The sequence below is a fragment of the Pelodiscus sinensis genome, chromosome 10 (genome assembly GCF_049634645.1).
Source record: "Pelodiscus sinensis isolate JC-2024 chromosome 10, ASM4963464v1, whole genome shotgun sequence".
NCBI classification, from domain to species: domain Eukaryota; kingdom Metazoa; phylum Chordata; order Testudines; family Trionychidae; genus Pelodiscus; species Pelodiscus sinensis.
The window spans coordinates 50716555-50956886 of NC_134720.1; the positions used below are offsets into that span (position 1 = coordinate 50716555).

At 45.6% G+C, this 240332-nt stretch overlaps 6 protein-coding genes across 20 annotated transcripts; 1 reads left to right on the forward strand and 5 right to left on the reverse strand.

The window, feature by feature from the left end:
- Positions 1–685: 685 nt before the first annotated feature.
- LOC102462307 (uncharacterized protein C2orf72) lies at positions 686–18015 on the reverse strand. Of its 4 annotated transcripts, XM_075938173.1 has the most exons (5): positions 17384–18015; positions 12549–12683; positions 10422–10535; positions 10215–10312; positions 686–6564 (listed from the first exon to the last, which is right to left on the reverse strand). In XM_075938173.1, exons 1-4 carry the CDS (start codon positions 17967–17969, stop codon positions 10245–10247), a joined length of 903 nt encoding a protein of 300 aa, XP_075794288.1. In that variant the 5' UTR covers positions 17970–18015; the 3' UTR covers positions 686–6564; positions 10215–10244. The 4 variants fall into 4 exon arrangements, with proteins under 4 accessions (XP_075794288.1, XP_075794290.1, XP_075794287.1 ...); XM_075938175.1 differs by lacking the exon at positions 12549–12683; XM_075938172.1 differs by lacking the exon at positions 10215–10312.
- A 10126-nt stretch (positions 18016–28141) lies between these two features.
- On the reverse strand, positions 28142–44855 carry LOC112547425 (uncharacterized protein C2orf72 homolog). 3 transcript variants are annotated; one of them, XM_075938189.1, is made up of 4 exons: positions 43603–44855; positions 40075–40682; positions 38445–38560; positions 35300–35447 (listed from the first exon to the last, which is right to left on the reverse strand). In XM_075938189.1, the coding sequence occupies exons 2-3, from the start codon at positions 40655–40657 to the stop codon at positions 38469–38471; spliced, it is 675 nt and encodes a 224-aa protein (XP_075794304.1). In that variant the 5' UTR covers positions 40658–40682; positions 43603–44855; the 3' UTR covers positions 35300–35447; positions 38445–38468. The 3 variants fall into 3 exon arrangements, with proteins under 3 accessions (XP_075794305.1, XP_075794304.1, XP_075794303.1); XM_075938188.1 differs by having other exon boundaries at positions 40075–40738; XM_075938190.1 differs by lacking the exons at positions 35300–35447; positions 43603–44855 and adding an exon at positions 28142–28280 and having other exon boundaries at positions 40075–42720.
- Positions 44856–45001: 146 nt separating this feature from the next.
- On the reverse strand, positions 45002–49532 carry RPL35A (ribosomal protein L35a). The gene is made up of 3 exons (XM_006112356.4): positions 49354–49532; positions 46109–46253; positions 45002–45056 (listed from the first exon to the last, which is right to left on the reverse strand). Exons 1-3 carry the CDS (start codon positions 49515–49517, stop codon positions 45033–45035), a joined length of 333 nt encoding a protein of 110 aa, XP_006112418.2. The 5' UTR covers positions 49518–49532; the 3' UTR covers positions 45002–45032.
- A 3226-nt stretch (positions 49533–52758) lies between these two features.
- Positions 52759–92128, forward strand: DRC9 (dynein regulatory complex subunit 9). Of its 6 annotated transcripts, XM_075938184.1 has the most exons (12): positions 53043–53100; positions 54011–54185; positions 58355–58459; positions 63910–64057; positions 69330–69577; positions 71553–71681; positions 72312–72393; positions 80826–80987; positions 83815–83889; positions 89063–89194; positions 90223–90324; positions 91869–92128. In XM_075938184.1, the coding sequence occupies exons 4-12, from the start codon at positions 63917–63919 to the stop codon at positions 92004–92006; spliced, it is 1209 nt and encodes a 402-aa protein (XP_075794299.1). In that variant the 5' UTR covers positions 53043–53100; positions 54011–54185; positions 58355–58459; positions 63910–63916; the 3' UTR covers positions 92007–92128. The 6 variants fall into 6 exon arrangements, with proteins under 6 accessions (XP_075794297.1, XP_075794300.1, XP_075794299.1 ...); XM_075938182.1 differs by lacking the exon at positions 58355–58459 and having other exon boundaries at positions 52759–53096; XM_075938181.1 differs by lacking the exon at positions 58355–58459.
- Positions 92129–96727: 4599 nt separating this feature from the next.
- On the reverse strand, positions 96728–213113 carry LRCH3 (leucine rich repeats and calponin homology domain containing 3). Of its 5 annotated transcripts, none has more exons than XM_075938178.1 (23): positions 210342–213113; positions 163445–163589; positions 155724–155850; positions 152301–152406; positions 152023–152159; positions 151202–151311; positions 142293–142386; positions 141300–141420; positions 138677–138741; positions 133836–133912; positions 130327–130422; positions 129831–129876; positions 129480–129629; positions 123840–123887; positions 122694–122747; positions 119511–119591; positions 115414–115485; positions 114531–114579; positions 113764–113877; positions 112996–113114; positions 110325–110462; positions 107824–107901; positions 96728–101025 (listed from the first exon to the last, which is right to left on the reverse strand). In XM_075938178.1, the coding sequence occupies exons 1-23, from the start codon at positions 210577–210579 to the stop codon at positions 100900–100902; spliced, it is 2391 nt and encodes a 796-aa protein (XP_075794293.1). In that variant the 5' UTR covers positions 210580–213113; the 3' UTR covers positions 96728–100899. The 5 variants fall into 5 exon arrangements, with proteins under 5 accessions (XP_075794293.1, XP_075794291.1, XP_075794292.1 ...); XM_075938176.1 differs by having other exon boundaries at positions 138593–138741; XM_075938177.1 differs by lacking the exon at positions 119511–119591 and having other exon boundaries at positions 138593–138741.
- Positions 213114–213262: 149 nt separating this feature from the next.
- Positions 213263–238396, reverse strand: FYTTD1 (forty-two-three domain containing 1). The gene is made up of 9 exons (XM_075938187.1): positions 238193–238396; positions 232631–232762; positions 227240–227385; positions 225775–225878; positions 221399–221495; positions 220217–220281; positions 217481–217555; positions 216740–216866; positions 213263–215343 (listed from the first exon to the last, which is right to left on the reverse strand). The coding sequence occupies exons 1-9, from the start codon at positions 238326–238328 to the stop codon at positions 215248–215250; spliced, it is 978 nt and encodes a 325-aa protein (XP_075794302.1). The 5' UTR covers positions 238329–238396; the 3' UTR covers positions 213263–215247.
- Between the last annotated feature and the right edge of the window lie 1936 nt (positions 238397–240332).

Consider the following 240332-nt stretch of genomic DNA (forward strand, 5'->3'; position numbering starts at 1 on the left):
CCAAATCCCTCTCCCCATTGACCTGCCACTGTGTTTGCTGACACAACAGTGCAAGGTCCAAATGCCCCTTCTGCTTTTCATGTAGTGCCTTCCTTATCAGCACAGCATTTAGGCTTGTAGACTCGTGTTCTGGGGCCAGTTTGGATAGATCTGACACTCAGGTCAGGAAACTCAGAGGCTACACAGAAAACTGAAGTTTTACAAAGTTTGATCTGGAACAAAAGTTCTGACCCTGGTCTAGCAGAGTCAATTTCTGCAGATTCTGACCCAGAAGGAAAAGTATTTTTAAAAAATAATTTTAAGACACAACCCCCTAAGTCAATGTAGTTGATGGTGGCAGCATACACAAACAAGCCTTTGTGCTGCAATTATAACCACATTGGAAAAGGCAGCAGAGTGGCCCTGCTCCTAAATGAACAGTGCCAGGTATCCCAGTTCAACTGTTCAGTCACTAATTAAAGTCCATCTGTACTGCACAAGATGACCAATTTGGCTGGCACTATGGATTGCCACAAAGACAGGTTTCACTATTCTCTGCAGCGCAGAAAGGATTTACAAGGACTTCCATCTCCCCCAGCTTAGCTTACATCAAATCAATTGAAAGTCAAAGTCGGGTCCATATCAATGATATTGGAGGGAACATTCTGATGGACAGCAATAAAACTGCAGAAAACAATCTAGAATATAGAATTCACTGTAAATCTGTTTATTTATTCCTTACATCAAGGTAACAATGTCCCACAATTAGTCTCCCAATTAAATACATAAAACACCTGCTTCATCTATAAAAGGTCAGTTAACGCTCTTAAAAAATTCAAGACACTTTCCTTCTGTAGACGAATGTCCAGTGGAAGATACATGGGGGCCAGCTATTCTCCCGTTTACTTCCACATGCATCTAGAATGATTCCATTCACTTCAGTCAAGTCATTACAAGTGTAAATCTAGAGCAACAGTGCAGAATTTGGCCCCCAAGTCTGTATACATTTTGTGGGTCTCCACAGGGATATTTTAAATGGTTAATTCATGAGGCCTCAACAGATTACAAAGATTGACATAAAATGTCACTGCTGTTATGGGACTAAATTAGTATGAAAAGTTTAACTGTTATGGATACATCTACATTGTGGGCAAAAGTCAGATGAAGATGCGCAACTTCAGCTACGTTAATTGCATAGATAAAGTCGAAATAGCTTAATTCAGCTTTAGGCTCTGTCTACACAGCAGGGAATCGAAGGAAGAACACTCCTCCTTTGACTTCCCTTATTCCTCCTTAAATTAGGGTTACAGAAATTGGAGTAAGAAGCCCGTTATTTCGAAATGATTTTGGAATAACAGGCTTGCTGTGTAGACACGCACTTTGTTATTTCAAAAGAACGCTGCAATAGACACAGCCTTTGTGACCTGCTTTTAATTTAGAGATTAGAGGGGGTCATAAATATGTAACAGATTCAGATCCAATCTACACTACAGTTATGGTCAACGTAAGGCATCTTACGTTAGCTCAGCATGTACACCAGGATGCTCTTCTGCCAAAGTAAGTGGCAATCTACAGCAACATAACTCCACCTTCTTGAAAGATGTAGCGCATATGTCACTATAGATGCAGTGTCCATGTAGACATTGTGTTACTTATGTTGCCGGTAGGGCGTGAGCCCATGCCCGGCTGACAACTCTGGCTGCTAGTTGGGGAGAAGGTGGGAAGCAGGTATGGATCCCAGGCCTACTGGGCTCCAGCTGTCCGTGTCCCCCAGTGCCCCACTTCAGACAGTGGAAGTGGTCTCGGTGAGTACATGCACCACTGACAGAAGGAGCAAGTGTAGACATGAACCGCCACTTTAATTACTGAAGTGGCTGTGTGTCAACTTTACATTCATTTTCTAGCGTAAACGTGCCCTCTAGCTACTTGCAAAGCTCCCAAGATGAGCTGTGCAAGACACCAAGCATTAGCCTGCATTCGTTTCCACCAACTGAGCTAACAACTGCTTCTCAGCCACCCACAATCAATGACTTGACCAAATCACATTATTACATTTGCATTTTCAACTTGCTTGTAACCTCAAAGCATGTTTTACCTACAGAGTACCCTGTGGTCTGGAAGCAAGACGGTGCTGGTCCCCTCTATCTACTTTCTTACATGCCATGCCACTGAAGTAGAACCTCAGAGTTATGAGCACCTCAGGAACGGAGGTTCGTAACTCTGAAATATTCGTTAACGGTAAGAACAAAACTTTATGGTTCTTCTTTCAAAAGTTCACAGCTGGCTATTGATTTAATACAGGTTTGAAACTTTCCTGTGCAGAAGAAAAATGCTGCTTTTAGGCATTTAAATGAAACACACAGAAAGTTCTCTCACCTGGTCAAATCAATGTGTTGTATCAGGGATTTCCTGGCTTGTTTTGTCTCTGCTACTGCCTGATTGTATATTTCCAGTTCCAGATTAGGGTGATCAGTCAGTTCATAACTCTGAGATTCTACCTTATTGTATTATCTACCTCCTAGGGTCACTCTAAGGCCTTGTCTACACATGAAAGTTTTACACAAGTATAACTCCCAGTGTGGACACACATACTAAAATAAGCAACTGGGTAAGAAACTTTGTAGACGGGGGGGGGGGGGGGGGAGCAGTAGATAGCTTGACTGTAGCAAGGCATTTGATACAGTATGAATTACTCTCTCAGAACAAACTAGGGAAATGCAACCTAGATGGTGCTACTATAAGAATGGTGCAAAACTGGTTGGAAAACCCTTCTCAGAGAGTAATTATCAATACTTCACAGTCATCCTGGAAGGGCATAACAAGCAGGGTCCTGCTGGGATCAGTTCTGGGTCCGGTTCTGTTCAATATCTGCATCAATAATTTAGATAACGGCCTAGAGAGCACACATTTATATATGAAGATATACCTATCTCACAGAACTGGAAGGGACCTTGAGAGGTCATCGAGTCCAGTCACCTGCCCTCACGGCAGGACCAAGTACCATTTATAAAGTCTGATGACAATACCAAGCTGGGAGGAGTTGCAAGTGCTTCAGAGGATAGAGTTAAAATTCAAAATTATCTGGACAAACTAATGAAGGGGTTTGAGGTAAATAAAATGAAATTCAGTAAGGACAAATGCAAAGTGCTCCACTTAGGAAGAAACAACCAATTGCACACTACACAAAATGGGAAATGATTGCCTAGGGAAAAAAGTACTTCAGAAAGGGATCTAGGGGGTCACAGTGGATCACAAGCTAAATATGAGTCCGTGTGACACTTGCAAAAAAAAAAGTGAACATAATTCTGAGTAATAGTAACAGGAGTGTTGTAAATAAAACAAGAAGGAATCCTCTCTATTCCACGCTGATTAGGCCTCAACTGGAGTACTATATCCAGTTCTGGGCACCGCATACCATGAAAGATTTGGACGAACAGGAAAAGTCCAAAGAATAGCAACAAAAATGATGAAAGGTCTAGAAAACATGAGCTATGAGAGAAGACTGAAACAACTGGGCCTGTTTTGTTTAGAAAGGAGGAGACTGAGGGTACATGTCTAGACTACAGAGTTTTTCCAGGATACCAGAGGTCTCCCAGAAAACCTCTGCTGCGTCCAAAGAACAGGTCTACTTTTCCAAAACAAACAAACAAAAAATCGGAAAAGCTGACACTTTTTTTGGCATCCCTGTAAACCTCTTTGTACAAGGAAGAAGGGATGTTCCGAAAGAGGGTTTTTTTTTTTTTTCCAACATTTGGTCCCGTGTAGACGGGCCAAATGTTGGAAAAGACTCTTTCGGAAGAAAAACGGAAAAAGATACACAAATTTCAGTTCACAATTTGCATATCTTTTTCCGACTTTTCTTTGCAGTGTAGAGACAGCCTGAAAGTGGACAGGATAACTGGTTAAGTAAAAGATTGTTACAAGAGGGAGAAAAAGTGTTCTCCTTGACCTCTGAGGATAAGCCAAGAAGCAATGGGCTTAAATTGCAGCAAGGAGATTTAGGATGGACATTAAGAAAAAAAAGCTTCCCAGCTGTCAGGGTGGTTAGACAGTGGAATAAGATTGCCTAGGGAGGTCAAAGAATCTCTGTCTCTGGAGATTTTTCATAGCAGGCTAGACAAAAAGCTGTCAGGGATGGTCTAGGATAATGCCTAGTCCTGCCACGAGAGCAGGGGATGGGACTAGATGACCCCTTGAGGTTCCTTCAGCTATGTCCATACTGCCAGGTTATTTTGAAAAAAGTTGTTTTGAAATAACTCCCAAAATAACTATTTCAAAATAAACATATTCCTCGTCACAAGCAGGAGTTATTTCAAAATAACCAGCCCCCTATTTCAAAACAACAGGCTTGGTCGTGTGGACGTTCGCCTTGTTATTTCAAAATAAGGGGAGTTATTTTGAAATAACTCCCTAGTGTAGACATGTCCTTCCAGTCCTATGATTCTGTAAGTGGCTTTTTTCAGTTCAGCTTAAACAAACTTATCACTCGGAAAAGGGTTTGTTTAAAAGAAGGCACAGTCATACCAGAATTAGAATGTCCACAGAGAGAGTTATACTGGGATAACCAAAAGCGTAAATTCACACCTTCAGTTATACCAAACCAACACGCACGCAAGGACAAGGCCTTAGTCACGAGCCACAAAGACACTCAGCAGCAAAATTTTCAAGGGACTGGAATTACAACCCAACATTCCAAACAATTTCTTCCAACACCAGGCTGTCACGGACCGGAGGAAACATTTCTCCACTTACCCAGCTACTCTGACACTCTCCCTGACACTTAATGCTCTTTCCCACTGCTTAGCCACCTCGGAATCGCCTCAGATGTGGCTCTCAAAGCAGAAACATCACTGGGAGACTGCAGAAAGGGAACAGGGTATTGTATGGATTGCAGTATGCTCCTGTCTTCCTGCGGCCCTTTGCCTTTCTCTGACACCTCCACAGAGCTCACAGCACTTCTCAGATATTAAAGAGGCCTTATCGCTCCTATGTGAGGTTGGTAAATATCAACCCCCTTTCCCCCCCCATTTTACAGTTGAGGAAATTGAAGCACAGAGAAATTAGGTATTTGTCCATGGTCACAGCTGGGTAAAGAACCTGGTTGTGCTGACTGCTTGCCCCCTACTATACACAGCAGATAAGGACTGTCCAAGGCACATTGCTCTCAGAAGGAACACAATCAATCTTCAATTGATCAAGCATTTGGATTGGCTAGGATCACACTGTGCTTAGCTCTTCGCAGCTCCTCTGCCAACCAAAGAACAAACAGCAGCTGGGAAAAAGAAAAGAAAAAAAAAAGGGAAGACAAAAATGACTGTAGCGTAAGAGCCTCACAGCAAGGCTGGAGGACAGCGAGAGGAGACACAACTGAGGAGCGACAGTCCTGCCAACAGCCTGATCCAGATGAAAACTGGCAACAGAGAGAAAGGAACACCAAGCCACACTTAAACTTGGAAACACATGCTGGGAAAAAAAGGAGTCATCATAATGTATGTTGTATCTGGACATCCCCAGCATCCCATTAATTCTCCGTGTAAATAAATCCCTAACAAACAATTGGCTGTCAGGCAGGTTAAAATATATCTTCGAAAACTGTTAAATATAGAGAGATTTTATTGCCTAAAACCAATATATTAAGTCACTTCTTTAAGAGAGTTAAATGGATGGGGTTGTCTTGGGGCTTGAGAGATGCATGGTTGTTGGAATCCCACCATTGAGAAGTTGGAGAGGGAGAGATATCCGTCACCCCCCGTCACAACACGGAACTGCTACAATGCCCCCAATGCGACCTGTAAACCCCAGCGCTACCCAGAAGGAATGCATTGCTTGCTGACCCCTCTCCTACAGACATAATTGTCAGTCACGTCTGCATCGTGCACGCGAGTTGTACGGCGCAACAGTCGCCCGTACGGCCTTTCTTCACGTAACTCCATTCGGTCCGTTTCAACTCACCAGGCCACGCAGATGAGCAGCCCCACAGGGCTCCCACCGCTGTTCTAGCACTTTCTTCCCCCTCCCCACCTTCGTCTGTTCTTGCTAAAGGGGAAACCATAACAAAAAAATGGGAGGTCTGCCGAGTTCTGGAACAGCAACAAAGTCTGAGGACAAGGCAGCAAAGAAACGCAGAAGGCCTCTCGGAAGGGAATTTTGTTTTTCAAATGAAACACCCTATTCCGGCAGCTGAGCTTTCTTGCACTGCCTCTCCCCCTCCCCCGGTGAAATGCCTCCAATGGGATTTCTTAAAGGTCCACAGTCCATTTGTGCATCTACCAACTGACTCTACCACGTGGTAGAACAGGGCTTTCCTATGGGTTTGGCTGCAGCCATAGTGGGGAGTGGGAAGTTAGGGATCCGCCACTGTGCAGCAGCTTTCCCCAACAGCTGTGTGATGGCTTCCATGTGCCTTTCCAGGAAACGGCCTGGGTGAACTCATCCTGTCGTCCTCGTGCTACAAGAGATCCGCGGCGTGGTTCCATGGCGCCATCCAGCTGCTCTAAGGATCCGTGTCGCCGCCAGCTTCTTCACAGTTTCCGTTAGGTGACATGCTCGTCAGGGCCACACCCTCATCGGGGTCCTGCAGGCCACCTGCGAGGAGAGGGACAGGCAGACAGAGCAAGGTCAGCAAGAAAGAGGCATACAGGAGACCCAGTTTCCAGCACTCATTTTATGCAAATGTTGATTAAAATTCTTATAATTAAAGATCAAGCAATAAATCCACCATAATTTAAGACTGTTTTAATAATCAGCTCCAACGTGATATCATAAACTGGACATTCAGGCAACGTACAGAATTTTAAACTAACACCAGAAGGTGGCTCACCTCACCAGCATGCGGGTAAGTGCTCTCGGTCCCAATCCTGGAATTGGATCCACACAAACAACCCCCATACCCATGCGATGCCTCATTGACTTTCACTAGAGTCCACACAGGCAGGAGGGTCCATCTGATTGAAACTAACGACCGGATTGGGACCGTGAATATTTATTGGACCAGATGTTTTACAGGTTGAACCTCTCTAGTCCAGCACCCTGGGGACCTGACCGACACCGAACCAGAGAATTTGCTGAACTATGGGAGGTCAATATTGTCTAGCAGCATTACCAACCCTTCCACTGCTTACCGGGCTCTTAGGAGCTACAGAAGGGTAGCCAAGTTAGTCTGTAACTGGAAAAACAATAAATAGTCTAGCAGCACCATAAAGACCAACAAAACATGTAGTGGTATCATGAGCTTTTGTGAGTACAACCCACTTCTTCAGATGAAACTCTTAGGGCCCTTAGGAGACATTCAGGGTAATTTAGAGCTAAATAACAACACAGAACACTGGGGGTACGTCTAAACTACATGGCTCCTTCAACGGAGCCATGTAGATTTGTTTGTTTGGCAAAGGGAAATGAAGCCGCGATTTAAATAATCGCGGCTTCATTTAAATTTACATGGCTGCCGCGCTGAGCCAACAAACAGCTGATCAGCTGTTTGTCGGCTCAGCGCGCTAGTCTAGACGCTCACCTGTCGACATGAAAGCCTTTTATCGACCTCCCCGGTAAGCCTCATCCTACAAGGCATAACGGGGAGGTCGATAAAGGGCTTTCAGGTCGGCGCGGGAGCGTCCAGACTAGCGCGCTGAGCCAACAAACAGATGATCAGCGGTTTGTCGGCTCAGCGCGGCAGCCATGTAAATTTAAATGAAGCCGCGATTATTTAAATTGCGGCTTCATTTCCCTTTGCTGATCAGCCTAATCTACATGGCTCCATCGATGGAGCCATGTAGTTTAGACACACCCTGAGAGCCAGACCTGATGGCGGTAAACAAACTTTATGGGACCACAGGAAACTTGGCCACACCCGTGATAAGTGGACATCGGCTAACTAAAATCATGTCGGACCATTGATGTTACCGGACCAGAGAGGTTCAAGCCTGTACCACAACAGTTTTCAAAAAAGAAAATACCCTTTTTGTACCAAAGTTTAACATGTCAGTGATTTGCCTACATAGGCTCCTGTTTCATCTGAAGTCCTCACTTGTACCACTGACACATAACGAATTATTATAACGAGAGGGGCGTCCCTATGGAGTGTCCTCCACCATTGGGCGTGGATCAGTTTGGAAATGAGCAAGGGAAAAGACTGGCATCTTGTGAAAAAGGGGTACCATTCAGGACTCCTCCCGAACCAGTCTGTGGCTTCTGGCCAATGGTGCCCCTGCTGAAAGGGGATCGCTGCTGGGAAATGCAAGAATTGTGGAACAATACTTGACACTGCATTTCCAGAAACCCTCAAGAGGAATCTAGAGTCGGGCTCTAAGTCATTACTTAGAAACAGGGCTAAGTTGTGTCCAGCCTTGGCTAGACAGTAGCTTAGTTATACCAGCCAACTTTCCTAGTGGAGATGCAGCTTATACTGACAAGAGACTTCTTTATCCAACGCAGTTTACACCACTTCTGTGAACAAACTAATCTACACCAGCGAAAGGATCCCTTTGGCACTGTGCCTACCAACAGAGCGCCCTCCGCTACTGCAGTAAGGACCAGGGATGGGAGAGTAAGGAGTCAGGCGCACCAGCTGAACTAGTGTACACGAGCGGGAGAAAACTGGAACATTCCCGGTGGTGAGACAGCGAGAGGCAGAAGCAAGTGGATGCGAGCTCAGAAGAGTGCGTGGGCCAGGTGCAGGTAAAGCAGGTGTGGCAAAGCTCCGGCCATGCCCCACGAGCCCTGTGCTGCCAGGTGGTTGTTGTTTGCCCCCACACTGCTCTCCTCTTTTCTAGAGGCCAGGGTCACAGCTTCATGAGCCATCCTCATCAGTGGCAAAGTCCAAGGGTTGGCGGGGGGACCCCTCCGTATTCCTGGCCTCCCTTTCCAGGAACAGAGTTTTAGCGGCGTGGGGAGGGCTGGGGGAAACCTGGGTCCGCCCACTACTCCGGGATCCAGCCCAGAGAGCCACGGTAGCAGCAACTGTCAGTATTTTTTCCCTAGACCACTTCACCAGACACTTTCCTCGTACCGTCTCCCTGGTACCTGCATGACTCTTTCCTGCTTCAGCACAAAACACTCTTTCCTTCTTGCAGTCCCCAGCTCTCCAGCCACACACGTCCTCCTCTCAGTCCTTCCCTTTTCTCCTTCCCCCACCCTTACGTGAGAGGAAACCTTTTAAAGTAGCACCACAGGCCTTACTTGGCTGCAAGTGCCTGATTAGCCTGCTGCTTGAGGCAAGCTCTTCATTAGCCTCAGGTGCCTGCCTGATTACGTGGCCACAGTCTCTGGCAGTTTATTCAGGCAATAGAACACCATTCACCCCACTCCCAGTATGTCTGCCCACCACTTAACTCCTGTAGCCAGCTCCCCTGGGTCTGTCACACAGCTGGTGCATGCAGGGGCGGCCCGTGAACCTAGGCAGACTAGGCAGTTGCCTAGGGCGCGGCTGGCCCAGGCGCCTGATGATGATGTCACGGGGCACCCCGTGATTACGCCACGGCCATTGATGGCCAAGCAGGCGGGGGCGCCAATCATGCCTTCTGCCTAGGGTGCCAGCTGCCGCAGCCGGCCTCAGGCCACTCCTGGGTGCATGCCTGGGTTCTGAGCTGGATTAGGTCATGGCCAGACAGCACTTTGCAGATGCCAATGGCTGTGCAACTGCTGTAGCGCAGAGAGCAATTTCTAATGGAAATATGTTCTGGCAAATGCATTGCTACTCCATTGCCACTTACAACCAATGCTGCCTGCAGGCTACTGCAGCAAGCACAGCTAGAGAAAGGGACTCAGGGGCGTGCTCCTAAAACACTGGGGAAAGACAACGCTAAAAGAAACATCCCAGTCAACATGCTATGGAGAGTGTCTCCCAGTCTTTGGATGTCGTGGGGCCAGCTGTGCCTATGGTGTTATATGTGCTGCCACCGGAGCCAGAGATACATTCCAGGGGCAATAAGTACTGGTGCATCAGCCCATATAGACTGAAAAGATGATCTCTCTAAGGTCAGATCTTCACTACCGGGAAAAGTGTTGCTGTCGCAATTGATATTCTGTAGTTTGATTTAGCAGGTCTAGCAAAGACCTACTAAATCAAACTCAGAGGGCACCCCCATTGGTGCTGGCACTTCTGCTCCTGGAGAAGCTGGAGTTGCATATTAAGCTGACCTTCCAAGTCTGGTGCAGACCTGGCCTAAGGAAGCCAGCCACATTAAGCTTGGGAAGCAGAGCCTGCAAGGTTTTCACTCGAAAAAGACCATAGGCCAGACCTTGTGGCTTAGTGAGAGCTCTCTACGTCATCATAGGGGAGACTCGGATTCCAAGTCTTCTCCTGATCGATCACTCAGACTGGAAAGGCCTGGGAACACTGGGGGAAAAAAACATGGTTGCCGCATGTCATAAGATACACTGTCCTGGCTAGGAGCCAACTGCGGGACACATGGAGAACACCAGCACCTCGAGGGAGCTGAGCTTACCCTCATGAATGTTGTTGGCAGCTTTCGCCGAACTGCCTCTTCTCCGGCTCCTCCTGCCCCAGGGGATGCACTGCAGGATGGAGGGGAGTCTCCGCTTCTCTCGCTCCTCCCCACCTTGAAATACAAGGGCACAGGGAGATCATGGTGCTATCAGCAAGAAATGGGACTCTCTCATTCCTTGCTGGCATTATTCGGGGTCACTTTGGCTGTTCCCTGCTGGCAGACAGTGGTGCCTCTTGCTTCTCAGCCTTGGGGTGTAAGAAGTTTGGGCCTCTATGCAGAATTCCCCATAAGAAATCAATAAATGGCACCCGGAAATCCATTTCTCACCCAATGAGAATTCTTACCTCGTCTGGAAACATCCAAAGTAAGGTTTGCCCGCGTGCCTGCACTTTCTTGCTGCCAAGAGTATCCTTAATAGTTTTCACTGACAGTTGGGTTTGGATGGGTTTTGGGTTTGCTTCAGTGAGAGGATCATTGGCAGCCTCGGGAGACACAGCAAGGAAGCGGACATGGATTTGCTTGTGTACACACACACACACAAAAAAATTACTAGGGGCAGTTTTTACTACATTTAAAAGGCAAAGTCGCAGCGGGGTTAGCTCCCAGCCTCTGCAATTTCCCTCCTTATCAACTAATCAAGTAGTCAATGAAAATTCCATTGACTAAACGCAATGTAACATCCCTAACACACACACAGCAGCTGTGAGAACTAAAATGTAAAGGAAGAGAGAAGGCAGGCAGAAACCTCACATCCTGCAGCTGGGCCTCTGGCCGGTACACTTTTATTATTGCTTCCTATTAAACAAGTCGCTCTCCCCACTCCCAAGGAGATCTGTTGGGAGCAGAGAATTTTGCACTGTACTTAACAACGTCATAGAATCTGCATAACAAAAAGAATAGTGCAGCCTAAAGCGAGTGACTTGTAGATCTTGATCTATTACTGTAAGAGAATATCTACACAGCAGCATTATTCCATAGTGCACATCTACACTACAAGCCTTTATTTCGAAATAACATTGAGCTGTTGGATTTCTTACTCCGACTCCTATAACACCATTTCATGAGGAGTAAGGGAAGTCGGAGGAAGAGTGTTCTTCCTTCGACATCCTGCTTCATAGACAGCGCCAAAAGCCAAATTAAGCTATTTTGACTTCAGCTATGCAATTGATGACATTAGCCCTGCTGTGTAGCCGTACCCTAAAATACTAGGGTATTAGACAAGGGTAGTCTTAATCTCACACAGATTCATGTGACAAGCAGACTATTGCAACAATCAGGTAGCCTCAAATCCTAGGACATGCAATATCTTACCCGCCAATCAAACCTTATCTCCTGGCAACATATGTTATCAGCCACTTCAGTGGACACTCTCCTGACTAAGTCAATCTTATGCAACTTTAAACTACACAATGTGATCAATATTCCTTTTGACTAACAAAACCAATCCCCCAATAAAATAATTTTTCAAAACGATTGTTCCCCCTTTTAAGCGCCAGTGAACGTAGAGCAATATCATGCTCAGGAAAAACAGGTTAACATACTAGTATTTCTTCTTTGAACTCCTGGGTGCATGCCCTAGGTAAGCTCTGAATTATTGAAATACACGTTGAACCTCTCTAGTCCAGCATTCTGTGGTCTGGCAACCTCCATGGTCCAGCATGATTTTAGTTAGCTGGATGTCCACTTATCACAGGTGTCGCCAAGCTTCCCGCGGTCCCATATAATTCGTTTACAGCCAGAAGTCCTGGCTCTCAGTGTTCTGTGCTGTTATTTAGCTCTAATTCACCCTTCCATGTCTTCTAACATCCCATTAAACGGTGGCAGTGTTGGCAATGCTGCTAGACAATATTGATCTCCCGGGTTCGGCACCAGGCCCGAGGGTGCCGGACTAAAGAGGTTCAACCCCTATATTTCGCCTGTTGTCCTGTCTTGCGCTGGGACCCCATTCGGCCACACAGCACTGGCTCCAGAAACCTTCTGGGTAAAGCAGAGGCGCAGGACTCTGTGGTCTTCTGAGCCAGCCCCAAGCGAATGCCCCAGAGAGCCGCTCTCCCCTTGCCACTCTCTGGGCTGTTGCTTCCTTACACCATCCACGTAGGCACTGGGGGAGCCAGCAAGACCCACCGCTTTCCAGTAGGAGGCGGCTCCAGCCTGCGGCTTGCAGGGACTCAGGGCTGAGCGCTGGCGGGGACACAGGCAGGCTCGGAGCGTGGCTGCCAGCCGGGGCGCACACAGATGAGACGGGGGAATGGGGCTCCGCTGGGGGGGGGGAGGGGGAGACAAGTGACAGCCGGAGATACCCCCCAGACCTGAGCTCTCCCCCTAGCCCCGCGCACCGCCCCCCCCAGACCTGAGCTCCCCCCTAGCCCCGCGCACCGCCCCCCCCAGACCTGAGCTCCCCCCTAGCCCCGCGCACCGCCCCCCCCAGACCTGAGCTCTCCCCCTAGCCCCGCGCACCGCCCCCCCCAGACCTGAGCTCTCCCCCTAGCCCCGCGCACCGCCCCCCCCAGACCTGAGCTCTCCCCCTAGCCCCGCGCACCGCCCCCCCAGACCTGAGCTCCCCCCTAGCCCCGCGCACCGCCCCCCCCAGACCTGAGCTCCCCCCTAGCCCCGCGCACCGCCCCCCCCAGACCTGAGCTCCCCCCTAGCCCCGCGCACCGCCCCCCCAGACCTGAGCTCTCCCCCTAGCCCCACGCACCGCCCCCCCCAGACATGAGCTCTCCCCCTAACCCCGCGCACCGCCCCCCCAGACCTGAGCTCTCCCCCTAGCCCCGCGCACCGCCCCCCCAGACCTGAGCTCTCCCCCTAGCCCCGCGCACCGCCCCCCCAGACCTGAGCTCTCCCCCTAGCCCCGCGCACCGCCCCCCCAGACCTGAGCTCCCCCCTAGCCCCGCGCACCGCCCCCCCAGACCTGAGCTCCCCCCTAGCCCCGCGCACCGCCCCCCCCAGACCTGAGCTCTCCCCCTAGCCCCGCGCACCGCCCCCCCCAGACCTGAGCTCCCCCCCCAGACCTGAGCTCTCCCCCTAGCCCCGCGCACCGCCCCCCCAACCTGAGCTCCCCCCTAGCCCCGCGCACCGCCCCCCCCGACCTGAGCTCCCCCCTAGCCCCGCGCACCGCCCCCCCCGACCTGAGCTCCCCCCTAGCCCCACGCACCGCCCCCCCCGACCTGAGCTCCCCCCTAGCCCCACGCACCGCCCCCCCCGACCTGAGCTCCCCCCTAGCCCCACGCACCACCCCCCCAGACCTGAGCTCCCCCCCAGAGCTGAGCTCTCCCCTAGCCCCGCGCACCGCCCCCCCAGACCTGAGCAATCCCCTAGCCCCGCGCACCGCCCCCCCCAGACCTGAGCTCCCCCCTAGCCCCGCGCACCGCCCCCCCAGACCTGAGCTCTCCCCCTAGCCCCACGCACCACCCCCCCAGACCTGAGCTCCCCCCCAGAGCTGAGCTCTCCCCTAGCCCCGCGCACCGCCCCCCCAGACCTGAGCAATCCCCTAGCCCCGCGCACCGCCCCCCCCAGACCTGAGCTCCCCCCTAGCCCCACGCACCGCCCCCCCAGACCTGAGCTCCCCCCCAGAGCTGAGCTCTCCCCTAGCCCCACGCACCGCCCCCCCAGACCTGAGCAATCCCCTAGCCCCGCGCACCGCCCCCCCCAGACCTGAGCTCTCCCCCTAGCCCCACGCACCGCCCCCCCAGACCTGAGCTCCCCCCCAGACCTGAGCAATCCCCTAGCCCCGCGCACCGCCCCCCCCAGACCTGAGCTCCCCCCTAGCCCCGCGCACCGCCCCCCCAGACCTGAGCTCTCCCCTAGCCCCGCGCACCGCCCCCCCCGACCTGAGCTCCCCCCTAGCCCCGCGCACCGCCCCCCCCAGACCTGAGCTCCCCCCTAGCCCCGCGCACCGCCCCCCCAGACCTGAGCTCCCCCCCTAGCCCCGCGCACCGCCCCCCCAGACCTGAGCTCCCCCCTAGCCCCGCGCACCGCCCCCCCAGACCTGAGCTCCCCCCCTAGCCCCGCGCACCGCCCCCCCAGACCTGAGCTCCCCCCTAGCCCCGCGCACCGCCCCCCCAGACCTGAGCTCTCCCCCTAGCCCCACGCACCGCCCCCCCCAGACCTGAGCTCCCCCCTAGCCCCGCGCACCGCCCCCCCCAGACCTGAGCTCCCCCCTAGCCCCGCGCACCGCCCCCCCCAGACCTGAGCTCCCCCCTAGCCCCGCGCACCGCCCCCCCAGACCTGAGCTCCCCCCTAGCCCCGCGCACCGCCCCCCCAGACCTGAGCTCTCCCCCTAGCCCCGCGCACCGCCCCCCCAGACCTGAGCTCCCCCCCTAGCCCCGCGCACCGCCCCCCCCAGACCTGAGCTCCCCCCTAGCCCCGCGCACCGCCCCCCCCAGACCTGAGCTCCCCCCTAGCCCCGCGCACCGCCCCCCCAGACCTGAGCTCTCCCCCTACCCCCGCGCACCGCCCCCCCCAGACCTGAGCTCCCCCCTACCCCCGCGCACCGCCCCCCCAGACCTGAGCTCTCCCCCTAGCCCCGCGCACCGCCCCCCCCGACCTGAGCTCTCCCCCTAGCCCCGCGCACCGCCCCCCCAGACCTGAGCTCCCCCCTAGCCCCGCGCACCGCCCCCCCAGACCTGAGCTCCCCCCCTAGCCCCGCGCACCGCCCCCCCAGACCTGAGCTCTCCCCCTAGCCCCGCGCACCGCCCCCCCAGACCTGAGCTCCCCCCTAGCCCCGCGCACCGCCCCCCCCAGACCTGAGCTCCCCCCTAGCCCCGCGCACCGCCCCCCCCAGACCTGAGCTCCCCCCTAGCCCCGCGCACCGCCCCCCCAGACCTGAGCTCTCCCCCTACCCCCGCGCACCGCCCCCCCCAGACCTGAGCTCCCCCCTACCCCCGCGCACCGCCCCCCCAGACCTGAGCTCTCCCCCTAGCCCCGCGCACCGCCCCCCCCGACCTGAGCTCTCCCCCTAGCCCCGCGCACCGCCCCCCCAGACCTGAGCTCCCCCCTAGCCCCGCGCACCGCCCCCCCAGACCTGAGCTCCCCCCCTAGCCCCGCGCACCGCCCCCCCAGACCTGAGCTCCCCCCTAGCCCCGCGCACCGCCCCCCCAGACCTGAGCTCCCCCCTAGCCCCGCGCACCGCCCCCCCCAGACCTGAGCTCCCCCCCTAGCCCCGCGCACCGCCCCCCCAGACCTGAGCTCCCCCCTAGCCCCGCGCACCGCCCCCCCAGACCTGAGCTCTCCCCCTAGCCCCACGCACCGCCCCCCCCAGACCTGAGCTCCCCCCTAGCCCCGCGCACCGCCCCCCCCAGACCTGAGCTCCCCCCTAGCCCCGCGCACCGCCCCCCCAGACCTGAGCTCCCCCCTAGCCCCGCGCACCGCCCCCCCAGACCTGAGCTCTCCCCCTAGCCCCGCGCACCGCCCCCCCAGACCTGAGCTCCCCCCTAGCCCCGCGCACCGCCCCCCCAGACCTGAGCTCCCCCCTAGCCCCGCGCACCGCCCCCCCAGACCTGAGCTCCCCCCTAGCCCCGCGCACCGCCCCCCCAGACCTGAGCTCCCCCCTAGCCCCGCGCACCGCCCCCCCAGACCTGAGCTCCCCCCTAGCCCCGCGCACCGCCCCCCCAGACCTGAGCTCCCCCCTAGCCCCGCGCACCGCCCCCCCAGACCTGAGCTCCCCCCTAGCCCCGCGCACCGCCCCCCCAGACCTGAGCTCCCCCCTAGCCCCGCGCACCGCCCCCCCAGACCTGAGCTCCCCCCTAGCCCCGCGCACCGCCCCCCCCAGACCTGAGCTCCCCCCCTAGCCCCGCGCACCGCCCCCCCAGACCTGAGCTCCCCCCTAGCCCCGCGCACCGCCCCCCCAGACCTGAGCTCCCCCCTAGCCCCGCGCACCGCCCCCCCAGACCTGAGCTCCCCCCTACCCCCGCGCACCGCCCCCCCAGACCTGAGCTCTCCCCCTAGCCCCGCGCACCGCCCCCCCCGACCTGAGCTCTCCCCCTAGCCCCGCGCACCGCCCCCCCAGACCTGAGCTCCCCCCTAGCCCCGCGCACCGCCCCCCCAGACCTGAGCTCCCCCCCTAGCCCCGCGCACCGCCCCCCCAGACCTGAGCTCCCCCCTAGCCCCGCGCACCGCCCCCCCAGACCTGAGCTCCCCCCTAGCCCCGCGCACCGCCCCCCCAGACCTGAGCTCCCCCCCTAGCCCCGCGCACCGCCCCCCCAGACCTGAGCTCCCCCCTAGCCCCGCGCACCGCCCCCCCAGACCTGAGCTCTCCCCCTAGCCCCACGCACCGCCCCCCCCAGACCTGAGCTCCCCCCTAGCCCCGCGCACCGCCCCCCCCAGACCTGAGCTCCCCCCTAGCCCCGCGCACCGCCCCCCCAGACCTGAGCTCCCCCCTAGCCCCGCGCACCGCCCCCCCAGACCTGAGCTCTCCCCCTAGCCCCGCGCACCGCCCCCCCAGACCTGAGCTCCCCCCTAGCCCCGCGCACCGCCCCCCCAGACCTGAGCTCCCCCCTAGCCCCGCGCACCGCCCCCCCAGACCTGAGCTCCCCCCTAGCCCCGCGCACCGCCCCCCCAGACCTGAGCTCCCCCCTAGCCCCGCGCACCGCCCCCCCAGACCTGAGCTCCCCCCTAGCCCCGCGCACCGCCCCCCCAGACCTGAGCTCCCCCCTAGCCCCGCGCACCGCCCCCCCAGACCTGAGCTCCCCCCTAGCCCCGCGCACCGCCCCCCCCAGACCTGAGCTCTCCCCTAGCCCCGCGCACCGCCCCCCCAGACCTGAGCTCCCCCCTAGCCCCGCGCACCGCCCCCCCAGACCTGAGCTCTCCCCCTAGCCCCGCGCACCGCCCCCCCAGACCTGAGCTCCCCCCTAGCCCCGCGCACCGCCCCCCCAGACCTGAGCTCCCCCCTAGCCCCGCGCACCGCCCCCCCCAGACCTGAGCTCCCCCCCTAGCCCCGCGCACCGCCCCCCTGGCCGTACCTGCTCGGTGCTCCAGGGCCGCTCGCAGCGCCCGGCAGGCGGCTCCGCGCGCCTCCAGCGCCCCGTCCGGGCGGCCCGGGCCGTAGGCGGCCGCCTGCACCGTGTCCTGCAGCCCCGGGAAGACCTCGCGGAGCAGCGTCTCCAGCAGCCGCCGCGCCTCCGCCTCCTCCTGGCCGGGCCCCGGCTGCACGAGCACCCCCACCAGGGCGGCCGGCGGGGCCCGGGGCAGGCGGCTCCGCAGGTCCCGCGCGATCTCCCGCAGCCGGGCCCGGGCGCGCCGCGGCCGCAGGGAGCCGGCCCGGCACAGCAGGAAGACGAGCGGGGCGCGGATCTCCCGGCCGGCGCCACCCGGGCCCAGGCTCACCCGGACCTGGGGCGCCGCCCGCGGCTTCGCCCCGACGCCGGCCGGCGCCCCCGGCGGCTCCCCGAAGAGCTCCCGGGCGAACGCCCCCAGCAGCGCCCGGGTCTCGCCCCCCTCCAGCGCCTCCCCGGCCAGCAGCACCTGCGGCTTCCCCCCGACCAGCTCCACCAGCGCCTGGAGCTCCTGCAGCGCCTGCTCCCCGGGCCCCGGGGCCGGCTCCTCCATCCTCCTGCGGCCGCTCGCGTCTCCCTCGGCGGCCCGCCCTGCGCTCTCCTACCTGCCCTCTCCACGTGGGGCGCGGGGGAGGCGACAGCGCAGCCCGCATGACCCACCGGGGCGGTCCGCTGGCGCCCCTATGCCCGCTGGCGGGGGAGGGGGCAGGTTTTGAGAGCTGTGATTTTGCGCCCGTGACACGTTTTTAAAGCAGATTTTAAACTCAGCTCCTGTGCGGTCACGCAGTTAAATTCAGAAACTGACCGTCTGTCCCTGGGGCTGGCCTGGCTCTTTCGCAGGGTCAGCCCGCTGCTAACAGATCTGGCAGGTTTTTTCACGTTGAAGTGAACTAGATCCTCGCAGGAGGAAGCAAAGCCACAGAATAGGGAAAGGAGGAGGCCCCTGGGTGGACATTAAGACCCAGCAGTGTCCCAAATTGTTGGGTGCCCCACACAACTGCATATGGGTAAGGACAGCTCTGGACCTACCTGCTTATGAGCAAAAGATCTTCCACTAGCCTAAGGCATCTAGAATAGGCTAGGAACTATGCGGTGGGGCTGGAGGTTGCAGGCCTACCCTGACTGCAGTCTTCACACTGTAGCAAGAGCCACACTGGGAGAAAAGGAAAATCCAGAGACTAAGAACTAAGAGCTGCCCATGGGGGTCGAAGCAATGGTCGATCTAGCCCCTGGTGCTGTCTCTAGTAGTGGCCAGTACCACAGCTTCAGAGGGAGGATGCAGAGCAGATGATCACAACATCCCCTGGCGAGGAGTTCCACAGGTTAATTTTGCACTGTGTGAAAGAGACCAGAGGGAAAATTCTGCTTTGGGAAGCAGAAGCTGGCTGACAACAGAGAGAATTCTCCTCGCCCCCAAATTAAGAACGTAAGAATGGCCGTACTGGGTTAGACCAAAGGTCCATCTAGCCCAGTAGCCTGTCTGCCAACAGTGGCCAGCACCAGGTGCCCCAGAGAGGGTGGACTGAAGACAATGATCAAGCGATTTGTCTCCTGCCATCCTTCTCCAGCCTCTGACAAACAGAGGCCAGGGACACCAATTCTGTCCCCTAATAGCCTTTTATGGACCTAATCTCCATTAAATTATCTAGCTTCTCTTTAAACTCTGTTATAGTCCTAGCCTTCACAGCCTCCTCTGGCAAGGAGTTCCACAGGCTGACTACACGCTGTGTGAAGAAAAACTTTCTTTTATTAGTTTTAAACCTGCTACCCATTAATTTCATTTGGTGTCCTCTAGTTCTTCTATTATGGGAACTAATAAAAAACTTTTCTTTATCTGCCCTCTCCACACCACTCATGATTTTATAGACCTCTATCATATCCCCCCTCAGTCTCCTCTTTTCTAAACTGAAAAGTCCCAGTCACTTTAACCTCTCCTCATATGGGACCCGTTCCAAACCCCTAATCATTTTAGTTGCCCTTTTCTGAACCCTTTCCAAAGCCAAAATATCTTTTTTGAGGTGAAGAGACCACATCTGTACACAGTATTCCAGATGTGGGCGTACCATAGTTTTATACAGGGGCAGCAAGATATTCGGTGTCTTGTTTTCTATCCCTTTCTTAATAATTCCTAGCATCCTATTTGCCTTTTTGACCGCTGCTGCACACTGTGTGGACTAAATTCTTAGTCGCTCAGACCCTGAGAGGAGGAAGAGCGAACCAGAAATGGACAATACGACCACCTGCACACAGGACATCAGGAGCTTGTAATCTCAGTATAATGAAGGGATGCAGGCGGGGTGGGGGGAACAGAAGGAAACAGTAAGGCAGTCTCTGACAAGCAGTGGTCACAACACAGCAGCAGCAGCAAGTTTCGGTAGGCCTCACAGCAAAGGAGTATTCTGAGGAGGGATTTGGAGGTGGAGCGTGGCTGATACAATATGACAAGCCATAGGAGAAAGGCTGGGGAGGCTGTGATTGGACTGGAAAGCACAGAGGCACATGCCTGACAGGAGACAGATGAAGTGAATTCATTCATTTGGTTGGTAGCATCTATATCAGGGGTCTCCAACCTTTTCAGACACGAGATCACTTTCTGAGTTGAAATGCAATCCAAGATCTACCTCAAACCCAAATACCAATGCCCCGCCTCCTTTGTGCTCCTATGAGGCCCCCTCTCCTGCTTATTCCATCCTCCCTCCCTCCCTCACCCTCCCTCACGTTCACCAGTCTGGGGCACAGGGTTGGGGTGCAGGCTCTGGTCTTGGATTAAGGAATATGGAGCGTGAGGGGCTCTGAGCTGAGCCTGGGGCAGGCAGTTGGAGTGTCCGAGGGGGTTCTAGGTGCAGGCTGTGGTAGGGTGTTCGGATGCAGGGGTGCTCGGAGCTGGGTAGGGACTTGGGGTGCAGGATGGAGTTCATGACTGGAGTAGGGTTTTGGGATGTGGGCACCAGCTGGGCACTGCTTACCACAGGTGGCTCTTGGGTGGTGGCACAGTGGGGCAGGCTTATCCCTGTCCTGGCCCTGCATTACTCCCAAAAGCAGCCAGAAAACTCCCTCCCAAGTCCTGTTGTGCCCCCTCTCTGCTCTGTGGAGATAGGATACAGGGTGGGAGTGGGGTACCTTGACATCAGTGCCCCCGCTTCTTCCTCCCCTGCCCTGCTCAGAAAGCAGAGTCTCCAGAGGGGACAGCTCAAAGGCAAAGGGCAGGAGATGTGCAACAATTGGGGGAGGGGAAGGTCAGCTGAAGTGCTGGGATTGATAACCTCTTGGCCAAACCTGTCAAGGTCACCTGTCAGGGGCTCCAAAATCTACCAGTAGATCCTGATCTACTGGTTGGTGACCACTGATCTATATTCTACTCCCAGGGAATTCTGCACCACTGCATGGCTACGTCTACACTGGCATGATTTTTTCGGAAATGCTTTTAACGGAAAAGTTTTCCGTTAAAAGCATTTTCGGAAAAGTGCATCTAGATTTGCAGAAAAGCATCCTGCCAAAGCACTTTTTGCGGAAAAGCATCCATGGCCAATCTAGACGCGCTTTTCCGCAAAAAAGCCCCGATTGCCATTTTCGCGATCGGGGCTTTTTTGCGCAAAACAAATCTGAGCTGTCTACACTGGCCCTTTTGCACAAAAGTTTTTTGGAAAAAGACTTGCCCGAATGGGAGCAGCACAGTATTTCCCCAAAAGCACTGACAATCTTACATGAGATCGTCAGTGCTTTTGCGGAAATTCAAGCGGCCAGTGTAGACAACTGGCAAGTTTTTCCGCAAAAGCAGATGATTTTGCAGAAAAACTTGCCAGTCTAGACACAGCCCGTGTGTGCAGAATTCATGTCCTCCACAGATTCCTTTGCTTCCCTGTAGAAAAATGACTTTCTGAAGGGGGAAGCAAAGGAAAGCCAGAGTGTTCACATGCCCCTCCCCAGCAACACGGGCATGTTGGTTTGGGTGCCTGGAGCAGCTAGCAGAGAGGTTAATCCATGCAGGGGGAAGGGCAGGCTGGGGATGCCTTGTCTAGCAGCACCTACTCTACTCAGGGCTCGGCTGCTAGTCCGGGCTTAGGTGGAAAGTATGTGCCCTTCCTCTACAAAGAGCACCTGGGGCCACGGCAGACCCACCCACAGAAACCGTACCCAGCTTTAGGAAGGTCCATACACACCTGCTGTGCCCACTGTTTTTCAGCCATGGGAGGTGGGGTCACTGCATGGGGAGCTTCCCCCCCATCCATCTAGTCCCTGTGTGCCTGGACCGCTGCATGCTCAGACCCCAAACACACTTAGAACCCTCCACACTGAACCCCCGTCACTTCCTGCCTGGCTCCCTCCGCACTGAACATCACCCCTCTTCATCCAGACCCCCCCCCCCACCTCAATGAGCCCCCGGAACCCAGACCCCCAACCGGGGGCACCCAGACCCCCAACCGGGGGCACCCAGACCTCATCCCACCAAGCCCCGCTCTCGCTGTACCCAGAATTCCCTGCCATGCCCTCCCACATCCAGACCTTTCTTCTGAGCCCCAACCCCCTTCCCCTGGACCCTCCCCCAGAATCCCATTGCCCCTGGAACTTCCCCACACATGAGCCCTGTGCATCCAGCTCCCCCTACCCCACACCCAGACCCCCGCTCAAGCCACCCAAACCCAGTTCCCTCACACAACCCTCTCACCCCAGGCTGGATCCTCCCCGCCCCCTTGGATCCTGCCAGGCTGAGTCTGCCTGCCCACACCTGATGTGCCTGGCGCAGAAAGGCAGGGCCCCTGCAGCATTTCTGGGGCAGGCCCAGTCCTCGTGCTGTGTCAGGATCGGGTGCAGCCCCACCAATGAGCCCAGAATAGTAATAGAGATGTAGCCGTATTAGCCTGGTCTTACTGAAATAAAAGACAGGACCATCTAGCACTTTAAAGACTAACAGGATGGTTTATTAGGTGATGCTTGGGGGTCGCGGAACTAGTTAGCATGCCAGAGTCTCGTTCGTTATCAGAATTAACTAGACAAATCGTGGGGGGGGGGGGCAGCAGGATGTGTGGCTTGTGCTCCCCCTGCTGTGCTGGAGCCTCCAATTTATTGATTGACACTGGCCGAATCTTAAAACATTTTGCACATTTTTGGAATGCAAAATTCCCTCAGGAGTAATAGTCCTCAACAAACCCTTAGGCTGTGTCTACATTGGCACGATCTTGCGCCAAAGCAGCTGCTTTTGTGCAAAAACTTGCTGCCTGTCTACACTGGCGGGGAGTTCTTGCGCAAGTACACTGACGTTCTAATGAGCGAAATCAGGGCTTCTTGCGCAAGAACTTTGATGCTCCCGCTCAGGAATAAGCCCTCGTGCGCAACTATTCTTGCGCAAGAGACCAGCGTAGACAGGCAACGTGAATTTCTTGTGCAAGAAAGCCTGATGGCTAAAATGGCCCTCAGCGCTTTCTTGCGCAAGAGGGCGTCTACACTGGCACGGATGCCCTTGCGCAAAGGCACATGCCAGTGTAGACGCTCTCTTGCGTCAATACTTTAACGCAAGAACTCTTGCGTTAAAGAATATTTGCGCAAGATCATGCCAATGTAGATGTAGCCTTAGTCTGAAAGGAATGAGGGGTGGGTGAGCGTGATCTCCTCCTCAGCCAAACCGTAAAAGCAATGAAATGCCAAGTTATGAGATCTCTTTCACCCGTATCCTAATCCCCCCTCCCGTGGCTTAGCCTCTGCAGCCCCTTCACAAGCCATTTCCAACAGTCATAAACACACAACCCCAGCAGAATGCAAACCCTGAATTGCAAACGACTGCAGCAAAAGTCCAGCCTATCCCGGGGGCGCACGTGAAGCGTGCAGGGCTCCTGGAGGCTGCACAAAGTCTCGATTACGGTTTTGTCTGACCCCGCACAAAGCCTCCATTGTGAGCGGTGAAACGGCTGTAGCTGAACGAGTCCACGAGGATCGCAGGTCGTCCAGCCATGAAGTGTACAAAGAAGCCCAGTTCATGTCGATGGACGGTATGCAACATGCAGCCCGCTGGGGAGAGCATACCCTGCAATTTACAAAAGCATCAACCAGGCCAGGAAGCCTGGATCAGCATTGCAGTGATGGGATGCCTGTGATGCCTCTCCTTTATAACCAGAACCAGTCCTGCCCTCTGGGCAGGTAATGTTAATCATTTACTGGGCTTCCAGCTGATGGGAGTTCATGCGACATCCAGCACCATAGGCTCAAAGAGCCACTTCTCAGCATTGCAGACATGCACATAGCCCCAGGGCTCAGTAGAGGTGGAATTCTCTTTAACAAGAGGGAGAGGAAATAATGGAAGCGAGGAGCATTTACTTGCACTCAGGGCTTCCCAGAGGGAAGAAGGGGGGTTGGGAAGGGGTATCCCAATCAGGAAGGGAGGTCATGCGGTGAAAGAGGTTGACACCCAGAGGCTGTGTCTAGACTGGCCAGTTTTTCCGGAAAAATCAGCTGCTTATCCGGAAAAACTTGCCAGCTGTCTACACTGGCCGCCTGAATTTCCACAAAAGCACTGACTTCCCACTGTAAGAAATCAGTGCTTCTTGCAGAAATACTATACTGCTCCCGTTCGGGCACAACTTTTGCACAAAAGAGCCAGTGTAAACAGCTGAGATTTGTTTTCCGCAAAAAAGCCCCAATCGTGAAAATGGCGATCGGGGCTTTTTTGTGGAAAAGTGCATCTAGCTTGGCCACAGACCCTTTTCCGCAAAAAGTGTCCGTGCCAATCTAGACACGCTTTTCCGAAAATGCTTTTAACGGAAAACTTTTCTGTTAAAAGCATTTCCAGAAAATCATGCCAGTCTAGACGTAGCCGTTCAGTTAGGGGTCTGTGTTACATTCTTGTCCACTCTCCTTATGTACAACAGCTGCTCGGGAGGCCCTGGAGTGTGGTTTGAGGGTGTGGCTGACTGGACAGGACGGGGTGTGGGACCCTCCTCTAGGCTGTGTGAAGACAGCAAAACATGGGGAAAGATCACTGGCTCATGACACCCCTGGGTTGCGTGCTCTGGGCTGTGGCTTGATGGTGCGTTGCACGCTGAGAAGAACAAATACACAACAATACACCCATACATTCCCACCACCCTGCTGGCAAAGCCCTTTTGAGGGCTCGGCTCCCGGGGTGAAAGAATCAGCAGTTTAAACACCAGGCACGAAAGCTCCAGGAATCACAGCAAGTTTGGGGAATGGCAATGATATCACCAGTGGAGTCCCATGACATGTCCAGCAAAGGAAGGACTGTTAACTGTCTGGCTGCTTGCCGGCTGGGCCGGCATCATTCCAGGTTGCCACAGAGCCCGGGCTGAAGCAAGGGTGCAGGTGAGCCACAGCCCCGTGACTGGTGAAAGTAGGTTAATAATTGACAATCACGGATAAATCCGGGAGACTCTTCACTCGGGTCACCTTCTGAGGTCCTAAGGCTGTATGTTCACCTATTTCACTGACCGCAAGATAACACACTTCTGGAGAGACCTGGCCCTGGACTAAAGCCATACAGCTAGATACCATCTAACAGGAAGCGTGACCTTTAGTTAGCGTTTGCAAGAACTTGTTTTCATTTATTTCAAGTCTTGCCAATCACCCTTTATCTAATCTGGTTTAGAGGCATTCTCTCTGTAATCCTATGACTCTGAAAACAACAAGGAAGGATCATAGGCAACAGCCCAGTAGCTGGGGTTCTCTGCATTTTACTTCTCATAATTAGATTCAAGGAACTAATACCTAATTTATTATACTTTTCTTTTGGATGAAGCATATAATGGGGGGTTGATATAGACTCTATTTAAGGCTGGAGCTGGGGGGAGGGGAGATTTATTCTTTCCCTCCCCAGCACCTACAAAGGGACTGTAAGAAGTTGAGAACTTAATCCAGCAGGGAGTCAGGAAGGAAAGATCTTTGGAAAGAGCCTTGTTGTTGAAAGAAGAATGATAGATAGGGTTGCCTTCTTCACTCCCCAGACCTGATAGGCATGAGCCACGCCTTACAACTTTGCTTTGGACTTTGACTGATAAATAGAGAAGGGCTTCTATGTTTGGGTTTTATACTTATTGATTTTACTTTTACTTACACACACACACACACACACACACACACACACACACACACACACACACACACACACACACACACACACACACACACACACACACACACACACACACACACACACACAGTGCAAGGTGATTAAATTATACCTGAGCATGCAAAATACTTTCCTGTGCCATTAAAGCCCTATCACATGAAGCCAAAAGAATAATCCTTCTTTGGCATGAGCCCAATATTACAATAACCCCTCCAGCTGTAAGGTCTATGGTTAATAAAACAAAACAATCCCTACTTAAACTGGATGAGCATTACTGATTATTTTTGCTTAATGACACATACCTAGCTTATGTGAATGAAAACCCACCACTTTTCAAAATGGAAGTGTCTGGGGGGTGTTTTTTAAGGCTCAGCTGGAATTCTATGGCTCATTTTGTTTACATAGTCCAGTCTCAATATGTCAGTAGGAAATGTGGGCATAACCCACTTTATCCAAGCCAGTGTGTGTTGACATTTCTCTATTCATTAACAAAGGTAAGAGCTAATTGCCGATGCAGCTCTCTCTTCCTACTCCTGGTTTTTAAAGAGAACTAGCACCCAACAAACAAGAGTTTAAAACAGCTACCAAGTTAGTGATACAGGCTGAACCTCCCTGGTCCAGAACTCCGGTTGCTGGACCAGAGAGCACCAGGGGCAGAGGCTGCTGGCAGCTGAGAGCAAAGCCAGGCAACAGAGCTTATGGGAGTGGAGCCCACGGTGGGGCCATGAGCAGCAGGCCCCAGGGGCTAGGGAAGGGAGCTGGCACTCCCCGAGAGCCCAGAGGCATGAACTTCCCTGGGCCAGCAAACTCCCTTGTCTGGGACCAGTCAGGTCCTAAGGGTGCCAGACCAGAGAGGTCCAGCCTATTCTTTACAAGTGACTTTCATATAGCCCGGAGTAAATCTGTTCAGTAGGAGGCTCCAGGCTCCCCCTGCCCCCACACTGGGCCCTGCCTATGCTCCACCCATTCCCCTGCTTGCTGCTGTGATTCCACAGGCTGGACCACTGTCCCGACACTAGGGCCACTCCAGCCATCTAGTGCTGCGGCTGGTGGCTCGGCTGCAGGGAGGGCCTTGCTGGTCAGGGGTGTGGGCGGCGCAGCTCCGATCCTGAGCCATCCATGTTGGCCAACCCTCTGAAGCTAGGGGAGGCTGGGGCCGTGCTACCCGCCAGCTCTCTGGAGCCGGGGGCCAGTGCAGGGCATTACCCTGGGGCTAGGGCTGCCAGATAGTTTCAACAAAAATACCAGACACACTTGACATGACACCACAACCCGCATTCCATCTTAGTTAGAAAATACCGGACAGTTCTATTTCTTAATTTGTTTCCCAAACAGAAAGCTTAAATACTGGACCACCCGCTTCAAAACCAGACACCTGGCAACCCTACCTGAGGCAGGGAGGGGGCAAGGGCCAGCAGGCCACAGCGGGGGGAGGGGGAGGCTGGGGGTCTTGCCTCCCAAACCCATGGGGTCACCCATTGCCCATGGTTCCAGGCCCATCTTGTTAGCAACTGGAAACAAGGTGCTGATTAAACCGGAGCACTGAACAGAACTGATCTGATCTGCAGGGTTTCCAATAATTCCCATGCTGGGTCTCTCCTGAGCAGGCAAAGTGGACCGGACCCTGAATTCCCCGATTCCAGTTCAGGTTTAGGGACCAAGTGAAAGTAAGTTTGTTAGCTCCCTTCCCAGGCCCTGCTGTATTCAGTTAGATCAGGGGTCTCCAAACTTTTCAGCCCGAGGGCCGCATTAACTATCAAACAGCAGTTCGGGGGCCGACTACACACTTGAGATCCAAATAAACAATCAAAACATGGATGTTGTTTTTAATTATGTATTTAATATTATTTTATTCAGTTATTATTTAATAACACATTGATACACTACACATGAACACCTGTATTAGTGTGAATGGTGAAATTGTTTCCTGGATGCCAAAATAGCAGACATTTCTGGCTTTAGATTTGTTGTCCCTAACATCAACAGTGACCTGCGAATCCGTTTCTCCCGGAAGGGGGGGGGGGGCTTTTCCCCCTGCTCTCCCCTTCCTCTGCACGCTGTCCTCCCCTCCTGCTTGCCACCGCTCACTCCTTTCCCCCCCCCCCCGGGCGGAAGGGGTCACCTTTTTAAAGTTCCCGCCGGGGTTCACGTTCCCCCGCACGTCGCCGGGCGGGCGTTACCACCACCGCCCATCCTGCCCCCTGATTGGCCAGCTGCCCTGTCAGTCTGGGCGGGGGAACGCCGCCCGTGCTAACCCCCGCCCCCTGCGCCGTTTGCCGCCGCGCGGCCGCTTGTCAGCAGAGCGGCCCGCTTCTCCTGCCCCGGCGCGGCGTGAGTACACGCCGCACACCCCTGACAGGGCCCCCCCCCCGCGGCAAGAAGGGCCCAGACAAAAATGTCTCCACGGGCCGGATGAGAGGGCCTCGCGGGCCGCATCCGGCCCGCGGGCCGTAGTTTGGAGACCCCTGAGTTAGATGGAACAGGCGGGCTAATGGTGTTAACACCCAATCGCTGTCCAGTGTTAAACAAGTCCACTGTTTGGTATGCAGAGAACTCAGTACCATGGCGCAAACATCGTACAATTCATACCAAAGGTCAGAAGTTTATTAACTGAAATACCCAAGGAAAATAATCCACAGGAGGCAAAGAACACAGCCACTGAGACCGACTGTCTGGGCAATGCAAAACCTCGCCAGGTCCCTTTTAGGAGACACACATTGGTTAAAGTCTCTCATTCCATCAGACAGTGCTTCTTGGTGATGAAGAAAAGGCCACGGCTCTTGTTTAGCTCTAAACAGGGAATAAATAATCGTCACTTTTCTGCTCTGGACAAATCAGACGCACTCAGGGAAGGAAGAGACAGGACAGAGAAGGTGGGGAATGTAGCTTTTGCCAGGGAGGCCGACAGCTTATGCTGGCTCCCGAGCTAGGTGTGTGGGCAGCTTCACACCCTGGAAGGGGTGAGATCTTCAGCAGGCGGTGCCTCTTCCTGTCCCTGTTCTTTGGCTCCAGCTAACGGAAAGGTGAAAACACCTGCCAGGCCTGTGAGCAGTACACAGACCCTGTGAAAGAGCCAGGCCAGTGGTGATGAAGCCATCTCACAGGCATTTGCCTACCCCAGGGACAGACGGTCAGTTTCTGAATTTACTGTGTTAATCTACAAGAGCTTAGCTTAAAAGGTGCTTTAAGAGGGACTACAAAATCACATCTCTCAAAAACCATTGTTGGCCCCAGCTGCCATCAGCCATAGGGGCACCAGATAAATAATACTGCACAGGGCCCCATAAATCCTAAGGACAGTCTTTCCATTAATGTCGTTGGACACACAATCTGGTCCTAACGCCTCTGCTACTATTCCTGCTCCTCCAAAACACACACGAGTTCCAAGAAAGTCACAGCAGCCGTTTGACTCTCCATTTGTACAGCAGGATTCCAAGAGGTGAAAAGAGCCACTTGAAAGCCCACCATTTCCAGGTGCCTGTGTGTTGCTATTGAAGAGCATTAAAATGTTTATCAAGGTCCACCAGCTGGGAGAAAGAAGGGAACACAGAGTCACAAAAATGGAACAAACTTTTGAACTAAAAAGGATCCTGGGATTAATCAGATCCTAGTGTTGTGTGTTGTCTGATTCCACAGCTGTTTGTGTCCAAGTCACTTTGTATATCACTATGCTCAGCACAACAGCCCCCAAATCCTGCGGTCTCATAGGCTGAAAAGCCTCATTTAGTTGTGGAGAGAGAGTTCCCTGGGAGAACGCAGGCGATGCATGTGGCTGTGGTGGGCACTCGGAGTGGCTGTGTCTACACTGGCCAGTTTTTCCCAGAAAATCAGCCACTTTTCCAGAAAAACTTGCCAGCTGTCTACACTGGCTGCTTGAATTTCCACAAAAGCACTGACTTCCTACTGTAAGAAATCAGTGATTTTTGCGGAAATACTATGCTGCTCCCGTTGGGCAAAAGTCCCTTTTGCACAAAACTTTTGCACGAAAGGGCCAGTGTAGACAGCTCAGATTTGTTTTGCGCAAAAGCGCGTCTAGATTGGCACGGACGCTCTTCCACAAAAAGTACTTTTGCGGAAAAGCGTCCGTGCCAATCTAGATGCTCTTTTCCGAAAATGCTTTTAACGGAAAACCTTTCCGTTAAAAGCATTTCTGGAAAATCATGCCAGTCTAGACGTAGCCAGTATGAATGAGAAAAATCTAACCTCAAAGCATGAAACAGAAAGAGAAACCCATGTGAGCTCGAGGTTGGCACAGGCAAATCAGACCCAGACGCAACGGACATAGAAGAATTGATACACTAACTTCACAGACAAGAGAGATATATGCACACGAATAGAATATACACAGTCAGCGGATTATAATGACAGGTTACATGCCCCATTTTGCATAAAGCCTATTTGAGTGATGCATATTCATATTCAAAAACCTATTTCCATAAAGAATACGGAGGTGCAACATGTCAGGGTGGTGGTTATTGTTGTACAGGACTGGATGTACTTCAGTGGATGGGAACGCTGGGTCAGAGAGGGACAGGAGGAGAAGACAAAGGACTGAAATGGGGAACCCCTGTATTTCCCACCAGTCAAGCCCTCGTGTACAGATTATAATAGTTCTGCCGTGCCAGGCTGTTTGCACAGTGTAGCAATTAAAACAAGCGAGTTGCTTTCCCACACAAACAAAATCGAAACATTAAAATCTGTCACATAGAAACGTAACTTCCTCTCTCACAAGTCAACAGGCAGACTGGAAGCTTGGCCGGTCACACCCCTAGCTTAGAACTCGAGTTCACCAACTCAAGGAGGACTCAACACACTCTTTCAGGGGCCGACAACTGGGTGATCGACACCTGGATCACTGGAGACATGAGGAACCCTGGGGCCCAGCGCTGGCTTAGGGAGAAGAGGGTGGCTTATTGGTTAGAAACTGCCTGTCCTACCTGAAAGGCAGTGCACTGGAGCAGCTAAGATGTGGATCTCCCACGTTACCCTGAGTCTACATGGGTTTATGCCTGAGCGTGCTTGCTGTGACCGCATGTCATCTCGCTGTTCATTGGGACATGGAGCAGGAGCTCAGACTTAGGCGCCTGGCCTCCATCTGTAAGGGGGAAACCAGACAGCAGAGGTGAGAGCTGAACTCATGGCGATCACTAGCCCAGCGCAGGGAACGTCCCTCTCGCTTCTCTAGGGACGTGATGGAGGAGACTTGCGTCTCTCCCCCTCCACGGCTTGATACCAGTGGCCGTGCTGCAGCATGCAGTGCCAAATGCAACTCCTCCCATCACCCCCAGCACCAGCACCCATCCTCCTGCTTTCTTCCTGGAGAATCCCATTGGCCTCCATCTCTGCCTCAACTTCTCCCCGAGTTCCTGGTGAAAGCTGAGGGGTAAATGGAGATGGAGTTCAGCCCGCTGGGCTGTGACCTCACAGTGCCCCTGCCCCATTGATTCTTGCATTGCCTGTGGCCGGAGGAGAAAGCCAGAACAGGGAGGGACACAGGTGGTGAGTAGTAGAGTCAGGGGAATGCAATGTCTTCCTAAACTGCCAGGCCACCCCTGCCCACACATTGCCTCCAGCCTTCCAGAGCCTCCTACGGGGGAGGGGGAGGGGGGAAAGGGGGGAGACTTGGTTTCCACAGGGGCAATGGGCGGGGTCTCAGACAAAAGGGGCAGGGCTTGTCTTCCTTAGCCCTAGGTTCGCCCATGGCCCATTGGGGAGGGACCTGTTCACCTCACAGAACGCTGCCTCGCAGGATCTGGCAGACACCCATCCCTGGCCAAAAAAGCAGCTTTGGAACACACCGGCCTGGTGATAAGGGGCCGTAAGCGGGACCCTGGCTGAGAGAGTGCCTGGAATTGAGGGCACTACATGCTAAGGAGGGGGGGGGGGGCGCTGCCCCTTGCCCTGAGGGCTCAGTACCCAGCGCAGGAGAGATGGGGGGAGGGATGTAGCAAGGGTTTGTTTGGAGGCAGATTAAGCTGGGGCTGCCTAGGCTTCTGGACACATTCCTCCTTTGGATCCCAGCGGGGAGGCGAACAGGGAAAAGAAACCTAGCAGGAATGCTCTAGCCCAGTGGTTCCCAATCTCTTCCAGCATGCGGTCCCCTTTACAATCTATTACAACTTCACGGATCCCTCTGCCTGAGGGAGGGGGGGAAAAGGGAAAAGAAACATAAGGATTGGGCCCGGTTCTTCCTTTTAAACGTTCTACGGCCCCCCTGCAGTACCATCGCAGACCACCAGGGGTCCACGGACCACAGGTTGGGAACCCCTGCTCTCATTGCAGCTCTCAGCCTGGGATTGTGCCTTCGCCCGGGCTGGAAAACCGCGCGGAGCAGTCGGAGCACTGACCCGCTCCCAGCGTCCTGGAAATGGTTGGTCTGCAGGAATCCTCCCCGTTAAGAGAGGGACGATTCCTATTGGCTCGCCCCCACCCATCACCCACTGCCCCCCCCTTTCTCTCTGGCTTCCCAGACACCCACCTGCCCCCACAGAATGCGTCTGCTAATCAGCTGTCTGAACCAGTCCCCTGACTCCCCTCCCCCATCATTTCTCATCATTCAAGCTTCTCCTTGCCACCTGCATAGCTCTGCCTTACCCCGCTTACCTGGCCCATCACCACGTCCGAGGTGGCAGCCTTGCCAACATCATCCACCAGCTTCTCTCAGCCATCTCTGTGCATTCTTCCACATTGCCCCCTGGCCTGTGACCTCTTCCCCTCTGGTGCTTCCACTGCTCTACGGTCCAGAGCTGAACTTATACCGCAAAGCCTAGGCCACAGCGATGCTTCGCTGTGGTCACCTGACTCTGCCACCGGCCTGCAGGGTGACTTTAGGCAGCAGGTACCTGGGTGTTTAAAACTACCACTTTTTAAGCCCATCTCATGATTGTTGGCGCTTGACTTGTGAGGGAGGAATGCCAGGGGGTAGGTGAGGAATGCCAGGGGGTAGGTGTTATGAGCTGGCAGTCCACACCCTCCCGTACCTAAAAAACGTTGAATAATTCCTTTAAAATACAAACCAACCTTGGAAGCAAGTCACAATCTGTGCTACTGCAGGCCAGAGAGTTTTCTTTAAAGTTACCAAGGTTTCTTTTGCGCAGTTTCCAGAACTGTTCTAGATGCATTACAAAACATGCAGGGTACAAAACATGCAGGGTACAAAACCAAAATAAAATAAAATAAAAAAAAATCTAACACACAAACCACCCCCCCCCCCGCCAAAAAAACACAAATAACCCCTCCCCCGCAAAAAACTTAAGCCAGACCAAGACCACCAAAAAACCATGGTAGCAAATCTCAGAGCCCAGATCAACAGATTCTGGGGCTTTACACTGGGGCTAAAAATAGCCATGTGGAGGTTTTGCATGAGCTGGGCTTTGCAGCTGGGCAAGTTGCAAGAGAGATTTCAACACAGCCCAGCTGATTAGCAGAAAGCCCTTAGCTAGGTGTTTGTTTCTACTAGTGGTGCACGTTCTCAGTCCATCAGGTGTGCCTGATGGGTTCCTGACAAGTCTTCTGCTCCATCAACGACAATAAACTTTGAGCTGTGTGTGTGCGCGCTCCTCTGTCTACTGTGTTAACCATGCACAATTAGTCAACAATGCAGACACCGAGAGAGCCCCTAGAGAACACAAATCAGGTACGGATCAAAAGCACCAGGCCAGGTTTATTGCCAAGCGACATACAGTAATAGCTGTCAGCGAGCAAACTTGCCGCTGCGCCAGGATGCATATGTACGTCATGACAATGGACTAATTCAGTCAATACTATGGCTCCAGCATTGCGCCCCCCCCCCCCATCAGCCAAAGACCACTCTTCAGGGCACCCTTCTACACAGGCACAAACAAGTTTCACCTCCCTCTCACATATCAGGTTGCCACTCTGTTGCCTAGTTACCACCCTTTACCTTACACGGGGAGGGGAGGTTCAATTTAGGGATGTAAGCGACTGTTCGACTACCTGATACGCCTAGTTGACTTGACTACTTGCATTCCCTCCCCCTTTGCTGCCTATGGATCAGAGGCAGGAAGGATGAGGTGAGAAGCAGGAGCCAGTGCTGGGTGGTGCGGGCTTAAAAACCGCCTCCCTCCCCCGCCCAGCATCACCTTTGCCGTGCCACCAGCCTCCCCCTTGTTGCTGCCTCTATCAGAGGCAGGCAGCACGGGGTGGAGGCTGGTGAGGCTGCCGCAAAGCAGCCTCTCCCCATAGCAGGCCCATGGTCGCCATGGGCAGAGGCTGCTCCGGCAACAGCCCCTGTCTGCAGGGGGTGGGGTGGGGGGGGTGTCCCAACTCCATTCCCTACATGCCTCCATTCCATCTCCAGCTGGGCGCTGAACACCCCCCCCCAAAGCAAACAGTGAATACAGTCCCCACTACGTCACACCCAGCACTTTCCTTTATTGACCAATCATGTCATCGATATAAATTGTATTACCCATCTCAGCATCCTAGTTCAATAACTATCCATCATGCTGTCAATTCGGACCCTGTTTGAACCTGAGTTGGTTTGCTCTTGTTATCTGTGGGGTTGTGTTGGTACCGAGATGTTTCTTCGCTTTTTTCCCCCCTGGAAGAACAGCTCTTGTGCAAGAGGGGGGTTTTGCACAAGGAGCCGTATAGACGGCTCCTTTTTGCGCAAAAGCCTCTTGCGCAAAAAGCAGCCGCTTATTAATTATGCAAATGAGGTTCGGCAATATTCCATACTTGCCTCATTTGCATATTTCTTGCGCAAAACTCCAGCGCAGTGTAGACATGGCCAAGGTGTCCTGTTACAACCCCTCTGGAATGTGCTTACAGCCTGTGCCTAGCACCGCTGAGGTCTGAGTATTTCTGTAACATCAGCCCTATTCTTGCCAACTTCTGTGAGCAGGGCCTGCCACTCGCTCACAGCAGAACTCTATATTAGCCAAGTCTTAGACCTTGCTATCTAGACCTCAGGCCCCTCATCCAGCTTATGCTACCTGGGCTTTTGTTTCAGGCCCTCATCTTACCATGCACGCGCACACACACACACACCTCGGTGCACAAACATTTATTCCACACATGGATAGAAAATAGAGGGAACATCGGTCCATACCGCAATTTTAGCTCCAGAGCTCAAGCCCAAAGCAGCTGACCCAGGCTCTCAGACTCGCCCCCATGGTTTGTTTTTGCTGTGTAGACGTCGATTCCAGACTAAAGCATTCATGAGCTTAAAACAGACAGAATAATGTACCTAAAAATAATCTTTTCTTTGACTGTGAAATATTTTTTTTAAATGACATTTTTGATGGCAAGGGTTTAAAATAAATATTGAAACGGCTGTAAATATAAAGTCCAATGTCATTACACAATTCCTCACATGGAAACTGTGCCCACAGGTTTTGTCTGTCCTGCTATTGTGGCAGGGTCAGTCTCCCTCCTGAGACCCTGACCACTGTTCGGTCCACTGTCCCACCCTTTGAGGGCTGCAGCAGGGCCCTCACCTGCAGAGTTTTTGTTCCTGGGCCTTCCTGGCCCTTAGCATAAAGGATGTTGTACTGGGCTGAAGCCCTGGGCCAGTCACGGCTGACCAGATAGCCCTCTTCTTGCCCCGAAGGGCGGGGTGGGGGGGGGGGAAGGGAGCCCTTCAACACTGCCTGCTCAACTCCTCACCTTCCCCTGTATCCTTTAGCAGGGCTGGTGATTCCACCTGCTCCTCCATGCTGAGTCTCCTTAACACTCCTTGTTTTTCTCCTCTCTGCTCCTTCTCTCTCTCCCCTCTCCATCAGGGAGGGTTTTTAAAGAGGCCCGGGGCAACCCCAAGTCCTTTAACCTGCTCCTCACACTATAAATAAGCAATAAATGGTTTGAAGTTTATTCATACCCACAGGCATGCAGAGAATAAACCCCAACTTTTAATGTGTGGGGGTTGTGGTTGAATAGGAGGTTTTTTTTTTTTTTGTTCTATTTTTTAGGTGGCAGTTCAGATGGATACAGGAGCTGTTAAAAAAAAAAAAAGCCAAGACATTAAGTCTGTAATGCAAACCTGCATAATTTGTTTTTAAAAATGATATAACTACAATACCCAGGGATGAGCTAGAACCACATTGCACCAGGTACTGCACAAACATGGAACACGTTCTCCTTGCCCTGAAGAATGTATAATCCAAATATGAGAAAAGACAACAGATGGATACAGACAGAAAAGGGAGACAAGGACTAATGAGACACTATTATGCAGCACGATAGATGGCAGCATCACCCCACCAGCAGTCCAGCTGTTGTCAAGTTAATCAGCACTTAATCATAAATCGAGCCAGTGGGGAATTTTTCAGTTAAATGGTTTTTTGGAAGTTTTCACAAAAAACCCGCCCAGAGATCCCAGAATAGCCAACTGGCAGAGGCTTGGGGCACTCCCCACGTTCCAGTCTTTGATCTGTATTTGGGTTCCCACATCCCAGATGACTGGCTATTCCAGGACAGGAATGGGTGTTTGTGTAGGTTTTTCTCTCTCTCTCTCTTTTTTTTGAGGGGGGGGGAGAAAACTTATTCAGACTAAGGGCTCAGTTTTGTTCCAGTGCAGAATGGGACAGTATCTGGAGTTACTGCATTTTCAGGGGAAGGGGAAAGTTTCCCAGCCAGCGCTAATCAGATAATATACCAGTGAGGAGGCAGCTATTCAGTGGGGGGGGCTTGATACTAGATTCCAACTACCAGCCTCCCACAAATCAGCCTTGACTATAAAAATCTCCCAGGGACATTCTCCATCAGATTATACCAAACCCTGGCATGTCATGTCCCTCCAAGAATCTATCTGACATGATTATTGTGCATGTGGTAAAATCTGTTTTTTTCTATGATGCTAAACTCCACAGCAAGGGAGTCAGGGGAGAGGACAAGTTCACTGGGTCCCTGGGTGCGCACCCTTGAAGGGGTAGGACCTAGAGCAAAAGGGGAGGGGCTGGGACAGACAGCCCTCAGCATCACCTAGATGACCCAGTGCCCCCCTTTCTGCCACCGGCCCTCAGAGCCGGCCGAGTGCACGGCGCACAGCTCTGGCGCGTGCTTCAGCAGTGATTTTAAAGTGCTCAGGGCAGCGACCGCAGAAGCAGCAGCTGAGAGCCCCAGGCTCTTTAGAATCATTGGGTGCCCCCAGTCGGCAGGGCTGGAGGTAGCGTACACTTCAATGCGCTCAACACAGCGGCTGTGTCTAGACTGCATCCCTTTTTCGTAAAAGGGATGCAAATGAGACCTATCGCAATTGCAAATGAAGCGGGGATTTAAATCCCCCCCCGCTTCATTAGCATAAAAATGGCTGCCGCTTTTTTCCGGCTTGGAGCTTTGCCGGAAAAAAGCGCCGGTCTAGATGCTGATCTTTCGGAAAATAAAGCCTTTTCCAAAAGATCCCTTATCCCTCTTAAAATAAATCCCCGCTTCATTTGCAATTTCAATCGGTCTAATTTGCATCCCTTTTACGAAAAACCAGCTTGTTTTACTTGGAACAGGGAGTTCCAACGCCTGAACTGTGGGTGCGCTACGTTCCATAAGAACCCTGCACAACTGATTTAGTGTCACGTATCATGGCGCAAGATCTCCACCAACTAGGACACCCGTATCTCACCAGATCGGCTGCTAGGCGGCCACAGCTTTTCAGACCTTTATCTCCCACCTGCCCCCCTGCACCGCAGCTGCACCCTACTCATCACAATTCTGCGGTTGCACAAGGATGGAGTGGACCACAGATCTGATGCAAAATCCTCTGAGGTCCTTGGAGGAGCTGGCATTGACTTGGGAGGGGGCTGGATTAGGCCCCTCGCCTGCAGCGTCACAAACAAGGCTAAGGTTGCTGTTGGCTGCAAGCAGCAGAGCTCTGCAAATCTGCAGGTACCCGCAGAGAGTCACAGATCATCTTTGCAGATGCAAATATTGTGCCCGCACAGGGCTCTAACAAGTGGCCCTGAGCACTAGCTAGCGCGCCAAGGGACAATGGCAACACAAATGCGGTGAACTAACGGGAAGAAAAGGACAAGGGCTGGGTTGCTGGAGCAGCAGCTCTCGCTGCTGAGAATATGGGGTTCGTGCATGCTCAGAAGCTAGCGGCTAGCTGGTTCCCCGGCAGGCTCTGCTATCCCATCCCCGTGGGCAGAGGTGAAAGGAAGACACTGCACCCGGGTGCGCTGCTTAGGCAGCAAGGAGCTGGCCAGGACACGCTCCCAGCTGGGCTGCAGGGACTTCCTTCAGGCTGCCATGAACCTCCCCCCGGGGTACAACCCAACAGTACCTGTAAGAAAGGTAAGTTACTTGCACCTCTGCCCGTAGTGTGGATAGGAGGCACTGCAGGGATTTGCGCAGGATGGGGGAGGGGGAAGGGGAGTGTCCTAGAAAGCAGAGGGTTTTCAAACTTTTTTTCTTGTGACCCAGTTGGGGAAAAGCCCAATAAACGGTATCGATTTAGAGCGTCCCCCACGTGGCTGCCGGGAAAGCCTCTTCCTTGCAGGGCTCCCCTTCCTTGCTTCCAGGCAACTCCCCTCCCCCACTGCGGAGCTCCCCGGACGCTGCTGGGGAACACCCCTCCCCTTTGCAGAATCCCCCTGCTCCCTTGAGCTCTGGCTGCCGACCCAGGGATCCACATTCGGCACCCCAGGACTGGGTCGCGACCCGACCTTTGGGAATCACGGCTCTCAACATCTCTCTGTCTGAGGGTTTTGTATAGCGCCAGCTCCTCACATCACTGCCCCCCATCCACCTTCCTCCAGCCCCGCACAGCTGGCTTGGAGTCCCAGGCAGGGAGGAGGGGGAATTCCCAGACGTCATGCCAGGAGAGCTTTGGGAGTGGGGAGGGAGACTCAGGCGGATGCACATGCAGGAGTTGGCCTGCTTGGAGCACTCCCCCCCCTCCGCCCCCCAAGCAGTCCGTGAAACAGGTGTACCCGTGCAGTAGCAGCAGGGGGAGGCTGCTATGAAGGGAGGCTGCTGGAAGGGATGAGAGTCACCCACCTGCTAGGCACATTGCTGTGTGGCCTAGGGGAGCCTGTCCTCGTACCGTCTTTCATAGCCTGCGTTGCACACCCCCAAGCTGAGTCGGATGGTAACGGGATCTTGGGGAGTCATTCCTGGGGGGGAGGGGAGACACAACGTCAATGCGGTTGGTTTGCTGGGAGCGTCAAGGAGCCTGTGTCATTCCTCCGCAGGGGAGGACACCACGGTACAGCCCGTCCTGCCGGCTCTCCCCAGAGCGCGCTGCCACTAGCCAACTCAGAGGGGCCACGGAGGGGATCCAGCCAGGCGAAGGGAACACAAGGGACTCTCACCACTCAAACCAACTGGGCACCTGTGTGAGAAGACAAGTCTCCAACCCAGGCCATCTTTTGCCTGCCACCACCACTCGGCAGCTTGCTGGGATCCTCGCTCACCACAGGCCCCTGCCGTGAAGCTCCCCGCTGTAGGAGACGCCCAGCCTCTCAGAGGGGCTAACTCACTGTTTACACCAGGAGGAGACAAGACACAGGGGCTGTCCGAGCTACTAGGTGAGTCCTGAGCATGCAAAGGGGAACCTGCCTTCTCAGCTGACTTCGGTGCCCTACGTTCCTCCTGCCCTCCGGGCCAGATCCTTGCTGGGACACCCCCCACTCTGCCTCTCTCTTTCTAGCTTGTGACTCCGGCTCCCATTCCCAGGTCTGTCTGCCTCCATCCTGGTTTATGACAGTACCCAGCTTCTCCCACCGAATGGGCAATGACTGACCATCCACCCCGACTTGCTCAAATGCCACCCAACCTCCAGGCTTCCATGGCATGGACCTAAGATGCCTCCTGGGGCAGGTTGCCCTGCTAGTAAAAGGCTGAAACATTTACTGACACCACCAGAGATCCCCCAAGACACAGGGACATACTGGATGGCCCCGGGCGAAGGTGTTCTCCTCAGAGCTCCCATGCAGATGCCTCCTCCCGCTTGAGCACATGGGCTCAGCTTCCCATAGCTACGGGCAACAGGGAGCAGCCAATCTACAGGGCTCTGAGCCAGAGCGCTCGAGGTAAAGAGCAGCTCCTAATGCACTACCCTGAAGGCCCGCCATCTCCATGGCTTGTAAAAAGGGACGCCGCTGTACCCCTTCCCCATTCTAATTTCCTGATCATGTGCCCCCATCCCATCCCAGCCTCCCAAATAGCTCCGGGGCTCAGCTCCACCCTCTATATGCCAGTGTTTCTTAAACTGTTCTGCAGCACACCGGTGTGCCACGAGGCAGTCGGAGGTGTGCCACGGAGAACAGAATTCAAAATGGCTCCCCTTAAAGGGGCAGGCGACCTTTTTTTTCGAATAACTTTCCCCCAATCCCCTCCCCCATTTTTTTTTTTTTTTTGGCTCAACAAAAAATTCTTGGTGTTCCCCATAAAAAAAATTGTTCGGTGTTCCTCGGTCTTCAAAAGTTTAAGAAACACTGCTCTATGGCACGTCTCTGGTTTATATATCCTTCTGGTTCACCCCCCACTCCTGGCTCTGCTTTGATCTCTACACCCAGCTCATGCTTCCGCATCTCCTTCCACACACCTGCCTCTTCTCATCTGCACCACCCAGCAAGACCCCCTCCCACAATGACTAGCCCTGTGTGACCTCAGACCCCTACAGTACCTTCTTGGCCCTTCAGAACTTCTCTCAGAGCTCTGCAGGCAGCTCTCTTGACCTCCAGTGTCCCCTCTGGCTGGCCTGGGCTGTAAACTGCCGCTTCCACCACCAGTTCCTGGAAGCCACCATCCAGCAAGCACTGCATTCTCCTGAGTGCCCCCGCAGCCTGTTCTGGTTCCATCGGCTGGTGCTGCAGGTCCGGCTGGATCATCACCAGGACCAGAGCAGCTGGCATGCAGGGAAAGAGATTCCTTAAATTCCAGAGTGTTTCATCCAGGTGTTCCCACTGCATGAGCTGCCTCAGGGTGGCGGCTTGCCACAGCATGAAGACCAGCTGTGGTTCCATCTCCGGCTCTTCCTCCTTGATTTGCTCCTTCTGGTGGAGTTTGGCCTTTAGGTCAATCCCTCTGAAGAGTTCCTGGGCAAAGTCCAGCTGCACAAGGGGGACTGACTCATGGACATCGTCCATCTCCATGACTAGCACCTGTCCATTCCGCCTGCCCACAGCGTCCAGGAGAGTCAGGAACTGCCAGTGTACTGGCTCGGACGGGGAGCACACAGGGGTCTCCTCTAGCAGCTCCAACTCCATCTCTTCCTGCCAGACTTCAGTGTGGCTAGAATGACAAGTGGTTTGTTACATGGCGCGTGAGGGACGCCCAGGACAAGGTTTCTGGGTACAGAGAAAACGAAGATTCTGTGGGTCCCAAGCCAGTTCAAGCACCGCTAGCACCCAAAAATCGCAACGTCAACATTACCGGATGGGTTGGTTGCCAGAATCCAAGCCTGCCCAGCAAGCCCAAGCCGCCGCCTGCACCACACCTGCAGGGACTTAGCATCGTGTAGACATAACCCACTCCTTGGTAAGCAGTTCAGATAGAAGTTTATTGAATAAAGGATCAGAAGTCTTGCAAAGAGCAAAATAAGATCATGTGAAACCTTCCACAAGAGGATCAAAAAATTGGTCATTGCCATGTGTTTTTTTCCTGTGAGTTAGCCATGGCACTGGAGGTGCAACACATGGATTATCTGTACCAGGGGTGGCCAACATGTGGCTCTAGAGTCATCGGTGGCTCTTTTGAAATTAATGTGGCTCCTTGCTCAGACACCAACCCCAGGGCTGCAGCTACAGGTGCTAACTTTCCAGTGCTCAACTCCTGGCTCTACCTCCTCCTCCAAGACCGCCCTCGTTCCTTCCCTCCCCCACAGAGCCTCCTGAGTGCCATGAAACAGCTGACATCAGTGGGCAAGGGGCCGGGGAAGGAAAAGGAGGTGCTGATTGGCAAAAAATGCTGCAGACAGGAGAGGAGGCACCTGATGGGGACTGCTGACAAATTACTGTAGCCCTCTGGCAATGTACATTGGTAAACGGTGGTTCCTTCGCAGGCTTGAGTTGGCCACACCTAATCTATAGTTTGTGCGTTGGCCACACCTAATCTATAGTTTGTGCACCCTTCTCAAGAGGCAAAACAAAGAGCAATTGCCAGTCCAGTCCAGACAGGAGCTCATCCCACATGGGATCTCATCACTGTCCAGGAACAGGCTCGAATCCAGGTGATATGAAAACTTGGAACCACCACCGGGAAGTTTTACTAACTTCTTCAGGTGACGGTTGGCTCATAGCTGGAGGCACACCACCTCTCTGCCACCCCCCTTCCCTTTAAAAAAAATCCTTGCTCCTGTCACGCATGTGTCACATCCCTATAAGCTCTTGGGCTATCTTGTGGGAGAGTAGCACAGATTGTTTTGCTTAAAGCTATCCATTTTCAAATTGCTGCCTTTCAGCTTCCTGGCATCCCCCTATTTTCAGGAGGAGAGAAGTCAGCCAGGGAGAGCAGATTTTACCTTCTCAGTCTGTACCATTTTTCTGCATCTCTATAACCAGGGCTCGACAATTAGTGTAATCTACTTGCTCGTGGTGAGTAGATTACAAGCTGGCACAGCCGCACAGTGCGCCGAACTGCACAGCTGGCGAGCCCTGTCTATAAACCTCTCACTTGCCCCTCAGGCCACTTGTCTGAAAATCTGCTTTGTCACCTCTGACCAGCTTTAATTTTGGCAGCATCTCTTTAAAGAAATCATTTAAATAGTGCGTGAGACAATTAAGAGCCCAAAGTTCTGCCTTCAGGGCCTCCGACAAGGTGAAAACACTAGGCTACCCTGCCTGCACAGGCAAAGGAGGGGAGAGAATGGCAGGACAAGGAACAATGGTCTCAAGTTGTGGTGGGAGAGGTCGAGGTTGGATATTAGGAAAAACTATTTCACTAGGAGAGTGGTGAAGCACTGGAATGGGTTCCCTAGGGAAGTAGTGGAGTCTCCATCCCTAGAGGTGTTTAAGTCTCGGCTTGACAGTCCTGGGTGGGTTGATTTAGTTGGGATTGGTCCTGCCTAGAGCAGGGAGCTGGACTTGATGACCTTCTGAGGTCTCTTCCAGCTCTATGGTTCTATGATTCTAAAATACTCTCTCCTAACAAGGGTGGTTGGGACAGATTCATACTTCTCGGACCACATATAGACCTGAAAAGGAATACAGTAAAACTCTGATGGTCCGGCACTCCTGATAGTCCTGCACCAACAGGAACCTGGAAGTGCTCCAGGCAGCCGGACCATTGGAGCTGCTCTGCCCCCACTTCCCCGATTCAGCCGCTGCTAAAACTGACCAGCAGCTGAATCGGGGAAGCCTGGGACAGAGCAGCTGGAGTGCTGCCGGGTTGGTCCCGTAGCGCTGCCCCTCGGGGCTGCGGGACCCAAACCAGCAGCACCCCAGCTGTCCCCGATTCAGCCGCTGCTGAAACTGACCAGCGGCTGACTCCAGGAAGCCGGAGGCAGAGATGCTCTGCCCCGGCTTCCTGGAATCAGCCTCTGATCAGTTTCAGCAGCAGCTGACTTGGGTACACCTGGGACAGAGCAGCTGGGGTGCTGCCAGGTTGGTCTCGCAGAGCCAAGGGTTAGCGCTACCAAACCTGGCAGCACTGCAGCTGCTCCGTCCCAGGCATCTGGATTCAGCAGCTACTGAAACTGACCAGCGGCTGACTCCAGGAAGCCTGGGGCAGAGCAGCTGGGGGGTTGCCGGGTTGGTCCAGTGGCGCCAAGGGGCGGCGCTACCGGACCAACCCAGCAGCGCTCCAGCTGCTCTGCCTTAGGCGGCCCTCATTCAGCCGCTGCTGAAACTGACCAGCAGCGGCTGAATCACAGATGCCTGGGGCAGAGCCGGACTATTGGAAGGGGGGGGGGGTTATGAGGGGTCTGGGGTGGCATCCCCCCTCACCCCACCCCACCCCCTTCATAGCCCCCCCTTCTGATAGTCCAGCAAATCTGATAATCCGGCACCCCCTGGGTCCTAAAGGTGCCGGATTATTGGAAGTTTACTGTACCTCACATTGCACTACGCACCAGAAAAAGGATAATTAGTATTTCATAGATTAGCAGCAGTCTCACTGCCAGGTAAAGTCCCTGCTTTCCTAAGCATGAACAGAGGGCAACATTCCATAAACACGTGACTATCAATTTTCAGCATCTTAAACAGGGTTACTATACCTGATGGCTGGCTTACTTGTGTTACCATGTGGAGAGGAAAGCTTTTTCTAATGATCTCACAACCAGTTTGCAGTAGGCAAATTTGCTGGTCAACTGTATGTTCATTGGCCAAACTATATCTGATGTCACAATCCCACTCTTTCCCAAAATGACCTGTTAGTCTTGAAATCAAATAGGAGGGCAGGAGGCGGAGGGCAGAGGCAGTCCTGGATTGGGGGAGGGAGACATGCTCCTAGCTAGCCTGTCACCGGTCTGGTGACTTATGCAAAGCGATTCCATTCCACGCACATCCCATTTTCTTGGTACAACCAAACCCTGACTTTGCTTTAAGTGATAGTAAGAGGAAGCTGCCTACCAAACCCGGTGGTCCTTCTAGCGCTTACCGTTTAGGAGGAGTTCTTGAACAGACAGACGAACTCTCTCAAATATATAGATTTGTTTTATGGGTAAAGCCAAGTAGCCCTGACTCAGGGCCCTAATATGCTAGGCACATTGACAACTTTTGCCCCAAAGAGCTTACAGCGTTTTTCCCCCTGGATGCTTAACAAGCCCAGCTGGAAACGTACATGAAGAGGTAAATTCATTGCAGTATCAGATTTTTAAATAAGCACTTTTGTCAAAAGTCTAGTGATAATCACTAAGTAACAATCCAGGAAAACACCGAGTGAAGATTTGCAAGAGAGGAACTGTACAGAGAAAGTACTCAGCTGTGATGGTGGAGAATGAAGGGATGTCAAACAGGATGGAGGTGTGTATAACTAAATTACATAAAGTGAGTTGAGAGACAGGTCACAGCAAAAGAGAATTGATCAGAATTGTTCGGTTTTTAGTGATTATCCTTTAAATGTGAGCTGAACACGTTGGAATCTTAGCAAATAAATTGAGTTTTGTATTACAGCCAAAATTACAAACTGTAACTGCAGAACTGTACTATATACATTGATTGTTAGAAGAGTTTTCAACTAGTGCAAGAGAAACAAAACTTTGAGTTTTCATTTCAGTAAGCCTACATTTTTTCAAATATTGTACATAAGTTGCATTTGTTTCACTTTATATGCTCAATGTTGAACTTTTATTAAAGAGTGCTCTTCGATACCACGATGGGAGTTATAGAAAAAACACCATGGGAAGATATTTTTGTTAGTCTCTAAGGTGCCACAGGACAAAATTTTTAAATTACATTCACTGTGACTGATTTTTCTTTCAAGAAGTGATCATCTTTGAATACTTTGGTTAGTAAATAATCCAATTCCCCCCCTCACTTATCACTTGCTATTAGATCACTGTCCTGCTGTTTTGTAGATTATGTAGCACTTGTACAAACAACTCAAAGTGAACTAATCCCCCACAATAACTGAAGGTCATAAGAAATAAATATAAAAACAAAGTATACAAAAAGGGAGTTTCTGAATTTTATTTTCCGTAAAAATTTAGACCCTAGATGGATACAGCATCTGTAAAGAAAAAAAAAACAGGTTAGAGATCTCGTTATTCAAACTAAAATGTTAACATAGTCCTAATTAATCCTTATCTGAATTACCACTACCCATTTGCAGAGCATTCTTTGAGAGGGTTACTGGCCAACAGGATGGAGAGAAGCAGCAGGCATGGTGCATCTTCATTTTAGTAAGGCCTTTGACACAGTCCCATATGACATTATCATTGGGATTAGCCTATATGAAATCACTTGAAGGTAGGTGCACACAACTGGTTGAAAGACTGTACTCAAACAGTCGTGATCAATGGCTCACTATTAAACTGGGAGGGTGTATCCGGCTGCATGTCACACAGGGGTCTGGGTCCGGTACTAGGTGGCCAGGTTGGTTGGATTCAGGCTTTGGTCCCTCATCCTGGGGCCATGTAATAATGTTTGATGTCAGAAGGAGCTCCTGGTGCAATGAGTGTAGGGAACCGCTGTTCTACAGGGCAATCAAAGCTGAGCAGCGTCACATCTTACTCTGATGTTGTTCTTGACAGTATCACTATGAGGACAGTGTGTAGAAGAGCCACAGTTTGTGTGGTTCTCCTGGAGGCGCATGGGTAACAGCACAAGTTTGGGGTCCACCACTGGACTGGAGAGCGATTCATTTAGCCCTCAGCCAGAAGGAGGGGTGATATGGTAAGGGCATTTGGGTAACGTAAGAGAAAGAAAAATAAAGACTCCAGAACATCCTCAACCAAAAAAGGGGAGAGTGGATTAGAACACAGAACATAAAAGACTGGAGAAGAAGAAATAATTAGATGTACAAAGTTTAAGGGAGAGGGAAAAGAAAGCCAGAATCAATAATCTTTCTACATGCACCTATCACAGACCCTGTATAAGCGGCACACTGGAAACAGGAGACAGGTAACTTCTGTGTCTTTCCTCACCAACAATGTAACTTTTTTTTAGTGTTCTTTAAAAATCTCCTATTCGAAAGGGTATAGTTTAGTTAAAGTAAAACCTTCACTATGGGTTTCAAGCTATTAGGAAAAACCAACTCACTACCAGAGTAACTGTACTCACCACTCTGATTCTGTGCCCAATAGCCTTGGCAGGAAGATTGGATCGGAACTTGGCACGAACCATGCCACTGTTTCCATGGGCACGTGTTACCTTCCCCCAGATCACTCGTGTTCTGTTGGGCTTCCCACCAGGAGTCACGGTGTTGCTAACAAACAGAAGACAGTTACCTCAGCATTCCACTCCTAACCTAGTGTCAGCCTACTCAGTGGCATATTAAAAACACCATCTTTTAAAAGAAGTTTCCTTCCCTCTATGTCATGGGCCCCTTGGAATAGGACTATTTATAAGGTCACCCACAATGCAGATTTTCTTTCATCCAATCTAAGAGAAGAGCACATTCTAAAGAGACTTTTTGGTGATCTCAGTGTATGAATAGGATGTTTGGACTGGAAATACAGCAGGGGAATGGGTTAAAACCCAAACAGATGCACAGAAACGTGTCTGGACATTTATCCCATCAAACTGTGAATAGACCTGATCATCCCTTTACGAAATACCCTTCAAGCACCAGTCTTCAACCTGGTTTATATTAATCCATTAACGTAGAGAGTTAAATCAAACTAAATAGATAAAAGCCATGTGGCAGACTTGTTGAATTGTGTCAAAACAGAAATTTACACCAAATTAACTAAATCTATTCAAAAAGCAACAACCAATATTGCATACTAGGGATGTTAAAGCGTAGTCAACTATACAATTAACTGATAAACCTGGGTTTATTGGTTAATCCTGTCGACTACAAGCATTCCCCACTCCCTCTCTTGCTGCCTCAGACACAGAGGCAGCAAGGGAGAAAGGCAGAAGCGAGCTTTCAAGCCAGCTACCCACAAGCACTGGATCCCACAAAGCTGCTTCCTCGTCCCCACTGGTGTTTCTGGTAGAGAGTAGGGATGTTACATAACATGTAATTGAATAGTTGTGTAACTGCATTCAATTTTAGTAGTTACACAACTATTCGACAGTCCCTGTGGGCGGGGCTGGCAGCCAGTATACTCTAGGCCCCACTCCTGGGGAGCCCCTGCCACACTATGGCAGCAGGGCAGAGGCAGCAGCCCCTGTTCGGGGAGGGGTCTGAGATCCCCACAGATAGGGGCTGCTCTGTGGGATGCCTGAGCAGCATCCCCTGTCCCCAACCAGTAAGGGGGCGGGAGCGAGGTGGCTTCACGGAGCACCAGGGAGCTGGCTTGTATGAGGCAGTATGGGAAAGGGGAGAGAAATGTCTGTAGTGGACAGGATAAAACCAGGCTCATCAGTTAATCATGTAGTTGTCTAATGATGACATCCCTAGTAGAGAGGCAGCATTGCAGAGGGGGCAGGCATGAGCCGGTACACGGGGGAAGCTGGTTCTCCACGTGTGCCAGCTCTGCGGAGGCACCTGCCTCCCTCCGCTGCCTCCCTGAGAAGCAGCTGGAGGGGAGGGGGAAGCTGCTGTCTCTATCAGAAGCAGCAGTGTATGTGTGTGGCCACAAACAGAGGATGTGCTGTGGGATGCCGAAGCAGCTTGTCTGTGGGGAACTTAGGCCCCCCATGGATGGGGCTGCTGCTGCCCTGCACTGACAGCAGTGCAGGGTGGCAAGGGGCTCCCTGGCACTGGGGGCGGGAGCACACTGGCAGCTGCCCCCACCCTGGGGACTACTGAATTTAATAAACACAACTAATGTGATGTGGTTACACAATTATTCAATTGCACGATAGCTAACATCCCTATTATACATTAGAATTCTTTTTCTACATGCATGTGGGTAAAACTGCTACATATAAGCCTAATAGAGTGACTGCATAATTTTGTTTCTATAATTTCAAAACCGTATTCTCAGAACTCAGCAGTTTACAAATTAAAATAGCGGCTTGTAACTCAAAACACGTAGCTTTTGAGGTATCAACTGTACAATAAATTAATATGCCAATTTTATATTTGACAGCACTGTAAAACACAGTGTATTTCCCCTTTGATGTGTAATAATGTGCATATTTGCTATCTTTAGGTGCCATATATTAACATTCTATGCCACTAGGAGCACATTTCAATTTAAAGACACATGCAACAGTAATGAGACTTCACATCATGTAATAAGTCATGAATTCAGATTACCCGCATTAAAACACACACACACACACACACACACACTGCACAACCTACTTCTATTAAAACACAAGAAGCCACTATGCTCTATGTGCATGGCAAACTATCAAAGGGGAGAAGAGGGCTTCTCAGTGCGCATGCGCTGATGCCCCCAATTCTTCTAGATGTACTAATCTAAAAGTTTTCAGTCTGAGACACCCCACTGACTTTAACCATGGAGGAAAAAAAAGGTCTCTAGAGATGTTCTGGCCCTTGAATTGAATCAAGAAATACAATGGAAGCTGGAGAGTCTCTGGAGCACAGGGGGGGAAAAGCGACCTCTGTATGAAAAACTTCAAATGGAAAATTACATTGTGCACTAGTGTGTGCTGTAAAGCTGTGGTTTTCAACCTTTCCCCATTTGCAGTCCCCTTAAACATTTTGATTACAGGTGCAGACCCCTTAGGAAATTTAGACACAGTCTGCAAACTCCCAGGGAGCCACTGGACCACAAGTTGAAAACCACTGCCTTAAAGTAATCCAGTCAGGAGGTAACAAAGGCTCAGCCATAGGAAACTAGATCCACATCAATAGAAAAAGTCAACCTCCTAACTAAGCAAAGGGAAACTTATCAAACCCATAGTACGTGTAGGGTGTCCATCACCACTGCAGCAGCAATTACGCTCAACAGAGATACGCATGCCCAGAAGCAGATGAGCATTTATTAAATCCCTTCAGACTACAAATCAAACCCTCACTGAAGTGGACTGATACCTCTGCCACTTACAGCACCATAAAGTACCAGCGAAGGACACTTCAGTCCCATCCATTACTGACTGGATTTCAGTTCACACCAGTGTCCTGGAGGGGTGAAGATTCATGACCAACCCATCCCTTTTACCAGTCATTTCCCTCCTAAAGCAGCATTTCTCCAAGAGCAATCAAACTGAGGTTCGACACATGATCATTTAATAACTGAATTAATGTGGTGCCTAAAATTGTGAAACTGAATACTCAATCCCCAAACTCAATCCAGTCTTGCACAAATCTACTTGGCCATTTTATTTTGTTTCACCATTTTCATGGCAATAGGTATACAAATGCATTTATGGTTGCTTGACAAATATTCATGACAATTTTAAAAGGCCTATTTAATATAACAATAAGGAGCTCAGATACTTACTTTTTAGCTTTATATACATAGGCACACCTCTTGCCCAAGTAGAATTCAGTCTCGTCACGGGCATAAACGCCTTCAATTTTCAGAAGGGCAGTGTGCTCTCTCTGGTTTCGGAGGCCACGCTTATAGCCCGCAAAAATGGCTTTGGACCACAGTCTAGGAAACATTGAATATATTAATGAATTGCCAAACACTAAAGCATATTGCATGCAAATAAGATTTCTGACAAAACTTTCTGAAATAGATACAAGGATAGAAAGCATATAGGGAAAAAGGACAGTACACTTCCCCTCACATGAGCAAATTTATCCCCAATTTCACGAAGTGCCCAATTTCCTTACCACAAGACATCAATTATAAAAATATTGCACTAGCCTTCTTCCCTCCTGTACTCAAGAGACACTAAAAAAGATGGATGGTTCATGTTTTTAAAAACATGACCACTTGTCTCAGTATCCCAAAGGAACACAGAATCTTCTGTACACAGTGAAATTAAGTCATCATGTCAAACAACCTAATTAAAATGTGTTTTTTCCTCCCTCTCCCTCTCTACAATGAGATCAGAATCGCATCCCAGAGTCAATGAGCAAGAGAGAACACAACCATGTCCACTATGAACACTGCAAGTCCTTAGTACAATTCAGGACACTTAAAATATGTTTTAAGATCCTCAATATTGATAAATGCAAAGTAATGCACAGTGGGAAACAATCATTACTATATACATAACAAAAAGATATATTGAATTGGGAAAGGAACATAACTGGCCATTTAAAATTATTAGGAGTATGGAACAGTTTCCATATGAGAAATTAAAGAGAAAGCGCCTTAAAGAGACTAAGATAAGGGCTTATGGGGCAGATATAATAGTGGTCTATAAAATCATTGTGAGGAAAGAGTGAAAGACTGTTATTTATTCCTTCTCACAACAAGAACTAGGGGTCACCAAATGAAATTAATAGGCAGCAGGTATTAAAACAAAAGGAAGTATTTCTTCACATAATGCAGTCCAACTATGCAACTCCTTGCCAGAAGGAGCAGCGCCCCACCAGCAGCAGTGCAGAAGGGTGACAGCATTATACCATACCACCTTTACTTCTGCATTGCTGCCCTCAAAGCTGGGCAGCTGGAAAGTGGTATTTACTGACTGAGGGACCAGCTCTGCAGGCAGCAGTGCAGAAGTAAGGACAGCAATACCAACCATGCCGTCCTTACTTCTGAGTTGTGGCTGGTGATAGCTCTCCCTTCAGAGCTGGGCTTCTGGCTCGCAGCCACTCTCTAGCTGGCCAGCTTTGAAGGCAGAGTCTTCACCAGCAGTAGCACAATAGGGTAAGCACCACCGCAATGCCCGCTACAATAACCCTGTGCCTTTACCCACACCCCCATTCATGTTCCCTCTAGTTTTTTTCATCCCTGAGGAAAAATGAATTTTCTTACGTGCACCAATATGGAGCTGATGTGTGAAAAAAATTCATGTGGCAGGGATGGACAGAAGTAGTTCTGAGTGTGGGAAGGGGCTCAGGCCTAGGGTGCAGGACTGTCAGGGCTTTAGGGTGGGTCAGAGCTTAGGACTGGGACAGTGGTCTGGGGAGCAAGGGATCTGGCTGGGATGCAGGCTCCAAGGTGGGCCAAGGCTGAGACAGAATTGGGCTGCAAGAGTATTAGGGCTCCAGCAGGGAGTGTGGGCTCTGGGGGGAGGCAAGTTTCTGGAATAAAGGACGGTGCTACCAGGCTACTGAGAGACAAGGGGACACCCCCCCCCCCCCATCTCTCTCTCCTAGCAGCAGCACCTGTGCTGGGGGGGGGGAAGGGAAGAGTGTGTGTCACTTCTTTTGGCTGTGGCAGCTGCAGGGCTACAAGATAGGCACCACTCTTGTGGCAGGTTACAGCAGAGACTGAGCTGGGCCTAGGGGAAGGGCTGCTCCAGCCATAGCAGATCTTGGTGCAGTGGCTGAGTCTGGGCCTAGCCTTTCCAGTTCGAAGGAAAGGAAGGGGTGATCTGGGGCAGGGACACTGGCTGCATTTGGGCTGCGTCTCCCGAGGCTGGAAGGGAAAGTTCTCCTCTGGCTAGCAGGTCCCCACCTTGGCTAGATTACTTGAGCTCCTGCAGAGCCTAGCTGGGCAAGCTGCACAGCCACACAGCTTACACAGATCTTAGTCCACAATAGGGATTACTCAAATGAATGTGTAACTGCTGAAATTTCCAGTGGTTACATAGCAGGGGATGGGGCAGGTGGCTTTTCTGCAGCTGGTGTACATGGGGAGTTGGCGAGCTTCACCTGTTCCCTCTCCACTCTGCTGCTGCCTCTGATACAGAAGCAGCAGCGAAGGTGAGGAGAGAGGGTTGCATGTAACCGTGCACAGTAACCAATGAGCATGGGCTCATTGGTTAACAATGTACACAGTTACACTTTCACACCCCTAGTGCACAACCCCTTTTTGGGTCATGAAGGAACTCAACTATTCCAGCACTGTAAAATTTAAGTACATTACATCATGAAGTTCATGCTTTTTAAAATCCCATGACAATAAAATTGACCATGAATCTGAAACTGTCCTATCCATAACCAAACTGTAATGCAATTGATTGCATATGCAGTCTGCATCCACGAACAAGTAACTTGCAATTGTAGCTATCATTAGATGGCAGCCAACTTCTACCAACTCTTGACAGAAAGGGCTGGTTAACCATGTGTGGCAGCATGGGATAGTAGGAATTTAGACTGTCCCACAACATACTGATCCGAACACAACTGTGCAGCATAACAAGATTTTATAGGGGACAGATCTTTGGGATGGGAATAGCAATCAGTGCCAAGTACATCACAACAGAGGGTGAACACCCGGCTCTACTTAAGGCAGCCCACTCTGCAGGAGCCGAGGAGAGGATTTGCGATCCCCGGCCAACATGACAGCAAAGGACCAAGGAAGTGTTCAGAGCCCGTCGCTCACCTCCCAGACATGGCGTCGTCCTGAAGTCCTGCTCCCAGCAGGCCTGAGAGAGAAGCACGAAGATTTCAGCCGCCGCACTAGGGAGCCGGGCACCCCACGGCCGCAGCAGGCCCTGCCCCCCCTCCGCAGCGCCCGGCACGTCGCCGGGGGACCCGCAGCCTCCACAGGGCCGCAGCCTCCGGTGCTCCCCGCTAACCCCGGCCGGCAACGGGGGAGCCCAGCTCGGCACGGGCCGGGCTACGTTCGCCAGGCCGGGCCCCCCCACCCCGGGGGCTGAAGAGCCAGGGACCCCGTGGGGCTGTGGGAGCCGGCTCAGGCCGGGGCCTAGCACCATCCGCCGCGCATCGGCGCCATCCCGCCGCCTGCCCCCGCCACACGCGCCCCCTGCGCAGCCCGGGCCCCGCCGCACCTGCCCCGCCCCACGGCGACGGGAGAACCCCCCTGAACCCACCTCGGGACCTCCGCTCCCCGGACTCACCCCCGCGGCTCCGACCCAAGATGGCGGCGAAAGGGAGAGCGGCCACCAAGCATGCCGGGATATGGCATCGCAAGGGCCCTTGGGTCGCCCGCAATGACTGCCTGAGTAGAAAACGCGCCCGCGGACGGGTGAATAAAACCCAGCCGCGGCCCCACCCTCCCTCTCTGTCCCCCGCGCCCTTTGTGTGGGCACCTCCCCTGCGAGGTCGTGGTTCAGGGGTTGTGCCCGACAGGCACCCACGTAGGCAGTGTGACTGGAAGGTCCCCCTTGAGCTTGGTAGTTGCCATGGAGACCAGCTCTGTCCGGCCTGCGGCCTGTGCGTGAGTCCCCTCAGTGTCACTGATAATAGACCCGGGGGGGGGGGGGGGAGGGAGCGACCTGCCCAGTGCGCCCCCCCCGGTGGATAGCGGGGGGCCCTGGGTCCGAGCGCAGCTAGGGAGCAGGGCAAAGCCCCTTGGGGAGAGGTGTCCCATTGCCCCCCCCCCCCGTGAAGGGAGCATCAGGGGCCCAGCCCTGCCCCCCCTCCTGTGGCGCGCCCCTGGGGGCCGCCTGTCTCCCGCACAGGGGCTGGGGGAGGGACACACCCGGGCGGGGGCCACAGGACTGCCCCCCCCCCGGGGAGGGTTAAAGCCCAACCCGCCATGAGAAAGGGGCCGTGGCCCGGGGCCGTGGCGAGGGGGGCCACGGCCCCAAGTAGGGACGTGAAGGATCCGTTCATCGAAGGGTCACGTGGCCTCCTGACTTCTAGCCGGTTACTCCTCTTGATAGTCCCCGGGGGCGGGGCCGGCCGCCAGTGCGCCCTGGCCCCACTCCCAAGGAGCTCCCCCCCCCCCCCCCACACCATGCTGCTGCCTCGGATACAGATGCAGCAGCACAGGGCGCCAGGTAGGAGCTGTTCCCTGAGAGGAGCCAGTTTAAAAGTCATCTCCCCTGGCTGCCTGTCACTGCTGCTGCCCCTGCTTGACACACGCAGCAGTGCGGGGTGGCAGCAACCCCCGTCTAGGGTGAGGCCGTCTGAGCTCCTGGAACTGAGCCAGGCTGCTTGCCTGCCTGGTGCCTAACACACTTTAAATGCAGAGTCGCAGCAGGGGAAGGTCCTGGAGCAGGACGGAGCTGGGTTGCTGGCCAGCCTGCTAAACAATTTACTGGCAGGGTGGGGGGAATTGCGTATAGTCTTTAGCATTAACCTATAAGCTTCTGGTTATATCAATTACACTGTTACATCCCTAGTACAAACCAGTGTGATCACACAAGCTCTGTGTGCGCCAAGAGGACTCTGCTTGGGTGTTGTGCCCACAACCTTTCTGCTGTATTTTGGCCATTTTTTGGGCGGTGAGTGCTTAGGAGAAGACTATCTTTCTATGCACCTGGCAGCCCCTGTGGCTTCTTCCATGCCACTGTAACAGTAAGTAACTTTAAAATTTACCTTTAATCCCTCATTTAGGCCTGGGTTGAGGATTTGGGCTTCATTGGAACAAACACATGTTTAAGTGATTTTCTGAAGAGGAGTGCACTAAGCATGCACTTAACTGCTTGGCAGAATCAGGGCCTTGTTGCTGATGCCTGTCCATGCAGCTAAGGCCACTGGAGAATTAGGGTAAATTTTTAAAAAGTGCCTTAGGGTATGTCTACACAGCAGCATTACAAAGAGGGCATCTACACTGCAAGTCATTACTTTGGAATAATGTCAGGCTGGAGGATTTCTTACTCCAATTCCTGTAACCTTCATATCACGCTTAAAATTAAGAGAAGTCAAAGGAAGAGTGAAGATTTCCTGCTGCGTAGACAGTGCCAAAAGCTGAATTATGTATGCAATTGCTGTAGCTCAAGTTGCGTAGCTTAATTCAACTTTTGCCCTCAGTGACTTAGCAGCTTAAACTCTATTTTCAAAAGTGACATTAGCTGAAACTTGGGCTTCTAAGTAACTAATTCACTCTTTAAAATAGGTTTTAGACTCCCAAGTAGCTCACATGCTTTTAAAAAATTTAACTGCCTCTGTGATAATCCCCTTACTTCTGAAGGCTGCAGATTTAATCTGGAAAGTCTCAGGGCCCGATGCAGTAAAGTATTTGAACACCTTTAGCACCTAACAAGATCTAGACATTTTTTTAAAAGCACCGGAGGAACTGTTTCAGGCAAGGTGAAAATGTGATGTAGACTTTTTGGTCAGGTTTGGCGGTCATGTTCACTGGGCTGTTCCCACAGAGAGACTATGAAAAGCAGTGCTGCTCTCTTTGCCAAATCCTTATTTTGTCAGCATCAGTGGATTTGGCTCTAGCACCATTGGATCTTGGAGAGGATCCAGTGTGGTGAGATCCAACTTTGCTGAAAATGCATGCCTTTGCACTAGCGTGCCCTCATAATATGACCCCTGCAAGAGCTTTACAGTCATTGAACTCCAGGCCAGCTGCTGCTTCTGGATTATTCTCACAGGGTTCTATAGTGAGGAAGCAGCAGGAAAGTTAGTACTGAAAAAAAATCTTGGTATTATTCTTTTTATAATAGCACCAGAAAGCATCCAAAGTGCCTCTTTGTATAGCCAAAGGATGTGATACCTGTCTTACCTGAAAAATCCCACAAGTTTCTAATGGGGTTGGTGTCTCAGACAGTAATGCCCCAAGCCCCTGTCTTCACCTATACTATGCAGGCTAAATTCCACGTAGGAGTTCTTCCATGCTCCCTCCCCACCCCCATTCAGTTCCATTTGGTTCTCATTCCCTTCAGCCTTTAGAAATTAGAGGCTAAACAAATGTTCTTCTTCAGAACAGAATCTACAGTGAGTCGCGTAAAAAGTCAAGAAGCCAAATTATTCTAATTTATCAGTATTTGTTGTTTTTTTTTAAATCAGCAACTTGCTTTCTAACATTTGTAGGGCTATTAATGATTTTGTACAATGTTACCTCTAATTTTATTTCATCCATGTGCAGATTTTTTCCATCCATGTGTGAAATAAATTTTCTGTGCTCCAAAGCATGTGTGAATGTGCACTACCAGTAGAAAGAAAAAACCTAGATGTGAGCACTCTGCTAGCTAATCAGCTAGGCAGCATCTGAATCCCTCCTGAGCTGCACAAGTGCACCGCTTACAGGGAACACTGGGTCTGTACAGCCATTGGCCAATAATGGCTTGCTGTTTTTTTTCCTGTAACAGTAATTCAGCTACCCCCTGAAGCTCCAAAAGCAAGGATGTTTCTGATTTAAGGCTCAACAGCTGCTCTGTGAACTCACCAGTCTGACTCTGCCAATATTCTGGCAAAACAATGAGTTAAGGAACAAGTGGCCACCTCTATGTTGAACTTCTTCACTGGTTTCCATCACTATCATCAATTCTTAATTGGCCAAAGGAGGCATTGCAGAGTTATGCAAGGTGTTTCCTGTGTTTCCCACCTCTGCAGCTATTTCAGTCTGCCAGGTGGTAGGACAGGAAAAGAAATAACAAGGCTTTCACGTGGCACTGTGTCTGCTGTAGTACCCAAAGGCTACCGGGCCACACCATTTATATGGTTGCTTTTAAAATTATTTCCAAACTTCCCCTCCCCATAGGACAGAAGGTAAAGCATATGATAACTTGTTCATCAAACCAGAATCTTGGGGGGATGCTGTAAGCAACATGCTTTGTCCTTTCTTGTTATTAAGACTGATCAAGGAGTTTGGATGAGTAGTACAATAATTAGTGTTGATGCCAGTGACTGAATCAGGATGGTAATTTCTGTGTGTATTGCATTAAAAACAGAATTCAACTAGAAGAGCTTCTAATTTGTAATATTTCTCAGTGCACCAGACAGTGGTTTCCTACACATCTATAATAGAATATAAAGGCTAGCAGAACTTACTGGTTTGGCACCAACTTCTGCTGAGTACATGGATATAAGAGGAAGCATATAGGAGAAGCAAAGACAACATTAGGCTTTAGAGAAACATTATGTTCCAGCGACGAGGAGTCCTGTGGCACCTTATAGACTAACTGAAGTGTAGGAGCATAAGCTTTCGTGGGCAAAGACCCACTTTGTCAGATGCATGTCATCTGACGAAGTGGGTCTTTGCCCATGAAAGCTTATGCTCCTACACTTCAGTTAGTCTATAAGGTGCCACAGGACTCCTCGTCGCTTTTGCAGATTCAGACTAACACGGCTACCCCTCTGATACTTGACATTATGTTCCAGCTTTAAGTTTCCTAAAAGTCATTAGTATCTTGAATTTATTCTCCCCTCCATAGAAGTTGCTGAGGGGAGGAGGTGAAGCTATTAAATCCTGACCACATATAGAACAAAATCACTTTTTCTTACAAGAACCTTCAACAATTTTATTATTCTTTCAAAAGTGCTGGCATATTAACATCATGGCTTTTTCACGGAGAATCTTTTGAATCATATTGTCATCTTTGCGGCTGCACACTTTATATAAACCAGATGCAAAGAGACTAGTCTTGTGTAGTTTAGACTCAACATTTAAGTTATGTTTAAAAATGTCAACATGAATAAAACATTTTTAATTTAAAACATATCTCCACACAACATTGTACTAGTGCACATTAACCCAAAGGGAAACTATCTAAGGCATTTATGACCAGCCAAATTCAGTCAGAGGGACTTACATTTTCCATTTCTTCCTTGGATTACTAGTTTCTGAACATAAGAAATAAATAATTTTTTTATTATCCTGATTTACTAGTCTAATTTCATTGTCAAAGTGAATAGAATAAACATACATGTGGATGCATTGGAGAGGGTCCAGTGGAGGGCAACCAAATTATTAGGGGGCTGGAGCACATGACCTAAGAGGAGAGGCTGAAGGATTTGGGCTTATTTAGTCTGCAGAAGAGAAGAGTGAGGGGGGATTTGATAGCAGCCTTCAACTTCCTGAAGGGAGATTCCAAAGAGGATGGAGAGAGGCTGTTCTCAGTAGTGACAGCTGGCAGATGAGGAACAATGGTGTCAAGTTGCAGTGGGGGAGGTCTAGGTTGGATATTAGAAAAACTATTTCCCTAGGAGAGTAGTGAAGCACTGGAATGGGTTACCACCTAGGGAGGTGGTAGAATCTCCATCCCTCGAGGTTTTTAAGTCCCTCCTTGACAAAGTCCTGGTTGGGATGATTTTGTTAGGGTTGGTCCTGCTTTAGGCAGGGGGCTGGACTCGATGACATCCTGAGGTCTCTTCGAGCCTTATGATTCTATGACAAGAGGAGGTATATTGCCATTGTTTTAACATTTTAGGCTGTAATTATGTAAAAGACACTTTTGCAATGTGATTTCTTTTGACAGTGTTCATTTAAGACTCATAGATTAATCTTATAACCATTAGTGATTATCTTTGAGATCTCATGGAGGATGGATGCAGTCCAGAAGATGGGAGAATCGCAAACATATTGCCTATCTTTAAAAAGAAGCACAAAGAGAACCTGGGAAATTATATATAAGTCTGCTTAACTTCAATACCTGGAAAAATACTGGAGCAATGTATTAAACAATCAGGTTGTAATTACCTAGAAAATAACAGAATAATAAATAGTAGCCTACATGGATTTGTCAAGAACAAATCATACCAAACCAAACCAACCTAATTTCTTTCTTTAATAGGCTTATTGGCCCAGTGGATGAGGTAAACTGTAGACATGACATATCTGGATTTTAGGAAAGCTGTTGACATGTTCCACATAACATAATGGGAAGATAATGGAGCAGGTAATTAAGGAAATCATATGCAAACACTTGGAAGGTAATAAAGTGATAGGGAATAGCCAGCATGGGTTTGTGAAGAACAAGTCATGCCAAACTAATCTGATAGCTTTCTTTGATAGGATAACGAGCCTTGTGGATAAGGGAGAAGCGGTGGATGTCATATACCTAGACTTTAGTAAGGCATTTGATACGGTCTCGCATGATATTCTTATTGATAAACTAGGCAAATATAACTTAGATAGGGCCACGATAAGGTGGGTGCATAATTGGCTGGATAACCGTAGTCAGAGAGTTGTTGTTAACGGTGCTAAATCCTGCTGGAAAGGGATAACAAGTGGAGTTCCACAAAGGTCTGTTTTGGGACCCGTACTGTTCAATATCTTCATCAATGATGCAGATATTGGGATAGAGAGTACGCTTATTAAGTTTGCAGATGATACCAAACTGGGTGGGCTTGCGACTTCTTTGGAGGATAGGGACATAATTCAAAATGACCTTAGCAAGTTAGAAAAATGGTCAGAGGTAAACAGGATGAGGTTTAATAAAGAGAAATGCAAAATGCTCCACTTAGGAAGGAACAATCAGTTCCATACATACAAGATGGGAAGCGACTGTCTAGGAAGGAGCATGGTTGAAAGGGATCTAGGGGTCATAGTGGACCACAAGTTGAATATGAGTCAACAGTGTGATGCTGTTGCAAAAAAAGCAAGTATGATTCTAGGTTGTATCAACAGGTGTGTTGTAAGCAAAACTCGTGAAGTCATTCTGCCGCTCTACTCTGCACTAGTTAGGCCTCAGCTGGAGTACTGTGTCCAGTTCTGGGCGCCACATTTCAAGAAAGATGTGGAGAAATTGGAAAGGGTACAGAGAAGAGCGACAAGAATGATTAAAGGTTTAGAGAACATGACCTATGAAGCCAGGCTTCGTGAACTGGGCTTGTTTAGTTTGGAAAAAAGAAGATTAAGGGGGGACATGATAGCGGTTTTCAAATATCTAAAAGGGTGTCACAAGGAGGAAGGAGAAAATTTGTTCCTCTTGGTTACTGAGGACAGGACGAGGAGTAATGGGCTTAAAGTGCAGCAGGGCAGGTTTAGATTGGACATTAGGAAAAAATTCCTAACTGTCAGGGTGGTCAAATATTGGAATAAATTGCCAAGGGAGGTGGTGGAATCTCCCTCTCTGGAGATATTTAAGAACAGGTTAGATAGACATCTGTCAGGGATGGTGTAGACGGAGCTTGGTCCTGCCTTGAGGGCGGGGGGCTGGACTCGATGACCTCTTGAGGTCCCTTCCAGTCCTATGATTCTATGATTCTCATAAGCATACTGTGGAAATGTGGTCTAGAAGAAATTTCTTTAAGGTGGATGCACAGCTGATTGAGTGGCTGTCAGCAAAGAGTAGTTATCAGTTATGGATGTTGATGTGTAGTGGACTATAGGATTAACTGATAAGCCTAGGTTTATCAGTTAATCTTGTTGAGCACATACATTCCCTCCCCCCCTTGCTGCCTCTGGATCAGAGGCAGCAGAGGGGAAGGGGAAGCAGGAGCTGGTGCTGCAGGAAGCCAGCTTAAAAGCCGGTTCCCCCAGCACCAATTCCTCAGTGCCACTTGCCTTCACCAGCAGCAGCAAGGGGGGGCAGGGGAGGCTGCTATGAAGCAGCCTCTGTCCGTGGAGAGTCACATGGACAGAGGCTACAACTAAAATTGGAATAAAAGGGAAATGATTCCCTTACAATAAATGACCTCCCAGAAAGTGTACAGACATCTGTGCTACATAGACTAAGCATACTAAGCTTAAAGTAGAAGGGAAAGGACAAATGAGGCACTCCAGAGAATTTCTAAGTGAGAAAATGATAGGGGATTTAAATTCTTATTTTCAAAAACTAAGGCAAAGCCATTAATCAGCAAAAATAATTAGGGAAGTTTGGAACTTATTTCTTTATGGTGAAAAAATTCAGATAGCTCAAAAGTTTATAGTCATAGGAGTAGTGTTTGATAATACATTTACTTGTACAGGTCACAGATAAAATATCATACAAAAAATGTAAAAGTAGGATGAGCGTACTCAGACATTTTTAGAGGGGTAGCCCAGTTATTCTATAACTGAAAAAAACATAAAAAACAATGAATAGTCTAGCAGCGCCTTAAAAACTAACAAAACATGTTTGTAGATGGTATCATGAGCTTTCATTGGCACAACCCACTTCTTCAGATGAATGAAACTGGACTTATTAAAGGTCCAGTTTCTAAATAATTAGGAGATGGGGGGAGGGTGGGTGGAAGAGAGAAGGAAAAAGAACGGAGGAATAAAAAGGGGAAAGAAATAGTCAATTAGAGTGACCATGCTACATGAAACTGATAGAGAAAGTGTAAATTGTTCTTAAATACCCATTGTTTGGTTTTTTATATTATTAGGATGTGGAATGTAGTGGGCCACCCAGCCAATGTCTCTAGTCATACCTTTCTGATAGGAGTCAAACCTGTAAATGAAGTTAAGTTCTAAGGCTTCCCTGTGTTGTTGGCTTGTGGAATTGACCTGAAACAATACATTGACTTTGAGATCCAGCATGCCTGGGCACTCATTAATGGATCTCAAAGTCACTGTATTGTTTCAGGTTACATTGCTGAGGGATGTGAAAAATCTATAAAGTAGTTAACCCTTAAACCTAACCCGTGATGTTACAGTGCTACAGCCTCTCTGGGAGGTGGATTAACGGAGGAGAATACTTTTGTCTTTTTAGTAAGTGGCTACTTTTAAGTCCTACTGGAGCAAAGCTGAACAGCTAGTCCCACGTTTGTGCATTTGGAACTGCATGAAAAAAATGAGAGAAGGAAAAAAACACTCTTTATGACCAATGACATTTCTGAGTTTATTTATGAAAAATGGGGCCAGCTTTGCAAAGTCTATACAGACCGATAAAAAGGTGACAGCACAAGCAGAATGGGGACAGCCTTCTGTGTTCCTAGTTTTGGATCCAGAAGTCTTAAAAGGCAGTTGAATTACTTGACCATTCTGACACGTGAACTAATGGGGATTATGCTGGCACTAACCTGGGTAAAAAATGTGCAACTGACATTCACTTGCATCTTTAAGGCATTATGACAATCAGAATTTGGAAAGAAGAAATGACAAGTGAAATAGTATTCCTAGTTAGGCTTTGTCTACACTACAAGTTTTTGCGGCAGAGAGTATGCTAATAAGGACGCATTAGCAACTCTGACATTAGCATATTTTCTGCCGATGCTTTTTGCGCAAAAAGCAGCATAGCTGCTTCCGTTTTGTGCAAAAAAAAAACCCCCTTTTGTGCAAGATCCTTATGCCTGAGCAGCTGATGTTGGCTGTCCAGCTACAGGTGGGACTTGAGCCACCACCCTGTGCAGCCTAGGTAAATGCCATATCCCCAAGCCCACTCAAGAACCCACATCACCTACCTACCTTATGCCGTGTTGACCGTCTGGTCACTCCAAGGATGGGTGGAGGCAGGGGTGGGACTTGACCCCACCACCGTGTGCTCTCCAGGTGAATGCCACAGCCTCTCCTCCCTACCTTCAGAGGGGCCCTTATCCTGCCTTCCTAATGTGGGAGCAAGCTCCATCCCTGGGGGAGCCTGTGTTGGCTGTCAGGATGCTCTCAGGGTGGGCGGGACCTTGCGCAAAAGGGCTTTTTTTTTTTTGGTGGAAAGCTGGTAGACCTGAGCTAACAAGTTATATTCATCTTCTGCCTATTTGAAACTAAATTCACATTCTAACATTAAATTAGTTTTTGAAAGTCCAGAAGTTGCTGAAGAAAACAACTCACTCTGATTCCAGTGTGGATACAGTACATTGCTGAATCTAAACCTCTGTGGTGTTCATGGAGCATAACCATGCCTCAATCCTGCTAATCACATTGAGGGGCATGGTTTGATCCATTTCCAGAGCGTGCTTGCAGACTTGGACTGTAATGTTTTGCAGGCCTCAAATGTTTGTTCAAGAAATTCTGAACATGGCCTAAGTCCAACACTAGACAGATAAGGACAAGTGGAGACTTCTGTTATTAGACTTTACATTAATACCCAGAAACCATAATCTGAATCAGAGTCCTATTGGGCTAGATTGCTATACAAACACAGTCTCTTTGGTGTGTGCACCGTGTACATGTGCAGTGGTGGCAGTTTCGTTTGTGGGAGGTAGGTTGTTAACATGGACCAGAAGCAGCTATTCAAATACCAAAAAATAATTCTGGAAACTTACTAAGCAAAAATAAAAAGTGTTCTTAAGATCTGGACTGGCATTTGCTTCTTTTTATTGAAAAATAAGCCACATAAATTTATAGTTTAAATTGTATGAGTCTCATCACAATTATTTTGCCTTTTAAAAAACCCACTACAGGTTGAACCTCTCAGCTAAGTCTACACTGGCCAGTCTTGTGCAAGAACATATGCAAATGAGGTGCTGGGATGAATATCACCGCATGTCATTTGCATACTTAATGAGCCACCATTTTGCACAAAGGGTTTTTGCGCAAGAACCGTTCTGCCGCTTATTTTCAGGCAGAACGGCTCTTGTGCAGTGTAGACTGCTCCTTCTTGTGCAAAATGGTGGCTCGTTTAGTATACAAATGAGGTGCGGCGATATTCATCGCCGTGCCTCATTTGCTTATGTTCTTGCGCAAGACTGGCCAGTGTAGACATAGCCCTCGAGTCTGGCAACATCCAAGGTCCAACGTGATTTCAATTAGTCAGATGTCCACTTATCATGGGTGTTGCTAAGTTTCCCACTGTCCCATAAAGTTTGTTTATAGCCACCAGTCCTGGCTCTCTGTGTTCTGTGCAGTTATTTAGCTTTAATTCACCTCTGAATGTCTTCTAAGAGCCCAATAAGCAGTGGAATAAATTTGTTCCAGATTTTAAAAAATGGGAGGCGAAATTTAATTTCTTCAGTCCATACATGGGCTCTTGCCTGATTTTCAAAAAGTGCTAAACTCCGAACAACTCATATTGACATCAATGGGATAATCCACAAATATTAGATGCAACGATGAGGAACAGTTTAAAGCCTAATTTGATAAAAGTGCAGCTTATGGAGTTCAACATAGCTAGCAAACCCCTTCGTTTTGAAAATGGTTGGGAGCCTACAGATCTCAGCATTAGATGCTCCAATATGAGCTGGAAGGCCAGGCCACTTTTCCCAATTTGGAGCACTGCACCAATTTGGCTGCCCATATATATCTGTGAATCTTTTGTTAATGTGAGTTAAGTACAGTCCTCAGGCTCCCACTGTGTTCAAATGTACTATGTTCCTTTAGGGGGAAGCCTGAATTCTGGGGTAATGAGGGCAGGACAGGGTATGCTTACAGTTAGAAAAGAGAGGAAAGACTGCAGATTTAAGGCTATTTCAGTATCTAGTATTACTTAAACGATTATTACTACACGCTATCTCTCATGTCATGTGCTGTGCTTGTTCCTCTTAGCAAGATCATGGCAAATAAAAAGATGGAAATAGTCTCCCCTCTGGAAGCTGTGCAAATCTGTGCTGTGCTGGAGGACTGTCTTGATCAGCTTGCTATTCTTGGATATATTATGCCAGTCTCCTATGAGGGCAGGACAGACATCAGCAATGTAGGTGCCTCTATTTTTCAAATTCTCTTATTTGCTTTCCTGTCTTTATGCTATTCCTTCTTACCTTCTTTTGACTCTTCTCAGAATGAAACGTTGATATATTTTCATTGTTACGCACCCTACGGCCCAGGAGAGAAGGAACATTATAAATACATCACCTTGTCGTTCAGTTGGAGAGTGATGTTAATACTTACATTGCAGTAGCATCCAGAGGCCCTAATAAGGACTGGGCTCCCATTCAGCTAGGCACTGCACAAACATAAACAAAGACATGGTTCCTGTGCCAAAAAACTTTCCATCTAAAACAACAGTGAAGATGAAAAGGAGTAAGGAAAGGGAAACGATCAAACACAGCGAGGTTGTTTATACTTCGCATTCTCTTTTGAAAAAACAAGAATAGGATTTTCAGAAGCACTCAGCACTGAGGTAATTCTGCTCCCATAGAAGTCACTCATGAAACTCCAGTTGACTTCAGGGGGAAAAGAGTTGAGTCAATGCTGAACTATTTTGAAAATTTCACTTTCAAACTATAACAAACCAACTGCCCCTTAGCCTAGTCATTCAATCAGCTGGCTGATTTCATATTAGGCATCATAGCATAAGTGGATTTTGAGCAGTGTTCCCTCTAAGCTGTGTGGCAACACAGCTTCACAGGTGATTTGTTTAATCAGCCCCCCTCCCAGTCAATCAGCTGCTGCACTGAGCCCCTGACTGAGGGGGGCTGATTAAACAAATGTGAAGCTGTGTTGCCACAAAACTTGGAGGGAACACTGGTCTTGAGGGGCAATTTGAAGGAGATGGCAGCTCATTCTAATGGAACTATGGAGCTGTTTTTGGAGAAGGAGGCAGTTGAAGGTGATGTTGGAGTGGCAAAGGAGGTGATAGGTCCACTCTTGTAGTCTAACAGTCTTGAGAGGCACATAATTTTGATCCCTGCCCTCACCTCAAGAATCGTAACTTATATCTAAAGCACCAGCCAATTTCCAGGTTAAGCGGTTATTAAACTTTTCCTTCAGAGTAAGGAACTGGAAACTGAAGCATCATGACTGAGGTGGCATGAACTACTGGGATCTAGCTTATCTGGTCAAATGTGGCTTTATTTTATTTTGCTCTCCATGCCAAAGTATCAGCAGAGAGAGAAAGAGTCAAGTAAAATTTAATTTTGTCTGTTTTCAAGAACAAGTCATCTCTTAAACAGTGACAGAGAATATCCAGAATGTGAAGTGTGCGCTGTATTCACAGCCTAATGCTTAAGCCATACAGTAGAGGGCACTCCTTCCCTGAAATGAGATCTAAGGACTAGATGCACCTGCTCCCACATACAGATTGAATAGCCTGTGGAAAGCTTGTGATGTATTAGCAGTGAATACCCACAGAGAAAACACAGAGGATTCTAGGGGGTGTTCTCCTCCTGTCATGTTCAATTTGTAATATTGTCAATGAAAATTGAGTCAAATAGAGAGAGCAGCTAGCATATTGCAGCAAGCTATGTGCTAACTCCTTTGCTCTGTCATTTGCTATTGTTCCCCATGCCCCCAGTTTTCATTTGTAAATTGTCAGTTTCATTGTAAGGACTCATATCTTCTGCCTAGCACTTAAAATGCTGTTAGAGCTATAGAAGTCACTCGTAGCTATAACATTTTAATATTGCAATAATCACATCAGCTTATAATTCATTAACTTTCTCACTCAGTGACTAGGGTGCATTGCTTCATTTCATGCGCCTGCACAGAGAAATGGAGCGTTTCCATTGGCCAAATGTAGTGCAATTGCCTTCTAGTCTATGCTGTAAAAAACAAACTGTTCTCTTACTAAACAAAGGGCACCTCGTGCAATTTACACACTTTCCATCCTTTGGTATTGGAAGTATCCTAGGATTTTAAGGAACTATCCTAGGATTTTAAGGTACCTATCTAAGTGCCTATAGATACTACATTACATTAAAGCAGCTTCTTTGTCAAGCTCCTATTTTTCTTAAGTACAGTCATTTAAGAAATTGAGATTCAAACTATTTTAATATTGTTCATTTGAACTAGTTTTATATTTGCATCTGTCAGTATACGGTTTGTGTTTACAATTTATATATCTACTCACATACACATCTGGGGTAGATCCTCAGCTGATAACTGTCCTGATTCAATAGTGCTATGATCATTTACATCAGTGGAAGATCCCTATCTTTTTTTCCCCAACTGCCACTTTAGATTGCCATAAAATAACCAAAATGTTTCCATATAGCTTATTATGACAGGAGCTATCAATACGCTGCACTTCTCCTCCTGATTCTTGTTTCCTCCATGACACAAAACAGCAGAATAGACATGTTCACTAAGCACTTATACTTCCTTGGGAAGGCAGCACAATACACAGTAATTGCTATAGAAATAAGGCAGGTGGGGAAAAGCTCTAGGTCAGTGGTTTTCAAAGTGTGGATTGTGATCCTATTTTAATGGGATTGCCAAGGCTGGTGTTGACCTTGGACCCTAGCAAATCTACAACGCAAGCCTAAGCCCCACGATCTACAGCTACAGTTACATGCCCCTTGCCCCATTCCTCCCCCACCAGAGCGGTAAGGCTCGGCCAGGCTCAGTCTTCAGTCCCCCTCTTGCGGTTGCATAAATAGTACTTGTCAAAAGGAGCTTATGGTGCAATGGAATTTGAGAACTGCTGCTCTAGGTGATGCTGGTAGCAGTTACATGAGAAAAGGCCAATGGGGTGACCCTTCCTCTTTCCTCACTTTTCACTTTGGTTCTTGTCCTGCACAGGCCTTCGCAGACGCTGTTTTACACACTTTGAATAGTCCTATTGACTGCATAGGCCTGTGCTCCTGTTTTTAAATTTAAGGAGGGATTAGGTCTTGGCAAAATCAAACATTCATTATAAATAAATAAAGGCTGTTGTGACATGGCCTTCCTTATGCTTTGTGAAAATATGCTTTGATATGAATGTCAATCAAGGCTTGACAAACCGTGGTGAAATCTACTCGCCAGCCCCGCGCTGTGCATGCACCAGCCCCGCATTGCGCATGTGCACGCCACTGGTGAATGGGGCAACCAGTGAAATCTACTTTCTACGGGAGAGTAGATACACTGTTGAGCACTGGTCATAATAGAGATATGCATAATAGAAATGGCTCAGGTAAGATATCATTGGAAAGGTTCGATTTACTGAGTATGATTATTCCACTTTGCATGCATGCATGTATTTCATATTTGCTGCTTTCAGTCACTCCCACTACTTACTGTTCAGAGATTACAATGCAAAAGCGCATCTGTTAGTACAATGGACTGAATTATCCTGGCCTTCCATACTGCTACTGGCTCATGGATGACAAAGTCAGGTGACCCGCTCACCTGATACTAACCAATTCCTTGTTCTGATGAACCAAACAAAGATTTCCTGCCTTATGGAAATCTTACTATATATTTTAGAAATGTGCATCTGTCTGTCTGTCCATTTGTGACTCTGTTCAAGAACCCCTCCTAAATGGTAAGAGCTAGGACCACCAAATTTGGTATGCAGCTTTCTTTTACCATAACTTAAAACAAGGTCAAGGTTTGGTTGTGCCAGGATAATGGGATGTGCATGGAATTTGATTGTTTCTCATAACATATAAAGGGAGGAGCCTGGTAGGAGGCACAGTTATACTGTAAAATGACCACAGGGGGCAGCAAGGGGCCAGATATTGGGACCAGGACAGCTATAATCATATTGGATCAGCAGGGGCAGGGGTGGAGAAAGGGACATCCAGATACTATATATTTCAGAGAGTTTGTCTGGCCATGTGTCTGTCTGTCTGTCCCCCAGCCAAGGGACATGCACCCCTCCCCCAGCTGTGCCTGCTGCCGCTGCCACAGACAAGCACTTCTCACCTGGCCCCAAGCTGCTATGATGAGAGAAGGCTGAGGTTGTTCTAACTCCTTGGGGCAGCCTGCATCCTGAATCCCTCCATCCCCAGCCTCACCCGGAACAATGATTTGAATGAAAAAAACCAAAGCTTCTTTGAGTTAAGGATCCGAGTAATGCTGGGTAAATCTTCTAGTTCTGTATGTTGAAGCAAAGACTTCCATGTGTTTAGGCAGCTAACAAACAGCTTTCTTGATCAATAAAGCAAAGTGAACCAAGCGTGACCCCAGCAGAGCTGGGCCCAGTAAGGCTTTTCAACACAATCAGTCCTAGTATTTTATACCCTTAACCAAACAAGTCTGACATCAGGGCAAGAAATCAAAGCGAAGTTCAAAGAGGAATTATCAGCAAAGAAAGAAACAGGTTTTAGGGAGTAAGGGCTTCAGCTTAAAACAGTTCATTAACACCCCACCTCGATGAAGGCCAGTTCACTCCCTCTAGTATATGTGCAGACACAAGAAACTGAAATGGCTTTTGTTATACAGAATGGCTTCTAGCTAAATATGAAATGGTTTCCACATGTATAAAGCAGGGAAGGAAAACAATGATAATCTGCAGCTGGCTTTACCTTTGCCTTCCTACTCTAAAAGGATACTTGAAAACACCTGGAAACAAAAGGACTGTAACTCAAAGCTTGCTGGATCCAGGTCAAGGGACACCTGGCCAATGAAGGACTCTACTTAAACAGTATCAAGAGTGAGAAATTATTTGTAATCAGTTTTTACTGAATCTAGCTTAGATTGTGCGCTTTGTATTATTTTCTTAGTAATCTGCTTTGTTCTGTTTGCTATCTCTTTGACCACTTAAAATATACCCCTCTCATAGTTAATACACTTATTTCTAGTTTATAATATATTCCAGTTTGTGTAATTTGTAACTGGAGTGGAGATGGGCAGTGCGTACCTTCCTTCACATTAAGGAAGAAGACAAATTTCATATAACTTTCGGTTTGTACCTTAAGGGGAGGGTGTGTGAACATCTGGGTGATGTAATAAATCCCTTTAGCTGAGTCCTCCCAGAAGTGATCTCAGCATCTCTAGCAGCAGTTGGCTGTGGCACTGCTTGTGGGCTTTGCTGGAGGAAGCTTGAGAGCCTGGCTCAGCAAGACCTGGTAAAAGGCAGCTCAGGCTGACTAAGGCAGCAGGCTCAGTAGTATCTTAGGCACCTCAGCTGGCATCCCAGGGTCCTGACCCTTCACAGCTGCATTACTTTGGATTTCAGACTCCCCTCTCTGTATCAGTGACTGTGGACATCATTCTCGTCCAGTTTATTGGTTAATAAACTTTCCTCTTCTGTTACATAACACTGCAGTTTTTCATTTATCTTCTATCCTTCATGCATATATGTCTCTGTTGTTCCCCTGTAGATTGATGCCCAAGAAATTAATGAAATCATCAAGAGCCAGAAGGAGCTGGGGGCTAAATATGAACAACTTATGTCAGCGAGGTCAGAGAACAGGCCAACAGTTCCCTCCGAATCACTGAAGTTCACAGAACTGGGGCAGCAGTTGCAGGAGACAAGTGGAGATCTAAAAAGGGCCAATCATCTTTTCAGTAGGGCTGAAAAGCAGAGTGCTGTGTCCTCGGATAACCTCAGAAAAGTTCAGTCTGATAGGTGAGTGATCAGAGAGGACTGTGACCTTTAGTGAGGGGTGCCAGATAACAGACCTAAAGACTATGAAGTCCTTCATGTTTTCCAGAACAGATAGTAGCAGTAGAGGCTTCCATCTTCCTCCGTGCTAATGTGCTTTAATTGAGACCTGGAGGGAATAGGGAGTTTAGTCTTCAAGGCCCATTCAGTCCTGGCTTCTGCTTAGAGTGACAGCAAGGAGGCCATTTACTGTGGTAGGGGAACTAGGATACCTGTCCATTAGGACTCTACCAACTCATTTCTCAAAGGCTTGTGAAGTATGGTCCAGTATTAATGAGTTTTGGTCTTCTTAACAGACTCCAAACTGATCCCTGCCACCAATCAGTAGTGCGGGTTTAATGTTCAGGATGAAGGTTTCTCTGGCACAGCGGATTTCAAACTACAGGCCACAACCCAGTACTGGGTCGTGGAACACCAGGCACTGGGTCTCGTTGCTGCAGGGGGATCAGGTGACCAGTGGAAGTAGCTACCTGCCTGTCCTGGCAGACTGTGTAGCAGGCCTGGCTCCAGGGGAGGGGAGGGCAGGAGAGAAAGTGCACAGGGCTCCATGCACTGCCCCTGCCCCATGGGCAGTTGGTAAAGGTAGGACTGGAGGAGGCAAGCTGGGGGAGGGAGGAGGGCATACCCTGCAGCCCTAGCCCCAGAGCACTGGGAGGGCAGGCACTGTGGTCAGCAACACTCCGTTCCCAGAATTCCTACAGCAGATGTTCTGGGGGTGGAGTGTAGATGGAGCCATGCCTCACAATTTGGGAAGGTAAAGCCTTCCCCCACCTTGCATACCAACCATCCATGCCCGGCCCCGCGCACTAGCTCTGCATTCACATTGGCTGGGAACCTGCTGCTGGTTGCGTCTGGGGCTCAGCATGGTCAGCGGTGCCAGGAGAGGCAAGAAGCTGCCTTAGCACCGCCTGCTGCACCGCTGACCAGGATCTGCTCAAGGAAATCCGCTCATATACCCCACCCTGGAGCCCACCTTCTACTCATATGATGTTAAGTCACAGGCACCAACTGGGTCATGAGAAAAAAGAGTTTGAAAACCGCTGCTCTAGCAAATATATCAACAGATTAGTTTAGAAGGATGATGTGGTCTTTGCGCTCATTCACTTAGTATCCCTTGTGATGCCATTGCAACACTGTTACTGCTGTGCATCCATCCTGCTTTACAGAACAGCAAACACATCAGGGTCAAGACTTTTTTTTAAAAAAAGGGAACAAAATATATACCGTGTTAGTCCATATTTAGGCTCCTAATTAGATAGCTTGATTTGAGAGCACTGAGCACATAGATTCCTCATCAATGAGAGTGCTAAAATTAGGCCCATATATTAGAAAAACATGGCTATATAATTAAGCAGCAAAGTCAAATGAAGGAGTTCAAGGAAATTCAGTGAAAAACCCCAAATAAATGCAAAATAGCCACTAGAATCTAATCACATACGCACCAAGAAATTCTACAGGCTGATAAATGGCAAGCTTTTCAGGGCAGGGACCAGGTTTGTGTAAATGTCTGTACAGCACCCAGCACAATGGGTTTCTGTCCTGAGTAGGTCTTAGTGCTACTGTAACTTCAGTGTTAAATGAGAACTCAACCACACTGCACATTCCTAAAGCAGATACTTAACACCTCCACCATATTACAAGATACTCCAGATGTACAAGTGGGAGTTACAATGGGAAACAACTGTGTCTACACCAGAGCCATAATTATGGTGGATAAGTGATTTTTTTCACACACTTAGCCCTTATTGCTAAGTCAGCAAAACGTTGTAGCGTAGGCTAGCCTTGATGTAAGAACCTGACAGAAGAGAAGGACAGTACTGTAACTTTTTTTAAAGCAGTGAACAATAACAGCTTGTATGTTTGAGCCAGGCATTGAATAGCCAGAAAATACCCTCTTTGTCTATGATGCTATTGTGTTCCTCCTTGTTCTTGTCGGCAGGCAGTATGCGTGTGAAGTGATTGCAGAAACTTTGCAGGAGATGCAGATTTCAGGAACGTTTCAAAGCCTGCTGCAAGCTGTGCAGAGAGAGGAGGAGAGGAAGTCTAACTTCCACACTGTCATCATCAGGTTAGGTTTGTGTTAAGTACCTTACCAGCTTCAGTCACCACTGCTCCTGAGTACATGTTCTCATTTCCAGTGTACAAGAGAGCACAGCTTCTTCCGCACTCCATAAATGTTCACTTCTGGAGCTACTGCCCTATCTACAGTGAAAACATCTCCTCCTGCCCACATCCGGCCACCAGAATGCCACAGACATGCCCTTTGCCTTTCCTTATGCAGAGGAGAGCTGCTAGCACAGGGGTGGCAGATCTACCTTTCTTAGCAGAGAGTTACCTTTTATTGTAAGCCACTAGTGAGTGTGTTAAAGTTTTCCCTCTGTGGTGATCTGCAGCCAACAGGAGTTTGTTACAGTCCCACAGAGAGAACGTTAGCTCAAGCCGAAGCTTGAAGTGGACAGAAATTGCCAGTTTGCCAGCCAGCCAAAGAAAGGTGGCTAATGCTGTGGTACTACAGAATCCTGGGGAGCTTTCCTGTCCACAAGTTCTCAGAGCAAGCAGGAGGAGCAGGGCTGTATTTTGTAGGATGAAACACTGCGCATCAGCAGGAAAGAAGCTTTCTCCCTGGGGAAATCCAACCCTTCTTGGTTGCTGAATTCAAGGGAATGTAGGTTTTTTTCCCTTTTGCTTTTTCCTCTAGGGAGCAGGAAGGAAGAAAGGCAATAAAATCCCTCCAAAAACAACTGCAAGATGTCAAGAAAGAAAAAGACCTCGAACTTCAGGTGAGAATGGTGGAGATGGGCAGTGTGCTAGAGAGGAAAGGTGTTACTGAGCATGCCCAGACCGGGACCTGTCATTCCTAGGAAGGTTTCACAGCCTCTGATGAAAGGGTACGAGCACTAGGGATGTAAAATCATTTTTAACATGTTAACCAGTTAAACCATATGTTTAACCAGTTAAGCGGCCTGTGGCGCAGTGGGACCACCCATAGGCCACTCCATTCAGGCTGGGAGCCAGTTAACTGGTTACCCCTGTAAGCATGCCGGTAAGGCTGCTGGCAAGACAGTGCTTACTGGGTAACCGATTACCCCTTTACATCTCCAATGAGAGCACTCGTAACATTCTCTCATGCTGGGGGAAGCAGGGAAAAATATAAATAAGACAAGAGCAAGTGGAGCTACATCACCATTGTTCTGGGTGTTGAATGATTAATTACCATCCGAGCACTGCTCAGTGCGGTTCTGCAATACAGGTTTCTTCCTCAGGGAATTCGCCATCTCAGAGAGATGCAAATCAGCTCTGAGTGCAGTGGGAGCACCACAGGAGGGTGTTCATTGGGATGGCATAATACTGACTGGCAGTGCTTTTTTTGTTTAAAAAAAAAAAAAGAAAGAAAAGTGCCGATACTCCAGGGAAATGTTGTTGACCTCTGACTGGAGGTGCTGGTACTGAGTACCGGGCAGTACCGTCACCAAAAAAGCACTGTGAAGGGATGAGCATTTGAAGGCCTAGTGGAATAAGGTTTTCAGGAATGGAGTTAATGAGGTGGGTACAGAATGTTTTGTGATAAAGGGTTGATCCAGGCATAAGGGCTGGCATGGGAGAAAGCATGAAGGGGAGAGAGTGAGAATGAAATTAAGGGTTGATACTGCTGCACACTGATGGAATAAGGGATGTGTGAAAAGAAACCAGCAGAAAGAGAGGCAAAGCCTTGCAGGGCCTTGAAGGCAAGAATTAGAATCTGACACTAGATTCAGTAGGTGAGAAGGAGGCAGCAGAGGATCTGTATAAAGGAATAATCTGGTTGAGAGGCAAATGAAGTTCATATTATCTACAGTATTTTTGATGGACTACACTGGCAGCGGTGAAAATAACATTTTTTTTTTATAGGCACAGTCTGGGTCCCTGCCAGCTCTTTAAATAGCTTGCTGCTGGCTCTTGCCAGAGCTGTGCCCGAGGGTGCATCTGCTTACTGTCACCTTAGCCTAGAGAGGAGCAACATGGAAAGCAGAGTGCACAGGGGAAGACTCAGTGGCAGTTGGCCCAGGAGACTACTTGGGTGTGGAAAACCATTTCAGGGTGAAGGCACATTGAGGAAGGGTTAGTTTTTATAAAAGTGAGGAGGGAGCAGCAGCAGGACTTTGTAAGATCTAGACCAGGGTTGGGCAAGAGCCTCTCAGCAGGCCAGATCCAGCGCGCCTAGTTCTTTTATCTGGCCTGCGCGGCAGTTCCTGGCCCTGGCCCCGGCCCCAGGCAATGGCCACCACAGGGAAGGCGCTAGCCCTTTAAATAGAAACAGTTGAAAGGGCTACTAGCACGTTGCCTGGGACATAGGAGCCCTTTTCATTGCTTCTATTTAAAGGGCTTGCACCTGCTGGTTGGTTGCGTTGCTTGGCGGCCACCTGGCAGGCACAAACCCTTATAGAAGCAACCGAAAGGGCTTGCAGCCCCCGGCACAACCAATCCAATGGGCTTGTGCCTGCCGGGCGGCTGCCAGGCAGTGGGTTAGCAGCGGGGCCAGGAGCTGAGAGCCCTGTTACGTGAATTCTAAGCCTCCACCCCAGACAACTCTGGAAGGAGGCTAGCAGCCTCCTGTCTGCTGCAGGTCCCTTCCATTGGCCAGAACTCAGGGGCAGGGACCCTAGGCTAAGCAAAGCTCCAGACAGGGTAACTCAACCCTGCCCTTCTGCCCCAGTCCTGCCCCTTCTAGGTATCCCACGACCGCTTCTGAAATTTGTGAAGCAGGCCCCCCCTTAAAAAAAACCTATTGCCCACCCCTGGCCTAGACACACATGGATGCGAGCGTCACTAAACATGACCCCATGGTTGCAAATCTGACACGGATGATAATGGCAGTGGAGAAGAAAGAGAGAAGGGTTGGGAGGAAAGATGGGGAGCTGAACCATAACTATGTATAGTTTGATGAAACAGCAGAACCTCCAAAAATGATACCAATGAGACAGGAAGATATGTTGCAATGGAAAACAGATTTGAGAATCATCAGCCTAGAGGTGCTACAAGTAGGGATGTAAGTGACTAGTCGACTAGTCAGTTATCTGAAAAATGCTATCAGATAATCAACTAGTGAATCGACTAGTTGCTTCCCCCCCTTGCTGCCTCTATCAGAGAGAGGCAGCAAGGGTGGTAGCAGGATCCAGTGCTGGGGAGAGGCGGCTTAAAACCGGTTCCCCCTAGCACCATCTCTTTCAGGAGAAGGGGCTGGGGCACAGCAGGGAACTGGCAGCGCTTCCACCTTTGAAATGTAGGAAGAGCTGGGCTCTTGCTACATTTCAAAAGCAGAAATGCTGCCGGGAACCTGGGGTGAGCTGGGGACTCAAACAGCCCCCCGCTGGCCAGGCTCCCCGCTGCGCTTCTGCCTTTGAAATGTACCAAGAGCTGGCAGGGGTCGTGCTACATTTCAAAAGCAGAGGTGCCCTTATTGACTAATTGAATAATCTATGCAAATTACAATGACTATTCGATTAGTTCATTAATCTAAATTTAACATCTTTAGTTAGAAGAGACAAATGGGGACAGATGAAAAACTGAGGTGACTATAGGAGGAAGAAAGAAAGAACTGTTGTGCACTTTTCAGAAAGAAGGAACCACTGAAGGAACAAATGGTTAACACGGTAGGTGGTGATCCAGGTGGGCCAGTCACAGGTGCTCAGAGGTTTTCCAGGAGAAATAGAGAATAAGAATTGCTTTCTGAAAAGATTTCAGTGTCTGCAGTTTGGCGGTGTATCTAGAGGAATTGGAGGCCGGAGACAGGTCTGAAAAAGGGAGATGCGTGGCTTAATAGTTATTCCTTTTGTACTGATGAAACGGGCTCAAAATTATATCCAGGCCCTAAGGGGGAAAACAGAAAAGTTTAAGTCTGGTGTCCTCTCTTTGGCAGTGAGAAGAAATAAGTTAATTGTTTTGTTTGGCCGCAGACTGTATGGCAGTGATTTGAGGATTATATTTTGTCCATTTCTTAATGCATGTTGGCTCTTCCAGTTCAGATTCAGGTCACCAATACAGCAATGCTAGGACGCACTCCACACCCTGTACCAACACAAGGAGCAGAGCTGGTGCCAAAGCTAGTACTATAGAAGCCCAACAGCATTTGCATGCCCAGCTTACCCACTCAGTTCTGTTTTACATCAGCTTTTTCCATAGCTCTTTCCAGTACTAGGCAGAGTGCCTCATCGTCGGGTGCTTTTTTTGTCATCAACTTTGTTAAAGCTTTTTGCATTTGTGTCCGCCTTTATCTTCTGTCTTGGCCATCCGTCTCCCAAAGACTGGCCTGCAATTGTTTTCTTTCCAGCTTCAAGGCCTTTTCGTGGGTTTCCTATAGTTTGATCCTTGATAACAAATCAAGATTAAGTTACTTTCAAATCCCGCTTTCCTTCAGTTGCTAAAAATAACCAGCTCCAATTAGATCTCCCTGGGAAAATGATTTCTATTCATTTCATTCAGGAATTTTCGATAGGCAGTGTTACCAAGACTTTCATGATTTGGCAGTTTGCCAACTAATTTGAAAAAGAAAAAAAGCATGTTGATTATACAGCATTTTGAGCAGGCACAATAGATGGAGGCGGAAGGGACTAACGCCCCAGTCTTTGGACTGAATGTAAAAGAAAACGCAGAATCAAGCAGATATATACGCATGGATTTAGAAAATAGCATTCATTGTTCTGGGCGTGTTCTTGTATGTTCTTGTTTTGGGCGCTGTTGGCTCTTAAGACACTAATTAATAACTTACAGGGCTGTTCAGTTGTTTTTACTCTCCTCGTTCTCTGTAATGAGTATAAAAAATTCTTCCCTACTGATTTTGTTCGTTTGACAAACATTGATTCTCCACTCATATGTATTTCTAACGGAGCTGAAATTAACAAGACCCTTTTTGTTTGCTCCCATCTCTTTGTGCACCAGCATCATTAAAAACTTTAGTTCAGCTCTAGGAATAAGATTTATTTTAGCTACAGCTGCAGCAATGATCACATATTTCGTAACATTTTCTTTTTAATTTTTCATTGCTGAAGTGGTGATACAAATTATGATGATTAATTATTGAATGCCAAAACTGATGCTAATATAACCTAAAATCAGGCAGTGCAAACTTTTAGGTTCCAGCAGCACTTTTTACAGCAGCACTTGGTTTACATATTATGTAGGTTTTATGGAATATATTTTGCGGAAATCAGTAATATAATAGGCTACATATAGAAAAACAAGTATATATTAATGATCTGTGTAGGGGAGTAGGTTACATGCACACCAAGTTAACATTTATATACTTAACTTATATTCATTTTTTTGTAGAAGTTTTATACTATGACTATCACCTTAATGCACTACAGAAGGTGCTCAGATTTTAAGTGACATGAAAGCTTATGCCCTAATATCCTAATAAATTGGTTAGTCTTTAAAGTGCCACTGGACTCCTTGTTGTTTTTGCTGGAACAGACTAACACAGCTACTCCTCTGATATATGGCTGACATCTGTCATTTTTGTTTTCATCCTCTTGCAAGGAAGAGAAATATGTGCAGTGTAGTGTTTTGTTTTAGACATTTTTACTATGCTTGTCACTGTGCGTGTACAGTAGAGCAGCCAGGTTGAAGAAACTTGCCTTGAACTTGGAGTGGAAGGTGGGGAGGTCTGTGATGGTCCTTAGTTTTTATGGGAGTTCATGCCCTGGTCTTGGTCTGGCCCCTGAGAAAGCTCTGTCCCCTGTTCTGAAACTCCTGACACATTGTGGTTACACCCTTAGTGTTACTCTAACCGTTTCTTGGATTTAATGAAATAAAAAGGGAAAAGAAACAACCCAGATCAACATGACCTACTGAGGTCACAAGCTCTGCTGGCCTTCCTTTAGGAGTTAGCAGTTTTCTTATAAGTATGCACTTATATATTGGCACCTGCAAGCCAAGTTTTTCTGTAAGTAGACACCTGTATAGTGTTAAGGACTTTTCCTACGGTGCATGCTCAGTATAGGCCCGACCCAGCACACAAGTAAGGCAATGGACCAGCCGTTACTGGCTTTGCTGGGCTTGGGATGAAGCCCCAGGCCATTTTCACAAGACTCTCTCTTTGGTAAATAAAAACAGTTTTCTTTCAAACCGTAGAATGGCCCCAATCTTCATGGAAAGCTACATTCATGGCATGTTTCAAAGGGCAGCCCTTGCTGGTGTAGACCTGCTCAATAAAAGGGCAGTTAGCCTGTGTATAAAGTTACAATGTTGAAAATAAAGGTTTCAATTCAAGGAGTTGGTTTTAATCACTAAGGCCTTACAATGGTTTGAGACCTGCTTACCTTAGTAATCCCTTCTCTCCATGTGTGATCCTGCTGCAGTTGCCATCAGAGGAAATGCTTGGCTGGACCGTCGCACCATTTGAAATGTTTAGGGTTCCACAAATGAAAACAAGGTTGAAAGCTATTCATAATGTCTCTGCTTGTTGTAACATCCTTTATCTCAAGTCATATGACAATTGGGCTGTAAAAATGATCTTCAGGCTGAGAAACCTTTAACAAATTGTCGCTGAGCGCACGCGCACATACACACGCATGCGCGAAAGACTTGCCCTTTGAGTGTTCCAAACTCTCCCGAAAAGGAACTCTTTTCAAATGACTCATGCGGCACCGGCCTTTAAACGCAGTGCTGTGGAGCAGGCTTTTCCTATGTTTATGCAATTAAAGAATGTGATGGTGCTTCAGACAAGCTGTGAGCCTCTGCGGCCTTCAAATCACTTAAACAACATCCGCACTTTGGGGTTTCAGCTTCAGCCAGAAGCTTCATCTGATGAATGTGGAAACCATTGTAACATGACAGCAGCAAGCAAACAGGAAGAATCTGAGGGAGTAATCGAAGGCACGTGGTACAAGAAGTAAAACCAAATGCATTCGGCTCAGTGTTAACTGCAAACTAGATTGTTTATGACCTTTTGATTCTTAGCTCAGTGCCTTGTGTCTTCCACATGAAAGAGAATTCTCCTGTAGCTACAATCCTGCATTGTAATCTTCATCTGTTATCCCAAGAAACCAAGTAAAAATTTTCCAGTGAATTTAAACAAGTTGAAAACACACACAGCCACAAATATCAGTTCAATACCTTTCAACTCAAGGGTTCCTTTTCTCAGAGGGGCATTTTCAGACCTGACTTGCATCTGGAAGTCTCAGATCTCCATTGTAGAATAGTGAGTGGGGAAGGGGTGATAACCTCAGCATTCCTTTGCAACATATTTTACTCAGTTCACCCTGATACATTTTCAAAGAAGTAGTGACACATATGAACAGAGCAAGACTCAATTTTCACCTGTTCTTAAATGTGCTTTGCAACTGTAAGCAGTTTGTCTGATTATACCAGAACTTCCATCCAAAGAGCCCAACATACTTTGCAAACTAAAGAATTAAGCCTTAGCACCTTCACAACTGACATGCCCTTTGTATACATGTGGAAACTGAGGCACAGAGGTTGTGACCTGTCCAAGCTCACACAGTTGGCCTGTCACAGAGCCAGATCTAGACCCAGGTCAGGAAACCACTTTAAGCAAATGCTTAACTTCAAGCCATTGAAATCAACAGAAGTCCTGGAAGTTATGCATGTGTAACCCTTCTGCCAGGCCGAGTAAATAGCAGCAGCAAGGGCCGGGTTCAGTATCTAGGGGTCTCCTCCCAACGAGGTAATACAACACCGGCTCGAGCCCCCACCCAGTGACCTGGGAAATCTTACATACACCTCTGGGTGCCTCAAAAGAGGCAATTCTTCCCCTCTCGCAAGCACAGAGCCTCAGTAGAGTAGCAAACCTTTAATAACATGAGGTAACCCAATGAGCAACGGCCCTCCCCCCAGCCACAAATCTCCCCAACGTCCCAAAAGTCCAACACCCCAAGAGTCTCAGCCCTGGGTCAGTGCCATCCCAGGGTTCAAAAGTCCACCCGGCAGGGTTTCACCATTCCAACCTGGAGGGGTGGGGATCGATGCACCTTACGTGGCCCGGCGGTGGCTCCGCCTCTCCGTGCCGCCACCGTCAACGCGAGTCACTCCGCCACACTCCACTTGTCGTCAGGTAAGCCGCCTCCACTGTCCGGCTCCGCAAATCCAGCAACCGCCTCAGTCCACACTCCGGGCTGCCAGCAGGTTGCTCCTGCCGCTGCTCCACCAGCTGCCGCTCCTACCAGCCGCAGGCCACCGCCAGCTGCATCTACTGTCCGCCTGTGCTTGCTGGTTGCCCCTTGCAAACTGCTTTGCTAGCAGCACAGCACCAGGCTCCCCTCAGCAACAGTGATTTCAGCTCTTGCCAGGCTCCCCTCAGCAACAGTGATTTCAGCTTTTGTCCACAGCTCAGCAACAGTGATTTCAGCTCTCGTCCACAGCACACAGTGATTTCAGCTCATAACAGAGGAGCCTTAGCGCTGGCCCACAGCAAAGTTAGCTCCACAGCTCAAAACTAGACTCCTAATGGAATCTAAATTAACTCTGATATTCCACAGTGGAGAGAGGAGGGAGTGCAATCAGTATTGTTTAGGCCCTCAGACAGGGCCCCACCACCAAGACCTGTCCCCAACCTCTCTCAATTTGACTGGGTTTGGAACCCATGCCCCTTGTCTAGAGAGTGCTACTTAGTTTATGGCGAATCCCTCTGTCATAAACAGTTCCACCATTCCATTGTCCTTGATTCGCATAATCAGGGTAACAACACTTTTATCCCCTCTGCCTCAATAACAGAGAGACTGGGGCTCCCACAGTGGCCAAAGTGACGATTTGGGCTGCTGTGGCACATACTAGACAGGGTGGGTGTGTCTATGCAAATTGGGCTCAGCCCCTGAAGTCTCTTTGCACCACTTGCCACAGTTCGCCACTAGATGTCAGAATAGAGTTTACCCTGACCCTGCTTACACATGTACCTTCCTGAATCAGAGCCTTAAAGACCAGCTCTCCTGGTACCGTGTCTGTCATTACAACCTCTAGCTAGATAATGAAGCAAAGAAATAGGGAAGAAGTGGTTCTGTGCTGTTGGTTAAAAATTAGGTTTCTCTCTGAAGCTCAGGTTGAACTGGACAAAACTCCAATGGAGAGCGAGGCCTTCAGCCCTATGATTTTTAAACATGAGGTGGGACACAGGTGAGGTTGGTCCAAGTGGCAGGCACAAGAAATGGGGAAGTGACTTGCATTCTGAAGTTTGCTTTTATGTCCCCCCCTCCCCAATATGCCCCTGCCTATTCCTCAGAACCGGAATGAGATGATTGCGTACCTCAAAGACCAGCTTCAAGAGATGAAGGCCAAGACAGACATGGAGAGCCGCTATGTGAAGAAAGACACAGAGCTCCAGGTCTACCAGACCCAGAAAAAGTGCAGCAGTGCAGAAAGTGAGCTGTTTGTAGAAATTGAGGTAAGCACTGTCCTGCGGCCTCACCGAACAGCCAAGGCGTAACTCCGGCTGTAACAGAGGGTTTTGTTTTACAGATCAGTGGCACAGACTCCTTGAGCTCACCCGCCACCTTGACTCGGTGGGCAGCGCAGAGGGGCTGCACCCAGGCTCACACTCTGATGGCTTTGGCAATGCTCTGGGTTTAGTACTGCACTGTTAGATCATGTTTTCCTCCTGTTCCACAAACCTACGCAGTAGCGGTCCCTGTGATTCCGGACCAGGACAGTGCTGGTCAGCTGCAAGTGTCCTCTGTCGGTGACCTCAAACAACCAGCCATTTCTATTCAGCGAAGTAGGGAGGGGCCAGGCCAGAGACTGCTCATCATTTTACCACGCTCCCAATAAATAACGAGGCTGATGGGATGGCTTTAACCATTAGCAGTGGGAGGTGGCTGCCACAGGAGGAAGTGTCTGGTTGCAAGGATCCCCCACTCTAGGAGCCCATCGCAAGCTTGCAGGCTGCTTGCAGGGATCACCAGCAGTAGAATTACTGCCAGGATTGAATGAGTTCTGGCTGAGCCGCGAGGCAGGGTTTATATACACATCTACCCAGTGTCAGGCACACCCATACATATTCCTCCAGTAGAGGTGGCTTGCATTTGGGAAAAATGAGCTCCTGCTTCAGCTTCCCCCTGCTGGATAAAGGCAGTCTGGATGGTTTTTAAAGGTGAACACATTTTCTTTTCCATTCATTTTTTTACCTGAGATGTTCTGGTCTTGGCTAGGCTAGGCTGGAAGCTGTTAAGGTGCCTTAAGAACTTGTGACATGGTAGCACAACAACTTTAATAGGCAGCAGGTTTAAAACAAACAAAAGCAAGTTTTTCCTCACTCAACACACAGTCAACCTGTGGAACTCCTTGCCAGAGGATGTGGTGAAGGCTAGAACAGGGTTCAAAGAAGAGCTAGATACATTCATGGAGGTTAGGACCATCAATGGCTATCAGCCAGGATGGGTAGGAATGGTATCCCTAGTTTCTGTTTCACATGGGGATTACCTGTTGTGATCCCTCTGGAGCATCTGGTATTGGCCACTCAGACAGGATACTGAGCTAGATGGACCTTTGGTCTGATCCAGTATGGCTGTTCTGATGTTCTTAAGCAAGAATGAAAGCTGAGCATTTGAGAGGGGAAGTTTTTAGATCAATGGGTTTTCGTTAACACCTGTTTATCTTCAGTGCCCAAGGTACACTCAGGAGGAAGGATGAATCTTTAACCTCTGTCCCTTCGGTTCAGGTGGGAGAGCTAATGGTATAACCCAGTGGTCCCCAACGCGGTGCCCATGGGCACCATGGCGCCCGCTGAGCCATTTCTGAGTGCCCGCCGAGTGATCGGGGCCACCCTGCCCCTGGGCGCACTGTGCATGGGCGGCCCTGCCACCGGGTGCACAGCACATGGGCACTGCCAGCTCCTGGGCACATGGCACAGGCGCCGGCTTCGGGCACGCAGTGCATGGGCGGCGGCGGCCCTGCCTCCGGGCGCACAGGACATGGGCTGTTCTGGCCCTGAGCGCGCAGCGTATGGGCAGCCCCACCCCTGGGCGTGCAGCAGAGTTGCGGTGCCAGCCCCGGGAATGCGGCGTATGTGTGGCCCCACCCTCAGGCACATGTGTGGCCCCGCCCGTGGGTGCCCGGCGTGTGAGCAGCCCTGCCCCTGGCAGCCCCAAAAGGTTGGGGACCACTGGTGTAACCCATCGTAAGTCAAGTGCAATATCCATATATGCTTTTACCCCTCAGTCACCCTGCCCTCAGTCCTTACTAGACCCGCTAAACTGAACTCCAGAAGATCAACCAGCAGAGCTTTGCCCTCCGGGTAAGCGTAGATCTGCCCTTAGCATACATGGGGAAGAGACTCTGGGTATGTCTATACTACACGGCTATTTTGGGATATCAGAGATAACTGCATCTACACAAGCCACTTGTTATTTCAAAATACTTTTTGGAAATAACAGGCACACTATTTCACCATCCTGGTAAACCTTGTTGCATGAGGGATGGCTTGAAATAGTGCGTTATTTCGAAATTTGGCAGTGTGTAGACATGCCAAATTTCAAAATAAGCTATTTCGAAATAAATTTGAAATGAGATACACAATTTGTGCTATGCAAATTGCATATCTTATTTCAAGTTTAGGGTCCTGTGTAGATGCACCCTCTGACTCAGGCTATGTGTACACTACAGACCTTACAGCAGCACAGTTGTACAACTGTGGCAGAGAGAGAGACCTCTCCCCTGGTATAATTAAACCACCCTAATAAGCAGAGAGTCAGCAGGAGCGCATCGCCTATTGACATAGCGCTGTTCACACCAGGGCTCCTGTCAGTGAAACTTACCGGTCAGGGACGTGTTTTTTTATAATCCTGGCCAACAAAAGTTCACCCACAAAAGGGCTAGTGTAGATGCGGCCTTAGTTCTGGGTTCCCGGGGTAGTCTCTAAGGGTATGTCTACACTACCACCCTAGTTCGAACTAGGGTGGTAATGTAGGCAACCGGAGTTGCAAATAAAGCCCAGGACTTGAATTTCCCGGGCTTCATTTGCATAAAGCTGGGTGCCGCCATTTTTAAATGTCCGCTAGTGCCTAGGTAGTTCGGACTAGGCTTCCTAGTGAAACGAGGAGTAACGGTAGTTCGGACTGAACGGTTGGCTTCTTACTGAGACTGCAGGCCACGAGCCCGTCACGTTCACACTCACCATGCTGAGCAGTCCCTCAGCAAAAGCACGCCTTGTCGCAACATGTGTGAACGCGCTTGTCGAGACAGCCTCTGACACAGTCTGTCTTTATTGATCACAGAAGCTGAGGGTCAAAACCGACGAGGAGACTCGAGTCCACGTGGAGATTGAAAATTTCCTCAGGCAACAACAGATGGTGGGTGACTCAAATATTCTTAATTAGCTCTTAAGACAGCAACTTACAAACATCTCAACAACTTATTCCCATCGTAGCAATCAGGGTCCTAAGGAAAAACATAGTTATGTACAGCTACCCCTTCACCAGCTTCAAGACTATTGTTGGAATTACCATTTGTCTCCAAAACCATAAGATTGGTTACCTGATTTTTGAATTATTTTTAGGTATATTTTCCCCCAAATCAAGATTCAGATAGAAGAGATTTGGTCAGCCACATGTTGGGGATTCTCCCCCCCCGCCCCTGCTCCCCTTCCCACCACAAGATGTTCAGGTGATTGGGCTTTAATTTAAAGTAGTATAATTGCAAATAGGTCAGACTTCCAGCACTGTCTTGAGCTGGCATTAACACATGCCCGGTAACTAAAGCTTCACAAGCCCTGGGGTTGCACACAACAACTAGGACATGGGGGTGGGGGGGGGGGGGGAGCAGAGAGGGATAGGGACAAAGGAAGACACAACAGAAACCATTAGTCTGTTTTTGCTTTATCCTACCCTGTTTGCTCAGGAGGCAATCCAGCTGAGTAAGATAAATGTCAATTCACAACCCTTTTGACAGATTCAGGTTCCACAGAATCCATAATGTCTGTTACATGAATCAAGTTGCCCACGATCCATAAATGTCTATTGTATTAAAGAGTCAAAGATTTTAACATGACCCTGAAGCTGTTCAACATTAAACAGCATTTGACAAGGTTCAGGGTTTGCTATACAGACTTCAGCCTGCATAGTACCATGGCAAACACACCATTAAAAATCATTTATAACCTTTGATTAGAGATACAAAAAAGGGAGAGAGCAATTGAAAAGGTTTAATTCTAACAATATCCTTTGTTCCCTTTCCCTAAACTGTAGAGAGTCTTCAGAAGAAAAAACCCCAGTCTGTCTCTTAGATGGGGGTGGAGATGACAATAAATTGTCCTTTTAGGGGAAGAGAGAAGATGTTAGTTAAGATGGACTAGCGCTATTCTTGCTGTTGTTAAAGTCTAATCCCACTTCCGGAGAGCAAAACAAGAAATACGGGCAAAAGGGAGAAGAGACGAAGCAGTGTGTCTGTGAGGCTAACTTTCACTTGCCACCTCACTGCTGGAAAAACAAGGCCCAGTATGTGGCTGTATCAGCCATTCTGAAAGCTGGCAAACTTGTACCAGCATCAGGCTGTTGAAAGCATTGCTTTTAGCTGCCTTTCTGGTCACAGGCATACAGCAGCGTTGCAAAATATGCAGTCATGGTCAGCTAAGTGACTCTTATTAGGCAAAAGGAAAAGTAGAGGAAAGAAATAGGCTGAGAAAGGAAACAACAACAACAACCCACACATGGTGTGTGCATGTGGATGTGAGCAGGAGAGAGTCTCACATCCTTGGTGGTGGTCTGGGATCTACCCAGAGCCAGCGGATGTGACTGTGTTATCGGGATTCCTGTCTCGGGCCTGGTCTGGTCAAGCCATTTCTCAGGATTAGGACAAAGGAAGTCCAGAGTTGAAGCTCACTCCTTCCCCTTCTCTTGTCTTTGTCAGCCAGGGTATGTCTAAACTGCAGTTTTTCAGACTGCTGCTAGGCTATTGGTTGTTTTTTAAGTTTTTCCATACTCAGAGTAGTTATCGGTTTGTCATCAAATTGAGAGGGTGTATCTAGTGGAGTCCTGCAGGAGTCAGTCTTTTCATTAATGACTTGGATAATGGGATGGAAAGTATGCTTCTAAAGTTCGTAATGACACCAATTTGGGACGGGCTGCACGCACTTTGGAGGGCAGGTTTACAATTCAAAATGACCTTCTAAAACTGAAGAATTAGTCTGAGTGCAACAAGCTGAAGTTTACTAGAGTTAAGTGCAGTGTACTTCCCTTCAGAAGGAAAATAAAATAAAATGCACAACTACAAAATGAGGAATAATTGGCAAGGTGATAGTACAGTTGAAAAGGGTTATAGTGGACCAAAAACTGGATGAGTCATCAGTGTGATGCAACTTCAGAAAGGCCAGTATGGTTCTGGGGGGATTAACAAGAGTGATATTTGTAAGACAGGGGAGGTAGTTGTCCCACTGTACTCAGCACTGGTGAGGTCCCTGCTAGAGGACAGTGGCCAATTCTGGGCACCACACTTTAGAAAAGATGTGGAAAAATTGGAAAGAGTCCAGAGGAGAGCCACAAAATGCTAAAAGGTTTAGCAAGCTTGACTTATGACGAAAGGTTAAGAAAACTGGGCATATGTTTAGACTTGAGGAAAGAAGACTGGGGGGGGGACCTTGTAAGTCTTCCAAAGTATTAAGGGCCATTATAAAGAGGAGAGATATCAATTGTTCTCGGTGTCCAGTGAAAGTAGGACAGAAGTAATGGGCTTAATCTGCAGCAGGGAGATTTAGGTTAGATGCTAGAAAAAGATTTCTAACGCTAAGGTTTGTTAAGCTCTGGAATAGGCTTCCAAGGGAGGTCATAGAGTCCCCATCACTAGAAGCTTTTAAAAACAAGCTGGACAGACACCTGCCAGGGATGTGTAGGTTTTCTTGGTCCTGCCACAGTGCAGGGGGCTGGACTTGAAGACTTCTCAAGGTCCCTTCCAGCCTACCATTTCTAGAATACCCCTTTCAGTCTGCCAGGATTACACTAGCTGGCTTTCCTCCCAACGTCTCTTCACAAGGACCCCAAAAGGTGGCGCTGAGCGGAACAGACCATGTCTTCATCGCTTTGTTCAACATTCAGCCTAATTTCTGACACCAGCTTTGACCAGTTGATTCCTAGTCACACAATCTTCTTGTTTACCATGCAAGATCTTAATACAGTTCTTGAATTGTAGCAGGAGGCCCTTTTGGTTAAACTAATTCAGTCTGTCTCACTTTATACATTTCTGTCCACTTTCCCACAGTTAGGATACATTGTAGGCCTAAATATCACAGCATGTCCCTGTGTCATGCCTGATGCAACTATCCAAACAAAGCTTTCGCACACTGAACCATGGCCTTTCAGAAAGGTGACTTTTCTTATGGTCAGTAGATACTCCTTACCCTTTAAAGCTTACTTAATATTGTTCTGCTTCTCTCAAATGTCTAATCCAGGGCTACTCAACTTTGGAAGCCCCAGGAGCCACAATGATACTCACAGCACATGCCAAGGGCCGCAACTTAAGTGTGGTTTCATATACATGCAAATATATCTACAAATAGCTTCTTTCACACTGACGGGCATGAATACAAAGATTAAGGCAAGACTACACAACACGCAGGCCCCATTTAAGTCAGTTCTGCTGATATTAATAAAATACAATATTCACCCGATTTCCACCCCTATGACAGCACTTTTAATGAGCAATGACAGTCCAGGAATGTATCTACTAAAACGCATGCCACAGAACATCATATTGACTACTTTTTTGTTTTGGCTCCCACCGTGGGCCGCAAACAAATGGGCCATAGGCCACATGTGGCCCGCGAGCCATGAGTTGAGTAGCCCTGGTCCAATCCAAAAAAAGGTAAAATCCACCAGTTAACACAGAACATCTCACATCGCTGTCAGGAGGAAACAGGGCGCATGCATCCCCGCAGACAGTAAACAAGGGGAACCTAGGCCTATCACCCCTCTCTGTGGCCAGACTGTGGGCACCATGTTTAGTTCACTTCCTCTAATGGCAACATTTTAAAGTGTTGAAACAGAGACTGTTAAGGGAACTATAACTCACGATTGGCAAGCCCAATACATGATCATTCAGGTTTTGTTTGACACCACCTGAGAATAAGCTGAAAATGTTCCATATTATGCTATAATGTCTCTGGCAGTGGTTCCCAACTGCCAGTCCACGAACCGCTAGCTGCTGGGCCGCGGCGACTGCCGGAGCTGAAGCCAGCTGTTAGCAGTAGGTTTTAGGGGCTGGGGTACACCCTGGTCCTCAGCCGCACACAGCAGCTGGCTTCAGCTCTGGCAGCTGCTATGTAGTGGGCAGTTGCCGGAGCTGAAGCCAGCTGTTTGAAATGGCCCCTTGGTGGACTGGCAACATTTATTTGCATATTTATACATCCATTATATGCATAATAAATATGCAACTAGGCAAATAAAATGTTACCAGTCCGCCAAAAGTTTGTGAATGGGTTTGCTGGTCCGTGGTATAAAAAAGGTTGGGAAGCACTGGTCTCTGGTACAGAGAACTGACATCTTCATCACAAGTGGGTATGGGGAGCCAAGTGGCTCTGGTCAGAAAAGGCATTTTTGGGACTATTTTGCAGTAGTTTTTCCCAACATCCCACAGCCATTGGACTCCACCAAGATTCAGGAGTGAGGGGAATTCCAGTACAGGCGACGATCTGTTTGGCTCCAACAGAAGGCAGAAGCATGAGTTCCCTCTACCAAGAGTTTCATACTATAGTCTGTGGCCCACAGGGAACTGGCTGGCCAGACGGCGCTGATTACTCATTTCCAGGCAGCTAAATTACAGCAAGTTTAAAAACCATTCAGCACTTTCCTCGGCTATTTTGCCATGTGAGTGATTGCTGTTGTTCCACAAGGATGTTATGTGACTGTCAATGGGAGGAAGCTGGCTGTACTATTGTGAATGAGAGGCCAGTCGCGAATAAAGCAATCTACACACTAAAATGGGGTCCATATCCTGAAAAAGTGTGGACACCTATGGGATCCTATTCTGGCCACGTCTGGGGATAAATCCAGGAAGTGGCTTGCAGGCTGTATGTGGAGGTTTATCTTTGTAATTCTAAGAATCTGTTGGGCCTAATCATCAATGATGAAGCTATGAGCCATATGTATCTTTTTCTAAGGGAGATGTCTGTCATGGATTGTACTGGGGCTTACCATGTATTAAGCCAACATCTAGTGGTTTTCCAACTTTTCCTTTCTTCAGACCACTCTGAGGGAGATGGTCCCACGTCCCCTTCGTCCTGCATGGCTTGGCTCTCCAAAACTTTCCTTCTGCTGGCCACCAGGAAGGGTTCTGCAGACTACTAGTGGCTTGACACTAGCTCCAGGATTTTGGCTCTTTGAAGGGTTGGTGTGTGATAAGGGATTACTGTGCTGTGTAACCTCACTGTTACTCCTATAGAATGATGGCAGACTGATCAGAGGATAGAAAGTTTTCAGGCACATTACTGGTCCTTCCCAATGCATTGCCTAAGTGTCGCCGTTATGTTTCCCACAGAAGTTGGAAGAGAAGTTAGAATACTGGATGGAGAAGTACGAGAAGGACACGGAAGCTAAACAGCAGGAACTGAACGCTCTGAAAGCATCAAAGGCAAATGATTTAGCAGCACTGCAGGAACTAGCCAAGAAGGTATGAGATCAGATGTGGGTGACAGGAGTCAGTGAACTGGCATTGCACTGCTCCGGGAGCATTCCAAGAACTGGGCCGTGAGCATTGCCCACTTGGTTGCTGAGTTCTAAGCTCCTGTGTGAGGAGTGAGCCATGACTCCTTGCCCCGTTGAGCGACTCATCTTCCATTCTGCATGTAACACTTCGGTCAATTGTCCTCTCTGGGTTCCAGTCACTCTACAAATTCCCCATTTGCTTGGGGTGACTTCCTACCAACATCTGTTCCACTAGATGCCACACAAGACTCTCTCTGCAGCATAGGATCAGAGGGCTCAATGAAAGATTCAGCTCATTGCTTTATGATGGGGAACACCATAAACAGGGCTGCTCAACACGTGGCCCATGGGCCACGCTGTTTGGTTGCGGCTCATGACACGGTTTGGGTTTACGCAGGGCTCAACACGCGGCCTGCGGGTGGGATCCTTTGAACATGGCCTCCACTAGGAACATGCTCCACAACGGCAAGTCAATGTAATGGTCTTCTGTTGAGATGCGTTTCAGTAGTTCAATTCCTGGATTGTTATTGCTCATTAAAAGTGCTGTCAGATGGGTGGAAATTGGGTGAATATTGCATTTTATTAATATCAGCAGAACTGACTGAAACTGTGTGTTGTGTAGTCTTGCCTTAATCTTTGTATTCATGCCCATCAGTGTGCAAGAAGCTATCTGCATATATTTGCATATATATTTGCATGTTATGCAACCACACTTAAGTTGCAGCCCTCGGCATGTGCTGAGAGTATCATTGTGGCCCCTGGGGCTTCCACAGTTGAATAGCCCTGCCTTAAAGCAATTATGAGCAGTGTTTGTACTGTGGAGCTGGGAGAGACCACATGGAAATGACCAGAGGGAGAAAGGCCCATGGCTTGCTCATCAGCCCCCAGGGAGCAGCTGTGAGGGATAAGCTTTGTGCAGGGAGCTCCAGAATTCAAAGACGTCGTGATGCCCTTACGTGATGCATGTTCTAGCCTCTTTGTGCATTCCTGCAGTGCCGGTTATTTGAACAAGTCATCATTGAGGATCGGGTGGAAAAGGAGGCAGCAAGAAGAAAGATAGAGCAGGATGCGTCGGAATTAAAGAGCGTCAAGAAGGTAAAAGGGAAAGTGCTACCAGTGCCATGCCTTCAATATCTGTGTGCGAGGGAGCTCTGTTCGGTCAGCAACCTGCACCAAAAAGGTTGGCCGGCATGACCTGGGATTAGCAAAGCTTCCAGTAGGATGGGGTGCAGAGGGAGGTGTCTGCTGCATGCTTTCCCCACCCTTCTCGTTCCTCGCTGGGTAGAACAGCCACAGTTAATAGCCACCTACTGAATCAGGAGAGCAAGGAAGGAAGTAATGGGGAACGGTCATAGCTCCTGGAGTGAAGATTTGGGGGACTTTGTCCATCACACCATCTGTGCAGCAAGGGTGGTGCTACCGGGGCGGGGGTTGCAATGTAAGCGTTGCCATCAGTGCAAGAACTCCCCCACCCCCACCCCACACACTCTCTCTCTCCATGTGCTCTGCACAGCGACTCCCACAACTTTGTGACTACAGGAGGTGCGGGGAGGAGCCCGTCCTGCTACAGCTTAGGACACTGGTCCCTTTACAGGCTTCACTGTATCTAGGAGCCTTCTTGCTTTCCAGCTGCCTCCCGCTGGCTTTTCACAGGGTTTGTGGCAGAGCCATAGTTCTGGGTTTCTGCTGAATGTGCTAAGAAAAGGAGCAAATACAGGCATGTCAGAAACAGCGGGTGATGGAAAAATGTGTCACATTTTGGGCTTCTCGAACCTGACACCATTTCTAAATGGAAAGTGCTTATGGGCAGTTTTGGAATACTAAGGATTTGATTAAAAACAAAGACGTGCAGTAACAGTGTCAGACACACACATGCAAATGTGCCTCCTTCACATGTGCCATTACTGCTGCTCTGCACCCAAGAGGGGTGCGCCAATGACCGAGACAGACGTGGCCCTGGACAGGATATCATTTCCGTGGGCAGTTGCACAAGCCCAACTGCCTGTGCACATCTGGAGCTGCACTCTCAAAGTCAGAAGTTAATAGGAGCAGAGTGTTTCAAGAGGACCTGCAGAAGGAAGGCAAAGGGAACTGGGCCCTTTGTTTGCTGCTTTATGACAGTTTGGGTTTTAAGTCAATTCTAGTATAAAGCAGAAAAAAAAATCAGGACCACGGAGTCTGGCCTTTTCTGCTTTTGTTGGAAGGACTCACTGGACTCTCCTTCACTCAAGCCTTTGACTTGAATAAAACCCTGGGCTAGCAATTCACCAGGGTTTAACCGGTAAACTAGCAAACAAAGCAGCTAGTCCATAATCTAGGCAGCATGGAAATCTGTCAAGGGGTTTCCTGTAGCATCCACCTCCTTTGTATTTAACCATTTAGGGTACGTCTACACTAGCCCCCTAGAGGCTAAAGAGGGCGACCGGAATTGCAAATCAAGCCCAGGATTTAAATATCCCGCGCTTGATTTGTATGTTCCCAGCCGGTCGCCATTTTAGACATTGACTAGCCCCAAGTAACTGCCCGCGTCTACACGCCGCAGTGAAACGAGATTCCATTTAAAGCCCCTAATTCAAATTAGCTGGTAAACCTCATTGCAGGAGGAATAGTCAATCTAACTCTCCCTTTCCTGCTTCCAGCTCCAGGCCTGGTGGAGAGGCACAATGGTTAGGCGAAACATCGGCCCCTATAAGATCATTAAGAAGCCTAAAGAGGAGGAGCCAAAGGGCAAAGACAAAGGGAAAAAGGAAAAAGCTGGAGCGAAGAAGAAGAAGTGATGGCCAGAGAATGCTGCTCTCACGACCGACCCACATGGAAGCTTTGGGCTCTCATTGGGGAGGAACATTGGCTTGTGTGCACAGAGTAAGAAATAAAGCGCCCGGCTTTCATCTTCTTTTGACAGGAAGGTGTTTCAAGTGTCTTGCAAGGTCTGACCTCTCCAGCTGCAGGTAACTCTAGAGCAGGGGCGAGTTCATTTTTGACGGGGGGGGGGGGGGGGGACACTCCAACAATGCGGTAAATGTTTGAGGGCTGCAATCTTCCATTATATTAATGGAGGAGGTGCGGGGTCTGGGATGGAGGTTGGGTAAGGGATTGGGGTGTGGGATCTGGGCGGGAGCTTGGGTGAAGGAGGGGATTGTGACCTGGGGCAGTGAACTGGAGTAGCAGAGGGGGTGCAGGGTCTAGGAGGGGAGTGTGTCCTGGGTAGGAGTGCAGGGGTTTGGGCTGTGACCTGAGACAGGATTGGGGTGCAGGTTCTGGGAGAGGGTCATAACCTGGGGCAGGAGTGCGGGGGGGAGGGTGCAGGGTCTGGGAGGGGGTTGTAACATGGGGCGGGGTGCAGGGATTTGGGTTGTGACCTAAGGAAGGATGCAGTGTCTGGGAAGATGTATGGGGGTTGGAGCAGGGGTGTAGGTTTTGGTTACATGGGGTAGAGGTGCAGGAGAGGGCCAAGGGTTGTTGGAGGGAGGGGCTGGGGTGCCCAGAGGCAGGCTCTGGCTGGGAGACCTTACCTAGGCGGCTCCCAGCCAGCAGCCCAGCAGGTTCCTTAACCAGGCTCCCTGCCTTCCATGCCCCTGTACTGCTCACTGCAGCTACAGGGGCCATGTTTGCTGCTGGGAATGTTGTGAGCCCAAGGGTGAGGGTAAGGTTGTCAGGTGTCTGGTATTCACCCGGACAGTCCGGTATTTTCGCCTCCTGTCCAGTAAAAAAATTCAGAGAATACCGGACACCTGGGATGTCCGGTATTTTCTGAATTTTTTCCCAGCCAGGAGGTGAAAATGCCGGGCACCTGGCAACCCTACGAACACTCAGCTCCCGGCCTTCCCCACCTCCCTGGCCCCCAACACCCTCAGCTCCCATGTTTACCAGGTTCCCCAAGGCACAAAATGGCTGCCAACCAAAAGACCTAGGGGAAGCAATGCTTTCCCCTGGGTGTTAGTGCTCAACCACTCCCCTGTTCCTGTCCCTGCACTCACTGTTAAAGGGGACATGCTGTTTGAATGTTTTAAACTTTTTTTTTTGGCTTAACAAGTCCTTGGAGTCTTTTTTTTTTCCCCCTCAACAAGTTTGGTCCCCCCCACTTTTTCCCCCTTCAACAGAATTTTTTTCCTGTTTTTTGGGGAGGGGGGAGAAGTGTTCGGTATTTTTGTTTAAACCATCTGGCAACCCTAGGTGAGGGGCACTTCACATGCTGCCTGTCCTGCAAAGCGGCAGCTGCAGGAAGCCTCAGCTCCCTCCCCCGGGCTCTCAGCATTCACACAAGCACATGGCCCCACAGCAGCCGGCTTTCCTGAGGGCCAAGCAGGCGTGAGGCAGGCAGGGAGCTGGCTGAGGCTCTCATGGGCTGGGCTGGTGGCTTGGTGGGCCGGATGCAACCCGCAGATCATGTTTTGTCCACCCTGATTTAGAGCTTAGCAATCAGCTACTGACATTTGTAACCTGCCTAGTGCTGTGCACACACATTAGTCCCCCGGGAGCACGAGAAGCTGGAATGAAATGCCCCTCAAGATTTTTCTGCAGCCTTAAACTAGTCCATCATCTGGGAATAATTCACACCCTGTTCCCAGGCTTGAAAATGCACCTGAATGAAAGGCCCTCTGGGCACATTCACCACCTCTCCTTGTCACTACGCTAGTAGGGTTGCCAGGTGTCCAATATTCACCCAGACAGTCCTGTACTTTCGCCTCCTGTCCAGTAAAAAAAAATTCAGAGAATACTGGACACCTGAGATGTCCGGTATTTTCTGAATTTTTCCCCGGCCAGGAGGCGAAAATTCTGGGCACCTGGCAACCCTACAAACACTCAGCGCCTGGCCTCTCCCACTCCCACCCCAGCCCCCATGCTTACCTGGTTCCTCAAGGCTGCCAGCACAAAATAGCTGCCGGCCAAAAGACTTAGGGGAAGCCGCTCAACCGCTCTCACTCTTAAAAGGGGACATCCTGTTTTATTTTAATTTTTTTTTTGGCTTAAGTCCTTGGATTCCCACCCTCTTTTTTTTTTTTTTGCTCAACAACTTCGGTCGTCCGTCCCCCTTTTTTCCCCCTTCAACAGATTTTTTTCCTGTTTTTTTTTTGGGGGGGGGGGGGTGTTCGGTATTTTTGGTTCAACCATCTGGCAACCCTATGCGCTAGCCATGGTCACAATGCTAATAGCTCAGGATGGCATTAGTTATGCGACAGGCAGGGTCATTTCTAGGCTACTTGTCTAAATTCAGCCTTCTTCAGTAAGCAGCTGACAGTCTGCATACAATGACTTTCCAATAAGCTATATAAAAGAATATGGAAGGTCTCCTTGAAGTTCTCACTATGCAAGTATCTTCAGCACAAAACCCCCCACCACACGGCTGCCATGCAAGATTGCGATTTCAGCAGAGACTTCTAGGACTAAAGAGAGTCAACTATTTCTGTCCCTCATCTATATATTTTAGAAATGTCTATCAGTCTGTGAGTCTGTCTGTTCAAGAATTCCTCCTAAACAGTTAGACCTAGGGCCATCAAATTTGGTAGACAGCTTCCTCTTACTCTGACTTAAAGCATGGTCAGGGTTTGGTTGTCCCTGGAAAACAGGAAGTGCCAAGAATGGGACTGTTTTCCATAACATGGAAGGGGAGGGGCCGGGAGAGGAGAGGGACGTGAAAGGGAGGAGCACAGAGAGGAGGGGCACAATGCTGGGAGTGGCCACTGGGGTTAGTGAGCGCAGGGGAGAGCTATATGCAAAGTGGCCATTGGGGAGCAGCTTCACCACCAAGAGAGTGGCCAACAGGGCTTGGGCTCCACCATCTTTCCTACCACCAAACCAGGTAAGTAGCCCCCCTGCTCAAACCTCTTTCTCCTCCTTGGCTGTAGCACTGGTAGTGGAGAGACAGCAGGTCCCTGGGGGCTGGGGGAGGGGGAGAGAGAAAGCCCTGCCAGATGGGACCCCCACCCTGAGGCCCTCCTCACTGCTCAACCCTCACTCTCACACCCCCCATTCCCTCAACGTCCTGCCCTGCCCCCATTACATCTCTAAGGCCCTACCCTGACTCCTGCACCCCCCCCATCCCCCTGCCTTGAAGGACCCAGGAACCCCAGGTAAGTCTTCTAGTCTGTAAATAAAAATGGAGGACTTCACTCTTCAGGGCTGCCAATTGTGTCACTTTACTCAGCATTGAAATGCTTCAAAAATGTAAAAAGATTTCAAAATATACCAAGTTCTTGGTGTAAGGAGAGGAAAATGTATTATTGCTGGGCAAGGGCTGTAATTGCTTCACCTATAACAAGTTAGAACTCATGCACCTGAGAGTCTTTAATTTATAGCCAGCTCTGCCTGTGAACTCTAAGGGGCCTCGTCTCCACCCGTCTACATCCACAACGTTCAAACAGATGCTTGATGGCCAGAAGAGAAGACATCTGCCTTGAAAGTCTTACAATCTTACATGAAAAAAGGCCAGGAAAGAGCTGCCATGAGTGAAAGATAGAGTCTAGTATGGTATGCAGTAGAGCCACCATGTTTTGGATTTTGCAGCGGAAGATCGGGCAGGCATCCAAACCTAAAACATCTCCATGTGAGAGACGAGGTGAAGGACATCTTCTGGAGGACGTGTGTTTTAAGGAGGCATACAGAGGAACAGGTGGAGGCCAGATATAGATGGCCAAAGGAAACACTGAGATTGGTCTGGTAGAAGAGGTCAAACTAGGTGATCTGGGTGTTGATTCCTTCTGGACATAAGCTCAATGATTGGCAGAGTGGGTCATACAAGAGTGATTAGATCATGAGGCTTGGGCAGAGCAAAGGGAGGCCTTTGTACAGGGACCTGAAGGTGAAAATAAGGAGCCCGAAAACTGATGCAAAAGTCAAGTCAGTCAAAGGATCTGAAGCAGGGACACGGAGAAGGGGACAGATAACGTGGTAGTACTGTAGACCAGCTGGAGGTGGGGTGGGAGGGAGAGCAGCACGTATGAAACAATGTCGGTAGTTCTGTGGCTGCTGGCAACCTTTGGACTTCACACTTGTTTGCTATAAACTCTAGTTACGGGGGAGAGAGGAAAGGATGAACAAACATTTTGGGCCAGTTCCTATTATTGAGGCTCATGGAATCCTGGTACAAACTTCACAGAATTTCAAACCAGACAGGGTAAATAACTTGAGAATGTAATAGAGCAAGCAGCTGTGCACCGGTTGTGGCTAACTGCCCACGTGACCTACCAGGCCACACTAACGTCTAAGAATGGACGGGGCTGATTCTGAGGAACACTATAGTTTCTCTCAGGGGGAGTGGCTAGAAAGGCTGCAGAGAAACAGGTTCTCATTACATCTGCTGAAAGAGACATAGTGAGTGCAAACATGCACAGTCTCCTACACTGGCTGTTGGGTCGTTATGCATAAAGAACAATTTCTCCTATACAAACCTCCTAAGATGACCAGAAAAAAATCCTCTCTTAATAAACCTGACAATTCAGAAAGTAAATACACACTTGATACACAGGAAGCAACAAGTAAATGTAAGGAGGAAGAAATATTTCACATAGATTTTAAAACTTTATTTCAAATTACCAAGGCATTTGTTTTATATCATCAGTGTGCTAGAAGTTCACACAACTACCAGCATACAGACAATTTAATATAAAGTACACAATATTCTGACATTTATACTTAACAGTCTTTATGGAATGTATTTACAGACATACAAACATAGGCAGGAACTTTAAAACTCCTTTAATCTATTAATTACACGTTTACAAGGTTTTCAGAAACAGAATTGGGATTGTTTTGTAAAACACCACAATATCCTATAAAAAATATTTTTAAATGTTCAAATCCACCATAAAATTCCTCTGCTTCTAAAACAAAAATTTCAAAGAACCATTTAGTCATAAAAGGATAAAACATAACCAGTTATCACGTCACTGTGAAGAGCAATTGAAAAGTTCTTAGTGCTGTAGAACATTGTCTAGAATGTAATAATCCATCAAGGAAGGGCCTTTCCTAACAAGCTTTCCCCGTCCTTGGCTCCCAATGAGGAGAAATCAAAACCCCCTATTTTCCCCATTAGATCATTTTAATACCATCAAGGACCATTAAGTGCCAGTGCCATTTGAATTTCTGTTTTGTATCATTATCGATCCTCAAGGTTCTTCAGTGCCTGACCAGGTTTGTGTAAGGATCACAGCGTAGTTCATACAAACATACTAGCAAGCTCTAAACTTTGACATGGATTTTTCCCCAACACCAACACCCCCAAAAAGGAAAGAAATTATTCTTGCTTTAGCACACAAAATGAAATCCAATGTGTTTTCTTTAAAATATTTTTTCACTGGGTATAACAAAATTGCACAAAAATATACCAAAAAATCTCAACTCACTTGATCACAACAGAAAGCTGAAGTGTTTTTTGGTATAATAAATAAAAAATAAACTGTATCATGACATTTCAGACTTCGCTTTTTGTCCTCAATGTCTGGTCAAAGTTTAGCGTTTGCCAGCATGAAAGGCACAAGATCAGAGTCAAACCGCCATGACGTCACAAACATGAATCTGATAGAGTGAAATGTTTGTTTAGAACTGTAAAGGAAATAGGAGCATATGCCTGACCAGGCATGCAAGCACAGTTGCTGATGTAAAATTCAGCTACACACATTTGTGGGTGATAGTGGCTGATTTTACACAGCAAGAAGTGGCCATATACTGAAAATCAGACAAACTCCAAATTATTAATTTTCTAAAAACTAACATTTATGAAATGTTAAGCTTGTACCAACCTGAATGCTGTTACGGTTCACTTTCCGTAGGTCCAGGAAGCTAGACTGGAGCAAATAACAGATTCTCATACTTCCACATTAAGTTTAACAGATTTCTTTAAAGCTGATCAATCTAATATCGCTAAAGGAGGATGCAATATTGAAACAAAATTAGCCAGGTACATGGACTACAAAATGTCTAGTACTGAGAATTCAGATGAATTTGTCACTGTCCTTTAACAGTGATTTGTAGATAGCCCACAAGGAAACATTTATGGTCTATGGCAGAACTGTATACATCAGTGTGTCCCAAAGTAGGGGCTGCAAAATGTTGAGCCATCAGAAAGAAATCATAAGAAGCAACTTGAGGAAGGCAAGGACTCTGGAGGTCATGCACCTGGCACCCAGTCCTGTTCTGCCTGCTGGGTCCTTCAGCCAGAACCCACAGCAGCTGCACTTGGTATTGCTAGAAGCCTGGCATTGGTAAGGAGGGGATGTGGGGAGGCTGCTGATGGTCCCATCCTGGGGTGCATGGAACTGGCTGTGGCATGACTAGTCTCTGCTGCTTGCAGAAGACTCCATAGTCTGGTGGAAATAAGCCCTCCATCCTAGGTGCTCTTTCCTGCTCCAGGCTGTGGTGAAACTCCTTCCCATGTATCCGGGGAGTGGCTGTGGGTAGGGCTGGCTGTGGGGTGGGATGGAACGGTTTAGGAGAGGAGCTAAGCTGAGTGCGGGACAAGGGGCATCAGCAACCCTCCTCCCAAGATATATCTGAATTAGCACCATTGCCTCAGGAGATGTGGGGGTCATGATGAAGTTTGAGCACTCTGGTCGATAGTGTCAGCAGCACGATAGCAGAAAGCTACCCCTCAATTCAACGAGTGGGAGAGTCTACAATAAAACATGTCTCCTTTCACTTCCACATAGTCCTGAAAGCACCAGCTCTGTCCTTTGCAAGCCTTCCCTTGGACAAGGTGCTGTGAAACCCCACCTCGCCATTGACTGGTGGGTGGTGTACCTCTTCCTTTTTCTGACGCCAGTTACTGGCATACACCGAACTCCCAGAAACATATTATGAAAATATTTTCTCTTAGCAACGGTGCGGCTCTAGTTTTCAGTATCCGTCACGTGTTTTTCTGGATGTGTGATAAGTGATGTCATCACCAATATGAAGCAAAACACATCCACGTGTGAAATCAGCAAGACAACAGTTACCATACGCAACCACGAAATAATTATTAGGCAAACAAATCAGGATGAGAATGGAATGACAAATCTAAAGAAAAAATACAGCTAAGCCCAGACTTCTGTGCTCAGATGTTCCCATGATCAGGCTTATTACAGCACAGAAAATGTTTAACTAACCTTTTTTTCCATTTCTTCCTCTCACTTCATCTCTTCAGAAAACCTCTTGGTATTACTGGTTCACTAACAACATCCCAGAATGGAACACCACAAATTCTACGTGTCTTCTTCATGTCACATGCAATCTATGATAATGGCAGAAGTGCCTTCTGGGTGACCCCAGAAACAACACGAGGATTTCACAGCGGGAGAAAAGGGTGTTTAAAACACCAGTATTAAAAAAAACACCGTAATTGAAGCACCGGTTGTGACCAGCCTAGTTGAAGAGGAGAGGGGGGGAGACAACACAGCACAGAAGTCTGAGCTCTGCACGTAACAGACCTTTATTTTCAGTTTCTCCTTCACATATTTTGAATTTCCACTTTTGGGGGGAAAGGAAAGGGAAGTAAAGGCATTTTGTACCACTGCATGAACAAGAAAACACACTTATGAAGGCATTCTGTCAACCCCACTGACAAATTTCATTTTGCAAAAGTCTGGCACTTTGAAAGTTGAGTGTTATCCCAACACACAGAACCAATCTTGGAATTCAATAATCACTTTCCTATAATACTTTGTTCCTATACAATTGGGATCATCACTGGCATAAATGGCTGTGTGTTGTTTTCAACTGAAAACATAATTGGATAACAGACCTCTAATGGTCTCTACCTTTAATAACTTATGATTATTTGCACTGGAATGCAAATCAGTACCTGATTCCACACTGGAAAATTTTCAGGCATTATTTGCAGCAGATACAAGCCATAGAGCAATTTAACATTACCATTTAGTAACTGAGTAACTCTCATGATTGGTAGGGGAGGGTCTGAAGAATGGTACAAGGTTTCCCACTGAAATGCGAAGATTCCACACAAAAATAGATTTATAACCAATGGAAGTTCAAAGCCAGCACGTATTTTGATCTGTTTAATACAAATATTTGAATAATTAAAATTTAGTATCTGTCACTGAAATGTGTGTTCCTAATGAATGTAAAAAGTGGTATGTTTTCCCTGGAAACCCGCCCCCACCCCAGCACTTTTTAAATACTGAGATATGCCAACCCAGATTAAAGCTTCAGTTTCAGTCTTGCTTTGAAAAACTGAGAACCATCAGCTTCAAAAGGCAGTCTTAACCTGTGAACTTTACATGTAATAGAGAGGGCTGACAGATGCATAAAAACTCTGTCTAGGACTCATGAGGACAAGAAGTCTCCATCACTCTGTTGCAATAGAAACATCCCTTTTGTAAATAAATCCTACTAGGACTCTTACAGTTTTTCAAACTGTATATATATATTTATATATATAAATCCCACAATTCTACATAGTCAGTTTTAACAGATGCTTCTAAGCAACCAAAGGAAGTTTCCCCAAGAATAAACATCACTTTATAAAAGGGGAAATATTGGTAAAAATTTAAATGAAAACAGATGTGATCTCCAAAAAAAGTGGAGCAAAAATGAAGCAAAACATTCCTGTCAGGAATTACAGAAGCTAATTTCTTTCTCAGAACAGAGCTTTGTGTGTTTGGATACACTGCAGCAGCAGCAAAGTCTTCATGTTCTTCTGCTTAGCCAAGGGAAACCAAAAGGTCCTGGTGATCTTTACATAGCAGACAAGTGGTGATGCTGCTGCTTTGGGGGTGCGAGCTCCAGAAGTGCGTGGACTGTCACTGCTACCTGTGCCAAACCCTTCTCTTCTAAAATATGCAGAGGCAAACATAATCGGTCCTACACGGGGAAACACAACAGACGGACAAAAACAAAGAAAAAGGATGAAAAACACGCAACTGAAAAGAAAAGAAAAATGCAAATTAAACAAGCAGAAGGAGACTAAAATGTGGAATGTTATGGACACCTGAACAAAAATATCTAAGGAAGTAACTCGTTACCTACAGATAAGCCAGCTGTATATGTCACACCAGGGTAACAAACCAGCAAACTCTCAGACAATCATTTTGTTTGTTTATTCATCAGCACTCATGAAAAAAAATGTACAAATAAGAAGAGTTTTCAGAAGAGAAGGCGAGAAGAGGGAAGTCACACATTTGCTTCTACCCCCACTGAATAACATCACCAATAAAATCAGAACTGGACTGACTGCGGGGAGGGGAGCCTTTACTTCAATCTGGTAAACATGATCACAGATCAAATACAACAGGACTGGTGTTTTCATTTCCGTGACACAAGAAAGATGTGGAGGAGTTCTCACAATATTGTGGTTCAGCTACCAGATATGAACGCACCATCACACATTTTAAAGCTTTTATCATATGCTGAGAGATTAGCATGTGCTTTGGAAATATTGTGCAATAAATCTGAAAAGTATCTGTTTGCTTAACAGCAGTTCTTGTCAACAGGAAGAGATATACGACCTTCACAAAAACCCTCTTAAAATAATATAGAACACTTTTGGTCTGATCTTTCCTACTGAGAGTGAAAGCAGAAAGCCATGTGAAAGACGAACCCAGACGAGCATGTAAGTTGCTTTATGGCAAAAGAGGGACTTGTTCAGATGCATGCCTGAACGGCCTCTGAAAAGGTAAATGTAAAACAGGCTGTTCTTACTGTTAAAAAGAATATAACGAGGAATTACCAGGAACGTTGTAAAGGAAAATATCCTCCAAATATGAATAAAAACAGGTCATTTTTAGCAACCAATTATTCATCTTTCACAGGCACTTTTTTAACACAAATCACCTCAGAAAAGCACTCTAATTAAGCAATAGTATTTAAAGTATCTAGTTGGAACGAGCTTTCGAGGCATTTACTAAGTTGTGCTATCATGTGTATACTATGAGTTTAACGAACCAGCTCCATAGAGGCTGTCACCCTGACCTCAATGAGGCTTTGTGCAGGGCTGCAACCAGGTAGAATCAAATGTGGAATCAGATCTTTCATTTCCACCTTAAAAACACCTGATACCCTAAATTTGGCCACTCTATAAAACCATGGAGAATTCTAATGCTTTTATTTACATATGCACACAGCAAATGATTTTCTACACTGCCTGCATCTTCCATGAAAACTTTAAAAAACATCTTCAATTTCTTGGCAGCATATGAGCTATCAAAGCCAGGACATGGAGACCTTGCCAGGAGACATAATGAATCAGCCAGACAGATCTCAGACTGGTACTTTCAGGTCCAATAAAAAAGGAGGTGTCCCTCTCAGACCAGTGAAAAGCACAATTACACACAATACCTGGATTTCAGCCTTTTAAAAGTTTATAAACAAATAGGGGAAAAGATTTGAAATGAATCCATACCACAGAGGTAGTCATGATAGACAAAAAGGCTTACACTGAAAGGCACCATTACTGTAATCCCTTGCAGTTTTTAATCACAGTGTTCATTAAGAAAAGTTAACACAGGCAATTGAGTTAATTTTAGTCCATACCAGGAAACAGTGCAAAAATAGCTTCAACAGTCAATTTTTAAGTAACTGTAATCCTGCCTTTTGTGGGAAAAAAACCCCAAGCACTTTCTCCTTGGGCAGAGTTCCCAGACAGGAATGTTCTGTGTCAAATCACACTGTGATCCGGACACGAGGCAAGCAGCTCGCAGGCTAGTTAGTCCTGCTTTCCTCCCCAGGCTCAGCAGACCAGGCGTATTAAGAAACATATTCAACGGCAATGATTGCATTTTGCAACTCATCTCTGTGCTTCAGACGTGCTACTCTGTCAATGCTGCTGAAACAAGGGACTGCAGCAGCTAAGCTGGATTTCAGAGCTATTTACTGTGCTTCTTAGGAGTAAGAGGAATTCATGACACATTGAGAAAAGACATGTGGCTGAATACTCACTTGTAATGGTCTCTGAATACAGTCTACTGAATCAATCTACGCTGGGGAGATGTGGCCTCTTGCACACAGCCTCAGGAATGCCCTGCAGCTCTCAGACATCTTTGGAACTCCAACTTGATTCAAGTGGAGGGGCAGAATGGGAACTCAGTGTAAACATTAAATAACCGAGTCCGAGAGATGAGGCAAATTGGGATTAAAAACTAGGGTAATGAGTCCCCAGCCTAAGTGGGTTACAACTGAAGAACTGGGCCTGGAGTAAAGCTGAACTGATCATTGTCACCAGTTCCCATCCAACCGCGACTGGTCTATCCTGGAATAGAGCTTGCAGGGCTCCAAACACAACTCTACCAAACGGCGCTGGTTTGGGAAGGAGCCTTCCCCACCCTGCAAATGGAGACGCATGGCCGTGGTGCACTGGCACGTGACACAGCAACTCTTCTACTAGGTAAGGCCGAGGTGTGTTGGGCACAAGCTAGAAAAGATGAAGTACCAGTGACTGAAAAGCACCAAGTGAAGTAATACTGCCCAGAAAAAAAGGTAAACAGGGAGCTCCGTGTAGCAGCTCTGCAAATGTTGGAACAGAATCGATCAGCATCCATCTACTTTTGCTGACATACCCTGAAGGAGATGGGGCTCTAATACAGAGTTCCGGTGACAGTCCCAGTAAAACAAAAGCAAACAACAGAAAAAGGCAGGTAATAGATTTAGTATCATAAGAACAAGCTGGACGGGCTTTGCTCCTTTTGACAACCAATTTCATGGCTCACGGTTTCCCTGAGCAATGCATGCAAGCAACAGAGTATAGCATGCAGCTGAAAAATTCTGCAACTTCATGGAAGATTACCTGAGTTTTGTGAAACAGTGAAAAGTAAGGTATTAGAGCTTGTAGCTCATAATTCTATGATGTAAGATTCTATGATGCAAAGAATAACCAGGAGGTCACACTAATCAAGTTTGATATGAGGAACACAGAAATACTGCATGACACTTTTGAAGTTTCTGATGGGATTTAAAGACAGCCCATCTCGTTCCCAGTGTTGAAGAAGTTCTGCTCCTCTACACACTCTCCACGCTGTGTGTATTAGTCACGTGAAGCAGCTTGGTATTCACTTTCAGCCTAATTTTAGTCAAATGAGAGGCTATTCTGAACCTCACAATACAGGAAATCCAAGACTTCAAGAGAAGGGTTAAGGAAACTGGCATGAAAAAGCTCTAAGAGCAACTCCTGATACAAAGAACCAGGCCAGATCTACTAAGACAGTCAGATGTAACCAGGCACATGGACATTTAAGGAAAAAACAATACTTTGCACGTGTATTTAGCACTTTTTGTCACAGGAACTCAAAGCACTTTAGAAGTGTGGGTGGTACTCCCATTTGACAAATAGGGAAACTGAGGTACAGTGGAGCTGTGATCTTCCCATATTACAGAGCTATTCAATAGAACTGTGACTAGAACCCAGTGCACTAAACCTGAGCCCCTTGCTCTAGCCACTGGACAGCAATACCTCTCCTGTAAGAATAATGCTTGCTACACATCACAAATACAAACTTGTAACAATGTCCCAGATTATCATGGGAGTGTACCAAAGAGTGTTTTACATTGTACATGTCAACGCCGACTAACGATCAGAAAATGCACTTACACAAATGGTTCTTGACAAAAACAAAAGGCTTTACCAATTGCTGGAGAGATGTAACGAGTCGGCAGCACCACTGTCCTTCAGCTAGAGGAAAAAGACCCAGCGATAGAACATACAGAGCGTTAGCATTAGAGTGCAGTAAAATGCCACAAAGCCCCAAAGCTGGATGGAAAGAAAGACAAGAGCGGATTCTTCTGAATCTGTCCCCAGGGAAAGAAGAGTTTCAACTGTCCTTTTAACGCTGAGGTTTAGCTGAAGAATGTCAGAAGGGGAACAAAGATTGTCCTGTCCAAAGTGTGTGAGCAGGAAGGGAAAACAGACAGAAAAACAGAGTCAGTTGATCAACCATGCAAGCATCCATGAAGCATCAGTCATCAGACATCTCAAATACATCCAACAGTTTCAAGGTGTATATTAGAACCGGTTAATTCTCACAAAGGAATCTGAAAGACCTTCCATATATGCATTGTGTGTCCAGCAGTTTGTCAGTCTAGTTTACATGTAGAATAAAATCTCTTCAATAAAACAGCTGACAGTTGGCATAAGTCTTAGTTCAAACCAGTTCTATTTGGGAACTCAGGAATAAATTGGATAAGTATTCGTAAACTACCACTAGCGCTGTATAAGTCTTCATGCTCCATATGCTTAATCCATATCGTAACTGGTAAAATTATGCAAAATAGCACAAACAGAGCTGATTATTTACCTGTAATTGATCTCTGACTGTAGTATCCTGCATAGACACCAAGTATTTGATAAAATGGCTTAAGTGTTCTAAAATCATCAGCATTTCTGGACCTTTCACCTCCCTCTAACAGAGGCACCAACTATATGCAATGATGGATAGATGCAAATATAGCATATCATATAGTCCAACTGTAAGTTTCTTTTGCTCCAAGACCTCTAAGTCACAGGCTGTGTCTACATTGGCACCCTTTTCCGGAAAAGGGATGCTAATGAGACCAGTCGGAATTGCAAATGCCGCAGGGGATTTAAATATCCCCCGCGGTATTTGCATGAACATGGCTGCCGCTTTTATCCAGCTCGGGGCTTTGCCGGAGAAAAGCGCCAGTCTAGATGGGATCTTTCGGAAAATAAAGCCTTTTCCAGAAGATCCCTTATTCCTGAATTTAAGAAGAATAAGGGATCTTCTGGAAAAGGCTTTATTTTCCAAAAGATCCCGTCTAGACTGGCGCTTTTCTCCGGCAAAGCCCCGAGCCGGAAAAAAGCGGCAGCCATGTTCATGCAAATACCACGGGGGATATTTAAATCCCCCGCGGCATTTGCAATTCCGACTGGTCTCATTAGCATCCCTTTTCTGGAAAAGGGTGCCAATGTAGACACAGCCACACAGTCTTACATGACTATTCCACTGAAATACTGAAAGAAGAGGGTGGTTCTATGGAAGATACTACCTTTAGAGAACAGTAATTACAGGTAACTAGTTTGCCCTCTTAAAAGGTAGTATTTGCACATAGATGTCTCAGAGCATGGACCTATTTCTGCAACCTGAGAATGTAAGTGAAAGGGGACACTCCCGGGCATTGGTTCAATAAAAACACACGACACAGACATTGTCACACAGACATCCCACCTTCTCAGGGGCACAGAAGACGTGAGGGTAAGGTTAGTGTTCAGGTGGAGGTCACTCAACTAAATACCCATAAAGATCTTGTCCTTCAGGAACTCTAATTTGAAGCTCAGTGCAGGAGGAATGAGAGCATAATCAGATTCTAGGTAGGTCAGCCTTGTCTGCCTCTGTGTACCTACATACATCACGGCAGAACTAACATAATGGAGTCTTACTCTACACCATGGACTTGTATTCAGTGCACAGGCGTGAGCAGCTTAGATACGACTTACTATGTCACTTGTCGCCTCCCTTGAACTCTGTGGATTATGAAGCCACTTGGAGACCGACAAAGTGAGGGGGACTGATTTACTTCAGCATACGTAGGTAGTGCAGCACTCCAAAGTAAAAGTGAATTATTCACTAAAATGTTCCAACCTCATGCACCACTGGGTTTTAAGAGATTAATAAGCAGCTAAATAAGGTTTTTAGCTTGAGTTTTTGCTGACTCGGGGAATCGGCTGTATTATATCTTGCAAATGAAGTTATCAATTACATAATCCAGGCAAACACTGCTTTAGCAGTGACTGTCCAGGAATCACTGTCAGAATAATTTTGAGGCACTGGATCCAATTTTCCCTTTCGGCAATGTCTTTCAAATATCAAATAGGAAAAAAATACCACGAAGCAAAACAGCAACATAAATTCTAACGCTTATTTTGTGAGGTAAGGAAACATAGCAATTAATGTATCAGAAAGAAAAGCAGCAGCAAAACAGAACAAGTTGCTATTAAAACATCAAACGTTTGCACTGAAACATAGCTAGTGTCGGAAGTGAAGTGGGGAAGGAGGGAAAGAAAAAGAAAAGACAGTTGGACTATGCTGTGCTATACTGTGTATGCCCCAAGAGTGAATGTGCACTGTTTTGGAAGAAGAGGAATTCCAGAAGGTACTAGAGCTTGCAAGCAAGAATATATAACAAAAGGAGTGGCGATCTATGCACTGATGACTACCCATCAGAGACCAGTATCATGGTTTCTTCTTAGACAATCAAAGTGTTCATATAAAATAACTGCACAGTAGTTTTTGCTGTGAGCAGAACAGAGCCCTTGCTACCAGGGAGGGGCACCCAAAACTATATATGTTTTTTTATTTTTAAAGCTTCTTGGATTAACACCAAACATATGGTTTCAAGAAAACCTGAATTATGTTTTTTCAAAAATTCTTACTGAACTTCCTCATTCTACTTGACAGAATCAAACTGAATCCTATCACAGTGTATTTTATCTAGATCACTAAGTGAAGCATGCTCTTTGCAAACTATTATAGCAATTCTTTTGCTTCTTGAAACAATGCAAAACCAAATCAGCTCTGTGTTGTTATATACACCTTACAGGTGAGCCTACTGAATTTTACACACTTGCATTGTCCCCAAGCATTTCAGAAAGGCCTTTGTTTGTAAAGTACCATACAGGACAGCACACTCACAATACAGGAATAGAAGAGAGTTTACCTGAGACACACCAATCTTTCTGCAAGCTTCCAGGAAATTTTCCACATTTCGTCTGCATTTTGCCATTGTTAGCTTAGGCTGCAAAGAAGCAGGGGAAGAAGGCATACAAACTTCTTAATTGGCAGGTTTTTAAAAATAAAGCTTTTGGGTTAAACAAACTCCTAATACATCTGCAGGCCAAAAATGACATATGCTTGTCCAATTCAAAACAGAGCTCTGTTACAGGATGATGGGACATTCCCTTAAAAAGGCAAGCACTAAGTGAAAAGCTAACTCATGAAGTGCTGAGACTGACATTTTAATGGAAAGAGTATTTTGATCTGAACAAAATATACACACACTGTTATACGACAGGCTGCACATTTGGAGTCTATTTTGAGTGGCTGCAATAACCTGATCTTAAAAGTACATTTAGAATAAAACATTTCATACGTTGCTCCAGTACAGTGATCTTTGAATGTCAGAGCAATTTTATGATGTGAAGCAACCTGGAGCCTATTCCGAATGATTAAAATTATACGCATGTTTAAAAAATATCTGTTAACAACAAGGTACAAAAAGAGCCAAATGAAACCAGAGAAAATGGAAAGTGCTGCCTAAGTTTCTCACAATTGTGTTTCCTGTGGTTAACAGCAGAGTTCTAAATTGTATTGATCAGATTTTTCTTGAATGGGCATTTTTGGGTTAACTTCACCCGTTTTACACAGATTTCTATTACTGGAGAAAAAGCAGACTAGACAGCAGAAGCAAAACGTAAGATGCCCCTTTCTCCCTTGTCTGGCTACACACTGTTGGTAACAGTAGAGAGGGAGCTTCGGAGAGGCTAATAGTCCTCCATCTAAGCAGGCAGATGGGAAGATGGTGGAACTTTGGCTCCACATCCTCAAGGTGCCAGACAGCACAGCTGAGCTGGTACAGAGAGGTAAATGCCAGGTTATGTGTTGATGCAGATTTTCCCCTTCTGGTGCAAGGAGGGAAAACAGAGAGCATCTTATGGCTAAGTCACAATAAAGCCCCATTCCCCTGTCAAGGCACTGCAACTATCTGCTGCCCCTTACTCAGGCTTCGTGGCAACGCTGTGATTTAGCTCATAAGGGGGAGTTGGAACCATCCAATTCCACAGATGACAGGGCACAGACAGTATCTTCATTATGAAGTGAGTTTACCGAGTAATAGTTACATGTATACTTTTTTGACGATTCTATAATCTGCCTAAGATGCCATCATATCCCTTTAGTCTGTTATCGAAACTACAGGGACATCTGCATGATGAAACACCACCTCGGAACACAAACCATAATGATGTGATACACCGTGCTGTCAGTGCCAGAGTTCTAATGCAAGTACTGGCTCCAAAATAAATTCCAGCAACACTTAACATGACTCCCTTTGGTTATTATTTATAGTCATTCACCTTGTTTTAAAATTGCAGCAAACAATCAGCCTTTGAGAGCAACATCCACATGATATATTCAAAATATAAGTGTATTTTTCAAGTAGAAAAAGGAGGTGTCTTGTCTAGCTCTGTTGGAGTCTAACCTATGAAGCACTCATGTGGGTTTGCTACAGTCAGTAAGGGAAGATAGACAATTTCCCATGAAGCAGTGATCTTCAAGTCATTTTTTAGGTTGTCTAACCCTCCAAAGAAACCAACAAAATTGCGACAACAGGATCAATAGTGTAAATGGTTCATCTTCATTTCCTGACTCTCATAGCATCTCTAGTTACATGTGGTATTTGGTAGTACACGTCTGGCTCTCACTGATGAAGTTACACAGAGAGGTACTTTTCCTGCGTTACTTTCCATAATTTCTAAAGCACCGCCCAAAATGTTCAGTCGGGTAACACAAAAGAAACTTCTTGAGCTGTGTATCCTTCCTGCTACAAACACTCCCAGAATACATGAAGATTAACTTCCTGTCCTTCATTTCCCACAAGTGCAGGTCTGCCCTTATCTGTGTTGTTCCAAGTCTCTGAAGCACAATCTGATAAATATGCCCTATCGAAATTCCTAAGAAAAAGAGTTGATGGTAATTTAAGTGGGTCCAGCAATAGGAATCTATTCACGTCCAACTGAGATGGAATTCTGATTCCTTATTTTCTTAATGTTTTCTGTATTGTGTTGCCACACGTCCATTTAAATCCTACATGTCCCAGCTCTCTATCCTTCTCTGTTTCTAAGACCTTTTGACCCTCTGGAAATACCCTGTTTTGGTTCTTATATTGACTCCTATCTTTTGTTGTACTAAAATATAAAGTTCTCAAGTCCTATATAGTTCAATTAACAGAATCTGTGTTAGAAGTAACTAATAAAAATGGACAATCACAAATCTCACTAGCTTTTTTATGGCTTTGCTGCACATTCTGCTTAGGCAAAAGAGACTGGTATATTGTCAGGTCTGCCCAACTTCAGAAGAAGCTGCTACATGTGATACTCACATGGACATTAGGATGAGATCCAAAGACAACTACAGCTCATGATTACACCTTGGTATACTTACTACAGCAGGCGAGGGGACATGGATGCTGGGAACAGATCGAGGCCGCACGTGATTAGCTAAGTGGCAGAGAACAACCCCGTCAGTAAGAGCTGCTCCAAGATCACTGGGCAAAGACACTTTTAACCGTGACTCAATATTCTACAAAAGAACAAAAAAGATCCAACAAAATGTGAATCACACCAAACTAATCAGACAACAGGTAAATGATTCAACAGAGCTCCTCTTTGCAAACTTATTTATTCTGCGGAACATTTCTGAGCAGCAGAATCGCTCAGGAACCAACATCCCTCTTAATTCTCTGAGGTTTGATTATCAGAAGTTTTCATTCTGAGGACCACCAGGATTCACAGCTGCCCAGTTTGAAAACTACTGAGCTAAAAGATAAATGGAGTTGTCACACTAGAGTGCATGGAATTAAAATCTAGCAACTGAGATAAAAAGAATATTACTCAAAATATTACTCAAAATAAAGCCACAAATCCCAGGGCAAGGAGGGCAGGGCCTCCTGGGTGTGTGTGTATGTGTGTGGGGGGGGTGGGGGTGGGTGCGGGTGCGTGTGCACGCAGGACCAGGAGCAAAATCCCTCCCAGTGCCCCAGACACAGGGCCCAGGGCAACTCCCCTGCCACAGGGCTCCCCACCCTCTTAGCCCTGCCCTGTATCACCCACTCCCTTCTTCTGTTCTATCCCTATGCCCCTCCTCTGAGCGACAAGAGCCAGGGGATTACTGGGCCTGACATGGGGTTGCAACAGGGGTCACCTCCTACCCTACACTCCCTATGGTGGCAGGAGCCAGAAGAGTCTGGCAACCTGCTTTGTCTTGCTGTGCCACTGTCCCAGCACACTGCACCCCACTTCTCCATGGTGGCAAGCAACAGAGAGGCCTGAGTGCTCTACTTCCCACTACTGGGGAGAAGTGGAGCACAGGCGGCTGGGAGAGGGCAGTGCGGCACAGTACAGTGGAGCAAGCTACCAGGTCACTCTGGATCCCAATGCCATGTGAGTGTGGTGGCAGGGGCAGGTGTGACCCTGTTGCTGCCCTGAGCCAGGCCCCTTAAACCGCCAGGTACCGCCTGTCCATAGGATGAGTGAGGCAGCCGCTGAGTGGCCTAGGGCGGCTACCCAGATTCGTCCTATGGACAAGATGGCTCTGTCCCAGGGTGAGTAATCAAGATTCAAGAAACACATTCCACATCTTCCAGGTACTATGAAAATAGACGTACTATGAAAATAGTTGTCTTCTAAAGTATAGGAGTGGAATGTAGTCACCAGAGGCAAGAGAGCATAGCTTCCCTGAAAACTGAACTACTACATATTATTTTAAGCAGGAAAAGGAAGTGAGCCTGTAACAGTGTTGGCCCCAGAATATTAAAGACATAAGGTGGGAGAAGTACTAAGTTTTTATTGGATCAACATCTGTTGGTGAAAGAGACGAGATTTCAAACTACAGAGTGCTTGGAGCTTGTTTCATTCAGTGTATGGCCTTTAGCAAATCACACTTCTATATTTCAGTTTGCACATCTGCAAAATGAGTTTTGTTTTGTACTTAAAACCCCATCTTACCTGGGAAGTAGATTGTAAGAGTCAATATATGCAAAGTCCTTTCAGATCAACAGAATAAAGGAACTACATGACTACAAAATATTTAGAGAAAATGCTGGGTTATGGCTTCCTTTAAGTTCATGAGTGGAGGAAAAATAATCCATTCTGGTGAGGTGCTTATATTCACTACTGTGCTAGAATCAGCATTTATGGAATGGGTAAGGCATCTTATTGTAATTGTTTGAGACTTTGTCAAGGAATAACTTACATTTCTAGGCAGCTTTCATCCCAAACAATCCTAAACCATTTTAAAGACACTTCTAAGAATCACTGCACAGTGAAGAAATGAAGGCATCTCTGGGGTGAAACACAGCAGCAGCATAACAGAACACAGCATTTTTCTAATTTAATATGTGCATTGTGGCTAGGGATGTTAGCAGCTAGTCAGCTAATCATTTAACGGATGAGCGACTGCTTATCAGTTAATAGTCCCAGTTAAATGCAACATTCTCCTCCCCCACATTTAAAATTCAGACCAGCAGGCAGGCTCAGTCCCAGCCTGCTGGTTGAGTTTTCAATGAAGAGCACGCAGGGGAGCCGCTTGTCACTCCGGGCTGCTTCCTCTGATACAGCCTGGGCACCCCGTGGACAGAAGCTGCTTCATCGGATGCTGAAACAGCCTCTGTCCACAGGGAGCTTGGATGCAGGATGGCAGGGGGCTCCCCGGGAGTGGAGCTGGAAGCGCACTGGCTGCCGGCCCTGCCCCTGGGGTTATTGAGTAATCGTGTAACCACCAAGACATTTAGCAGTTACACAATCATTAAAATAACCGCTTTCTAAGATCCCTAATTGTGGCAATGTAATCCCAGTCATGGATCTCAGCTCTGCCGCTAATTTCTATACAAACATAGAACAAAAAGACAGTCCCTGTCCACAGATCTTACCCTCTAAATACAAGACAAAGAGACAACAGGTGGGCACAGACAGATGCGCAGTCAAAAGACACGTGATATTAGTTAGCATGATGGGCGCAGTCTGAGCACACGAAATGCTTAACCATTACACCAAGCTTTGGTATGATACTTGCAGCGAATTTGTTAAGAGATACGCTAGTTATTGCCAGTACAGACCTTCCGCAGTTGCTCTATTAGCTCCAGCTCTTCCTCACGTTGCTGGGAGTTCTGCCTTGCTCTAGGGTCTGTACAATCATTAGGAGGAAACGAAGCAGAAGAGGGAGACGAAGCAACTCCTAGAAAAACACCATGAAGGAAAACGACATGCCAAGTCTAGCTGGGATATATTCCTTTTCTGCAGTATTATACATGCTCAGTATGCAAGTTTGGGTACAGTACATTTCTACTCATAAATCAGGTTCCTTCATTAGATTATTAATCTAAGCAACGTTTGGATGCTGTTTCTGATCCCAGTTAAACCCTCTCATAAAAAGGATAAATTTTAAATAGCTGAAATGTTGCTTTGTATAACTTTCATCAGTCTTACTGCAAAGGTACAAATTCTGATATGTACTACAGTGCAGTGCAAAGTCTAGAAAGCTGCCTTCATCATTATCGAGGGACATAAACATCATTACAATAGTCTCTATGTAGGTGAAAGTACAAACCCAGGGGAACACAGCACTAAAGCCTTCCTCCCAAAACAGACGCACTTCACAAATTTGCACATTATAGTCTTCGATATCTGTTGTATTTATTACCAGGACAAAAATACTGGCCTAATTATAAATAGAACTATAAAAGTTTAACGCCTGGTGTCCATAGATCAATCTCTAAAGCTGATTTGATGAGAATAAAGCTACTGCCAAGATTGAATACAAATTAGTTAACTTGAAAGTTAACACAGCTTTGTAACAGTCCAGCTTCTCCAGCGATATACCCTACCTTTGTTCATTTCATCCCTTGCAGCCACTCGGAAAAGGAAACTCTCAGGTCGCTGGGGAGGGTTTCTATATGAAGGAGAAGTGGCAGGGCCAGGATACAGAGAGGAAAGGTGGACTGAACAAATGTGGAAAGGCACAGGAAAGGCAAGGAGGAAAAAGAAGAAAAAGGTTATGGGTTTGATAGGAAATGAGTTCAGTGCGGTAGTAGTTAAAAGAAAAAAATGAAATTATAACCTATGACCAGGGCTCGACAAACTATAGAATCTACTCGCCCGTGGTGAGTAGATTTCAGCTGCACGCCCCGTTTACCGGCGGCGCGCGAATGCACAACACGGCTCTTGCGCATGTGCAGTGTGGGGCTGGCGAGCAGCTTTCACCGCCGTTTGTCAAGCGCTGCCTATGACAACAAAAATTACAGCCATGAACGGCAACAATATGGGACAGAAAGAGGCTACTTTAAGAGCACTTGCATGCGCAATCCATATTCCATACACTTTTACCAACAAATTCTTCCATTTTGTACTTAATGTGCCATTACGGCAATGCCAATGCCAGAGCCTGGAACATGTGAAGCCCCACTATTTCCCACAGCACATGCCAGCTGCTCTGTACTCTCTTTACTTATGTGACTCGACAGAAAACTTAACAAATCTGGCCCACAGACACAGCAGTCCAGCTTACAGATGGGAACGACACGTTTTACAGTCGAGCTATGCAAGCAAGCAATTGAACCTACTTTTTAGCCTTTTTGTACCTCTCCCCTATTACCTGTTTGGGTAGTAGGTGAACTTGGTGATATGGTAGATCTGTCATCACTCTGTGGACAAATAAGTAGAAGAGCATTAATAATCCTTACTGACACAGGCTGTAACTAGCTTTTCAGAAGCTGCCATCCACCTAGACATATTTCAGGAAAAAAAAAAGGGGGAAATATACAATAGGGAATTATGTTGCAGAACGGCTGTAAATCACCTTCTTCAAGGAATAAAATGGGGAAAGAGGTATTGCTTCTAGAAACAACAGTGGCAGTGCTGTGTTTGAATATTTTTCAGTGTGGGAATAGGGACATCAATTAAATATCATGCAAAACAGCAGCTCTGATCCCAATGCACAGCCCACTCTAAATATTTGCCAGAGCAAAACTACTATTAATTAAACTTTACTTTCCTGTCTACGCCCAGAGTAATGAAAGTACTGATTAAAGATGAATTAATGATGGATTAATGCTTTCTTGTGATTAATGCTTCCTACTATGCAATATAATAAAGTATCCATAACAGACGAGAGTGTCCAGGATAGTCACATTATATGGTAAAAGTAAGTTTTTAAACTTAGAAAACGACATTTCTAGTAAGCTACAAATCAGTAGATGGTATAGAGGAAGAGGGGGGGAAAAAGAAATGGTGACAGGCAGCAAGAATCTAAGAACCAATCCATACAAGGATTGAAATCTTGCTGGCTACTAACATGTTTGCATGGTGTAGGACCACTATAGACATGACCAAAGATAAAGCAAGGTAAAACCTACTGCAATTGAATCAGGTCAGTCATAATTTCTGAATTCCAGGATAGACAATGACAGACTAAAACATATTAAAATAGAACTGTGGATCTGCAAGCTTTTTTATTGGTTAATAATAGCTAAAGATACCTTGACAGATCTGAAGGCAGAGGCATGAGGTAGGGTGGTAGCATAGCCCTCTTGATTCAACCCTGACAGCGACTGAACACAGAAAGAAAGAAGGCAGTACCAACGTTAGCAAGCAGGTGACAGGATATGCATGAGCCAATGCACCAGTAAGAGTAAAAAGGGGCAGGTACTCACACAAGTTCAAGTGTTGCAAAGATATTAGTGGAAAGAGGTAAAATGTTTGAATAGTTATTTACTAAAACTAAAATATAATTAAAATCTTCCCACCCTCAAAAATACTATATTCAATGAACCTGAGAGAAGATACTTGCTTTAAAACAAGAACATGATCACATCAAAAGCAGAACTAAGAAAAATCATAGTGGTAAAAAACTCTTGAGTCATATAGTGCACTGACACAGACAAAACATTACTCTTTCTGTCACAGCTGGTTTTAAGCCACTAATCAGAGTAAAACAGATTTTTGGACACTTTCAAAATTCAAATTTCATTCTGAATTAACTAGATTGTTTCCCTAGTAACTTCAGGAATGTGAGGAAAACTTCATCATCTAATTGGCTGCAAGGCAAAGGTACAGAACTGTGTCAATAAGGAAACATATATAACAGCACCTGAGTATTTTCACAATGGAAAATTAAAAACTACATTTGTGAGTTAAAAGTAAGGTAAACAAGAGCCCAGAGACAGAAATTAGGCTATCAGAGAAGAAGTCCAACATGAAGCTTGTCAATAGAGGTCAAAGAGGCAAAAGATAAACTACTCTTCACATTTACACAGCGGTTCTTGATTTTTACTGGTAGAAGCTTTTAAATGAACAGGTGCAGCTTGAGGACCCAAAGTCTGGAAAAGTAGTATTTGGTGTCCTCATGCTGACTAGCTATTAGAGCTGTCAAGAGATTAAAAAAAAATCACGACTAATCGTGCTGTTAAACAGTAACAAAATACCACGTATTTAAATATTTTTGGATGTTTTCTACATCTACTATATATCTGAGAGAGTGTATGTCTGTCTGTTCATGAGATAGTTTATTCAAGAACTCCTTAATGGTAAGAGCTAGGATTACCAAATGTGGTATGCAGTTTCTTCTTATGTCTTACAGCAAGGTCAGAGTTTGGTTGTGCCAGGACAATGGGATGTTCCTGTTTCTCATAAAACAGAAAGGGAGGGGTCTGGTAGCAGGGAGATTTAGTTACACTGCAGAATGACCAGAGATGGGACCAGGACAGATATAACCCCTTTGCGGCAGCAGGAGACAGGGGTGGAGAAGGGGACAGTAACATACTACTGTATATATTTGAAAGAATTTGTCTGTTTGCGTGTCTGTCTGTCCCCTAGTAGGGGGGAGGCACACCTCCCTCCTTGTGGCCGATGCGGCTGCAACAGCCATGGATAGGTGTTTTTCACCTGGCTCCAAGCTACTGGGGTGAGAGAGGGCTGGAGATGTCCTTTCTCACCAGGGCAGCCTACATGCTGAACCCTCATCCTCAACCCCACCCCAGAGTGATGCTTTTAATGAAGAAAAAACAACAAATTATTTCAATTAAGGACCCAAGCAATGCCCCGTAAATCTTCTAATTTTCAAATATATTGATGTCAATTGCAACACAGAATTCAAAGTGCTTGCTCTTTATTTATATATTATTACAAATACATGCACTGTAAAAAACAAAAGAAATAGTCATTCAGTTCACCTAATATCAGTATCATCTCTTAATCATGAAAGTTGAATTTACAAATGTACAATTATGTACAAAAAAATCCACCCTACATTGAAATATAAAATAATGTAAAATTTTGGAGCTTGCAAGTCCATTCAGTCCTATTTCTCGTTCAGCCAATCATTCAAACAACCAAGTCCATTTACAATATGCAGGAGAATAATGCTGATTCTTATCTACGATGTCATTTGAATGTGAAAGCTGGCCTTCTCGTGACACTGTTGTAGCCAGCATCACAAGATATTTATGTGCCAGAAGGGCTAAAGATTCATGTCCCTTCATGCTTTAATCACTGTTCCAGAGGACGTGCATCCATGCCGATAATGGGCTCTGTTTGGGAATGATTCAAAGCACAGCAGACTGACACGTTTGTTTTCACCATCTGAATCAGATGCCACCAGCAGAAGGTTCATTTTCTTTTTTGGTGGTTCAGATTTGGTAGTTTCTACATAAGAATGTTGCTCTTTTAAGACTTTGGAAAGCATGTTCTACATCTTGTCCCTCACAGATTTTGGATGGCACTTCAGATTCTTAAACCTTGAGTCAAGTGCTGTAGCTGTTTTTAGAATCTCACATTGGTACCTGCTTTGTGTTTCGTTCAATCTGCTGTGAAAATGTTCTTAAAATAAACATGTGCTAGGTCATCATACAAGACTGCTAAAACATAAATATATGGCAGAACACTAGTAAAACATAACAGGAGACATACATACAGTTCTCTCCCAAGGATTTTAACCACACATTTAATTAACGCCTTTTTTCATGGGAAATAGGAAGCATTATCTCCCATAAATATAAATAACTGCTAAACCAGAAGTAGGGCTGAGTGGACTTACAGACTCTGAAGTTTGATACTGTTTTGTTTATGAATGCAGTTATGTAATTTTAAAAATATCTACATTTGTAAGTTACAATTTCATAATAAAGATATTGCACTATGGTACTTCTATGAGGTGAACTGAAAAATGCTATTTCATTTGTTTCTTTTTTACAGTGCAAATATTTGTATACTTTGTATTCTGTGTTGTAACAAATCAATGTATTTGAGAATTTAGAAAAACAGCTAAAATATTAAATAAATTCCAATTGCTATTCTTTTAACAGTGCAATTAATTAATTATTTTAACAAAATTAATTTAAAAATATTTGTGATTAATCGACAGCCTTACTTGCTAAGGGCTCCAAGCTGTTACTTTTGCTTTCAAACGGGCAATGAGTGTGATGAAAAAGCTATGGCCTATACAGTCTACTGAAGAATAAAGGCATCCACATGAAGACAAACTATGTGCCCTGACTGCTAAGTCTTGTCTGTGAGTCAACATACAAAGGGCCTGTAAGTGTGTCAATACTGCAAGTTATAGAGGAATCTGGATAAGGCACCACATTTTCACTGTGGGTCTACCCAGTCCTAAATTTTCCTGCACACATGAAACACAAACTCAGAACTGTGCCCTTACATTTTAAGTGGCATGAACTAGACTATATCCTTCAATTATTAGTGAGTATTCTCCAAGCAGCACAACTCAGGAGCTGGAGGAGTAAAGATGGGAACAGTACTTTCCAAAAATACTCTCAATTAACACTTAAACGTACCCAAAATAATACAAGGTTACTACCTCTAACAACTATCTAATCAAAACTCTGGTCATCTGAAGAAGTGGGCTGTGCCCACGAAAGCTCATGATACAATCTACATGTTTTGTTAGTCTATAAAGTGCTACCAGACCATTTGTTGTTTTTAAACTATCTAAATGTAAAGCATACATGCCAAGTCTTAACATGACTGTTACCACACTACCCCTTTTGAAAGAAAAAGAAAAAGAAAAAGAAAAAGAAAAAGAAAAAGAAAAAGAAAAAGAAAAAGAAAAAGAAAAAAGAAAAGAAAAGAAAAGAAAAGAAAAGAAAAGAAAAGAAAAGAGAAAAGAAAAGAGAAAAGAAAAGAAAAGAGAAAAGAAAAGAAAAGAAAAGAGAAAAGAAAAGAAAAGAAAAGAAAAGAAAAGAAAAGAAAAGAAAAGAAAAAGCCATCCCTTACAAAAGCTGTGTGCAGAGCCAGCCTTACACACAAGTATCTTAGCAGCCCACAAGACAACTCCCTCCCCACATTAATATTTGGGGGAAGAGGTTTTTATGAGGTCTGATTCTAGCTTGGAGCATGGTTGACAAAAAGCCTACAGGTTTTAAATGATGCCTAAAGAAAGGGATTTCTGCCCATTAATTTAACAGTATGTTTCTAGAAGAAAAGAGCAAGTCATCCCTGATACAGGCTCATAGAAGGACTTATTCACAAATCATACACCCATCAGCAGGCAAGAGGGAGGAAACAATGGTACACAAAAGGGCAAGACAGCCACTACAGCAACACATTGCATGCTCTTCACCTGTTTGGGAGTTCCTGGCCTTCTCTTAATGGTATTGGTGTTATTGTCAATCTCAAACACAAAGAGAGGCTCACAGCCATTCTGTCAGGGACAGCAGAGGAAAAAGAGAAGGAAAAGAGAAAGAAGTAAAGTGAGGCAAAGAACCATCTTGGGAAGATGTAGATTCAAAGACAAAGGAACCAGAAGACTGCTCTTGGTGACAGGCTCAACAATTCATTCCTAAAATATGCTTATAAACTCTTCACTTGGTCTCTGTGCCCAAATCTTATTATTGAAGTCATGGGAATTTCCCCTCATTAAGACAATTGTAGCGCACAGGGAACTGCAGAGCAGATTCAAAAGGAGAACTCTGCCCTAGACAAATCAGGATATTGCAATTAAATGTCTGGATTATGGGTTAATTCAATAATAATTTAAATACCAAAAGGACACCACATCTCTGACCGTCAGAAAAATCAAAAGGACAAATTACAATACAGCTAAATCCTGCTCACTTTATTCATACAATTTTACTGCACTGCAGTCACGCTTTCAGGTTTTAACTGAGAATCATGGCCTCATCATACGAGGTGCTGTACACACAGTGAAAACATGATCCCTGATCTAAAAAGCTTATGATCCAAGTATAACTGCAGCTGAAAATCTACAGCATTTCACAAATCACAGAGCAAACCTTATAGCAACCATTCTCACAAAGGGCAACATTTACAAAGAGGCCCAAGAAATAATGGGAGACATCAAAAGAAGGCTGCAACCTTGAGCTCCTTTTCCATTACCACTTTTAGGCATGCAAGAAGAACCTAAAAGGGGGGAAAAGCAAACAAACAAATTTTCCATTTTCCAATCAATCCAACTGTTTTCATGCAGTTTCCTTTCAAGCAGGTGAAACCATTGTTTACAGCAAAAGAGAAACAACTTCTCAGTTTGCAGAGCCCTGACGTAATGAGGGAAATGCCACACAAAAGGCCTTTATTATAATTCTACATAAAACTTCACTGTGTTTAAAACAGAACACTGCTCCCATAAAGCAAGAGTAATTGTTAGACTCTCCACTGGAATAAAACTGAGTACTTTAAATAAAATTTATCTTCAAGTTTAGAAGCGCACAATAATTACTTTGGTCAAATTCACCAAGATCCATATAATTGTTCATAGTTTTTTAAAGCAGAGAAAAGAGAAGTAGCTTTTACTCTTCCCCAGTCCACGGAGACACATTTCAGAAAAAAATACAAGGGAAAAACAGCCATCAAAAGTATGTAATGCTCCCTGCACATCAGTGGAAGAAGAAAATCCCCCTCAATGTACAAAAGCTATCAGTGAAAGAAACAAATTACATTTCAAATTCCTAAGTCTGGTGAAAGTGATAGATGAATTATAAACTGGAGTTATCTGAAGCAGTCTGATTACATGCCCAATAAAAAATATCTGTTCTTTTTTAGAAAAAGTATTTTTATAAGTATAAATGCTACATATTATGCAATTTCTTTGTGGCTCAATGTTTCAATTACTTATAACCAGTTTTCCTGGCTTATATAATCAATATGCACAAGTATGATCATTCTCAGTACAAAAAAACCCTGTAGAACTTGATGAACAATCCATCAGAATCAGTATTTTCAGGCAAATAATACTAGAGTACCATAATAATTTTGAAAACAAGGAAACCAATTTAAGAGTCTGATTAGCCTAGCTGTCAGCTGGTAAAATACTCAGATGGAACATAGTAAGGATATTAAAAAGAAGTTCTCGGTGATGAAAGTCCAAGTAACGTAACATGCAAAGCATATTTCTGAAATCTCCAAATTATCAGGTACACCATATAAAATGCAGTAGATTAATTTCTCACCAATTGAACACCATCAAATATAAAAGATTCCCTACAATATGCTTTATAAATATATTCCATATACTTAAAGTTCACAGACAACTGAACATCAACAATTGGGGAAAAATAACTTTTCTGTTGAGTTTTTCCTTTATTTTATAAGAATAAAAGTAAAAGATATTCTACTCTATAAGATAATGATCTATATAGCTAATACTAGGCATGACCATATCTATAAGCAAAAGCTAAATTTAACTCTAATTTATTACATACCCCTATTTCTTGTTGTTCCAACATCTGGTCTGTATTTAGTGTAAGGTTGACCAAGAATTATGATTTAACAGCAATCCCAAACAATTTGAATAGGGGCAACCTTTACAGTTTTGACCTCTGTACTATTAAGTTTCAATGCTTCTGAACTGCAGTTGATAACCGGGCTACACACAGGAACACCCAGGCAGACAACTGAAGAGTATGTAATAAAAACATAAATCTGAGACATGCAGTCATGCAATGGCAGGCAGATCTGATGCATTTTCAGTAGGAGATGAAAGGAGAAAACTACTGCATTAACTCAACTCTTTCATTACTATGAATCTCTCTGGTATTATGAAAGGAATAGCATAAAACATGAATGAAGTAGCTTTCTTAATGTTAAAACTTAAAAAAAATCCAGAATTGGTGATTTCATACACACTTTCACTAGCCAACAGTGCAACAAAAACAAAGAATAATTTGTGACTTGTGAACTTCCTCTTCTGTTACCATAGTCTGTGATGGTAGGCTAAGATCCTAGAGCCAACAAATCAAATAATGAATAGTAGCCAAACAAGATAAGGAAGAAGTATAGATCTCCAAGCGTCATATTAATGTTGTGAAACTCAAGTGTTAGATAATGTGCAGGTGAGCCAAATAGAAGGATGCACGAAAGCTGGACTGTAAATAAGGTAACATGAGAGAGAAAGGGGTGAGGTAGTATCTTTTATTGGACCAATTTCTGTTGGTGAGAGATACAAGCTTTCTATCTTACACCCAGATCTTCTTTAAGTAACACTACAATTTAGAAACTGTTCTCTTGCAACAATTATATCACTGCATTCTTATTCAAAATGGTTAACTTTTGCAAAAATGGAAAACATTCAGTGTATTCACTGAATGTTTGGCAGCTGGAAGACATTGCAAATGTGAAGTCTACAGTGTCAGCATTTTTAAAATCATTTTGTAGAGAAGATCGTCATGTTTTATGCTATTCAGATTAGCTCTAAAAATCTGTCTAATCTGAACAAATCAAAACATCATGCTAACTCTATGTTCTAGATTCTGCCGCATAAACAGGCCATTTCGTGCAGGGTTCTTACCACTAACAAGGCACTATCATCAGTGTGCTGAGACCTTCTGGATGGAAAGGGACACTGAGGAGGTGGGAGAGATGGAGGAATGTCAGAAACATACAACACAATGACATAATATACAAACTCACACAAACATTCTGGAATATGGTGAGTTTTATTATGTTGATAGCAGTCTGGGGCAATTTTGCTATACAATTTACCATGTAAAAAAGTATGAATATGTAGTAACACGATCTGTGGATTAGAATGTATGTTCGTACCAATTCAAGAACTAATTATTTTATTTTCTGTTGCTGTTCTTTTTCTTACTGTGGAATTACAAAGGACTCCTTAGAAAGCATTAAAAATCAGAAAAAAATCAAGTAAGTAAAGGAGGAAAAACGATTTCAAACAGTCCAGTTTGCATAATTTTGACATGATATAGTCAACTGGAAAATGCTTGTCAACAGATTTTCCATGGACTGCAGTCATTAAAGCTTCTGATTTGGTTAATAATGCCAACTGAAATGATCTTTCAACAGGACAAAAAACTTGTTTATTACTCTACAGAAATCTGATATGGAAAATGAATAAATGCCATTGGATCACATCTGCTGGTAAGCCAAGATCTGCCTCATCATGGTGAGCGCACCTTTAATTTTTTTCCCAAGTAATTAAAGTGTTGTTTTTTTTAATTGAAAACACAAACAATTCTGATGCTTTATTTTTAGAGGCAATGAGTGATCTAATGATAATGAAATGCGTCAAGGAAGGGGAGAGAGGACATTGGGACAGAAATGACTGCAAAACAAGTACAAATGATTATTTTAGTACTCCCAACAGAAAGTTAATCAACCCAACTGGACCGCTTAAGAAAGAATCTTGAATGTAACATGAAATATATTTTATATATAAACAGGTAAAACACCTAAAAGCGACACAACGGAACACACAGAGTACAAAGGAATCATACATGAAATGGAAGAAAACATGACATAATACTGCTATAATAAATAACACAAAGAATTATTTAGTTTCTGCATAGGTTTTTTTTTTTTTTTTTTAAACTAACCACTGAAAGTTACACCACAAGCAACAAAAGTGTTTCAGCAGAGGGTATTCAAAATTAATGATAAAATCAACTCACACAGTAACATGTTTTGCTGCTCTTACCTCACTGTCCAGAGGACTTGGCTTTTGCGGACTCTGGGATGCCTTTTGCTGCAGAACAAAAGGAGGAGTTAACCAAAGTTGAAAAGCAAGCACGAATAAGGAGAGAAATATTTGGAGATATTTTTAAATCACTGGAAGCTTTATTTTTAAATAAAATAGGCACTGCAGAAATCTCAGGTTTTCACTAAACTAAATTTAGTCAATATTCTCAATCTAAAACTTTACCATTTCTAAAAACATTTTCATATTCAAGTTATGCAGTAAGCCCAAAACATTTCTCCAAGCAGGTAAAGCTTAGCTGAAAATATTTAATTGCTCAAGAATAACTATTTTTCCATTCAGTCCTTTTTAAGACTAGCAATGATTATTCTATGAGAGTTAGTTGTTCTGGGCACTTATGTAAGCCATTTGAAAACTAGTAATGCTGTGACATTGCTAACAACCCTACATGCTGCAGCTCTGCGGCACTTAAGTGGAATTTTTAGCACAACAGCATGCATACGAAATACATCAAGTCTGAAAGGATGAGTAACGTGCATCTTTAACAAAGACAGCTCCTCTCCCAAGTGTTGTGAAGAGTTTGAGCTAAACAGGTTTTAATAGAACAACCTCTCAAAACTCCTGTTCTTCGAGATGTGGTGCTCAGGTCCATTTCAGTAGTTGTGAGCGCGTGCCATGAGCACAATCATTGGAGAGTTTTCCCTAGCAGTACCCGTCGGGTAAAAGAAAATGGAGTGCTCATTCCCTATTGCTGGTATGCAGTTTAGGGAAGAATACCTGGTAGAATTAAGTCCTGGTTCATGTGAAATAGAGAGAGACTACCTTAGGTAGGAAACGTTGAATGAGGGTGTAGCCACACCTAGTTTTTATACAAGACTGCGTGGAGGGCTCAGAGGTGAGTGCTTGGAGCCCCTTCTGCCCAAGTTTATAGCCACCAGAAAAGCTACCTGCCAGGGGACAAGTCACGAGGCTTGAATGTGGAGCCCATGAATATGGAAAGGACCAGGTTAAAGTCCCACTGCGGGACTTGTTCAAAGGGCTTGCTGGCAAAGGGGAGAAGGGTGAGCCTCACCCTGTTTGTTTACACAGAACATTGCAGTGATGTTGTCTGTCAATTCTGACACACGCTGGCCCTGAAGGTGGAATGTCTGGCAAGCCAGGCAAACTGCTTTCACTTCTGACACTGATGTGTAGTGTCAGTTCTGGTTGTGACCACTGGCCTTGAGCCCTCATGATGCCCAGGTGAGCTCTCCAGCCTGTCTCCAATGTGTCTGTAAATAGTGACAGCAAGGGCTGAGGCTTGGCACAGGGCACCTGAGGCTGCAGCCACCAGTCGAGGGACTCAAGAATTGTGGGCGGGAGGGTAACCAACCTGTCTAGAGGGTCCTGGCTGGGTCTGTCAGCCTTCGCCAACCAGACACGTAAGGGGCGAACACGCAACCTGGCATGCTCCACAACATGTGTGTAGGCCGCCATGTACCCCAGAAACTTCATGAAGTTCCTTGCCATAGTGGTTGGGAATGGCTGAAGGCTGTCGATAAGGCCTTAGATGGTTTGGAACCAGGTCTCAGGTAAGGAAACTCTTGCCTGCAGGGAGTCCAGGAAAGCCCCAATTAACTCTATGACTTGTGTTGGGACCAGTGTGGACTTGGGTATATTCAGAATGAGTCCCAGCGTGCTGAACACGGTTCGCACCAATGCACCAGTACTTGTTTACAGGAACTGCCCTCGATGAGCCAGTTGGTCCAGGTATGGGCCTGGGGGAAAAGGAAATATTGGGAGTAAAATCCCTTGATCCTGAGCTCAGGAGGAACGTCCTCTATTGCCCCTAAAGTGAGGAGTGATTGCACCCCCTGCAGAAGGAGGTGCTCATGAGGGGGTTCCTGAAGGAGGACAGGAAAGGGAGATGGGAGGGCAGGAGGGAGCAGAACTAGATAGACTATCCCACTCCAATCACGCTCAGTACCCAGTGATCTGAAGTACTTTGGGTCCAGGCATGCCACAAGTGGGATAGCCAATTCACAAAGGGAGGGTAAGGATGAGGACTGGGTTCTGGTGCTCCCTCCTCAAGCACACCCTCAAAGGTTAGGTTTTTGGCCCTGGGGCCTGTTTAGACGAGCCCTGGTCCTGGCTGGCAGAGGAGTGTAACTGGCATCTATGATTTCTGTCTCTCCTTCCTGCTGAGTTCTGTCTCAGGGACCTGGAACAGCAGCGCAGAGGCTGGGTTTAGAAGGGCTTCCTCTGGGGCACAGGTGTGTGAATTCCCAGGGATTTCAATGTTGCCCTCATATCCTTAAAATTGTGCAACGTGGAGTCCACGTTCTCTGCAAACAAACCCGCAAAGTCAAAGGAACGGGTCCTGGCTGGTATTCTGCACCTCAAGGGGTATCCTGACTCCTGCGACCAGGTGCTCCACTTCCTGGCAATTGCTGGGGCTATAATGTGAGCTGCAGAGACTGCTGAGTCCAAAGTGGCTTGTAACAAGGTCCTTGACACTACCCTGCCTACCTTGAGGAGTGCTGGGAACTCTGGACATGCACTGGAGGTTCAGCTTTTTTGCCTCCTTTGACTTCAGGAGGGGACCCTGCTGACCTTGTTGCTCTTTGCAGTTTGCCACATCAAGCACCAAGGTTCCTGACTGAGGGTGCATGAAAAGGTGTATCCTTTCTGCAGTATGGAGGCCAGGGTCTGCCACAGCACCTTAGTGGTGGTTTCGATAGCCTTTGTAAGAGTCAACACGATCCTGGAAGGACCCTCTGAGGCAAGAATGTTCATCATCGGGTCAGAGTCTTCTGTCACTTTCTCAGAACGGTGGGCCAAAATGTCCAGGCTGAGGAAGTGCTGGTTGTGACCACTGGCCTTGAGCCCTCATGATGCCCAGGTGAGCTCTCCAGCCTGTCTCCAACGTGTGCCCTACTGTCCATCACTGGGAGCGGAGTTGCACACCACTGCCTCATCCGATGACGAAGCTCCCACCCCTCTGGCAACTGGCCCAGGCATGTCTGTCATGTCCAGGGGGGATCATGGCACGGGTACCATATGGCGAGCTGGTTCCACAGCTGCATTAGCTCCGGTGTTCTGAGAGTATGATTTGGTACAGACGTGGCACAAAGAGGAACACAGAACATGGATGCCACTGATGCTGCCCTGGAGGCCTGACCTTGAGCTTGATGATAGGCCCAAGGGGTCCAAAAGAGCTGCTGAACAGGCCCCTGCCACTGTGGAGGCTAAGTTACTATTGGTGCTGGCGCAGCCCATGGTCACCAGTGCCAGACCACAACTGGAACCGACTGTGTCTGGAAGCCGATGGTTCCTCACCGGAGTCCGATGAGTAGTCCAAACCAGACCATTGAGAAGCAGAGCCTGACGGTGCGACGGGGGGTGGCGCTGTATCGTTATCAGTTTGGCCCAGTGCTGAAGAGGGGGCAGTGCCAGTAACAGTGCCACAAAGGATGAAGGAGGCGGCACTGTCACTGGTGCCAGGCTGGGGACTGCGCTGTCAAGGTGATACGGTTCCACAAGGCCTCACAACTGTCAGGCATGTCTGTCTTGTCCTCCAGCCTCTTCCGAGTTGTGGAGTCCACTATCACCCGACTTGACAGAGCCTCTGGCAGGGTCAGAATTGATGGTGCCAGTCTCTGGGTGTTCTGACATAGGGCACATCCCCACTGGTATCCCTTTGTGGCTACCTGACGGGACCAACCCCAGTCCATCTGCTTTTTCTTCTGATGCAGCATCGGGGACTGGGAACTGTGCTACATGCTCGAACCTGCCTTGTGATTTGGAGAGTGACATCAGTGTTCTCTGTCACCTTGGCATCCCGCATCAAAGCCGATGTGTAGCTAGAGCTACGCCAACTATGCTGCTGGCTGAGCCGCTTCCATTAAGAGGAGCTGAAGTTGGCAGCCTCACTGCTTCTTCGTTCTCGGTCTAAAGCTCCTGCAAATGGGGTACTTATCTGTTTGATGGCCACGTCAGGAAGGACATGTGTGGACTGCCTTTGGGCATAGACTTCTCACACTGCTCGCAGGATTCAAACCCCTGAGACCAAGGCATATCCTGGTCAGTGGAAACCGCCCAGAAGGAACTGACTATAATGCTACTAAGCTACACTACAATACATTGAACTATTTACAGCTAGCTAAAGGGGTAGGCACTTGCACTGCAAGAGACTGAAGCAGTGCCAATGACCGTCACTGGCGGTAAGAAGGAACTGAGCAGGCTGTGGATCAGCAGGAAACTATATGCACCACCATAAGGGTGTCACTGCAGAGGGCTCCCTGGGTCCAGTTAGGGTAAACTCTCTGATGATTGTGCATGTGGTGCACACATGCCTACTGAAATGGACGTGAGCAAGCACTCGAGAAGAAACCAGAGAGTTTGGAAAGACCCGGAAAGACCCGCTAAAATCTCTTCCTTAAAAAAGTTTAATGCGCTACAAAAATACAAAATGAGAATCTCTTTCCCTTGCAGGATTTCCTTAATCACAAAATATACCTGTAACATTTTTGTTGTGATATCTAGAGTTGAAGGGGGGTCAGAACAGCTACGGTGTGGAAACTGGTCAGACTGCAGACCCCTCGTCTGTGCAACCCCCTTATCTTCCATTTCTCCCTTCAAAGCCTACTTCTTTCTATAATTCTCCAGTGAGGCCAGCCTTATCAATCCAAACCAAGGGTGGGCAATAATTTTTGATCGAGGGCCACTCCAAGATTTGGTAAGTGGTCAAGGACTGCACTTTTCTATTGAGTGAGTGCTGGGTCTGAGATAAAGGCTGGGTGCAGAAGGGAGCTCGGGTAGGAGACTGGGGTGCAGGAGAGTGTGTGGGGTCTGAGAAGGATGTTTGGGTGAAGAAGAGGGTTGTGACCTGAGGGAAGGGGGGTGCAGAGGGTTTGGGTGGTGACCTGGAGAAGGGAGTTGGGATGCAGGAGGAGGTGGGTTGTCAGAAGCAGGCTCTGGCCAGGAGGCACTTACCATAGGAGGCTCTTAGCCAGCAGCCCAGCAGGACCCTCAGGCAGGCTCCCTGCCTGCCACAGCCCCAGTCCACTCAAAACAGCTGGCTGCTCCCTCCGTGTGCCTCTCTGCACCACATGCACGGGAGGGGGTGATGGTAAGGCTTCGTTCACTGCCCCCATCCCAGAACAATCTCTCAGCTCCCATTGGCTGGTTTCTGGTCAAGAGGAGCTGAGAGATTGTGCTGGGGGCAGGAGCAGAGTGTGAAGCCACCCCCTCACCCCGTGTGCAGCACAGAGAGCCACATGGATCAGCCTGCCACTCTGAGCCCTGGGGCTGCTCTGTGCCTGAGGGTCCCGGTGGGGTAGGCCTCTGGCCAGACTGAAAGACTTGGTGACCCAGATGCGGCCTGCGGGCTGTATCTTGCTTGCCCTTGATCTAAGCTAACAAGAAAAGTGACAAGCATAATGCACTTGCTGTGAAAACAGGAGACTTAGCTCTCTCCCTGCACCAAGCTAGTTATAACTTCGATTGGAAGCTTCCAGGAGCAAAGACTATGTTTTTGTTCTCTCTGTAAAATGCCGCACACCCCTACGACAAATGTCAAACAATAGCCATACAATTCATTTTGAGGCGGACCCAGAACATGTGCATGTTAGACATCAGGCGAACACGAAAATGACTTACTTTGACAAAGTCGAGCACAGCTTCCCTCTGGATCTGTTTCGTTCTCATTCTGTCCTCCTCAAACTGAAGTGCGGCAAGCTGGGCCTCTCTCCGAGTGCGCTCAACTGCATGCTCTCGCCTGCGGTGAAGTTCAACATCTGCATGGGAGAGCTGGAGCAAAATAATTGTCCATAATTATCATATCAAAAGGAATGAATCCGGCTGAAGTACTGAAGATAGCTACAAAGTGACCAGCAGACACACTACAGAGACAACATGCATTTCTGTGGATCAACTGAGTTAAAACAAATTAATTTGTCAAAAAAGAAAAATAATCTCCAAAGAATAAAGCAAAGGTGCACAATGAATTACCTGATTGTGGCTGTTGGACAGAAGGTAAGATGAATCTGCGGGAGCTCTGACAAATCAAAAGACAGCCAGACAAAGAATAAGCATACTTCTTTCATCACACTTAATCATTCTTCACACATCAACAGTAAATAATGGAAAGATTTTCCAATCAACATTGGACAAATAACTGTTTTGTAAATGAACACACAAGTTAAATCCAACTGCAGCAATAGGGATCTGATATCACCTAATCATTTATGATATCACAGACAATGGACAATAGTTTGTGTCATGGTTCCAGTGTGAAACTGAGGTGTACTGACAAGAGTGAAATTTGGCTTCTCTCAGAATTATAGTCAGAACTTAATAATAACTGACGGCTTTCAGTGAGTGACTTATTTAACTGTCTCGAAGACCTTTTTAGTTCACCTCCATAGCAAGGAGCAATTGATTACCAGGCCTATTATTGAAGAAATATTTCATTTTGAAACAGAAATCACGTGCTTCTTTTCATTACCTCTCTGGCCTGTCCACATAACTCCTTGGTCCTGGATGTCGCTCTCTGTCCTGCATCAAGCTTAGTGTTTCTGGTCTTCGTAATTCGTCAGTATCCCTGAAAATAAGCACAGATCAGAGGCTGGTTATTATAGTACAGAAATGACAAACAAATGCATCTGTTTTTTCTAATTATCAGCTGTTTATGAAGTAAATGACTAAATAGTTAACTTCCAGCAACATTCAAGACTAAATTTAATGATGACCAAAGCGAGAAAATTCAGATTTAAGGCTAGGCTAAAAATGGTTGTGAAAATAAATATCAAAGCATGCCTAGTAATATCGCTATTAAGAACAACAATTTAAAAAGGTGCTAAAAGTCAGAAATCCTCTTCTAATACTTATTTTCTGTCTTTTGAAGCGCAGTTAATACTCTGGAACGTGCACTAGTTAAAAAAAATTAATGAGGAACTTCATTATTCTCTCTCAAACACTTTTAGAACAAATCTATCAGTTTATGATCAAAAGATCATTTTCTAACAGAGTGTTGCAAACTCCACCTATGTCTTTTTTATCTCAAATGAGCTCCAGAAGCAGACCTCTACAAAGACCTTAGCTAATAATTTGTTTGCATGCAAGTGAGGGTGAACAGAACACAATGTGAAAAGAATCAATTAAATTAAATATTCAGATCTGTAACAAAAGAAGGAATATATAAAACAGATCTGAATATTTATTATGAATTGTTCTCTAGTTAAAACATAAGGCAAATACTTTTAAAACAAGCACTTAAAGCAACAGATATGAAAGACATACTTCCAGAGGTACAAACCAAATTGAGTACACAAAATATACATTTGCACTGGCAAAACAGGTAACTGCACTCAAACAAGTATCCGCAAATGTTCCACAAGGATGTACTGTGTGTATATACTACTTAAGATGCCTACTTTTAAAATTAAGCTCTATATGTCAGAGGTCATACCTAATGCACTCATTTCTGTGTTGGCAGGAAGGACAGCACTGGTTCAAGAAAGCACCAAATCCCAAGCTACACGTGCAGATACAAGGAGCACATAGCATTGCTGAGTCAGGAACTTTTACAGATTGCACACTTGCGTAAGCTGTATTTAACTCGGCACTCTTAAGATGAAATCAGAATTACGTCTAGCTTTACAAGGACTTTAATGGTTCCAATGTGCTTTGGAGAAGAAAAAAAAAAGTTGCTTGCCAAGACATTTACAGAAAATTGTTGTGGGAACAGTTTTTAGTTTATGTGGTTGGCACAAACAAAATATTCCAGTACTGTAAACTTCATTTTACAAAAAAAACTCCCAAACACTAATTTATTTTGCATGGTGATTTTTCCTTATTGGAAGCAACAACAATATGGTCTGATTTTTTTTTTTTGGTATCTCCATTCCATTCCATTGCAGTACAGAAATCCATTCCATTGAGGCACAGAAAGAAATGTGCTGTAATTTAGTTAGAGGTTGGATTACATGCTGCTGCTTAAAGATCAATTGCTGTCCCTGCGTTAAACTTTGAAACAATCTGACCCGAAAGATATAATTTCCTTTATCATCACTGTAGACAGCCAAGATTTGTATATGTAAACAGAAGGTCTCTCCTGTCTCACTAAACTTGTCTTGCCCTAATTCTTTCAGCTGTGTCATGCAGTCCAATGTTTATGAAGTCTCTTAAGCTATTTCCATGTCAACCACAATTCAAAAGACGGGTATGGAGAGTCTTTCAGACCAAGGTATTCTCATCGTTTGTGGAGGGCATGGCAGGCTTCTCTATTATTTCAACATTTACTTGTGGCTACTACAGGCTAAGGAATGCTGACACATGCTGAAGCAGTTACCATTTATGATGTCAGTACAGCTACTGAACATACAAACCGCATGAATCAAAATTTCTTAGAGAACCCATTAAGAGTAGTTGCTTCTCATGTACATTAACAATTTTGAAAAATATATTTTTGTTCTTAGTTTCAATGTCTCAAAAACTACATGAAAAGATAGGTCCAATATAAGGGGCTTACCTATTCCATTTCAAAAATGTGCTTCTAGTCAGAGCATATAGAGTTAAGTGTCTAAAATCAGTGTGTGTCTTACTCTAGTATTCCTGTATATGGCCAAGACTGTTTTATTTTTTGACTTGCAGGGAAAATATAAACAGCTTTCTTGCTCAGTCCCTGCACATGCAGTTTTAGCCACAAGAAAAAACCATTCATGATCTATCAAACCTGGCAGAGCTTCTTTCATTTCAACTGCACTGAGGCACTCTAATATACTGAATTATCTCTCTCCTCCTTTTGCTTTTGTCTCTGGGCCTCCTTCCATTTGCTCACTAAACCTAGAAAATTTTTCTCTTGCCTGCCCACCATATTACCAGCTAAATCTCAGTTTCACACGCACTTGTTCCACAACAAGTATAAACCGAACTATTTCAAAAGTGACTATCAAAAAAATTCCATGTAATCCTCAAGGAGGTTGGATCATCCAAACATATGATTTTATTGATATAATCCTTGCTTTCCTCCTTCTAATCTCCCTTTCGCAATGGCATTTGAGGTTTTATCTATACTAGCAAAGTGCACTTGTTTAATTAAAAAGAGAGCTAGCTAAATGAGTGCAAACTAATATAGATTCACTTAAAGCATCTGAATCCTTGCTTATATTGATTTAGCTTAAATTCAGGAATTATATAGATTCAAGTTTGCATTGCTGGTAGAACCTAGGGTTGGTTTCAAAGTATCATGTAAATCATACATTTTTCAGAGCAGGGCACCAGTCATACACATCCATAAAGCACTATGTCTGCCACTGGCACTATCATAAGACTGGCTATATAGGATCAGACCACAGTCCATCTAGCCCAGTATCGTGTTTTCCAACCGTGGCCAATGCCAGGTGGCCCAGAAGGAATTAACAGAATAGGTAAACATCAAGCGATCAATTCCCTGCTGCTCATTCCCAGCTTCTGGCAAACACAGGCTAGAGACAGCATAATAACTCATGGGACTATCCTGCATGAATTTATCTAGGATTTTTTTAACCCTGTTATAGTCTTGACCTTCACAACATCCTCTGGCAAGGAGTTCCACAGACTGACTGTGTGCTGTGTAAACAAATATTTCCTTTTGTTTTAAAACCTGCTGTCTATTAATTTCATTTGGTGACCCCCTATGAGAAAAGAGTAAATAACACTTCCTTATATACTTTCTCCACGTCAATCATGATTTTATAGACCTCAGTATATCCCCCCTTAATCATCTATTTTTAAAGCTGAAAAGTCCCAGTGTTTTATTAATCTCTCCTCATACAGAAGTTGTTCCATACACCTATTCATTTTTGTTGCCCCTTTCTGAACCTTTTCCAATGCCAATAAATCTTTTTTGAGATGTGGTGACCACACCTGCAGGCAGTATTCAAGAGGTCAGCATATCATGGATTTACACAGGACCAATATGGTATTGTCTGCCCTTTTATCATAAATAAATGTACTTTCATCAGGTTCGCCTACCTATTTTGATGCAAGAATCGTCTCATGTCTTCTGTTCTCTGAAAATCTCTGATGGGTACTGGCTTTACAGGTGAGCCCTAAGCAAAACAAAACAGAAGATAACGAAGTTAGTAATGAGTCCAGAATACCGCACATGGAAGTCTAAGAATCTCTTTATTGTACTTAAGTGAAGGTACTATCAGTTTGTCTAGATACAAATGTGTGATGACTGGTCTTTAAGACGTCTGACAAAGAGCAAGCCTACATTATAGGGACAGGTAGCTCTCAGCTATGCAATTTGAGTTGTATAAGTAGTTTAACTCAAATCAGTATAGCTTAGATCTATGGGGTACACACCAAACAAGATCAACAGGAAAAACTCTCCCATCAACTCTCCTTCCTCTTCTCATTCTGGCGGGCTACCAGATAATTTTATCACACCTATACCAGATGCAACAAATTGAACCTGCTGGATTGGTCACTGCCCCATTGATCCAGCCCGTAGTGAAGACATGCCCAAAGAAAGAAAATAAACCAACTAATGGAGAATATTGGAAATAATACAGAATCATTTTTGTACCTTGCATATAATCTATTGAAAGTTTAACTTCAAAATGAAGCATATCTGTTGATAAGTTATAGCATAAAAAAACCAAGCAGAACTACCATGCTATGTAGATGAAGTATAGGTATAAAATAATTACTATAATGTATAAAGAGGGATGTAAAATCCACTTAAATTGTTAATTGATTAAACTATAGTTTAACCAGTTAACTGCCCAGTGCGCTGTGGGTGGGGGGATGCTGAAGCAGGAATGGGGGGGCGGGCTGCTCTGGCTACTCCTGGAAGGGCTCATTGCACCACAGTATGGGCAGGGGGCTGCTCCGGTCGGCCGGGCACTGGTTACTCCAGTAAACATGCTGGTAAGGCAGTGCTTATTAGTTAACCAGTTAAACCTTTGCATCCCTACTTATAAGATGCATGGTGTTGGAGACCAAAGTACACATCTACTGTTCTAGCATAGTGTATTCTAGGCTCTCTCAGAACAATAAGATTCAGCAGCTGGTGTTCTGTGATGGTATCATATAGAGAAACAGGAAGGATAATGTTAAACAGGAAGGGTTGCCAGATGGTTTATCCAAAAATACTGAACACTCCTCCCACCCCCTCCCAAAAAAACCCAAAACACACCGCTGGGGAAAAAATTCTTTTGAGAGAAAAAAAGGGGAGACCAAACTTGTTGATGAGGGGGGGAAAAAAGGGGCTCTGAGAGCTGTTAAGCAAATAAATAAATAAACAAACAGTGTGGCCCCTTTAAGAAACACTTTTGAGGCTTTTTGGCCCTCATAGACTTCCGGCGGCTGTCCACCATTTTTCTCCCTGCTCCGGGCCAGACAGCTCCCCTGCGGAACCAGGTAAGCACCCGGAATTTTCGCCTCCTGGCTGGGGGGGGGGGGGGGGGAAATCAGAAAATACCGGACATTTTAGGTGTCCAGTATTTGTTCTGAATTTTCTTTTTTAGCAGACAGGAGGCGAAAATACAGGACTGTCCAGGTCTATACCGGACACCTGGAAACCCTAAATGTGAAGAAAAAGTCAGAGGATTTGAATGAAAACAATGGTTGTTCCATTTTGGATATGAAGTTAGTCATCTTTTGGGAGCAGAAGTATATTGTCCTTCTGGATCAGTTTTATAAAACTCATCAATATCCAGCAGTACTGCCTAATACAGATATTCAGGGCTAACTTGCTAGTACACACGCTCTAACTGAATCATAGAACTGTAGGCCTGGAACAGACCTCACCTGGTCATCTAATCCAAACCCATAGCCAGCACCCCTCACAGAGGGTACATCTACAAAGCAAGGCTAAAGTCGAATTAAGCTACGCAACTTCAGCTACGTCAATTGCTTGGCTTAAGCCTAAATAGCTTAATTTGGCTTTTGGTGCAGTCTACACAGCAAGAAATTAAAGGAAGAACACTCTTCCTTCGACTTCCCTTACTCCTCGTAAAATGAGGGTTACCGTGAATGGGAGTAAGAAGTCCTCCAGCTCGACAATATTTCGAAATAAAGGCTTGTTGTGTAGATGTGCACTATGTTAAACACTGCTGTGTAGACATACCCTGAGGGAAGACCAAATATACACAAAGAGTGCACTGCTGCACTGAATATAGTTTTTATCCCTTAAATTAATATCTCACTTCGGAGGGTGGAATCTAACATGCTTTTGGTTGCTTTACTGCTAGAATTAAAAATATATAGCTTATTTAATTTTATAAATTAAAATGATACCCATGTTGGTTTATCTCTAGGATGAACTAAAGCATTTCCACTATTCATTTTGAAGAAAAGTTTATTTTGAATAACCAGCAGCTCTTAAAATTAATTTATCAATCTACATTTCAAATAATATCACTGTCCCATGATTTGATAGTGTGTATGTGGCACTAAGAACTAAGGTAATTTTTCATTTCCTGACTAGATTGTCTGAGGAGAGAGGGCTCGCTCCATCTGTGATCGTGGGTGGCAAAGAAGGAACTGGCGGGAGCAGGACCACATGCGTGATCAAAAGGCACGAACAGCTCGAGGTGCGAGCCATGCACGTGCAGTCCGGCTGACTAATGCTCATGAAAACTCCGATCTGCGACGCCGGGACAACCCAACACAACAGTGGAGCACCCACGGGGACATCGCTTGAAGAAGAATCAATATATGGACAATCGCAATCTGGGTCACTGCTAATTTCGCTAATGTAAGTAAAGGAATAACAAAACAGACAAAAATAAAGGACTCCCACAGAGATACTGACCAAAAAAAAAAGGAAATTAAGAAAGATGTTTACTTCTTCAAAACACTGAAACAACCTATGAAGTGACAGATACATTTCAGTGTGAGTACAATGTGCATTGCTTACATGCTCCAAGCAAAATAGAAGATTATTTGAAACAGGTTGTGTCTGCAGCATTACACATACACACAGATGGATGAATTTAGATTAGCATGGAAAGAGAAGGCAATGTCACATTGCTTATTATTTCCTGAATTAAATTTTTGTTTTATCCAGAAACTTCACAACTTTTCATTTCCTACTGTCCAGACAATGATTTTAGAAGGGGGCCCACTTCAGAAACTTCTGAAGTGGCCATAGGCTGCCCTGGAAGGGGCAGGGTCTCGGGTAGAAGGGGCAGGGCCAGGACAGTTAAATGCTCCCAACCCACAGACCCTTATCGGCCTGGGGATGAGGGAGCGCATGAACAGCCTGAACAGCTGGTGGCTCCCTCTAGGTGCCCGTACTCCTGGCAGTGGGAGGAAACCGGCCTGGAGGTGGGGGAGCAGCAGGGTGTCCATGAGCCAGATCAACCCGTGTGGTGGCCTGGATCTGGCCTGCAGAGGATCTCTTGCCCACCCCAGTCCAGTCTGTCACAGCAAGATATCAGAGGGGTAGCCACGTTAGTCTGTAACTTCTCTTGCCTTATATGTAACAGAAGCAGAGATGTTTTCTAGTTGCAGGGAGTCACACATTATTGTTAAAGAAGTAATAATGGAATTTTGATCAACTGCACACCACTTTGTTTTCAGTAGCTTGTGACCAAACAAACAAAGATTCAAGATAATTACACTGTAACTATGTGGCAATGATCCTCCCAAAGCTATCATTTGGAACCAGGACAAGAAGAGTAAAAGCAGCTATTAGTAACAAATGATACTAGACTATGTGGCAGTTGCATGAACCACTCTGACCCATTCTAAGGAAGTAGATGCTTGTGGTCTGATCCACAATGCAACTTGAAATGCTACTCCTGGAATAGTGATATGACTCAGATTTCTAAACTCTGCCATTCCAGCTCACATACCACAGACTACCTTTAAAACAGCAGGCTACTCAAGAATGGAAACAAAAAATACATTGTTCAGGTTTGTCTGCAATAATCAGCACAAAGACTAGTTTTTAAGATTAAAAAAAAGCTATAGACTAAGAGTGCTAATATTTGTTTTTAACCACTTGTAATCAATTCTTCTAACAAGTTTTTTACAAGCTTTAAATAACCATATTTATTGTCCATTTACTGTATTCTGGGATTGACTCAGAAATGTCACGTCACACACATACACACAAAATTTTTGCTTAAAACTTTGTGCATATGTACTCCCAGTTTGTATCCCCAATGATTTTACAGAGCATTACTCAAGATGTTAACATGGAGCAAGCCATCATCTATTACAAAATACCAGACTTTATATTTTCATTTAAAATGCACAATTAAAAGGGATGGCCAATCTGGTAAATGTATTGGCATTTGAGTTACACTACACAGGAAAGTTCCACGAAATTAGCACAGATGAAAGACTCCTATAATAAGTTCTTGTGCTGACAGAGATCCACACATTAGCTATGTTTTGACTTTAAACAAGCCAGCATCTACTAGGTATTACCAAATGAAGGAAACACAAGTGGTTGTCTGGATGAAAGCACATATGGGAAAAGTATCAACTTCAGTACTGTCTGAACCCCATTTACTCCCCCCACACCTTGCAAAAATTTTGCCTTTGAGCAGAATTCAATACAGCTGCCTGGAGAACCATTCTGGGCATTTAAGCCACATGTACTTTGTAACAGCTCGGGACTCAAACTCAGATCTTCCACCAGGCAAAGCTTGTTGCTCCAAGCCAACTGTCACATTGTTTACTAAGGAAACTGCCACAGACAAGTAATATTACCACTATCACAAAGACTTTCATTGGGGCATGTAAACTAATTTAAATAAAAGCACCACCTCATGAGAGATTCGCCGTTGTTCAATATATGCCATGAACTGTGAGCTGAGGCTCTCTGACTCCATGCACTTGGGTTGCCTCACCTCTTCCTCTTCCTCTTCCGTGGCACAGCTATCAATATAGTCAATCTGATCCAGATCATGTTCCACTAGACACACGTGCATAAAGGAAACACCCATAGTTAGATAACGAGTGGTAGAAAAAACACCGAAGCAGCCAGCAACTAAAGTCAGACTGCACTTTTCAGTTCTGGCCGGTTCACTAATATTTGTTAAAATGTTAAACTTTTAAATAATCTTAAACAGATTTTAAAGCAATGAGAAAACAAGATGCCAGATGTAACCATTTAAAAGATATGACTATATGTGTTGCCTAATTATTGCAAAACAATTTCATACTTTCCAATTCATGCTTAACAAAGGCCCTTGTCTACAATTTTACTTCTGTACCATGACATATCTGAGAAGTAAGCAAGTGCCATCAATTTACATGAAAATAAACATCTCACGAGAGCATACAGATTTATTTATCTAAGCTCTACGTAGCTGGATACTTCCTCATAATGTAGGCTTTTCTCAGCTTCCTTTATTAAACGCTTGCTCAGCATGAAATATAAAATTCTAGACAGTCTGATAAGGAGGGTGACGCAATTAATTGCATGAGGTTGCTTTAAATATGAAAAAGGGTGTGTGACAAAGCAGCAGACAATAAAGAAAGCAATAAATAAAAAGGCAAGCAACCCTCAAGTTACAGAAATGTCATTAACCAAACAGGAAGGAAGGAATTAAAATTAGGGAACCACTGAAATAAAATGAGTAACAAGCACAGGGCACAGTCCTGCTTGCACTGATTCTGCCCATGGCCATGTTGCTATCTGGGACATTTTTTACTCATCACTGCTTTTGTAAGTTTCTGCACAGAGATTTCAAGTGTCATGACATTAAACAAACAGCCTAATGAAAAGCACTGCGCTGACAGACTGGACAGCCAGAGTCAAAAATACCCTGAGGACTTCCCATTCCTCCCCTTCCCCATCCCACACTTAATGGACCACACTTCATCATCTTTTATCAGAAAGCTCATGTTAGGACTGACAAAGACAAGGGGAAAAGAGGGGCTATCATGAGGGGGGTCAAGATGCAGGTGCTGTGAAAGGATATCAAGAAGTGGATATCACACAGGATGAAGTGGCAGGCGCAAGTCCAATTCAGATTACCCACTTGGACCCTTACTGATTCCTTGTTTTTAAAATCCTGCAAAAAGCTGTTCCTGCTTTTTCCCTATACATTATCCCTCTATTCCCCTTCCTCCTCATCTAGCACAAGCCTTTTTTGTCTCTCCACACAATCTGGCTACTGTAGATGCCAGAACCATCTCTTCTGAAACTCCAGCTATCCAAAACTGCTTCCCTGGATCTTTCTGTCTCATTGAATCTCCACCACATTTAAAATAGTTGGTAAAAATCTCTTTTCCATCTTGACTATTTAACTTTAATTTAGCTCATTCTCCATTATATGGTTATATAAAATCTGTGTTAACTCTAATGCATTTTGCAAGATGATTTGTGTGAAAACCAATTAACAAGAAGTTGACATTGTCAGCACTACGGGTAGCGCACACTCTGGTACTAAGGCTGCTAAGGCACTTTCAATACAAGATCCTGTTTTCAGTTCATAACTTTGCCAAAACTGCTAGTATTGAAATTTTCCATGCTGGGAGTCTACCTCAGGATAATTTGTTTTTAAATGTCACACAAAACGGCTCAGCCTTTTATGAGAATGAGGCTAGGGAAAAATACATTGCAGCAGAAGAAGGAGATTTGGACAAGCTGCGGGTAGGGGATAGGGAAGAAACTGGGACTAGTGGATGGGGAAAAAAACTGGGAGAAGAAGATTGTTACCAGCTGGGAAAGGAGATTGGAAAAAGACTGAGATCAGACAAAGGCCTTTGGGCCCTGAACTGGGGAACATTGGTGGGGATAGAATACTGGAGGCAAAGACAGAAGACAGAGAGAAATCAGAGAAAAGGAGCCCAGGATTAACAAGTCTGAGGAGTGGCAACTGAGTAGGCAAAGAGAATAGAACCGGCACATGAAGCCAGGAGTGGAGAAGAGACAGGTCTAGGATAGGCACAGACTGCAGGGGAGAGGGCAGGAGTCCTACTGAAGGAGAAGGGGAAGGTGAGGCCCAAAAGGCTCTGTGCCCATCAGAAAACACTCCCCTCCAGAGTCTGGAATGGAATCCAAGATTCCTGAATCTCATCATTCCTCCGCTGTCAGCAAATATCTGTAAAGTGTCCCAATCCCCTCTAGCGCTGGTCCTCGCCAGGGATGACAACCTACCTCAGTTATCAGTTACTCTTTCAGCTCAAGTAGCAGAGGCCTGTGGGCCAGATCTAAGGTTCTAACCCTGCTGATGAGTCCTGAATATGTCAATATTGTGGAGAAAGCAGTATATGCCCATGGATCATAATGCATACCCAGAAAGGGGCTGAATTAAGCAACCTTACCATCTGCTCTTTTCTAACTTTTCACGGCTTGATTTTTCAGCCCTAATAATGTTCTTTAAATGTAATTTGTGTGTAATTATAACTATATTGAGTCCCCACCACTTCTTTCAGTTAAAACAGCAAATTACCAAATATACATGTTGGAGCTTCAGATAGGACAAGCACCTGAATAATTAGTTATCAAAGACTGCTATTTACCTCCACCATTAGTTACAACTGTGCTCCCTCGGTTCTCCTGGTACTGACTCTCTCTTCGCAGTCTCTGCTCTTTAGTGATCTCGGCCACTCGCAGAGGGAGGTCTGAGAACTCATCTGTAGGCTTTACAAAACAGGAAAAAAAAAACCTCTCATATCCTGGGCATCATCTTTCAGTTAGTTTTCTAACTTGAGTCTCCTCTCTACCAGTTCTGCTGATTTTTGCTCCCTAAAACTATTAATTTAAAAGGGACATGACTGAAATGTGCTGTTTTTAAGTATGGTTGATTTAGGACCTCTCTTCCTGAAGAGTCTACAGTTTTAATTTATTTTTTCTCTGACATGAATACATATGCTAAAATCATCCCAGGCTGGATTTTGAAGGCCCTTGTAAACACTAGCCTGGGTGCACAGTTCGCAAGAACACCCCAAGCCTGGGTTGCAGCCAGCTCCCTCAAGAAGATAGTAGAAGGTGGCTCCTGTTTCTTCCTTCCTTCAAGATCTGACCTTGCTCTATTTCTAAATAGTAAACAATCTATTTGGCCATTTGAATGAGCTACATATAAAATCTCATCTGGAAAACCTGTGTTTATCCAATGTTATTTTAATGAAAGAGAAGCTCTTGAATATTGGATAAAGATAGAAATGCTAATATAATACAATGCAGAGCTCAACTTCTCGTAATTTTTTCTTATCAATTTTTTACATTAATTAATTTCTACCAACTGTTCTAGATTTTCTCTTGGGTTTACAATTTTGTTTAAATTTTCAAAACTTTTTACTAAAAAATATTAGTAAAAGAACCAAAGATCAATTTAATACAAAATGGTGCTAATTCTTTTTCTAAAATATAAATCAAGTCATCTGTGAACTACGGACATTATATATTTATTATACATAACATTGCTCACTGAGTAGTCTTCCAAATCTATCCCTTTTATTATTTGTTTCCTATACAAATGTTCCACCCAACAAAAATAAAGCAACTATACTTACTTCATTCCCTGACCACCTTTTGTCTCCGCTGTCCACGCTATTGAAGCCAGAATCTAGTGCTCCATAGGGCCGACTGGAGTACAGTTCCTCATGACTGTCAAGAAGATAATTTTAGTCACTATCATGTAAATGTCCCAGAAAATGTTAACTTGTGACAGAGCTGACAACGGAATAAACATGGAGCAGAGCTAAGCGGTGTCCACAATATAATACATTAGAAGTTGTCACATGACATTCACCATGCAAAATACCTTCTAAGAGAATATGTTCTTCCAACTACAAACATTCCCATCTGTTAGCCAGCTGTTTGACATGATGCAGCTGCCTTGTGCTTTCAAGAGCTGGTCTAACCCTATGCCCCAAACAATTTCAACAAATGTAATTTTTTTTTTCAAACTGACCTGTTCTCCTTTAGCAAGTCAGTTCATTTTGTATTACTGAGGTGTTTTAGATGAATGACTCTTCACCACTCCACCCCAAAACCATTTTTCCCATAATCACACAAACATATTTATTACACATACATATACATATATGGAAATGAGCATGCACCTCTTTTAGAAGTCTGACAACATTGAAAATGTATACTTTCTCTCTTCCCTATACCAAGCATTATTAATCTAAAGTAGTCTATAAAGACACCACACATGTTCAACTGAAATATATCAGCACTTGAATGATATACAAATTTAGTTTTCACTCATTACATTGATCTATCAATGACTTGCCTAGACACAGACATTACATATGTGCAATAAAAGGCTGAAAATATAACCCATAACATAAAGGAGCTACATGGTACTTTTCCTGTTCTAAGTGGGTACAGAGACAACACAGTGCAGCTGTATAACCATCACAGCTGTTGAATCTGGCAACTGCTAGATCTAGCTAGAGCAGCAGTGTAACAATGGCACTTGTCTGATCCACTGCAGATGGCATTTCACAATGGATCAACTGTCCTGCTGGCACTTCATGCCCCAGGGAAAACGGCAGCAAACAGCTATTACTGCATAATACACAAGCAGGAATTTCAGGAAGCTGATTGCTCCACCCAAGCATAGCTAATTGTAGGTCATTTTCTCACTGGTATTAATCTCTAGTTCTCCCTCTGTTTAAAAATCCCTCATCCAGGAAACACTTAATTTAAAATGACTGTTATTACTATTATCTATGCAGCACCATGGAGAGCATGGAACTTTACCAAAAAAAAGTGACACGCTAGAGTCCTGAGGACCTTGTAATCCTAGTTAGGCACAAGGGGTATGTCTGCACTGCAATCAGATGCCTGCTTGCAGGGAGGGTCCTAGAGCACATGCAGGGCAGCAAACAGACTTCACCTGGCCCTGGGCAAGGATGGAGGGTGGCTCCAGGCCCCCAGAAGGGGCAGGGCCTCAGGAAGAAAGATGGGGGAAGGGCCAGGCGGTGCTCCGATGGCGATTTAAAGAACCTCAGGCTCCGGCCACTGCTGTTGCGGCTGTACTGGTGGCTGGGAATCCTGGACCCTTTTAAATCGCTGGGCCCTGGGGTGGCTGCCCCTCTCTGTTGGCAGGCCTGAGCATGGGCTACAGCCCAAACCCAAACACCTGTACTGCAACTGAACAACCGCTTAGCCCAAGTTCAAATGAGCTGGCACAGACTAGCCATGGGTGTTTAACTGCTGCTATGCGGGCAAGCCTTCTCTACTGCCAAGCCCCCAAAGGAAACGCTGAAGCAGAGGAAATGAGGGCAGGTAACGTAGCACCCCTAGAGACACACACAGTGAAGAACGTCAGTTACTGCACAAAGAGCATTAACTGTTCATCTTCAAGTACTGCCACCCCGGGGGTGCTTCACTGCAAGTGACTACCAAGCAGTACCCCCAACTGGAGTGGGAGCTTTGGAATCAAGTCCAAGACTGAATACAACACAGCATTTCCCAAGGCAGCACCTGACCTAGGAGACTGGACCACTGCATAATGCTTGAAAAGGTACGTCTAGAGGACCAAAATGGCAGCCTTACAAATGAACAGAACAGGATCATTCTTGAGTAATGTCATAGAAGTAGCTACAGATCTTACAGAACAGGCCAACACCCTAGAAACAGCTGCGTATCTGACAAGTTACAGCATGAAAAGATACAATCAGAAATCCACCTGGAGAGTCTCTGGTGGAAATCATTGATTCTTTGGATCTATTCGCAATAGTCATGAACAGTCTGCGTGACTTCTTAAATTACTTAGTTCTTTCCAAATAAAACGCTAATGCCCTTTAACATCCAGAGTGTGTAAAAAAGATCTCTTTGGACTGATGAGACTTGGGGGGGTTGATGTGAAGCTCATATGACGCCTTCAGTAAAAACCAGGGGTGTGGATGTCACAAAACTCTGTCCTTGAAAAATACTATATATGGAGAATCCCTATTCCCCAATCCCACAAACAGGGGTGATAATTACCAAAGACACATCTTCTGAGATACATTTATTAGGGAAGAGGATGACTCAAATGGGGGGCCCATAGTGCATCAAAGTACTGTTTTCACACCCCTGACAGGAATGGGTTTCTTAACTTTGGGGAAAAAGTTTCACAAGCCTCTCAGCACCTTTACCATAGTAGGATGGGCAAAGAGTGAGAATCCCTCAACCGCTGAAAGAAGGGCTGTTACAGCTGCCGAGAGGACACTGGCAGAGTTCACAGACAATTCGATTTTTTTCAGCACTAGGAGGTAATCGAGGACACTCCAAAGGGAAGAATGAACAGACACATTTTTCTGGACACACCATATGCATTATTTTCCACTTGTGGAGATAAGTGAATTTCATTGGATCTTTCCTCCTGTCCAATAATACCTGTTGTACTTCCTTAGATCAAGCTGACTAGTCTCATTAGCCACTGACAAGCCAAGCTTTCATATGAAATATCTTGAGGTTGAGAAGAATGCAGCCAGCATTCTGAAAATGCAGACAAGGCATGCATGAGAACTTGAACATTTAATAGAAGACGAGATGAATCAGGTAAGAGTGCCATAGCTGTCTGAGCCACATTAGGATTAATAATGGAATTCTGGCTTTGTCATGCTTGATCTTCCTGAACCGTTTCAGAATCAGGAGTTTGGGAGAGGGGGCACATATATAGATGGCCTCTTATCCATGGAATAAGGAAGACAACTCCCAAAGAGAGAGGAATCAGTCCTTCCATTAAGCAAAAGTGTTTGTGCTTGGTCACAGGGGGAAAAAAAGGTTTATTTTTGGAACTTTCACTTTCAAAAAATTTGATTGAAAAGCTGAGGATCCCACTTCCATTTATAGACTTGGAAAAAATGCCTGCTGGGGTTGTCCACTAATCTGTTTGCATCCCCAGAAGGAAAGATGCTGAAATAACGATTCAATTGGCTATGCCCCAGTTCCAGAGCTTTACTGTTTCAGCACAAAGGGAAGAGAACCTGGCCCACCGCTCTTGGTTGATGTAGCGCATGCAAGCTACACTGTCCATGAGACTATGGTCTTTTCCTGTTTAAAGTCAGGAAGTGGATGCAGGCATTCCTGAGTTTCTTCAGTTTGAGGACGTTGATATGTCTGTTGGGAAGAGCATTTGGCCCGGATAGTGAGGGTCGCCAAGTGCATGGTCCCAGTTCATCACACATGTGTGAACTGTTATGGTAACAGAGGGGTGGCTGAACAACTGGAAACCCTATGCAAACATCGTCTAGATCCCGCCATCATTTGAGAGAGTCTGAGACCTAGTGAGGATCTGACACTAACTTGTTCAAGTTGTGTTTGTGTGGAGTATTAAGAGTCTGATTGTATGTGCCCTGGACACAGTGTGATTGTATGTGCCAAACTCCATCTTCAAAGGTGCTGGCTGTCATATATCCAAGTAACTGAACACAACTTATTGATATCCATAAGCTGATGTGAATCTTTGAGAGAAGACTTGCTAACTAAGGATGTTAAAACTGCGGTTACCTAGCTAATCATGTATTAGAGAGGTAGGCATGTTAGTCTGAATCTGCAAAAGTGATGAGGAGTCCTGTGGCACCTTATAGACTAACAGATTTATTGAAGCATAAGCTTTGGTGGGCAAAGACCCACTTTGTCAGATGCATGCACTAGCTAATAATATAATCGATACAACTTGTATCAACTATACAATTAGTTGATAGGACTGTTCTGCAAAGCCATAGAGGGGGTAGCTCCAGGAGCCAGCTTGAGCCAGGACTGAGCAGTTCTAGCTTGTGCCAGCTCCGGGAACCACCCATACTGGGGGGCTCTGCATTTTAAATGTCATAAGAGCCACCAGCAGCCCCTGTTCACAGTGGACAGCCCTGTCCACGCTGAACAAGGGCTGATGCCAGAGCAACCTGCCGCCAACAGAGGCTGCCCTGGCACCAGCCCCTGTTCGCAGCAGCCAGGGTTGGCTGTGGGCAGGGGCTGCTTGGTGGAAGCCTCTCTAACCCCCCCCCACACACACACACACATTGCCTCCAATAGAGGCAGTAGGGGGGAGGGGCAAGTGGCATCCTGGAGATGATGCTGGGGGGGAAACCAGCTTTTAAACCAGCTCCTGCTCCTGTTTCCCCACCTTGCTTGCACTATTTCCCTGCTGTGCCTCTGCCTCCCCTTGCAGAGATGGTGCTGGGAGTAACTGGCTTTTAAACCGGCTCCCTCTAGCACTGGTTCTGGCTACCCCTGCTCCACTTCTCTCTGATAGAGGTAGCAAGGCGGGGGAGCAACTAGTTGAGTCACTACTCGACTCAACGATTTGCTTATGCTTACCACATAGTTGACTAGTTGCTTACATCCCTATTACTAACATTGAGAATCTGTTGAAAGACAGGCCCTGGATGGTATAGCATTAAAGGAGGCACCTATGAACTCTCTTTTATATGGCACTCAAGGGGATTTCTTGATGGTGAACTTAACCCCAGCTTGTAGAACAGGGATCTCATTGTCTGTATGGCATCAAAAACCTCATTGTAGGACCAGCCCGTGACTAGCCAGTCATTGAGGTAGTGACAAGAATCCCTCCACATGACTACCACTGGAGAACGGCAGTATTGGCTGTGTCCAATGAGGCTTTTAGCAGAATTTTAGTTAACAACTGACGTGCACTAAAAACAGCCCGAAATGGTTCATGCTTATCAGCCAGCAAATGCTCAGTAAAGGTTGTGAATTTGGTATAATTTGAATGACTGTATTTAGCTATGAGAGCTTGATAGCGTGTGATCCTAAATTGCAAAGTCACAGATTAGTAGGTCTTTCTGCTGAATAGATAGAGGTGGTTTTGGTCCTTCACACAATGTTGCTTGCCATATTCTTTCACTATCTCCAAAACCAGTGATTTCACCGTTGGATGGGTGATCAGAAACTCAGCCTTTAGCTGGGACATATTTGTACAGCCCTTTTTACAAGCTAGTAGAATCGCTGCAAGGGTCTGTCAGCTGGATCTGGCAGGATCCAACAGAGCCTCATTAATTAATAGACAGGGAACATTCAGGTGTAGGGAATCCATCGGAAGACACCCAGGAGCTTATGCTGACACTCCCTGACTTCTTCCAAGGGGATCTGCAGGGAATCCAAAATGTGCCTCATTAACTCTTGACCGTGTCTGAAGTCATTAGCCACGGTTGGTTGGGGAAGCATAACCACTTCATCTGGGGAAGATGAAGAAATATTCGTTTTCAGAGAAACCGCTTTATCTGTCCTGGCTTCCTGCTCTTCAAAGGATTCTTGTGCTTGTGGTAATAGAAGAAAAGCAGTAGGTGTAGGAACATCTCCCCCTATGCTCCCTGTGAGAAAGACTAGGGGCACAGGACAATCGCAGATGACAGGCAGCACATGGAATGCAGTATGGCCACTGGAGAGATCCAAAAGGCATTAAGGGTAGCATCCATTGGTGCTCAAACCAGGTTGAAGAACATGAGTTCATCTGTGGTACCATTCCCCACTTTTGTCACAAGCGTCAGGATAAAAATTCCTTGTCTGAAGCATCAGGAAATCCTGGATGGAAATATCTGAACTGAAGGAAAATTTCTCCTCTTCAAGAACGAAGCCCCAGCACTCTCTGAAGGTGTTGGAGAGTCAAGTGGTACTGAGAAAAGGTCCCACGGCAGAGACCGCACTTGTCTTGGTACTGAGAACCTTTAGTACCAACAAGGGAGATTCCGGCTCCTCCAAAACTAGTAGATCCTTTGAAAACCTGAACTCCTGCAATACCAGATGAATTTGAAAGGTGGGAATATTGTCAGTACTGAGGCCATAGGCTGCTCTGGCTAGTTCACTCTGGTTGAACTACTCAATACTGATGTGATGCTTTGGAAGGTGTTCAGACCATTTGGGAGACATGGCTTCTTCCCGGTAGTGGGGCAGTCTAAGATGTCAATGATACCAAAGGAATTTTGGGTACCATTGTCTTAGAGGTAAAAAGCTCAGATGATGCTTGTGTAGCACTAAAGGTCTCGGTACCAACGCATGCTTGTTGACCTTCTTCTTTGCTGAGTCTGGAGTCCCAGGCACAGAACAAGTACTGGGAATGTTTGCAGCAGCCTTGCATACCCAGGGTGACACATGGGGTCTCAACAGAGGTCTTGCTTTGCAGGAACCAATGGCTTTTTGAGGTGAATGCTTGCTGCAGAGAATGACTCAGTTTTGTATGGGTCTTTTTTGTGGATTTGCATTGGGTAGATGAAAGTGAATGTGCTGAATTTAATGGGGCACTGTGTTCACTCAGCAGCTAATGTCTGGAGGGGCAAGAGTCCTGGATCTGAGACCAGTTGAAGGAAACGCAAGGGTGTCAGTTTTAGCTCCCGATGTTTTCTTGACCCACACTTAAAAAGCAGAGCAGATAGAGCAGTTTGTGGGATTTTGGACTCTCCCAAGCAGTGGATACAACAGGAATGCGTGCTGCTGACCAAGATGCACTGTCAACAGATGTACTGCTTGAAGCCCAGAGCTCCTGGTATACCCCAGGACAACGGATATCTAGCAGGGGAAGTTCCCCCTCCCTCAATGGAAAAGGGATCAAGAGAAAGATCTCCTAAATACAAAGTAAATAAGACGAAATAATAAAACTAAAAAGGCAACTACACCAAGCACTTCAAAGTAAGGCACAATAATGCGCAGTCTCAGGTCGTGACAATGGAGAAAGAACAGAGGATGGTTTGTTCACACAGCACTCTACAGCCTTAGAATGGGGCATAAGGAAACACAGGGCACATGCGTGGGCTGAACAGGTTCTGCAACCTAAGATCTCCAATTAAAGGAACAAGGGGAGTAGGCATACAGGAAGCAGAGCACCCATAGTGACATTTCTGAAATTAAAACTAAGGAATAAAAAAAAATGAGGGAACAAGAATAGCCAAAATGAAATACACTTATTTTTAAGTGTACATCTGCAAAAGGATCCACATAAGCAAACCATTAACCCTACACCGAGCATCATTTACATTACTAGGGCTCTGACTGTATGGACTCATAGGCAGGATCTAGCATTATGTTTGTTCGGGTACGTCTAGACTACATGCCTCTGTCGCCAGAGGCAGGTAGATTAGGCTACCAGACATAGGAAAATGAAGCGGCGATTTAAATAATTGCCGCTTCATTTAAATTTACATGGCTGCCGCGCTGAGCCGACAAACAGCTGATCAGCTGTTTGTCGGCTCAGTGCGATAGTCTGGACGCGCGGGTGGAGACATCAAAGGTATTTGTCGACCACCCAGGTAAACCTCATCCCAGGAGGCATACTTCTACATTCTACATTTGAAAGATGCAGTCTGTCTTCAGACCTCAGAAAAACTGGAAAATGTAGGGTTACTGTCTACTCAGGACTTTATATGTTCTTTATAGAGAGCAGTCTTTAAGAAATCAGCTGAGACTGCAGATACTTTCTCTCATTAATGAGCTGGCTGCAAGCAGCAAAATTAAGCAATAAGAAGTAGGCAGTACATTTCATGCCCAACACATAAGGCACGAAGGGAAAGTAGCTAACCACCTGAGAAGTGCAATAATCACTCTGAAAAGCAGTGTCTAAAGTATCTTTCTGTAAATTTATCCATAAAAATAAGTGACACAAGATGTGCATTTAATGGCCACTGATAAGAAGAGATCATCACTGACAGCCAGAAATCTGAAGTAACATTGTAATACAAGCATATATTTCCATCTCCTTTCTATTCAGGCAATAGAACTACTAGAGCCTTTCAAACTTAATTAGTGCAAATGATTCCTACTCCACTGATCCCATACACCTGTACTTCAAACTTTTATGTCTTGCATTACAGACTTTCTCCTCCCTATCTCAATACTGAAGCTAGGCTCCTCTGAAGTGCTGTTGCTTCCTCCATTCCACTCAGTCATCCATGACCCAACGTTGAGCTGGACTGCTCCATATTTCAGTCTCACAGCTAAACAGCCCAAAGGTTAAAGGTCACAATTTAATACTAGTCCACAGACACTGATCAGAACAGTCAATGTCTTATTCTGGTAAACTGATACAACTGCCTGAAAGGCTGGAAGCCCGTTCTTTATAGAAAACAGTAGTATAGGTTGAAACTTCCTAGTCTGTCACACTCTGGTCTGGCATGATTTGAGTTAGCCAGATGTCCACTTATCATGAGTGTGACTAAATTTCCCACAGTCCCATAAAGTTTATTTATAGCCACCAGTCCTGGCTCTTGGTGTTTTTTCTGAAGAGGGTGTGCCCTTTGGCACTGGCTGAATTGAGTTATTACTTAGTTTCTCCTTCTAAACTGTCTTACCCAGACCCCTGCAAGACTGGCTCAGAGGGTGACACACCCCATATTGTTCTTCAAGGCCACAAGAACCGGTGGAATATACACTGACTGACAAGCATCGATCCAGGTTTGGCTGCTTCTGAATTCAGGAGAGTGCACGAGTTTTACCCAATCCTCACCAAATGTAACATGAGCAAACTTACCATGAGCCAAATCCCATGGGTCTTCTATCATAATCAGGCAAGTCTGGAGCTATCTTGCATGCTTCTATGTTCAGGTATTTAAATATGTGAAATTTTCCTTTTATGCATATCTATAAAAAAGAATCCATAAACATATTTAGCATTTTATTTTGTCTATGCATTACACACACATTGAAGAGCTGTTGTGAACACTGAGGGACTGAGGGAAGGGGCAAGGCAGATCTTGGATTGCCCTTAACATTCAGAAAGTGATTTTAGGAATAAAAAGGTTGGGGACCACTGATCTATGGAAGCCGTAAGTCACAGCCCTTTGCACTCTGAGTCAGGGGAAGCAGGTCATTCCCAAGGGCTATACATACATATTAAAGATTAAATCAGCCATTGACCACATTGTATTTAGCCTCAAGGCTCCCGTTTGGGCAGTCTGCTGTATAATGACTGAAAATGCATTGCCGTTTCAGGTTCCCAGGTCACTACTTACACCGTAGAATGGCACAAAAATGGTTTTTGTTCATAGCTCTTGGCTCTTCCCCAAAGCTTACTCTGCTCTAGAGTCACTTGCTTATTTCACTTGTGCTGTACAATGAGAAGTTTACTCAGAAGACTAACAAGGGAATTCCTGCAGTAACCACATACCTAATTCCAGTAGAACAAGCTAGTTAAGGGAAGTGGAGGATGGGTTTCTTTAAGGTCTCTAGAGAAACAAAGGTTCCTTAGGATATTACTGTTCACAAATGAAAGTTGTAATCCTTCAGTTTCTAATCTTACTTTGCACCCTCTGGTAAAGACAGCAGCCATTTTAATTCCCAACTATAATTCACCTGTGCAGGGGGTGACTGTAGAGGGTTGTTATCTAGTGTGATCGTCTGAAGATGCCTGAGGTTCCGATAACAAACAGGAATTGTTGTGATTTTATTGCAGGAGAAATCTAACCGAATCAAAGGCAATTCTGCAAGCTCTGGAGATAAGAAAACAAACATTCAATCTAGTAGCTTTAACAAACAGTATGCTGACTACTAGTTCTTCAGGAAACAAGCTTTAAAAAGAATAAAACAATGTCAGTTGTTATATATGACAGACTTTCATCTGCTGATCTCACCTTCAGGTAAATGCACCAAATGGTTTCTCCTGACATTCAGGTCCCGCAAAGACTCAAGGCTGCCAATCTGTGGAGGTATTGTCTGTATTTCATTGCAGCTCACATCCTGCAATACAAAACTATAAAGTGAGCCACTTTCTTGGGACTTGAGCCTGTTGAAATAAATCCCAATGGTAACAAACAATTCCTGCCTTCTGGTTTTGTAGGTGTCTGTACATTAACTCTTACAGGCAATGTTTTATGTACAAACTTGACAAAAAATAAACAGTTCTGTGACACACAAGATTGTCAAAGTGTTACACCAACATTTAGAAAGTCTCAGCACTCTGACAAAGTTAGGTATTAATTACTCCCATTTTACAAATGGGAATACAGAGGCACACACTTTTTTTTAAGTATCTCGTCAGTGGCACAGCAAAGAAAAGAATGAATCCAGGAGAAATTACACCAGCTCATAAAAGCTCTTAAGACAAGTTACATGATATGAATAAAGTGAAGGAATAAAGATTAGTGTTATGATTTTGTCAAGGATATTTTTACTAACTGTCACAAACAGGACATAGGTAATTAAGAAAAATTCACAGAAGCCCATGATTTGCCCCTGACTTTTACTAAAAATATCCATGACAAAATGGGAAGTCACTGGGCAGCTGGAGGCTTCAACCCCTCTACGATGGCATTTCAGGAGCCAGGGGTTGTGGAGATCTCCCTGCTACCCACAGGGATTTGGGGCTGCAGCAATCCACTGTCTGCAACAGCTGGGGACTGTGGGATACCCAAACTGCCCATAGCAGCTCAGAGCTCAGGCACCCGGCTGCCTGAGGTGGTGGAGATACCCCGCAGCTCCCTGCCACTGCGGGAGGTGGTAGAACCCTGCAGCTCCCAACTATGTAAGCCACAGAGATCGCTGGAAATCATGGAATCCATAACTTCTGCAACCCCCATGACAGAATCGTAGCCTTAATAATGATATATCCATGTACATTCAGTTAGAAAACTAGCATGTTAGCTTCAATTTCAATAATTCCTTCACAGGCTCTGGAGAGCATGGAGAAACATTACATGCCATATACCTTGTCTGGATATTTTCAAGGGGCTATCCTCAATACCTCTAGGCAAATTTACAAGACCATTTAGAACAGACAAAAAGTATAAAATACTTGCTAAATTACCAGTATAAAAGAAGAGAAGGCTGAGATGAGAGGTGACCTGATCACTGTATCTAGGTACTTTCACATGGTAAAATAATCTGCTAGTGGGGGATTTTCAGTCTTGCGGACTAAGTGCATAACAAGGGACTAATGGCTGGAAACTGAAGTCAGACAAGCAGAACCGTAAAATAAGATGTAATTTCATAGCACTGAAGATAAACAAACACTGGAACATCTTATCTGGGTGGGGGTGGACTGCCGTCACTTGTGAGTCTATACAGGGAAATTAGGTATTTTATCTAAAATACATGCCTTGATCCAGCTTCTGAAAGGAGGCGTGGACAGGCTTCTAGCCTCAGAGTTTATGAATGCCCCTGTTCATTTCCTTCCCCATTGCACTCAATATTCGCATAACACTTGCAACTCAGCAGTAAAATCAAACTTTATACTTCAGGTGGCTGTGGCAGCAGTCAGGAAAAGAAAATTCCCCTGATGAACAATTGGCCATATGTATTCTATATTTTTCCCCAACCCTCAGTGAAGCATTAGGAATTGGCCTTAGTTGGACATATGATGCCAGACGTGGTAGACCAGTGCTCTGAAGTGATACCTGGTCACCAGATTTCGAATTGGGAAGGAATTTTCCCCTGGTCAGATTATCAGGGATCTTTGAGGGGTATTTTTGCCTCTCTCTGGGGGCAGGGAAACGTGTGACACCTCCTCCCTCAGCCAAGGGCATGTGGCATTTAGAGGGAACCGCCAGCTGTTCAAAACGGGTGGCAGTTCCCTCTAGGCGCTGCATGCCTATTGCATGGCAGGGGCAAGAGACTTTGCGTGTTCCCCTGCCCCCAGGCCTCAATTGGGCAGGGGTGGGGGAGTGTGCAAAGTCTCCTCTACCCACCAGAGGTGCCTTGGGCCTAGAGGGAACCACCCCTTTTTGCTCAGGGTCCTGCCCCTGCTAGGGGTGGAGCCAGCCAATTGACCACAGACAACATTCATGAAGTTGCCCCCTGCCAAAATTATTGCCCATCCCTGACATAATCCAGTTCAGGGATTCTCACAACAAAATGCTTGGTGACCTCTGACTGCGGTCACCAACTCTTGCAGGTGGCTGCTATGACAATTTTTCCTAAAATACGTAATGAACTTTAGGCAAAACATACAAATATGCACAAATCCATGTCCAAATCACAGTAATTTATGTATGTAGAGGTTTGGGGGTTTGCTGAAGACTCAATCAGAAAAATAATGTACAGTTGTCTCTATTCACAGCCCACACTTAAAAAACCTTTGGCCAATCCCCAACTCTTCTGACACCATGCTCTGCCCCAGAAGCGGCCAGCAGCAGGGCCAGCTCCTAAGCAGCAGGGGCACGGGGCTCTCCATATTGTGGAGCCAGTGCTCAAGGCAGAGACACTTTCACTGCCAGAAACCAGCCAATGGGAAGGGTCAGTGTCTGCAGATGAGAGCCATGGGTAGCTGCTTGCACACCTCAACCTAGGAGTTGGACCTGTGGCTGGCTGCTTCAGTGTGGTCCAAGGTGCCAAGACAGGCAGGAAGCCTGCATTCAAGCCTGGGTGGTAAGCCTGTGCCCTTACCCAGTCCTGCACCCCAACCCCTACTACTCCAGCCCACAGACCCTCCTACACAGTGAACCCTCATCCCCCACCCCACAGCCCTCATGCCTGCACCCATATCTACTGCCCCATCCCTAAAACCAGTCCTGCACCCCCAAAGCCCTTATCCCCAGCTCTGCTGGGTCTCAAGCATCAACAATTTTTTCAATGGGATAATCAGAAAAAAGTTTGAAAATACCACTGCTCTATTTATAGGATAATATGTGTATGGCAGGGAGTAGTAATCCACAGGGAACTTTTATTTGGACCACAGAATATATTATACGAGTATGAATATCTTGGTAGCACTTATTTGTTTGAACAAAGTTCCATTCTGATTCTCTCTTAGTATTTATCTCAATCTCATTACTATTGTATTTGAGCGCCATGTTCCAAGAGGAAGGTCAGCGTTATTATCCCCATGTTATAAAAGGAGAACTGAGGCACAGAGAGACTTGCCCAAGTTCACAGGAAGTCTGTGGCAAAGCAAGGAATTGAACCTGGTTTTTTAAGTACCTAATGACTAGGTACTTCATCATCCTTCCTCTCTTGGTGGAATACAGTTACTTAATCTCGATGAAATCTAAATCCACTAGTGCAAGTTATTTATAAATTAAGGGCCAAACAGCAATAATTATCAATAAATATGTACTCACAAGCTCTGTAAGGTGTCTGAGCTGTCCAATTTCTTCAGGAAGTGAGACCAGCTTATTATTACTTGCTATCAAAACTTTCAAAGGTAGACTACACATATGTACTGGCAATGTTGAAAGTTGGTTTCGACTTTTGGTAAGAAAAAAAAAAGAAAGTCAGAATATGGGAAGACACCATTTACCAATTTTAACACAACATAATACAATACCAAAATCACATATTCTATTTTGACAGGATGCAATAGAATCAAATCCATTTCAACACACATTTACAGGTGGGCTTGTATCTTGCAGTCTCTTCTTTATACATCTTTAGCTTTACCAAGGTTTGAGAATCTGCTACTACTGCTGGGGATGGGGTGAGAGGGCATTTTTGTAGGAGGCTTTTAGTCTCTGGCACTTGCTTGCTCTTTAAGCGTCTGGCCATTTTTAAGCACACTTGTTCTTTTTTTCTCTCTCTTTTTTTTTGTGGATCAGCATGTGGGGAACAGCTTAGGGTAGAACCAGCATATTATATGCTCAACAGAAATGTTAAATGTGTGTTTTAATTATTTACTTTGTAACAGGGCTAACTGTTATTGTGATAAGCACTTAAAAATCCCTGTTACAATGAATCTGGATAGCTTACAAGCCAGTATTTGACACTTCAAAATTTATGACCATCGAAGCGAACATGAGGTCATTAACTGCAACCTTAGTGAATGAATCAGCAGGAAAAGGATGGTTTATAATATGAGAATGCTATGATTTATTTGTAAACGGAAGTCATTAGCCTGGAAAATGACTGAAAAACGAGGGAAAAGTTAATGTTAGCTTAATGAGGTTTTAATGGATATTAAACTCAAGTTTATCAAAACGTGGCACTGTTCTTCTAGCATGTAGACTCTTGATTTCCCACTACGACATACTACTCTTGAGCAACAGATGAACCCATGTTGGCTGGTAACAAGCGACAATAATTTGAAGTACACCTGTTAGAGATCACAGCAATAGGAAATCTCTCTCTGACTCATATCCTATTCCCACAATGTACATCATAAAGCAAAAAAGGAAGATAAGCAAAATTTAACTGGCAAAAGGGTAATGCCAGATGTAGTGCAAACATTTTTTTTTTCATGACTAGTATCATTACTAGTTTGTAATGGGGGTTCTTAATACACTGGTTTTAGAGATATAGATTGCTGTATGCAGTTCAACTTCAATAAGATTATACAACATAGTTATACTGCAGATGAGGAAATTAAGTTATATTATAGTTAGTGATGTAAAAACTTGCCTAAATTGGTTAACCAGTTAAACGCGACAGGCGGGGGCTGCTCCAGTCCCGGTGCAGCCACAGGTGCTTCGCCAGCCCTGCTGGCCTGCTGTGGCCATGCCTCTATGGGCGGGGAGGCTTCCCCCTCCGGATGCACCTTCTATTTAATCAGTTACCCAGTAAGCATGCAAGTGAGACTAATGCTTACCGGTGAACCTTTTATATCCCTAATTACAGGCAGGCTATGTATTTATGTTTTGTAAGAAACTGTTTAAAAGCCACTACAGACAATTTCTCTGTGCTTTATTAGAAGTTGCAATTAAATACTTTTCTTTCTTGGGCACCTGCTGACATCTAATAAGTGCTGACACTGAACAGGCGGATGAATCAGTTTTCTCTCTTTTAATTCTAATTGCATGCAATCCCTGTCATGAAATAGAATCCAGCAGTTTTTTGATAAAATCCATGCATATTGATTTAAACTAAGTTTTGGGTTGCATTGTCTTTGTCAAATATTCATTTCATATCATACCTCTCAACTTACTGTTAATAATTTCCTATATTTATCTAGTTATTCAAGAAGTAATGGTTCTTATTTACAGAGCAAAGAAGGAAAACCCACAAGTATCAGTGAAACATATAGTACAAGATGCTATATGTTTAGACAATAAATCCTGTGCGTATATTTTACATAACTGATTTAAATATAAGAAGTGCACCTACCCAATGCTTAAGGTGCATAGGCAAACAATATACTCTACATTCAATAACATTTATTACATGTACAGCAAATACTGATTATATTCTGAATTACACATGCAGTGGTTAGGCACAATTTAAAACACAGTTAAAACACAGTCAGTGGCCACTATTTTTAAAGTTAAGTATTTTTTAAGTTCAAATAGCTAACAGTTCAATTTCCATTAAAAGGAAACAGGCAATATTATGCTTTCAATGCTCATTCAACTTAAACTACTTCTGAATTACATCATTCAATATATAACTTACCAACCCAAGAAACATTTACTTCTCTCAGCCCCACATATTTAATTATTGGTTCTATCCTTTCTCTCTATTCACTCACATACAAAAAGAGATTGTCCAGCTCTATCTGGAGTAGATTTGTACTGCTCACTTCCTCTGACTTCAGCAATTTGTTCCATATGCAGACTAGCTATAGAAAGAAGAAATTCTGAGCAATTTGTTTAATTGCCAGTCGTCTCCTCAATGTCAAGCGGTGACCTCTTATTTTCAAATTAGTCTCTTAAACAGCACTTTTACTAGCACTGATCCATGCCTTTTAACTTTAGGACTCTAGCAAGCAGAAACTTGTTCTCTCTGTATTCAAGATGTACTGTAAAAAAATCTAAATTTATACATATCACTTATAAAGTTTTTGCATACTGAGAACTATTCAGACATCTATTTTCTGACCTATAACTCAATTTCTCTTAATTTTTAATCACTCTTGATTGACCTTTGCTTTGAAAAAGTCTAAACAGGATCACAAAGATTTGATATAAATAGCATAAAAAGATCCAAAGTTGCTGGCTTTAATGCACAGGTTGGACCTCCCTGGTCTGGCTCTCTTGGGATCTGAGTTGACCCGGACCGGGGAGTATGCTGGAGCAGGGGAGGTCAGCACTCCCCTGCTGGCTGCCCCGCTCCCGGGCTCCTCTTCCCTGGGGCTCCCTGCCCTGCCACTGCCCCGCTAAAGCTGGCCCAGCACAACTCCCCACCTTGCTGCCCACCTGCTGCCCCAGGGTTCCTCAGGGTCCCTAGTGAGGACCGCTTGGCTGCTGCTGGACCTGCTACCACAGGGTGTTCTCCAGGGTTCCAGGCTGGGGCTACCCAGCAGACACCAGCCCTGCTGCCACCGGGGGGTTCTGGCTGCCTGCCTCTTCTACCCCACTTCCGCTGGGTGGGGAGAGAGAGGAGGAAGAGAAAGTTCCCTGGCAAAGGCTGCCTGGCCACCCCAGCCCCGCAAGGTTTCTTGGGGTTCCTGGCCGGGGCTGCCTGGCCGCAGGAAGCCCAGCAGCAGCAAGGAATTCCACAGCTGGGGCCAGGACTCCCCGGCCATGTGGCCCTGCTAATGCTGGGGGTTCCCCAGCCTGGACAGGAGCTCCCTGGCCACTGCATGGCTCCAATGATGGCGGGCGTCCCTGGCTGGGGCTCCCTGGCCACTACCTGGCTCTATTAATGCTGGAGTTCCAGGCCAGGGCAGGGGCTCCTCAGATGCCACCTGACCCAGCTCCCCAGCCACTGCATTGCTCCTGGGCTCTTTGGTCAGCAACATTTCTAGCCCTGCCGGAATAGACACTCCTGGATTTGGGAGGTTCAACCTGTAGTGATTTAAAAAAAAGAGAGGCCTCCAGCTACTTAGGTAACTACCTGATTCAAAGAATATGCATGTGGCTTTAACCACTACAACTAATATATTTATTTTGAGTCTGCATTATTCAAGCTGTAGCTCATTTCTGCTTCTTACATGACCCATTCCTCATCCATGCCTGAACTTTTGGTTATACCATCAACGTTTACAAGCTCACGCCTAAATAAGAGTTGCACACTCACTAAAGCCAATAGGAAAAGGTCTCAAAAGACTAGAAAAATCTAGCTACTGGTGATTTTTGCTACTTTATTAAAAACTAGCACTACTGCCGTGTAGTGGGGTACCCCTCCACCTTTGTTACGGGATACTCCCCCTTCCCATCACCCACAGGGTCGTTAGTTCAAACCCCTCCTCGCGGTTGCCTATGTGCGTCCCAACTAATCAGGTCATTAACTTGCCGGGTCTCCCCGAGACATCGGCTGAGCGGTTTCCTCCTGATGACGAGAGGGGGGTCCGGGCCCACCCCCTCTCACGGACCCCAGCCCAGGGCCCAAAGGACTCAGACGGAACCTTCGTCCGGTCCGGCTGACGGGGCCGTAGCCGCAACTCGTCAGCCCGCAGGCTCCCTTCGCTCACCCTGGGCTGCTTCCTCTCCCCACTCCGGTTCACCCTGCTGAGCAAGGCTTACCCCTTCAGCTTCGGGCCCCTCCACCTAACGGCCCCGGGGAGGCAGGCCATTCGCGGCCTGCTTCCCCCTCCTTCCCTGCTGGCGGCATTTAAATCCCCCGGATCTGCTCCGCCGCCGCGGCCCCACCCGGCGTGGCGTGGTAACGTCTCCCGTCAGCGGCCAGAGTAGCGCGATGGCGTCATCCGCCTGGCCGCCTCCCTGAGATCCTCCGGCATTTCTAGCCGGAAGGCCGCCACCGCCGAACCACTGACACAGCGGTTGGCGGGGCGTGCAGGGGCCGCACGGGCGGCTGTTCGCGGCGCGCCCCGCTCGGGGCTCCCGGCCTGACCCTCGAGAACCGCCGCGTACGTGGTCGGGCGGGTCATCTCAGTGCGGGGCGCCCCTGCCCCGTCACATGCCCCAATTAACAATTGCTTATTAACACCTGACTGTCATGAATAAGAAGCAAGGATATTTTACTGCGGACTAGGGATGTAAAAACCACTTAAACTGGTTAACCAGTTAAACGCTGCAGGCAGAGGATCTGCTGCAGCCAAGCCTCCTTGGATGGGGAGACTGCTCCCGTTGGCCGCACCTTCCATTCAACCAGTTACCTAGTAAGCATTCCAGTGAGACTAATGCTTTCTGGTTAACGGGTTAACCTTTTACATCCCTATTACAACAGCCCTACAAATGCCATCACATCCTCTCATGTCATAATTTGAAATTAAAGTACAATGGCAATTATCACCTTAGCTGCAAAGAAAAACCAGCAACTCTAGGACGCTGACCATTTAAAAATATTTTCAATTGTAATTTTTAAAGCTACTACAATATCTAAAATGACTATGATGGAAAGATTAGAGGGAAATAGTCTTGTATTTTCATTGTATTTGACGGTTTTACAACACTAAGTACAAGTTATTTTTACCATTTTCCCAGCCTCGCTAGGCTGTTAGCCATTTGCATGGATCTTTCACACAGCAATAGGAGAAGAACATATAAATACCAGCACCTGTTTATTATACCACTAGTGTTAATAATAATAAATGATCTTTTATTATTACTTTTATAAGTATTAATTAATAAGTATTAATTAATTGCTTTACGAAGTAGGGGGGGGTCACCATTTTATAAATGGGGAAAGTGGGGTACATAAGAAAGGCCATACTGGATCAGACCAAAGGTCCATCTAGCCCAGGATCCTATCTTCCAACAGTAACAAATAACAGCTGTGCCAGAGAGTGAACAGAACAGGTAATCATCATGTGATCCACCTCCTGTTATCAATTTGCAGCTTCTAACAGAGGCTAGGGACACCATACCTACCCATCCAGGTTAACAGCCACTGATGGACCTAACTTCCATGAATTTATCTAGCTCTTTTTTGAACCCTGTTAAAGTTCTGGTCTTAACAACGTCCTCTAGCAAGGAGTTCCACAGGTTGACGGTGTGTTGTATGAAGAAAAACTTCCTTTTGTTTGTTTTAAACCTGCTGTCTAGTCATTTCATTTAGTAACCCCTAGTTCTTGTGTTATGGGAACAAGAAAATAACTTTTCCTTATTCATTTTTTCACACCAGTCATGATTTTATAGACCTCTATCATATTCCTCTCCCTTAGTTTCCTCTTTTCTAAGCTGAAAAGTCCCAGACTTTTTAATCTCTTCATATGGGACCTGGTTTGGAACCCCTAATCATTTTTGTTGCCCTTTTCTGAATCTTTTCCAATGCTAACATATCTTTTTTGAGACAAGGTGACCACATCTGTACGCAGTATTCAAGATGTGGGAGTGCCATGGTTGTATATAAAGGCAATAAGATATTCTCTGTTTTAGTCTCGATTCCTTTTTTAATGATTCCTAACATTCTGCTTGTTTTTTTGACTGCTGCCACACTATGAGTAGATGTTTTAAGAGAACTATCCACAACGACTCCAAGATCTCTCTCGAGTAGTTATTAGCTAAATTAAAGGAAAAACTATGTAGCACTTTAAAGACTAACAAGATGGTTTAATAGGTGATGAGCTTTCGTGGGCCAGACCCATTTCCTCAGATCATATTCTGGAAGAGAATTGGCATGACAGTATATACCAAAGGAATACAGTGAAAAAAGTAAACACATTATAAAACGGACAAATCAGATCTAGTACAGAAGGTGGGTGAGGGGAAGAGAGAGAGGGAATAGCTATTTGAGTCAATGAGTGGCTAGCCAATCAGGGGTGATAAATGAGAAGCTATCTTTGTAATGGTTAAGGTAATTTGCATCTTTGTTAAGGCCCATTTGTAAAGTGTCAAATTTAAGCATGAAAGAAAGTTCTAAAATTTCCCTCTGTAATCTGGTGTTAAAGTCTCTTTGAAGTAAGATGCATATAGTAAGGTCATTAAGACTATGTCCAGGTAGGCTGAAATGAAAAGCAACTGGTTTTTCCTTGTGAAGATGTCTGATGTGTGGGAATTAATTCTTTGGCGAAGTGTCTGAGAAGTCTGTCCAGTATACATAGCAGAAGGACACTGTTGGCACACGATGGCATAAATTATATTTCTGGATGCCAGAAATATAATGTATGCCATCGTGTGCCAACAGTGTCCTTCTGCTATGTATACTGGACAGACTTCTCAGACACTTCGCCAAAGAATTAATGATCTAAGGAAGTGGGTCTGGCCTACGAAAGCTCATCACCTACTAAACCATCTTGTTAGTCTTTAAAGTGCTACATAGTTTTTCCTTTTGTTTTAGTGAGATCAGACTAACACGGCTACCTCTCTATTACTATAGTTAAATTAGTCACCATCATATTGTATGTACAGTTGGGATAATTTTCTCCAATGTGCATTATTTTACATTTATCAGTGACTTGCCCAGGATCCATACAAAGCCTGTGGTAGAACTGGGAAGAGAATTCGTATCTTCAGATTCCCGATCCTGTGCTTTGTCCACAAGATCATCTTTTCTCTTTCATTACTTATAGTACCCAGAAAAATTCATTTATGGTCCAGAACCTCAAGAGCTGTCACTTAAAAATCTCATAGGAAAGAAAAGAAAACAAAAAAACCAAATCCCTTCACATTACAGACCTGAATGAAAAACTAAAACGGAGAAAGAGCAAAAGGATTCCAGACTAGTTAAGGACAAGTGGGCAACTTATCCTTCCTATGTCTTCAAATCTACAAGAGTGGACAGTCAGAATGTGTGTGAAATCACAAAAAAGGAATAGGGGCTGCCAAGATTTGGAGCAAGTATGCAAAAGCAGATTTCAGGTAGTCCTCAATGCCAAAAATTTAGATTATTATTTTCTGATGTCTTCTCATTGAGGTAATTGGTAAGAGATGGCTCCAGAATGGTGAATTTAATAGCATGTAATATCAAAAGACACTGGTTATGCACTATATTTTTATTATTTTCTAATGCTCCAAAGGTTGCAAATGTCTATAATACTGATATTAAAGCCAAGATTTAAATGTGATGGTACCTGATATTTAGAAATGTTAAAGACTGTAGGTTCAGAATGGCCTCTGGGATGTAACGAATGCAGTTTTGGTACAAATTAAGGCTCTCAAGGGAAACAAAGTGACAGGCTTCTGCAGGAAGCTCCGAGAGTCTGTTCCTTGACAAATCTGGAGAGAGAGAGGAAAAAAAAAGAGAGAGTCAATTACCAAATGACCTTTGAATGAGTTCTTTGAATCAGGGATTGTATCTTGGTATGTGTGGACAATACTTGGTACATTGTGGCAGTTATACATATAAAATAATAATGGTCACCAGCATCGAGTTTTTGCATCATGTCCTTCCAAATATAAAAGTTATGTAATGACAAATCACAGTTACAGTTTTTGGGTCTGTCTAGAGAACTTGTGTGTAATAAGGCCAAAGGACAGCTCCCAGAATATATGGCTTCCTTACACACCCTAACTCTCAACAGTGACGTAAATGTACTACCAAAGGCAAAAGAGGTTGTTCTGTGTCAGTCCTAATTTCCTTTAGAGAAGCTGCCAGTTAAGACATTTCACCTCTTCAGTGTTCAAACAAGAGCAAACATTGACCTAAGCAGAAATCTTTAGTCAACTTGAACTACTATTGTGCATGATTCAAAACAAATTTAATAACATATTATTTATTTGTTGTAAATGGTAAAACATGCCCTTTCAAAAGTCAAGACACATTAAAGTTAAAAGAACAAATACAAAGCTGACAAGGTAAAGCTGGACAGTAGTAACTTCTTTATCCACATTAAAGTCAATGGTTTATATTTTTTTTAAACTTTCATAGACTCCACCCAACAAAGCAGTTTGTTCTTGGAAAGCCTGGCAAATCAGACAGGCTTTGCAATGTGTTGTGAAGGTCACTTTTAAAGTAAAGGGTCCCCCTTACTGAAATGCCCTGTCACCAGATTCTTCCTGGCTGAACCAGAAGGATGTTTACCAGGAGTTCCCCTGCTTATCTCAATTGTGCATATTTTGGGATGAGAAATGGCTTTTAAGGGAGACAGGACCCAATTAATTAGGTTTATGTATCTAAACCATACCTGGGATTGTACCCAGAGAAACGGAAAGCCAGGTTAGATCATAGGGTACAGGAGTATAGCCCCCTGCCCCAAAGAAACTCTTCTATTTAAAAATAAGGAGTCCTATAGCACCTTAGATACACACACACACACACACACACACACACACTTTTCCACCCAAGCTCATCTGAGAAAGTGGGTTTTGCCCACAAAAGCTCATGACACTATATATTTTTGTTAGTCTCTAGGGTGCCACAGGACTACTCATTTTGAAAGTTACAAACTAACAGGGCTACCCCTGGGAGGCTGCTATTTAAGTGGGTCACTACATTGTGTACAAGCTGAAGTTACAGAATGGTCTTCAACATGTAAAGCCATGTGGAGTACATTCCAGTAATCCTCTCTCAAGGTAGAAACAGAACTGGAAGGGACCTCGAGGTATGATTATTGCTGACTGTAGCAAGGGCCACAAGGGAATTCGGCAGCCTTACAGATATGCTGATGGAACAAAATGAAAAGCCATGACAAATTTGCTATCCGGGAATACAATAAAACACCAAGGCTGTGAACTAAGTGACAAATAGCAGACATACATGCATATAGTCAAGGGAGAAGGAACAACTGCTGCCCTTTATTTCAGATGCTTGTTTCTCATGTAAGCTCTAAAATCAAATATCAAAGAGCTATGATACCAGTCATCTTAAATCCTAATCTTAGACCATAGGTAAATCACTCAAATAAACATCCTGGTCCAATAAACAAAGCTGGGTATCACCCATACACCAAAGGCAATACACACACTACAAGCTCTGTATCTCCCTAACAGCCTCTCATTGGATCATTGGGGTGACAAATCAGAATCCTGTAGAAGGCAGCAAGTTAATCTTTGGGATAGGCATGTAATAGTGTAGTCGATTAACAGATTATCTGATAAGCAAAAGCTTATAGGCTAATGCTATAGACTACATGCACTTCCCTCAGCACGCCCCTTGCCAGTACATTTTTTAGCAGGCTGGCCAGCAGCCCAGCTCTGCCCTAGTTTGCAATGGGTCCTGGACCTCCTCCTGCTGCGGCTCTGCATTTAAAGTGTATTAGGAGATGAGCAGAAAGGCAGCCCAGCTAAGACTGCCCCCTAGACAGATGTTGCTGCCCCTTTATCAGAGACGGCAGCACAGGGTGACAAGTAATGGGTCCGTAAGGGGAGCTGGTTTTTAAACTGGCTCCCTTTGTGGACCAGCTCCCGCTTGGCACCCCATGCTGCTGCCTCTGATGCAGTTCTTAACAGCTGGCGGTTCCCGCTAGGCACCCAAGCCCCTGGTGGCAGGAAACTGCATGCTTCCCCAATCCCCCAGGTCAATCAGGGTGTAGGGGAGCATGGGAAGTCTCTCTCTCTCTGCTTCTGTCCTGCAAGGAGTGCCACGCTTAGAGTCCACTGCCAGCTGAGCAGCACGTGTCCCTTGCAGGGCAGGAAGAGATTTTGCAAGCTCTCCCCACCCCCAAGTCAATCAGTGCCTGGGGGCGGGGGAATGGGCAAAGTCTCCTCCTGCCCTGCCAGGGGCATGCAAAGCTTAGAGTCAACTCCTGATGGGGGTGGAGACTTGGCACACTCCCCTGGCCCCAGACCCTGATTGGCCCGGTGGCGGGGGAGCAGCAGGGCATCTGTGGGCTGGATCAACCGGCTCAGTGGGCTGCATCCAGCCCCCAGAGGCCCTTTTGCCTACCCCTGCCTTAGCTTCAAGGAAGAGGCAGAGTGAAAGCAGCAGCTATCCCTGCAGCACCCAGCTATTTGCAGTTGTCTCTCCTAACTGCTGCTGCTTCCAGCTTGACAGCTCCAGTGAGACGTCCTGCAGGGATGGGGCCTGACAGCATCATGTAACTGAATGTGGTGAGCAAACACTGCCCCATCGCCTTACTTTCTGCCCAACTGGCAGGCACACCCTGCAGGGCTGAAACCTTGAATCCAGCCAGGCATGTACCATGTGGTTGAAGTCGCCAGCCTCTCTTTCCTGGCAAGGCTGAAGACCTGAGCCCTAGTAGGTATGCCCTGGCTCTTGAACTTCTGAAGATTGTGGTATGTGGCTCAGAGGTTTCGTAAATTTGGCCCCCGGGCTACATAACTTTATAAACATTCCTCCCTCTGCCCATCTTAGCTGGGAGAGTCAAAACGGAATGAGTTTGAAAACTGACACAAGACATCTTGATTATGATTCTAACCTGTATTTAAAAACACAAATCAAAACAGGCTTCATTTATTGTTCAGGTCACAAGTCATATGAGTAAATAATAAGAACACTGATGTTCTGAATAGCTTTGTTTCCATATTTTCTGAAGGAGGAAGTCACTGCAAACACAGGATTAAGTGTGAAAAACATTATACTGAAAAATAAGGAATCTTGCAAAGTACATTCAAATTAAGTAAATTAGGTCACAGCATGACAGAGCCACCAACACATGTATAAAGCAAAGAGACTGTTTTCAAGCAAGGCTTACCTACATTTAGTGTAACTCTTACAACCCTTAGTATACTCAAATGGAAGTTACCAGTTTGACATCCTCTGCTCTAGACTTACTTTATAGAAAGGTCAGAAAGACATTACATATTGCGAGGGGAGGAGGTAACTGTCACAAGAAGAGACCAAGATGACTGTAAAATAGGAACTGCTTAATAGGACATAGCACCTCAAGAGCCTGACAGAGGAAAGGTCACATCAGAAAATCAAAATGACCATTTGTGAATGTGAAAATTGCAAATGAAGGGATTCACTTGCAAATTATGAAGGCCCGACAAGTATATGTATCTAGCTGCAGAGGGGTAGCCGAGTTAGTCTGTAGCTGGAAAAAACTTAAAAAACAACTAATAGTCAAGCAGCAACCTACAGACTAACAAAACACGTGTGGCATAATAAGTATTGTGAGCTTTCGTGGGCACAACCCACTTCTTCAGATGAAAGAAGTAGACCGTGCCCATGAAAACTCTTGATAACATCTACATGTTTTGTTAGTCTTTAAAGTGCTGCTAGACTAAGTGTATATCTAATACATCTTAATTTAAAATTCCAGGTAATCCTACCACTTCAGTGTCCCAAACTCCAAACAGAATTTTGCATTTTGTATGGAAGCATCATTAATCTTATTGGCTCTCCCTCCAGACAATCAGACCCAGAAATAGTTTAGGTAATACAGTAAAATGGTTTCATAATAAGACAACTGTAACAAAACAAAATCCCGGAGGCTAGGTCTACACTATAAGTTTTTAATTGGAAAAAGCTACGCAAATTGCACTCCACAGTTTGCATAACTTTTTCCGATTGCTTTTCCAGAAGAGGCTTTTCTGCCATTTGGTCCTATCTAGATGGAGCCAAATGGCGGAAAAGCCTCTTCTTTCAGAGCCTTTATTGCTCATAGAATGAGATATACAGGGCTCCCCAAAAGAATGTGTTTGCTCTTCCATGAAAAAAAAAAAAAAGCGGAAGAGCAAATGTGTTCCCTGGATGCAGCAAGGATTTTTCAGGATACCTCCCGCAATGTAGACATAGCCCGAGAGAAGAGTTACAAAGAGCAGTGAAGTGATTGGTCATACATGTATTGAAGTTGTATTGGAGTATAAGCACTTCATGGCATATTTCCAAAAGGGAAAAGAGTGTGAGTGAGTGAGTGAGTGAGTGAGTGAGTGAGTGAGTGAGTGAGTGAGTGAGTGTAATAGAACACAGAAAAAGGCTAACGGACTTAACTGAAGAAAAAAAAAAGTTGGAGAAATAAACAGAACTGCAGAAATTACACTGTCACCTCTCTAATTTATACATCAAAAAATTCACCGAAACAGCTGGCTCCCAATTTCTCAGCAAAACTGTTAATGCCATTATGTTTCAGGAAGGCCTTGTTATTACTGAGAGAGATCTCGGTATTTTTACAAGACACACTGCAATATTTTTACTAATACAATAGTTTAATTTATTTGACAAATGACAATAGTCAAATTAAGCAAGCAAAATATATTTTATGATGCACTGTCTTTGATTAATTTTATTTGTTCACTTCTTTATTATTTGACAAAATTCAATAATATGTAATAAATTAAGTCACTGATATAAATTAGTGAAGCTTCACTACCCATAATTTCTTCTATAAGAGATCAAAGAGCAACTGAGCACCAATTATGGCAAGTGAATATATTACTAAAATATGGCTTATTTGCAATGACAATTACTTTAATTCGGGTTGACTTTTCATGGATTAGAATTATTGTTCTCATAAATCTGTTATATAATAGGCCCTTCTAGCTTGTTAAAAATGGATCAGCTTTGAAAGTCTCATGTGAGTTCTTTCAGTTGCTTCATGCATATTAGATAAAAGCTCTTACTATACTCAAAGAAAAACGGTATTAAGATACAGAAGTATTTTAGAGCAGGATGATTTTCTTTTAAGGGAAAGAGGATGTTTTGCATTGTCTAAAACATCAGTATAACAAGTGGGCAGTGGGCTGCCTGTTAACCATAACGGGTAAGAATCACTCGGTAAGGTTGATGCTTCCCAGTTAAACATTCACATCCCTAACTGTGACCAGCTTCTCATAAAAAAATTAATGTACAACTTTCATCTTCAAGGTGCATTAGCTAGTGCACGAAACCTTTGATCTGAACAAACTTATTTGTTATAGATTCTCCATGTTTAATAGTTCAATTTTGATATAGTATCTTTAAAACAAAACTTTCAAATCCATTACTGGAAATTACCAATGTTTCTTTGGTCCAATTGAAACCAAGCATTACGGAGTTTTTTGTTTATTTTTAATTCTTTCTACCAGTTTGAGAGCCCATTTATACTGGCACTTTACAGTGCTGTAACTTGCTGTGCTTGGAAGAGAGGGTTTCACACCCCCGAGCAAGAAAGTTGCAGTGCAGCAAAGTGGCAGTGTAGACATAGCCTGAGAGCTATTCAATCTGTTACGTTTTCCTTGTCTCAATTAACTATATTCAGTTTTGCACATGGAGTTTTTCCTGACACAAGAAGACTGATCTAATTTCTTACTGTTTTCTTTGTACTGCAGCAACATTTTCAGTCTTAACTCCTATTTTTTTAAAAGCAGTATCTAACACTAATATCCTAAGTGTATTCAATTCTCTCCAACTCAACTCCCCCAAACACGAATTTTCTTCAAGTGCTTTCCTACCCAGGTTAGACATATCACCTGTCTGCATCATTTAAGGCGAGAGACTCTGCAAGTTCTTGACATTTATTTCAAACAGAATTCAAGACAAGACTGGGAGAATGTGACAGTGTTTAATCTTTAATCATTCTTAATTAAGCTAATTTTGCCCAGGTATTGCAAGATCTGAGCAATACCACACATCACCCACACTGCAATACATGAATGGTGGTCACACTCAATGTTCCTTCTATGTTTTATGTCTGAGCCTCACTCCAGCTGGGCTGGAGCAAAGAGGAAGGGCTTCAGGGCCAGCAGGAGCACAGTGCAGCCTCATCTGGCTGAGCGCAGGTCAGCTGGGCTGGAGCAAAGAGGAGGGCTGCCTGGCCAGGGCGCTCAGCCAGGGTACACCACGCTCCACATGGGCTGGAGCAGAGGGGAAGCAGCCCAATCAGCTGAAGCGCGGCGCAGCCTCCTCCGTCACAGCCAGCCGGCTGGGGTGTTTCAGCCCTCCCGACCCAACAGATCCCACCACAGCTACTCACCTGTGTTGCTACTCCGTGAGTAGCTGCTCCACAAAGAGTGCCAATTCAAAATTAGTTGTGCGCAGGCATGCAGTCCAGAAGGAGCTAAAGATTGACTCGTAGAGCCCCTGCAATTCACCGCGATCTACCGGTTGGTGACCACGGTTATAGACTATTCTACAAAAATGTGCTTTGCTTTGAATGACTGAATTTGATTTTTTAAAAGTAATCAGCATTAATGGAAACAGTTTCTGCTGATTAGGAGCAAAACTTGATCCAGATTAGAACTGCTGGAGCTTTGGACCTGGTATCTGTGTCTGGCAAAAAATACATAACTACAAACAGGATTGTAATTTTTGTCTTGCAAGCTACTCCATGTTATAGGCAAATCCCTGCCTCTGCACAAAATCCTGCTTAATACTATATCAGATCAGCATTCCATCTTAACCCATGTCTTCTCACTTTCAGAGGAAGAAACAAGAAACCCTGTTGCAGTCAATTATAATCATCTGACCACAAGTTATTGACTTCAGTGGTTTATCTGGCAAGCATATAGGGTGTGTCTAGACTGGCAAGATTTTGCACAAAAGCACCCGCTTTTGCGCAAAAACTTGCCAGCTGTCTACACTGGCCGCTTGAATTTGCGCAAGAGCACTGATGTTCTAATGTAAGAATTCAGTGCTTCTTGCGCAAATACTTTGATGCTCCCGCTCAGGGATAAGCCCTCTTGTGGAAGAATACTTGCGCAAGAGGGCCAGTGTAGACAGGCACCTTAATTTTTTGCACAAGAAAGCCCGATGGCTAAAATGGCCATCGGAGCTTTCTTGCGCAAAAGCGCGTCTATACTGGGCACGGATGCTTTTGCGCAAAAGCACTTTTTGTGCAAAAGCATCCATGCCAATCTAGATGTTCTTTTGCGGAAATACTTTTAACGGAAAAACTTTTCCGTTAAAAGTATTTCTGCAAAATCATGTCAGTCTAGACGCAGCCATATTGTATAATTACAACATAATTATAGAGAAGAGAGCAATGTATATTTTAGAGATAATTATGTTTCTCCTAGGCTTCATTTAATTAGAACAATTTTATACTGGTGTATTTATGCATAGGTGTTGAATATAAATATAATTTAGTACACAGTATTTTATATCTTCAAAGTACTGTATTACAGCAGACTACAGTTAAGGTTAAAACAAGCTTTCTGTTTCAAGTGAATACTAATACCTCCTCCCACCATGCGGAAACTAAGAGACTATCTCTCCTGTAAGAACAATTGTGCTGGGGAATATGGTGAAAACACACTGTGGTTCAGACAGTTCTCTCTGCTGGAATATTGGATTTTGAGGAGTACAATTTTGAAACCAGGTACCTTCAACATGCTGGTACCTACATCATTATGGGCTTCATGTCTTACTCCATTTTATAGATCAGGAAAGTGAAGCAGAAAGGTGAAGTGATTTTCCCAAATGGAAATTGCAGCAATCTTGTGCTTTTGGAACTCATCAGTGATTAGTTCCAAGCTCCATGATCAGTCAGCTATTTTACAATTAATTACAAATGAACTGGTGTAGTGTGCCAGTTATATATTTAACTCATTTGAAATAGGCGTTTTCTGGCTTATCTTACTAAAAGCAGCAAGCAGAGATGCTTACAGTTATATTCCATTATAAACCACTAATACTAATACTTTTCATTCTAACCCCCCATTTTTCAATAGCTTATAAAGGATTTTTTACTAACTATTTGTGCTTTAGTTTTCCATGTTTGCTCTCTGCCCCGGCTAATTTTTTTGTTTGGGATATTTCAGAGCAAATAGTTCAGTAGTTATGCCAGTGTTGAAACAACTGCCAAATATTTATTTGAACAGTTCCAGTGTCTCCACTATTTGGAAATCCTGTTGAGCACTGGAGTCAGGATGGTGCCTTTTATGCTATGAAAATCTATCCAGATTGACTAAATCATAAGCTTCTGGAAAATAATCATTTGCACATGCGAAGTTTGCTAGACTCTGTCTGTTAAAGCAGTGTTTCCTAAAGGATGGGTTCCAATTCACCAGTGGATCACAAAAGGTCACTCCACCACACCCAAAGCTAGACCAGCCCATCCCTGGGCCCTTGGCAAGAATGCATTTCTCTTGGTCCAGAGTGGAAGGAAGACCCCACCCACCCTGCAGCAATGGCACCTGTTTTAGCTTGTGATATCCTGGAGGGATGGCTGGGCCAAATGTGAGTGATGCTGCAACCCTATGTGCCAACTTCCAACCCCCTGGGAAAAGAACTGCTGCTGTGGGGCAGGCTCACTGACTCTCTTCTCCCATCCAGGGGCTTCTCCTCCACAATGAACTGGATTTAGGTTGTAGTGCAAGAGCAGAGGGTGCTTAAATGTAACGGCAGATCCCAGAAAAACTGAAACATACACAAAATGCACCAAAGTTACCTTAATAAAAAGTTTAGGAACCACTGTGCTAAAATCCTGAAACATTCTATTTACACTACGCATGCTCTAGACCTCATCCACCTTCCTCTACATAGAAAATGCTCCCTGACCTCCACAGCCTGAACACCAGACAAGAAACTGAAGTCACAGGAATGCTGAATTGGAAGGCAGAAGGAAACTGAGCTCTAGTGATAGTTCTTCTGATTAGTGTTAATTCTGTGCCCTTCACAGCTCTTATTCACCAAGGCCTTATACCCCACCTTATAAGATAGGCAAGCATTGCTGTCCCTGAGGGGTAGCCAAGAAGTTGCAAACTCTCTTCTAGCAGAGCCAGGAATAGACCATTATCTCTAAAACAGCAGACCCAAATCTCATCCATGTAGCCATGCTGCCTTTCACAGTTACTGTGCTGTTTCTATGACCTGGAGAGAGACCCTCTCAACAGAATACCCAGTAGACCAGTGATGAGGGCTCTCTTAGACTACTGGTTATTCTGGCAAGAGTCTCTCTCTCTCTCTCGGCATTTTTATATGAACATTTTCAAAAAGTCTCAGTTTTGTCCCATACCAGAACAAAAGTAAATTTCAAAACCTTCATTTCTGGTGTGTGAAAAGGAATTTTCCAGCCCGACACATTAGTAAACCAATACAATTTATGTGCAAAAATTAATAAAGGCATTACAGCCCTTTATATAAAGTTTTTTTAATAGAAAACTGCAATACTCAGCATCAAGAGTAATGAATGGATGCAGTTTCAATGTTTCAATATTAACTCTGGCTATCCTTTTTGTTTTTTAATTCATTTTAAAAGAGATTTTTCTGTGGTATAACCTCTTTTTTTTCCACATTAGTGAAACCATCAAGGGTTTCAATACACCAAAAATACTAAATATCATGTCACAAACATGTATTTTATAGCACATACATATAGCAACTTATAGCTGAGAGTGGAAGTGGAGAACAAGGAACAAACCTAGCCATCTACAGATATTAATACTATAGGTTTTAATACCTACAGTAGTAGTAGTAAACATCCCAATCAGGATCATAACCCAGGAGAAATGCTATTTTTTTCCTTGTGGAATAATATTGTTTTCATTGTCAAAGAACAGTACTGCTTCCTGTTTGCTGAAATAAGGTTGAATGGGATCTACATAACAAAGCAAGAGCAGCTATGTAAGTGCTGGCAAGCAGAACTGGCAAGGGTACTGAGCGTTGTGGTCCTTATAAGGAAAAGAAAACTGCTAAAATGTCGTTAGGCATCATTTGCTCATGTTTCAGGAGGACCTGGAACAGGAAAGCCAGCAACCTGAATGAGCTGCATAGTTCTGAAGAATTTTACTTTTCACTCATGTTCCCTCAAACACATATAAACAATACCCAGAGTGCTTTCCTTAGACCAGCACAATTATTTTAGAGTTGTGGGCAGGGCTTTTGCTCCATAGGAATGTGTGTTTTGCACAGAGAGAATATTCTTTTAAGGTCCAGAGTGGACAGAATATTCTCCCTGTGCAAAACACACATTCCTACGGACAGGGCTCGCCAAACTGCGGCGAGCGCCAGCCTCACTGTTCGGCGATCTGCGCATGCACAGATCGCCCGAACCCGGCTCTTCTGGGTTGTAATCTACTTGCCACGGGTGAGTAGATTGCATTATTTGTCGGCCCTGCCTACGGAGCAAAAGTTTGGGATTAAGCCCTGCCCACAACTCTAAAATAATTGTGCTGGTCTAAGGAAAGCACTCTGGGTATTGTTTGTGTGTGTTTATGAGGGAACATGAGTGAAAAGTAAAATTCTGCAGAACTATGCAGCTCCTTCAGGTAGCTGGCTTTCCTGTTCCAGGTCCTCCTGAAACATGAGCAAATGATGCCTAACGACATTTTAGCAGTTTTGTTTCCTAAAGCTGTGAACCCAAGAGAGTTGTGGATTTACTTCAAGACAGAGTCGATTAGGGATAGTTGCTTTTATTAATCTCACTACATTACTACTATTACAGGCTTAATACTGCCTGATGGTTACACAGCTACTGCAAAGTAATATGCCAATAAGCATAGGCAGAGCAATGCATAGAGTAACAGGCACTTGGAAACGCTTACACCCCTATAGCCTGTGGGGAGTCCTGTTCCAGTCACCTTGCATCCGGCCGCAGTGGACTAGCTCCAACTAGGGGGATCCAAGGCACCCTTCAAGGTCTACGTCCCAGGTGAGACTCACAGAGGGGCGGGGCTCCCAGTTATCTTATGCTTTAGCTGTTTACAGAGTGTGAGCGAGTTGGCCCAGTGCCATTCTCAACGTTCCCACGGGGCTGAGAACCAAGGTCATGTTATTTCTCCCATATGCGGTTCTCAGCTAGCCAGCATAGGGAGCTGTGGCTGATGAAGGCCATCTGATAAAGAACACCTGATATCTTCACCTTCAGGGCTCATGGCTGGCCAAGAGGAATACAAATTTAACCCCTGCAGGCCTACATATGGCTTTTTATGTGACAGTAGTGAAGAGCATAGCTTAATCTTAACTGTTCCTTATGAAGATGGAAGTTACAAAAAATTAATTTTTGCTCTGCCTCTAGGAGCTGGAGCTTTCTCTCATGGGATTCCAGCAAAACCTCTCTCGGCTAGCAGTTTAATACTTTAATGTCTTTCCCCTCACTGAATATAGCTCCCAGCCAACAGTTTGATTATTTGTTTTTATCTTCATGTAGCATTAAAACTAAGTGAGCTAAAGTGACCAGGTGTTGAAGTAAGTTGAAAGAATATTTCACTGAGAAATGAATCAGAGTTCCCAGGTTTGTGAAGGCTGACTGCAAAAGCGAAGAGGTTCTTTTCTTAGATGGAAGGCTGAGCCCTTCCTGTTATTCACTGCTGTTTGCTGTTATTTCAGCATAAAATTACTGTAAATTAATCATCTCAAGAAAACAAACTCCTGAACCTCATCTAATACAAACTTGTAACACTTTAGTCAAGACAGTGAAAACCCATGGGTAGAGCCTGGTTTAATAGTGTTTTATTTTGATTTGTCTTAAATCTATTCCTAGTCTAGTCAAGGTACATTGAATTAAGCCTAGTTTAAATCAAAATGAGAGGTGCCTCCATAGCCTTTTGGGTCCATATATTGAAACTGATTTAAAATTACACCTTAAATTAAAATGGTGCAGCTCTGTATGCCGATACATGCTTAGAATCTTTTCACATTAAGAAAATATAAGAAGTTGGTGGTGGGAGGGAAATTTAAATACAAATTTAACCTCTCTAGTTCAGCACTCTCTGGTCCGGCAACATAGGTTGTCCGGCCTGATTTTAGTTAGCCAAATGTTCACTCATCATGGGTGTGGTCAAGTTTCCTATAATCCCATGAAGTTTGTTTACAGCCCCCAGCCCTGGCTCTCAGTGTTCTGTGCTGCTATTCAGCGCTAATTTACCCCTAAACATCTTCTAAGAGCCCAGTAAGCAGTGGAAGTGTTGGTAATGCTGCTAGATAATACTGACCTCCCATGGTCCGACAAAGTCTCTGGTTCGCACTGGTCAGGTCCTGAAGATGCCTGACTAGAGAGGTTCAATCACAGAATCATAGAATACTAGGACTGGAAGGGACCTCGAGAGTCATCGAGTCCAGTCCCCTGCCCTCACGGTAGGACCCAGCACTGTCTAGACCAGGGGTTCCCAAATTTTTTGTCATGGGAACCAGTAAATCTATTCACAAGCTGTTGGAGGACCAGTAATATTCATTTGCATATTTATTAAGCAAATGATGAATATTCAAATAAGTTGTTTCTGGTCCTCCCAAAACCCCCAGTGGCAGCTTTAGCAAAGCTTTTGATACAGTCACCCACAATATTCTTGCCAGCAAGTTAAGGGAATATGGATTGGATAAATAGACTATAAGACGGACAGAAATCTGGGTAGACCAGGGTTTCCCAAACTTTTTACATTAGTTGGAACCTGGTTTTTCTTTCAGTACTGTTTTTTGCAGCCCAAAAATATAAACGCATATAAAAAAAAATGAAAAATTAATTAAATTTTCACTGTTTCACCCAGCTGCATCCTCCACCCAGCCCGGGCCAGGGCTTGGGGGACCCAGCACCACACAGGCACTCCGGGAGGCAGGAGCAGGAGCAGATTGGGGGTAGGGTGTCTGGTTAGGAGGGAGGGTCCAAGGAGGGGTAGGGTTGGCCAATTCTCCCCTCCTCCTCCCCTCGGCCAGCCCTGCTGCCCCCAATCTCCCCCCAGCCCTCCTTCCCGGCGGCTGGTCCCCCCCTCCACACACACACACACACACACACACACACACACACACACACACACACACTTTCTCCCGGCCCACCCCCGCTTCCCCCCATCTGAGATCAAGTGTGTCCGGCATTTTTTCTGAACTCACCTGGTAACCCTAGCTATGCCTCTGCCGGGACCCAGCACCACACGGGCACTCCGGGAGCCCGGAACATCCCAGCAGCCACGCTGAGGCTCGGTATTTTTTTCCCACCAGGCCGTGGCTCATAGTTTGGGAAACACTGGTCTAGACCATCTAGTAGGATAGACAGACATTTATCTAACCTACTCTTAAATATCTCCACAGATGGAGATTCCACAACCTCCCTAGGCAATTTATTCCAATCTGTAGTGTCATTTTAGCCAAGAATTTCAAGACGTAAATTATTTGAAAATATATCCTGGACTGAAGTTCCTAGTACCATAAAATTCAATTTTCTTTTAACATCACATCAGAAACTGAAGAAGATTTATTTAATCTGAGGAAGCCCACGAAAGCTCATCATCTAATAAACCATCTTGTTAGTCTTTAAAGTGCTACATAGTCCTGCATTTTGCTTCAGCTACACCAGACTAACACGGCTACATTTCTATTACGATTTATTTAATAGTAAGAGTTTTGTTGCAATAGCATTTGTTTGGAGTCATAAAAACTTTATAAGGCTTTTAAAGCCAGATTTGAACACCTCAATTCCAGAATGTGTTACACAGAAAGTAGGTGAAGGAAAAGAATTACATTTAAAATGTAGATTTTCACTTCAACTCTCCCTTATGTGTTTTCCCTTCCTATCCTTGATCAAATGTAGAACAAACACAAATGTCCTAAGAGCAGGGACCTATTTTTCCAGTTCATATGCAGAATGCCATTGCTTAGCTAAATTCTAAAATCTTCCTATTAAAAATTATGACGAGAAACCAATCAAAACTGCATAGTTTTTAGAACTTTTGAAATTTTTAAATGAGACAATTTACATGGAAGGATTGTGTATTTATAGGGGAAAAACAGGATTTAATGCTCAGTTTTAGAACACCACTCTATGTGGCTGCTACCAATGTGTCTCCATAATGATGACACTGCCTATCAATCTGCTGAAGTCACCAGATCTACCTTATTCCACTGCAGACACTAGCTGATGTCTTCAACGATATGGTATTTTACCGAATGACGACGACACAGAAGGAAAAAAAAGCATCAAATCAAAAGGCTTATTTATGTTCTTTTAATAGGCTCCTTGAGGCCATCCCACATGCTGATATCATCCTTAATAGAATCTATTATTCTTCACATATCCAGTGCTTACATATGCAGAGGACAATTCCTGCCAGAATGCTAGAAAAAGCTAGAAGAATGCCAAGTCAGCTGTATAATTAATATAAGCCACTTCAATTATGAGATATAAATTAGCAATATAGGATATCTATGACAAATACTCTGTTTCAAGCAGAGACATGCCCAGAAGAGATAACTTGTAACTGCCGAAGCACATAAAATAAATGCAGACTTTGTAAGTCATACTGGTCCCCTTCACTTTAAAGGGCATACAGGGACACATTTAAGCAGTAAAACCAACAGACTATGAGGTCAGCCATCTAAGTTTACTAACATCCTTTTACAGACTATTTTGAAGCTACATTTGTTTTAAAAAAATACTATAACCAAAATAATTGCTACTTGCCCCCCATAATACACTGATGGGCTTACAGCTATCCTTTTATAAACATCCAACTTTCTAATGAACCTTATGGCTACGTCTACACTGGCAGATGCAAAGTGTAACAGTGCTGCTCAATGCAGTAGTAAAAGGGCTATTGGGTGTCCACACCGTCAGCTACCAACACATTATTGTGGCCAAACTAACAGCACTTGCAGCACCTTTTGGAACAGTGCATTCTGGGAAGCTATCCCACAGAGCACCTCTTCTTCTTCTGCCACAGAGGTTTCTGGGTAGACCCATCTTGAGTCCTGTCCCAATGCCCCGTGGTGCACTGCTTCACATCCCAGCAACCCCGGAGCTTCCGACCACATTTGGTGCCATCTTTCTATGGTTTCTGGGCTGAAAACTGCCTCCTTTGTGTGCAGAAATGGTGTGACGGCGAGTTGGGGTTTCCCCGATCCTGCACCCCCACAGCAGCAAGAACAGTCTCCACCAGCCAGTAGAATAGAGAGGGGTTTATTGATTTTCCAGAATACAGCATAGCACATACGTGATGTGGTTACTGGGAGCAGGGCCAGGATGGTTCAGGCCCCTAGGGTTAAGGTCCATCACCCGTGGCCCCCAGCTTAGCCTGTTCTCTCCATGCTTCCCAGACAGCAACTGCCACCCTCCAAGGCCCTGCCCCCCAGCCAGGTGTTGGTCTCCGCCTTCCTCCCTTTGTCTCTCTCCCTGGGAGGCTGAGCCTAGGTGTCTGGGTTAATCCACATTTGGGTGAGTCAGTGGGAATCACATCACAGCACAGGGGGACACCGAGTTACAGAGCAGACAGCACCCCCACTACGCCACAAGTGGATCTCCAGCTGTTGACAAAAATGCTGATAGTCAAGTTATTCCTGAAGCCACAAAGTGACAAGGACCAGTCCAAGCAGCGTTCGTATGACATGAGATTTCTTGCGGCATTCACAGAGGTGGTGATCACTTTTGGGCTCGGGAAAAAAACACTGGGTGGTGTCATCACATCGTCATGCAAGCCTGGGCTGACAAGCAGTGGCTGCAGAACTTTCAGATGAGGAAAACCACTTCGGTGGGACTGCGAGCTGAATTCGCTCCCACACTGCGGTGCAAGGACATGTAAATTAGAGTCACCCTGCCAGTGGAGAAGCATGTGGTAATTGTACTTTGGAAGTTGGCTACTCCAGACTAGGGATGTAATAGTGCAGCTGATTAACTGATAAACAAAAGCTTATAGGTTAAAAGCTTATGTTGTAGACTACATGCATTCTCCCCCTCCCCCCAGTACATTATTTAGTGAGCTGGCCATCAGCCTGGCTCAGTCCTGGCTTGCGACGGGTCTGGGACCTACCCCTGCTGCAGCTCTGTATTTAAAGTGTATTAGGAGCTGGGCAGGCAGGCAGCCCAGCTCAGTTCTGGCTTGTACTGGGTTTGGGAGCTCAGAACTACCCCTAGACAGGGGCTGCTTCCACCCCACACTGTATCAGAGGCAGCAGCACAGGACGACAGGCAGCCGGTCCGCATGGGGAACTGGTTTTTAAACGGGCTCCCCTTGCAGACCAGCTCCCACCTGGCACCCTGTGCTACCGCCCCTGATACAGAGGTAGCAGCATGGTGTGGCAGGGGACTCTTCAGGAGTGAAGCGGCTGCCGGCCACACCCCCGTGGACTATAGAATAGTCAATTAACCAATAAGAATTCACGAGGTTATTTGACTATTCAATTAATCGATATTTAACATCCCTATTCCAGACAGCTTTTGCTCAGTTGGCAATCAGTTCAGAATGGGAAAGCTGACCATTGGCTTTGTGCTGCTGGAAGCATGTAGGGTCATCAATTGCATCGTGTTCTGAAAGACTGTGACTCTGGGAAACGTGCATGAAATACAGGTTGGGCCTCCCTGGTCCAGCACCCTCGGGACCTGAGCTGTCCCAGACCAGGGAGTTTGCCAGAACAAGGGATCAGTGCTCCCCCCTGGCTGCCCACCTGCTGCCCCAGAATCTCCTGGGATCCCCAGTGGGGACCACCTGGCCACTGCCAGTCCCACTGCCACAGAGTGTTCCCTGGGGTTCCTAGCTGGGCCCATCCAGCTGCCACCAGCCCTACTGCTGCTGGGGCCGCCCTCCCACCCTGCCCCACTGCTGGTTGCCCAGTCAACCCAGCCCCACTGCCACCGGGGGAGTTTGGGGGGGTGGGTCCTGGCCAGGGCTGCTGGACCACAGGCAGCCTAGCTGCAGCCAGGGATTCCCCAGTCGGGGCTGGGATTCCCCAGCCACATCTCCCTGCTAACGCTGGAGGTTCCTTGACCCGGGTGGGAGCTCCTCATCTGGTCCACTGATGCCAGGGGTTCCCTGGCTGGGGCCCCCTAGCCATCACCTGGCCCAGTTAATTCTGGGGGTTCTGGCCAGGGTGGGGGCTCCCCAGATGCTGCCTGGCCCAGCTCCCCAGCCCCTGCGCTGCTCCGGAATTCTTTGGTCCAGCAACATCCCTGGCTCTGCCAGAACCAAAGAATCCTGGATTTGGGAGGTTTAACCTGTAGCGGATGGCTTTACATGGATGGGCTTCCCAAACTGTGGTGGGGTGATAGAAGGCACACACATTCTAATTCTGTCACCAGACCACCTAGTCTGGGAGTACATTAACCGCAAGAGGTATTGCTCCATAATTCTGCTGCTATGGGTGCTTCATGGACATTAAAGCAGGCTGGTCTGGAAAGATGCATGGCACACACATCTTTTCGAACACTGGCCTGTTCAGGAAGCTGCAAGTGGGGATTTTCTTCTTAGACCAGAAGATCACCATGGGGGAAGTAGAAATGCTCACTGTGATCCGTGGAGACCATGCCTACCCCTTAATGCCGCGGCTCAAGAAACCATATGCACGGAGCCTCAACAGCAGCAAGGAACAGTTAAACAACGGGTTGAGCAGGTGCAGAATGACTATGGAGCAGTGTTTCCCCAACCAGGGTTCCGCGGAACCCCGAACCATCATCAGGGGTTCTGCGAGAAATCACGGAATAAATAATGCTGGGCGGGGCCTGAAGTGTCTGCCACGCCCTTCGCCTCCCCCCCGGCGCTCAGCTGACTTCTGCACCGCTCAGCCAGGCCGCTGCGCAGATGCAAGTGGCCCAAGAGGGTGGGGACTTCTGCGCCATTCAGCCGGGCTGCTGCGCGGGAGCAAGCAGCACAAGAGGGCGGGGACTTCTGTGCCACTCACCTGGGCCACTGCGTGACAGCAAGCAGCGCAAGAGGGTGGGGACTTCTTCGTTGCTCAGCCAAGCTGCTGGCGGGAGCAAGCGGTGCAAGGGGTGGGGACTTCTGCGCAGCTCAGCCAGGCCACCGTGTGGGAACAAGCAGCCATTTGGGCTCCGCGAGTGAGAGGCAGGAGGGGAAGGAGAAGAGAAAGAGAGACAGGAAAAACGCTCCAATTTTTTTTTCTTACAATGTAAGCTGATTTTTAATATAAACAGCTCTTTACAAATAAATGTTCTTGCAAACATTTAGCAGGAATTGAATTGCGCTCCCCGCTGTCAACTTTTTCTGGCCAACCAAATGTTTTCATACGTAGGGGTTCCTCGGGATATGAAAAATTATTTTAGGGGTTCCTCCATGGGAAAAGGGTTGGGAATCACTACTATGGAGTGTGCTTTTGACCGTTTGAAGGCCTCCTGGTGATGTTTATATGGGATGCTGGATTTGGCTGATGATAACATCCCTATTGTTATTGTGTTCTACTCTCCATATTATTTGCAAAGGGAGGAGTGAAAGCTTCACTCAGGGCTGGATCACAGAGGCACAGCACCCGGAGGCCAAGTCTGAACAGTCTGAGACCAGGGCTATTAAAGGCACACAGTGCAGAGCTGAAAGGATCAGGGATGCCTTGAGGCAGCAATTTGATGCTCAAAGTCAGTAAAACTTGTTGCTATGCATGGGAGTGCAGTCAGTGGCTGCTTTCCTAGGGGATTACTCTCATTGGTCCATGCATTGCACTTAGTGCTACAGTAACTGTAGCTTTGCAGGGTTGTGTTTGCTTTCTTGTACGTAATGGAATAAAGATTTCTTTGAAACATACTCATTTAATTTAATAAACACAGTAAACGTAGACCACCACCCGTGAGGCATGAAACAAAAATCTGCACTGTGGGAGACAGGAAGGGAGGGAGTGGGGGAGGCAAGAGGTGAGGCATGCCCCAAGAATTGCACAGATTTGTATACGTCCATATGCAGACCTGCTATCTGATGGGCTACGGAATGGAGGCTGCAGTTCATCAGAGCTAAGCTACTTGCGGATGGGTACGGAGTGCATGGTCTGCATGGGTGGAGATTGGGTGGGCAGGTGCGGAAGGTGGCACCCATGGATAGGGTGGCGTCCAAATTGCACTGGTGGTGATGGGGATGTGTACTGAAAACAGTTTTGGGACACTGACTTCAGGAGGGGGGGAGGTGTCACACAGTTGTTCCATATGCAGTGCTAGCAGCTCCTCCAGCAAGTTTGCTTGTCACACCATAACGCTCAGGAGCCACTGTGTGCTCTCCTTCATTCCCTCCTGTCACTATCCCTCCACTCCTGCAATTTTTTGTGTTCAGTGTCGATGTGGCTCAGGACGTCTTGCAAAAATTCCTCCCTAGACTTTCTTGGGCACTTCCATGCCAGTCTCAGACACTCTGTAAGAGTTAGAACTTCCTGAAACTGATTTTCTGAGGCCACCTCTATCAAGACCAAAATTGCAACATGTTACAGAAGGTCCCCTGTTAACACTAGACACAGCATTGCCCCAATCCCTTTGAAGCACGTGCACTGTGCACATATCTAGCACTGCCTGACTGTCCCAAGTGAGCATACATAACATACAGGAAGCCCACAATGGTAAGTTCACCAGAGAAACCCTACGTGCAGGATAGAGAAAAATGCCAGGAAAACCCTTAATTTAGCGGCTTGGGGGGGCTATCCTTGGTGCAGCGAGGCACGGCACTGGAGAGCAGGCATTTCCATTTGCACATGACCATACTGTGTTTGCTGCTTAGAGTGAGCAGGGAAGCAAAGGAGGATCTTTTACTCGTCTGTGGGTTCCAGCTGGAACCATATGCTTCTTGTGTCAGGCACCCACCCCCACTGATGGCACAGTGACAGGGGAATATCAGCCTTCTGGGGTCAAATACCAGGTTTGCTTTGAGAACTAATATAAAGAGAAGGGTGACATAGCACCTACATGAAGCTTTCGATGAGATCTGCAAAGCAGATTATCAAGACATTAAGAGATTGCATCAATTGTCTGTTCACCATCCACCAACCTCCTGCCAGTAGCAGCATCACACAGAACCAAGAAGCCTCCTTCCTATAAACCTCCCGCTCCTGGCAGACTGCTAGAGTGCTTCCCACCCACTCACCAGTAGCATCATCTGCAGCCTCTAAGGGCTGCAAGTGGCTCACCTCTTCGGGAGTACAAACCACTCCTGTCTGCCAGCCTCTATGGATGCCAAACCCTCCTCTGGCTCTGGGTCCCTCTCCCCTTGAGCACAGTCAGTCACAACTTCCTCCTCCTGTCATGGTGCACTGCCGGATATGCCCAAGATTTCCACCGGGGTCACCTCCAAGTAGCTCATCCAGCTCTTTATAGTATTTGCTGGTCATGGGTGCAGCACCAAAGCAGTGATTTACTTCCACACCTTGTGGTAGGCATTTTGCAACTCCTTCACTTTGACCCTGCACTGCAGTGCCTCCCGGTTATGGCCCCTTTTGGTCATACACCTAGAAACGTGCCCATAGATATTGTAATTCCTAAGGCTGGAGTGCAGCTGGGACTAGGCTGCCTCCTCTCTGCAAATGCTGATGAGGTCTAGTACCTTGGCATGGCTCCAAGCAGGGGATCTCCTGGTGCATGGAGCAGGCACGGCCAGCTGGAGAGAGGCGCTGAGAACACACCAGGCAAATAGGAAGGGGACTTTCCATTCTTGGGGGGGTAAAGGAGGAGCAGGCAGCCAGCACACTCCTGGCCCGCTCCTGGGGAAGCCCCCTGCTGGGGAGCATGGGGCAGTAGCAGCCCTTGTCTGCAAGAGGCCTGAGAAGGAAGCAGCCCTAAGGGGAAGCCTCCCCCTTTTCTCCCTTGATGTCTCTGATACAGAGGCTGTGGGGGAGTGCGTGTAGTTGATAGGAGTAGCCAAGAAGACTGGGTTTATCAATTAGTCGTGTAGTCCACTACACGTTGACATCCCTAGTGGACACCACAAAAGTTACAGCACTGGGGGCTGAATTACTGTCCAGTAACTTGCCAGTGTAAACGTGACCTAAGTAGCAAGTATCGCCAACAGTAGCAATTATTTTTTAAAAACATTACTGAGGGTAGACTTTAAAAAAATCTTTGTTAAGAAGAGCAGATGATTCAAGGCCTTTCACTTCTTGGGGACTGATTCAAATCAAGCTCAGAACAAAATTGTTACCACGGTAACTATTTGACGCCCTACGTGAAATGGGGTGGTGGCGTCTCTTCAGATCCTAGCAGGTAAGACTGCATGCCACAGAAATCATGACTGCAGTTGGTGCAGCACAAAAGGCCAAGGAACAAAAGAACAAGGAAAATGAGTACTCTAGTTTCATTGCCTACGATGCTCCCTTGAAGTCAAGGTTAAAACACAACTTAACTGATGAGAGGAAAGATACACAGCTATGTCCATGTTCTTGCTCTGTGGATAAAGGATTCTTGTTTTCATAGGTGTCCAGCAGGCACCTTTCATAAGTATTGTTTTCACTATTATTCTAGTTTAACATTATAAAAACAAATCAGAAGTAAAATAAAATACAACTCAACCATTTTTTTAAGCAAAAGACCAGGTAAAACTCTTGAAATAAAATTTGGAGAGAAATTAGTTCATGCATTCCAAAATATGACATCAGTATAATGACTCTACAAAAACATACTGATGATCCTCAGCAATTTGACACCTCACTTCAGATCAACTGCTAGAGAAATACTAGACCTTGTTGAAACAAAGCAGAGTTCCAATTTACAAAAAAGCTATGCAATTAAACTAGAATTGAGAGGGGGGCAAGCAGTAAATGAATTCAACCTTTTTCCCCCATGAAAAATTTATTTTAGATTAAACAAAAATTATCACTTCAATCACAGAAACTTTAAATTTAGAACTGTATGAATTTTACATTTTTTATTTCCATTTCAGAGCAAAAGCTATTCAACAAAACTTATAAACTGTATCTGGTTTAAATAAAATGTCCCATGACAGATGAAAACTTACTGTGGGAAAGGACAGCTATATAGGTATGTAATAGAATATATGCAACTTGTACACATACAGCTTTAAAAACGGAGAGTTAACACCAAAAACGTACTACAAAGTAATCAGAAAAGTTGTAGTTTCAATATCAATCCAAACAATTCAAGTGCCACCCAAAACCTCATTCAGATAAGCTCCTATAAACAGATAGTCTACCAGAGCTTGAGATTGTTGGCTAAGAGGGGAGAAAAGTCTAGCACCAAAAATGCTAAAAAGAAAACCACTCAACTATCACATAACTTAAAGCAGGAGATTTACCAGGAATGCCTCTACTGATCTTAGCTTTCAAAATTCAGCATGGAAAGAGAAGTTCTCTTTAAGAGAATGAGGCTGTAGTTCATTTAATGTTTTAAACCAACTCCAATAACTTTAATTGTACTAAGAAGCAAAGAAGCAGCTAGTGAAGCATATGCAGCAGAAATGAAATGTGCTCTAGGTCATCTGCACCACAAAAGAGTTTAGAACTCAAAATCTGTAAATGTATTCAGGCATAACATTTTAAGAGATTAATTTTATCAAATGTATATATAAATGTGGAGGTACTAGATCTGCCAATGATAAATCAGAAAGGATATGGAAAGTTATGCCAATCAATTTAACTAGATGCTTTATGAAAAAATTGCTTATACACACTAGACGTACGAAATGAAGAATGAGATCCTTTGCTTATACTTGTAATATAGCTGAACTCTTGTTAGATCAATATCTAACAAAAGCTCACTAAAAGCACAAACCTATTTCTATTAAAACAGAAACTGACTACCAAATGAGGTACATAAAACAGCTGTTTCCGCCCTGTTTAAACAGTAAACAGCAACACAGTACAAAACTTTTAGTACAGGAAGTGAAGAATGCTGTTATCCATTTACATCAGAGGGGGTAGTGCTCAGTAGGCTGAATGCAATTAGCTTGAATCAGAACAGGATCAAAACATGAGGATTCAACATCTTTGTGAACAGCACTTAAGAGGTCAGCTTTAAAAAGTAAACACTGAAGAAATAAACATTACTTGCTCAGGGTATGTACGTCTACAGAACAGTTTTATTTCAGAATAATTGACACTATTCCGAAATAACATAGTGAGCATCTACACTACAAGCCTTTATTTCAAAATAATGTCAAGCTGGAGAATTTCTTACCCCCACTCATGGTAACCCTCATTTCACGAGGAGTAAGGGAAGTCGAAGGAAGAGTGTTCTTTCTTTGACTTACTGCTCTGTAGACAGCACCAAAAGCCAAATTACGCTATTTCAACTTTAGCTACGCAACTGACGTAGCTGAAGTTGCATAGCTTAATTCGACTTTAGCCCTGCTGTGTAGATGTGCCCTCATTGACCAGGACAAAGTGTGAAAGCTATCACGATGAGCAAAATTCTAGGTAACGATTTTATTCTTGCAGCTCGAGTGAAAATTCCATTTTGGTATTCTAGCAAAGACCAGGAAATATCCTTTAACTGCAACAATCCAATAAGCAGTGTCAGCTTGTTAGCCACAGGAGCCAAATCCTGCAGTCCCTGGATAGTTCTTGAAAGCTTCCTCTCCAAGTATTGATCCTCCCTCATCTGTTTACCGGTTAAAATTGTACTAGATTACAGCAGTTGTGAAGCTTCAAACTGTTTTGTGTGAAGTAGTAAACATAGTAGTGTCCAGAATATTCTAACAAACTAGTACTACAACTAGTAGTAAAATTAATTCCTGTACTACAAAGTTTTAAAAAAATCTCAGCCTTAAAAGAAGGAAAGCATCCTGTGATTTTATTCATTTTTCCTGATACAACTCAAAACTAGAGAATAGAAGCCTATAATTAGACACATTTGTATGATCATTGTTCAGCGTTTGAGGCAAACACCTACGTCTCTGAACCTAGCAAGCACAACCACAGATCACCTTAGCCTTAACAACCAGGAAGCAGGATGTGCCAGTCAAATCAGGAGAAAGATGATGATATTCAGAAACAGGAAATGCAATGGTAAAAGATTTCTTTAGGCCAGAAAAAGTCGATGGGGAGGGAGGATAGATGAAATTCAGAAATTTCAGTCTGCTTGAATTATAATGATATTGAACATGACTTTTTATTTTTCTCTCTTAATGTGATATAAAAAAAATTTGACAAGATTTCCAGTGCACTGATATATTCAGAGCTTGAAAATATACTCAGATTAGTGAGAGGAGACAGTTAAGCTATCAGTTCCTGAAAAACTTTGAAGCTTAAAAAAAAAAAAAAAAAAAAAAAAAGGTGCAGGGCTATGTTACTAATTCTTATTGTTGAAGACAATAGTTCATAGATTAGCTACTTTTAAAATGATGCTGTGTTGACTTATTTACTAAGCAACAGAAAATGAAATTAACATGACTCTTGTCAGTTTCAAAGCTCCACTTCAGATCTTTGTGGGAAGCAATGAAAACTATGGAGACTACTTTAATGTCATGCTGTTGCTTTGGGGAAAGCTCTGCAGACACAAGTACTGAAGTTATTCATGTGGGGAGGACCACCAAAGTAATTTGATGGACTACTAGATGTACTGAAGTAGAGTAATTGAGACCTTTCCTCCATAGGAAAACATACAAGATGGAGCACCCAAGCACCTTGGTGAAATTCCCATCACTTACTAATTCCCAAAAGCTAACAGAGCTGGGAGACTGATCCTTTAAACAGGACACTGTCCCTGGTACTGCCTAGTGCTCTCCTGCAAGGTTCATATCTATCACTGGAAAATGTACAGCTCCAGCTACAAAGTGTTCAAAATATTCAAGGCTTGAACAAAGTAATTGTACATTGAAGGGCCAGTCAACTCAAAAGTCGCACTGTTAGATGTACTATATAGATTACTAAAACTAATAGAAGAGTGTTTTTCCATTTTACTATGTGCACCTGACAGCATTTTGTGTTTGGTCTGTTTCCCTATTTTCCTTGTACAGTTTAAAACAGTCAATTTGCAATTTTTGTTATTGTTTTACACATTAACAGAAGAGAAGAAATGTGTTTCAAAAACAGAAAAATACAACTGTAAAAACTACTAAACTTGGCATAATGATTATAGGCAATTATATTATAATAGCAGATATACCTGACACTGCTCGGATCCTTAACTGTAGGAGTTTTTTTAATGAAAAGGAAAATGTACATGCTTTATTTAAATGATGGGGCTCAGGGCAGGGGGTGGAGGTGCAGTAGGCAGGGCAGGAGGTTGGATTGGGTGGGGCTGAGAGCAAGGAGTGGAAGGTTCAGGAGTCAGAGTAGGGGGCTCATGGCAGAGAGTTTTGACATAAGGTGCACTGAGTCAGGGAAAGCGGTGGAGGGCTCAGGGTACGGGGTAGGGGTGCGGGAGTGAGCAGGGGGCTGGGAAGTGTGGTAGGGTGCTGCTGTCAGGGCAGGGGGTGGAAGGTGTGGGAGAGGCTAAGGGAAGGGGGAGTACTGGAGTCAGGACAGAGGAGTGAGGGTTAGGAGAGACTTGGGGCAGGGGACTGGGTGCATGGGGTGAGGCTTTGAGTAAGGCTTCAGGGATAAGGAGTGGCTCAGGTCAGGAGACATAGGGTGTGGAGGGGATGGAGTGAGGGATGGGATGAGGAGGGACTCAGGGCAGAGGGTGGGGGAGTTTAGGGAAGGAGAAGGGACATTTGGGGGCTTATTGGTGCCTCCCATGGTGACTAGAGTGGCACTACTTTGGCGGTGACAGTTCAGGGGAGCATGGGCCAGGCTCAGCCTCCAGCTGGTCAGGAAGGGAAGCCCACAGGCCTGCTCTAGCTTCCAGCTGCCTCCCCCCACAGTCCTGCTGGTCCAGGGCTCTGTGGGCCAGCCCCAGCCTCCAATTAGTCTGTGGGGACAGGGCTCTGTAGGCTGGCCCTGGCCTGCTGCTGCCCTCCCACCTGCCAGTTGGTGGGACAGCAGGGCTCCAGCCCCAGCCTCTCGTTGGTCTGGGGCTGGGCTTGCAGTTCCTACCTGATGCCAGAGTCTCCTCCGGGGCGGGCAAGAGGCTAGGCCACAGTTCCCAGCCTCCCAGGGAGGAGGGGGACACATCTCCAGGGCCCAGCCCAAGGGGTCATACAAGGGGGGCAGTGGTGGCAGGGTAAGGTGGGTGGAGAGCTCTCCTCAATCTGGCACTGTTTGGGGCAGCAGAGCCACTTACCCAGTTTGGTGACCAGTAATGCGGAAAGCCCCATCCCCAACTGGCCACTGTCATGCTAGTGCAGCCACCCCCCTGTAGTCACTCTGTAGTATAACTGTCCCTCTGATCCCCCCCCTTCCTAACCATGTTACGGGAAACAATCACATTCCATTTTCCTGGCACCACCAAACCCTGACCTTGCTTCACATTAGGATAAGAGATAGCTGCATACCAAATTTGGTGGTCCTAGCTTTTACAGCATAAGGGTTCTTGAACAAACAGACTCACGAATGGATGGACTTCCAGACAGACAGATGCATAAGCTCTCTAAAACATATACAGATGAAACCATGTTAAAATCTTTTTTAAACTAGTTGAGTTTCAAGATGCCTGTTACATTAGAAGAAATCGTCTATTGATGCCTTTTTAAAAAAAGATAGCTAATCCACTTTTGTAGAGTAGAACTTCAGAGCAAATGACTATAAATTAGAAATTTCACAGGTAAACAAACATGTGCATACACTTACATACACAGTGCATAGCCACAGTACTTCATTCATACTCAAATCCTGCACTAGAAGGTATTTGAAACAATTTAGCACTTATGTTCCACTTTACAACTTCCAAGTCCTGAGCAAACATTAATTAATAAGCCTAAACACAATTCTTTCCTTTCCTCTAAAAGCAATCTGAGCAGTATGAAATGGTGCAAAAAAGTAACTTAAACTATAGAAAAATACAAGTATTTTAACTTCACAGGGAAGACAACTTTTGGCAAAAATAGCTATTTCTAATTATTGAATTACTGTTACTGCACTTGGGCCTATATGAAATCAACGAACTGGCACAACCTGCAATGTACTACAGCCAACACTATTTTCATTTCCTAAAATACTGAGCTTTCAGAAAACACACCAAGTAGAGGTGGTTAAATGAACACACAAGTCGCAAACCCAGGATAAAACTAGATTACAGCAATAGGATTGCCAACTTAGAAATTAGAAAAGCTGAGGCACAAAACAAGCTCAAATTAGCAGGAGTCATAAAGGGTAACAAGCAAATATTCTACAAATATATTAGAAACAAATAGAAAACCAAGGACAGGATAGGCCCATTACTGAATGAACGGGGGAAAAAATAACAGAAAATGTGGAAATAGCAGAAATGCTTAATAACTTGTTCGAGTTTTCACCAAGAAGGTTGGTGGTGATTAGTTGCCTAACATAGTGAATGCTGGTGAAAACAAGATAGGTTCAGAAGTTAAAACTAGAAAAAGAACAAGTTAAAAATTAGTTAGACAAATTAGATGTCTTTGAATTACCAGGGCCCGATGAAATGCACCCTAGAATATGAAGTTGCTGATTGAGGAGATATCTGAGCCATTAAGCTATTATCTCCAAAAAGTCATGGAAGACGGGAGAGATTCCAGAAAACTGGAAAAAGGGCAAATATAATGACCATATGTAAAAAGGGAAATAAGAACAACCTAAGACACTACAGACCAGTTAGCTTAACTTCTATGCCAGGAAAGATAATGGAGTAAATAATTAAGGAATCCATTTGCAAATATCTGGAAGATAAGATGAGTAACAGAGCAACGGTCATATTGAATCAAACAAATGGTCCATTCAGTCTGCCTCTAATTCTACAGATTTGAAAATCTGTATGAAAATATAGATTCAAGAATCTGATACTCCTAACCAGATTTGGGTTTTCTTAACTCTGATGTAAAAATAGAGACTAGAAAAATCCTAATATTTTAACAAGAACTCAAATAGAATTACTTAGTATTCAAACCCTAACTAAGTGTAATCAAAATTCTCTGCATCTTATTTCAAAACATTTTTGTACCATCTATAGATACAGTTTGATAATACAATGAGTGGGATTAAAAATAAATTGAGAAAAAATACCCTCAACAAAAATGTTTTTGGAAAAAATTTTCAGAACAACGGCTAGAACATATCAAAACCAGATGTAAAACAGATGTAGTTTTAATCATAAGATGTGGTTTTAATCATAATATGATTTTTGTAGTTTAATGCAATCATAAGATAGATGAGATGACGGCACCTTTTTGTTGAAAATGGAGCTCAGCAAACATGTTTAATCAAAAACAGTTACTTCAAGGAGAACAAACTGCAGAAAGCAAACCCATCTGCACCATTGTGTGTGCATGCAGGGGTTGGAGGGTATAAATGTTCCACATCACCTACTTGCAATAAACATTTTCATTAAAAATGTATTGATTAATATATCTGTACTCACTGTTGTTATATCATCTTTGTCTTTTCCCAACCCCACTAGCTTTCTCCTCCATTATTTAGTGAATAAGCCTGTGCTCATAACATCAGTTTGCAAGTAGGGAAATAACTGATAAACTCAGGATTAGGACATCAGTGAAAAATCAAAAGGAGACAAACTCTAAGGTTGCAAATCCCTGCACAAATTGGTTTTATAATTAGTACTGAAGATATTAAGGAAAACCAAGATTAACATGATAAGCATAAGTTGTCCATTCCACACTGAAAGATGTTTTCCCTCTCTGAATGAAGAACTAGCAAATTTAAGCATCAGTCTAAGGGTATGTCTACACTAGCCACCCTAGTTCGAACTAGGGTGGCTAATGTAGTCATTCGAACTTACAAATGAAGCCCGGGATTAAAATATCCCGGGCTTTATTTGCATGTTCCCGGGCGCCGCCATTTTTAAATGCCCGGTGGTTCTAACTCCCTGCCCGCGGCTACACGCGGCACATGCTGGGTAGTTAGAACTAAAGCCCCTAATTCGGACTGCCGTTACTCCTCATTGCAGGCTTTAAGTTCTCATTGCAGGAGGAGTAACGGTAGTCCGAATTAGGGGCTTTAGTTCGAGCTACCCAGCCCGTGCCGCGTGTAGCCGCGGGCAGGGAGTTCGAACCACCGGGCATTTAAAAATGGCGGCGCCCGGGAACATGCAAATAAAGCCCGGGATATTTTAATCCCAGGCTTCATTTGCAAGTTCGAATGACTACATTAGCCACCCTAGTTCTAACTAGGGTGGCTAGTGTAGACATACCCTTAGATATTAAAGAGTCTAAATCTGCCTTCATCCCGTACCATTTTAATGGTATCTATGATGATCCTTTCATATACAAGTGTAACTGAAAAATGGAACAGGATATGTACAGCAGCAAAACAGAGAACTACAATATATTATACTTGGATACTGTCCAACATGTGTCTCGAATTGCCAGCCCACCTGTTTAGCAATAAGTAAGGTCAAGAATAATTTTTCAATATGCTTAGCACAAATTCATTTGTCCCTTGGCCAGACAGCAGAGTAAAAGGAAAAAGTGGAGACTGTGGGGCAGATCAACACATTCAGCTTTGGGCCATTCATCTGCAGAAATATTTATCCCATTGTTGAGCTTGCAACAATTACAACAGAAAGCAACTAACTGGTGCTCAAATTATTGTGCTTAATAACTCACACATTAATTGGCAACAAAAGCCTGACTTTTTAATATGCTGACTGCTGTAACTTCGAAAGAGCAACACATAAAGCCGGTTATCAAAGCTCAGTTTAAATGCACAGACCATGTTATCAAACAGGCACCCGAAAAATGTTCACTATGGTGAACTGATACTTGGAAAGGGTAGTCAAAATAAATCTTTTAAAGACATCAAAAAGCAGACTCCCAACTTTGTGGGGCATAAATATTGATAACTTTGAAGACACAGCCAAGATCAGGCCTCAGTGAAGAATAACTATCAATAAATATTGCAAGCGCTTGGAGGGAGACTGATGCCATAAACTACCTGAAAACAGGCCAAGCATGGTAGTCTTCAAGGGAAGCCCACACGTTCCTGACAGCCACAAGAGAATATATGAGATGCCATGACATCATGATCAGGCATGACAACCATACTGCAAATGAAAAGCAAATCTTTTATACAAATAAAACCCTGGAAATTTTCTTGCAACAAATATGAAGATCCATTTCTGATGTACAAGCCAGTGTTATTTTACACGATTTCTACTGGCTTTAAGTTCTTACTCCTAGAAAATAGAAGTCCCCACCAGGCTCCTATAATTTGAGCGTATTACCGTTGCAGATTCCCACTTTACAGTCAAGTGAACAACTCTCACAAATGAGGATTTACTGAAGCATCTCTCAACGATACAGCATTACTTCTGAATATATAAAAAGTCTGTTTTCCTCAGCCAAAGGGGGTTTGCTACATTGGAAAATCATTTACATATTATGACAGCATGATAAAAAGATTTTATTGATTAATTTCTGCCCCTACCCTTCCCTCCACACACATACTGAAATAAACAAGACAAAGTCCAGGATTTCTGGAATTGTGTGAGGAGGTAAGAGAGGAACTGACAGAAAAAATATTTTTTTAAATACTATAAAAACATCAAAAGCGTCAACTGTCATTAACCTCTAATTTTCATGAAGGACCGATTTCACGCTAATATAATATTAGCGCAAATAAGCCATGAATCTTTATGGAACTAGCAGTAAATTAGCATGTCTTTGATTAGGACATTTCATATTCAGACACCAAAAATCAAAGAAATAACATGAAACATCTGCCATTAATTCACATGACACTAAAACACTGTATACTTTCTTACAGCCCTCTGGAGCACTGATCTGGCAACCCTCGCGCTTAAATTTACTGGAAATATATTTTGCATTTATGATTTGGGAAGCCACATGTTTTCCAAAATACTCAGCAGGAAGTGATTTTGGTGACCTCCCCCATACATAAATATGGGTTACAGACTTGACAAAATTGGGGGGTAGACAGACAAATGGAGGCCAGGGGTTGGAGGGCACAAAACAATCAGACAGACAACTATGAGAGAAGTGTTCTGGATGGGAAGCTGGGGCAGGAGGAGAATACTGGGAGGAGGGCAGACTGGGACTATGTCAGGCAGACTAGGATTGATGGGAAAGGAAACTGGGACCAGTATAAACAATAAGGAGCCCTGTAGCAACTAAAAGACAAACAAATTTGTTTGGGCATAAGATCTGATGAAGTGGGTTCCAGCACATGAACAATTATGCCCAAATAAATCTGTTCGTCTTTAAGATGCCACAGGACTTCTTGTTGTTTTTGCTGAAATAAACTAATGCAGCCACCACTCTGAAACTTGGGACTGGTATGAGAAGCCAGGAGACTGGGATTGGATAAGCAAGGAGAACAGGACTGTGGAAAGAGGAGTGGGGAAAAGACAGGAGGGAACAATGGGAAATATGGGTTATTGTACTAGTCGAAATCGATGGAATTTCCATCAACTATTCCATAGGCACTTCTGCATTCCTTCTTTGAAATGTACAAGAGCCCCAGCGGCCATCTGTCAGACCTGTCCATCTGTCAGTCTGAGAGTCCATTTGTTCAAGAACTCCTAAGAGCTAAGACCATCAAATTTGGTACGCAGTTTCTGCTTATTCTACCTTAAAGCAAGGTCAAAATTTGCTTGTGCCAAGAAAATGGGATGTGCCTGGAATGGGATTGTTTTCCGTATCATGAAAAGGGAAGAGGCTAATAAGAGGACAACTGTATTGCAAAGTGACCACCAGGGAGTGACCATATCAGGAAGAGAGTGATCAACTGGGGCAAGAGCTCTCTATCTTTCTGGTCACTAGCCCAGGTAAGCAGCCATCCCTGCCCCAAACTCCTTCCGCCTAGTCCTCATCTGCAGCACTGGACAGTGGGCCCTGCCAACCAACAACCCCTCACCCTGAGTCCTGCACCCCTACTCTCTGCCCTGAGTCCTCCACACACCCAACCCCAGGCCCTGAGTCCTGCACCTCCCACACCACCAGTTCCCTGCCCTAAAATCCCTAAAAGACCCAAGCAATGTCAGGTAAGTCCTCTAATGTGTATGTTCATATATAAAGTTTTAAGAGCATTATCTGGATAATGCTTTTATCCAACATGGAGTGATGAGAAAACAGCGTAAATTAAACAACAGTAACACTGTTGACTGGTGAAGCATTATAAATCACTGCCCTCATAGCAGGGGCAGAGGAACTTTTTTGGGTCAGGGGCCCATGGCGGAGGGCTGGAGTGCCAGCATTGGCTCCCAAATGCCAGGCAGGAGAAAGCCCTGACCCTTGGGGACCACATCCCGACAAGCCAGTGTCGTCATCCAGCCTCTGGACCTGAGGTTCCCTACCCCGTCATAAAAAGAGCCCTAGCCTGTGACGGTAGAAGGAGGATGTTTGCAATATGGGACTAACTGAGGGGAAGATGATGGCACGAAGGGGAAAAAAAAGGAATAATCTGTAAGGTTTCAGAGTGGAAGCAGGGAACTCTCTCCCCACTTCACAAAGATATATTTAAAAAATTAATCTACACTATGCAAAGCTATTTTATAAAAAAGAACAGTGTATAATATCACTAAATGGCGAAATACATACAATTTGGAGAGCTAAAGCAATGTTTTAACTCAGTTTTTAGCCCACATAACCATATTGTAAACCCTTAAGACTCATTTATGGCTATAATAAGGAGGTCTGGCTTCTATCATAAAGCATGACATTCCAGCATGATTAATTATTAAAGAGCGAAGAACCCCTGAAGTTAGCTATACCATTAGCTATCACAACACATGAAGCACATTCAACATAACTAGAAAAGTTTGCTCCACACATCTAATTCTTTACGGCTGCTTTCTTTTATTGAAGAAATCAATTGTCAGGTTGAGTCCAGAGCTAAACCTAAACCACCAGTTTAAAATTACTTGCTTAAAACAATTTATTTTGCTAAATGGGAGCACATGGGAGCCAAATCTGTCATCAGTAGAATGCCACTGAATGCAGCTCACTTCAAAGAAAAACTTTAAATGGAGAAGTCTCACTGGCCTGAAACCTACAGTACATTAATTGTAAAACAATATGCCTATTAGGAAACTTACAAAAGAGCAACAGGAAATGGTTACAAAATAATGTAAATATTCAGTACTTAACACACACAAATTTGCTGCCTTCAAGCAGAAGCGCAATTAAAGGGGGTTGGATATAGAATGAGGGGAACATCTAGGGCAGTGGTTTTCAAACGTTTTTTCTTGTGACCCAGTTGGGAAAAATCATTAAAAGCCCAATAATTAGATCTTTTTAAGAGTCCTTTCTCCCGCAGCTGCCAGGTTCTCCAGCATATGACCCAGTGCTCCACGTTCTGTGACCCAATATTGAGTCACGACCCTAAGTTTGAGAATCACTGATATAGGGTGACCAGATTGCAAGTGTGAAAAATCTGGACGGGGTGAGGGGGGTTATTGGGAGGGTACCAGTATCTCTACCCCCAATGTGAGTGTCCCATTATTTACAATAATGTATCTGGAGTATGCATGTAAACAGGAAGTACTTGAGATCATGAAAAGTCAGCTGTGCTACACCAAAACATCATGGAATCAAATGTAACTTGGAAATTTTGAGCAGATGTTTAGGTCAGTTTAACAATATATTTGACTATTATTAATTATTGCGGTGTTTCTCAAACTGTGCTCCGTGAACATCTCCAGTGGCTCCACAAGGCTGACAAACTGGAAACACTGATAGGTACAACACATACAATCATGTAAAAGGCTCCGAAGCCCAAAAAATTTGAGAACCACTGAATTACTGTATTGAAGTAGTGCCTAGGAATGACCAGAAACTTGCTGTGTTACCTGCTGTACAAGTACACATAAAAGATTGTCTCTGCCTCAAAGAGTTTAGCCTAGTCATGCAAAGCTGAACTCTCTGGTAAACAGTAATATGATCAGTAAATAAATGAATGTGTACATTCAGACCTAACTTTTCACTTTCTCTTCATGTATCACTTAGTGTAAAAAAGGAGAAAAAGAGAACTAAGCTACTGAAACAATACCCAGGGTTAAATCTGTTAGCCAAGACCAAGGGTTCAAGCAGTCATGTCTGGAGTTCAGACATTATCCAGAGCATCATAAACTGGCAGCATTACAGAAAGCAATGACTGGGGAGCAAGCACTTTGCATGAGCTTTTCCTTTTGATAACAACTGAAGATCAGATCCCTCTGTGACCATATTCAAGTAGCTAGATTCTTGGCCTAAGCCTATGAAGCCGTTCATTGCTAAACTGCTATATTTGAGAGAAGCAGCACTCTCCTCTCCCCCAACCATGTTTAGAACCTCTGCACAAAGAAGTTTTCTTCGGATTTTGCCAGGCATGGGTGGGTGTATTTGGTCTCAATGGTTTGATCTACTTTCAAACGTTAATTATGGAGTATAATGAAGACAATTCAAACTGTTAATATTGCAAACTATTTCATTTTAAAAGACACAGCCAAGTATTTGGATTTTTAAAAGTCAGACAGTTTAAGGCTAGACGGGACCACCAAATTATCTAGTCCAGAGGGGGCAACAGCTTGCGGGTCGAATGTGTTTGGCAAGAATCAGCACCTGGTGGACTGCCTGACTTGTTTGCCTGAGCATTCACAGGTACAGCTGCTCACAGCTCCCACTGGCCATTCCTGGCAATGGGAACTGCAGGAAGCAGTGGCCTGGCCATGTAAACAAAGCATCTGGCTGCCCACCAAGTGCTAACCCTAGAGAACCACATCTGGCTCGCATGCTTATTGCCCACCCCGATCTAGTCTGAGTTGCACACCAAAGTTCACTACTGCCCCTTTATTGAACATAAAAACCTGATTCAGGATGGACAAAAATCAATGTTTGTTAGTAGGGGAAAAAAAGTGTTTTTCTGTTATTGCAATTATAAGAATCATAGAATACTAGGATTGGAAGGGACCTCGAAAGGTCATCGAGTCCAGTCCCCTGCCCCCATGGCGGGACCAAATACTGTCTAGACCACCCCTGATAGACATTTATCTAACCTACTCTTAAATATCTCCAGAGATGGAGATTCCACAACCTCCCTGGGCAATTTATTCCAGTGTTTGACTGCCCTGACAGTTAGAACTTTTTCCCAGTGTCCAACCTAAACCTCCCTTGCTGCAGTTTAAGCCCATTGCTTCTTGTTCTAGCCTCAGAGGCCAAGATAAACAAGTTTTCTCCCTCCTCCTTATGGCACCCTTTTAGATACCTGAAAATGGCTCTCATCTCCCCCCTCAGTCCTCTCTTTTCTAAACTAAACAAACCCAATTCTTTCAGCCTTCCTTCATAGGTCATGTTCTCTAGACCTTTCATCATACTTGTTGCTCTTTTTCTGGACCCTCTCCAATTTCTCCACATCTTTCTTGAAATGCGGTGCCCAGAACGGGACACAGTACTCCAATTGAGGCCTAACCAGGGCAGAGTAGAGCGGAAGAATGACTTCTCGTGCCTTGCTCACAACATACTTGTTAATGCAGCCCAGAATCATGTTTGCTTCTTTTGCAACAGCATCACACTGCTGACTCATATTCAGCTTGTCGTCCACTATAACCCCTAGATTCCTTTCTGCCATACTCCTTCCTAGACAGTCACTTCCCATTCTGTGTGTGTGAAACTGATTGTTCCTTCCTAAGTGGAGCACTTTGCATTTGTCTTTATTACGCTTCATCCTGTTGACCTCAGACCATTTCTCCAATTTGTCCAGATCATTTTGAATTATGACCCTATCCTCCAGAGCAGTCGCAACCCCTCCCAGCTTGGTATCATCTGCAAATTTAATAAGCGTATTTCTATGCCAATATCTAAATCGTTGATGAAGATATTGAAGAGAGCCGGTCCCAAAACAGACCCCTGCGGAACCCCACTAGTTATATCTTTCCAGTAGGATTGTGAACTATTAATAACTACTCTCTGAGTATGGTTTTCTTTTAAAAAGTAAGCCAATTTAAAATGAAACCTGAATTTAATAGAAATATGTGAAGGTCTAAAGCTATAAGATCTTAAAACAGATAAAGTAAATATGCTGAATCTTTGAGCCTCTATCAAAAACTATGAGGTAAAGGCTGCTTTCCTATATAAAGGAAGAATTGAGGTGGGGGCACAGTAGCTCATGTAGTGTATTAAAGACTTCTTTTGTTTAATAAAAAATGTGAACTTGTGTGCTTAATTCAAGTCCAGCTACTAGCCTAATGCAGGTTGACAAATCATGAGCAAAAAGTTAACTATCTACAGATGGAATCTCTCTAGACCAGCACCCTCAGAATCAGACTAGTGCTGATCTAGAGAATTTGCCAGACCACAGGAGGTCAATATTGTCTCACAGCATTACCAACACTTAAAGGGCTCTCAGAAGATATTTAGAGGTCAATTAGAGCTAAACAACAGCACAGAACACTAGAGCCAGGACTGGTGGCTTGTAAACAAACTTTATGGGACTGCGGGAAATGTGGCCACACCCATGATAAATGGGCATCCAGCTAACTAAAAATCATGCCAGACCACTGATGTTGCCAGACTAGAGAGGCTCAACCTGTAGTATCATTCACCATTTTCAACACACTAAAAACAATAAGAATCTGAAAATGATAAGCTATATAAACAGCTTCAATAAATATATATTTTTACAATATACTCTCATAGGTAACAAAAAGATACACCAAATCTATTGTAAAGGGTCTGTTTGGTACAGCAGTCCCCAATAGATTTTACCTTGCACTCCTCCTTACCCTATCTGTGCCTCCCCTCATGGAGCTGTGAGTGGGGCCATGGTTCCGAGGGGGACACAAACACGGGTAAGGAAGTCAAGGTTACAACGGGTGCTGGACTCTCAGCCAACAATAGGGATGTAAAATCCTATTTAATTATTAAACATAATGGTGAACCTGTTAACTGGGTTAACCAATTAAAATGAGACTGGGCTGTAGTGGGCCCCCACCCACTGTGGCTGGGCTGGAGCAGTCCCCCGCTGCTGCCTCCAGCAGGTGCTGCTCTGACCAGGCTTGAGTGACCCTGCCCACAGTGCACTGGGCCCACCGCAGCCAGGGGCTGCTCCATCGGAGCCAAAGCAGCCCCCTGCATCAGGTTCAACGTGGCTAGAGCAGTCCTCTGCCCACCTTGCCCGTTAACCATACCTGGTAAGCATCACCTGATAAAGGTGATGCTTACCCGTTAACCATTCACTTCCCTAGCCAACAGCCAGAACCCTAGACATGGGGCTGGCAAGGAGCAGGTCCCCGGGTGCAGGGCTAAGAGCAAAACTGGGCAGCACTCCCTCTCCGCCCCCACTGGGGACTGGGCCAGGTTCCAGTTGTGTCACCCTTCCATTAGGTTACTCAACATACCCCCACATTCCCACAGATTGAAGACCTCTGATTTAGCAGGAAATCAGCATGTTTTAACAGTCATATTCACCAACAAGAATATATCTTTCTTCAGAAAATAAAGGCAGTACAAACAGAAAGCTGATTATTGTACTTTATTCTTTTATATATATTTATTGTGTTTTCAAAAATTTTGTTAGCTGCCTCATATTTTAGAGGTGGGGTAAAAATATTTTAAATAATAAAACTGTTCATTTAAATTGAGGCTTTCCACGTGGCGATTCAGAATCATTGATTTAGAAAGCTTTGATTTAAGTCAGTCAATCTACCCTGCCAGGATTAGACACAAGTATTGCAGCCATCAGGAAACAAAACTATTGTATGCCAAAAGTAGACGACAGGAGAGACTATGGAGTATCAATGCTAAGCCTGTTCAATGGCAGGGAATGGATCTGCTGACCACATATTATTCTAGCATTACAAAAACAATTTGAATAGAAAACCAGCACTTCTTCCTCCCAACCTGAGCTGGTCTGAACTGAAGAGTATTATGAAATGAATATTTATGATATAATAACCCAAAGGAGTTTTACTTAAAACAATTACTTAATTTTAGGAAGATTATGACACTGGTTTTCTGGCTTTAAGAATAAATATTTTTGCCAACATTTCTTAACTATGAGCCATGCCATGTTTCTCAAGACATTTTATATTTCATAGATAATCTCAATTAAAATATCAGCAATTAATCTAAATACTGAAGACACCTTATAGAAAAGCTGTAGTATGAAGCCAATTACATTAGTCCACCTCAGTGCTTTTAACTTTATAATGTACAGAAATGTGTTTTGCTAACATTTTAGTCCTGTTTCTTATATTACCAAAATATTTTCTTTGACTTGTTATTGTACTGGTATACATCGTTAAAAGGCGGCCCTGACTCTGGGCAAATGCTATGGATAGTTTGGAAGCAAAATGCAAAAGCACAACTGGGACAGAGATTGCAATCATATACAATCTCTTCAGGGACCATGCTGTGTTAAGTTTGTGAACGTTTATGCATCCTTGTGGGCCAGGGACTGTATGCAATTCCACTGGGGGTTAGCATAGCTCCTAGAGGCATGAAGAAACAGGAGGAAATGGGGGATTACTAAATTATCTGGGGAAGCTTATAAAGAGCTCCAGATAGCAGTCCCTGGTTTTACATATATTAGTTTAAGGTGGTCCCAGCGGATAGGGACGAAGAACAAACTTAAAATACAAAGGCTTGGAGTATTCTTTTTTATTCAGAAAAGGAATAGGAGCTTCGGTCTTTTATCCTAAGAATCAATGTAACCTTGCTGTGAAAAAGCTGTGACACAATTGAAGCTGTTACCATACACTAGTGACAGCCAATGGGAAGAAAGCGAAGTATAGATGCTACAGACTGAACCTCTCTTATCAAGCACCGTTTGGACATGGCCTGTGTCGAACCAGAGAACTTGCCAGACCACAGGAGCTCAATATTGTCTATTGGCATTACCAATACTTCCACAGCTTACTGGGCTCTGAGAAGACATTTAGGGGTAAATTAGAGCTAAACAACAGCACAGAACACTGACAGTCTGAATTGGTGGCTGTAAACAAACTTTATGGCCAAGTTTCCCATGGTTCCATACCCATGATAAGTGACCATGTGGCTAACTAAAATCATGCCGGGCCATGGATGTTGCCAGACCCGAGAGTGCCGGACAAGAGAGGTTCGACCTGTTGCTGCTCGGTGCACTGGCTTTCTGGGAAACTCACAGTAAAAAAACATAGGTTTTAGGTTCCATCCCTTAGACCAGAATCGAATGGGACACAGGTCCTTCTCTAGAGAGAGATAAAGGTAAGATGCCCCAGCTCTGAAAGGCATTACTGGAATGGATCTCAGATATGGGTCAAAGTTACCCTGAAATTGTGATATACACATTACAAGCCAAGTTACTGCAAAGACAGAGGCAGAGTGACTCTATCAATCTTTGTTCCTGGAGTAGATACCGATAAATACTTGGAACATACTTATCTCCAGTGATTTCCTTATGGTAAATATGATACTTTTTTGTTTACTCTACTTCAAACCTTAGAATCATAGAATCACAGAGCTGGAAGACACCTCAGGAGGTCACCTCCCCAAGGCAGGACCAATCCCAACTAAATCAACCCAGCCAGGGCCAATGATGGAACCACTCTCACCTTTCCATTCTTCCCTCTTACAGTTATCCTAGTGTTTGGTGTGGATAATTGTGGATCTTGCAAGTGACAGCAGAGTTCTCTTTTCTTTTATATATTATTAAGGCCACTTGGAAGGATACCTATGTAGCATGGACGGTGATGCTATTAGTGACAACATTTTATATACATACATATGTTCATCATATAAAATGTTTATGATGGTGTCTGACTCAAGGAAAAGATCTGGAGATAACAGATTATGAGGCTGTTAAGCATATAATAATTTGCCCTTTTTCATCAATAAGGTTTGTAATTGTGGGTATTTTGAGATCGCCAATTGATCTGCAGAAGGCTTGACCTGGCTGCAGTTCCCTTTTTCCATCAGTATTCGTCATGTCAATTCTCACATCTTCTTTCATGGATGTGACCTTTACCAAAACCATCCATGTCTTTGTCAACTCCAGACTGGATTACTGCAATATGTTCTAGCCCTTCTTGAAAATCTAGGTAAACTGGGACAACTACCATGTTTAATTTGATCTTCAATTAGACTGTAAGCTCTTGGAAGCAGAATTTTCCTTTCTATCACCTACCTGTACACTGCCGAATACAAAACAACACTAATCCAAATTAAAATACAAAAACAAACAAGACCAATGCACTTTTGAGACAAGCATTTCAACAGTTCAGTTCTGGGTATAGTGCTGATTTTGCTCTTTAAAGCCTTATTTATATCACAGATACCTGAAAGACCACATCATGTACTGCCACACCAGCTGGGACTAGCAAACAAGATCTGGTGACAAAATGACCTTTAGATTCAATGTGGTTCTCTCATTGGTCCAAAACAAATATTTAGTTTTCAAAACATGGTGAAAATGCCACCTGTTTATTTAGTACTAGAAAGTAGGGATGTCAACCAACAGTCCACTAGACGATTAACCGATAAGCCTAGGCTTATCAGTTAATTTTGTTGACTACTCGCATTCTCTCCGCTTACCCCCCACTCCCGCCCCTGTATGAGACAGGAAGTGGGGGGGAGCAGGAGCTGGTGGGGAGCCCGCATAAAAGCTGGTTTCCACTCAGCACTGGCTCTGCTCCCTCCCCTCGCCCCGCCTCTATCAGAGTCAGTTGGGGGACAGGGAGACCCACAGGAGGCTACTGTGAAGCAGCCCCTGTCTGCAGGGGGTCTGAGCTCCCTGTGGACAGTGACTGCTCCTCATCTCCCAGAGCAGTCTCTGTCCATGGCAAGCCTTGGCTCACCACAGGCAGGGGCAGCTTCACAGTAGCAGCCGCTATCCTTGGGGAGCTCGGACCATCCACGGACAGGGACTACTGCCACCCCACACTGCTGCTTCTGATACAGAGGCAGCAGCATGGAGAGGCAGGCAGCCAGTCTGAGGGGGAAGCTGGTTTTTATGTGATTTCCTGCAGTTGCACGACTATTCAATTACCCGACAGCTAACAACCCTACTAGAAAGTTTACCTGGAGTTGCTTGGGTCCTCCACTCAATTAATTTTTGTTTTGTGGAAAATAAAAATAAAACATACATACTTTATTTAAATCATTCGTCTGGGGTAGGAATGGAGTTCAATATGCAGGCTTTCCTAGGGAAAGAAAACTACCTCTGCGCTCTCTCACCACAGCAGCTTGGAGCCAGGTAAGAAGTGCTTCTTCGTGGGCACCGCAGCTCCAAAGGGCACAGCCAGAGGGAGGGGTGCATGTCCCCTGGCTGCTGCACGTACAAGTTTGCCTGCCCACTGTGCTCCCCAAGCAGAGTGAGGAATGCAGCAAACTGTGCCCTTTCCCCTCGCTCCCTGACAATGAGGAACAGCCAGCAATGTTCTCATAGAAATCAGGGGGTACCCTTCAGCCCCCACATGCTACCTAAAAAGCACCAGGAGAGACTCGGGCAGGGATATGCCCCCAGCCAGCCCCTTTCACTTGCCTGGTAGTTCTGCCTCTTTTCAGTGTGGTTTTAATTAGAAGCAATCCCATTCCAGGCACATCTAAACCCTTTCCCTGCTTTAAGTTATGGCAAGAAGAAGCTGTATACCAAATTTAGTGGTCCTAGCTCTTACCATTTAGAAGGAATTCATAAACAGCTAGATACATTATTCCAGAGGCAAGTTAGATCTGACAGGTGTTTTGTTCTTATGATTGTTCAGGGTATGGGCTGGGAAGGTTACCGGTACATTTGTTTTTAAGTGTAACTGTGCCAATTTGTTGATTTAAAGAATTGGCTCCAGCCAACTGATGACAGCACAATGCTAGATTCATTTATATTTGATTAGAGAGGCACTGTTAACTAGAAAATAACTTTTCTACTTGCAAGTTGTATACCTACAATTACAAGTAATAGCCAACACTGCTGTAACTCCAAGAAGTTAGAAAAAAGCACTTTTTTCAATTTCTTTACATTGCCTGTAGTGTCAGCTTTATGGTTTTGTAAATGACCAATTTCACTTTCCTGACTCTCGCATGACTATGATATCTACGGATGTTAGAAAGTGATTAACTGAATAGCCATGTAACTTCGTCAAATTTTAGTGGTTAAATGACTATTCAATTATCCCTGGGGGCAGGGCCAGTAGCCATTGTGTTCCCAGTCCCACTCCCATAAAGCCCCGTCAGCCACGCTGCTGTCTCTGTTTCAGAGGCAGCAGAACAGAATGGCAGGCAGGAGCCAGTCCATGAAGGGAGACCATTACAAAATCAGTTCCCCACACAGACCTGCTCTTGCCTGCCACCCCGTATTGCTGCTTCTGATACAGAGGTAGCAGCTGGGGGTGGCAGCAGCCCCTATCTTCCAGGGGCCCAAGCTCCCCATGGACAGAGGCTGCGCCATCCCAGGGCCTTGTGCAATTAAGGAGCTGGTATAATACTGTTTCACAGTCATGTTGAAACAATATATAGAAAATGCTTGGTTTAGAACAATCTCCCTCTTCTTCCCATATGCCAGACATCTTCCTTCTCCATATCTTTCCTTAAAATCCACTTTCCACCACTAAACTGACTGCAACTTTATCTGCTACTATTTTTGCACTTCATCCTTTAATCACCTGTACTGCATCCATCTATTTTGTCTTTTAGTCCAGCTGAGACTTATGTACATGCTTAGGGCTTTACATTTTCAGCCCTTTGAGGGAGTGACCTTGCTAAATAATGTTTTGAAAACACACACAAAAATTAAGATTCTTTACAAATTAGTAACCTAATATACTCAATAGCATTTCTTATTACTTGTCATTACACATGTAGTTTGGCCATGACCTGCAATTACACATCAGGCAAGAAAAAACTTGCAGATCACTGAAAGGCAACACATTATTGGGTTTACACAGTATAGTAAGAATCCCAGAGTGTAAACATTTTCAATGGTTACTCTTTATAAGTAAATAGGAACATCTGCTTTCAGTTTACTCCCCCAAAACTTCTCACACTACCAGTGAGAAGGACCTGAGTTTATTCTGTGGTAGCACAACATCTCTTTTGGAAAAGTTATTAAAACTTAAACAAACAATATAGTAGGGTAACCGACTAAAAATATCTTTAATAATTGTTTTAATACTCAAAACAGTGAGAAGAAATTGAACCAAAATAGTATTGTGCCATGATAGTCATTATTTATTTATGGCTTACTCTTGGATGTTAGGAAACGAAATGCTAACTGCCTGAGTATAGCTGGTCGTGGAACTAACTGCCTAAAAGCATGTACAGTAAATTAAATATTACTTTTTGTTTCCAAAGGTTTTTTAGCTCAAGACTTGGTGTGAATCATGCATTTACTACTAACGTGAAATCACTAGGACATTTACTGAACCCATGAATAGAATTGGGAAATATAATGAATTCATAGTTTTATGTGATCTGCATCTACTGTTCAGATTAAAACAGATTAAGAAACAAAAGGGCTTTAAAGAGAGTCAAGGTGTCAAAGAACTTTACTTTTCGGAAAGTATAGTGGCAATAAAATACAGTTCTTGTATACCTCCTTCGCATTTGCAGTATAAAAAATACCAATTTCAAGATTTACATTGATTATCCAAGTAAATTTGACTTTTCAGCTGTAATCTCTATATCCTGACTCCTTTTTTAGGTTCACTTGCTATATCAGATCGTAGGGTACGTCTAAACTACATGGCTCCATCGACGGAGCCATGTAGATTTGTTTGGTTGGCAAAGTCAAATGAAGCCGCAATTTAAATGATCGCGGCTTCATTTAAAATTTACATGGCTGCCGCGCTGAGCCGACAAACAGCTGATCAGCTGTTTGTCCGCTCAGCGCGCTAGTCTGGATGCTCCCCTGCCGACATCAAAGCCCTTTGTCGGCAGCCCCGGTAAACCTCATCCCACGAGGAATAACGGGGCTGCCGACAAAGGGCTTTGATGTCGGCAGGGGAGCGTCCAGACTAGCGCGCTGAGCGGACAAACAGCTGATCAGCTGTTTGTCGGCTCAGCGCGGCAGCCATGTAAATTTAAATGAAGCCGCGATCATTTAAATCGTGGCTTCATTTGACTTTGCCTATGTGTCTAATCTACATGCCTCTGCCGACAGAGGCATGTAGTCTAGACACAGTCTTAGAGTCAAGGCCACTAAACAGTTTTTATATGATATATAACTATGGCTGTTCAGGGTCCATTTTTTAAAACAAATATATTTATATCACTATGACTGCATTAACACTTGGGGGGGCTGTACTAATATAAATGTTTTATATTGGTAGAGAATATTTCCCTTCTACGTGACAAATTATACCAATATAACTGCATCCACACTAGGCAGGTTTACTGCGTTTACCTAGTTCAGTACAGTAAAACAAACTTTTGGGTAAACATACCCATGCGCTTATCTTTATACAATGTGAACAGACTAGTCTCATTGACCTCCATGAAACTATGAACAGCGCATAAAATTGAGTACATATGTACTGGGTTTTTTAGAATTGGAGGTCCTAGCTATAAATCTTCAAGTACAAGAGCGTCTTTTTTATGTATGTAAAGCTTCTAGCACAAAGAACACTATATATGTTATTAGTAGTTTCCACACAGAAAAAATGAATATAACATTTCTTCCAAGAGAAGTTAAGTTGATGTGAGACAAAAAACAGAGACATTGAAATAAATCTATACTGAGTGAATAATCGCTATTCAGATGTTAGGAACAGCTGTATGCTTTTTCACCCATACTCAAGCCTCATCCTTACAAAGATGCTCCATCAAAAATAGAATGAGATAACTGTATAGATTTTCCCAAATTAGATTTTAAAAGTTTTTCACTAGGGGAAACAAGGATAGACACAGCTTTCCTATCACTATTTAGGAAGTTTCATTGCATCATCATAACAATGAGCATGAAATGTATGGTGTGCATTGCTATTTATTAGCACTTGATGGTTCTTGAACAAATTACAATGCAAATATTAATCACAATAAGTTTGTGGAAACAAGAATACCCATAATTGTTTTTAAAAGTACAATAAATGAACAGCATTTTAAACAATAAAAAGGACTACTCCCTCACAAGTTTTTAACCTTATTCATTAATTGTATTTACACAGATAGGCTAGACAACTGAGCATTCATTCTGATATTTCATACCTTTCTGTTCAAGTTTATCTGTTTTATTAATATCATAATGTGGAATATTTTATCATTGAGATAATGAATTAAATAAACCAGATTTTCCCTGAGCAGTATGATTTTATTATTACTATCTGTAATCATCTTTAATGATTTTTCCACATATGACATGACACACAGAATATAAAGTTAAACCATGAAATGACATCTTCTACTTCAAAAGATTTAAGTAAACACCCTATCAACACAGCTATCTACTTGTGAACATACTTGATAGACCTAGAAGCTATTTAAAATAAAACACAGTCCAGATTATTTTTAGCCCATGTCCTTGGAATGAATGCACGACACACTAATGCTCAAGAGCAATGAGGAAGAGATTAGTTTGAATATCAACAATGAACAAAAATGAATACTGAAAAGACACTGAAGTTGAAGGCTAATAGCAGGGCTGAAGCCTTCCAAGATTAGCTCAGACATTGTTTATACAACCAGACAGTAAAATACTCCAGTCATCTGAAGAAGTGGATTTTGCCCAGGAAAGCTCATACCATCTACATGTTTTGTTAGTCTATAAAGTGCTACCAGACTATTTGTTGTTTTTTAAGTTTTTCCTAGTAAAACGAATGTAAGGGAAAATTCCCTCTGTACAATATTTAAATAAAACACAAATTCTACATTCCAAGCAATAACTTTATAAGCACTTAAAAAGTATCCCTTGATAGCCCCTTCCCAGCCAATATTTGTATTATTTTATCCCAAGATAACATGTAAAAAGACATTTCTGTTTGAAAGGGTTTTGCCTCTGGCTACAAGTAACATCTAAGATTATCTTAAAAAACAACCAATAGTTGGGATCATGAGCTTTTGTAGGCACAGCCCACTTCTTCAGATGACCGAGTATTTTACTGTCTGGTTGTATAAACAATGTCTGAGCTAATCTTGGAAGGCTAAAGCTCATGATCCCATCTACATGTTTTGTTAGTCTTTAACGTGCTACCAGACTCTTTAAGAGTTTTGCCTGTTACAGACTAACGAGCATGGAAGATTATGGAAACCGACAGAGAGCACAGCACGGAGCAGGCTCTTTACTGCACACGCGGGGACAGTGTTGCCAGTTTCAGGGGGCCAGCGCGACAGGGGAGGCTGCGTTGCAAGCAGCGTGAGCGTATAAAACCGCCGCGGGATGCCGAGGACCCGCGTCTGGCCGCCTGAGGAGGAAGCCATCGCCGTGGGAAGCGAGGCCAAGCCGCAGCCGCCTGACAGCGCATCGGGCTGGCAAGGCGGCTCGCCCCGTCGAGCGGACAGTCAGGCCGGGGGAGCGGCTCCCCTGCTCCGGAGTGACTCCGGAGCGCGCCGCGCGACCGCGCCCCTCCTCCCGAGGCCAGCCCCTCCGCCCCCAGCCCGCGCCCGGCCAGCCGCGGCGGGGCGGGGCGGCGCGCGGGCAGTGGCGGCCCCTCAGCCCCCGGCCCCGCTCACCGGCCTGCGTGGTGTCGCTCAGGTCGTGGTTGGCGGCGCTGCCCCGCGGATAGTCCCGCAGCTTCCTGCCGCTCAGGCTGAGGGACCCGCTCACCGCCGCATCCTCCAGGGCCCGGTCCAGGGAACGGCTCCACGAACCCGGCCCGCACGGACCCGCCGCAGCCCCGCACGCAGCCGGGCTCCCGCCCGGCATCCCCCCCGAGCCGCTCTCCACAGAGCCCAGCACCGCGGCCGCCATTTGCCCCCCGCCGCCACAGCCGCTTCGGCTCCTGACGCCACTGCGCAGGCGCGGAGTCCAGGCAAATGGGGACGAGAGCGCATGCTCGGGCGGCGGGGCGGAGCCAGCTGCCCAGGGACTGACCGGCTAGCGCGCAAGCGCGGCTGCAGAAGCGTCTCACAGGCTCCCTAGAGAGCCCGTCTGTGCCCCCACCAATGGAACGGGAACCAGGGTGCAGCTACTTGTGCAGGACTGGTTCACTACACTCTTCTCCTGGAGGCTCCAGACTTCTGCTGCAGAAAGCAAACAAACCCTGCAGTTACCCCTTCAACAAGACAGGACACTTCACCTCCGGCACAGCTGAAGCAAGTGTAAATAGGAGAGAAGGTTTAAAGCTTTTATCTCAGTAACTGGAGATGCTAACATGCATTCCAGGCCCCCTGCTCCCCGCCTTGGTGTCCTGGACATACACCTAGGCTGTGTCTAGACTGGCCAGTTTTTACAGAAAAATCAGCCACGTTTCTGGAAAAACTTACCAGCTGTCTACACGGGCTGCTTGAATTTCCGCAAGAGCACTGACTTCCTACTGTAAGAAATCAGTGCTTCTTGCGGAAATACTATGCTGCTCCCATTCGGGCAAAAGTCCTTTTGCGCAAAAGGGCCAGTGTAGACAGTCCCACTTTGTTTTCCACAAAAAAAGCCCTGATTGTGAAAATGGCAATGGGGGCTTTTTTGCAGAAAAGCACATCTAGATTTTGCGGAAAAGCATCCATGCCAATCTAGACTCTGTTCCGAAAATGCTTTTAACGGAAAACTTTTGTTAAAAGCATTTACAGAAAATCATGCCAGTCTAGACGTAGCCCTATAGTACTTGTACTTTAATCCAGGAGGCATGGGGCCTGTATAGTTCTCATAAAAATATTGAAATATACTTACCCATTTTGATTCAGGACTGATCTATTTCTTCCCAGTTAGCTTAATCTACTTTAGTGCAGCAGCAAAGGTTATCTACAGCACTGGAAAAGGTTTTTCTGCCAATGTAGCACACCTCTACAGCAAAGTGTAACAGTATCAAAGCTGCACCTGTAATTCCATACTATCGACATGTCCTAAGTGTAGTAGTTTGATTAAACAATGAGGTTTCACAAATTTAGGCCACAAAGTATTTCTGAATCATGGGCTAGATTTCCAACAAGTAAAAACAGCTACAGCTACACTAGAATCAGCAGAGCTCTGCTGGTTCACAATAGCTGAAACGGTTTCCTATTGTCTTTATGCCACTCTTCACCTGCAGGGCTTCTATACTTAAGCAACTCCAGAGATCTAATTTTGCACTAGGCTGCACGCTCAGGCCACAGATCAGGAGATGGGATTTTGCTACAAGAGTCATTGCCTATGGCACATTAACTCTCAAACATTACCAAACTCCCTATCCTTATATGGGCACTTATTTTTGGAATTACAAATTTAAAGCAACTCTACTGGAGAAGTGATTACATATCCCTTTATTTACAGGCAAAGATGTCTACCTAGGTTTTAGAATAAAAAAGCAATAGGCATTAGTGTAGCTTGATGAAGATCCTAAATCTTTGTTCTATCAAATGTTCAAATTGATCTGATCACTCTCATTTTAGCCCTTTAAAAACCATCTGAGGATAAGTTTCAACACATAGCTGTCATCTATCTGTATATGCAAGTAACTTCTATTGATCACTAATTCTACTTAGTCAACAAGTTTTAAAAAAAATATGTAGAGAGGCAGTTTAGGTGAGGCAAAGGCATTGATTAGGTTACTCAGTGTCAACACAACCTTTTAGACTGCTTCTATTCATAAGAATTCTTAATATGAATAAGGTGTGTTGCTTTGTGAACTAGGGATACATGCAACCCTTTAAAATTTCTCTTAATGTGTACCTCATCACACGTCAAAATAAAAAAACCTCATTCCAGCACTGTAATTTGAGATAGATATCAAGGTGAGCTCTTGTGTAGCTCAGGGACATCAGATATTCTACTTTGCAATAAAAATCAGCGCATGTCTCCCCCTAGATGACATGAACAGGCTCATCATTCAGGCCTTAGCTGGTAATAGAAAAGCAGGGAATTTAAATAATCCAAGGGCCTGGCCAGGTACTCATCATAGTTGAAATTGTCAATTATGTCTAAAGCCTATGTTTTGTCTACAGCTGCAATCAGAAGTGGCAGTTTTACTGCAACTCTAAATTCCTGCTGGCATCTCACTGAAAAGTGACCTCATTTCAGACTGAAGGGGAATCTGCCAGGGACAAAAATGTTGATCCTATAATGCTAGTTTAAATTAAAGTTTATCTTCTGAGCAGTGAACCATTCTAAAGCAGCATGGAACGTAGCATTTGTACTGACAGATTTTCAGCTGATTGACATAGTCTGTGACAGGCTCTTTTCAGTTTGATGGTATTTTCCAATAGGCTCAGAAATGTCAGTTTTAATTAACATATTCATCAAATAAAATTCACAGTTCAAACAATACAACGGCAGGAAGTGCTTGTCACATTTCAGGATGTGCTGACTCAAGAGCACAGATTTCTTTATGTTTACTTTCTGTATGTTCCTTGAAAGTTTAACAGCTACAGTTAATAAGTACTGAATTCCCCCTTGCAGGATATTCAAAATCTGCATAATTCATCAATATACTGGCCAAAGATTTATAAACAGGCACAAAATGTGAAACCTGTAACATTTTATTTTTAAAAAACCAACAAGCTTCAGAATAGATCCAAATGTTGTAACGTCTCCAAAAAAATATCAAAAGGTACAGTGTAAAGCCATCTTCTCATTAAATACAAACTAGCTTTTCATGATGCATTGCATCAATGTTTTGCATCTATGTTGCATCCTGGTACATAGGAAACATATGCACTAGAACAGGATGACTACCACATTTTCTACCTAAATTCTAACAGAGGGACTTTTTTCAACAATATTTCTACTGGTCATTAAAAAAACCCTTAAAACTCATGAAGTTTAATTTAATTTTTCTAGGTACGTTTTCAAAGTTAAAAATAAAGGGTTAAGTACTGAACAGTGTCAAGGATGCATTTTGACTTAACTGCTATATAAAAGAAAGCCCTTCCACTGTCACATGCTCTCAACATTAAACTCTTGGGTAAACAACTTGTTCGCTCAGAATTTCAGAAAAAGTGCAAAGAAACCAGTTTTTAAAAAATTGAATCCATAGCCTTCCAAGCAAGAGAATATAAAAACTACTTTGCCCCATCAGTATTTGTGGTTGCAGTAAGTCAACAACTCCTTTCATCTGTATATCTAAGTCCCACTGCTATGAAAATTGAAAATTCACTAGCTTATTGATTAAAAGTAATTTTACCTAAACAATTTTGAACAGGTGATCTGTTTCCATTAAGGGTGTGAATGCACAACGAGGATGCTCCAATTTGGTGATCATCCTACAGACAATTATGCACATGCATAGCTTTTACCTACGCTAGCAGTCTCATTGAAGTCAGCAGGATTACTCATGTACATGAAGTAGACTATATACTTAAGTGTCTGCAAAATGCGGGCCTCTTCTCCGAATAACTCTTTCCCCAGCTTCAATAATGTCAACATACTTGACATTACTTCAGGTCAGGCTCACCCTTGATTTCTCTTTGGTATTCTACACAAACAGGTGCCTTTTGATAGTCTACTTGTGGCTGCTTCTTAAAAGACCAAGGAAAGCCTTTAGGGGCAAGGTTTATGACGTTAAAAGTCTAGATTCTGGGACGGTTAGGAAACCTGGCATGTTGCATTTTCTTGTATGAAAGTCAGAATTTAGCTTTATAAAAAGGGACACCAAACACAAACATATTGCATTAAATGTGTGAAAAGCCTAAAAAGGGAACAGAAGGGCAGAGTTTCAACAAAATGTAGGAGACTGAAAGTTGCATTTACTGAGAAAGCAGATACAATATAAACATCTGCAGTACAAGCTTCTCTAATACTGCCCAACCAATATACCTAAACCCTGCCTTGGAGGGACCAATTTTAAGGATGGGTAGTATACTCTTCATACTTATTAAGTATCTCATCTTTCTGACAATAGTTTTACTTTTTCAAATGAGGATGCCAAAAATTTAGTCTCTAAGGAAGAAAAAATAACTTGTCAAAAGCATAAAGAATTCCAACCAAACCCCTATGAAAGAGAAAGAGGCAGTTATGTCTTGAACAAAAATAAACTCTCAAACTCAGGCTTTATGCCAAACTGCCATCTGCAGGGAAGTTTTCTGACAGTCTCCGCCCCTCCAAAAAGAAAGATTTGTAATGGAAACGTAGACACGAGCCTCACTATAGCAGGGATTGAGGAGCAGATGCTGAATGCCACAAAAATAGTTAATTTTTGCCTTCCATCTGTACTTTGGCAGTGAGGGAAACTAAAATAAATCCCCTGCCTTAATCACCAGCTGGGGTTACAGAAATTTGTTTAGATCACGACATGACACCACTTACCAAGCAGATCAGTTTTTCCCATTTTTGCCTGGGTCATCATGTCTTTTTACTAATAAAAGTAAAATCAATAGGATATTTAATTGTGTCTGCATCTTAACAAAAAGTCTGGAGAACATCAGTGACATATGCGATACTCTTCTGTGCACTTTCATCCCAGTTTCTCAGATCAGTGGAGTCTTTATGTATATGTCCTTTCGAAAGCCTCTAACCCACTGTTACAAAACGGCTTCCTTTGTTCTGAGACAGGGCTGTTCTTTGTTCCTTGAGGATCCCAAAGCGCTCATTCAAAGTAATTCCAGTCTGCAAAACAAAATAATTTCAGTATAAAGCTTGAAAAATATTAGACTGATCTGTTACAACAACAAAGTTAAGACATTGAGAATATCTGTCTAGTTCTACTCAGTTGTTTTTCCTCTACTGAAACAGGCATCTGAGTTGTATGTAAACAAACATTGAAGAGAAGTTAGGTTTGTTTTCCTTCTTTTTGAAATATTTAAAAACAAGTAGAACCACCACCATATAAGATGCAAGAACATTAATTTAGTGTTAAGCTGCAAGACCAGTTAGGAAATGCAAAAAATTAAGGTAAAAAATGCTGAAAAATGGAACTTTTACTCCTCAGATCTGTTCTCCATATTTATTAAATTACATCTGCCAACTTGAATGATTAATACAAGTTTTTACTATTTTATACTCATGGGCTGTGTCTACATTAGCATCCCTTTTCCAGAAAAGGGTGCCAATGAGACCAGTCGGAGTTGGGAAAATTTAAATCCCCGGGGCATTTGCAACTCCGACTGGTCTCATTAGCATCCCTTTTCCAGAAAAGGGTGCCAATATAGATACAGCCATGTTGTTTTAGAGCCCACACAGTTGAGGGGGAAAACTGGATTCTATTCTAGCTAACAATTCACTTACTGGAGTTGGTGCACAAGAACACTTGCAATATTCAGTATGTATGAGGATTCCCAAAAGGAAGGAACTCAGCATGACCATCTTATTCTAGGTAACAGGGAGTCCATTTGAAAAAAACAGCTTTATTTGTAAAGCAAGATTTAACCTGGAACCACTGAATGTCACATAACACAATGACATTTTTACAGGGTATTTTCACAGCATGATTTTAGTTTCACTGCCTGAAACACTGATGAGCTAACACTAGTCTGAACTTTTACTTATGTATTTTCTGGTATTCTGAATGTCATTCAGTCTCCTCCGTATTTGTTTTCCTCTTTCCTTAAGACGCAGCTGTTGCATAACTGTAGAGTGATGTAATTCCGTCTGGCAACTTTGTTAGACACAAAAAGCCCACATTCTGAAACCATGAAATTGCACAATTTTGTTTTCCCCAAATGTCAGATTTTGATCTGTTCCACTCTGTAGACTTAGGCGTCACGGTACTATGACGCTGCACATAAGACCACTGCGCTACACAACTATTACGTTTTTAAATCCTATGTGAGGTAGACAGGCATAACAGATTTTTTTAACGGGTAGGAAAAAGCATGAACAGGGAGGTTAGGTACGTGTCCAGAGTTGTACAGCGAGCTAATGCCAAAACAGGAAGCAGAATCAATAAGCCTAACTGCAAGTCCCCTTGTTTAGCCCTAGATAACGCTATTAACAAGGAATACCATACACCCCTTTTATTTATATGTTGAATAACCCCAAGTAAGTGTTAGGAAACAGCTTTTACCTGTTTTCCAACACTGTTGATATCAAACTGCAATGTAACTCCTTTGGGAATTTTCTTCTCTTCTGGTTGGTCCCTCTTCATTAGAAATGGTGGCATAGGAATAGGAGTTAATCGTGGCTTCTGAGAACTGAAAGATGACTTTTTTTAATGGCAGATTGAATAAAGATTTATGTAACAATAATCAAGTGTTACAAAGCTGAACTATGAAAAAAACAAGTGTCTATACTTCCAAGTGAACTGCTAATTTCTCAATAAAAGGAAGAATTATTAGAATATGGTTGAAATACTGACTGGATGGTTGGGAGTGTTTGATAGTAAGTAGACACAGGGTATAACCATTCATGACTTCGCTAAAAACAAGTATCTATCCACCGATTAAATGGACTGAAAAAGAGAGCAGTAGAATTGGCAGTCATTCAGACTTGGTGAGGGGAACTCAGCGTAGTTCTGATAGGATAGAGGTAGCAGGTGAAAATTTATCCACCTAGGAATTCTAAACTGCCACACAAACTTTTCAATCCAAGCCCACATCAATCTCTTCATTTGGCAATTTCAGGTACATCCCAACAATTACACATTATCGGAACACAGAGAGAGAAAAAGAATGGGCCTGATCTTGCAAAGCCTCCACAGAGTTCCCGTTCAAGTCATGGGGAGCTCTAAGTATGGAGAACTTTCTTCAATGGTCCCAGAAACAATAACTGGAATTATGAAGGAAGAAGATTGGAATGTTCTACTCACATTGGGGATGGAGTTGCTCCAGGGTTGTCAATAGATACAGTCAGAATTCCTCCGTTTGTAGTGGAAGTTCGCCATCTAGTTTGAAAGCACAGGAATCGCTGAAATCCCAGCATACCATTTGGGCTTTACATGAAATGCATGTTCCTGACTAGCCACTATTTTTAAAATTTGTCAGAACTCTAAAAAGAGAGTTTTCAGAATACAGGGTGCTATACAAAGACTACACACAAACAGACAAGCTACATATCTATATGGACCATTAGCAAACAGAGGATTTGCATGGATACAAAATTAGGGATTTAGATTAATTGGCTAATCAAATACTTGATGCATCGACTACTCAATTAACTGATAAGGGCGCCTCTGCCTTTAAAGTTTAACAGCCCCAAGGCTGTTGCTATACTTCAAAGCTGAGTGCTGTGGGGAGCATGGCGCCAGCAGGGGACTCAAGCAGTCCCCAGCTGGCCCCGGGATGAATGTGGGGATTCTAAGTGGCAGCACCACATGGAGCCCAGGATCTGGCCTACTGCTACTTTGAAGCACCCCTTCCTCTGCCTCCCTTCTCTCCCCCCCCCTTCCGATGGAGGCAACAAGGGAGACAGGGGGAGAAGCAACTAGTCGTTCACATCCCTATACAAAATATGTATCCGTATCCATACGTACAAAAATGAGCTGCGGATATTTGCATCTATATAAACTGAGCACAGGCATTTGAAGCCATGATGTTGTTTCACTATTCAGAGGAGTTCTTGCAGACTGCCATTATGTAATCTACCCTAGCATTTCAATAATTGCTAGAGCAGTAGTGGGAGTTTCTGAAAACATTCGGTGTAGGTAAGGCAATCTGGGTGGGCCGAATCCAGCTCTGTCATTCTGTGGCCCAGTGGGAGCCTCAGCAGGCTTCCTGCCTGCCATGTCCACACACACTGCTCAAGCAGCTGGCTGCAGAGGCCACGTGCATCTATGCACACTGCACCCCAGGGTGGGAGAGGGGATGTCGCATGATGCCCCCATCCCTAGCACAATCTCGCAGCTCCCATTGGCCAGAAACCAACCAGAGCTGCCTGACTGTGCTTATATGGCTGTGCTTGCCATATAGGCAGTACATGGAGGGCCCCGCCCAGCGCATAGCACATAGCGAGCACATATCCCCCGCAATTTGAGTGTTATCCAGGGACACAACAGGTAGGGAGCCTGCCTGAGGGTCCTGCTGGGCTGCTGTCCAGGAGCCACTTAGGTAAGCACCCCCTACCCAGAGTGTGCACCTGGCACCCCACCCCCTCACTCCCCAAAACCTCTGCTTCTTCTGCACCTCTGCCCCAGGTCACAACCCTAATCCTCTGCACCCCTGCTCCTACACACGTACTCTCTTCCCAGATGGTGCATCCCAATCCCCTGCCCCAGGTGATAACCCAAAACTCCTGCAGCCCTGCTTCAGGTAACACCCCCTTCCCAGACCCTGCACCCCCTCCCGTAGCCATACCTCCTCCCACACCCTGCACCCAGGACCCCAATTCTCTGCCCCAGGTCACAACCCCTTCCTTCACCTAAACTCCCTCCAAGACCTTATACCCTCTCCTACACCCCAGTCTTATCTCAAGCTCCCTTCTGCAACCAACCCTCCTTACAGACTCCACACCTCCTACATTAATATCATGGAAGAGTGCAGCCCTTGACCACTTACCAAATTCTCCGAGTGCCCCTCACCTCCCCCATCAAAATGATTGCCCACCCCTGAGATAAGAACATAGTTAACGACCATGTTGGGTCAGGCCAAAGGTTCATCTAGTTCAGTATCCTATCTTCTGACAGCCAATATGATCCATCAAATTTAATAGCGAGTCTGAAATTCTGTGACATATGATACTCCCATACGAGCTGTCTAGTCTTCCTACTATTGCTTGCCAACCCTTTTGCATATCCACAAAGAGCTTGGGAAGTGAAGATTCCCTCTTTCTTGACAGGATGCCAATTTTAACTCCCTTTTCACACGTAAGCCTGGCAAGTGGCCTCTCTTACTGATTTTAAAACTGTTTTGTAGGCACTGGGTTTATAAATTAGGCATAGTAGCTGCCACAGCCACCAGGTTCTTAATACATTTAAAAGGCCAAAGTGTAGCGGGGGAAGAGAGGGGAACCAGGCACAAGCCACGACAGCTGATTCCCGGCTCACACCTGGGTCGTCCTCCCCCCTCCCCCCGCAGTGCTTCTGCTTTTTAAACGTATTAAGAGCTTGGTGGCTCTTAATACATTTAAAAAGCAGAGGCATGGCATCTGGGACTGGGCCAAATTTCAAAATAACCCGCTATCCCAAAACGTCCCTTACTCCTTGTGGAATGAGGTTTACAGGGATGTTGGAATAGCGAGCCCATTATATTTCGAAATAATGGGCTTGCTGTGAAGACGCGGGATAGCTATTTTGGGATACTCCGGTATCCCGAAATAGAGCTGTAGCGTAGACATAGCCATAATGTGCAAGTGATCCCTCCAGTTCAACTAAGAGCAGCTGTAGGAAGTAAGGAGGCAGGTGGGAGGGGGGAAGGGATAAACACAGTTTCCTGCACATAGTACATCAACCAAATTCACATCAGTACTCATCTCAGAAGTCATCAAGAGAAGGTTCCAGTTGCCACAACAGGAACAAGGTACAGTCCTCTGGCTATAGAAGGACTAAACCAAAGTGGTTAAGATGTATAAAGCCTTAACTGCAGCTCTTGAGCTGAAATATGGCACTTACTGGCGAGACCTCTTTGTTGCCTGATTATCTAGAAGTTCTTCTACCGGCTGCACTTGTGCCTGCACCTGAAAACACAGAAAGATAGGTGCAGGATTTGAAAACTGTTTCACTTTCTGATCTTGCAATATTAGGTTAAAACACGAACAACAATTTATGAATCCATCATAGTATGTACACCAAAAACAGATACACAATTTCAGTGCTGTTCAACTGCAGAGGGTCATATCTTAGGCCCCAGTCACTCTCATGTTCCCTTAGAATATAGCTATTTTTATAGAGAGATTAAAATGAAAAAATTGACCATAAAATGTAACCCAAGACAACAGATAGGGATGAGGGATACTCCATCGAGTCTAAGATCCAGGCAGGATGGAAGTTTACTCACACATAGGGCTGGAGTAGAGAATAGAGCGTCACAAACTGTGATGCGGTAATAAGCACAAGGGGCTGTAGAGCACATGGCTACAGCGTGTGCAGGGGCGGAGCAGGCAGAGAGGCTGATTCAGGAACCACTGCTGGCTGGTAGGTCTCCTGGCAGAGCCTACCTCTAGCACCCTAGTCCCTCCCTTCCCGAACTCTCTGCCCCCCCCACTCCTGCCCCCTATTGCACATACCCAGATCTGGCACCCCAAATCACAGACCCTTTCCTGCCCTAGCTCACAACCCAAATCCCTGCCCTAGGTCACAATCCAATCCCTTCCATCCCAGTCTAGTGCCCCAGGTCACAACCGCCTCCTTCACCCAACCTCCATCCCAGACCCTGCACCTCCCACCATTAATATCATGGAAGAGTGCAGCTCTTGACCACTTTCCAAATTCTTGGAGTAGCCCCCCCAGCTTTAAAAGCCCATAGGAGCTACACAAGCTTGCCACTATCATGGAATACGCACACCAATTCCATACATCTCAAAATGATTCAGCAGTTTTTGGTGAACAGATTCACATATTGCTCTAAAAGTAATCTTTAACTCAAGATAGGACCAAGTTTTTCCTGGAAAGGTATGCTGCAAGGTCACCTGAAGTGCTGTTTTCTCAGAAATGAAAGAAAACACATCAAGTGAGTTTGAGAGTTGATCTAAGTAATCTGATCCACCAAATGAGGGGCTGAGGAAGAAAATGACATTCAATTTTTACTCTAGTGCACAGTATTTTTTTTTTAATTAAAAAAAATGTTTATTGTACCTTCAGACCCCTCCTGAAGAGGAATGTTGCTTGACGCATGTCTTTCTGCTGGCTTAGTTTATTTCCAATTCTGGCAAAAGCGGATGGTATATTACTCCTGTAACATTTTGCAATATAAAATCAGTATCATTATCAAAAAAATTTCTTTAGAGAAAAATAGAACAAGACAGGACAATGGCATCAAGGTGCATACTCTACAATGCATCACTAAAAAGAAGTGTCACACAGTAGCTTCATTTAGAGACTGAGCCTTTTAACTTAGTTTGTCCCAAACTAAGTATTTAAATGGGGATAGAGCAGGTTAAAAAGATCAATGCAAATTTAATAAGACACATGGAGTTGTAATGGCTACAGGAGAAACAGTACCTTAGACCACTTTTTAGTCTCTCAGGTGCATCCTATAGGTGACAGGACTGACTTCCTGCACCTCGTTTTAGGTGGAACCACTCAGTCTGCATCTCTGGGCTACAGCCCTCCTCCTATCCCCCCCAGTGCCCAACCATGTCAATGACAGAGGTAACTCAGGTTTGATACCTGTGAGAGTTTCTCTCTTCAGAAACCTGTGACAGCATATTATGCATGGGCACAAAAACTGTGTCTTCAAAACAAACCATTGTTAATTAATTCCTCAAAAGGTATTTAGGAAAATGGACTCAAAATGAAAGTGCTAGGTGCATGCTTTCTTACCTAAGCTTAACCTTGCTATTCTTAGCCCAAAGTGGTCCAGCTTATCTCCACATTGGAGTTGATTTGGAAGAAGCCATCTGCTCTGCTCAAAGCCACATACACCCTCTGTTTCTGTGTTTGTCAATAATAGGTGTTGGGTCTTCTCTGCTGACAACAGGTTTCCCCCCCCGCTTCTTCCAGGGTTATATTGCCCCACTCTTGGTGTGGAGGCCCTCCAGGAGGTCCAAAATGAGTGAACTCTGAAGGGAGGCTCACAGAAAGATTGGTTCTAGAAGTTGGTGGTGCCTTGGGCTTAATCCCTCAGAATGTAACTCCCAAGAAGGGCTGTCACAATGAAGAAGGTTCCCCACAGGGACCATAGGGAGCTGAGAGCATGGCACCTGTGAATCCATGACAACATGGTAGCAAGGATGGTTGGCAAATGCAATATGAGCTTACTATCTCCCTGCTTTGGTCACGACAAAGCCAGGATGAGTTACTTCTCCTATGTGGATGGGGACCAACCATGGGTCCCACTCTGATCCACATGGGAGAGGTTGTGACCAAAGCTAGGAGCTGACTGTCTACTCTCACTGTTTGGGATTTCCTTTGATCCTATGCTCAGCCGTACAAAATTCTAGCCTGGCCTAGAGCCAGACAGAGGGGGTATTACCCAACAAACAGCTTTTCCTTTGTCTCTTCCAGGATTCTTGTGTGTGTCATTGTATTATTTGCTGTTTCTCCTTGAACAGCCCACTTAGATTTAAACCCTAAAAGTAAGGCAGGTTGATATCAACTGATAACCTGAAGTACGTATGACATTTATTGATTTACTGACTCGCTCAAGAGCCTAGAAAACTTCATCCAGTTTGTGTATTTACACTTGCTTAACTACCTTGCTTGTGCTGTTGCCCACACAAGCAATGCACTATATACAGTACTCTGCAAATATTAATGCGGCCACAAACTGCTAATTAGGTAGGGGAAATGGAGATTCAGTGCAGCTTCACAAAATCCACACAACTGTCCGAGCCAGTATCAAATCAAGAATTCCTAGCTCTCAGTCTTGTGCCTCAGCTGTGAATCCTTTTGAAATGGTATCTCGAAAGATTAGTGTACCAATACAAGTCAATATTTTAATTCAGCTGTGCCCTCAATAAAGAAAATACGTATTTAAGTGAGCGTTGAATGATAATAAAATTGCTTAAGTCAGCATTTCTCAAACTGATTAACTTGGAGGGGGGGGGGGGGAAAGGTCGCAGCTGGATTCACTTGCAACCCCTCTCTCCCGGGCCGCGAAGAGCGGCGGAAGGCAGCCGTCGGCAAGCCGTGCAGCGTGGCTGGGGCTGCGGGACTCCAGGAGCGCAACTCAACTGCAGCAGGAGGCAAGGCAGCAGGGAGAGTGAAGCCAGCACTGGCGCAGGAGCGGACAGGTGAGGAGCTGGCCAGGGCTCGGTTGCTGGGTGACCGAACACTTCCAGCCTGGAGAGGGCGGGGTCCCTCATGCAGCGGGATGGGGACTGGATCAGGGCAGAGGACCCAGAGGTAAATAAGGGTATGTGGGGGTCAGAGGAGGAGGCAGAGAAGACACAGGAGAGGAGAGAAAGACGGAAGGGAGGAGAGGAGAAAGAGAAGGCACCAAAGGGATGCGGAGCAGAAAAAAAGAGGCACAGAAGAGAAAGACGGGGGAAGAAGCGTGCGGGGGGGGGGGGGGGGGGGGAAGGGTGTTGAGGACCGCAAATGCCTTGAAGGATCCCCAGGAGGGCAAGGCGTCTGGTGAGAAGGGGAGAGGAAGTGACCCAGGGCAGTGGGGTGTCACAAATTCATTTAGCATTTTAGGGGGTCGTGGTATCACAAAGTTTGAGAACCCCTGGCTTAAGTTATTATGGTCTAATTGTCAAAACCATTTAGGAAGACTGTAGCAGATTCTTTTTAAAATGATGGAAATTTGGAGACTTCTAAGAACATCTAAGTTATGCACTCCTGAACAAAACAGGCCATATGGATGGAGAATGGGGGGAGGAGGGGCAAAACCAACCAACCAAACAACAAACAAGTGATTAACAAAGGTTAGGTTGATTTTCTTAGTTGGAATCAGCCTAGTCATCTAATGGAGAGAGTGCTACCACCAATATTTGGATAGAAATAGAAAGTTATCCAAGAAATATTCTACCCCTAAAACAAAAATTTAGTCTTATGCAGCTCATGATTGCACTAGGGATGTTAGAAAGCGAGTAATCAGCCAATCGTGTAGTCAACAGAATTTCCATTGACTACCCGATAAGGAAGGAAACCTCCAGGAGTCATCGCCCACTGTGGCTCTGCAGTTAAAATGTAGTTAAGAGTCAGGCAGGCAAGATCCTGGGCCTGGCACAAGCCAAGATTGAGCCAGGATTGCTAAGCCCCAGCTCACGTTGGGTCCAGCAACCCCTGTCCATGGCGGGGTCCTAGCAATAAGCTGGGACCCCCACAAACAGAGACTACTCTGGCAGCAGCCCCTGTTTGCAGCCAGCCCTAGCTGCTGTTGGCGAACAGGGGCTGCTCCAGACAAAGCAGCCTCTGTTCGGGGCCAGGGGCTGTTCTGCAGGATGCAGAGCAGCCTGGGCCCACCACGGGCAGGGGCTATATTGTGGCAGCCTCCCCTTTCTTCCCTCGCCTGGCGCTGCTGGCTGATACGAGGCAGAAGTGTACGGGGGTAGGGAGATGGCTCTCCCTCAGCACCAGCTCCCGCTCCCCCCCTCCTGCTGCCTCTGATACAGAGGCAGTGGGGGAGAGGGTGCGAGTAGTCGACTATTAGCTTACATCCCTAGATTGCACAGTCCACATATTTAGCTTTTCCACTTGAACAGGATAGAAGAAGTGAATGTTTTATTTTGGCCAGAACCAGAGGACCCTTGTCCACATACAAAAGTTGAATGGACAAACCCCCACATCATTTGACTCACAACAGAGTGAGACTACACAATAGTCACTGTAGCTGACTACATTAGAATGTCCTACTCTCAATGGAAAGTTTGCAGTTTTACACAAACTTAGGATACAAAAGGGCAAACGTCTGATTCCCAGGAGCTGGGACTGGACAAAAAGGGATAATCGTTCAAAAACCATCATGTTCTATTCATCCCCCCCCAAGCATCTGGCATCAGCCACTGGACTAGACAGACCATTATTCTAACCCACTCTGGTTGTTCTTAAGTGAGCCAGACAATTAATGAGAATCTCACCAATAGCTATGGGGCAATGTTTAATATTTAGTGTGCACAATATTGTCTTGTATGATAAACTATTTTTAAAATAGAAGCATAAGCCACCTCTTATCTGAGGTTTAACAAAAACCATTGGAATAATTTCAGAGCAAACAAAGCACACTACAGTTTTCATGAAACTGAACATGGCAGTAGTTCCCATAAAAGGGTCTTATGGTTAGAGCTTAACTCCATGCATTAGCCATTTTTCTAGAGCTGGAACACGCATGCTACATATTTCTGATAAATGAAGATAGAGAACCAGGTATAATCCCATCATCAGAGCACACAAATCATGGTATTGCATGAGGGCTACTAACTGTACAAGATTAACTGTATCCTCCTATGCTGCCACTCTTAAGTCTCTTGATCCCATGCCAGCACTGCCAGACACAGAATTCTTCATCGTTATCAAAGGGGTTAGCTGGAAAAAGCATCTCAAAACCACATCGTTATAAATCTCACCTCCTGTTTAATGGGACAGGCCTCCTGAGAGCTGGCATTTGTTTTCTCTGCAATTCAAACTGCCTTTGAAGGGTTGTTTTCCTTTTCAAAACTGGGTAGTTTCGCTGTGTGTTCATTATAAATAAAGAAAATTACTAAATATCCAAGTAATAGTTATTTAGATTATGCCCTTTCATAACTCGTTCAAATGTAATAATATTAGCCTAACCATCTCATGGATTACTTCACTGATGCTAATGGATTGACACTTATGCCATGAACAGTTTTACCTCTGTTCTAAGATTATGTATTCCCTTCCTCCAAGCCTCCCCCCCTCAGACCTCAAAAAACTGCCCAAATTTAGACAATGACCAATGTCCAAGACCTGTTACAAGTTGTAATTCAGAGAAAATACTTAAGCATAACTTGTATACATCTGAAGATATACACTACAGGAAGTTCTAGGATCCTTAGTCACCCTGGTTTCGGCAAACTTTGGCTGAAGAGGTCACCCCAATTCAACCATATTTTCTTAACTGTTGATTCTCCGTATGTGTAAAACACTTCTTTCCCCTTAGAAAGGGCTTGTTCCCCCTCCTGCCTGAATCCTGTAAGAACACCACAGTCCGCTGTGATGTCAGGAATCACTTGCATGATTTTGATGAATTCCATATTCTAGCGTACTTGCCACAAGACGAGCACACAGCCTGGCCTAAGTCAACTCAAATTTAGAACTTTGTTAAGTTTTAAAAAAATCTACTACATTTGTCTAAGATTTGGTATATTTCGTCCTGGACCTGTGCCTGACAATTTCTGTTACTCATTACTTGGTTTAATAGATTTAGAGAGTCTGCTGCTTGATGGAGTTCCAGGACTAGGTACAAATTCTGTATGTCACTGTAGAGAGAATCTCAGGTTTCATATGGCAGAATGTTTCTATTCTTAATTTCTGCACATCACAAGAAAGCAGAGATTAACAGTCCCATTCTGATTACTCTTCTTACTTGCCCACCTGTAACTGTGCTAGAATTCAAATAATTTCAGATATGATATTCCAAAATACCTTCATATGGTACAAATCACTACATTCTGGCTTTAAGTTTTTGTGATTATAAGCTCTAAACCCAAGTCAAATCTGGAGCGGAATGGGGGGGAAGTAAGCTAGGATTTAGAGTTAGGCTATTTTAATATAACGTTATGAGCTAGTAATATAACAGTAAAAATGCATTCAGAACTAGTAAATTTTTCAAGTAACTGATCTTGGACAAGTTATGGCGACAAGATTTGCAATCCCTCATTTAATAGACAGGTTTCACCAGGTACTTATATCAATGTATTTATAGTTTAACTATCACATTTTAAAAACTAACCATATTGCATCTTTTATAGTCTGCTTGTCTCTCAATTACTCAATTCTTACTTGTGGAATTACTCTCCCATTGCCAAGCACAGATAGTTATACAAGACAGAAAAACTGTATTCCTACCTTCTCACTAAGTGGTTGTCTGTTCAGAGGACTTATCCCTCCACGTGAACCTAGTACTTTCCTGGCTGCCAAGCCAGTTATAACTCCATATGGCCGTTTCCTCCCTGTTACTCTCCTTCTGCGTCCCAAACGGTTCTTACCGAAACCTATTGGGGAAAAAAAGCAGTACTACTGAACTGTTTCCCAAGGACACACTGCAGTCAGTATTCCCTGTAAGCTGTGCACTTGTGACTACTCAGGAAAGATTCAAATGCTGCCCAGCTGATTAGCAGAGCACCCAAAGCTAGGTTTTTTGTTTCTACTGGTGGTGCACATGCCTCAGTCACACCATTTATTCTGCACATGGATGGAAAAGATTAGAGAAAACATTAACCACAGCCTATAACCATGGACACATGATACTCATTGTAACTGATCAGCTAGCTGTCAATGTAAGCTAGGGATGTTAGACACATTTTTCCTGACCATGAATTTGGTAGGTAGGGTTGTCAGGTGTCCGGTATTCTTTCCTCTGGTATTCTTTCACCCGGACAGTCTGGTATTTGCGGGATCCATCACGTTTAAAAAAAAACACCCACCACACAAAAAAACCCAGGAAATATTGGACATGTGAAATGTGCGGTATTTCCTGTTTCCCTAGGACAGAAGCCTGGCAGGGACAATTTTCCCCTGACACGTCTGGCGGGGGCAGGGGTGAGAGGAGCACAGAACAGCCGTAGTGAAGAAGGACAGAAGGGGGCAGTTGTTGGGCGTCACACTAGGGGGGGCGCTGGGCTGGGGTGGGAGCGGAGTGCATGCTGCTCTGGCCCACGTGACCAGCAGAGACCTGGGAGCTGGCCATGTAATGCCTCCCTCTACACAGTGTGAGCTGAGGCAGCCAGCAGGAGCAGCAACTCTAAAAGTAAAATTAACTTACCCAGTGGTCCCTTTCCTCCAGTGCCTGGCTCTGGGGTGGGGGGGAGCGGGCGCATTTGATTGGGGGGGCGCTCCCAGCTCTGGGGATGCCTGGCTCAGGGGTAGAGGTGAGTGCATTGGGATGGGGGGGCGCTAGGAGGGCCTGGTTCTAGGGGAGGGGTGAGTGCATTGGGGATTAGTGTGTGGCCCCAAACTTGAGGGAGTGGTGCAACTTTTGCTTAACATCTTTGGTCTCTCCCCCCCTCTTTTTTTGGTCTTAACTTTGGTCTCCCCCCACCCCCAACAGATTTTTTTCCCTTTTGGGAGGGAGGTGTTTGGTATTTTTTGTTAAATCATCTAGCAACCCTATTGGTAGGGTCATACTTATAAAGCTGAAAGATAGTGATAGACAAGACAGTTCAGCAAGTGGCCAGAGACACAACCTGGCATGTCAGTGAAAAAGTCAACAGTTTGGGAAGACTCAGAGACAGAGGGAGTATAATGTAAACAGGAAGCATATTTCTCCCTAGTCAAATCAGGAATAAGCCAAACATGCTTGCGAGATGAAGTTTAAGGAAATGTGTATAGGATTCTTGTTTTGTATTGCAGCCCTGTGCACTTTGTACCTCTGTATGAAAGAATAAATGCACTGTTTTCAAGAAATTGAGACACACTTTGATCAGCTGCTGTCACACACTCCCAAATTTGGACTCATTGAGGTAGTCTTTGTTGATATCCAAAAGGCTAGAATCCAGAGCCTGATTTAACAGGGGGAGAACTACACAATTCCACCTCTGGAGAGATAGGCTCAAGGTCTGACATCCCGGGAGGGTGCATTCAGACCTCAGAATGAAACAGCGGGGCTGCTAGTTCAATAACAGGTTCAATAAAGATGAATTTAAAACAATTATTGCTGTGTCAAGGCAGAGATGCAATATTTAACCCCCACAACAAAGAGCAACGAATGGCAACGGTACAAGGAACGTCTAAACAATGAGTCAATAAATACACAGGCATTGACATGCTTTGGAAGAGAACTGTTCAGTCTGAAAAAAAGATATTCATGTGAATTGAATATCGCTCATTTTCCACTAGAGGCAGGTGATCCTGTCTAGCTGTGCAGACTAGAGCTGAATATTTTTTTTTTTGAGATTTCAAATCTGAAAAAGTTTTGTAACATTTGCTCCTTTTAAGCTAGATCTAGTAATGGGAACTGCCCACTTTGGCTTGCGTTCACTAAGACTGAGGAGAAACAATTTTATTTCAGTCCAGTATTTGTATTACTAAATGTCACTTAAGATACATGTAATATTTTCAGTTCTAATTTTCATTTTTTGCTGTTAAGCTTTTGCATTTGCCACAGCTTGGACAGTGAAAGGAGGCTTGACCATAAATATATCATTTCCAGTCAAAGTAACCTACCCCTTCATGTACTAGCAAAATATTCTAATGTTTGGGCTGCAAACACAGCAGAGGTTCATTTGCAAATTTATTTTAAATTAATCATCATTGTTATGAGTTAGGTTTGATTTTCATACAAAGCCTCTGTTTTGGAACTAACACACAACTCATTACTCACACTCTAAATATACCTGAGTAACAAAGCAAACACTCTGATATATATATAAACTTTAACAACACTTCTTGTTTCTATTTTTTGTATTAGCAACAGTCTCCTTTTGTTTCTTACTAAAATTCCACTGTATTGCTAAGAGACAGCTGCAAGCTTACATTAAATTACTTGCTATGAAATGAGTAAACGGAATTTTTAAATGCCTCATCACTTTAGTGCATCATTAATCATGAGCTTATTATTTCATCAGAATTAGACAGTTTAACTTTGTATAACTACTGTCATCCACAGTGCGGAGAGTACAAATAGTTACCTTCCAAACCATCAGTGTGTCAGCCACTTGTGTGGTTGCCCACCAAGGATCTAGTGCCTCAAGAGCATCTGAACATAGTCTACTGGAAACATTCATCATTACCAGTGAAATCTTTAATAGAATTAGATAGCAACATTGACTGATGTTTTACTATAAATCTCTTACTGCCTTTTCACTACCTATATACAGATCTCTTCCCCTGCACCACCAGTACACTATAACACTGTGGACCTGCGAAGTGAGACATAGCAAGATCTTCATTCGCAAAGGAGGTAGCTGAAGCAGCTGCTCACTCAAGCACTCTAGCTCCATCTTTTTGTGCATCCTGGAGAGTAAAGAACTTAGATTTCACTAGAGCAGGGGTGGCCAACCCGTTAAGTCGAAGAGCCAAAACAGCAGTGGACAGAGTGTGAAGAGCCACCTACCAGGGCAGAAAATTGGTGCGGAGAAAAAAAAAAAAAAAAAAAAAAGAAAGAGCTGCACCGGGGGAAAATAGGTGTCGGTACGCCGTGCCAGGGAGGGGGCTCCAGGCCGGACAGTATTGAGGTCAGGAGGTGGAGGGTTGGGGTGCTGAGCAAGCTGCAGGCTTGTGGCTGCGAGGGTGCAAGAGTTTGGGCTGGGGTGCATGAGGGGCCAAGGGCAGGGAGGCTGGGAATATGATGGGCTCAGGACACAGATCTGCAGAGTGTGGATGGTGCAGGCGTGTTGTGGCAAAGACTGGGGATGTGGGGGTGCAGGAGTTTTGGGGATGAGAGGCTCAGGACAGGGGGTTCCAGTGTATGATACGCTCCGGTTTGGAGTATGGGGGAATGCAGGAGTGTTACGATGCTGCCACCAGATGGGGGCTTGGCCCCAATTGGGGGCTTGTTGGCCAGGCTTCATTTTTAAAAAAATATGTCAAACACAATGTGTTTCAGCACTATCTTTATTTATGAGAGGGGCAGGGAACCTGCTTTGAGTCAGGGGTCACTGAGCCACAGAAAAGTCCGTTGGGACCACACAAGTGAGATGCAAAAAACAACCCCTCCAAAAAACCCCAAGCCTCATTAATGTGGCCCCAACTGTGCTGGTGGAGGCAGGGAACAGAGTGCTGGAGCAAGGCGCTGGTGGGTGCTGGGGCAGGGTGCTGGTGCGAGGAGGGGTGGGTCTGGCCAGGGGGAAGGGACACTGACAGCTCCTCCAGTTCCTGGGGATTATGGGTCTCGAAGCACATGAGCTGATCTTCCCCTCCTCTCTCCTCCCTTTCCCTCCCATAAACAGCTGGCACGCTTCCTGAAACACCAGGTCTGTTGCTTGGCCCCTCCCCCAGCAGCCTGCTTTGGGTGTGAGTGTGTGTGAGAGAGAGTGTGTGTCTCCTAGGACTGCATGCCAGCTCCAACTTCTCAGGAAGCGCATGCTCTTCCTCTGCTCCCCACAACAGCCGCATGCTTCCTGAGAAGTTGGAGCTGGCACGCAGTACCAGGATTCCTACTCTATCCTCTCCTCCCCACAAACTCAATCCCCATCCCGTCCTCTCCCCTCCCCCTGCTCTAACCCAATCCCCCTCCCCCACAACCTTATGCCCAGGTCCCGGAGCCAAAGCCGCTGTTGCTACCACCACGCACATCTCCCCAGGCACTGGGGCACGTGGTCTGAGTGGCCAGCTTTGCACATGTGCTCGCCAGGACGCCATGCGCACACCTCTCCATCCAAATCCAACTTCCCTCCCCTTCTCCAGAGCCAGACACCTCCCTTCCCCACTGTAACCCAATCCCCCTCCCCCAATCTTATGCCCAGGTCCCGGAGCACAGCCGCTGCTAGTATGTGCAGGCTGGGATGCTGAATGCTACCTGGCCTGCACGTGCAGAATTGAGGTAGTGCGCTGATGGCCATGAGCAGAATGGCACGGGCCGTAAGCACGCATGCGGCTCAGAGCGGCCTGGCCGTGAGACCGGCTGACCTGAGCGGTTCCGGGTTCGTCCTGGTTCTGTCAGGAGCCACAATTTTTTCCTTTGCGAGCCGCACGCAGCTCGCAAGCCACGGGTTGGCCATCCCTGCACTAGAGGCTTACTGCACAGAGGCAGTTTCACAGACTTGAACCGAGTATTGAAATGAAAAAAATGTATAGTTATCAGTTGCCTTTGTGAGGGGCCTGAGATACACACATTCATTAAGTTTGTGTAACAGTTTGGCTCTGGTTTACAGAAAGTTTTAGGGACTGGCAAGGACTCCAGGTTTTCTGACCTACAAACCCTGACCATTGTGATATCCTTCTCTCCCAGTCCCCAGAAGAGAATGAGATAGTCTATTGTGGACTACCTCTATCAAAACAACTTCCAGGAGGAAGCTGAACGAAGAGCGAGACTCCCTGAGTCATGGAACGAGCATGAAACATCCATAGTGTCTGTTGTCCATGGAAATCCAAACACTGAGCCCAAAAGGAAGCCTGGGAGACAAAACTTTTGGATCTTAAACTCTACACACGACAGCATTTGGAAGAGACATTGAGAAAACTATTAAGTCAATTTTTTCATAAAAGTACAAAAAGAGCTGCTATCTGATTTTATTTAATAGTTGCCATTTCACCTCACAAGAATTATGAGAACTGTGTTGTATTTTTATAAAGCAATACCTGTCTGCTGTTGGATTCCCCATCTGGTCCCCCACATCTTGAATTGCCAAGTTCCAGTCTGTTGAAACCTTCTCTTCATTTGGGGGGAGTACTGCTTTCTCTCTTCTTTCTTATTCAATTTAATTATATCATCTGCAAAAGTAAAGGTTTTATTATACACTTTAGACGTCTATACTTTAAAGTAACAATAAAATCTTAGTTGCTTTGTTTTAAGCCTTCCAGCTCTCACTCAGGCAAATTCCCAGAATCAGTCTTTTAGAAATAGTTCTCAGTGGGAGAGTAAAGATGGTATTTGCCCCTTCAAATTTATTGGTGGGGATGTTACTTGCAATTCACCACCCCTTTCACCAAACCTAACGTAATAGGTTTTCTAAGGCTATGTCTATGCTACAAGATAAGGTTGACTTTATTAAGGTCGATTTTTAACACCAGATTCTGTAAAGGCAAAGGTGCATGTCCCCACTGTGTGCCAGAATTAGACAGTTCAAAGTAGCATGTCCCCAGTATGGTGGCTACCATCGACTTTGAGAACAATTCACTGTGAATAATTATCCCACAGTTCCTGTGCCCCTTTGCAGTTTGGGTTATGCTTCCAGTGCATGCAGGAACCAAAAATGTGCAGTGGAAGATTCTGGGTGCATGTCCCGCCTGCTTGACAGCAACAGCAAACAGTCTTTTTGCACCCTTCCCATCCCGCACCTGTCATCTGTACAGATGCCTTAGCACCATAAGCATGGAACCTCCCATTGAGCATCAAAACATTATGGCAATGATATTAACTAGAGATGTTAGATAGCAAGTCATATAACCGCACAAAATATCAACAGTTACATGACTATTTGATCGTCCCCAGGGGCAGAGCCAGCAGCCACTGCCTCACTCCTGGGAAGCCTCCTGCTACCTCACACTGCTGCCACGGATACAGAAGCAGCAGCACGGAGCAGCAGCAGCACTTTTCTGAGAGGGGTCCGAGCTCCCTGTGGACAGAGGCTGCTCTGCGGCAGCAGTCCCTGTATGTGGAGGTCTGAGCTCCCCATGGATAGGGTAGGGATGTAAGCAACTAGTCAACTACCCGATAAGTATATGATTATCAGGTAGTCAAGTAGTGACTTGATTAGTCACTTCCTCCACACCTTTGCTGCCTCTATCAGAAAGAGACAGCAAGGGGGAAGGGAGCAGGAACCGATGCAGGCGAAAGCAGCTTAAAAGCGAGTTCCCCCCAGCACCATCTCTGCAGGGGAGGCAGAGGCTAGTGGGGGAAGGGTGAGGGGGGAGAAGAGAACAGGTACAAGCTGGGAATCAGCTGTTCCAGCTCATGCCTAGTCCCAGACTCTGCACCTCTGCTTTTTAAATGTATTAATAGATGCTAGGCTCTTAATACCCTTAAAAGGAAGGGCTACAGCAGGGTTCGCTCACGGGGCTGGAAACTAACCCCAAATGTGGCTCTGCAGCTTTCCTGATTATCGACTAATCAAGTAGTTGATAGAAATTCCAACGATCACTATGGATGTTAAATATCGGTTAATTAAATAGTCAAGTAACCTCATGAATTCTTATTGGTTAGTCGACTATACTATAGTCCCTGAGGGCGGGGCCGGCAGCAGCACAGGATGCCAGGCAGGAGCTATTCCACGAAGGAAGCCACTTTAAAAACCAGCTCCTCTTGTGGATAGGCTGCTTGTCGCCCCATGGGCTGCCTCTGATAAAGAAGCAGCAATGTGGGGTGGCAGTAGCCATTGTCTGGGGAAGGAGGTCTGAGCTCCCAGACTCGGCGTGAACTAGAACTGAGCCAGGCTGCCTGCCCACCTGGCTCCTAATATACTTTAAATGCAGAGCCACAGCAGGGGGGTAGGTCCCAGACCCAAAGTGAGCCAGAACTAAGCCAGGCTGCTGGCCAGACTGCTAAAAATATTACTGGTTGGGGAAAGGAAAAAGCATGTAATCTACAGCATTAACCTATACACTTTTCCTTGGTTCATCGACTACACTATTACATCCCTATCAACTGCTCGATTACCAGATTAAATGCAATTTAACATCCCTACGACAGGGGCTTCTTCAGCACAGAGCAGCCCCTATCCACAGGGAGCTCAGACCCCCATAGACAGAGGCCTTAGAGTAGCTTCTGTCCATGGCAACCTCAGGCCTGCCACAGACAGAGGCTATTTCACAGCAATCTCCTCTCCCCCCAAGCTGCTGCCTCTAATAGAGGCAGCAGCCCCCAGGGACTATAGAATAGTTGTGTATCTAAGATTTTATGCGGTTAAATGACTATTTGATTATCCAATATCTAACATCCTTACGAACCTTAACTCCTCTGAATAGCAGTACTATGTTGATGTTCCTCCTATCAACACAGTTCCATCTCCCAGGGAGATAGATTAACTACAATGACAGAAAAGCACTCTCCTGTCACCATAGTGCCTTCACTTAAGCACTACAACTATACTGCACCAATACATCATTTTAAGGACTTGTCAACACTACTGCTTATGCCGATGTAACCAGCACTACTTAGGAGTGTGAAAAAGCCACACCGCGCGCACACACACACACACAGAACCATGTAAATTACAACAACTTAAGTGTTGGTGTTGATAGCAGTATGTTGGGTGGAAATGCTCTCACCTCTCATGGAGGCAAAGCCCAACCATGTAGTGGTTCTAGTGTAGACTAGCTCCCAGGCTAGACCTGCCCTAACAGACACATGGGTTTTGGGTCTAATTACAACAATCTATAAGGCTATGTCTACACTAGCAACTGAATGACAAAACTTTTGTCTTTGAGAGATGTTAAATGACATCCCCCCCAGACAAGTTTTGCCCATAAGTGCTCTCCTGCTAACAAAACTAATGCCACTTTTTCAGGACGGAAGTATTTAGCTGGCAAAAGAGCCAACACAAACAGCAGCTACACTGCCCAACTTTTAGCGATACGACTGTCGATATAGTTGTGTTGCTAAAAGTTAAGTAGTGTAAACTTACCTACCACATTTAAAGTGCAAAGCCACAATGGGATTAGCTCCTGGGGCCAGCACAAGCCAAGACTGAACAGTCCTGGGACCACTACAGCTTTGCTTCCTGTCCCCCATCCCCACACCACAGAGATAGTGCTGGGACCCCTGCAGACAGAGGCTACTGCCAGAACAGCCTCCCTGAACCTCTCCCCTGCCCGATAGAGCCAGTATGGGGGAAAGTGGCACTACAGAGACAGTGCTGGGGAAAACTAGCTTTTAAGCTGACTCCTCCCAGCACCCACTCCTTCCCCTTGACTAATTGACTACCCACTTACATCCCTAGTAGGGGCCTAATCATAATACACAAACAAAAATCAACTCTGTCCTCCCACATTCCTATCTTTAAGGGAGCACTGAAACAGTATGTCACAAGTTTTGATCAAATGTAGGACTGTGTTTAGCCACTTGCCAAAGACCACTTGTCATACAATATAAATGGGCAAATTGTAGGCACCCTCATATTTTGAGTTGATCCGCAAAGAAAAATACAACAGCTTGTTCTCTTTTTTGCATCTTCATATGCATAAAGGCAACAAAGTTGTTATTCCCTCTTAAAAAAACCACAACTCTTTTACATTAAGATTCAGGTCTTGTTCTCCCCACACTTTTGGGAAACTTGATGGTAAGATAATGAATGGGATTAAGACCTCTCAAATTCAAGGTAAAATGGAATTAAAGAGAGATTTGTTTTAGGCAGTGTTTAAATGCAGCTGTTTTGGTCAACCCCCACTTAATCCTATAATTTCCATAAGGTGAAAAAAAAGCTCTCTTGGCTAAAGCCTGGCCATTTCCATGGTGAATACACCTGCGTTTCTGAGGTCTTGCCAATGGGTCAAGCAGCAAAAACAGGCAAGGGTGCGATTGCTAAAGTGAGAGATCCAAGCAGCAGCTTTTCTACTTAGGCGACGAGGAGTCCTGTGGCACCTTATAGACTAACTGAAGTGTAGGAGCATAAGCTTTCGTGGGCAAAGACCCACTTCGTCAGATGCATTTAGTGGAAGTTTCCAGAGGCAGGAATAAATATGCAGGCCAGGATCAGGCTGGAGATGATGAGGTGGATCCAATCAAGGAGGATGAGGCCCACTTCTAGCAGCTGATCTGGAGGTGTGAATTCCAAGAGAGCAGAAGCTGCTTTTGTAGTTAGCGAGCCATTCACAGTCTTTGTTTAATCCAGAGTTGATTATGTCAAACTTAAAGATGAACTGTAGCTCAGCAGTTTCTCTTTGAAGTCTGGTCCTGAAGTTTTTTTGCTGCAGGATGGCTACTTTTAGATCTGCAATTGTGTGTCCAGGAAGATTGAAGTGTTCCCCTACAGGTTTTTGTATGTTGCCATTCCTAATATCAGATTTGTGTCCATTGATTCTTTTACGTAGGGACTGTCCTGTTTGGCCGATGTATATAGCAGTGGAGCATTGTTGGCACATGATGGCATATATTACGTTGGTGGATGTGCAGGAGAATGTACCAGTGACAGTATGGCTGATCTGGTTAGGTCCTGTGATGGTGTTGCTGGTGTATATGTGTGGGCAGAGTTGGCACCGAGGTTTGTTGCAAGGATTGGTTCCTGAGTTCGGGTTATTATGGTGCGTTGTGTAGTTGCTGGTGAGAATATGCTTCAGGTTGGCGGGTTGTCTGTGGGCAAGGACTTCAAAGAGGAACTGCTGAGCTACAGTTCATCTTTAAGTTTGACACAATCAACTCTGGATTAAACAAAGACTGTGAATGGCTCGCTAACTACAAAAGCAGCTTCTGCTCTCTTGGAATTCACACCTCCAGATCAGCTGCTAGAAGTGGGCCTCATCCTCCTTGATTGGATCATCTCCAGCCTGAGCCTGGCCTGCATATTTATTCCTGCCTCTGGAAATTTCCACTACATGCATCTGACGAAGCGGGTCTTTGCCCACGAAAGCTTATGCTCCTACACTTCAGTCAGTCTATAAGGTGCCACAGGACTCCTCGTCGCTTTTGCGGATTCAGACTAACACGGCTACCCCTCTGCTACTTTTCTACTTAGGAGAACAATGCCTGGCCTTCCCACAGTAACAAAAAACGGGAACAGAAGCGTGAGTCACTGCGCCAGGCCTCGTCCCCTCCCTGAGTAGTCTCCTTTGCAGGGCAGGCCGGGCCAGACTTCCCTCCCCTTGCAGGGCAGGCCTCGAGCAGACTCCCCCCTCTCAGCACGGTGGGGCTCAGCCCGCCCGCCTCCCCCCTGCGGCAGTGGGGCCTGCATCTCCCCAGCCTGAGGCTAGGTGGGCTGCACGTGCCAGGCCCTGAGACACCGGCCCCCCCGCCGCCCCTCGGGCAGGGGACGTGTCCCCGGAAGTGCTCTCAGGAGCCGCCCCCTGCCATGCGGCCCCCCGCGCCCCTACACTGAACCCTAGGCCCAGCCTCCCCCCGCGGTCTCCAGAAGTGGTCGCGCCCACCCCCCTCGCGCGAGACCCACAGGTGGTTCGGTCCCAACGACTCCCCACTCGCCCCCCCACCCCGTAGCTCGGCCCACGGGCGGCGTCGCCGGGAGGGGCCGCAGCCACCCGGCCCCCACTCACCCAGCGACATGTCGATCTTCTCCAGGCTCTCGCTGCTGCCGCTCCGGGCACCGGAGGTGGCCGCCCGGACTCGGAACCCATTCATGGCCGCCCCCCCCCCTACGCGACTGGCCCAACGGCCGCGCACTCTGCACATGCGCAGATAGCCGCGCCAAGCGACCCAGAAGCCCGTGCCGTGACTGGCCTTTGCGCGAGTAGAATGGGCTAGGCGCGTGCGCACTCGGTAATGCGCGCCGCCTCAGGCGGGGCTGCACATGCGTGGAAGAGGGAGAGGCTCAGTGAGGCGCTCTAGCTTCCTCCCGCGAGGCAACCTGTGGTGTCACTCTTGGGGTGCCCTCTACAGGCTAGGAGGAGCGTATCCAGCCAGAGCTGGCGAGTGACTTCCTCATGCGTCCTTGTGCAAACAGCCTCCTATTCGACTAGCGACCTGTGAAAATGCCCCAGTGAATGACTAAATATCACCAATGCAGGCACACACCTTTGCATGCAACTAAAGATCTTGCTGCAATGCCGCTCGTCCTATACGGGATTAAATTGTTCAAATACCATGTCCCATTGCCCTCCACCTCCAACTAAATACTTGGGAGAGCCGTGATTTCATCCATGCAAATAGTCTCGCCACCAATGCAGATTGCAACTTTTCCACACCATCCTGTTTTGCACGATTCTTGTCCATGCTCTTCCATGAATCTTCTATAAAGGATCCACCTAATGCTGGAGGCCTTCTTCCTGTTATCTTGATATCATTGACCCCGCTTCTTGTGTGCAAATTTTCAATAGTAACATGCTGTAAACCTATTTACACCCACGATATGTCTTTCCTTCAGGTAGGAATAAGAGATCCTCCGGAAAAGGGCTTTATTCCGGAGGATCGTGCCAGTCTAGATGCTTTTTTCCTGCTTTTCCCCAAGCCGGAAAAAAAGCGGCGGACATGTTTATTTAAATCCCGCGGGGGATATTTAACTCCCCCGCGGATTTCCCTATTCCAAAGTCTGAAATTAGCATGGCTATTTCGGAATAGGGGCCAGTCTAGACGTAGCCCTTGTGTGGCCAATTAGGTATCTTAACACACAGCAAAATACCCATCATAAATAACCCAGTGCACTACTATATATACCTGACTGGTTATTTATATTCCTGACTGGTTCTATAGAATTACCAAGCCAAGTACTAATAGGGTTGCCAGGTGTCTGGTATTGATCTGGTCAGCTTGGTATTTGTGCCTTCAGTCCGGTAAAAAAAATTCAGTGGCCCGCAAATTATAGGGGCTGCGACTGCATTTAGGCCCTAGCTCCTCACCCCCATCCCCTCCCTTTTTTTTTTTTTTTTGCTCAACAGAATTTTTCCCGATTTTTTTGGGAGGGGGATTCCGTATTTTTTGTGAAACTATCTGGCAACCCTAACTACTAATGTTAATATTATCATCAAAATATTATATAGACCTGATTTCTGCATTGATATGGTGCTGGAACGGAGCATTGGTTGGTAGCAACATTCACCTGCTCTGAGACACAGATTGTTGGCTAAACCCATGACAAATCAATTAAGTATCAAAGGTGTCAGAAGCTGTTTGTCCAGGTGGCAGGTGAATATCACACAAATCACAGACAGGCTGCACAATAGCCATTCATGGCTCTTATTATCCAAACCAGCAGGTCACAACTGGACATATTCAAAAGAAATGTGAACAAAGGCTCCGATCTTAACAGATATTAACTTCATCCTCTCAATGCCCCCAAATGGACAAGGTCTTTTAGGGGTCATTGAGGTTAATGAAGGAAACATCAGGTCTTTGACTTATATGTAGATTTCATGAGTGTGCAAAATGTCTAGCTAATGATAGATAAGAGGAACTGCCCAGGCCTGTTGCTATCATTGTGTAGAACTAATCCTTAACCTTATAACAGATTTAGCTCTATCCCAAACTGTATTTTCTCTCCCACCCCCATCGTCCATCTTTAGCATGGACTCTGGAAATGCCACTGACAATAGTAATCTTTGCTCTTTTAGGATGACAGTTTCATTTGGAAGAACAAGGAGAAGTCCTGTGGCAGTTTATAGACTAACAGATTTATTGGAGCATAAGCTTTCATGGGCTAGCAGATTGACTTCGTCAGATGCAAGAGTTTTATTTGAGGAT

Bases quoted from the DNA above. Each gene is read 5' to 3' on its own strand.
- LOC102462307 (XM_075938172.1), bottom strand. From the start codon at position 17,969: ATGGAGGAGCCGGCCCCGGGGCCCGGGGAGCAGGCGCTGCAGGAGCTC. The intron at 12,684-17,383 runs GTACGGCCAGGG...CCCCCCCCCCAG, and splicing joins GGCCCTGGAGCACCGAGCAG to CGGAGCCCCATTCCCCCGTC. The intron at 10,536-12,548 runs GTGGGTCTTGCT...TTGTATTTCAAG, and splicing joins CCGCCTCCTACTGGAAAGCG to GTGGGGAGGAGCGAGAGAAG.
- LOC112547425 (XM_075938190.1), bottom strand. From the start codon at position 40,657: ATGGAGTTGGAGCTGCTAGAGGAGACCCCTGTGTGCTCCCCGTCCGAG. The intron at 38,561-40,074 runs GTACTGTAGGGG...CCTCCCCCCCAG, and splicing joins AGTTCTGAAGGGCCAAGAAG to GAATGACTCCCCAAGATCCC.
- RPL35A (XM_006112356.4), bottom strand. From the start codon at position 49,517: ATGTTTCCTAGACTGTGGTCCAAAGCCATTTTTGCGGGCTATAAGCGT. The intron at 46,254-49,353 runs GTAAGTATCTGA...TCTGTTTGTTAG, and splicing joins TATGTATATAAAGCTAAAAA to CAACACCGTGACTCCTGGTG. The intron at 45,057-46,108 runs GTGAGTACAGTT...TTTTCTTTACAG, and splicing joins TTGGGCACAGAATCAGAGTG to ATGCTGTATCCATCTAGGGT.
- DRC9 (XM_075938182.1), top strand. From the start codon at position 63,917: ATGGCAAATAAAAAGATGGAAATAGTCTCCCCTCTGGAAGCTGTGCAA. The intron at 80,988-83,814 runs GTAAGCACTGTC...TATTGATCACAG, and splicing joins AGCTGTTTGTAGAAATTGAG to AAGCTGAGGGTCAAAACCGA. The intron at 89,195-90,222 runs GTATGAGATCAG...GCATTCCTGCAG, and splicing joins TGCAGGAACTAGCCAAGAAG to TGCCGGTTATTTGAACAAGT.
- LRCH3 (XM_075938176.1), bottom strand. From the start codon at position 210,579: ATGGCGGCCGCGGTGCTGGGCTCTGTGGAGAGCGGCTCGGGGGGGATG. The intron at 152,160-152,300 runs GTGAGATCAGCA...TCTTATCTCCAG, and splicing joins TTTGGTGCATTTACCTGAAG to AGCTTGCAGAATTGCCTTTG. The intron at 151,312-152,022 runs GTGAATTATAGT...TCTTTTTTATAG, and splicing joins TACAGTCACCCCCTGCACAG to ATATGCATAAAAGGAAAATT.
- FYTTD1 (XM_075938187.1), bottom strand. From the start codon at position 238,328: ATGTGCAGAGTGCGCGGCCGTTGGGCCAGTCGCGTAGGGGGGGGGGCG. The intron at 227,386-232,630 runs GTATTGCTTTAT...TTTCCCCAATAG, and splicing joins GGGAATCCAACAGCAGACAG to GTTTCGGTAAGAACCGTTTG. The intron at 225,879-227,239 runs GTAGGAATACAG...ATGAACACACAG, and splicing joins GACAACCACTTAGTGAGAAG to CGAAACTACCCAGTTTTGAA.